The 263637-nt window shown below is 41.1% G+C and overlaps 70 non-coding genes across 70 annotated transcripts; all 70 read left to right on the top strand.

The window, feature by feature from the left end:
- Positions 1-3597: 3597 nt before the first annotated feature.
- On the top strand, positions 3598-3662 carry LOC132647752 (small nucleolar RNA SNORD109A). Its single transcript, XR_009586095.1, has one exon. It is a non-coding gene; the product is annotated as a small nucleolar RNA SNORD109A (small nucleolar RNA).
- A 3529-nt stretch (positions 3663-7191) lies between these two features.
- LOC132647868 (small nucleolar RNA SNORD109A) lies at positions 7192-7256 on the top strand. Its single transcript, XR_009586208.1, has one exon. It is a non-coding gene; the product is annotated as a small nucleolar RNA SNORD109A (small nucleolar RNA).
- A 3488-nt stretch (positions 7257-10744) lies between these two features.
- On the top strand, positions 10745-10809 carry LOC132647751 (small nucleolar RNA SNORD109A). The gene has a single exon (XR_009586094.1). It is a non-coding gene; the product is annotated as a small nucleolar RNA SNORD109A (small nucleolar RNA).
- A 3488-nt stretch (positions 10810-14297) lies between these two features.
- LOC132647866 (small nucleolar RNA SNORD109A) lies at positions 14298-14362 on the top strand. Its single transcript, XR_009586206.1, has one exon. It is a non-coding gene; the product is annotated as a small nucleolar RNA SNORD109A (small nucleolar RNA).
- Positions 14363-17882: 3520 nt separating this feature from the next.
- LOC132647865 (small nucleolar RNA SNORD109A) lies at positions 17883-17947 on the top strand. Its single transcript, XR_009586205.1, has one exon. It is a non-coding gene; the product is annotated as a small nucleolar RNA SNORD109A (small nucleolar RNA).
- Positions 17948-21472: 3525 nt separating this feature from the next.
- LOC132647638 (small nucleolar RNA SNORD109A) lies at positions 21473-21537 on the top strand. Its single transcript, XR_009585984.1, has one exon. It is a non-coding gene; the product is annotated as a small nucleolar RNA SNORD109A (small nucleolar RNA).
- Positions 21538-25072: 3535 nt separating this feature from the next.
- Positions 25073-25137, top strand: LOC132647637 (small nucleolar RNA SNORD109A). The gene has a single exon (XR_009585983.1). It is a non-coding gene; the product is annotated as a small nucleolar RNA SNORD109A (small nucleolar RNA).
- Positions 25138-28717: 3580 nt separating this feature from the next.
- LOC132647708 (small nucleolar RNA SNORD109A) lies at positions 28718-28782 on the top strand. The gene has a single exon (XR_009586053.1). It is a non-coding gene; the product is annotated as a small nucleolar RNA SNORD109A (small nucleolar RNA).
- A 3563-nt stretch (positions 28783-32345) lies between these two features.
- On the top strand, positions 32346-32410 carry LOC132647636 (small nucleolar RNA SNORD109A). Its single transcript, XR_009585982.1, has one exon. It is a non-coding gene; the product is annotated as a small nucleolar RNA SNORD109A (small nucleolar RNA).
- A 3541-nt stretch (positions 32411-35951) lies between these two features.
- LOC132647328 (small nucleolar RNA SNORD109A) lies at positions 35952-36016 on the top strand. Its single transcript, XR_009585696.1, has one exon. It is a non-coding gene; the product is annotated as a small nucleolar RNA SNORD109A (small nucleolar RNA).
- Positions 36017-41315: 5299 nt separating this feature from the next.
- LOC132647406 (small nucleolar RNA SNORD109A) lies at positions 41316-41380 on the top strand. Its single transcript, XR_009585774.1, has one exon. It is a non-coding gene; the product is annotated as a small nucleolar RNA SNORD109A (small nucleolar RNA).
- A 3533-nt stretch (positions 41381-44913) lies between these two features.
- Positions 44914-44978, top strand: LOC132647321 (small nucleolar RNA SNORD109A). The gene has a single exon (XR_009585689.1). It is a non-coding gene; the product is annotated as a small nucleolar RNA SNORD109A (small nucleolar RNA).
- A 3489-nt stretch (positions 44979-48467) lies between these two features.
- LOC132647864 (small nucleolar RNA SNORD109A) lies at positions 48468-48532 on the top strand. The gene has a single exon (XR_009586204.1). It is a non-coding gene; the product is annotated as a small nucleolar RNA SNORD109A (small nucleolar RNA).
- Positions 48533-52051: 3519 nt separating this feature from the next.
- Positions 52052-52116, top strand: LOC132647863 (small nucleolar RNA SNORD109A). The gene has a single exon (XR_009586203.1). It is a non-coding gene; the product is annotated as a small nucleolar RNA SNORD109A (small nucleolar RNA).
- Positions 52117-55611: 3495 nt separating this feature from the next.
- On the top strand, positions 55612-55676 carry LOC132647862 (small nucleolar RNA SNORD109A). The gene has a single exon (XR_009586202.1). It is a non-coding gene; the product is annotated as a small nucleolar RNA SNORD109A (small nucleolar RNA).
- Positions 55677-59168: 3492 nt separating this feature from the next.
- On the top strand, positions 59169-59233 carry LOC132647431 (small nucleolar RNA SNORD109A). Its single transcript, XR_009585799.1, has one exon. It is a non-coding gene; the product is annotated as a small nucleolar RNA SNORD109A (small nucleolar RNA).
- A 3501-nt stretch (positions 59234-62734) lies between these two features.
- On the top strand, positions 62735-62799 carry LOC132647861 (small nucleolar RNA SNORD109A). Its single transcript, XR_009586201.1, has one exon. It is a non-coding gene; the product is annotated as a small nucleolar RNA SNORD109A (small nucleolar RNA).
- A 3501-nt stretch (positions 62800-66300) lies between these two features.
- On the top strand, positions 66301-66365 carry LOC132647860 (small nucleolar RNA SNORD109A). The gene has a single exon (XR_009586200.1). It is a non-coding gene; the product is annotated as a small nucleolar RNA SNORD109A (small nucleolar RNA).
- Positions 66366-69865: 3500 nt separating this feature from the next.
- Positions 69866-69930, top strand: LOC132647430 (small nucleolar RNA SNORD109A). Its single transcript, XR_009585798.1, has one exon. It is a non-coding gene; the product is annotated as a small nucleolar RNA SNORD109A (small nucleolar RNA).
- Positions 69931-73431: 3501 nt separating this feature from the next.
- LOC132647635 (small nucleolar RNA SNORD109A) lies at positions 73432-73496 on the top strand. Its single transcript, XR_009585981.1, has one exon. It is a non-coding gene; the product is annotated as a small nucleolar RNA SNORD109A (small nucleolar RNA).
- A 3567-nt stretch (positions 73497-77063) lies between these two features.
- On the top strand, positions 77064-77128 carry LOC132647634 (small nucleolar RNA SNORD109A). Its single transcript, XR_009585980.1, has one exon. It is a non-coding gene; the product is annotated as a small nucleolar RNA SNORD109A (small nucleolar RNA).
- Positions 77129-80745: 3617 nt separating this feature from the next.
- LOC132647707 (small nucleolar RNA SNORD109A) lies at positions 80746-80810 on the top strand. The gene has a single exon (XR_009586052.1). It is a non-coding gene; the product is annotated as a small nucleolar RNA SNORD109A (small nucleolar RNA).
- Positions 80811-84355: 3545 nt separating this feature from the next.
- LOC132647706 (small nucleolar RNA SNORD109A) lies at positions 84356-84420 on the top strand. The gene has a single exon (XR_009586051.1). It is a non-coding gene; the product is annotated as a small nucleolar RNA SNORD109A (small nucleolar RNA).
- Positions 84421-87988: 3568 nt separating this feature from the next.
- LOC132647590 (small nucleolar RNA SNORD109A) lies at positions 87989-88053 on the top strand. Its single transcript, XR_009585937.1, has one exon. It is a non-coding gene; the product is annotated as a small nucleolar RNA SNORD109A (small nucleolar RNA).
- A 3540-nt stretch (positions 88054-91593) lies between these two features.
- LOC132647633 (small nucleolar RNA SNORD109A) lies at positions 91594-91658 on the top strand. The gene has a single exon (XR_009585979.1). It is a non-coding gene; the product is annotated as a small nucleolar RNA SNORD109A (small nucleolar RNA).
- A 3534-nt stretch (positions 91659-95192) lies between these two features.
- Positions 95193-95257, top strand: LOC132647632 (small nucleolar RNA SNORD109A). The gene has a single exon (XR_009585978.1). It is a non-coding gene; the product is annotated as a small nucleolar RNA SNORD109A (small nucleolar RNA).
- A 3522-nt stretch (positions 95258-98779) lies between these two features.
- On the top strand, positions 98780-98844 carry LOC132647363 (small nucleolar RNA SNORD109A). Its single transcript, XR_009585731.1, has one exon. It is a non-coding gene; the product is annotated as a small nucleolar RNA SNORD109A (small nucleolar RNA).
- Positions 98845-104133: 5289 nt separating this feature from the next.
- On the top strand, positions 104134-104198 carry LOC132647859 (small nucleolar RNA SNORD109A). Its single transcript, XR_009586199.1, has one exon. It is a non-coding gene; the product is annotated as a small nucleolar RNA SNORD109A (small nucleolar RNA).
- A 3531-nt stretch (positions 104199-107729) lies between these two features.
- On the top strand, positions 107730-107794 carry LOC132647750 (small nucleolar RNA SNORD109A). Its single transcript, XR_009586093.1, has one exon. It is a non-coding gene; the product is annotated as a small nucleolar RNA SNORD109A (small nucleolar RNA).
- A 3485-nt stretch (positions 107795-111279) lies between these two features.
- On the top strand, positions 111280-111344 carry LOC132647858 (small nucleolar RNA SNORD109A). Its single transcript, XR_009586198.1, has one exon. It is a non-coding gene; the product is annotated as a small nucleolar RNA SNORD109A (small nucleolar RNA).
- Positions 111345-114870: 3526 nt separating this feature from the next.
- LOC132647857 (small nucleolar RNA SNORD109A) lies at positions 114871-114935 on the top strand. The gene has a single exon (XR_009586197.1). It is a non-coding gene; the product is annotated as a small nucleolar RNA SNORD109A (small nucleolar RNA).
- Positions 114936-118466: 3531 nt separating this feature from the next.
- Positions 118467-118531, top strand: LOC132647855 (small nucleolar RNA SNORD109A). The gene has a single exon (XR_009586195.1). It is a non-coding gene; the product is annotated as a small nucleolar RNA SNORD109A (small nucleolar RNA).
- A 3516-nt stretch (positions 118532-122047) lies between these two features.
- On the top strand, positions 122048-122112 carry LOC132647854 (small nucleolar RNA SNORD109A). The gene has a single exon (XR_009586194.1). It is a non-coding gene; the product is annotated as a small nucleolar RNA SNORD109A (small nucleolar RNA).
- Positions 122113-125118: 3006 nt separating this feature from the next.
- Positions 125119-125183, top strand: LOC132647362 (small nucleolar RNA SNORD109A). The gene has a single exon (XR_009585730.1). It is a non-coding gene; the product is annotated as a small nucleolar RNA SNORD109A (small nucleolar RNA).
- Positions 125184-130498: 5315 nt separating this feature from the next.
- Positions 130499-130563, top strand: LOC132647853 (small nucleolar RNA SNORD109A). Its single transcript, XR_009586193.1, has one exon. It is a non-coding gene; the product is annotated as a small nucleolar RNA SNORD109A (small nucleolar RNA).
- Positions 130564-134084: 3521 nt separating this feature from the next.
- Positions 134085-134149, top strand: LOC132647749 (small nucleolar RNA SNORD109A). The gene has a single exon (XR_009586092.1). It is a non-coding gene; the product is annotated as a small nucleolar RNA SNORD109A (small nucleolar RNA).
- Positions 134150-137674: 3525 nt separating this feature from the next.
- LOC132647852 (small nucleolar RNA SNORD109A) lies at positions 137675-137739 on the top strand. Its single transcript, XR_009586192.1, has one exon. It is a non-coding gene; the product is annotated as a small nucleolar RNA SNORD109A (small nucleolar RNA).
- A 3525-nt stretch (positions 137740-141264) lies between these two features.
- Positions 141265-141329, top strand: LOC132647851 (small nucleolar RNA SNORD109A). Its single transcript, XR_009586191.1, has one exon. It is a non-coding gene; the product is annotated as a small nucleolar RNA SNORD109A (small nucleolar RNA).
- Positions 141330-144846: 3517 nt separating this feature from the next.
- LOC132647850 (small nucleolar RNA SNORD109A) lies at positions 144847-144911 on the top strand. Its single transcript, XR_009586190.1, has one exon. It is a non-coding gene; the product is annotated as a small nucleolar RNA SNORD109A (small nucleolar RNA).
- A 3485-nt stretch (positions 144912-148396) lies between these two features.
- Positions 148397-148461, top strand: LOC132647849 (small nucleolar RNA SNORD109A). Its single transcript, XR_009586189.1, has one exon. It is a non-coding gene; the product is annotated as a small nucleolar RNA SNORD109A (small nucleolar RNA).
- A 3533-nt stretch (positions 148462-151994) lies between these two features.
- On the top strand, positions 151995-152059 carry LOC132647427 (small nucleolar RNA SNORD109A). The gene has a single exon (XR_009585795.1). It is a non-coding gene; the product is annotated as a small nucleolar RNA SNORD109A (small nucleolar RNA).
- A 3495-nt stretch (positions 152060-155554) lies between these two features.
- On the top strand, positions 155555-155619 carry LOC132647361 (small nucleolar RNA SNORD109A). Its single transcript, XR_009585729.1, has one exon. It is a non-coding gene; the product is annotated as a small nucleolar RNA SNORD109A (small nucleolar RNA).
- Positions 155620-160956: 5337 nt separating this feature from the next.
- Positions 160957-161021, top strand: LOC132647748 (small nucleolar RNA SNORD109A). Its single transcript, XR_009586091.1, has one exon. It is a non-coding gene; the product is annotated as a small nucleolar RNA SNORD109A (small nucleolar RNA).
- A 4165-nt stretch (positions 161022-165186) lies between these two features.
- On the top strand, positions 165187-165251 carry LOC132647630 (small nucleolar RNA SNORD109A). The gene has a single exon (XR_009585977.1). It is a non-coding gene; the product is annotated as a small nucleolar RNA SNORD109A (small nucleolar RNA).
- A 3547-nt stretch (positions 165252-168798) lies between these two features.
- Positions 168799-168863, top strand: LOC132647422 (small nucleolar RNA SNORD109A). The gene has a single exon (XR_009585790.1). It is a non-coding gene; the product is annotated as a small nucleolar RNA SNORD109A (small nucleolar RNA).
- A 5318-nt stretch (positions 168864-174181) lies between these two features.
- On the top strand, positions 174182-174246 carry LOC132647392 (small nucleolar RNA SNORD109A). Its single transcript, XR_009585760.1, has one exon. It is a non-coding gene; the product is annotated as a small nucleolar RNA SNORD109A (small nucleolar RNA).
- A 3518-nt stretch (positions 174247-177764) lies between these two features.
- On the top strand, positions 177765-177829 carry LOC132647692 (small nucleolar RNA SNORD109A). The gene has a single exon (XR_009586038.1). It is a non-coding gene; the product is annotated as a small nucleolar RNA SNORD109A (small nucleolar RNA).
- Positions 177830-181346: 3517 nt separating this feature from the next.
- Positions 181347-181411, top strand: LOC132647848 (small nucleolar RNA SNORD109A). Its single transcript, XR_009586188.1, has one exon. It is a non-coding gene; the product is annotated as a small nucleolar RNA SNORD109A (small nucleolar RNA).
- Positions 181412-184900: 3489 nt separating this feature from the next.
- LOC132647770 (small nucleolar RNA SNORD109A) lies at positions 184901-184965 on the top strand. The gene has a single exon (XR_009586113.1). It is a non-coding gene; the product is annotated as a small nucleolar RNA SNORD109A (small nucleolar RNA).
- A 3535-nt stretch (positions 184966-188500) lies between these two features.
- LOC132647629 (small nucleolar RNA SNORD109A) lies at positions 188501-188565 on the top strand. Its single transcript, XR_009585976.1, has one exon. It is a non-coding gene; the product is annotated as a small nucleolar RNA SNORD109A (small nucleolar RNA).
- Positions 188566-192103: 3538 nt separating this feature from the next.
- LOC132647628 (small nucleolar RNA SNORD109A) lies at positions 192104-192168 on the top strand. Its single transcript, XR_009585975.1, has one exon. It is a non-coding gene; the product is annotated as a small nucleolar RNA SNORD109A (small nucleolar RNA).
- Positions 192169-195705: 3537 nt separating this feature from the next.
- On the top strand, positions 195706-195770 carry LOC132647627 (small nucleolar RNA SNORD109A). The gene has a single exon (XR_009585974.1). It is a non-coding gene; the product is annotated as a small nucleolar RNA SNORD109A (small nucleolar RNA).
- Positions 195771-199311: 3541 nt separating this feature from the next.
- LOC132647626 (small nucleolar RNA SNORD109A) lies at positions 199312-199376 on the top strand. Its single transcript, XR_009585973.1, has one exon. It is a non-coding gene; the product is annotated as a small nucleolar RNA SNORD109A (small nucleolar RNA).
- A 3426-nt stretch (positions 199377-202802) lies between these two features.
- On the top strand, positions 202803-202867 carry LOC132647625 (small nucleolar RNA SNORD109A). Its single transcript, XR_009585972.1, has one exon. It is a non-coding gene; the product is annotated as a small nucleolar RNA SNORD109A (small nucleolar RNA).
- Positions 202868-206415: 3548 nt separating this feature from the next.
- LOC132647327 (small nucleolar RNA SNORD109A) lies at positions 206416-206480 on the top strand. The gene has a single exon (XR_009585695.1). It is a non-coding gene; the product is annotated as a small nucleolar RNA SNORD109A (small nucleolar RNA).
- Positions 206481-211780: 5300 nt separating this feature from the next.
- On the top strand, positions 211781-211845 carry LOC132647847 (small nucleolar RNA SNORD109A). Its single transcript, XR_009586187.1, has one exon. It is a non-coding gene; the product is annotated as a small nucleolar RNA SNORD109A (small nucleolar RNA).
- A 3512-nt stretch (positions 211846-215357) lies between these two features.
- LOC132647846 (small nucleolar RNA SNORD109A) lies at positions 215358-215422 on the top strand. Its single transcript, XR_009586186.1, has one exon. It is a non-coding gene; the product is annotated as a small nucleolar RNA SNORD109A (small nucleolar RNA).
- A 3514-nt stretch (positions 215423-218936) lies between these two features.
- Positions 218937-219001, top strand: LOC132647381 (small nucleolar RNA SNORD109A). Its single transcript, XR_009585749.1, has one exon. It is a non-coding gene; the product is annotated as a small nucleolar RNA SNORD109A (small nucleolar RNA).
- A 3513-nt stretch (positions 219002-222514) lies between these two features.
- LOC132647769 (small nucleolar RNA SNORD109A) lies at positions 222515-222579 on the top strand. The gene has a single exon (XR_009586112.1). It is a non-coding gene; the product is annotated as a small nucleolar RNA SNORD109A (small nucleolar RNA).
- Positions 222580-226078: 3499 nt separating this feature from the next.
- Positions 226079-226143, top strand: LOC132647844 (small nucleolar RNA SNORD109A). Its single transcript, XR_009586184.1, has one exon. It is a non-coding gene; the product is annotated as a small nucleolar RNA SNORD109A (small nucleolar RNA).
- A 3498-nt stretch (positions 226144-229641) lies between these two features.
- On the top strand, positions 229642-229706 carry LOC132647843 (small nucleolar RNA SNORD109A). Its single transcript, XR_009586183.1, has one exon. It is a non-coding gene; the product is annotated as a small nucleolar RNA SNORD109A (small nucleolar RNA).
- A 3497-nt stretch (positions 229707-233203) lies between these two features.
- LOC132647438 (small nucleolar RNA SNORD109A) lies at positions 233204-233268 on the top strand. The gene has a single exon (XR_009585806.1). It is a non-coding gene; the product is annotated as a small nucleolar RNA SNORD109A (small nucleolar RNA).
- A 3527-nt stretch (positions 233269-236795) lies between these two features.
- On the top strand, positions 236796-236860 carry LOC132647408 (small nucleolar RNA SNORD109A). The gene has a single exon (XR_009585776.1). It is a non-coding gene; the product is annotated as a small nucleolar RNA SNORD109A (small nucleolar RNA).
- A 3507-nt stretch (positions 236861-240367) lies between these two features.
- LOC132647403 (small nucleolar RNA SNORD109A) lies at positions 240368-240432 on the top strand. The gene has a single exon (XR_009585771.1). It is a non-coding gene; the product is annotated as a small nucleolar RNA SNORD109A (small nucleolar RNA).
- Positions 240433-243950: 3518 nt separating this feature from the next.
- Positions 243951-244015, top strand: LOC132647842 (small nucleolar RNA SNORD109A). Its single transcript, XR_009586182.1, has one exon. It is a non-coding gene; the product is annotated as a small nucleolar RNA SNORD109A (small nucleolar RNA).
- A 3528-nt stretch (positions 244016-247543) lies between these two features.
- On the top strand, positions 247544-247608 carry LOC132647747 (small nucleolar RNA SNORD109A). The gene has a single exon (XR_009586090.1). It is a non-coding gene; the product is annotated as a small nucleolar RNA SNORD109A (small nucleolar RNA).
- Positions 247609-251170: 3562 nt separating this feature from the next.
- On the top strand, positions 251171-251235 carry LOC132647841 (small nucleolar RNA SNORD109A). The gene has a single exon (XR_009586181.1). It is a non-coding gene; the product is annotated as a small nucleolar RNA SNORD109A (small nucleolar RNA).
- Positions 251236-254781: 3546 nt separating this feature from the next.
- On the top strand, positions 254782-254846 carry LOC132647785 (small nucleolar RNA SNORD109A). The gene has a single exon (XR_009586128.1). It is a non-coding gene; the product is annotated as a small nucleolar RNA SNORD109A (small nucleolar RNA).
- Positions 254847-258366: 3520 nt separating this feature from the next.
- Positions 258367-258431, top strand: LOC132647360 (small nucleolar RNA SNORD109A). The gene has a single exon (XR_009585728.1). It is a non-coding gene; the product is annotated as a small nucleolar RNA SNORD109A (small nucleolar RNA).
- Positions 258432-263003: 4572 nt separating this feature from the next.
- LOC132647840 (small nucleolar RNA SNORD109A) lies at positions 263004-263068 on the top strand. The gene has a single exon (XR_009586180.1). It is a non-coding gene; the product is annotated as a small nucleolar RNA SNORD109A (small nucleolar RNA).
- The last annotated feature ends 569 nt before the right edge of the window (positions 263069-263637 follow it).

The following is a 263637-nucleotide window of genomic DNA, read 5'->3' as shown; positions in this document are numbered from 1 at the left end:
GTAGTTCCAAGATCCCTTTTCTGTCTGAAGAGAGTCATAGCGTGAGGGGCATCAATGGGCACAGGTACCCAGCGAGGCATGCGAGTAACCAGGGCATACCTAAATTTACTAGCATTCCAGCATTGGGCAAAAAAGCAAGTATCATTACCACAATTACTTGACTCTATCTGGCTAATAATGAATAAAAATGGGGGATATAGACAAACAGGTGTGGGCTTATAGGAAATATTATGAGAAGCCTTAACCCCTCGTTGGAACATCCTGCGTCAGTTCTAGAACTAGCAGTGGTGGTGTCCGAGGTCTGAGTAAGTTCAGGAGACCATTGCCCCCAGGGGCGAGACGTGCTCCATGCCAATTGAGCACGTTTTCCTCCAATTTTGAAATTCATTTAAGGTTATTAAATTATTTTTTTCCTTTTTTCTTAAATTTATCATCAATTACACTTTATTCATTCTGCATCCCCCCATTAGCCCCTCCCTCCTCTCCTCCCAATCCCACCCTCCCTCCTCCCTCTGCTTGCATGCCACTCCCCAAGTCCACTAATAGGGGAGGATCTCCTCTCCTTTCTTATTGTAGTCTGTCAGTTCAGACCCTGAATAATCATTAAGCCAATGTAGCTCATGCCTTTGTTGTACATAAAGGAATTAATGCTCAACTAAAAGGAAGCTTGATGGTGTTCAATCAGAGGATTGACCTCTTGTAGGAGCAAATAGATACCCTATGGCAAATCGCTCAACCTGGCTGTCAATGAAAGTATGCTGGACTTTGTGTCACTAGCATACAACATGAGAATTTTTCCTGTGCTGCAAATCTGTCTAAACAATTGTCGAGCTATATTTTAGATAATTGGACTGGAGAATTCGATACTACGATGGAGCAGCTGAGAGTGGCCATTGTCACAGTAAATTCTACCAGAGTGGACGCAGGACTAGCCACAGGATTATCAACATGGATTGCTGCAGCAATGAACCATCTGAAGGAATGGGCGGGCATGGGAGTGTTAGCAGGCCTTCTGGTTTTGGTCTCCTTGGTTTGCCTGTGGTATATATGCAAGATTAGAGTCTCACAACAGTGTGATGCAGCCATGATCATTCAGGCCTTTACAGCCATGAAGCAGGACATTCCCCCAAGCATGGTTGGATACCAGAAAAACCTAAAATGATAAGCTCAGGATGCGAGGCTAAGCACTGCACTCAGGGTCAGCCGCTTTGGACCCAGAGAAGACCATGTCTGATTGGATGCAGGTTGATGCCCCAGGTCCCGCCTCTGAGAAAAAGGTATCGGACGGGTCTGATGCTCTTTGGGTGGATGACACCTAAATGAACATCTGTACAAAGTCCCAATTTATTTCTAATATCAGAGATCAGACCTCTACTCTTGCCTGATGCGTCTAAAACAAAAACGGGGAACTGTAGAGAGCTGCGGAATGCTATGCCTTAAAGATGGAGCTGGTTTCCGCCTTTCACCTTCCTGATGGTGAGTGCTCTCTGTCACGAACAACTCCACATTTGGCTAAGGCCGAGGATCTGGCTTGCTTCCATGTATGTGGACCTATCTGCATTGCCCCCGTGGCACGCCTGGGTTGGCTACCCAGAGGCTATTTAAGCTGTGGGCTGACTTTCCCCAGGGCCCGAGGATTCTTCAATGTTCCTGAATAAACAGCATTGAAAAAAAAAAAAAAAAAAAAAAAAGAATGACCATACTGCAATGCTATAGGCAGTGCCTCTTCTTTGCTTTGTCCAACTTCCCTGCTGCCCACTGAGAGGCGTACACACTGTGTCTGCTGGCACTGGCAAAGATGCTCTCACAGACAGCTTCTGAGGAAGTCATCAGAAGAAGAGAAATCCTTGCCACAGTGGCTAAAATCTGAGGGGATTGGAAGGGAGGAAATGAATTCAATAGTTGGTTCAGGGAAAGACTGAACTGCTGGCAGACTTGAAGGTCGGGACACTTTAGAAAGTCAAGGTTGCCTAGACGCATTTCCTTTTCTGATAACCTTCATACTTATTATGTTGCAGGCTAAAACTTGGAGAGGTGCTTCCCTTCTGGCAGGACAGGTAAGTGACGCTGCTTCCCATTGTGTCTTTTGTTTGTAGGCAGGCTGCATTCTCGCCTGACGAAATATTTACCTACTGTGTACCACAAGAGATGAGAATTATTTAACGTCCCTCTCATGGCTAAACAACCTAGGCTTCGTCTTGCCTCTTGATGGTGGAACACTTGCTATGGCCCTGGCATTGTAGGGGACTTAGCTAGGTAGTCCCAACCCAAGCAAGTGACAAGGATATTACCTAATACCATTAGTATTTTGAGGTGCATTTGGAAAACCAACAGTTGGGTAAAGTTATTGGCATATTTGACTTTCTTTTGAAGCTACCATTGAAGCTTCCAATTCTAAAAAATATATCCAGAAGGACTAAGAAAAGCTTTCTCCCAGCTCCTTCCCTTATCGACATTCAAGCTCAAAGAATTAAACTCTTATTTCTGCCCTGACAGGTGTGGAACCCAAAGGAAGATGATAGGGTGTTAGGAGTCTAGACCCCTAGAGCACAGAACAATAACCCTCACAAATTTCATCTATCCTTGATCCTCTGGCGTGGATACTAAGAGAGCCACCCATGCGTTTTCACTTCCTTTTAAGTAGCATGGAAACTTGCAATCTTGCCCTCTAAAATTCAGGTGAATTGCCATAAAGTTTTCGAAAACCCAAACAGAGCTGACAATGAACCATATTTATTCTTTTTATAAATGATTATGGATTATGTTGAGCCAGAAATCTAGTTCTGTCCATTGTCAGAACAAAACAAAACAAAACTAAGAATATTTTTGGTATTAAATGCAATGCCTTCCTTCATCTTGGAAACTGGGTGGGGTTGAGTTCATTTGAAGAAACATGACATGAGAGGTGATACGAAGAGAAGGTTCAGGAATCAGGCACACAGAACCCAACTCCTGTCCCTGTCAATGTCCTGTGGGATACCTGGTGATGTATATGGACCAAAATGTAGCTTGGCCTGTGTGTTGCTTTTTGTTGTCCAAGGAAATATGGAAGGAGCTGGTGGTCATGCGACATACATCACAAAATCCTCCAAGCATTGACAATTGCAGGACAACTGGAAGGCTCAATACTGGGCACTGTAAGATGGAGAGGAACATACATGGAAGACAGGGAACAGGAGTAGGAAGTGTAAAGGTGGGTTAACATGAAGAGCATAGAATCAAAACCGCAAATAAGCATGTTGAAAAAATCTTATCTAGATAGGAAAAAAAGTCATTTTGCTTTCTTGAATGTTTTCTCTATTCTTACCAAATCTTTGTTGTAAAGATTAAATACATAAGTTCAGGGAACATTCACAGGTACCTGATTTGGGGCCAGTGACACCCACCAAAGGCAATGTGTTGACCTCTATTTTTCTCATATGGTGTCAAAGGGGAAAGGCTCTTTAATCCTGTCCTCTGTGTTTCCCCAGAACCTTTGACAGAATGAGCTACAAGCCTCCTGTACAGTTTTGAACTTCCTTGTCAAGGCCCGGGAGTCTAGCTCTCTGGGGTTTCACTTGGTAGGTGAAAACTCATGTGTTGAGCGAAGGCCTTTCTGGATCTATGATGACAACAGGTATCTGAGGACGTTGACTGACTTGAACAGATGCGATCTGAGGTCCAGATATGAGGTCCTCGTGATACCCATGAGGATTTCAGAGCCTGCCTTGCACTCTTCCCTCTTCAGAGAGGATGAGAACTGTGCAGTATGGCATCAGATTCTGAGATTTTTCGAAAAAGGCCTCATAACAGTACCCATACTTGGTTTGATACAATCTTCATTGCTTTCTATTTTCAAAGAGATAGCAATGATTCCAAGTGATAGGGAGACAACCTTTACTATAGGAGTAGGCACATATATCAGGTAGAGATGACTGTAGGTGCAAATGACGTACTCAAAAAATATGTAAGAACTGATGAATTATATGTAAGAACGTGCTGCTCATTCCTAGTCTCCGGCGATGTACCCTTGCACATATGTGGTAAAGTGTCAGGAGGGGAGGTTAGGGCTCATGCCAGTAGTCCCAAGAATATTGGAGGACAATGACTGCCCTCGAACTTTACCCAAAGTTGTGTAAAGGCTGACGTATAACTAATAATTAAAGGATCATTCAATTTATATAGAGGGAAAATTGAAATGGTCTTTCCTGTTGGAGGCTGGGTAAATTCTAGATAATAATGGCTAGGTGAGAAGCCAGGGCACCTGTTGGAGACATTCCCTAGTTTTATTGGTGTTCATCATTTATGTCTTAGCTGCCAAAATCTTCCAGAGCATGTTGTGTTTACCTATCTCTCTCTCGCATGGAAACCATCTCAGTTGATCCATCATGAGAAATGAAAATTGGGCTTTGCTTTCTGTTATTTGTTGTTGTTGTTTCTGTTTTCCTCCTGGGTACATTCATCCTCTTATTGCCACTCTCACACAGATGCAAATCATCTATTCTAACAAAATTTGCGTGTTACCCAAGATCTATGAAAACAACTAATCCTTTATGAAATAAGGAAAGATATTTCTAAAGAACATGTTGCTAGCTGGTAGACCCACAATCCTGATAATGTATCAGACGCGCTAACTCTCCAATGAAACAAGAAAGAACCACACCCTGAATATTCTTAACATCCTCATGATGAACACAATTAATTCAGAACTGACACACACATATATGTATATATATATATATATATATATATATATATATATATATATATATATATCTTGCTACTAAGAGACTTTTACGAAGCTGGAGTATAGGACACTTGGTAACAATTGCTGGATACACAATTTCTAAAGCCATGGTTGAAGCTTGAATATCCAATGAAGGACATCATGTAATCTCAGATGTGTAGTACAACATACTCGATAAAAAGCAACCCATTGTATTTGACCACGGGCTAGTCAGTTAGTGCGTAGAAAACATCTTCTTTTCATCAGATTTAACATGAAGCATGGTAGATGATTCCAACGCTCTTCCAAGTGGAAGACTTGAGTTCCATGAATCGAGACATGGTAACATACAGGTAGACAAAAAGGTACCTTTGGTTTCCCCTCTCTTCCAAGATGAGGTTGCATGGCAGGGAAGAAATCTAAAGTCAATTATGGAACACTCTGTTGAATAAACAAGGAGAGAATTCCATGCACAGAGGACAAATTTCAATCACACCCTGAAATCTCAAAGATACCATTGGGCTTACTGACTTTCACCTCTGTGCAACTTGGTCGTTTTGACTTTGAGAAAGGAGGAGTTAAGAATGACCATACTGCAATGCTATACTCACTGCTTCTTCTTTGCTTTGTCCAACTTCCTCGCTGCCCACTGAGAGGCGTCCACACTGTGCCTGCTGGCACTGGCAAAGATGCTCTCACAGACAGCTTCTGAGGAAGTCATCAGAAGAAGAGAAATCCTTGCCACAGTGGCTAAAATCTGAGGGGATTGGAAGGGAGGAAATGAATTCAATAGTGGGTTCTGGGAAAGACTCAACTGCTGGCAGACTTGAAGGTCGGGACACTTTAGAAAGTCAAGGTTGCCTAGACGCATTTCCTTTTCTGATAACCTTCATACTTATTATGTTGCAGGCTAAAACTTGGAGAGGTGCTTCCCTTCTGGCAGGACAGGTAAGTGACGCTGCTTCCCATTGTGTCTTTTGTTTGTAGACAGGCTGCATTCTCGCCTGACTAAATATTTACCTACTGTGTACCACAAGAGATGAGATTTATTTAACGTCCCTCTCATGGCTAAACAACCTAGGCTTCGTCTTGCCTCTTGATGGTGGAACACTTGCTATGGCCCTGGCATTGTAGGGGACTTAGCTAGGTAGTCCCAACCCAAGCAAGTGACAAGGATACTAACTAATACCATTAGTATTTTGAGGTGCATTTGGAAAACCAACAGTTGGGTGAAGTTATTGGCATATTTGACTATCATTTGAAGCTACCATTGAAGCTTCCAATTCTAAATAATATATCCAGAAGTACTAAGAAAAGCCTTCTCCCAGCTCCTTCCCTTATGGACATTCAAGCTCAAAGAATTAAACTCTTCTTTCTGCCTTGACATGTGTGGAACCCAAAGGAAGATGATTGGGTGTTAGGAGTCTAGACCCGTAGAGCACAGAACAATAACCCTCACAAATTTCATCTATCCTTGATGCTCTGGCGTGGATACTAAGAGAGCCACCCATGCGTTTTCACTTCCTTGTAAGTAGCATGGAAACATGCAATCTTGCCCTCTAAAATTCAGGTGAATTGCCATAAAGTTTTCGAAAACCCAAACAGAGCTGACAATGAACCGTATTTATTCTTTTTATAAATGATTATGGATTATGTTGAGCCAGAAATCTAGTTGTCCATTGTCAGAACAAAACAAAACAAAACTAAGAATATTTCTGGTATTAAATGCAATGCATTCCTTCATCTTGGAAACTGGGTGGTGTTGAGTTCATTTGAAGAAACATGACATGAGAGGAGATACGAAGAGAAGATTCAGGAATCAGGCACACAGAACCCAACTCCTGTCCCTGTCAATGTCCTGTGGGATACCTGGAGATGTATATGGACCAAAATGTAGCTTGGCCTGTGTGTTGCTTTTTGTTGTCCAAGGAAATATGGAAGGAGCTGGTGGTCATGCGACATATATCACAAAATCCTCCAGAGCATTGCCAATTCCAGGACAACTGGAAGGCTCAGTACTGGGCACTGTAAGATGGAGAGGAACATACATGGAAGACAGGGAACAGGAGGAGGAAGTGTAAAGGCGGGTTAACATGAAGAGCATAGAATCAAAACCGCAAATTAGGATGTTGAAAAATCTTATCTAGATAGGAAAAAAAGTCATTTTGCTTTCTTGAATGTTTTCTCTATTCTTACCAAATCTTTGTTGTAAAGATTAAATACATAAGTTCAGGGAACATTCACAGGTACCCGATTTGGGGCCAGTGACACCCACCAAAGGCAATGTGTTGACCTCTATTTTTCTCATATGGTGTCAAAGGGGAAAGGCTCTTTAATCCTGTCCTCTGTGTTTCCACAGAACGTTTGACAGAATGAGCTACATGCCTCCTGCACAGTTTTGAACTTCCTTGTCAAGGCCCAGGAGTCTAGCTCTCTGGGGTTTCACTTGGTAGGTGAAAACTCATGTGTTGAGCGAAGGCCTTTCTGGATCTATGATGACAACAGGTCTCTGAGGACGTTGACTGACTTGAACAGATGCGATCTGAGGTCCAGATATGAGGTCCTCGTGAGACCCATGAGGAGTTCAGAGCCTGCCTTGCACTCTTCCCTCTTCAGAGAGGATGAGAACTGTGCAGTATGGCATCACATTGTGAGATTTTTCGAAAAAGGCCTCATAACAGTACCCATACTTTGTTTGATACAATCTTACTTGCTTTCTATTTTCAAAGAGATAGAAATGATTCCAAGTGATAGGGAGACAACCTTTACTATAGGAGTAGGCACATATATCAGGTAGAGATGACTGTTGGTGCAAATGACGTACTCAAAAAATATGTAAGAACTGATGAATTCGAACGTGCTGCTCATTCCTAGTCTCCGGCGATGTACCCTTGCACATATTTGGTAAAGTGTCAGGAGGGGAGGTTAGGGCTCATGCCAGTAGTCCCAAGAATATTGGAGGACAAGGATTGCCATCGCTCTTTACCCAAAGTTGTGTAAAGGCTGACGTATAACTAATAATTAAAGGATCATTCAATTTATATAGAGTGAAAATTGAAATGGTCTTTCCTATTGGAGGCTGGGTAAATTCTAGATAATAATGGCTAGGTGAGAAGCCAGGGCACCTGTTGGAGACATTCCCTAGTTTTATTGGTGTTCATCATTTATGTCTTAGCTCCCAAAATCTTCCAGAGCATGTTGTGTTTACCTTTCTCTCTCTCGCATGGAAACCATCTCAGTTGATCCATCATGAGAAATGACAATTGGGCTTTGCTTTCTGTTATTTGTTGTTGTTGTTTCTGTTTTCCTCCTGGGTACATTCATCCTCTTATTGCCGTTCTCACACAAATGCAAATCATCTATTCTAACAAAATTTGCGTGTTACCCAAGATCTATGAAAACAACTATTCCTTTATGAAACAAGGAAAGATATTTCTAAAGAACATGTTGCTAGCTGGTAGACCTACAATCCTGATAATGAATCAGATGCGCTAACTCTTCAATGAAACAAGAAAGAACCACACACTGAATCTTCTTAACATCCTCATGATGAACACAATTAATTCAGAACTGACACACACATATATGTATATATATATATATCTTACTACTAACAGACTTTTACGAAGCTGTAGCATAGGACTCTTGGTAACACTTGCTGGATACACAATTTCTAAAGCCATGGTTGAAGCTTGAATATCCAATCAAGGACATCATGTAATCTCAGATGTGTAGTACAACATACTCGATAAAAAGCAACCCAGTGTATTTAACCACGGGCGAGTCAGTTAGTGCGTAGAAAACATCTTCTTTTCATCAGATTTAACCTGAAGCATGGTAGATGATTCCAACGCTCTTCCAAGTGGAAGACTTGAGTTCTATGAATAGAGACATGGTAACATACATGTAGACAAAAAGGTACCTTTGGATTCCCCTCTCTTCCAAGATGAGGTTGCATGGCAGGGAAGAAATCTAAAGTCAATTATGGAACACTCTGTTGAATAAACAAGGAGAGAATTCCATGCACAGAGGACAAATTTCAATGACACCCTGAAATCTCGAAGATACCATTGGGCTTACTGACTTTCACCTCTGTGCAACTTGGTCGTTTTGACTTTGAGAAAGGAGGAGTTAAGAATGACCATACTGCAATGCTATACTCACTGCTTCTTCTTTGCTTTGTCCAACTTCCTCGCTGCCCACTGAGAGGCGTCCACACTGTGCCTGCTGGCACTGGCAAAGATGCTCTCACAGACAGCTTCTGAGGAAGTCATCAGAAGAAGAGAAATCCTTGCCACAGTGGCTAAAATCTGAGGGGATTGGAAGGGAGGAAATGAATTCAATAGTTGGTTCTGGGAAAGACTGAAGTGCTGGCAGACTTGAAGGTCGGGTCACTTTAGAAAGTCAAGGTTGCCTAGACGCATTTCATTTTCTGATAACCTTCATACTTATTATGTTGCAGGCTAAAACTTGGAGAGGTGCTTCCCTTCTGGCAGGACAGGTAAGTGACGCTGCTTCCCATTGTGTCTTTTGTTTGTAGACAGGCTGCATTCTCGCCTGACTAAATATTTACCTACTGTGTACCACAAGAGATGAGATTTATTTAACATCCCTCTCATGGCTAAACAACCTAGGCTTCATCTTGCCTATTGATGGTGGAACACTTGCTATGGCCCTGGCATTGTAGGGGACTTAGCTAGGTAGACCAAACCCAAGCAAGTGACAAGGATACTAACTAATACCATTAGTATTTTGAGGTGCATTTGGAAAACCAACAGTTGGGTGAAGTTATTGGAATATTTGACTTTCTTTTGAAGCTACCATTGAAGCTTCCAATTCTAAATAATATATCCAGAAGTACTAAGAAAAGCCTTCTCCCAGCTCCTTCCCTTATCGACGTTCAAGCTCAAAGAATTAAACTTTTATTTCTGCCCTGACAGGTGTGGAACCCAAAGGAAGATGATAGGGTGTTAGGAGTCTAGACCCCTAGAGCACAGAACAATAACCCTCACAAATTTCATCTATCATTGATCCTCTGGCGTGGATACTAAGAGAGCAACCCATGCGTTTTCACTTCCTTGTAAGTAGCATGGAAACATGCAATCTTGCCCTCTAAAATTCAGGTGAATTGCCATAAAGTTTTCAAAAACCCAAACAGAGCTGACAATGAACCATAATTATTCTTTTTATAAATGATTATGGATTATGTTGAGCCAGAAATCTAGTTGTCCATTGTCAGAACAAAACAAAACAAAACTAAGAATATTTTTGGTATTAAATGCAATGCCTTCCTTCATCTTGGAACCTGGGTGGTGTTGAGTTCATTTGAAGAAACATGACATGAGAGGTGATACGAAGAGAAGATTCAGGAATCAGGCACACAGAACCCAACTCCTGTCCCTGTCAATGTCCTGTGGGATACCTGGAGATGTATATGGACCAAAATGTAGCTTGGCCTGTGTGTTGCTTTTTGTTGTCCAAGGAAATATGGAAGGAGCTGGTGGTCATGCGACATATATCACAAAATCCTCCAGAGCATTGACAATTCCAGGACAACTGGAAGGCTCAGTACTGGGCACTGTAAGATGGAGAGGAACATACATGGAAGACAGGGAACAGGAGGAGGAAGTGTAAAGGCGGGTTAACATGAAGAGCATAGAATCAAAACCGCAAATTAGGATGTTGAAAAATCTTATCTAGATAGGAAAAAAAGTCATTTTGCTTTCTTGAATGTTTTCTCTATTCTTACCAAATCTTTGTTGTAAAGATTAAATACATAAGTTCAGGGAACATTCACAGGTACCCGATTTGGGGCCAGTGACACCCACCAAAGGCAATGTGTTGACCTCTATTTTTCTCATATGGTGTCAAAGGGGAAAGGCTCTTTAATCCTGTCCTCTGTGTTTCCACAGAACGTTTGACAGAATGAGCTACATGCCTCCTGCACAGTTTTGAACTTCCTTGTCAAGGCCCAGGAGTCTAGCTCTCTGGGGTTTCACTTGGTAGGTGAAAACTCATGTGTTGAGCGAAGGCCTTTCTGGATCTATGATGACAACAGGTATCTGAGGACGTTGACTGACTTGAACAGATGCGATCTGAGGTCCAGATATGAGGTCCTCGTGAGACCCATGAGGATTTCAGAGCCTGCCTTGCACTCTTCCCTCTTCAGAGAGGATGAGAACTGTGCAGTATGGCATCACATTGTGAGATTTTTCGAAAAAGGCCTCATAACAGTACCCATACTTTGTTTGATACAATCTTACTTGCTTTCTATTTTCAAAGAGATAGAAATGATTCCAAGTGATAGGGAGACAACCTTTACTATAGGAGTAGGCACATATATCAGGTAGAGATGACTGTTGGTGCAAATGACGTACTCAAAAAATATGTAAGAACTGATGAATTCGAACGTGCTGCTCATTCCTAGTCTCCGGCGATGTACCCTTGCACATATTTGGTAAAGTGTCAGGAGGGGAGGTTAGGGCTCATGCCAGTAGTCCCAAGAATATTGGAGGACAAGGACTGCCATCGCACTTTACCCAAAGTTGTGTAAAGGCTGACGTATAACTAATAATTAAAGGATCATTCAATTTATATAGAGTGAAAATTGAAATGGTCTTTCCTATTGGAGGCTGGGTAAATTCTAGATAATAATGGCTAGGTGAGAAGCCAGGGCACCTGTTGGAGACATTCCCTAGTTTTATTGGTGTTCATCATTTATGTCTTAGCTCCCAAAATCTTCCAGAGCATGTTGTGTTTACCTTTCTCTCTCTCGCATGGAAACCATCTCAGTTGATCCATCATGAGAAATGACAATTGGGCTTTGCTTTCTGTTATTTGTTGTTGTTGTTTCTGTTTTCCTCCTGGGTACATTCATCCTCTTATTGCCGTTCTCACACAAATGCAAATCATCTATTCTAACAAAATTTGCGTGTTACCCAAGATCTATGAAAACAACTATTCCTTTATGAAACAAGAAAAGATATTTCTAAAGAACATGTTGCTAGCTGGTAGACCTACAATCCTGATAATGAATCAGATGCGCTAACTCTTCAATGAAACAAGAAAGAACCACACACTGAATCTTCTTAACATCCTCATGATGAACACAATTAATTCAGAACTGACACACACATATATGTATATATATATATATCTTACTACTAACAGACTTTTACGAAGCTGTAGCATAGGACTCTTGGTAACACTTGCTGGATACACAATTTCTAAAGCCATGGTTGAAGCTTGAATATCCAATCAAGGACATCATGTAATCTCAGATGTGTAGTACAACATACTCGATAAAAAGCAACCCAGTGTATTTAACCACGGGCGAGTCAGTTAGTGCGTAGAAAACATCTTCTTTTCATCAGATTTAACCTGAAGCATGGTAGATGATTCCAACGCTCTTCCAAGTGGAAGACTTGAGTTCTATGAATAGAGACATGGTAACATACATGTAGACAAAAAGGTACCTTTGGATTCCCCTCTCTTCCAAGATGAGGTTGCATGGCAGGGAAGAAATCTAAAGTCAATTATGGAACACTCTGTTGAATAAACAAGGAGAGAATTCCATGCACAGAGGACAAATTTCAATGACACCCTGAAATCTCGAAGATACCATTGGGCTTACTGACTTTCACCTCTGTGCAACTTGGTCGTTTTGACTTTGAGAAAGGAGGAGTTAAGAATGACCATACTGCAATGCTATACTCACTGCTTCTTCTTTGCTTTGTCCAACTTCCTCGCTGCCCACTGAGAGGCGTCCACACTGTGCCTGCTGGCACTGGCAAAGATGCTCTCACAGACAGCTTCTGAGGAAGTCATCAGAAGAAGAGAAATCCTTGCCACAGTGGCTAAAATCTGAGGGGATTGGAAGGGAGGAAATGAATTCAATAGTTGGTTCTGGGAAAGACTGAAGTGCTGGCAGACTTGAAGGTCGGGTCACTTTAGAAAGTCAAGGTTGCCTAGACGCATTTCATTTTCTGATAACCTTCATACTTATTATGTTGCAGGCTAAAACTTGGAGAGGTGCTTCCCTTCTGGCAGGACAGGTAAGTGACGCTGCTTCCCATTGTGTCTTTTGTTTGTAGACAGGCTGCATTCTCGCCTGACTAAATATTTACCTACTGTGTACCACAAGAGATGAGATTTATTTAACATCCCTCTCATGGCTAAACAACCTAGGCTTCATCTTGCCTATTGATGGTGGAACACTTGCTATGGCCCTGGCATTGTAGGGGACTTAGCTAGGTAGACCAAACCCAAGCAAGTGACAAGGATACTAACTAATACCATTAGTATTTTGAGGTGCATTTGGAAAACCAACAGTTGGGTGAAGTTATTGGAATATTTGACTTTCTTTTGAAGCTACCATTGAAGCTTCCAATTCTAAATAATATATCCAGAAGTACTAAGAAAAGCCTTCTCCCAGCTCCTTCCCTTATCGACGTTCAAGCTCAAAGAATTAAACTTTTATTTCTGCCCTGACAGGTGTGGAACCCAAAGGAAGATGATAGGGTGTTAGGAGTCTAGACCCCTAGAGCACAGAACAATAACCCTCACAAATTTCATCTATCATTGATCCTCTGGCGTGGATACTAAGAGAGCAACCCATGCGTTTTCACTTCCTTGTAAGTAGCATGGAAACATGCAATCTTGCCCTCTAAAATTCAGGTGAATTGCCATAAAGTTTTCAAAAACCCAAACAGAGCTGACAATGAACCATAATTATTCTTTTTATAAATGATTATGGATTATGTTGAGCCAGAAATCTAGTTGTCCATTGTCAGAACAAAACAAAACAAAACTAAGAATATTTTTGGTATTAAATGCAATGCCTTCCTTCATCTTGGAACCTGGGTGGTGTTGAGTTCATTTGAAGAAACATGACATCAGAGGTGATAAGAAGAGAAGGTTCAGGAATCAGGCACACAGAACCCAACTCCTGTCCCTGTCAATGTCCTGTGGGATACCTGGTGATGTATATGGACCAAAATATAGCTTGGCCTGTGTGTTGCTTTTTGTTGTCCAAGGAAATATGGAAGGAGCTGGTGGTCATGGGACATACATCACAAAATCCTCCAGAGCATTGACAATTGCAGGACAACTGGAAGGCTCAATACTGTGCACTGTAAGATGGAGAGGAACATACATGGAAGACAGGGAACCTGAGGAGGAATTGTAAAGGCGGGTTAACATGACGAGCATAGAATCAAAACCGCAAATTAGGATGTTGAAAAATCTTATCTAGATAGGAAAAAAAGTCATTTTGCTTTCTTGAATGTTTTCTCTATTCTTACCAAATCTTTGTTGTAAAGATTAAATACATAAATTCAAGGAACATTCACAGGTACCCGATTTGGGGCCAGTGACACCCACCAAAGGCAATGTGTTGACCTCTATTTTTCTCATATGGTGTCAAAGGGGAAAGGCTCTTTAATCCTGTCCTCTGTGTTTCCCCAGAACCTTTGACAGAATGAGCTACATGCCTCCTGCACAGTTTTGAACTTCCTTGTCAAGGCCCAGGAGTCTAGCTCTCTGGGATTTCACTTGGTAGGTGAAAACTCATGTGTTGAGCGAAGGCCTTTCTGGATCTATGATGACAACAGGTCTCTGAGGACGTTGACTGACTTGAACAGATGCGATCTGAGGTCCAGATATGAGGTCCTCGTGAGACCCATGAGGAGTTCAGAGCCTGCCTTGCACTCTTCCCTCTTCAGAGAGGATGAGAACTGTGCAGTATGGCATCAGATTCTGAGATTTTTCGAAAAAGGCCTCATAACAATACCCATACTTGGTTTGATACAATCTTCATTGCTTTCTATTTTCAAAGAGATAGAAATGATTCCAAGTGATAGGGAGACAACCTTTACTATAGGAGTAGGCACATATATCAGGTAGAGATGACTGTAGGTGCAAATGACGTACTCAAAAAATATGTAAGAACTGATGAATTAGAACGTGCTGCTCATTCCTAGTCTCCGGCGATGTACCCTTGCACATATGTGGTAAAGTTTCAGGCTGGGAGGTTAGGGCTCATGCCAGTAGTCCCAAGAATATTGGAGGACAATGACTGCCCTCGCACTTTTCCCAAAGTTGTGTAAAGGCTGACGTATAACTAATAATTAAAGGATCATTCAATTTATATAGAGGGAAAATTGAAATGGTCTTTCCTGTTAGAGGCTGGGTAAATTCTAGATAATAATGGCTAGGTGAGAAACCAGGGCACCTGTTTGAGACATTCCCTAGTTTTATTGGTGTTCATCATTTATGTCTTAGCTGCCAAAATCTTCCAGAGCATGTTGTGTTTACCTATCTCTTTCTCGCATGGAAACCATCTCAGTTGATCCATCATGAGAAATGACAATTGGGCTTTGCTTTCTGTTACTTGTTGTTGTTGTTTTTCTTTTCCTCCTGGGTACATTCATCCTCTTATTGCCGCTCTCACACAGATGCAAATCATCTATTCTAACAAAATTTGGGTGTTACCCAAGATCTATGAAAACAACTATTCCTTTATGAAACAAGGAAAGATATTTCTAAAGAACATGTTGCTAGCTGGTAGACCCACAATCCTGATAATGGATCAGATGCGCTAACTCTTCAATGAAACAAGAAAGAACCACACACTGAATCTTCTTAACTTCCTCTTGATGAACACAATTAATTCAGAACTGACACACACATATATGTATATATATATCTATCTATATATATATATATATATATATATATATATATATATATATCTTACTACTAACAGACTTTTAGGAAGCTGTAGCATAGGACTCTTGGTAACACTTGCTGGATACACAATATCTAAAGCCATGTTTGAAGCTTGAATATCCAATCAAGGACATCATGTAATCTCAGATGTGTAGTACAACATACTCGATAAAAAGCAACCCATGTGTATTTGACCACGGGCTAGTCAGTTAGTGCGTAGAAAACATCTTCTTTTCATCAGATTTAACCTGAAGCATGGTAGATGATTCCAACGCTCTTCCAAGTGGAAGACTTGAGTTTTTATGAATCGAGACATGGTAACATACATGTAGACAAAAAGGTACCTTTGGATTCCCCTCTCTTCCAAGATGAGGTTGCATGGCAGGGAAGAAATCTAAAGTCAATTATGGAACACTCTGTTGGATAAACAAGGAGAGAATTCCATGCACAGAGGACAAATTTCAATGACACCCTGAAATCTCAAAGATACCATTGGGCTTACTGACTTTCACCTCTGTGCAACTTGGTCGTTTTGACTTTGAGAAAGGAGGAGTTAAGAATGACCATACTGCAATGCTATACTCACTGCTTCTTCTTTGCTTTGTCCAACTTCCTCGCTGCCCACTGAGAGGCGTCCATACTGTGCCTGCTGGCACTGGCAAAGATGCTCTCACAGACAGCTTCTGAGGAAGTCATCAGAAGAAGAGAAATCCTTGCCACAGTGGCTAAAATCTGAGGGGATTTGAAGGGAGGAAATTAATTCAATAGTTGGTTCTGGGAAAGACTGAACTGCTGGCAGACTTGAGGGTCGGGACACTTTAGAAAGTCAAGGTTGCCTAGACGCATTTCATTTTCTGATAACCTTCATACTTATTATGTTGCAGGCTAAAACTTAGAGAGGTGCTTCCCTTCTGGCAGGACAGGTAAGTGACGCTGCTTCCCATTGTGTCTTTTGTTTGTAGACAGGCTGCATTCTCGCCTGACGAAATATTTACCTACTGTGTACCACAAGAGATGAGATTTATTTAACGTCCCTCTCATGGCTAAACAACCTAGGCTTCATCTTGCCTATTGATGGTGGAACACTTGCTATGGCCCTGGCATTGTAGGGGACTTAGCTAGGTAGACCAAACCCAAGCAAGTGACAAGGATACTAACTAATACCATTAGTATTTTGAGGTGCATTTGGAAAACCAACAGTTGGGTGAAGTTATTGGCATATTTGACTTTCTTTTGAAGCTACCATTGAAGCTTCCAATTCTAAATAATATATCCAGAAGTATTAAGAAAAGCCTTCTCCCAGCTCCTTCCCTTATCGACATTCAAGCTCAAAGAATTAAACTTTTATTTCTGCCCTGACAGGTGTGGAACCCAAAGGAAGATGATAGGGTGTTAGGAGTCTAGACCCCTAGAGCACAGAACAATAACCCTCACAAATTTCATCTATCATTGATCCTCTGGCGTGGATACTAAGAGAGCAACCCATGCGTTTTCACTTCCTTGTAAGTAGAATGGAAACATGCAATCTTGCCCTCTAAAATTCAGGTGAATTGCCATAAAGTTTTCAAAAACCCAAACAGAGCTGACAATGAACCATATTTATTCTTTTTATAAATGATTATGGATTATGTTGAGCCAGAAATCTAGTTGTCCATTGTCAGAACAAAACTAAGAATATTTTTGGTATTAAATGCAATGCCTTCCTTCATCTTGGAACCTGGGTGGTGTTGAGTTCATTTGAAGAAACATGACATGAGAGGTGATAAGAAGAGAAGGTTCAGGAATCAGGCACACAGAACCCAACTCCTGTCCCTGTCAATGTCCTGTGGGATACCTGGTGATGTATATGGACCAAAATATAGCTTGGCCTGTGTGTTGCTTTTTGTTGTCCAAGGAAATATGGAAGGAGCTGGTGGTCATGGGACATACATCACAAAATCCTCCAGAGCATTGACAATTGCAGGACAACTGGAAGGCTCAATACTGTGCACTGTAAGATGGAGAGGAACATACATGGAAGACAGGGAACCTGAGGAGGAAGTGTAAAGGCAACTAACAAGACGAGCATTGAATCAAAACCGCAAATTAGGATGTTGAAAAATCTTATCTAGATAGGAACAAAGTCATTTTGCTTTCTTGAATGTTTTCTCTATTCTTACCAAATCTTTGTTGTAAAGATTAAATACATAAATTCAAGGAACATTCACAGGTACCCGATTTGGGGCCAGTGACACCCACCAAAGGCAATGTGTTGACCTCTATTTTTCTCATATGGTGTCAAAGGGGAAAGGCTCTTTAATCCTGTCCTCTGTGTTTCCCCAAAACCTTTGACAGAATGAGCTACATGCCTCCTGCACAGTTTTGAACTTCCTTGTCAAGGCCCAGGAGTCTAGCTCTCTGGGATTTCACTTGGTAGGTGAAAACTCATGTGTTGAGCGAAGGCCTTTCTGGATCTATGATGACAACAGGTCTCTGAGGACGTTGACTGACTTGAACAGATGCGATCTGAGGTCCAGATATGAGGTCCTCGTGAGACCCATGAGGAGTTCAGAGCCTGCCTTGCACTCTTCCCTCTTCAGAGAGGATGAGAACTGTGCAGTATGGCATCAGATTCTGAGATTTTTCGAAAAAAGCCTCATAACAATACCCATACTTGGTTTGATACAATCTTCATTGCTTTCTATTTTCAAAGAGATAGAAATGATTCCAAGTGATAGGGAGACAACCTTTACTATAGGAGTAGGCACATATATCAGGTAGAGATGACTGTAGGTGCAAATGACGTACTCAAAAAATATGTAAGAACTGATGAATTAGAACGTGCTGCTCATTCCTAGTCTCCGGCGATGTACCCTTGCACATATGTGGTAAAGTGTCAGGCTGGGAGGTTAGGGCTCATGCCAGTAGTCCCAAGAATATTGGAGGACAAGGACTGCCCTCGCACTTTTCCCAAAGTTGTGTAAAGGCTGACGTATAACTAATAATTAAAAGATCATTCAATTTATATAGAGGGAAAATTGAAATGGTCTTTCCTGTTGGAGGCTGGGTAAATTCTAGATAATAATGGCTAGGTGAGAAACCAGGGCACCTGTTTGAGACATTCCCTAGTTTTATTGGTGTTCATCATTTATGTCTTAGCTGCCAAAATCTTCCAGAGCATGTTGTGTTTACCTATCTCTTTCTCGCATGGAAACCATCTCAGTTGATTCATCATGAGAAATGACAATTGGGCTTTGCTTTCTGTTACTTGTTGTTGTTGTTTTTCTTTTCCTCCTGGGTACATTCATCCTCTTATTGCCGCTCTCACACAGATGCAAATCATCTATTCTAACAAAATTTGCGTGTTACCCAAGATCTATGAAAACAACTATTCCTTTATGAAACAAGGAAAATATTTCTAAAGAACATGTTGCTAGCTGGTAGACCCACAATCCTGATAATGGATCAGATGCGCTAACTCTTCAATGAAACAAGAAAGAACCACACACTGAATCTTCTTAACTTCCTCATGATGAACACAATTAATTCAGAACTGACACACACATATATGTGTGTATATATATATATATATATATATATATATATATATATCTTACTACTAACAGACTTTTACGAAGCTGTAGCATAGGACACTTGGTAACACTTGCTGGATACACAATTCCTAAAGCCATGTTTGAAGCTTGAATATCCAATCAAGGACATCATGTAATCTCAGATGTGTAGTACAACATACTCGATAAAAAGCAACCCATGTGTATTTGACCACGGGCTAGTCAGTTAGTGCGTAGAAAACATCTTCTTTTCATCAGATTTAACCTGAAGCATGGCAGATTATTCCAACGCTCTTCCAAGTGGAAGACTTGAGTTTTTATGAATCGAGACATGGTAACATACATGTAGACAAAAAGGTACCTTTGGATTCCCCTCTCTTCCAGGATGAGGTTGCATGGCAGGGAAGAAATCTAAAGTCAATTATGGAACGCTCTGTTGGATAAACAAGGAGAGAATTCCATGCACAGAGGACAAATTTCAATGACACCCTGAAATCTCGAAGATACCATTGGGCTTACTGACTTTCACCTCTGTGCAACTTGGTCGTTTTGACTTTGAGAAAGGAGGAGTTAAGAATGACCATACTGCAATGCTATACTCACTGCTTCTTCTTTGCTTTGTCCAACTTCCTCGCTGCCCACTGAGAGGCGTCCACACTGTGCCTGCTGGCACTGGCAAAGATGCTCTCACAGACAGCTTCTGAGGAAGTCATCAGAAGAAGAGAAATCCTTGCCACAGTGGCTAAAATCTGAGGGGATTGGAAGGGAGGAAATGAATTCAATAGTTGGTTCTGGGAAAGACTGAACTGCTGGCAGACTTGAAGGTCGGGACACTTTAGAAAGTCAAGGTTGCCTAGACGCATTTCCTTTTCTGATAACCTTCATACTTATTATGTTGCAGGCTAAAACTTGGAGAGGTGCTTCCCTTCTGGCAGGACAGGTAAGCAGTGACGCTGCTTCCCATGGTGTCTTTTGTTTGTAGGCAGGCTGCAGTCTCCGCTGACTAAATATTTACCTACTGTGTACCTCTAGAGATGAGAATCATTTGACGTCCCTCTTATGGCTAAACAACCTAGGCTTCATCTAGCCTCTTGCTGGTGGAACACTTGTTATGGCCCTGGCATTGTAGGGGACTTAGCTAGGTAGTCCCAACCCAAGCAAGTGACAAGGATACTACCTAATACCATTAGTATGTTGATGTGCATTTGGAAAACCATTAGTTGGGTGAAGTTATTGGACTATGTGACTTTCTTTTGTAGCTACCCTTGAAGCTTCCAATTCTAAATAATATATCCAGAAGTACTAAGAAAAGCCTTCTCCCAGCTCCTTCCCTTATGGACATTCAAGCTCAAAGAATTAAACTCTTCTTTCTGCCCTAACAGGTGTGGAACCCAAAGGAATATGATAGGGTGTTAGGAGTCTAGACCCCTAGAGCACAGAACAATAACCCTCACAAATTTCATCTATCCTTGATCCTCTGGCGTGGATACTAAGAGAGCAACCCATGCGTTTTCACGTCCTTGTAAGTAGCATGGAAACTTGCAATCTTGCCCTCTAAAATTCAGGTGAATTGCCATAAATTTTTCGCAGCCCCAAACAGAGCTGACAATGAACCATAATTATTCTTTTTATAAATGATTATGGATTATGTTGAGCCAGAAATCTAGTTGTCCATTGTCAGAAAAATCAAAACAAAACAAAACAAAACGAAGAATATTTTTGGTATTAAATGCAATGCCTTCCTTCATCTTGGAAACTGGGTGGATTTGAGTTCATTTGAAGAAACATGACATGAGAGGTGATAAGAAGAGAAGGTTCAGGAATCAGGAACACAGAACCCGACTCCTGTCCCTGTCAATGTCCTGTGGGATACCTGGAAATGTATATGGACCTAAATGTAGCTTGGCTTGTGTGTTCCAATTTGTTGTCCAAGGAAATATGGAACGAGCTGGTGGTCATGTGACATACATCACAAAATCCTCCAGAGCATTGACAATTGCAGGACAACTGGAAGGCTCAATACTGGGCACTGTAAGATGGAGAGGAACATACATGGAAGAAAGGAACAGGAGGAGGAATCCTAAAGTATGGTTAAGAGGAAGAGCATAGAATCAAAACCGCAAATTAGGATGTTGAAAAAATCTTATCTAGATAGGAATAAAGTCATTTTGCTTACTTGAATGTTTTCTCTATTCTTACCAAAATCTCTGTTGTAAAGATTAAGTACATAATTTCAGGGAACATTCACAGCTACCCGATTTGGGGCCAGTGACACCCACCAAATGCAATGTTTTGACCTCTATTTTTCTCATATGGTGTCAGAGGGGAAAGGCTCTTCAATCCTGTCACTGTGTTTCCCCACCACCTTTGACAGAATGAGCTACATGCCTCCTGCACAGTTGTGAACTTCCTTGTCAAGGCCCAAAGTCTAGCTCTCTGGGGTTTCACTTGGTAGGTGAAAACTCATGTGTTGAGCGAAGGTCTTTCTGGATCTATGATGACAACAGGTATCTGAGGACGTTGACTGACTTGAGCAGATGTAATCTGAGGTCCAGATATGAGGACCTTGTGAGACCCATGAGGATTTCAGAGTCTGCCTGGCACTCTTCCCTCTTCAGAGAGGATGAGAACTGTGCAGTTTGGCATCAGATTCTGAGATTTTTCGAAAAAGGCCTCATAACAGTACCCATACTTGGTTTGATGCATTCTTCAATGCTTTCTATTTTCAAAGACATTGAAATGATTCCAAGTGATAGGGAGACAGCCTTTACTATAGGAGTAGGCACATATATCAGGTAGAAATGACTGTAGGTGCAAATGATATACTCAAAAAATATCTAAGAACTGATGAATTCGAACGTGGTGCTCATTCCTAGTCTCGGTCGATGTACCCTTGCACATATGTGGTAAAGTGTCAGGAGTGGATTTTATGGCTCATGCCAGTAGTCCCAAGAATATTGGAGGACAATGACTGCCCTCGCCCTTTACCCAAAGTTGTGTAAAGGCTGACATATAACAAATAATTCCAGGATCATTCAATTTAGATAGAGGGAAAATTGAAATGGTCTTTCCTGTTGGAGGCTGGGTAAATTCTAGATAATAATAGCTAGGTGATAAGCCAGGGCACCTGTTTGAGACATTCCCTAGTTTTATTGGTGTTCTTCAATTATGTCTTAGCTGCCAAAATCTTCCAGAGCATGTTGTGTTTACCTATCTCTCTCTCTCGCATGGAAACCATCTCAGTTGATCCATCATGGAAATGACAATTGGGCTTTGCTTTCTGTTATTTCTTGTTGTTGTTTCTGTTTTCCACCTGCGTACATTCTTCCTCTTATTGCAGCTCTCACACAGATGCACATCATCTCTTCTAACAAAATTTGCGTGTTACCCAAGATCTATGAAAACAACTATTCCTTTAAAAAACAAGGAAAGATATTTCTAAAGAACATGTTGCTAGCTGGTAGACCCACAGTCCTGATAATGGAGCAGACACGCTAACTCTCCAATGAAACAAGAACGAACCACACACTGAATCTTCTTAATATCCTCATGATGAACATAACTAATTCAGAACTGACACACACACACACACACACACACACACACACACACACACATATATATATATATATATATCTTACTACTAACAGACATTTAGGAAGCAGGAGGATAGGACTCTTGGTAACTCTTGCTGGATACACAATTTCTACAACCATGGTTGAAACTTGAATATCCAATCAAGGACATCATGTAATCTCAGATGTGTAGTACAACATACTCTATTAAAAAGCAACCCATGAGTATTTGACCACAGGCTAGTCAGTTAGTGCGTACAAAACATCTTCTTTTCATCAGATTTAACCTGAAGCATGGTAGATGATTCCAACGCTCTTCCAAGTGGAAGACTTGAGTTCCATGAATCGAGACATGGTAACATACATGTAGACAAAAAGGCACCTTTGGATTCCCCTCTCTTCCAAATTGAGGTTGCATGGCATGGAAGAAATCTAAAGTAAATTATGGAATACTCTGTTGGATAAACAAGGAAAGAATTCCATGCACAGAGCATAAATTTCAATGACTCCCTGAAATCTCAAAGATACCATAGGGCTTACTGACTTTCACCTCTATGCAACTTGTTTGTTTTGACTTTGAGAAACGAGGAGGAGTTAAGAATGACCATACTACAATGCTATAGGCAGTGCCTCTTCTTTGCTTTGTTGAACTTCCTTGCTGCCCACTGAGAGGCGTCCACACTGTGTCTGCTGGCACTGGCAAAGATGCTCTCACAGACAGCTTTTGAGGAAGCCATCAGAAGAAGAGAAATTTTTGCCCCAGTGGCTAAAATCTGAGGGGATTGGAAGGGAGGTAATGAATTCAATAGTTGGTTCTGGGAAATACTGAACGGCTGGCAGACTTGAAGGTCGGGACACTTTAGAAAGTCAAGGTTGCCTAGATGCATTTCCTTTTCTGATAACCTTCATACTTATTATGTTGCAGGCTAAAACTTGGAGAGGTGCTTCCCTTCTGGCAGGACAGGTAAGCAGTGACGCTGCTTCCCATGGTGTCTTTTGTTTGTAGGCAGGCTGCAGTCTCGGCTGACTAAATATTTACTTACTGTGTACCTCTAGAGATGAGAATCATTTGACGTCCCTCTTATGGCTAAACAACCTAGGCTTCATCTTGCCTCTTGCTGGTGGAACACTTGTTATGGCCCTGGCCTTGTAGGGGACTTAGCTAGGTAGTCCCAACCCAAGCAAGTGACAAGGATACTACCTAATACCATTAGTATGTTGATGTGCATTTGGAAAACCATTAGTTTGGTGAAGTTATTGGTCTATGTGACTTTCTTTTGTAGCTACCCTTGAAGCTTCCAATTCTACATAATATATCCAGAAGTACTAAGAAAAGCCTTCTCCCAGCTCCTTCGCTTATGGACATTCAAGCTCAAAGAATTAAACTCTTCTTTCTGCCCTGACAGGTGTGGAACCCAAAGGAAGATGATAGGGTGTTAGGAGTCTAGACCCCTAGAGCACAGAACAATAACCCTCACAAATTTCATCTATCCTTGATCCTCTGGCGTGGATACTAAGAGAGCAACCCATGCGTTTTCACGTCCTTGTAAGTAGCATGGAAACTTGCAATCTTGCCCTCTAAAATTCAGGTGAATTGCCATAAAGTTTTCGCAGCCCCAAACAGAGCTGACAATGAACCATAATTATCCTTTTTATAAATGATTATGGATTATGTTGAGCCAGAAATCTAGTTGTCCATTGTCGGAAAAATCAAAACAAAACAAAACAAAACGAAGAATATTTTTGGTATTAAATGCAATGCCTTCCTTCATCTTGGAAACTGGGTGGATTTGAGTTCATTTGAAGAAACATGACATGAGAGGTGATAAGAAGAGAAGGTTCAGGAATCAGGAACACAGAAACCAACTCCTGTCCCTGTCAATGTCCTGTGGGATACCTGGAAATGTATATGGACCAAAATGTAGCTTGGCTTGTGTGTTCCAATTTGTTGTCCAAGGAAATATGGAACGAGCTGGTGGTCATGTGACATGCATCACAAAATCCTCCAGAGCATTGACAATTGCAGGACAACTGGAAGGCTCAATACTGGGCACTGTAAGATGGAGAGGAACATACATGGAAGAAAGGAACAGGAGGAGGAATCTTAAAGTAGGGTTAAGAGGAAGAGCATAGAATCAAAACCGCGAATTAGGATGTTGAAAAAATCTTATCTAGATAGGAACAAAGTCATTTTGCTTACTTGAATGTTTTCTCTATTCTTACCAAAATCTCTGTTGTAAAGATTAAGTACATAATTTCAGGGAACATTCACAGCTACCCGATTTGGGGCCAGTGACACCCACCAAATGCAATGTTTTGACCTCTATTTTTCTCATATGGTGTCAGAGGGGAAAGGCTCTTCAATCCTGTCACTGTGTTTCCCTACCACCTTTGACAGAATGAGCTACATGCCTCCTGCACAGTTTTGAACTTCCTTGTCAAGGCCCAGGAGTCTAGCTCTCTGGGGTTTCACTTGGTAGGTGAAAACTCATGTGTTGAGCGAAGGCCTTTCTGGATCTATGATGACAACAGGTATCTGAGGACGTTGACTGACTTGAGCAGATGTAATCTGAGGTCCAGATATGAGGACCTTGTGAGACCCATGAGGATTTCAGAGCCTGCCTGGCACTCTGCCCTCTTCAGAGAGGATGAGAAATGTGCAGTTTGGCATCAGATTCTGAGATTTTTCGAAAAAGGCCTCATAACAGTACCCATACTTGGTTTGATACTTTCTTCATTGCTTTCTATTTTCAAAGAGATTGAAATGATTCCAAGTGATAGGGAGACAGCCTTTACTATAGGAGTAGGCACATATATCAGGTAGAGATGACTGTAGGTGCAAATGATATACTCAAAAAATATGTAAGAACTGATGAATTATAACGTGCTGCTCATTCCTAGTCTCCGGCGATGTACCCTTGCACATATGTGGTAAAGTGTCAGGCTGGGAGGTTAGGGCTCATGCCAGTAGTCCCAAGAATATTGGAGGACAATGACTGCCCTCGCACTTTTCCCAAAGTTGTGTAAAGGCTGACGTATAACTAATAATTAAAGGATCATTCAATTTATATAGAGGGAAAATTGAAATGGTCTTTCCTGTTGGAGGCTGGGTAAATTCTAGATAATAATGGCTAGGTGAGAAGCCAGGGCACCTGTTTGAGACATTCCCTAGTTTTATTGGTGTTCTTTAATTATGTGTTAGCTGCCAAAATCTTCCAGAGCATGTTGTGTTTACCTATCTCTCTCTCTCGCATGGAAACCATCTCAGTGGATCCATCATGGAAATGACAATTGGGCTTTGCTTTCTGTTATTTCTTGTTGTTGTTTCTGTTTTCCACCTGCGTACATTCTTCCTCTTATTGCAGCGCTCACACAGATGCACATCATCTCTTCTAACAAAATTTGCGTATTACCCAAGATCTATGAAAACAACTATTCCTTTAAAAAACAAGGAAAGATATTTCTAAAGAACATGTTGCTAGCTGGTAGACCCACAGTCCTGATAATGGAGCAGACACGCTAACTCTCCAATGAAACAAGAACGAACCACACACTGAATCTTCTTAATATCCTCATGATGAACATAATTAATTCAGAACTGACACACACACACACATATATATATATATATATATATATATATATCTTACTACTATATATATATATATATATATATATGATATATATATATATATATATATATATATCTTACTACTAACAGACTTTTAGGAAGCAGGAGGATAGGACTCTTGGTAACTCTTGCTGGATACACAATTTCTACAACCATGGTTGAAACTTGAATATCCAATCAAGGACATCATGTAATCTCAGATGTGTAGTACAACATACTCTATTAAAAAGCAACCCATGAGTATTTGACCACAGGCTGGTCAGTTAGTGCGTACAAAACATCTTCTTTTCATCAGATTTAACCTGAAGCATGGTAGATGATTCCAACGCTCTTCCAAGTGGAAGACTTGAGTTCCATGAATCGAGACATGGTAACATACATGTAGACAAAAAGGCACCTTTGGATTCCCCTCTCTTCCAAGATGAGGTTGCATGGCATGGAAGAAATCTAAAGTCAATTATGGAATACTCTGTTGGATAAACAAGGAAAGAATTCCATGCACAAAGCATAAATTTCAATGACACCCTGAAATCTCAAAGATACCATAGGGCTTACTGACTTTCACCTCTTTGCTACTTGTTCGTTTTTACTTTGAGAAACGAGGAGGAGTTAAGAATGACCATACTGCAATGCTATAGGCAGTGCCTCTTCTTTGCTTTGTTGAACTTCCTTGCTGCCCACTGAGAGGCGTCCACACTGTGTCTGCTGGCACTGGCAAAGATGCTCTCACAGACAGCTTTTGAGGAAGCCATCAGAAGAAGAAAATTTTTGCCACAGTGGCTAAAATCTGAGGGGATTGGAAGGGAGGAAATGAATTCAATAGTTGGTTCTGGGAAATACTGAACAGCTGGCAGACTTGAAGGTCGGGACACTTTAGAAAGTCAAGGTTGCCTAGACGCATTTCCTTTTCTGATAACCTTCATACTTATTATGTTGCAGGCTAAAACTTGGAGAGGTGCTTCCCTTCTGGCAGGACAGGTAAGCAGTGACGCTGCTTCCCATGGTGTCTTTTGTTTGTAGGCAGGCTGCAGTCTCGGCTGACTAAATATTTACCTACTGTGTACCTCTAGAGATGAGAATCATTTGACGTCCCTCTTATGGCTAAACAACCTAGGCTTCATCTTGCCTCTTGCTGGTGGAACACTTGTTATGGCCCTGGCATTGTAGGGGACTTAGCTAAGTAGTCCCAACCCAAGCAAGTGACAAGGATACTACCTAATACCATTAGTATGTTGATGTGCGTTTGGAAAACCATTAGTTGGGTGAAGTTATTGGACTATATGACTTTCTTTTGTAGCTACCCTTGAAGCTTCCAATTCTAAATAATATATCCAGAAGTACTAAGAAAAGCCTTCTCCCAGCTCCTTCCCTTATGGACATTCAAGCTCAAAGAATTAAACTCTTCTTTCTGCCCTGACAGGTGTGGAACCCAAAGGAAGATGATAGGGTGTTAGGAGTCTAGACCCCTAGAGCACAGATCAATAACCCTCACAAATTTCATCTATCCTTGATCCTCTGGCGTGGATACTAAGAGAGCAACCCATGCGTTTTCACGTCCTTGTAAGTAGCATGGAAACTTGCAATCTTGCCCTCTAAAATTCAGGTGAATTGCCATAAATTTTTCGCAGCCCCAAACAGAGCTGACAATGAACCATAATTATTCTTTTTATAAATGATTATGGATTATGTTGAGCCAGAAATCTAGTTGTCCATTGTCGGAAAAATCAAAACAAAACAAAACAAAACGAAGAATATTTTTGGTATTAAATGCAATGCCTTCCTTCATCTTGGAAACTGGGTGGATTTGAGTTCATTTGAAGAAACATGACATGAGAGGTGATAAGAAGAGAAGGTTCAGGAATCAGGAACACAGAACCCAACTCCTGTCCCTGTCAATGTCCTGTGGGATACCTGGAAATGTATATGGACCAAAATGTAGCTTGGCTTGTGTGTTCCAATTTGTTGTCCAAGGAAATATGGAACGAGCTTGTGGTCATGTGACATACATCACAAAATCCTCCAGAGCATTGACAATTGCAGGACAACTGGAAGGCTCGATACTGGGCACTGTAAGATGGAGAGGAACATACATGGAAGAAAGGAACAGGAAGAGGAATCCTAAAGTAGGGTTAAGAGGAAGAGCATAGAATCAAAACCGCAAATTAGGATGTTGACAAAATCTTATCTAGATAGGAACAAAGTCATTTTGCTTACTTGAATGTTTTCTCTATTCTTACCAAAATCTCTGTTGTAAAGATTAAGTACATAATTTCAGGGAACATTCACAGCTACCCGACTTGGGGCCAGTGACACCGACCAAATGCAATGTTTTGACCTCTATTTTTCTCATATGGTGTCAGAGGGGAAAGGCTCTTCAATCCTGTCACTGTGTTTCCCCACCACCTTTGACAGAATGAGCTACATGCCTCCTGCACAGTTTTGAACTTCCTTGTCAAGGCCCAGGAGTCTAGCTCTCTGGGGTTTCACTTGGTAGGTGAAAACTCATGTGTTGAGCGAAGGCCTTTCTGGATCTATGATGACAACAGGTATCTGAGGACGTTGACTGACTTGAGCAGATGTGATCTGAGGTCCAGATATGAGGACCTCGTGAGACCCATGAGGATTTCAGAGCCTGCCTGGCACTCTTCCTCTTCAGAGAGGATGAGAACTGTGCAGTTTGGCATCAGATTCTGAGATTTTTCGAAAAAGGCCTCATAACAGTACCCATACTTGGTTTGATACTTTCTTCATTGCTTTCTATTTTCAAAGAGATAGAAATGATTCCAATTGATAGGGAGACAGCCTTTACTATAGGAGTAGGCACATATATCAGGTAGAGATGACTGTAGGTGCAAATGATATACTCAAAAAATATCTACGAACTGATGAATTCGAACGTGGTGCTCATTCCTAGTCTCGGTCGATGTACCCTTGCACATATGTGGTAAAGTGTCAGGAGCGGCTTTTATGGCTCATGCCAGTAGTCCCAAGAATATTGGAGGACAATGCCTGCCCTCGCCCTTTACCCAAAGTTGTGTAAAGGTTGACGTATAACAAATAATTCCAGGATCATTCAATTTAGATAGAGGGAAAATTGAAATGGTCTTTCCTGTTGGAGGCTGGGTAAATTCTAGATAATAATGGCTAGGTGATAAGCCAGGGCACCTGTTTGAGACATTCCCTAGTTTTATTGGTGTTCTTCAATTATGTCTTAGCTGCCAAAATCTTCCAGAGCATGTTGTGTTTACCTATCTCTCTCTCTCTCGCATGGAAACAATCTCAGTTGATCCATCATGGAAATGACAATTGGGCTTTGCTTTCTGTTATTTCTTGTTGTTGTTTCTGTTTTCCACCTGCGTACATTCTTCCTCTTATTGCAGCTCTCACACAGATGCACATCATCTCTTCTAACAAAATTTGCGTGTTACCCAAGATCTATGAAAACAACTATTCCTTTAAAAAAAGAGGAAAGATATTTCTAAAGAACATGTTGCTAGCTGGTAGACCCACAGTCCTGATAATGGAGCAGACACGCTAACTCTCCAATGAAACAAGAACGAACCACACACTGAATCTTCTTAATATCCTCATGATGAACATAATTAATTCAGAACTGACACACACACACACACACACACACACACACACACACACACACATATATATATATATATATATATATATATATATATATATATATATCTTACTACTAACAGACATTTAGGAAGCAGGAGGATAGGACACTTGGTAACTCTTGCTGGATACACAATTTCTACAACCATGGTTGAAACTTGAATATCCAATCAAGGACATCATGTAATCTAAGATGTGTAGTACAACATACTCTATTAAAAAGCAACCCATGAGTATTTGACAACAGGCTAGTCAGTTAGTGCGTACAAAACATCTTCTTTTCATGAGATTTAACCTGAAGCATGGTAGATGATTCCAATGCTCTTCCAAGTGGAAGACTTGAGTTCCATGAATCGAGACATGGTAACATACATGTAGACAAAAAGGCACCTTTGGATTCCCCTCTCTTCCAAGATGAGGTTGCATGGCATGGAAGAAATCTAAAGTCAATTATGGAATACTCTGTTGGATAAACAAGGAAAGAATTCCATGCACAGAGCATAAATTTCAATGACACCCTGAAATCTCAAAGATACCATAGGGCTTACTGACTTTCACCTCTTTGCTACTTGTTCGTTTTTACTTTGAGAAACGAGGAGGAGTTAAGAATGACCATACTGCAATGCTATAGGCAGTGCCTCTTCTTTGCTTTGTTGAACTTCCTTGCTGCCCACTGAGAGGCGTCCACACTGTGTCTGCTGGCACTGGCAAAGATGCTCTCACAGACAGCTTTTGAGGAAGCCATCAGAAGAAGAAAATTTTTGCCACAGTGGCTAAAATCTGAGGGGATTGGAAGGGAGGAAATGAATTCAATAGTTGGTTCTGGGAAATACTGAACGGCTGGTAGACTTGAAGGTCGGGACACTTTAGAAAGTCAAGGTTGCCTAGACGCATTTCCTTTTCTGATAACCTTCATACTTATTATGTTGCAGGCTAAAACTTGGAGAGGTGCTTCCCTTCTGGCAGGACAGGTAAGCAGTGACGCTGCTTCCCATGGTGTCTTTTTTTTGTAGGCAGGCTGCAGTCTCGGCTGACTAAATATTTACCTACTGTGTACCTCTAGAGAGGAGAATCATTTGACGTCCCTCTTATGGCTAAACAACCTAGGCTTCATCTTGCCTCTTGCTGGTGGAACACTTGTTATGGCCCTGGCATTGTAGGGGACTTAGCTAGGTAGTCCCAACCCAAGCAAGTGACAAGGATACTACCTAATACCATTAGTATGTTGATGTGCGTTTGGAAAACCATTAGTTGGGTGAAGTTATTGGACTATGTGACTTTCTTTTGTAGCTACCCTTGAAGCTTCCAATTCTAAATAATATATCCAGAAGTACTAAGAAAAGCCTTCTCCCAGCTCCTTCCCTTATGGACATTCAAGCTCAAAGAATTAAACTCTTCTTTCTGCCCTGACAGGTGTGGAACCCAAAGGAAGATGATAGGGTGTTAGGAGTCTAGACCCCTAGAGCACAAAACAATAACCCTCACAAATTTCATCTATCCTTGATCCTCTGGCGTGGATACTAAGAGAGCAACCCATGCGTTTTCACGTCCTTGTAAGTAGCATGGAAACTTGCAATCTTGCCCTCTAAAATTCAGGTGAATTGCCATAAAGTTTTCGCAGCCCCAAACAGAGCTGACAATGAACCATAATTATTCTTTTTATAAATGATTATGGATTATGTTGAGCCAGAAATCTAGTTGTCCATTGTCGGAAAAAAATCAAATCAAAACAAAACAAAACGAAGAATATTTTTGGTATTAAATGCAATGCCTTCCTTCATCTTGGAAACTGGGTGGATTTGAGTTCATTTGAAGAAACATGACATGAGAGGTGATAAGAAGAGAAGGTTCAGGAACCAGGAACACAGAACCCAACTCCTGTCCCTGTCAATGTCCTGTGGGATACCTGGAAATGTATATGGACCAAAATGTAGCTTGGCTTGTGTGTTCCAATTTGTTGTCCAAGGAAATATGGAACGAGCTGGTGGTCATGTGACATACATCACAAAATCCTCCAGAGCATTGACAATTGCAGGACAACTGTAAGGCTCAATACTGGGCACTGTAAGATGGAGAGGAACATACATGGAAGAAAGGAACAGGAGGAGGAATCCTAAAGTAGGGTTAAGAGGAAGAGCATAGAATCAAAACCGCAAATTAGGATGTTTACAAAATCTTATCTAGATAGGAACAAAGTCATTTTGCTTACTTGAATGTTTTCTCTATTCTTACCAAAATCTCTGTTGTAAAGATTAAGTACATAATTTCAGGGAACATTCACAGCTACCCGACTTGGGGCCAGTGACACCGACCAAATGCAATGTTTTGACCTCTATTTTTCTCATATGGTGTCAGAGGGGAAAGGCTCTTCAATCCTGTCACTGTGTTTCCCCACCACCTTTGACAGAATGAGCTACATGCCTCCTGCACAGTTTTGAACTTCCTTGTCAAGGCCCAGGAGTCTAGCTCTCTGGGGTTTCACTTGGTAGGTGAAAACTCATGTGTTGAGCGAAGGCCTTTCTGGATCTATGATGACAACAGGTATCTGAGGACGTTGACTGACTTGAGCAGATGTAATCTGAGGTCCAGATATGAGGACCTCGTGAGACCCATGAGGATTTCAGAGCCTGCCTGGCACTCTTCCTCTTCAAAGAGGATGAGAACTGTGCAGTTTGGCATCAGATTCTGAGATTTTTCGAAAAAGGCCTCATAACAGTACCCATACTTGGTTTGATACTTTCTTCATTGCTTTCTATTTTCAAAGAGATTGAAATGATTCCAAGTGATAGGGAGACAGCCTTTACTATAGGAGTAGGCACATATATCAGGTAGAGATGACTGTAGGTGCAAATGATATACTCAAAAAATATCTAAGAACTGATGAATTCGAACGTGGTGCTCATTCCTAGTCTCGGTCGATGTACCCTTGCACATATGTGGTAAAGTGTCAGGAGCGGATTTTATGGCTCATGCCAGTAGTCCCAAGAATATTGGAGGACAATGACTGCCCTCGCCCTTTACCCAAAGTTGTGTAAAGGCTGACGTATAACAAATAATTCCAGGATCATTCAATTTAGATAGAGGGAAAATTGAAATGGTCTTTCCTGTTGGAGGCTGGGTAAATTCTAGATAATAATGGCTAGGTGATAAGCCAGGGCACCTGTTTGAGACATTCCCTAGTTTTATTGGTGTTCTTCAATTATGTCTTAGCTGCCAAAATCTTCCAGAGCATGTTGTGTTTACCTATCTCTCTCTCTCGCACGGAAACCATCTCAGTTGATCCATCATGGAAATGACAATTGGGCTTTGCTTTCTGTTATTTCTTGTTGTTGTTTCTGTTTTCCACCTGCGTACATTCTTCCTCTTAGTGCAGCTCTCACACAGATGCACATCATCTCTTCTAACAAAATTTGCGTGTTACCCAAGATGTATGAAAACAACTATTCCTTTAAAAAACAAGGAAAGATATTTCTAAAGAACATGTTGCTAGCTGGTAGACCCACAGTCCTGATAATGGAGCAGACACGCTAACTCTCCAATGAAACAAGAACGAACCACACACTGAATCTTCTTAATATCCTCATGATGAACATAATTAATTCAGAACTGACACACACATACACACACAGATATATATATATATATATATATATATATATATATATATATATATATATATATATCTTACTACTAACAGACATTTAGGAAGCAGGAGGATAGGACTCTTGGTAACTCTTGCTGGATACACAATTTCTACAACCATGGTTGAAACTTGAATATCCAATCAAGGACATCATGTAATCTCAGATGTGTAGTACAACATACTCTATTAAAAAGCAACCCATGAGTATTTGACAACAGGCTAGTCAGTTAGTGCGTACAAAACATCTTCTTTTCATCAGATTTAACCTGAAGCATGGTAGATGATTCCAACGCTCTTCCAAGTGGAAGACTTGAGTTCCAAGAATCGAGACATGGTAACATACATGTAGACAAAAAGGCACCTTTGGATTCCCCTCTCTTCCAAGATGAGGTTGCATGGCATGGAAGAAATCTAAAGTTAATTATGGAATACTCTGTTGGATAAACAAGGAAAGAATTCCATGCACAGAGCATAAATTTCAATGACTCCCTGAAATCTCAAAGATACCATAGGGCTTACTGACTTTCACCTCTGTGCTACTTGTTCGTTTTTACTTTGAGAAACGAGGAGGAGTTAAGAATGACCATACTGCAATGCTATAGGCAGTGCCTCTTCTTTGCTTTGTTGAACTTCCTTGCTGCCCACTGAGAGGCGTCCACACTGTGTCTGCTGGCACTGGCAAAGATGCTCTCACAGACAGCTTTTGAGGAAGCCATCAGAAGAAGAAAATTTTTGCCCCAGTGGCTAAAATCTGAGGGGATTGGAAGGGAGGAAATGAATTCAATAGTTGGTTCTGGGAAATACTGAACGGCTGGCAGACTTGAAGGTCGGGACACTTTAGAAAGTCAAGGTTGCCTAGACGCATTTCCTTTTCTGATAACCTTCATACTTATTATGTTGCAGGCTAAAACTTGGAGAGGTGCTTCCCTTCTGGCAGGACAGGTAAGCAGTGACGCTGCTTCCCATGGTGTCTTTTGTTTGTAGGCAGGCTGCAGTCTCGGCTGACTAAATATTTACCTACTGTGTACCTCTAGAGATGAGAATCATTTGACGTCCCTCTTATGGCTAAACAACCTAGGCTTCATCTTGCCTCTTGCTGGTGGAACACTTGTTATGGCCCTGGCATTGTAGGGGACTTAGCTAGGTAGTCCCAACCCAAGCAAGTGACAAGGATACTACCTAATACCATTAGTATGTTGATGTGCATTTGGAAAACCATTAGTTGGGTGAAGTTATTGGACTATGTGACTTTCTTTTGTAGCTACCCTTGAAGCTTCCAATTCTAAATAATATATCCAGAAATACTAAGAAAAGTCTTTTCCCAGCTCCTTCCCTTATCGACATTCAAGCTCAAAGAATTAAACTCTTATTTCTGCCCTGGCAGGTTGGAACTCAAAGGAAGATGATAGGGTGTTAGGAGTCTAGACCCCTAGAGCACAGAACAATAACCCTCACAAATTTCATCTATCCTTGTTCCTCTGGCGTGGATACTAAGAGAGCGACCAATGTATTTTCAAGTCCTTGTAAGTAGCATGGAAACTTGCAATCTGCCCTCCAAAATTCAGGTGAATTGCCGTAAAGTTTTCGTAGCCCCAAACAGAGCTGATAATGAACCATAATTATTCTTTTTATAAATGATTATGGATTATGTTGAGCCAGAAATCTAGTTTTCCATTGTCAGAAAAAACAAAACAAAACAAAACTAAGAATATTTTTGGTATTAAATGCAATGCCTTCCTTCATCTTGGAAACTGGGTGGTTTTGAGTTCATTTGAAGAAACATGACATGAGAGGTGATAAGAAGAGCAGGTTCAGGAATCAGGCACACAGAATCCAACTCCTGTCCCTGTCAATGTCCTTTGGGATACCTGGTGATATATATGGATCAAAATGTAGCTTGGTTTCTCTGTTCCAGTTTGTGTCCAAGGAAATATGGAACGAGCTGGTGGTCATGTGACATACATCACAAAATCCTCCAGAGCATTGACAATTGCAGGACAACTGGAAGGCTCAATACTGGGCACTGAAAGATAGAGAGGAACATACATGGAAGACAGGGAACAGGAGGAAGAATCCTAAAGGAGGGTAAAGAGGAAGAGCATAGAATCAAAACCGCAAATTAGGATGTTGAAAAAATCTTATCTAGATAGGAACAAAGTCATTTTGCTTACTTGAATGTTTTCTCTATTCTTGCCAAAATCTCTGTTGTAAAGGTTAAGTACAGAAGTTCAGGGAACATTGAGAGGCACCCGATTTGGGGGCAGTGACACCCACCGAATGCAATGTTTTGACCTCTATTTTTCTCATATGGGGTCAAAGGGGAAAGGCTCTTTAATCCTGTCCTCTGTGTTTCCCCACCACCTTTGATAGAATGAGCTACATGCCTCCTGCTCAGTTTTGAACTTCCTTGTCAAGGCCCAGGAGTCTAGCTCTCTGGGGTTTCATTTGGTAGGTGAAAACTCATGTGTTTATCAAAGGCCTTTCTGGATCTATGATGACAACAGGTATCTGAGGACGTTGACTGACTAGAACAGATGCGATATGAGGTCCAGATATGAGGTCCGTGTGAGACCCATGAGGATTTCAGAGTCTGCCTGGCACTCTTCCCTCTTCAGAGAGGATGAGAACTGTGCAGTTTGGCATCAGATTCTGAGATTTTTCGAAAAAGGCCTCATAACAGTACCCATACATGGTTTGATACATTCTTCATTGTGTTCTATTTTCCAAGAGATTGAAATGATTTCAAGTGATAGGGAGAGAGCCTTTACTATAGGAATAGGCACATATATCAGGTAGAGATGACTGTAGGTGCAAATGACGTACTCAAAAACTATCTAGGAACTGATGAATTCGAACGTGCTGCTCATTCCTAGTCTCGGTCGATGTACCCTTGCACATATGTAGTAAAGTGTCAGGAGGGGATGTTATGGATCATGCCAGTAGTCCCAAGAATATTGGAGGACAATGACTGCCCTCGCCATTTACCCAAAGTTGTGTAAAGGCTGACGTATAACAAATAATTCCAGGACCATTCAATTTATATAGAGGGAAATTTGAAATGATCTTTCCTGTTGGAGCCTGGGTAAATTCTAGATAATAATGGCTAGGTGATAAGCCAGGGCACCTGTTTGAGACATTCCCTAGTTTTATTGGTGTTCATCAAGTATGTCTTAGCTGCCAAAATATTCCAGAGCATGTTGTGTTTACCTATCTCTCTCTCGCATGGAAACCCTCTCAGTTGATCCATCATGAGAAATGACAATTGGGCTTTGCTTTCTGTTATTCGTTGTTTTTGTTTCTATTTTCCTCCTTGGTACATTCATCCTCTTATTGCTGCACTCACACAGATGCAAATCATCTCTTTTAACAAAATTTGCGTGTTACCCAATATCTATGAAAACAACTATTCCTTTAAAAAACAAAGGAAAGATACGTCTATAGAACATGTTGCTAGCTGGTAGACCCACAGTCCTGATAATGGAGCAGACACACTAACTCTCCAATGAAACAAGAAAGAACCACACACTGAATCTTCTTAATATCCTCATGATGAACACAATTAATTCAGAACTGACACACACACACACACACATATATATAAATATATATATATATACATATATATATCTTACTACTAACAGACTTTTAGGAAGCAGGAGCATAGGACTTTTGGTAACACTTGCTGGATACACAATTTCTAAAGCCATGGTTGACGCTTGAATATCCAATCAAGGACATCATGTAATCTCAGATTTGTAGTACAACATACTCGATAAAAAGCAACCCATGAGTATTTGACCACGGGCTAGTCAGTTAGTGAGTAGAAAACATCTTCTTTTCATCAGATTTAACCTGAAGCATGGTAGATGATTCCAACTCTCTTCCAAGTGGAATACTTGAGTTCCATGAATCGATACATGGTAACATACATATAGACAAAAAGGCACCTTTGGAATCCCCTCTCTTCCAAGATGAGGTTGCATGGCAGGGAAGAAATCTAAAGTCAATTATGGAACACTCTGTTGGATAAACATGAGAGAATTCCATGCACAGAGGACAAATTTCAATGACACCCTGAAATCTCAAAGATACCATAGGGCTTACTGACTTTCACCTCTGTGCAACTTGTTCATTTTGACTTTGAGAAACCAGGAGATAAGAATGACCATACTGTACAGTATGACTCATGGCTAATGCCCTGGTGGTAGCTCCAACAGCTGTCAATGAGATGGTAGTAACAATGGTGGCTGTAGTTCCAAGATCCCTTTTCTGTCTGAAGAGAGTCATAGCGTGAGGGGCATCAATGGGCACAGGCACCCAGCGAGGCATGCGAGTAACCAGGGCATACCTAAATTTACTAGCATTCCAGCATTGGGCAAAAAAGCAAGTATCATTACCACAATTACTTGACTCTATCTGGCTAATAATGAATAAAAATGGGGGATATAGACAAACAGGTGTGGGCTTATAGGAAATATTATGAGAAGCCTTAACCCCTCGTTGGAACATCCTGCGTCAGTTCTAGAACTAGCAGTGGTGGTGTCCGAGGTCTGAGTAAGTTCAGGAGACCATTGCCCCCAGGGGCGAGACGTGCTCCATGCCAATTGACTAACTCCATGTTTTCCTCCAATTTTGAAATTCATTTAAGGTTATTAAATTATTTTTTTCCTTTTTTCTTAAATTTTTCATCAATTACACTTTATTCATTCTGCATCCCCCCATTAGCCCCTCCCTCCTCTCCTCCCAATCCCACCCTCCCTCCTCCCTCTGCTTGCATGCCACTCCCCAAGTCCACTAATAGGGGAGGATCTCCTCTCCTTTCTTATTGTAGTCTGTCAGTTCAGACCCTGAATAATCATTAAGCCAATGTAGCTCATGCCTTTGTTGTACATAAAGGAATTAATGCTCAACTAAAAGGAAGCTTGATGGTGTTCAATCAGAGGATTGACCTCTTGTAGGAGCAAATAGATACCCTATGGCAAATCGCTCAACCTGGCTGTCAATGAAAGTATGCTGGACTTTGTGTCACTAGCATACAACATGAGAATTTTTCCTGTGCTGCAAATCTGTCTAAACAATTGTCGAGCTATATTTTAGATAATTGGACTGGAGAATTCGATACTACGATGGAGCAGCTGAGAGTGGCCATTGTCACAGTAAATTCTACCAGAGTGGACGCAGGACTAGCCACAGGATTATCAACATGGATTGCTGCAGCAATGAACCATCTGAAGGAATGGGCGGGCATGGGAGTGTTAGCAGGCCTTCTGGTGTTGGTCTCCTTGGTTTGCCTGTGGTATATATGCAAGATTAGAGAATCACAACAGTGTGATGCAGCCATGATCATTCAGGCCTTTACAGCCATGAAGCAGGACATTCCCCCAAGCATGGTTGGATACCAGAAAAAGCTAAAATGATAAGCTCAGGATGCGAGGCTAAGCACTGCACTCAGGGTCAGCCGCTTTGGACCCAGAGAAGACCATGTCTGATTGGATGCAGGTTGATGCCCCAGGTCCCGCCTCTGAGAAAAAGGTATCGGACGGGTCTGATGCTCTTTGGGTGGATGACACCTAAATGAACATCTGTACAAAGTCCCAATTTATTTCTAATATCAGAGATCAGACCTCTACTCTTGCCTGATGCGTCTAAAACAAAAAGGGGGAACTGTAGAGAGCTGCGGAATGCTATGCCTTAAAGATGGAGCTGGTTTCCGCCTTTCACCTTCCTGATGGTGAGTGCTCTCTGTCACGAACAACTCCACATTTGGCTAAGGCCGAGGATCTGGCTTGCTTCCATGTATGTGGACCTATCTGCATTGCCCCCGTGGCACGCCTGGGTTGGCTACCCAGAGGCTATTTAAGCTGTGGGCTGACTTTCCCCAGGGCCCGAGGATTCTTCAATGTTCCTGAATAAACAGCATTGAAAAAAAAAAAAAAAAAAAAAGAATGACCATACTGCAATGCTATAGGCAGTGCCTCTTCTATGCTTTGTCCAACTTCCCTGCTGCCCACTGAGAGGCGTCCACACTGTGTCTGCTGGCACTGGCAAAGATGCTCTCACAGACAGCTTTTGAGGAAGCCATCAGAAGAAGAAAATTTTTGCCACAGTGGCTAAAATCTGAGGGGATTGGAAGGGAGGAAATGAATTCAATAGTTGGTTCTGGGAAAGACTGAAGTGCTGGCAGACTTGAAGGTCGGGACACTTTAGAAAGTCAAGGTTGCCTAGACGCATTTCCTTTTCTGATAACCTTCATACTTATTATGTTGCAGGCTAAAACTTGGAGAGGTGCTTCCCTTCTGGCAGGACAGGTAAGTGACGCTGCTTCCCATTGTGTCTTTTGTTTGTAGGCAGGCTGCATTCTCGCCTGACGAAATATTTACCTACTGTGTACCACAAGAGATGAGAATTATTTAACGTCCCTCTCATGGCTAAACAACCTAGGCTTCGTCTTGCCTATTGATGGTGGAACACTTGCTATGGCCCTGGCATTGTAGGGGACTTAGCTAGGTAGTCCCACCCCAAGCAAGTGACAAGGATATTACCTAATACCATTAGTATTTTGAGGTGCATTTGGAAAACCAACAGTTGGGTAAAGTTATTGGCATATTTGACTTTCTTTTGAAGCTACCATTGAAGCTTCCAATTCTAAAAAATATATCCAGAAGGACTAAGAAAAGCTTTCTCCCAGCTCCTTCCCTTATCGACATTCAAGCTCAAAGAATTAAACTCTTATTTCTGCCCTGACAGGTGTGGAACCCAAAGGAAGATGATAGGGTGTTAGGAGTCTAGACCCCTAGAGCACAGAACAATAACCCTCACAAATTTCATCTATCCTTGATCCTCTGGCGTGGATACTAAGAGAGCCACCCATGCGTTTTCACTTCCTTTTAAGTAGCATGGAAACATGCAATCTTGCCCTCTAAAATTCAGGTGAATTGCCATAAAGTTTTCGAAAACCCAAACAGAGCTGACAATGAACCATATTTATTCTTTTTATAAATGATTATGGATTATGTTGAGCCAGAAATCTAGTTCTGTCCATTGTCAGAACAAAACAAAACAAAACTAAGAATATTTTTGGTATTAAATGCAATGCCTTCCTTCATCTTGGAAACTGGGTGGGGTTGAGTTCATTTGAAGAAACATGACATGAGAGGTGATACGAAGAGAAGGTTCAGGAATCAGGCACACAGAACCCAACTCCTGTCCCTGTCAATGTCCTGTGGGATACCTGGTGATGTATATGGACCAAAATGTAGCTTGGCCTGTGTGTTGCTTTTTGTTGTCCAAGGAAATATGGAAGGAGCTGGTGGTCATGCGACATACATCACAAAATCCTCCAGAGCATTGACAATTGCAGGACAACTGGAAGGCTCAATACTGGGCACTGTAAGATGGAGAGGAACATACATGGAAGACAGGGAACAGGAGTAGGAAGTGTAAAGGCGGGTTAACATGAAGAGCATAGAATCAAAACCGCAAATAAGGATGTTGAAAAAATCTTATCTAGATAGGAAAAAAAGTCATTTTGCTTTCTTGAATGTTTTCTCTATTCTTACCAAATCTTTGTTGTAAAGATTAAATACATAAGTTCAGGGAACATTCACAGGTACCCGATTTGGGGCCAGTGACACCCACCAAAGGCAATGTGTTGACCTCTATTTTTCTCATATGGTGTCAAAGGGGAAAGGCTCTTTAATCCTGTCCTCTGTGTTTCCCCAGAACCTTTGACAGAATGAGCTACATGCCTCCTGTACAGTTTTGAACTCCCTTGTCAAGGCCCGGGATTCTAGCTCTCTGGGGTTTCACTTGGTAGGTGAAAACTCATGTGTTGAGCGAAGGCCTTTCTGGATCTATGATGACAACAGGTCTCTGAGGACGTTGACTGACTTGAACAGATGCGATGTGAGGTCCAGATATGAGGTCCTCGTGATACCCATGAGGATTTCAGAGCCTGCCTTGCACTCTTCCCTCTTCAGAGAGGATGAGAACTGTGCAGTATGGCATCAGATTCTGAGATTTTTCGAAAAAGGCCTCATAACAGTACCCATACTTGGTTTGATACAATCTTCATTGCTTTCTATTTTCAAAGACATAGCAATGATTCCAAGTGATAGGGAGAAAACCTTTACTATAGGAGTAGGCACATATATCAGGTAGAGATGACTGTAGGTGCAAATGACGTACTCAAAAAATATGTAAGAACTGATGAATTATATGTAAGAACGTGCTGCTCATTCCTAGTCTCCGGCGATGTACCCTTGCACATATGTGGTAAAGTGTCAGGAGGGGAGGTTAGGGCTCATGCCAGTAGTCCCAAGAATATTGGAGGACAATGACTGCCCTCGAACTTTACCCAAAGTTGTGTAAAGGCTGACGTATAACTAATAATTAAAGGATCATTCAATTTATATAGAGGGAAAATTGAAATGGTCTTTCCTGTTGGAGGCTGGGTAAATTCTAGATAATAATGGCTAGGTGAGAAGCCAGGGCACCTGTTGGAGACATTCCCTAGTTTTATTGGTGTTCATCATTTATGTCTTAGCTGCCAAAATCTTCCAGAGCATGTTGTGTTTACCTATCTCTCTCTCGCATGGAAACCATCTCAGTTGATCCATCATGAGAAATGAAAATTGGGCTTTGCTTTCTGTTATTTGTTGTTGTTGTTTCTGTTTTCCTCCTGGGTACATTCATCCTCTTATTGCCACTCTCACACAGATGCAAATCATCTATTCTAACAAAATTTGCGTGTTACCCAAGATCTATGAAAACAACTAATCCTTTATGAAATAAGGAAAGATATTTCTAAAGAACATGTTGCTAGCTGGTAGACCCACAATCCTGATAATGGATCAGACGTGCTAACTCTCCAATGAAACAAGAAAGAACCACACCCTGAATATTCTTAACATCCTCATGATGAACACAATTAATTCAGAACTGACACACACATATATGTATATATATATATATATATATATATATATATATATATATATATATATATATATCTTGCTACTAAGAGACTTTTACGAAGCTGGAGTATAGGACTCTTGGTAACACTTGCTGGATACACAATTTCTAAAGCCATGGTTGAAGCTTGAATATCCAATGAAGGACATCATGTAATCTCAGATGTGTAGTACAACATACTCGATAAAAAGCAACCCATTGTATTTGACCACGGGCTAGTCAGTTAGTGCGTAGAAAACATCTTCTTTTCATCAGATTTAACATGAAGCATGGTAGATGATTCCAACGCTCTTCCAAGTGGAAGACTTGAGTTCCATGAATCGAGACATGGTAACATACAGGTAGACAAAAAGGTACCTTTGGTTTCCCCTCTCTTCCAAGATGAGGTTGCATGGCAGGGAAGAAATCTAAAGTCAATTATGGAACACTCTGTTGAATAAACAAGGAGAGAATTCCATGCACAGAGGACAAATTTCAATCACACCCTGAAATCTCAAAGATACCATTGGGCTTACTGACTTTCACCTCTGTGCAACTTGGTCGTTTTGACTTTGAGAAAGGAGGAGTTAAGAATGACCATACTGCAATGCTATACTCACTGCTTCTTCTTTGCTTTGTCCAACTTCCTCGCTGCCCACTAAGAGGCGTCCACACTGTGCCTGCTGGCACTGGCAAAGATGCTCTCACAGACAGCTTCTGAGGAAGTCATCAGAAGAAGAGAAATCCTTGCCACAGTGGCTAAAATCTGAGGGGATTGGAAGGGAGGAAATGAATTCAATAGTGGGTTCTGGGAAAGACTCAACTGCTGGCAGACTTGAAGGTCGGGACACTTTAGAAAGTCAAGGTTGCCTAGACGCATTTCCTTTTCTGATAACCTTCATACTTATTATGTTGCAGGCTAAAACTTGGAGAGGTGCTTCCCTTCTGGCAGGACAGGTAAGTGATGCTGCTTCCCATTGTGTCTTTTGTTTGTAGACAGGCTGCATTCTCGCCTGACTAAATATTTACCTACTGTGTACCACAAGAGATGAGATTTATTTAACGTCCCTCTCATGGCTAAACAACCTAGGCTTCGTCTTGCCTCTTGATGGTGGAACACTTGCTATGGCCCTGGCATTGTAGGGGACTTAGCTAGGTAGTCCCAACCCAAGCAAGTGACAAGGATACTAACTAATACCATTAGTATTTTGAGGTGCATTTGGAAAACCAACAGTTGGGTGAAGTTATTGGCATATTTGACTATCATTTGAAGCTACCATTGAAGCTTCCAATTCTAAATAATATATCCAGAAGTACTAAGAAAAGCCTTCTCCCAGCTCCTTCCCTTATGGACATTCAAGCTCAAAGAATTAAACTCTTCTTTCTGCCTTGACATGTGTGGAACCCAAAGGAAGATGATTGGGTGTTAGGAGTCTAGACCCGTAGAGCACAGAACAATAACCCTCACAAATTTCATCTATCATTGATCCTCTGGCGTGGATACTAAGAGAGCAACCCATGCGTTTTCACTTCCTTGTAAGTAGCATGGAAACTTGCAATCTTGCCCTCTAAAATTCAGGTGAATTGCCATAAAGTTTTCAAAAACCCAAACAGAGCTGACAATGAACCATATTTATTCTTTTTATAAATGATTATGGATTATGTTGAGCCAGAAATCTAGTTGTCCATTGTCAGAACAAAACAAAACAAAACTAAGAATATTTCTGGTATTAAATGCAATGCATTCCTTCATCTTGGAAACTGGGTGGTGTTGAGTTCATTTGAAGAAACATGACATGAGAGGTGATACGAAGAGAAGATTCAGGAATCAGGCACACAGAACCCAACTCCTGTCCCTGTCAATGTCCTGTGGGATACCTGGAGATGTATATGGACCAAAATGTAGCTTGGCCTGTGTGTTGCTTTTTGTTGTCCAAGGAAATATGGAAGGAGCTAGTGGTCATGCGACATATATCACAAAATCCTCCAGAGCATTGACAATTCCAGGACAACTGGAAGGCTCAGTACTGGGCACTGTAAGATGGAGAGGAACATACATGGAAGACAGGGAACAGGAGGAGGAAGTGTAAAGGCGGGTTAACATGAAGAGCATAGAATCAAAACCGCAAATTAGGATGTTGAAAAATCTTATCTAGATAGGAAAAAAAGTCATTTTGCTTTCTTGAATGTTTTCTCTATTCTTACCAAATCTTTGTTGTAAAGATTAAATACATAAGTTCAGGGAACATTCACAGGTACCCGATTTGGGGCCAGTGACACCCACCAAAGGCAATGTGTTGACCTCTATTTTTCTCATATGGTGTCAAAGGGGAAAGGCTCTTTAATCCTGTCCTCTGTGTTTCCACAGAACGTTTGACAGAATGAGCTACATGCCTCCTGCACAGTTTTGAACTTCCTTGTCAAGGCCCAGGAGTCTAGCTCTCTGGGGTTTCACTTGGTAGGTGAAAACTCATGTGTTGAGCGAAGGCCTTTCTGGATCTATGATGACAACAGGTATATGAGGACGTTGACTGACTCGAACAGATGCGATCTGAGGTCCAGATATGAGGTCCTCGTGAGACCCATGAGGATTTCAGAGCCTGCCTTGCACTCTTCCCTCTTCAGAGAGGATGAGAACTGTGCAGTATGGCATCACATTGTGAGATTTTTCGAAAAAGGCCTCATAACAGTACCCATACTTTGTTTGATACAATCTTACTTGCTTTCTATTTTCAAAGAGATAGAAATGATTCCAAGTGATAGGGAGACAACCTTTACTATAGGAGTAGGCACATATATCAGGTAGAGATGACTGTTGGTGCAAATGACGTACTCAAAAAATATGTAAGAACTGATGAATTCGAACGTGCTGCTCATTCCTAGTCTCCGGCGATGTACCCTTGCACATATTTGGTAAAGTGTCAGGAGGGGAGGTTAGGGCTCATGCCAGTAGTCCCAAGAATATTGGAGGACAAGGACTGCAATCGCACTTTACCCAAAGTTGTGTAAAGGCTGACGTATAACTAATAATTAAAGGATCATTCAATTTATATAGAGTGAAAATTGAAATGGTCTTTCCTGTTGGAGGCTGGGTAAATTCTAGATAATAATGGCTAGGTGAGAAGCCAGGGCACCTGTTGGAGACATTCCCTAGTTTTATTGGTGTTCATCATTTATGTCTTAGCTCCCAAAATCTTCCAGAGCATGTTGTGTTTACCTTTCTCTCTCTCGCATGGAAACCATCTCAGTTGATCCATCATGAGAAATGACAATTGGGCTTTGCATTCTGTTATTTGTTGTTGTTGTTTCTGTTTTCCTCCTGGGTACATTCATCCTCTTATTGCCGTTCTCACACAGATGCAAATCATCTATTCTAACAAAATTTGCGTGTTACCCAAGATCTATGAAAACAACTATTCCTTTATGAAACAAGGAAAGATATTTCTAAAGAACATGTTGCTAGCTGGTAGACCTACAATCCTGATAATGAATCAGATGCGCTAACTCTTCAATGAAACAAGAAAGAACCACACACTGAATCTTCTTTACATCCTCATGATATACACAATTAATTCAGAACTGACACACACATATATGTATATATATATATATCTTACTACTAACAGACTTTTACGAAGCTGTAGCATAGGACTCTTGGTAACACTTGCTGGATACACAATTTCTAAAGCCATGGTTGAAGCTTGAATATCCAATCAAGGACATCATGTAATCTCAGATGTGTAGTACAACATACTCGATAAAAAGCAACCCATGTGTATTTGACCACGGGCTAGTCAGTTAGTGCGTAGAAAACATCTTCTTTTCATCAGATTTAACCTGAAGCATGGTAGATGATTCCAACGCTCTTCCAAGTGGAAGACTTGAGTTTTTATGAATCGAGACATGGTAACATACATGTAGACAAAAAGGTACCTTTGGATTCCCCTCTCTTCCAAGATGAGGTTGCATGGCAGGGAAGAAATCTAAAGTCAATTATGGAACACTCTGATGGATAAACAAGGAGAGAATTCCATGCACAGAGGACAAATTTCAATGACACCCTGAAATCTCAAAGATACCATTGGGCTTACTGACTTTCACCTCTGTGCAACTTGGTCGTTTTGACTTTGAGAAAGGAGGAGTTAAGAATGACCATACTGCAATGCTATACTCACTGCTTCTTCTTTGCTTTGTCCAACTTCCTCGCTGCCCACTGAGAGGCGTCCACACTGTGCCTGCTGGCACTGGCAAAGATGCTCTCACAGACAGCTTCTGAGGAAGTCATCAGAAGAAGAGAAATCCTTGCCACAGTGGCTAAAATCTGAGGGGATTGGAAGGGAGGAAATGAATTCAATAGTTGGTTCTGGGAAAGACTGAAGTGCTGGCAGACTTGAAGGTCGGGACACTTTAGAAAGTCAAGGTTGCCTAGATGCATTTCATTTTCTGATAACCTTCATACTTATTATGTTGCAGGCTAAAACTTGGAGAGGTGCTTCCCTTCTGGCAGGACAGGTAAGTGACGCTGCTTCCCATTGTGTCTTTTGTTTGTAGACAGGCTGCATTCTCGCCTGACGAAATATTTACCTACTGTGTACCACAAGAGATGAGATTTATTTAACATCCCTCTCATGGCTAAACAACCTAGGCTTCATCTTGCCTATTGATGGTGGAACACTTGCTATGGCCCTGGCATTGTAGGGGACTTAGCTAGGTAGACCAAACCCAAGCAAGTGACAAGGATACTAACTAATACCATTAGTATTTTGAGGTGCATTTGGAAAACCAACAGTTGGGTGAAGTTATTGGCATATTTGACTTTCTTTTGAAGCTACCATTGAAGCTTCCAATTCTAAATAATATATCCAAAAGTACTAAGAAAAGCCTTCTCCCAGCTCCTTCCCTTATCGACATTCATGCTCAAAGAATTAAACTTTTATTTCTGCCCTGACAGGTGTGGAACCCAAAGGAAGATGATAGGGTGTTAGGAGTCTAGACCCCTAGAGCACAGAACAATAACCCTCACAAATTTCATCTATCCTTGATCCTCTGGCGTGGATACTAAGAGAGCAACCCATGCGTTTTCACTTCCTTGTAAGTAGCATGGAAACATGCAATCTTGCCCTCTAAAATTCAGGTGAATTACCATAAAGTTTTCAAAAACCCAAACAGAGCTGACAATGAACCATATTTATTCTTTTTATAAATGATTATGGATTATGTTGAGCCAGAAATCTAGTTGTCCATTGTCCGAACAAAACAAAACAAAACTAAGAATATTTTCGGTATTAAATGCAATGCCTTCCTTCATCTTGGAACCTGGGTGGTGTTGAGTTCATTTGAAGAAACATGACATGAGAGGTGATAAGAAGAGAAGGATCAGGAATCAGGCACACAGAACCCAACTCCTGTCCCTGTCAATGTCCTGTGGGATACCTGGTGATGTATATGGACCAAAATATAGCTTGGCCTGTGTGTTGCTTTTTGTTGTCCAAGGAAATATGGAAGGAGCTGGTGGTCATGGGACATACATCACAAAATCCTCCAGAGCATTGACAATTGCAGGACAACTGGAAGGCTCAATACTGGGCACTGTAAGATGGAGAGGAACATACATGGAAGACAGGGAACAGGAGTAGGAAGTGTAAAGGCGGGTTAACATGACGAGCATAGAATCAAAACCGCAAATTAGGATGTTGAAAAATCTTATCTAGATAGGAAAAAAGTCATTTTGCTTTCTTGAATGTTTTCTCTATTCTTACCAAATCTTTGTTGTAAAGATTAAATACATAAATTCAAGGAACATTCACAGGTACCCGATTTGGGGCCAGTGACACCCACCAAAGGCAATGTGTTGACCTCTATTTTTCTCATATGGTTTCAAAGGGGAAAGGCTCTTTAATCCTGTCCTCTGTGTTTCCCCAGAACCTTTCACAGAATGAGCTACATGCCTCCTGCACAGTTTTGAACTTCCTTGTCAAGGCCCAGGAGTCTAGCTCTCTGGGATTTCACTTGGTAGGTGAAAACTCATGTGTTGAGCGAAGGCCTTTCTGGATCTATGATGACAACAGGTCTCTGAGGACGTTGACTGACTTGAACAGATGCGATCTGAGGTCCAGATATGAGGTCCTCGTGAGACCCATGAGGAGTTCATAGCCTGCCTTGCACTCTTCCCTCTTCAGAGAGGATGAAAACTGTGCAGTATGGCATCAGATTCTGAGATTTTTCGAAAACGGCCTCATAACAATACCCATACTTGGTTTGATACAATCTTCATTGCTTTCTATTTTCAAAGAGATAGAAATGATTCCAAGTGATAGGGAGACAACCTTTACTAAAGGAGTAGGCACATATATCAGGTAGAGATGACTGTAGGTGCAAATGACGTACTCAAAAAATATGTAAGAACTGATGAATTCGAACGTGCTGCTCATTCCTAGTCTCCGGCGATGTACCCTTGCACATATGTGGTAAAGTGTCAGGCTGGGAGGTTAGGGCTCATGCCAGTAGTCCCAAGAATATTGGAGGACAATGACTGCCCTCGCACTTTTCCCAAAGTTGTGTAAAGGCTGACGTATAACTAATAATTAAAGGATCATTCAATTTATATAGAGGGAAAATTGAAATGGTCTTTCCTGTTGGAGGCTTGGTAAATTCTAGATAATAATGGCTAGGTGAGAAACCAGGGCACCTGTTGGAGACATTCCCTAGTTTTATTGGTGTTCATCATTTATGTCTTAGCTGCCAAAATCTTCCAGAGCATGTTGTGTTTACCTATCTCTTTCTCGCATGGAAACCATCTCAGTTGATCCATCATGAGAAATGACAATTGGGCTTTGCTTTCTGTTACTTGTTGTTGTTGTTTTTCTTTTCCTCCTGGGTACATTCATCCTCTTATTGCCGCTCTCACACAGATGCAAATCATCTATTCTAACAAAATTTGCGTGTTACCCAAGATCTATGAAAACAACTATTCCTTTATGAAACAAGGAAAGATATTTCTAAAGAACATGTTGCTAGCTGGTAGACCCACAATCCTGATAATGGATCAGATGCGCTAACTCTTCAATGAAACAAGAAAGAACCACACACTGAATCTTCTTAACATCCTCATGATGAACACAATTAATTCAGAACTGACACACACATATATGTATATATATATATATATATATATATATATATATATATATATATATCTTACTACTAACAGACTTTTACGAAGCTGTAGCATAGGACTCTTGGTAACACTTGCTGGATACACAATTTCTAAAGCCATGTTTGAAGCTTGAATATCCAATCAAGGACATCATGTAATCTCAGATGTGTAGTACAACATACTCGATAAAAAGCAACCCATGTGTATTTGACCACGGGCTAGTCAGTTAGTGCGAAGAAAACATCTTCTTTTCATCAGATTTAACCTGAAGCATGGTAGATGATTCCAATGCTCTTCCAAGTGGAAGACTTGAGTTTTTATGAATCGAGACATGGTAACATACATGTAGACAAAAAGGTACCTTTGGATTCCCCTCTCTTCCAAGATGAGGTTGCATGGCATGGAAGAAATCTAAAGTCAATTATGGAACACTCTGTTGGATAAACAAGGAGAGAATTCCATGCACAGAGGACAAATTTCAATGACACCCTGAAATCTCAAAGATACCATTGGGCTTACTGACTTTCACCTCTGTGCAACTTGGTCGTTTTGACTTTGAGAAAGGAGGAGTTAAGAATGACCATACTGCAATGCTATACTCACTGCTTCTTCTTTGCTTTGTCCAACTTCCTCGCTGCCCACTGAGAGGCGTCCACACTGTGCCTGCTGGCACTGGCAAAGATGCTCTCACAGACAGCTTCTGAGGAAGTCATCAGAAGAAGAGAAATCCTTGCCACAGTGGCTAAAATCTGAGGGGATTTGAAGGGAGGAAATTAATTCAATAGTTGGTTCTGGGAAAGACTGAACTGCTGGCAGACTTGAGGGTCGGGACACTTTAGAAAGTCAAGGTTGCCTAGACGCATTTCATTTTCTGATAACCTTCATACTTATTATGTTGCAGGCTAAAACTTGGAGAGGTGCTTCCCTTCTGGCAGGACAGGTAAGTGATGCTGCTTCCCATTGTGTCTTTTGTTTGTAGACAGGCTGCATTCTCGCTGACGAAATATTTACCTACTGTGTACCACAAGAGATGAGATTTATTTAACGTCCCTCTCATGGCTAAACAACCTAGGCTTCATCTTGCCTATTGATGGTGGAACACTTGCTATGGCCCTGGCATTGTAGGGGACTTAGCAAGTTAGACCAAACCCAAGCAAGTGACAAGGATACTAACTAATACCATTAGTATTTTGAGGTGCATTTGGAAAACCAACAGTTAGGTGAAGTTATTGGCATATTTGACTTTCTTTTGAAGCTACCATTGAAGCTTCCAATTCTAAATAATATATCCAGAAGTACTAAGAAAAGCCTTCTCCCAGCTCCTTCCCTTATCGACATTCAAGCTCAAAGAATTAAACTCTTATTTCTGCCCTGACAGGTGTGGAACCCAAAGGAAGATGATAGGGTGTTAGGAGTCTAGACCCCTAGAGCACAGAACAATAACCCTCACAAATTTCATCTATCCTTGATCCTCTGGCGTGGATACTAAGAGAGCAACCCATGCGTTTTCACTTCCTTGTAAGTAGCATGGAAACATGCAATCTTGCCCTCTAAAATTCAGGTGAATTGCCATAAAGTTTTCAAAAACCCAAACAGAGCTGACAAGGAACCATATTTATTCTTTTTATAAATGATTATGGATTATGTTGAGCCAGAAATCTAGTTGTCCATTGTCAGAACAAAACAAAACAAAACTAAGAATATTTTTGGTATTAAATGCAATGGCTTCCTTCATCTTGGAACCTGGGTGGTGTTGAGTTCATTTGAAGAAACATGACATGAGAGGTGATAAGAAGAGAAGGTTCAGGAATCAGGCACACAGAACCCAACTCCTGTCCCTGTCAATGTCCTGTGGGATACCTGGTGATGTATATGGACCAAAATATAGCTTGGCTTGTGTGTTGCTTTTTGTTGTCCAAGGAAATATGGAAGGAGCTGGTGGTCATGCGACATACATCACAAAATCCTCCAGAGCATTGACAATTGCAGGACAACTGGAAGGCTCAATACTGTGCACTGTAAGATGGAGAGGAACATACATGGAAGACAGGGAACCTGAGGAGGAAGTGTAAAGGCGGGTTAACATGATGAACATAGAATCAAAACCGCAAATTAGGATGTTGAAAAAATCTTATCTAGATAGGAAAAAAGTCATTTTGCTTTCTTGAATGTTTTCTCTATTCTTACCAAATCTTTGTTGTAAAGATTAAATACATAAATTCAAGGAACATTCACAGGTACCCGATTTGGGGCCAGTGACACCCACCAAAGGCTATGTGTTGACCTCTATTTTTCTCATATGGTGTCAAAGGGGAAAGGCTCTTTAATCCTGTCCTCTGTGTTTCCCCAGAACCTTTGACAGAATGAGCTACATGCCTCCTGCACAGTTTTGAACTTCCTTGTCAAGGCCCAGGAGTCTAGCTCTCTGGGATTTCACTTGGTAGGTGAAAACTCATGTGTTGAGCGAAGGCCTTTCTGGATCTATGATGACAACAGGTCTCTGAGGACGTTGACTGACTTGAACAGATGCGATCTGAGGTCCAGATATGAGGTCCTCGTGAGACCCATGAGGAGTTCAGAGCCTGCCTTGCACTCTTCCCTCTTCAGAGAGGATGAGAACTGTGCAGTATGGCATCAGATTCTGAGATTTTTCGAAAAAGGCCTCATAACAATACCCATACTTGGTTTGATACAATCTTCATTGCTTCCTATTTTCAAAGAGATAGAAATGATTCCAAGTGATAGGGAGACAACCTTTACTATAGGAGTAGGCACATATATCAGGTAGAGATGACTGTAGGTGCAAATGACGTACTCAAAAAATATGTAAGAACTGATGAATTAGAACGTGCTGCTCATTCCTAGTCTCCGGCGATGTACCCTTGCACATATGTGGTAAAGTGTCAGGCTGGGAGGTTAGGGCTCATTCCAGTAGTCCCAAGAATATTGGAGGACAATGACTGCCCTCGCACTTTTCCCAAAGTTGTGTAAAGGCTGACGTATAACTAATAATTAAAGGATCATTCAATTTATATAGAGGGAAAATTGAAATGGTCTTTCCTGTTGGAGGCTGGGTAAATTCTAGATAATAATGGCTAGGTGAGAAGCCAGGGCACCTGTTGGAGACATTCCCTAGTTTTATTGGTGTTCATCATTTATGTCTTAGCTGCCAAAATCTTCCAGAGCATGTTGTGTTTACCTATCTCTTTCTCGCATGGAAACCATCTCAGTTGATCCATCATGAGAAATGACAATTGGGCTTTGCTTTCTGTTACTTGTTGTTGTTGTTTTTCTTTTCCTTTTGGGTACATTCATCCTCTTATTGCCGCTCTCACACAAATGCAAATCATCTATTCTAACAAAATTTGCGTGTTACCCAAGATCTATGAAAACAACTATTCCTTTATGAAACAAGGAAAGATATTTCTAAAGAACATGTTGCTAGCTGGTAGACCCACAATCCTGATAATGGATCAGATGCACTAACTCTTCAATGAAACAAGAAAGAACCACACACTGAATCTTCTTAACATCCTCATGATGAACACAATTAATTCACAACTGACACACACATATATGTATATATATATATATATATATCTTACTACTAACAGACTTTTACGAAGCTGTAGCATAGGACTCTTGGTAACACTTGCTGGATACACAATTTCTAAAGCCATGTTTGAAGCTTGAATATCCAATCAAGGACATCATGTAATCTCAGATGTGTAGTACAACATACTCGATAAAAAGCAACCCATGTGTATTTGACCACGGGCTAGTCAGTTAGTGCGAAGAAAACATCTTCTTTTCATCAGATTTAACCTGAAGCATGGTAGATGATTCCAATGCTCTTCCAAGTGGAAGACTTGAGTTTTTATGAATCGAGACATGGTAACATACATGTAGACAAAAAGGTACCTTTGGATTCCCCTCTCTTCCAAGATGAGGTTGCATGGCATGGAAGAAATCTAAAGTCAATTATGGAACACTCTGTTGGATAAACAAGGAGAGAATTCCATGCACAGAGGACAAATTTCAATGACACCCTGAAATCTCAAAGATACCATTGGGCTTACTGACTTTCACCTCTGTGCAACTTGGTCGTTTTGACTTTGAGAAAGGAGGAGTTAAGAATGACCATACTGCAATGCTATACTCACTGCTTCTTCTTTGCTTTGTCCAACTTCCTCGCTGCCCACTGAGAGGCGTCCACACTGTGCCTGCTGGCACTGGCAAAGATGCTCTCACAGACAGCTTCTGAGGAAGTCATCAGAAGAAGAGAAATCCTTGCCACAGTGGCTAAAATCTGAGGGGATTTGAAGGGAGGAAATTAATTCAATAGTTGGTTCTGGGAAAGACTGAACTGCTGGCAGACTTGAGGGTCGGGACACTTTAGAAAGTCAAGGTTGCCTAGACGCATTTCATTTTCTGATAACCTTCATACTTATTATGTTGCAGGCTAAAACTTGGAGAGGTGCTTCCCTTCTGGCAGTACAGGTAAGTGACGCTGCTTCCCATTGTGTCTTTTGTTTGTAGACAGGCTGCATTCTCGCTGACGAAATATTTACCTACTGTGTACCACAAGAGATGAGATTTATTTAACGTCCCTCTCATGGCTAAACAACCTAGGCTTCATCTTGCCTATTGATGGTGGAACACTTGCTATGGCCCTGGCATTGTAGGGGACTTAGCAAGTTAGACCAAACCCAAGCAAGTGACAAGGATACTAACTAATACCATTAGTATTTTGAGGTGCATTTGGAAAACCAACAGTTAGGTGAAGTTATTGGCATATTTGACTTTCTTTTGAAGCTACCATTGAAGCTTCCAATTCTAAATAATATATCCAGAAGTACTAAGAAAAGCCTTCTCCCAGCTCCTTCCCTTATCGACATTCAAGCTCAAAGAATTAAACTCTTATTTCTGCCCTGACAGGTGTGGAACCCAAAGGAAGATGATAGGGTGTTAGGAGTCTAGACCCCTAGAGCACAGAACAATAACCCTCACAAATTTCATCTATCATTGATCCTCTGGCGTGGATACTAAGAGAGCAACCCATGCGTTTTCACTTCCTTGTAAGTAGCATGGAAACATGCAATCTTGCCCTCTAAAATTCAGGTGAATTGCCATAAAGTTTTCAAAAACCCAAACAGAGCTGACAAGGAACCATATTTATTCTTTTTATAAATGATTATGGATTATGTTGAGCCAGAAATCTAGTTGTCCATTGTCAGAACAAAACAAAACAAAACTAAGAATATTTTTGGTATTAAATGCAATGGCTTCCTTCATCTTGGAACCTGGGTGGTGTTGAGTTCATTTGAAGAAACATGACATGAGAGGTGATAAGAAGAGAAGGTTCAGGAATCAGGCACACAGAACCCAACTCCTGTCCCTGTCAATGTCCTGTGGGATACCTGGTGATGTATATGGACCAAAATATAGCTTGGCTTGTGTGTTGCTTTTTGTTGTCCAAGGAAATATGGAAGGAGCTGGTGGTCATGCGACATACATCACAAAATCCTCCAGAGCATTGACAATTGCAGGACAACTGGAAGGCTCAATACTGTGCACTGTAAGATGGAGAGGAACATACATGGAAGACAGGGAACCTGAGGAGGAAGTGTAAAGGCGGGTTAACATGATGAACATAGAATCAAAACCGCAAATTAGGATGTTGAAAAAATCTTATCTAGATAGGAAAAAAGTCATTTTGCTTTCTTGAATGTTTTCTCTATTCTTACCAAATCTTTGTTGTAAAGATTAAATACATAAATTCAAGGAACATTCACAGGTACCCGATTTGGGGCCAGTGACACCCACCAAAGGCTATGTGTTGACCTCTATTTTTCTCATATGGTGTCAAAGGGGAAAGGCTCTTTAATCCTGTCCTCTGTGTTTCCCCAGAACCTTTGACAGAATGAGCTACATGCCTCCTGCACAGTTTTGAACTTCCTTGTCAAGGCCCAGGAGTCTAGCTCTCTGGGATTTCACTTGGTAGGTGAAAACTCATGTGTTGAGCGAAGGCCTTTCTGGATCTATGATGACAACAGGTCTCTGAGGACGTTGACTGACTTGAACAGATGCGATCTGAGGTCCAGATATGAGGTCCTCGTGAGACCCATGAGGAGTTCAGAGCCTGCCTTGCACTCTTCCCTCTTCAGAGAGGATGAGAACTGTGCAGTATGGCATCAGATTCTGAGATTTTTCGAAAAAGGCCTCATAACAATACCCATACTTGGTTTGATACAATCTTCATTGCTTCCTATTTTCAAAGAGATAGAAATGATTCCAAGTGATAGGGAGACAACCTTTACTATAGGAGTAGGCACATATATCAGGTAGAGATGACTGTAGGTGCAAATGACGTACTCAAAAAATATGTAAGAACTGATGAATTAGAACGTGCTGCTCATTCCTAGTCTCCGGCGATGTACCCTTGCACATATGTGGTAAAGTGTCAGGCTGGGAGGTTAGGGCTCATTCCAGTAGTCCCAAGAATATTGGAGGACAATGACTGCCCTCGCACTTTTCCCAAAGTTGTGTAAAGGCTGACGTATAACTAATAATTAAAGGATCATTCAATTTATATAGAGGGAAAATTGAAATGGTCTTTCCTGTTGGAGGCTGGGTAAATTCTAGATAATAATGGCTAGGTGAGAAGCCAGGGCACCTGTTGGAGACATTCCCTAGTTTTATTGGTGTTCATCATTTATGTCTTAGCTGCCAAAATCTTCCAGAGCATGTTGTGTTTACCTATCTCTTTCTCGCATGGAAACCATCTCAGTTGATCCATCATGAGAAATGACAATTGGGCTTTGCTTTCTGTTACTTGTTGTTGTTGTTTTTCTTTTCCTTTTGGGTACATTCATCCTCTTATTGCCGCTCTCACACAAATGCAAATCATCTATTCTAACAAAATTTGCGTGTTACCCAAGATCTATGAAAACAACTATTCCTTTATGAAACAAGGAAAGATATTTCTAAAGAACATGTTGCTAGCTGGTAGACCCACAATCCTGATAATGGATCAGATGCACTAACTCTTCAATGAAACAAGAAAGAACCACACACTGAATCTTCTTAACATCCTCATGATGAACACAATTAATTCACAACTGACACACACATATATGTATATATATATATATATATATCTTACTACTAACAGACTTTTACGAAGCTGTAGCATAGGACTCTTGGTAACACTTGCTGGATACACAATTTCTAAAGCCATGGTTGAAGCTTGAATATCCAATCAAGGACATCATGTAATCTCAGATGTGTAGTACAACATCCTCGATAAAATCAACCCAGTGTATTTGACCACAGGCTAGTCAGTTAGTGCGTAGAAAACATCTTCTTTTCATCAGATTTAACCTGAAGCATGGTAGATGATTCCAATGCTCTTCCAAGTGGAAGACTTGAGTTCCATGAATCGAGACATGGTAACATACATGTAGACAAAAAGTTACCTTTGGATTCCCCTCTCTTCCAAGATGAGGTTGCATGGCAGGGAAGAAATCTAAAGTCAATTATGGAACACTCTGTTGGATAAACAAGGAGAGAATTCCATGCACAGAGGACAAATTTCAATGACATCCTGAAATCTCAAAGATACCATTGGGCTTACTGACTTTCACCTCTGTGCAACTTGGTCGTTTTGACTTTGAGAAAGGAGGAGTTAAGAATGACCATACTGCAATGCTATACGCACTGCTTCTTCTTTGCTTTGTCCAACTTCCTCGCTGCCCACTGAGAGGCGTACACAATGTGCCTGTTGGCACTGGCAAAGATGCTCTCACAGATAGCTTCTGAGGAAGTCATCAGAAGAGGAGAAATCCTTGCCACAGTGGCTAAAATCTGAGGGGATTGGAAGGGAGGAAATGAATTCAATAGTTGGTTCTGGGAAAGACTGAACTGCTGGCAGACTTGAAGGTCGGGACACTTTAGAAAGTCAAGGTTGCCTAGACGCATTTCCTTTTCTGATAACCTTCATACTTATTATGTTGCAGGCTAAAACTTGGAGAGGTGCTTCCCTTCTGGCAGGACAGGTAAGTGACGCTGCTTCCCATTGTGTCTTTTGTTTGTAGGCAGGCTGCATTCTCGCCTGACTAAATATTTACCTACTGTGTACCACAAGAGATGAGAATTATTTAACGTCCCTCTCATGGCTAAACAACCTAGGCTTCGTCTTGCCTCTTGATGGTGGAACACTTGCTATGGCCCTGGCATTGTAGGGGACTTAGCTAGGTAGTCCCAACCCAAGCAAGTGACAAGGATACTACCTAATACCATTAGTATTTTGAGGTGGATTTGGAAAACCAACAGTTGGGTGAAGTTATTGGCATATTTGACTTTCTTTTGAAGCTACCATTGAAGCTTCCAATTCTAAATAATATATCCAGAAGTACTAAGAAAAGCCTTCTCCCAGCTCCTTCCCTTATCGACATTCAAGCTCAAAGAATTAAACTCTTATTTCTGCCCTGACAGGTGTGGAACCCAAAGGACGATGATAAGGTGTTAGGAGTCTAGACCCCTAGAGCACAGAACAATAACCCTCACAAATTTCATCTATCCTTGATCCTCTGGCGTGGATACTAAGAGAGCCACCCATGCGTTTTCACTTCCTTGTAAGTAGCATGGAAACATGCAATCTTGCCCTTAAAATTCAGGTGAATTGTCATAAATTTTTCGAAAACTCAAACAGAGCTGACAATGAACCATATTTATTCTTTTTATAAATGATTATGGATTATGTTGAGCCAGAAATCTAGTTGTCCATTGTCGGAACAAAAAAAAACAAAACTAAGAATATTTTTGGTATTAAATGCAATGCCTTCCTTCATCTTGGAAACTGGGTGGTGTTGAGTTCATTTGAAGAAACATGACATGAGAGGTGATACGAAGAGAAGGTTCAGGAATCAGGCACACAGAACCCAACTCCTGTCCCTGTCAATGTCCTGTGGGATACCTGGTGATGTATATGAACCAAAATGTAGCTTGGCCTGTGTTTTGCTTTTTGTTGTCCAAGGAAATATGGAAGGAGCTGGTGGTCATGCGACATACATCACAAATCCTCCAGAGCATTGACAATTGCAGAACAACTGGAAGGCTCAATACTGTGCACTGTAAGATGGAGAGGAACATACATGGAAGACAGGGAACGGGAGGAGGAAGTGTAAAGGCGGGTTAACATGACGAGCATAGGATCAAAACCGCAAATTAGGATGTTGAAAAAATCTTATCTAGATAGGAAAAAAAGTCATTTTGCTTTCTTGAATGTTTTCTCTATTCTTACCAAATCTTTGTTGTAAAGATTAAATACATAAGTTCAGGGAACATTCACAGGTACCCGATTTGGGGCCAGTGACACCCACCAAAGGCAATGTGTTAACCTCTATTTTTCTCATATGGTGTCAAAGGGGAAAGGCTCTTTAATCCTGTCCTCTGTGTTTCCCCAGAACCTTTGACAGAATGAGGTACATGCCTCCTGCACAGTTTTGAACTTCCTTGTCAAGGCCCAGGAGTCTAGCTTTCTGGGGTTTCACTTGGTAGGTGAAAACTCATGTGTTGAGCAAAGGCCTTTCTGGATCTATGATGACAACAGGTCTCTGAGGACGTTGACTGACTTGAACAGATGCGATCTGAAGTCCAGATATGAGGTCCTCGTGAGAACCATGAGGATTTCAGAGCTTGCCTTGCACTCTTCCCTCTTCAGAGAGGATGAGAACTGTGCAGTATGGCATCAGATTCTGAGATTTTTCGAAAAAGGCCTCATAACAGTACCCATACTTGGTTTGATACAATCTTCATTGCTTTCTATTTTCAAAGAGATAGAAATGATTCCAAGTGATAGGGAGACAACCTTTACTATAGGAATAGGCACATATATCAGATAGAGATGACTGTAGGTGCAAATGACGTACTCAAAAAATATGTAAGAAATGATGAATTCGAACGTGCTGCTCATTCCTAGTCTCCGGCGATGTACCCTTGCAATTATGTGGTAAAGTGTCAGGAGGGGAGGTTAGGGCTCATGCCAGTAGTCCCAAGAATATTGAAGGACAAGGACTGCCCTCGTACTTTACCCAAAGTTGTGTAAAGGCTGACGTATAACTAATAATTAAAGGATCATTCAATTTATATAGAGGGAAAATTGAAATGGTCTTTCCTGCTGGAGGCTGGGTAAATTCTAGATAATAATGGCTAAGTGAGAAGCCAGGGCACCTGTTGGAGACATTCCCTAGTTTTATTGGTGTTCATCATTTATGTCTTAGCTGCCAAAATCTTCCAGAGCATGTTGTGTTTACCTATCTCTCTCTCGCATGGAAACCATCTCAGTTGATCCTTCATGAGAAATGACAATTGGGCTTTGCTTTCTGTTACTTGTTGTTGTTGTTTCTGTTTTCCTCCTGGGTACATTCATCCTCTCATTGCCGCTCTCACACAGATGCAAATCATCTATTCTAACAAAATTTGCGTGTTACCCAAGATCTATGAAAACAACTATTCCTTCATGAAACAAGGAAAGATATTTCTAAAGAACATGTTGCTAGCTGGTAGATCTACAATCCTGATAATGGATCAGAGGCGCTAACTCTCCAATGAAACAAGAAAGAACAACACACTGAATCTTCTTAACATCCTCATGATGAACACAATTAATTCAGAACTGACACACACATATATGTATATATATATATCTTACTACTAACAGACTTTTACGAAGTTGGAGAATAGGACTCTTGGTAACACTTGCTGGATACACAATTTCTAAAGCCATGGTTGAAGCTTGAATATCCAATCAAGGACATCATGTAATCTCAGATGTGTAGTACAACATACTTGAAAAAAAGCAACCCATGTGTATTTGACCACGGGCTAGTCAGTTAGTGCGTACAAAACATCTTCTTTTCATCAGATTTAACCTGAAGCATGGTAGATGATTCCAACGCTCTTCCAAGTGGAAGACTTCAGTTCCATGAATCGAGACATGGTAACATACATGTAGACAAAAAGGCACCTTTGGATTCCCCTCTCTTCCAAGATGAGGTTGCATGGCATGGAAGAAATCTAAAGTCAATTATGGAATACTCTGTTGGATAAACAAGGAAAGAATTCCATGCACAGAGCATAAATTTCAATGACACCCTGAAATCTCAAAGATACCATAGGGCTTACTGATTTTAACCTCTGTGCAACTTGTTCGTTTTGACTTTGAGAAACGAGGAGGAGTTAAGAATGACCATACTGCAATGCTATAGGCAGTGCCTCTTCTTTGCTTTTTTGAACTTCCTTGCTGCCCACTGAGAGGCGTCCACACTGTGTCTGCTGGCACTGGCAAAGATGCTCTCACAGACAGCTTTTGAGGAAGCCATCAGAAGAAGAGAAATTTTTGCCACAGTGGCTAAAATCTGAGGGGATTGGAAGGGAGGAAATGAATTCAATAGTTGGTTCTGGGAAATACTGAACGGCTGGCAGACTTGAAGGTCGGGACACTTTAGAAAGTCAAGGTTGCCTAGACGCATTTCCTTTTCTGATAACCTTCATACTTATTATGTTGCAGGCTAAAACTTTGAGAGGTGCTTCCCTTCTGGCAGGACAGGTAAGCAGTGACGATGCTTCCCATGGTGTCTTTTGTTTGTAGGCAGGCTGCAGTCTCGGCTGACTAAATATTTACCTACTGTGTACCTCTAGAGATGAGAATCATTTGACGTCCCTCTTATGGCTAAACAACCTAGGCTTCATCTTGCCTCTTGCTGGTGGAACACTTGTTATGGCCCTGGCATTGTAGGGGACTTAGCTAGGTAGTCCCAACCCAAGCAAGTGACAAGGATACTACCTAATACCATTAGTATGTTGAGGTGCATTTGGAAAACCAACAGTTGGGTGAAGTTATTGGACTATGTGACTTTCTTTTGTAGCTACCCTTGAAGCTTCCAATTCTAAATAATATATCCAGAAGTACTAAGAAAAGCCTTCTCCCAGCTCCTTCCCTTATGGACATTCAAGCTCAAAGAATTAAACTCTTCTTTCTGCCCTGACAGGTGTGGAACCCAAAGGAAGATGATAGGGTGTTAGGAGTCTAGACCCCTAGAGCACAGAACAATAACCCTCACAAATTTCATCTATCCTTGATCCTCTGGCGTGGATACTAAGAGAGCAACCCATGCGTTTTCACGTCCTTGTAAGTAGCATGGAAACTTGCAATCTTGCCCTCTAAAATTCAGGTGAATTGCCATAAAGTTTTCGCAGCCCCAAACAGAGCTGACAATGAACCATAATTATTCTTTTTATAAATGATTATGGATTATGTTGAGCCAGAAATCTAGTTGTCCATTGTTGGAAAAATCAAAACAAAACAAAACAAAACGAAGAATATTTTTGGTATTAAATGCAATGCCTTCCTTCATCTTAGAAACTGGGTGGATTTGAGTTCATTTGAAGAAACATGACATGAGAGGTGATAAGAAGAGAAGGTTCAGGAATCAGGAACACAGAACCCAACTCCTGTCCCTGTCAATGTCCTGTGGGATACCTGGAAATGTATATGGACCAAAATGTAGCTTGGCTTGTGTGTTCCAATTTGTTGTCCAAGGAAATATGGAACGAGCTGGTGGTCATGTGACATACATCACAAAATCCTCCAGAGCATTGACAATTGCAGGACAACTGGAAGGCTCAATACTGGCCACTGTAAGATGGAGAGGAACATACATGGAAGAAAGGAACAGGAGGAGGAATCCTAAAGTAGGGTTAAGAGGAAGAGCATAGAATCAAAACCGCAAATTAGGATGTTGAAAAAATCTTATCTAGATAGGAACAAAGTCATTTTGCTTACTTGAATGTTTTCTCTATTCTTACCAAAATCTCTGTTGTAAAGATTAAGTACATAAGTTCAGGGAACATTCACAGCTACCCGATTTGGGGCCAGTGATACCCACCAAATGCAATGTTTTGACCTCTATTTTTCTCATATGGTGTCAGAGGGGAAAGGCTCTTCAATCCTGTCACTGTGTTTCCCCACCACCTTTGACAGAATGTGCTACATGCCTCCTGCACAGTTTTGAACTTTCTTGTCAAGGCCCAGGAGTCTAGCTCTCTGGGGTTTCACTTGGTAGGTGAAAACTCATGTGTTGAGCGAAGGCCTTTCTGGATCTATGATGACAACAGGTCTCTGAGGACGTTGACTGACTTGAACAGATGCGATCTGAGGTCCAGATATGAGGTCCTCGTGAGACCCATGAGGAGTTCATAGCCTGCCTTGCACTCTTCCCTCTTCAGAGAGGATGAGAACTGTGCAGTATGGCATCAGATTCTGAGATTTTTCGAAAACGGCCTCATAACAATACCCATACTTGGTTTGATACAATCTTCATTGCTTTCTATTTTCAAAGAGATAGAAATGATTCCAAGTGATAGGGAGACAACCTTTACTATAGGAGTAGGCACATATATCAGGTAGAGATGACTGTAGGTGCAAATGACGTACTCAAAAAATATGTAAGAACTGATGAATTCGAACGTGCTGCTCATTCCTAGTCTCCGGCGATGTACCCTTGCACATATGTGGTAAAGTGTCAGGCTGGGAGGTTAGGGCTCATGCCAGTAGTCCCAAGAATATTGGAGGACAATGACTGCCCTCGCACTTTTCCCAAAGTTGTGTAAAGGCTGACGTATAACTAATAATTAAAGGATCATTCAATTTATATAGAGGGAAAATTGAAATGGTCTTTCCTGTTGGAGGATTGGTAAATTCTAGATAATAATGGCTAGGTGAGAAACCAGGGCACCTGTTTGAGACATTCCCTAGTTTTATTGGTGTTCATCATTTATGTCTTAGCTGCCAAAATCTTCCAGAGCATGTTGTGTTTACCTATCTCTTTCTCGCATGGAAACCATCTCAGTTGATCCATCATGAGAAATGACAATTGGGCTTTGCTTTCTGTTACTTGTTGTTGTTGTTTTTCTTTTCCTCCTGGGTACATTCATCCTCTTATTGCCGCTCTCACACAGATGCAAATCATCTATTCTAACAAAATTTGCGTGTTACCCAAGATCTATGAAAACAACTATTCCTTTATGAAACAAGGAAAGATATTTCTAAAGAACATGTTGCTAGCTGGTAGACCCACAATCCTTATAATGGATCAGATGCGCTAACTCTTCAATGAAACAAGAAAGAACCACACACTGAATCTTCTTAACATCCTCATGATGAACACAATTAATTCAGAACTGACACACACATATATGTATATATATATATATATATATATATCTTACTACTAACAGACTTTTACGAAGCTGTAGTGTAGGACTCTTGGTAACACTTGCTGGATACACAATTTCTAAAGCCATGTTTGAAGCTTGAATATCCAATCAAGGACATCATGTAATCTCAGATGTGTAGTACAACATACTCGATAAAAAGCAACCCATGTGTATTTGACCACGGGCTAGTCAGTTAGTGCGAAGAAAACATCTTCTTTTCATCAGATTTAACCTAAAGCATGGTAGATGATTCCAACGCTCTTCCAATTGGAAGACTTGAGTTCCATGAATCGAGACATGGTAACATACATGTAGACAAAAAGGTACCTTTGGATTCCCCTCTCTTCCAAGATGAGGTTGCATGGCATGGAAGAAATCTAAAGTCAATTATGGAACACTCTGTTGGATAAACAAGGAGAGAATTCCATGCACAGAGGACAAATTTCAATGACACCCTGAAATCTCAAAGATACCATTGGGCTTACTGACTTTCACCTCTGTGCAACTTGGTCGTTTTGACTTTGAGAAAGGAGGAGTTAAGAATGACCATACTGCAATGCTATACTCACTGCTTCTTCTTTGCTTTGTTCAACTTCCTCGCTGCCCACTGAGAGGCGTCCACACTGTGCCTGCTGGCACTGGCAAAGATGCTCTCACAGACAGCTTCTGAGGAAGTCATCAGAAGAAGAGAAATCCTTGCCACAGTGGCTAAAATCTGAGGGGATTTGAAGGGAGGAAATTAATTCAATAGTTGGTTCTGGGAAAGACTGAACTGCTGGCAGACTTGAGGGTCGGGACACTTTAGAAAGTCAAGGTTGCCTAGACGCATTTCATTTTCTGATAACCTTCATACTTATTATGTTGCAGGCTAAAACTTGGAGAGGTGCTTCCCTTCTGGCAGGACAGGTAAGCAGTGACGCTGCTTCCCATGGTGTCTTTTGTTTGTAGACAGGCTGCATTCTCGCTGACGAAATATTTACCTACTGTGTACCACAAGAGATGAGATTTATTTAACGTCCCTCTCATGGCTAAACAACCTAGGCTTCATCTTGCCTATTGATGGTGGAACACTTGCTATGGCCCTGGCATTGTAGGGGACTTAGCTAGGTAGACCAAACCCAAGCAAGTGACAAGGATACTAACTAATACCATTAGTATTTTGAGGTGCATTTGGAAAACCAACAGTTAGGTGAAGTTATTGGCATATTTGACTTTCTTTTGAAGCTAGCATTGAAGCTTCCAATTCTAAATAATATATCCAGAAGGACTAAGAAAAGCCTTCTCCCAGCTCCTTCCCTTATCGACATTCAAGCTCAAAGAATTAAACTCTTATTTCTGCCCTGACAGGTGTGGAACCCAAAGGAAGATGATAGGGTTTTAGGAGTCTAGACCCCTAGAGCACAGAACAATAACCCTCACAAATTTCATCTATCATTGATCCTCTGGCGTGGATACTAAGAGAGCAACCCATGCGTTTTCACTTCCTTGTAAGTAGCATGGAAACATGCAATATTGCCCTCTAAAATTCAGGTGAATTGCCATAAAGTTTTCAAAAACCCAAACAGAGCTGACAATGAACCGTATTTATTCTTTTTATAAATGATTATGGATTATGTTGAGCCAGAAATCTAGTTGTCCATTGTCAGAACAAAACAAAACAAAACTAAGAATATTTTTGGTATTAAATGCAATGGCTTCCTTCATCTTGGAACCTGGGTGGTGTTGAGTTCATTTGAAGAAACATGACATGAGAGGTGATAAGAAGAGAAGGTTCAGGAATCAGGCACACAGAACCCAACTCCTGTCCCTGTCAATGTCCTGTGGGATACCTGGTGATGTATATGGACCAAAATATAGCTTGGCCTGTGTGTTGCTTTTTGTTGTCCAAGGAAATATGGAAGGAGCTGTTGGTCATGCGACATACATCACAAAATCCTCCAGAGCATTGACAATTGCAGGACAACTGGAAGGCTCAATACTGTGCACTGTAAGATGGAGAGGAACATACATGGAAGACAGGGAACCTGAGGAGGAAGTGTAAAGGCGGGTTAACATGATGAACATAGAATCAAAACCGCAAATTAGGATGTTGAAAAAATCTTATCTAGATAGGAAAAAAGTCATTTTGCTTTCTTGAATGTTTTCTCTATTCTTACCAAATATTTGTTGTAAAGATTAAATACATAAATTCAAGGAACATTCACAGGTACCCGATTTGGGGCCAGTGACACCCACCAAAGGCAATGTGTTGACCTCTATTTTTCTCATATGGTGTCAAAGGGGAAAGGCTCTTTAATCCTGTCCTCTGTGTTTCCCCAGAACCTTTGACAGAATGAGGTACATGCCTCCTGCACAGTTTTGAACTTCCTTGTCAAGGCCCAGGAGTCTAGCTCTCTGGGATTTCACTTGGTAGGTGAAAACTCATGTGTTGAGCGAAGGCCTTTCTGGATCTATGATGACAACAGGTCTCTGAGGACGTTGACTGACTTGAACAGATGCGATCTGAGGTCCAGATATGAGGTCCTCGTGAGACCCATGAGGAGTTCAGAGCCTGCCTTGCACTCTTCCATCTTCAGAGAGGATGAGAACTGTGCAGTATGGCATCAGATTCTGAGATTTTTCGAAAAAGGCCTCATAACAATACCCATACTTGGTTTGATACAATCTTCATTGCTTCCTATTTTCAAAGAGATAGAAATGATTCCAAGTGATAGGGAGACAACCTTTACTATAGGAGTAGGCACATATATCAGGTAGAGATGACTGTAGGTGCAAATGACGTACTCAAAAAATATGTAAGAACTGATGAATTAGAACGTGCTGCTCATTCCTAGTCTCCGGCGATGTACCCTTGCACATATGTGGTAAAGTGTCAGGCTGGGAGGTTAGGGCTCATTCCAGTAGTCCCAAGAATATTGGAGGACAATGACTGCCCTCGCACTTTTCCCAAAGTTGTGTAAAGGCTGACGTATAACTAATAATTAAAGGATCATTCAATTTATATAGAGGGAAAATTGAAATGGTCTTTCCTGTTGGAGGCTGGGTAAATTCTAGATAATAATGGCTAGGTGAGAAGCCAGGGCACCTGTTGGAGACATTCCCTAGTTTTATTGGTGTTTATCATTTATGTCTTAGCTGCCAAAATCTTCCAGAGCATGTTGTGTTTACCTATCTCTTTCTCGCATGGAAACCATCTCAGTTGATCCATCATGAGAAATGACAATTGGGCTTTGCTTTCTGTTACTTGTTGTTGTTGTTTTTCTTTTCCTTTTGGGTACATTCATCCTCTTATTGCCGCTCTCACACAAATGCAAATCATCTATTCTAACAAAATTTGCGTGTTACCCAAGATCTATGAAAACAACTATTCCTTTATGAAACAAGGAAAGATATTTCTAAAGAACATGTTGCTAGCTGGTAGACCCACAATCCTGATAATGGATCAGATGCACTAACTCTTCAATGAAACAAGAAAGAACCACACACTGAATCTTCTTAACATCCTCATGATGAACACAATTAATTCACAACTGACACACACATATATGTATATATATATATATATATATATATATATCTTACTACTAACAGACTTTTACGAAGCTGTAGCATAGGACTCTTGGTAACACTTGCTGGATACACAATTTCTAAAGCCATGGTTGAAGCTTGAATATCCAATCAAGGACATCATGTAATCTCAGATGTGTAGTACAACATCCTCGATAAAATCAACCCAGTGTATTTGACCACAGGCTAGTCAGTTAGTGCGTAGAAAACATCTTCTTTTCATCAGATTTAACATGAAGCATGGTAGATGATTCCAATGCTCTTCCAAGTGGAAGACTTGAGTTCCATGAATCGAGACATGGTAACATACATGTAGACAAAAAGTTACCTTTGGATTCCCCTCTCTTCCAAGATGAGGTTGCATGGCAGGGAAGAAATCTAAAGTCAATTATGGAACACTCTGTTGGATAAACAAGGAGAGAATTCCATGCACAGAGGACAAATTTCAATGACATCCTGAAATCTCAAAGATACCATTGGGCTTACTGACTTTCACCTCTGTGCAACTTGGTCGTTTTGACTTTGAGAAAGGAGGAGTTAAGAATGACCATACTGCAATGCTATACGCACTGCTTCTTCTTTGCTTTGTCCAACTTCCTCGCTGCCCACTGAGAGGCGTACACAATGTGCCTGTTGGCACTGGCAAAGATGCTCTCACAGATAGCTTCTGAGGAAGTCATCAGAAGAGGAGAAATCCTTGCCACAGTGGCTAAAATCTGAGGGGATTGGAAGGGAGGAAATGAATTCAATAGTTGGTTCTGGGAAAGACTGAACTGCTGGCAGACTTGAAGGTCGGGACACTTTAGAAAGTCAAGGTTGCCTAGACGCATTTCATTTTCTGATAACCTTCATACTTATTATGTTGCAGGCTAAAACTTGGAGAGGTGCTTCCCTTCTGGCAGGACAGGTAAGTGACGCTGCTTCCCATTGTGTCTTTTGTTTGTAGGCAGGCTGCATTCTCGCCTGACTAAATATTTACCTACTGTGTACCACAAGAGATGAGAATTATTTAACGTCCCTCTCATGGCTAAACAACCTAGGCTTTGTCTTGCCTCTTGATGGTGGAACACTTGCTATGGCCCTGGCATTGTAGGGGACTTAGCTAGGTAGTCCCAACCCAAGCAAGTGACAAGGATACTACCTAATACCATTAGTATTTTGAGGTGGATTTGGAAAACCAACAGTTGGGTGAAGTTATTGGCATATTTGACTTTCTTTTGAAGCTACCATTGAAGCTTCCAATTCTAAATAATATATCCAGAAGTACTAAGAAAAGCCTTCTCCCAGCTCCTTCCCTTATCGACATTCAAGCTCAAAGAATTAAACTCTAATTTCTGCCCTGACAGGTGTGGAACCCAAAGGACGATGATAAGGTGTTAGGAGTCTAGACCCCTAGAGCACAGAACAATAACCCTCACAAATTTCATCTATCCTTGATCCTCTGGCGTGGATACTAAGAGAGCCACCCATGCGTTTTCACTTCCTTGTAAGTAGCATGGAAACATGCAATCTTGCCCTTAAAATTCAGGTGAATTGTCATAAATTTTTCAAAAACTCAAACAAAGCTGACAATGAACCATATTTATTCTTTTTATAAATGATTATGGATTATGTTGAGCCAGAAATCTAGTTGTCCATTGTCGGAACAAAAAAAAACAAAACTAAGAATATTTTTGGTATTAAATGCAATGCCTTCCTTCATCTTGGAAACTGGGTGGTGTTGAGTTCATTTGAAGAAACATGACATGAGAGGTGATACGAAGAGAAGGTTCAGGAATCAGGCACACAGAACCCAACTCCTGTCCCTGTCAATGTCCTGTGGGATACCTGGTGATGTATATGAACCAAAATGTAGCTTGGCCTGTGTTTTGCTTTTTGTTGTCCAAGGAAATATGGAAGGAGCTGGTGGTCATGCGACATACATCACAAATCCTCCAGAGCATTGACAATTGCAGAACAACTGGAAGGCTCAATACTGTGCACTGTAAGATGGAGAGGAACATACATGGAAGACAGGGAACAGGAGGAGGAAGTGTAAAGGCGGGTTAACATGACGAGCATAGGATCAAAACCGCAAATTAGGATGTTGAAAAAATCTTATCTAGATAGGAAAAAAAGTCATTTTGCTTTCTTGAATGTTTTCTCTATTCTTACCAAATCTTTGTTGTAAAGATTAAATACATAAGTTCAGGGAACATTCACAGGTACCCGATTTGGGGCCAGTGACACCCACCAAAGGCAATGTGTTGACCTCTATTTTTCTCATATGGTGTCAAAGGGGAAAGGCTCTTTAATCCTGTCCTCTGTGTTTCCCCAGAACCTTTGACAGAATGAGCTACATGCCTCCTGCACAGTTTTGAACTTCCTTGTCAAGGCCCAGGAGTCTAGCTCTCTGGGGTTTCACTTGGTAGGTGAAAACTCATGTGTTGAGCAAAGGCCTTTCTGGATCTATGATGACAACAGGTCTCTGAGGACGTTGACTGACTTGAACAGATGCGATCTGAAGTCCAGATATGAGGTCCTCGTGAGAACCATGAGGATTTCAGAGCTTGCCTTGCACTCTTCCCTCTTCAGAGAGGATGAGAACTGTGCAGTATGGCATCAGATTCTGAGATTTTTCGAAAAAGGCCTCATAACAGTACCCATACTTGGTTTGATACAATCTTCATTGCTTTCTATTTTCAAAGAGATAGAAATGATTCCAAGTGATAGGGAGACAACCTTTACTATAGGAATAGGCACATATATCAGATAGAGATGACTGTAGGTGCAAATGACGTACTCAAAAAATATGTAAGAAATGATGAATTCGAACGTGCTGCTCATTCCTAGTCTCCGGCGATGTACCCTTGCAATTATGTGGTAAAGTGTCAGGAGGGGAGGTTAGGGCTCATGCCAGTAGTCCCAAGAATATTGGAGGACAAGGACTGCCCTCGTACTTTACCCAAAGTTGTGTAAAGGCTGACGTATAACTAATAATTAAAGGATCATTCAATTTATATAGAGGGAAAATTGAAATGGTCTTTCCTGCTGGAGGCTGGGTAAATTCTAGATAATAATGGCTAAGTGAGAAGCCAGGGCACCTGTTGGAGACATTCCCTAGTTTTATTGGTGTTCATCATTTATGTCTTAGCTGCCAAAATCTTCCAGAGCATGTTGTGTTTACCTATCTCTCTCTCGCATGGAAACCATCTCAGTTGATCCTTCATGAGAAATGACAATTGGGCTTTGCTTTCTGTTATTTGTTGTTGTTGTTTCTGTTTTCCTCCTGGGTACATTCATCCTCTCATTGCCGCTCTCACACAGATGCAAATCATCTATTCTAACAAAATTTGCGTGTTACCCAAGATCTATGAAAACAACTATTCCTTCATGAAACAAGGAAAGATATTTCTAAAGAACATGTTGCTAGCTGGTAGATCTACAATCCTGATAATGGATCAGAGGCGCTAACTCTCCAATGAAACAAGAAAGAACAACACACTGAATCTTCTTAACATCCTCATGATGAACACAATTAATTCAGAACTGACACACACATATATGTATATATATATATCTTACTACTAACAGACTTTTACGAAGTTGGAGAATAGGACTCTTGGTAACACTTGCTGGATACACAATTTCTAAAGCCATGGTTGAAGCTTGAATATCCAATCAAGGACATCATGTAATCTCAGATGTGTAGTACAACATACTTGAAAAAAAGCAACCCATGTGTATTTGACCACGGGCTAGTCAGTTAGTGCGTACAAAACATCTTCTTTTCATCAGATTTAACCTGAAGCATGGTAGATGATTCCAACGCTCTTCCAAGTGGAAGACTTCAGTTCCATGAATCGAGACATGGTAACATACATGTAGACAAAAAGGCACCTTTGGATTCCCCTCTCATCCAAGATGAGGTTGCATGGCATGGAAGAAATCTAAAGTCAATTATGGAATACTCTGTTGGATAAACAAGGAAAGAATTCCATGCACAGAGCATAAATTTCAATGACACCCTGAAATCTCAAAGATACCATAGGGCTTACTGATTTTAACCTCTGTGCAACTTGTTCGTTTTGACTTTGAGAAACGAGGAGGAGTTAAGAATGACCATACTGCAATGCTATAGGCAGTGCCTCTTCTTTGCTTTGTTGAACTTCCTTGCTGCCCACTGAGAGGCGTCCACACTGTGTCTGCTGGCACTGGCAAAGATGCTCTCACAGACAGCTTTTGAGGAAGCCATCAGAAGAAGAGAAATTTTTGCCACAGTGGCTAAAATCTGAGGGGATTGGAAGGGAGGAAATGAATTCAATAGTTGGTTCTGGGAAATACTGAACGGCTGGCAGACTTGAAGGTCGGGACACTTTAGAAAGTCAAGGTTGCCCAGACGCATTTCCTTTTCTGATAACCTTCATACTTATTATGTTGCAGGCTAAAACTTGGAGAGGTGCTTCCCTTCTGGCAGGACAGGTAAGCAGTGACGCTGCTTCCCATGGTGTCTTTTGTTTGTAGGCAGGCTGCAGTCTCGGCTGACTAAATATTTACCTACTGTGTACCTCTAGAGATGAGAATCATTTGACGTCCCTCTTATGGCTAAACAACCTAGGCTTCATCTTGCCTCTTGCTGGTGGAACACTTGTTATGGCCCTGGCATTGTAGGGGACTTAGCTAGGTAGTCCCAACCCAAGCAAGTGACAAGGATACTACCTAATACCATTAGTATGTTGATGTGCATTTGGAAAACCATTAGTTGGGTGAAGTTATTGGACTATGTGACTTTCTTTTGTAGCTACCCTTGAAGCTTCCAATTCTAAATAATATATCCAGAAGTACTAAGAAAAGCCTTCTCCCAGGTCCTTCCCTTATGGACATTCAAGCTCAAAGAATTAAACTCTTCTTTCTGCCCTGACAGGTGTGGAACCCAAAGGAAGATGATAGGGTGTTAGGAGTCTAGACCCCTAGAGCACAGAACAAAAACCCTCACAAATTTCATCTATCATTGATCCTCTGGCGTGGATACTAAGAGAGCAACCCATGCGTTTTCACGTCCTTGTAAGTAGCATGGAAACTTGCAATCTTGCCCTCTAAAATTCAGGTGAATTGCCATAAAGTTTTCGCAGCCCCAAACAGAGCTGACAATGAACCATAATTATTCTTTTTATAAATGACTATGGATTATGTTGAGCCAGAAATCTAGTTGTCCATTGTCGGAAAAATCAAAACAAAACAAAACAAAACGAAGAATATTTTTGGTATTAAATGCAATGCCTTCCTTCATCTTGGAAACTGGGTGGATTTGAGTTCATTTGAAGAAACATGACATGAGAGGTGATAAGAAGAGAAGGTTCAGGAATCAGGAACACAGAACCCGACTCCTGTCCCTGTCAATGTCCTGTGGGATACCTGGAAATGTATATGGACCAAAATGTAGCTTGGCTTGTGTGTTCCAATTTGTTGTCCAAGGAAATATGGAACGAGCTGGTGGTCATGTGACATACATCACAAAATCCTCCAGAGAATTGACAATTGCAGGACAACTGGAAGGCTCAATACTGGCCACTGTAAGATGGAGAGGAAGATACATGGAAGAAAGGAACAGGAGGAGGAATCCTAAAGTAGGGTTAAGAGGAAGAGCATAGAATCAAAACCGCAAATTAGGATGTTGAAAAAATCTTATCTAGATAGGAACAAAGTCATTTTGCTTACTTGAATGTTTTCTCTATTCTTACCAAAATCTCTGTTGTAAAGATTAAGTACATAAGTTCAGGGAACATTCACAGCTACCCGATTTGGGGCCAGTGATACCCACCATATGCAATGTTTTGACCTCTATTTTTCTCATATGGTGTCAGAGGGGAAAGGCTCTTCAATCCTGTCACTGTGTTTCCCCACCACCTTTGACAGAATGTGCTACATGCCTCCTGCACAGTTTTGAACTTTATTGTCAAGGCACAGGAGTCTAGCTCTCTGGGGTTTCACTTGGTAGGTGAAAACTCATGTGTTGAGCGAAGGCCTTTCTGGATCTATGATGACAACAGGTATCTGAGGACGTTGACTGACTTGAGCAGATGTAATCTGAGGTCCAGATATGAGGTCCTTGTGAGACCCATGAGTATTTCAGAGCCTGCCTGGCACTCTTCCCTCTTCAAAGAGGATGAGAACTGTGCAGTTTGGCATCAGATTCTGAGATTTTTCGAAAAAGGCCTCATAGCAGTACCCATACTTGGTTTGATACATTCTTCATTGCTTTCTATTTTCAAAGAGATTGAAATGATTCCAAGTGATAGGGAGACAGCCTTTACTATAGGAGTAGGCACATATATCAGGTAGAGATGACTGAAGGTGCAAATGATATACTCAAAAAATATCTAAGAACTGATGAATTCGAACGTGGTGCTCATTCCTAGTCTCGGTCGATGTACCCTTGCACATATGTGGTAAAGTGTCAGGAGCAGAATTTATGGCTCATGCCAGGAGAACCAAGAATATTGGAGGACAATGACTGCCCTCGCCCTTTACCCAATGTTGTGTAAAGGCTGACGTAAAACAAATAATTCCAGGATCATTCAATTTATATAGAGGGAAAATTGAAATGGCCTTTCCTGTTGGAGGCTGGGTAAATTCTAGATAATAATGGCTAGGTGATAAGCCAGGGCACCTGTTTGAGACATTCCCTAGTTTTATTGGTGTTCTTCAATTATGCCATAGCTGCCAAAATCTTCCAGAGCATGTTGTGTTTACCTATCTCTCTCTCTCGCATGGAAACCATCTCAGTTGATCCATCATGGAAATGACAATTGGGGTTTGCTTTCTGTTATTTCTTGCTGTTGTTTCTGTTTTCCACCTGCGTACATTCTTCCTCTTATTGCAGCTCTCACACAGATGCACATCATCTCTTCTAACAAAATTTTCGTGTTACCCAAGATCTATGAAAACAACTATTCCTTTAAAAAACAAGGAAAGATATTTCTAAAGAACATGTTGCTAGCTGGTAGACCCACAGTCCTGATAATGGAGCAGACACGCTAACTCTCCAATGAAACAAGAACGAACCACACACTGAATCTTCTTAATATCCTCATGATGAACATAACTAATTCAGAACTGACACACACACACACACACACACACACACACACACACACACACACACACATATATATATATATATATATATATATATATATATATATATATATCTTACTACTAACAGACATTTAGGAAGCAGGAGGATAGGACTCTTGGTAACTCTTGCTGGATACACAATTTCTACAACCATGGTTGAAACTTGAATATCCAATCAAGGACATCATGTAATCTCAGATGTGTAGTACAACATACTCTATTAAAAAGCAACCCATGAGTATTGGACCACAGGCTAGTCAGTTAGTGCGTACAAAACATCTTCTTTTCATCAGATTTAACCTGAAGCATGGTAGATGATTCCAACGCTCTTCCAAGTGGAAGACTTGAGTTCCATGAATCGAGACATGGTAACATACATGTAGACAAAAAGGCACCTTTGGATTCCCCTCTCTTCCAAGATGAGGTTGCATGGCATGGAAGAAATCTAAAGTCAATTATGGAATACTCTGTTGGATAAACAAGGGAAGAATTCCATGCACAGAGCATAAATTTCAATGACTCCCTGAAATCTCAAAGATACCATAGGGCTTACTGACTTTCACCTCTATGCAACTTGTTTGTTTTGACTCTTTGAGAAACGAGGAGGAGTTAAGAATGACCATACTGCAATGCTATAGGCAGTGCCTCTTCTTTGCTTTGTTGAACTTCCTTGCTGCCCACTGAGAGGCGTCCACACTGTGTCTGCTGGCACTGGCAAAGATGCTATCACAGACAGCTTTTGAGGAAGCCATCAGAAGAAGAGAAATTTTTGCCCCAGTGGCTAAAATCTGAGGGGATTGGAAGGGAGGAAATGAATTCAATAGTTGGTTCTGGGAAATACTGAACGGCTGGCAGACTTGAAGGTCGGGACACTTTAGAAAATCAAGGTTGCCTAGACGCATTTCCTTTTCTGATAACCTTCATACTTATTATGTTGCAGGCTAAAACTTGGAGAGGTTTCCCTTCTGGCAGGACAGGTAAGCAGTGACGCTGCTTCCCATGGTGTCTTTTGTTTGTAGGCAGGCTGCAGTCTCGGCTGACTAAATATTTACTTACTGTGTACCTCTAGAGATGAGAATCATTTGACCTCCCTCTTATGGCTAAACAACCTAGGCTTCATCTTGCCTCTTGCTGGTGGAACACTTGTTATGGCCCTGGCCTTGTAGGGGACTTAGCTAGGTAGTCCCAACCCAAGCAAGTGACAAGGATACTACCTAATACCATTAGTATGTTGATGTGCATTTGGAAAACCATTAGTTGGGTGAAGTTATTGGTCTATGTGACTTTCTTTTGTAGCTACCCTTGAAGCTTCCAATTCTAAATAATATATCCAGAAGTACTAAGAATAGCCTTCTCCCAGCTCCTTCCCTTATGGACATTCAAGCTCAAAGAATTAAACTCTTCTTTCTGCCCTGACAGGTGTGGAACCCAAAGGAAGATGATAGGGTGTTAGGAGTCTAGACACCTAGAGCACAGAACAATAACCCTCACAAATTTCATCTATCCTTGATCCTCTGGCGTGGATACTAAGAGAGCAACCCATGCGTTTTCACGTCCTTGTAAGTAGCATGGAAACTTGCAATCTTGCCCTCTAAAATTCAGGTGAATTGCCATAAAGTTTTCGCAGCCCCAAACAGAGCTGACAATGAACCATAATTATCCTTTTTATAAATGATTATGGATTATGTTGAGCCAGAAATCTAGTTGTCCATTGTCGGAAAAATCAAAACAAAACAAAACAAAACAAAGAATATTTTTGGTATTAAATGCAATGCCTTCCTTCATCTTGGAAACTGGGTGGATTTGAGTTCATTTGAAGAAACATGACATGAGAGGTGATAAGAAGAGAAGGTTCAGGAATCAGGAACACAGAAACCAACTCCTGTCCCTGTCAATGTCCTGTGGGATACCTGGAAATGTATATGGACCAAAATGTAGCTTGGCTTGTGTGTTCCAATTTGTTGTCCAAGGAAATATGGAACGAGCTGGTGGTCATGTGACATGCATCACAAAATCCTCCAGAGCATTGACAATTGCAGGACAACTGGACGGCTCAATACTGGGCACTGTAAGATGGAGAGGAACATACATGGAAGAAAGGAACAGGAGGAGGAATCTTAAAGTAGGGTTAAGAGGAAGAGCATAGAATCAAAACCGCGAATTAGGATGTTGAAAAAATCTTATCTAGATAGGAACAAAGTCATTTTGCTTACTTGAATGTTTTCTCTATTCTTACCAAAATCTCTGTTGTAAAGATTAAGTACATAATTTCAGGGAACATTCACAGCTACCCGATTTGGGGCCAGTGACACCCACCAAATGCAATGTTTTGACCTCTATTTTTCTCATATGGTGTCAGAGGGGAAAGGCTCTTCAATCCTGTCACTGTGTTTCCCCACCACGTTTGACAGAATGAGCTACATGCCTCCTGCACAGTTTTGAACTTCCTTGTCAAGGCCCAGGAGTCTAGCTCTCTGGGGTTTCACTTGGTAGGTGAAAACTCATGTGTTGAGCGAAGGCCTTTCTGGATCTATGATGACAACAGGTATCTGAGGACGTTGACTGACTTGAGCAGATGTAATCTGAGGTCCAGATATGAGGACCTTGTGAGACCCATGAGGATTTCAGAGCCTGCCTGGCACTCTGCCCTCTTCAGAGAGGATGAGAACTGTGCAGTTTGGCATCAGATTCTGAGATTTTTCGAAAAAGGCCTCATAACAGTACCCATACTTGCTTTGATACTTTCTTCATTGCTTTCTATTTTCAAAGAGATTGAAATGATTCCAAGTGATAGGGAGACAGCCTTTACTATAGGAGTAGGCACATATATCAGGTAGAGATGACTGTAGGTGCAAATGATATACTCAAAAAATATCTAAGAACTGATGAATTCGAACGTGGTGCTCATTCCTAGTCTCGGTCGATGTACCCTTGAACATATGTGGTAAAGTGTCAGGAGCGGCTTTTATGGCTCATGCCAGTAGTCCCAAGAATATTGGAGGACAATGACTGCCCTCGCCCTTTACCCAAATTTGTGTAAAGGCTGACGTATAACAAATAATTCCAGGATCATTCAATTTATATAGAGGAAAAATTGAAATGGTCTTTCCTGTTGGAGGCTGGGTAAATTCTAGATAATAATGGCTAGGTGATAAGCCAGGGCACCTGTTTGAGACATTCCCTAGTTTTATTGGTTTTCTTTAATTATGTGTTAGCTGCCAAAATCTTCCAGAGCATGTTGTGTTTACCTATCTCTCTCTCTCGCATGGAAACCATCTCAGTGGATCCATCATGGAAATGACAATTGGGCTTTGCTTTCTGTTATTTCTTGTTGTTGTTTCTGTTTTCCACCTGCGTACATTCTTCCTCTTATTGCAGCGCTCACACAGATGCACATCATCTCTTCTAACAAAATTTGCGTATTACCCAAGATCTATGAAAACAACTATTCCTTTAAAAAACAAGGAAAGATACTTCTAAAGAACATGTTGCTAGCTGGTAGACCCACAGTCCTGATAATGGAGCAGACACGCTAACTCTCCAATGAAACAAGAACGAACCACACACTGAATCTTCTTAATATCCTCATGATGAACATAATTAATTCAGAACTGACACACACACACACAGATATATATATATATATATATATATATATATATATATATCTTACTACTATATATATATATATATATATATATATCTTACTACTATATATGTATATATATATATAAGATATATATATATATATATATATCTTACTACTAACAGACTTTTAGGAAGCAGGAGGATAGGACTCTTGGTAACTCTTGCTGGATACACAATTTCTACAACCATGGTTGAAACTTGAATATCCAATCAAGGACATCATGTAATCTCAGATGTGTAGTACAACATACTCTATTAAAAAGCAACCCATGAGTATTTGACCACAGGCTGGTCAGTTAGTGCGTACAAAACATCTTCTTTTCATCAGATTTAACCTGAAGCATGGTAGATGATTCCAACGCTCTTCCAAGTGGAAGACTTGAGTTCCATGAATCGAGACATGGTAACATACTTGTAGACAAAAAGGCACCTTTGGATTCCCCTCTCTTCCAAGATGAGGTTGCATGGCATGGAAGAAATCTAAAGTCAATTATGGAATACTCTGTTGGATAAACAAGGAAAGAATTCCATGCACAAAGCATAAATTTCAATGACACCCTGAAATCTCAAAGATACCATAGGGCTTACTGACTTTCACCTCTTTGCTACTTGTTCGTTTTTACTTTGAGAAACGAGGAGGAGTTAAGAATGACCATACTGCAATGCTATAGGCAGTGCCTCTTCTTTGCTTTGTTGAACTTCCTTGCTGCCCACTGAGAGGCATCCACACTGTGTCTGCTGGCACTGGCAAAGATGCTCTCACAGACAGCTTTTGAGGAAGCCATCAGAAGAAGAAAATTTTTGCCACAGTGGCTAAAATCTGAGGGGATTGGAAGGGAGGAAATGAATTCAATAGTTGGTTCTGGGAAATACTGAACAGCTGGCAGACTTGAAGGTCGGGACACTTTAGAAAGTCAAGGTTGCCTAGACGCATTTCCTTTTCTGATAACCTTCATACTTATTATGTTGCAGGCTAAAACTTGGAGAGGTGCTTCCCTTCTGGCAGGACAGGTAAGCAGTGACGCTGCTTCCCATGGTGTCTTTTGTTTGTAGGCAGGCTGCAGTCTCGGCTGACTAAATATTTACCTACTGTGTACCTCTACAGATGAGAATCATTTGACGTCCCTCTGATGGCTAAACAACCTAGGCTTCATCTTGCCTCTTGCTGGTGGAACACTTGTTATGGCCCTGGCATTGTAGGGGACTTAGCTAGGTAGTCCCAACCCAAGCAAGTGACAAGGATACACCCTAATACCATTAGTACGTTGATGTGCGTTTGGAAAACCATTAGTTGGGTGAAGTTATTGGACTATGTGACTTTCTTTTGTAGCTACCCTTGAAGCTTCCAATTCTAAATAATATATCCAGAAGTACTAAGAAAAGCCTTCTCCCAGCTCCTTCCCTTATGGACATTCAAGCTCAAAGAATTAAACTCTTCTTTCTGCCCTGACAGGTGTGGAACCCAAAGGAAGATGATAGGGTGTTAGGAGTCTAGACCCCTAGAGCACAGAACAATAACCCTCACAAATTTCATCTATCCTTGATCCTCTGGCGTGGATACTAAGAGAGCAACCCATGCGTTTTCACGTCCTTGTAAGTAGCATGGAAACTTGCAATCTTGCCCTCTAAAATTCAGGTGAATTGCCATAAATTTTTCGCAGCCCCAAACAGAGCTGACAATGAACCATAATTATTCTTTTTATAAATGATTATGGATTATGTTGAGCCAGAAATCTAGTTGTCCATTGTCGGAAAAATCAAAACAAAACAAAACAAAACGAAGAATATTTTTGGTATTAAATGCAATGCCTTCCTTCATCTTGGAAACTGGGTGGATTTGAGTTCATTTGAAGAAACATGACATGAGAGGTGATAAGAAGAGAAGGTTCAGGAATCAGGAACACAGAACCCAACTCCTGTCCCTGTCAATGTCCTGTGGGATACCTGGAAATGTATATGGACCAAAATGTAGCTTGGCTTGTGTGTTCCAATTTGTTGTCCAAGGAAATATGGAACGAGCTGGTGGTCATGTGACATACATCACAAAATCCTCCAGAGCATTGACAATTGCAGGACAACTGGAAGGCTCAATACTGGGCACTGTAAGATGGAGAGGAACATACATGGAAGAAAGGAACAGGAGGAGGAATCCTAAAGTAGGGTTAAGAGGAAGAGCATAGAATCAAACCCGCAAATTAGGATGTTGACAAAATCTTATCTAGATAGGAACAAAGTCATTTTGCTTACTTGAATGTTTTCTCTATTCTTACCAAAATCTCTGTTGTAAAGATTAAGTACATAATTTCAGGGAACATTCACAGTTACCCGACTTGGGGCCAGTGACACCGACCAAATGCAATGTTTTGACCTCTATTTTTCTCATATGGTGTCAGAGGGGAAAGGCTCTTCAATCCTGTCACTGTGTTTCCCCACCACGTTTGACAGAATGAGCTACATGCCTCCTGCACAGTTTTGAACTTCCTTGTCAAGGCCCAGGAGTCTAGCTCTCTGGGGTTTCACTTGGTAGGTGAAAACTCATGTGTTGAGCGAAGGCCTTTCTGGATCTATGATGACAACAGGTATCTGAGGACGTTGACTGACTTGAGCAGATGTGATCTGAGGTCCAGATATGAGGACCTCGTGAGACCCATGAGGATTTCAGAGCCTGCCTGGCACTCTTCCCTCTTCAGAGAGGATGAGAACTGTGCAGTTTGGCATCAGATTCTGAGATTTTTCGAAAAAGGCCTCATAACAGTACCCATACTTGGTTTGATACTTTCTTCATTGCTTTCTATTTTCAAAGAGATAGAAATGATTCCAATTGATAGGGAGACAGCCTTTACTATAGGAGTAGGCACATATATCAGGTAGAGATGACTGTAGGTGCAAATGATATACTCAAAAAATATCTAAGAACTGATGAATTCGAACGTGGTGCTCATTCCTAGTCTCGGTCGATGTACCCTTGCACATATGTGGTAAAGTGTCAGGAGCGGCTTTTATGGCTCATGCCAGTAGTCCCAAGAATATTGGAGGACAATGACTGCCCTCGCCCTTTACCCAAAGTTGTGTAAAGGCTGACGTATAACAAATAATTCCAGGATCATTCAATTTAGATAGAGGGAAAATTGAAATGGTCTTTCCTGTTGGAGGCTGGGTAAATTCTAGATAATAATGGCTAGGTGATAAGCCAGGGCACCTGTTTGAGACATTCCCTAGTTTTATTGGTGTTCTTCAATTATGTCTTAGCTGCCAAAATCTTCCAGGGCATGTTGTGTTTACCTATCTCTCTCTCTCTCGCATGGAAACCATCTCAGTTGATCCATCATGGAAATGACAATTGGGCTTTGCTTTCTGTTATTTCTTGTTGTTGTTTCTGTTTTCCACCTGCGTACATTCTTCCTCTTATTGCAGCTCTCACACAGATGCACATCATCTCTTCTAACAAAATTTGCGTGTTAAACAAGATCTATAAAAACAACTATTCCTTTAAAAAAAGAGGAAAGATATTTCTAAAGAACATGTTGCTAGCTGGTAGACCCACAGTCCTGATAATGGAGCAGACACGCTAACTCTCCAATGAAACAAGAACGAACCACACACTGAATCTTCTTAATATCCTCATGATGAACATAATTAATTCAGAACTTACACACACACACACACAGATATATATATATATATATATATATATATATATATATATATATATATATATCTTACTACTAACAGACTTTTAGGAAGCAGGAGGATAGGACTCTTGGTAACTCTTGCTGGATACACAATTTCTACAACCATGGTTGAAACTTGAATATCCAATCAAGGACATCATGTAATCTCAGATGTGTAGTACAACATACTCTATTAAAAAGCAACCCATGAGTATTTGACCACAGGCTGGTCAGTTAGTGCGTACAAAACATCTTCTTTTCATCAGATTTAACCTGAAGCATGGTAGATGATTCCAATGCTCTTCCAAGTGGAAGACTTGAGTTCCATGAATCGAGACATGGTAACATACATGTAGACAAAAAGGCACCTTTGGATTCCCCTCTCTTCCAAGATGAGGTTGCATGGCATGGAAGAAATCTAAAGTCAATTATGGAATACTCTGTTGGATAAACAAGGAAAGAATTCCATGCACAGAGGATAAATTTCAATGACACCCTGAAATCTCAAAGATACCATAGGGCTTACTGACTTTCACCTCTGTGCTACTTGTTCGTTTTTACTTTGAGAAACGAGGAGGAGTTAAGAATGACCATACTGCAATGCTATAGGCAGTGCCTCTTCTTTGCTTTGTTGAACTTCCTTGCTGCCCACTGAGAGGTGTCCACACTGTGTCTGCTGGCACTGGCAAAGATGCTCTCACAGACAGCTTTTGAGGAAGCCATCAGAAGAAGAGAAATTTTTGCCACAGTGGCTAAAATCTGAGGGGATTGGAAGGGAGGAAATGAATTCAATAGTTGGTTCTGGAAAATACTGAACGGCTGGCAGACTTGAAGGTCGGGACACTTTAGAAAGTCAAGGTTGCCTAGACACCTTTCCTTTTCTGATAACCTTCATACTTATTATGTTGCAGGCTAAAACTTGGAGAGGTGCTTCCCTTCTGGCAGGACAGGTAAGCAATGACGCTGCTTCCCATGGTGTCTTTTGTTTGTAGGCAGGCTGCAGTCTCGGCTGACTAAATATTTACCTACTGTGTACCTCTAGAGATGAGAATCATTTGACGTCCCTCTTATGACTAAACAACCTAGGCTTCATCTTGCCTCTTGCTGGTGGAACACTTGTTATGGCCCTGGCATTGTAGGGGACTTAGCTAGGTAGTCCCAACCCAAGCAAGTGACAAGGATACTACCTAATACCATTAGTATGTTGATGTGCATTTGAAAAACCATTAGTTGGGTGAAGTTATTGGACTATGTGACTTTCTTTTGTAGCTACCCTTGAAGCTTCCAATTCTAAATAATATATCCAGAAGTACTAAGAAAAGCCTTCTCCCAGCTCCTTCCCTTATGGACATTCAAGCTCAAAGAATTAAACTCTTCTTTCTGCCCTGACAGGTGTGGAACCCAAAGGAAGATGATATTGTGTTAGGAGTCTAGACCCCTAGAGCACAGAACAATAACCCTCACAAATTTCATCTATCCTTGATCCTCTGGCGTGGATACTAAGAGAGCAACCCATGCGTTTTCACGTCCATGTAAGTAGCATGGAAACTTGCAATCTTGCCCTCTAAAATTCAGGTGAATTGCCATAAAGTTTTCGCAGCCCCAAACAGAGCTGACAATGAACCATAATTATTCTTTTTATAAATGATTATGGATTATGTTGAGCCAGAAATCTAGTTGTCCATTGTCGGAAAAATCAAAACAAAACAAAACAAAACGAAGAATATTTTTGGTATTAAATGCAATGCCTTCCTTCATCTTGGAAACTGGGTGGATTTGAGTTCATTTGAAGAAACATGACATGAGAGGTGATTAGAAGAGAAGGTTCAGGAATCAGGAACACAGAACCCAACTCCTGTCCCTGTCAATGTCCTGTGGGATACCTGGAAATGTATATGGACCAAAATGTAGCTTGGCTTGTGTGTTCCAATTTGTTGTCCAAGGAAATATGGAACGAGCTGGTGGTCATGTGACATACATCACAAAATCCTCCAGAGCATTGAAAATTGCAGGACAACTGGAAGGCTCAATACTGGGCACTGTAAGATGGAGAGGAACATACATGGAAGAAAGGAACAGGAGGAGGAATCCTAAAGTAGGGTTAAGAGGAAGAGTATAGAATCAAAACCGCAAATTAGGATGTTGACAAAATCTTATCTAGATAGGAACAAAGTCATTTTGCTTACTTGAATGTTTTCTCTATTCTTACCAAAATCTCTGTTGTAAAGATTAAGTACATAATTTCAGGGAACATTCACAGCTACCCGACTTGGGGCCAGTGACACCCACCAAATGCAATGTTTTGACCTCTATTTTTCTCATATGGTGTCAGAAGGGAAAGGCTCTTCAATCCTGTCACTGTGTTTCCCCACCACCTTTGACAGAATGAGCTACATGCCTCCTGCACAGTTTTGAACTTCCTTGTCAAGGCCCAGGAGTCTAGCTCTCTGGGGTTTCACTTGGTAGGTGAAAACTCATGTGTTGAGCGAAGGCCTTTCTGGATCTATGATGACAACAGGTATCTGAGGACGTTGACTGACTTGAGCAGATGTGATCTGAGGTCCAGATATGAGGACCTCGTGAGACCCATGAGGATTTCAGAGCCTGCCTGGCACTCTTCCCTCTTCAGAGAGGATGAGAACTTTGCAGTTTGGCATCAGATTCTGAGATTTTTCGAAAAAGGCCTCATAACAGTACCCATACTTGGTTTGATACTTTCTTCATTGCTTTCTATTTTCAAAGAGATAGAAATGATTCCAATTGATAGGGAGACAGCCTTTACTATAGGAGTAGGCACATATATCAGGTAGAGATGACTGTAGGTGCAAATGATATACTCAAAAAATATCTAAGAACTGATGAATTCGAACGTGGTGCTCATTCCTAGTCTCGGTCGATGTACCCTTGCACATATGTGGTAAAGTGTCAGGAGCGGCTTTTATGGCTCATGCCAGTAGTCCCAAGAATATTGGAGGACAATGACTGCCCTCGCCCTTTACCCAAAGTTGTGTAAAGGCTGACGTATAACAAATAATTCCAGGATCATTCAATTTAGATAGAGGGAAAATTGAAATGGTCTTTCCTGTTGGAGGCTGGGTAAATTCTAGATAATAATGGCTAGGTGATAAGCCAGGGCACCTGTTTGAGACATTCCCTAGTTTTATTGGTGTTCTTCAATTATGTCTTAGCTGCCAAAATCTTCCAGGGCATGTTGTGTTTACCTATCTCTCTCTCTCTCGCATGGAAACCATCTCAGTTGATCCATCATGGAAATGACAATTGGGCTTTGCTTTCTGTTATTTCTTGTTGTTGTTTCTGTTTTCCACCTGCGTACATTCTTCCTCTTATTGCAGCTCTCACACAGATGCACATCATCTCTTCTAACAAAATTTGCGTGTTAAACAAGATCTATAAAAACAACTATTCCTTTAAAAAAAGAGGAAAGATATTTCTAAAGAACATGTTGCTAGCTGGTAGACCCACAGTCCTGATAATGGAGCAGACACGCTAACTCTCCAATGAAACAAGAACGAACCACACACTGAATCTTCTTAATATCCTCATGATGAACATAATTAATTCAGAACTGACACACACACACACACACACACACACACACACACACACACACACATATATATATATATATATATATATATATATATATATATATATATATCTTACTACTAACAGACATTTAGAAAGCAGGAGGATAGGACTCTTGGTAACTCTTGCTGGATACACAATTTCTACAACCATGGTTGAAACTTGAATATCCAATCAAGGACATCATGTAATCTAAGATGTGTAGTACAACATACTCTATTAAAAAGCAACCCATGAGTATTTGACAACAGGCTAGTCAGATAGTGCGTACAAAACATCTTCTTTTCATGAGATTTAACCTGAAGCATGGTAGATGATTCCAACGCTCTTCCAAGTGGAAGAATTGAGTTCCATGAATCGAGACATGGTAACATACATGTAGACAAAAAGGCACCTTTGGATTCCCCTCTCTTCCAAGATGAGGTTGCATGGCATGGAAGAAATCTAAAGTCAATTATGGAATACTCTGTTGGATAAACAAGGAAAGAATTCCATGCACAGAGCATAAATTTCAATGACACCCTGAAATCTCAAAGATACCATAGGGCTTACTGACTTTCACCTCTTTGCTACTTGTTCGTTTTTACTTTGAGAAACGAGGAGGAGTTAAGAATGACCATACTGCAATGCTATAGGCAGTGCCTCTTCTTTGCTTTGTTGAACTTCCTTGCTGCCCACTGAGAGGCGTCCACACTGTGTCTGCTGGCACTGGCAAAGATGCTCTCACAGACAGCTTTTGAGGAAGCCATCAGAAGAAGAAAATTTTTGCCACAGTGGCTAAAATCTGAGGGGATTGGAAGGGAGGAAATGAATTCAATAGTTGGTTCTGGGAAATACTGAACGGCTGGTAGACTTGAAGGTCGGGACACTTTAGAAAGTCAAGGTTGCCTAGACGCATTTCCTTTTCTGATAACCTTCATACTTATTATGTTGCAGGCTAAAACTTGGAGAGGTGCTTCCCTTCTGGCAGGACAGGTAAGCAGTGACGCTGCTTCCCATGGTGTCTTTTGTTTGTAGGCAGGCTGCAGTCTCGGCTGACTAAATATTTACCTACTGTGTACCTCTAGAGATGAGAATCATTTGACGTCCCTCTTATGGCTAAACAACCTAGGCTTCATCTTGCCTCTTGCTGGTGGAACACTTGTTATGGCCCTGGCATTGTAGGGGACTTAGCTAGGTAGTCCCAACCCAAGCAAGTGACAAGGATACTACCTAATACCATTAGTATGTTGATGTGCATTTGGAAAACCATTAGTTGGGTGAAGTTATTGGACTATGTGACTTTCTTTTGTAGCTACCCTTGAAGCTTCCAATTCTAAATAATATATCCAGAAGTACTAAGAAAAGCCTTCTCCCAGCTCCTTCCCTTATGGACATTCAAGCTCAAAGAATTAAACTCTTCTTTCTGCCCTGACAGGTGTGGAACCCAAAGGAAGATGATAGGGTGTTAGGAGTCTAGACCCCTAGAGCACAAAACAATAACCCTCACAAATTTCATCTATCCTTGATCCTCTGGCGTGGATACTAAGAGAGCAACCCATGCGTTTTCACGTCCTTGTAAGTAGCATGGAAACTTGCAATCTTGCCCTCTAAAATTCAGGTGAATTGCCATAAAGTTTTCGCAGCCCCAAACAGAGCTGACAATGAACCATAATTATTCTTTTTATAAATGACTATGGATTATGTTGAGCCAGAAATCTAGTTGTCCATTGTCGGAAAAAATCAAAACAAAACAAAACAAAACGAAGAATATTTTTGGTATTAAATGCAATGCCTTCCTTCATCTTGGAAACTGGGTGGATTTGAGTTCATTTGAAAAAACATGACATGAGAGGTGATAAGAAGAGAAGGTTCAGGAACCAGGAACACAGAACCCAACTCCTGTCCCTGTCAATGTCCTGTGGGATACCTGGAAATGTATATGGACCAAAATGTAGCTTGGCTTGTGTGTTCCAATTTGTTGTCCAAGGAAATATGGAACGAGCTGGTGGTCATGTGACATACATCACAAAATCCTCCAGAGCATTGACAATTGCAGGACAACTGTAAGGCTCAATACTGGGCACTGTAAGATGGAGAGGAACATACATGGAAGAAAGGAACAGGAGGAGGAATCCTAAAGTAGGGTTAAGAGGAAGAGCATAGAATCAAAACCGCAAATTAGGATGTTTACAAAATCTTATCTAGATAGGAACAAAGTCATTTTGCTTACTTGAATGTTTTCTCTATTCTTACCAAAATCTCTGTTGTAAAGATTAAGTACATAATTTCAGGGAACATTCACAGCTACCCGACTTGGGGCCAGTGACACCGACCAAATGCAATGTTTTGACCTCTATTTTTCTCATATGGTGTCAGAGGGGAAAGGCTCTTCAATCCTGTCACTGTGTTTCCCCACCTCCTTTGACAGAATGAGCTACATGCCTCCTGCACAGTTTTGAACTACCTTTCTCAAGGCCCAGGAGTCTAGCTCTCTGGGGTTTCACTTGGTAGGTGAAAACTCATGTGTTGAGCGAAGGCCTTTCTGGATCTATGATGACAACAGTTATCTGAGGACGTTGACTGACTTGAGCAGATGTAATCTGAGGTCCAGATATGAGGACCTCGTGAGACCCATGAGGATTTCAGAGCCTGCCTGGCACTCTTCCTCTTCAAAGAGGATGAGAACTGTGCAGTTTGGCATCAGATTCTGAGATTTTTCGAAAAAGGCCTCATAACAGTACCCATACTTGGTTTGATACTTTCTTCATTGCTTTCTATTTTCAAAGAGATTGAAATGATTCAAAGTGATAGGGAGACAGCCTTTACTATAGGAGTAGGCACATATATCAGGTAGAGATGACTGTAGGTGCAAATGATATACTCAAAAAATATCTAAGAACTGATGAATTCGAACGTGGTGCTCATTCCTAGTCTCGGTCGATGTACCCTTGCACATATGTGGTAAAGTGTCAGGAGCGGCTTTTATGGCTCATGCCAGTAGTCCTAAGAATATTGGAGGAAAATGACGGCCCTCGCCCTTTACCCAAAGTTGTGTAAAGGCTGACGTATAACAAATAATTCCAGGATCATTCAATTTAGATAGAGGGAAAATTGAAATGGTCTTTCCTGTTGGAGGCTGGGTAAATTCTAGATAATAATGGCTAGGTGATAAGCCAGGGCACCTGTTTGAGACATTCCCTAGTTTTATTGGTGTTCTTCAATTATGTCTTAGCTGCCAAAATCTTCCAGAGCATGTTTTGTTTACCTATCTCTCTCTCTCGCATGGAAACCATCTCAGTTGATCCATCATGGAAATGACAATTGGGCTTTGCTTTCTGTTATTTCTTGTTGTTGTTTCTGTTTTCCACCTGCGTACATTCTTCCTCTTAGTGCAGCTCTCACACAGATGCACATCATCTCTTCTAACAAAATTTGCGTGTTACCCAAGATCTATGAAAACAACTATTCCTTTAAAAAACAAGGAAAGATATTTCTAAAGAACATGTTGCTAGCTGGTAGACCCACAGTCCTGATAATGGAGCAGACACGCTAACTCTCCAATGAAACAAGAACGAACCACACACTGAATCTTCTTAATATCCTCATGATGAACATAATTAATTCAGAACTGACACACACATACACACACAGATATATATATATATATATATATATATATATATATATATATATATATATCTTACTACTAACAGACATTTAGGAAGCAGGAGGATAGGACTCTTGGTAACTCTTGCTGGATACACAATTTCTACAACCATGGTTGAAACTTGAATATCCAATCAAGGACATCATGTAATCTCAGATGTGTAGTACAACATACTCTATTAAAAAGCAACCCATGAGTATTTGACAACAGGCTAGTCAGTTAGTGCGTACAAAACATCTTCTTTTCATCAGATTTAACCTGAAGCATGGTAGATGATTCCAACGCTCTTCCAAGTGGAAGACTTGAGTTCCAAGAATAGAGACATGGTAACATACATGTAGACAAAAAGGCACCTTTGGATTCCCCTCTCTTCCAAGATGAGGTTGCATGGCATGGAAGAAATCTAAAGTTAATTATGGAATACTCTGTTGGATAAACAAGGAAAGAATTCCATGCACAGAGTATAAATTTCAATGACACCCTGAAATCTCAAAGATACCATAGGGCTTACTGACTTTCACCTCTTTGCTACTTGTTCGTTTTTACTTTGAGAAACGAGGAGGAGTTAAGAATGAACAAACTGCAATGCTATAGGCAGTGCCTCTTCTTTGCTTTGTTGAACTTCCTTGCTGCCCACTGAGAGGCGTCCACACTGTGTCTGCTGGCACTGGCAAAGATGCTCTCACAGACAGCTTTTGAGGAAGCCATCAGAAGAAGAAAATTTTTGCCCCAGTGGCTAAAATCTGAGGGGATTGGAAGGGAGGAAATGAATTCAATAGTTGGTTCTGGGAAATACTGAAGAGCTGGCAGACTTGAAGGTCGGGACACTTTAGAAAGTCAAGGTTGCCTAGACGCATTTCCTTTTCTGATAACCTTCATACTTATTATGTTGCAGGCTAAAACTTGGAGAGGTTCTTCCCTTCTGGCAGGACAGGTAAGCAGTGACGCTGCTTCCCATGGTGTCTTTTGTTTGTAGGCAGGCTGCAGTCTCGGCTGACTAAATATTTACCTACTGTGTACCTCTAGAGATGAGAATCATTTGACGTCCCTCTTATGGCTAAACAACCTAGGCTTCATCTTGCCTCTTGCTGGTGGAACACTTGTTATGGCCCTGGCATTGTAGGGGACTTAGCTAGGTAGTCCCAACCCAAGCAAGTGACAAGGATACTACCTAATACCATTAGTATGTTGATGTGCATTTGGAAAACCATTAGTTGGGTGAAGTATTGGACTATGTGACTTTCTTTTGTAGCTACCCTTGAAGCTTCCAATTCTAAATAATATATCCAGAAGTACTAAGAAAAGCCTTCTCACAGCTCCTTCCCTTATGGACATTCAAGCTCAAAGAATTAAACTCTTCTTTCTGCCCTGACAGGTGTGGAACCCAAAGGAAGATGATAGGGTGCTAGGAGTCTAGACCCCTAGAGCACAGAACAATAATCCTCACAAATTTCATCTATCCTTGATCCTCTGGCGTGGATACTAAGAGAGCAACCCATGCGTTTTCACGTCCTTGTAAGTAGCATGGAAACTTGCAATCTTGCCCTCTAAAATTCAGGTGAATTGCCATAAAGTTTTCGCAGCCCCAAACAGAGCTGACAATGAACCATAATTATTCTTTTTATAAATGATTATGGATTATGTTGAGCCAGAAATCTAGTTTTCCATTGTCGGAAAAATCAAAACAAAACAAAACAAAACGAAGAATATTTTTGGTATTAAATGCAATGCCTTCCTTCATCTTGGAAACTGGGTGGATTTGAGTTCATTTGAAGAAACATGACATGAGAGGTGATAAGAAGAGAAGGTTCAGGAATCAGGAACACAGAACCCAACTCCTGTCCCTGTCAATGTCCTGTGGGATACCTGGAAATGTATATGGACCAAAATGTAGCTTGGCTTGTGTGTTCCAATTTGTTGTCCAAGGAAATATGGAACGAGCTGGTGGTCATGTGACATACATCACAAAATCCTCCAGAGCATTGACAATTGCAGGACAACTGGAAGGCTCAATACTGGGCACTGTAAGATGGAGAGGAACATACATGGAAGAAAGGAACAGGAGGAGGAATCCTAAAGTAGGGTTAAGAGGAAGAGCATAGAATCAAAACCGCAAATTAGGATGTTGACAAAATCTTATCTAGATAGGAACAAAGTCATTTTGCTTACTTGAATGTTTTCTCTATTCTTACCAAAATCTCTGTTGTAAAGATTAAGTACATAATTTCAGGGAACATTCACAGCTACCCGACTTGGGGCCAGTGACACCGACCAAATGCAATGTTTTGACCTCTATTTTTCTCATAAGGTGTCAGAGGGGAAAGGCTCTTCAATCCTGTCACTGTGTTTCCCCACCACCTTTGACAGAATGAGCTACATGCCTCCTGCACAGTTTTGAACTTTCTTGTCAAGGCCCAGAAGTCTAGCTCTCTGGGGTTTCACTTGGTAGGTGAAAACTCATGTGTTGAGCGAAGGCCTTTCTGGATCTATGATGACAACAGGTATCTGAGGACGTTGACTGACTTGAGCAGATGTAATCTGAGGTCCAGATATGAGGACCTCGTGAGACCCATGAGGATTTCAGAGCCTTCCTGGCACTCTTCCCTCTTCAGAGAGGATGAGAACTGTGCAGTTTGGCATCAGATTCTGAGATTTTTCGAAAAAGGCCTCATAACAGTACCCATACTTGGTTTGATACTTTCTTCATTGCTTTCTATTTTCAAAGAGATTGAAATGATTCCAAGTGATAGGGAGACAGCCTTTACTATAGGAGTAGGCACATATATCAGGTAGAGATGACTGTAGGTGCAAATGATATACTCAAAAAATATCTAAGAACTGATGAATTCGAACGTGGTGCTCATTCCTAGTCTCGGTCGATGTACCCTTGCACATATGTGGTAAAGTGTCAGGAGCGGATTTTATGGCTCATGCCAGTAGTCCCAAGAATATTGGAGGACAATGACTGCCCTCGCCCTTTACCCAAAGTTGTGTAAAGGCTGACGTATAACAAATAATTCCAGGATCATTCAATTTAAATAGAGGGAAAATTGAAATGGTCTTTCCTGTTTGAGGCTTGGTAAATTCTAGATAATAATGGCTAGGTGATAAGCCAGGGCACCTGTTTGAGACATTCAATAGTTTTATTGTTGTTCTTCAATTCTGTCTTAGCTGCCAAAATCTTCCAGAGCATGTTGTGTTTACCTATCTCTCTCTGTCGCATGGAAACCATCTCAGTTGATCCATCATGGAAATGACAATTGGGCTTTGCTTTCTGTTATTTCTTGTTGTTGTTTCTGTTTTCCACCTGTGTACATTCTTCCTCTTATTGCAGCTCTCACACAGATGCACATCATCTCTTCTAACAAAATTTGCGTGTTACCCAAGATCTATGAAAACAACTATTCCTTTAAAAAACAAGGAAAGATATTTCTAAAGAACATGTTGCTAGCTGGTAGACCCACAGTCCTGATAATGGAGCAGACACGCTAACTCTCCAATGAAACAAGAAAGAACTACACACTGAATCTTCTTAATATCCTCATGATGAACATAATTAATTCAGAACTGACACACACACACACACACACACACATATATATATATATATATATATATATATATATATATATTACTACTAACAGACTTTTAGGAAGCAGGAGGATAGGACTCTTGGTAACTCTTGCTGGATACACAATTTCTACAACCATGGTTGAAACTTGAATATCCAATCAAGGAAATCATGTAATCTCAGATGTGTAGTACAACATATTCTATTAAAAAGCAACCCATGAGTATTTGACCACAGGCTAGTCAGTTAGTGCATACAAAACATCTTCTTTTCATCAGATTTAACCTGAAGCATGGTAGATGATTCCAACGCTCTTCCAAGTGGAAGACTTGAGTTCCGTGAATCGAGACATGGTAACATACATGTAGACAAAAAGGCACCTTTGGATTACCCTCTCATCCAAGATGAGGTTGCATGGCATGGAAGAAATCTATAGTAAATTATGGAATACTCTGTTGGATAAACAATGAAAGAATTCCATGCACAGAGGATAAATTTCAATGACACCCTGAAATCTCAAAGATACCATAGGGCTTACTGACTTTCACCTCTGTGCAACTTGTTCGTTTTGACTTTGAGAAACGAGGAGGAGTTAAGAATGACCATACTGCAATGCTATAGGCAGTGCCTCTTCTTTGCTTTGTTGAACTTCCTTGCTGCCCACTGAGAGGCATCCATACTGTGTCTGCTGGCACTCGCAAAGATGCTCTCACAGACAGCTTTTGAGGAAGCCATCAGAAGAAGAGAAATTTTTGCCACAGTGGCTAAAATCTGAGGGGATTGGAAGGGAGGAAATGAATTCAATAGTTGGTTCTGGGAAATACTGAAGAGCTGGCAGACTTGAAGGTCGGGACACTTTAGAAAGTCAAGGTTGCCTAGACGCATTTCCTTTTCTGATAACCTTCATACTTATTATGTTGCAGGCTAAAACTTGGAGAGGTTCTTCCCTTCTGGCAGGACAGGTAAGCAGTGACGCTGCTTCCCATGGTGTCTTTTGTTTGTAGGCAGGCTGCAGTCTCGGCTGACTAAATATTTACCTACTGTGTACCTCTAGAGATGAGAATCATTTGACGTCCCTCTTATGGCTAAACAACCTAGGCTTCATCTTGCCTCTTGCTGGTGGAACACTTGTTATGGCCCTGGCATTGTAGGGGACTTAGCTAGGTAGTCCCAACCCAAGCAAGTGACAAGGATACTACCTAATACCATTAGTATGTTGATGTGCATTTGGAAAACCATTAGTTGGGTGAAGTATTGGACTATGTGACTTTCTTTTGTAGCTACCCTTGAAGCTTCCAATTCTAAATAATATATCCAGAAGTACTAAGAAAAGCCTTCTCACAGCTCCTTCCCTTATGGACATTCAAGCTCAAAGAATTAAACTCTTCTTTCTGCCCTGACAGGTGTGGAACCCAAAGGAAGATGATAGGGTGCTAGGAGTCTAGACCCCTAGAGCACAGAACAATAATCCTCACAAATTTCATCTATCCTTGATCCTCTGGCGTGGATACTAAGAGAGCAACCCATGCGTTTTCACGTCCTTGTAAGTAGCATGGAAACTTGCAATCTTGCCCTCTAAAATTCAGGTGAATTGCCATAAAGTTTTCGCAGCCCCAAACAGAGCTGACAATGAACCATAATTATTCTTTTTATAAATGATTATGGATTATGTTGAGCCAGAAATCTAGTTTTCCATTGTCGGAAAAATCAAAACAAAACAAAACAAAACGAAGAATATTTTTGGTATTAAATGCAATGCCTTCCTTCATCTTGGAAACTGGGTGGATTTGAGTTCATTTGAAGAAACATGACATGAGAGGTGATAAGAAGAGAAGGTTCAGGAATCAGGAACACAGAACCCAACTCCTGTCCCTGTCAATGTCCTGTGGGATACCTGGAAATGTATATGGACCAAAATGTAGCTTGGCTTGTGTGTTCCAATTTGTTGTCCAAGGAAATATGGAACGAGCTGGTGGTCATGTGACATACATCACAAAATCCTCCAGAGCATTGACAATTGCAGGACAACTGGAAGGCTCAATACTGGGCACTGTAAGATGGAGAGGAACATACATGGAAGAAAGGAACAGGAGGAGGAATCCTAAAGTAGGGTTAAGAGGAAGAGCATAGAATCAAAACCGCAAATTAGGATGTTGACAAAATCTTATCTAGATAGGAACAAAGTCATTTTGCTTACTTGAATGTTTTCTCTATTCTTACCAAAATCTCTGTTGTAAAGATTAAGTACATAATTTCAGGGAACATTCACAGCTACCCGACTTGGGGCCAGTGACACCGACCAAATGCAATGTTTTGACCTCTATTTTTCTCATAAGGTGTCAGAGGGGAAAGGCTCTTCAATCCTGTCACTCTGTTTCCCCACCACCTTTGACAGAATGAGCTACATGCCTCCTGCACAGTTTTGAACTTTCTTGTCAAGGCCCAGAAGTCTAGCTCTCTGGGGTTTCACTTGGTAGGTGAAAACTCATGTGTTGAGCGAAGGCCTTTCTGGATCTATGATGACAACAGGTATCTGAGGACGTTGACTGACTTGAGCAGATGTAATCTGAGGTCCAGATATGAGGACCTCGTGAGACCCATGAGGATTTCAGAGCCTTCCTGGCACTCTTCCCTCTTCAGAGAGGATGAGAACTGTGCAGTTTGGCATCAGATTCTGAGATTTTTCGAAAAAGGCCTCATAACAGTACCCATACTTGGTTTGATACTTTCTTCATTGCTTTCTATTTTCAAAGAGATTGAAATGATTCCAAGTGATAGGGAGACAGCCTTTACTATAGGAGTAGGCACATATATCAGGTAGAGATGACTGTAGGTGCAAATGATATACTCAAAAAATATCTAAGAACTGATGAATTCGAACGTGGTGCTCATTCCTAGTCTCGGTCGATGTACCCTTGCACATATGTGGTAAAGTGTCAGGAGCGGATTTTATGGCTCATGCCAGTAGTCCCAAGAATATTGGAGGACAATGACTGCCCTCGCCCTTTACCCAAAGTTGTGTAAAGGCTGACGTATAACAAATAATTCCAGGATCATTCAATTTAAATAGAGGGAAAATTGAAATGGTCTTTCCTGTTTGAGGCTTGGTAAATTCTAGATAATAATGGCTAGGTGATAAGCCAGGGCACCTGTTTGAGACATTCAATAGTTTTATTGTTGTTCTTCAATTCTGTCTTAGCTGCCAAAATCTTCCAGAGCATGTTGTGTTTACCTATCTCTCTCTGTCGCATGGAAACCATCTCAGTTGATCCATCATGGAAATGACAATTGGGCTTTGCTTTCTGTTATTTCTTGTTGTTGTTTCTGTTTTCCACCTGTGTACATTCTTCCTCTTATTGCAGCTCTCACACAGATGCACATCATCTCTTCTAACAAAATTTGCGTGTTACCCAAGATCTATGAAAACAACTATTCCTTTAAAAAACAAGGAAAGATATTTCTAAAGAACATGTTGCTAGCTGGTAGACCCACAGTCCTGATAATGGAGCAGACACGCTAACTCTCCAATGAAACAAGAAAGAACTACACACTGAATCTTCTTAATATCCTCATGATGAACATAATTAATTCAGAACTGACACACACACACACACACACACACACACATATATATATATATATATATATATATATATATTACTACTAACAGACTTTTAGGAAGCAGGAGGATAGGACTCTTGGTAACTCTTGCTGGATACACAATTTCTACAACCATGGTTGAAACTTGAATATCCAATCAAGGAAATCATGTAATCTCAGATGTGTAGTACAACATATTCTATTAAAAAGCAACCCATGAGTATTTGACCACAGGCTAGTCAGTTAGTGCATACAAAACATCTTCTTTTCATCAGATTTAACCTGAAGCATGGTAGATGATTCCAACGCTCTTCCAAGTGGAAGACTTGAGTTCCGTGAATCGAGACATGGTAACATACATGTAGACAAAAAGGCACCTTTGGATTACCCTCTCATCCAAGATGAGGTTGCATGGCATGGAAGAAATCTATAGTAAATTATGGAATACTCTGTTGGATAAACAATGAAAGAATTCCATGCACAGAGGATAAATTTCAATGACACCCTGAAATCTCAAAGATACCATAGGGCTTACTGACTTTCACCTCTGTGCAACTTGTTCGTTTTGACTTTGAGAAACGAGGAGGAGTTAAGAATGACCATACTGCAATGCTATAGGCAGTGCCTCTTCTTTGCTTTGTTGAACTTCCTTGCTGCCCACTGAGAGGCATCCATACTGTGTCTGCTGGCACTCGCAAAGATGCTCTCACAGACAGCTTTTGAGGAAGCCATCAGAAGAAGAGAAATTTTTGCCACAGTGGCTAAAATCTGAGGGGATTGGAAGGGAGGAAATGAATTCAATAGTTGGTTCTGGGAAATACTGAACGGCTGGCAGACTTGAAGGTCGGGAAACTTTAGAAAGTCAAGGTTGCCTAGACGCATTTCCTTTTCTGATAACCTTCATACTTATTATGTTGCAGGTTAAAACTTGGAGAGGTGCTTCCCTTCTGGCAGGACAGGTAAGCAGTGACGCTGCTTCCCATGGTGTCTTTTGTTTGTAGGCAGGCTGCAGTCTCGGCTGACTAAATATTTACCTACTGTGTACCTCTAGAGATGAGAATCATTTGACTTCCTGCTTATGGCTAAACAACCTAGGCTTCATCTTGCCTCTTGCTGGTGGAACACTTGTTATGGCCTTTGCATTGTAGGGGACTTAGCTAGGTAGTCCCAACCCAAGCAAGGATACTACCTATTACCATTAGCATGTTGAGGTGCATTTGGAAAACCAACAGTTGGGTGAAGTTATTGGCATATTTTACTTTCTTTTGAAGCTACCATTGAAGCTTCCAATTCTAAATAATATATCCAGAAATACTAAGAAAAGTCTTTTCCCAGCTCCTTCCCTTATCGACATTCAAGCTCAAAGAATTAAACTCTTATTTCTGCCCTGGCAGGTTGGAACTCAAAGGAAGATGATAGGGTGTTAGGAGTCTAGCCCCCTAGAGCACAGAACAATAACCCTCACAAATTTCATCTATCCTTGTTCCTCTGGCGTGGATACTAAGAGAGCGACCAATGTATTTTCAAGTCCTTGTAAGTAGCATGGAAACTTGCAATCTTGCCCTCTAAAATTCAGGTGAATTGCCGTAAAGTTTTCGTAGCCCCAAACAGAGCTGATAATGAACCATAATTATTCTTTTTATAAATGATTATGGATTATGTTGAGCCAGAAATCTAGTTTTCCATTGTCAGAAAAAAACAAAACAAAACAAAACTAAGAATATTTTTGGTATTAAAGGCAATGCCTTCCTTCATCTTGGAAACTGGGTGGTTTTGAGTTCATTTGAAGAAACATGACATGAGAGGTGATAAGAAGAGCAGGTTCAGGAATCAGGCACACAGAATCCAACTCCTGTCCCTGTCAATGTCCTTTGGGATACCTGGTGATATATATGGATCAAAATGTAGCTTGGTTTCTCTGTTCCAGTTTGTGTCCAAGGAAATATGGAACGAGCTGGTGGTCATGTGACATACATCACAAAATCCTCCAGAGCATTGACAATTGCAGGACAACTGGATGGCTCAATACTGGGCACTGAAAGATAGAGAGGAACATACATGGAAGACAGGGAACAGGAGGAAGAATCCTAAAGGAGGGTAAAGAGGAAGAGAATAGAATCAAAACCGCAAATTAGGATGTTGAAAAAATCTTATCTAGATAGGAACAAAGTCATTTTGCTTACTTGAATGTTTTCTCTATTCTTGCCAAAATCTCTGTTGTAAAGGTTAAGTACAGAAGTTCAGGGAACATTGAGAGGCACCCGATTTGGGGGCAGTGACACCCACCGAATGCAATGTTTTGACCTCTATTTTTCTCATATGGGGTCAAAGGGGAAAGGCTCTTTAATCCTGTCCTCTGTGTTTCCCCACCACCTTTGATAGAATGAGCTACATGCCTCCTGCTCAGTTTTGAACTTCCTTGTCAAGGCCCAGGAGTCTAGCTCTCTGGGGTTTCATTTGGTAGGTGAAAACTCATGTGTTTATCAAAGGCCTTTCTGGATCTATGATGACAACAGGTATCTGAGGACGTTGACTGACTTGAACAGATGCGATATGAGGTCCAGATATGAGGTCCGTGTGAGACCCATGAGGATTTCAGAGTCTGCCTGGCACTCTTCCCTCTTCAGAGAGGATGAGAACTGTGCAGTTTGGCATCAGATTCTGAGATTTTTCGAAAAAGGCCTCATAACAGTACCCATACATGGTTTGAAACATTCTTCATTGCGTTCTATTTTCCAAGAGATTGAAATGATTTCAAGTGATAGGGAGAGAGCCTTTACTATAGGAGTAGGCACATATATCAGGTAGAGATGACTGTAGGTGCAAATGACGTACTCAAAAACTATCTAGGAACTGATGAATTCGAACGTGCTGCTCATTCCTAGTCTCGGTCGATGTACCCTTGCACATATGTAGTAAAGTGTCAGGAGGGGATGTTATGGATCATGCCAGTAGTCCCAAGAATATTGGAGGACAATAACTGCCCTCGCCATTTACCCAAAGTTGTGTAAAGGCTGACGTATAACAAATAATTCCAGGACCATTCAATTTATATAGAGGGAAATTTGAAATGATCTTTCCTGTTGGAGCCTAGGTAAATTCTAGATAATAATGGCTAGGTGATAAGCCAGGGCACCTGTTTGAGACATTCCCTAGTTTTATTGGTGTTCATCAAGTATGTCTTAGCTGCCAAAATATTCCAGAGCATGTTGTGTTTACCTATCTCTCTCTCGCATGGAAACCCTCTCAGTTGATCCATCATGAGAAATGACAATTGGGCTTTGCTTTCTGTTATTCGTTGTTTTTGTTTCTATTTTCCTCCTTGGTACATTCATCCTCTTATTGCTGCACTCACACAGATGCAAATCATCTCTTTTAACAAAATTTGCGTGTTACCCAATATCTATGAAAACAACTATTCCTTTAAAAAACAAAGGAAAGATACGTCTATAGAACATGTTGCTAGCTGGTAGACCCACAGTCCTGATAATGGAGCAGACACACTAACTCTCCAATGAAACAAGAAAGAACCACACACTGAATCTTCTTAATATCCTCATGATGAACACAATTAATTCAGAACTGACACACACACACACACACATATATATAAATATATATATATATACATATATATATCTTACTACTAACAGACTTTTAGGAAGCAGGAGCATAGGACTTTTGGTAACACTTGCTGGATACACAATTTCTAAAGCCATGGTTGACGCTTGAATATCCAATCAAGGACATCATGTAATCTCAGATTTGTAGTACAACATACTCGATAAAAAGCAACCCATGAGTATTTGACCACGGGCTAGTCAGTTAGTGAGTAGAAAACATCTTCTTTTCATCAGATTTAACCTGAAGCATGGTAGATGATTCCAACTCTCTTCCAAGTGGAATACTTGAGTTCCATGAATCGATACATGGTAACATACATATAGACAAAAAGGCACCTTTGGAATCCCCTCTCTTCCAAGATGAGGTTGCATGGCAGGGAAGAAATCTAAAGTCAATTATGGAACACTCTGTTGGATAAACATGAGAGAATTCCATGCACAGAGGACAAATTTCAATGACACCCTGAAATCTCAAAGATACCATAGGGCTTACTGACTTTCACCTCTGTGCAACTTGTTCATTTTGACTTTGAGAAACCAGGAGTTAAGAATGACCATACTGTACAGTATGACTCATGGCTAATGCCCTGGTGGTAGCTCCAACAGCTGTCAATGAGATGGTAGTAACAATGGTGGCTGTAGTTCCAAGATCCCTTTTCTGTCTGAAGAGAGTCATAGCGTGAGGGGCATCAATGGGCACAGGCACCCAGCGAGGCATGCGAGTAACCAGGGCATACCTAAATTTACTAGCATTCCAGCATTGGGCAAAAAAGCAAGTATCATTACCACAATTACTTGACTCTATCTGGCTAATAATGAATAAAAATGGGGGATATAGACAAACAGGTGTGGGCTTATAGGAAATATTATGAGAAGCCTTAACCCCTCGTTGGAACATCCTGCGTCAGTTCTAGAACTAGCAGTGGTGGTGTCCGAGGTCTGAGTAAGTTCAGGAGACCATTGCCCCCAGGGGCGAGACGTGCTCCATGCCAATTGACTAACTCCATGTTTTCCTCCAATTTTGAAATTCATTTAAGGTTATTAAATTATTTTTTTCCTTTTTTCTTAAATTTTTCATCAATTACACTTTATTCATTCTGCATCCCCCCATTAGCCCCTCCCTCCTCTCCTCCCAATCCCACCCTCCCTCCTCCCTCTGCTTGCATGCCACTCCCCAAGTCCACTAATAGGGGAGGATCTCCTCTCCTTTCTTATTGTAGTCTGTCAGTTCAGACCCTGAATAATCATTAAGCCAATGTAGCTGATGCCTTTGTTGTACATAAAGGAATTAATGCTCAACTAAAAGGAAGCTTGATGGTGTTCAATCAGAGGATTGACCTCTTGTAGGAGCAAATAGATACCCTATGGCAAATCGCTCAACCTGGCTGTCAATGAAAGTATGCTGGACTTTGTGTCACTAGCATACAACATGAGAATTTTTCCTGTGCTGCAAATCTGTCTAAACAATTGTCGAGCTATATTTTAGATAATTGGACTGGAGAATTCGATACTACGATGGAGCAGCTGAGAGTGGCCATTGTCACAGTAAATTCTACCAGAGTGGACGCAGGACTAGCCACAGGATTATCAACATGGATTGCTGCAGCAATGAACCATCTGAAGGAATGGGCGGGCATGGGAGTGTTAGCAGGCCTTCTGGTGTTGGTCTCCTTGGTTTGCCTGTGGTATATATGCAAGATTAGAGTCTCACAACAGTGTGTTGCAGCCATGATCATTCAGGCCTTTACAGCCATGAAGCAGGACATTCCCCCAAGCATGGTTGGATACCATAAAAAGCTAAAATGATAAGCTCAGGATGCGAGGCTAAGCACTGCACTCAGGGTCAGCCGCTTTGGACCCAGAGAAGAGCATGTCTGATTGGATGCAGGTTGATGCCCCAGGTCCCGCCTCTGAGAAAAAGGTATCGGACGGGTCTGATGCTCTTTGGGTGGATGACACCTAAATGAACATCTGTACAAAGTCCCAATTTATTTCTAATATCAGAGATCAGACCTCTACTCTTGCCTGATGCGTCTAAAACAAAAAGGGGGAACTGTAGAGAGCTGCGGAATGCTATGCCTTAAAGATGGAGCTGGTTTCCGCCTTTCACCTTCCTGATGGTGAGTGCTCTCTGTCACGAACAACTCCACATTTGGCTAAGGCCGAGGATCTGGCTTGCTTCCATGTATGTGGACCTATCTGCATTGCCCCCGTGGCACGCCTGGGTTGGCTACCCAGAGGCTATTTAAGCTGTGGGCTGACTTTCCCCAGGGCCCGAGGATTCTTCAATGTTCCTGAATAAACAGCATTGAAAAAAAAAAAAAAAAGAATGACCATACTGCAATGCTATAGGCAGTGCCTCTTCTTTGCTTTGTCCAACTTCCCTGCTGCCCACTGAGAGGCGTCCACACTGTGTCTGCTGGCACTGGCAAAGATGCTCTCACAGACAGCTTCTGAGGAAGTCATCAGAAGAAGAGAAATCCTTGCCACAGTGGCTAAAATCTGAGGGGATTGGAAGGGAGGAAATGAATTCAATAGTTGGTTCTGGGAAAGACTGAAGTGCTGGCAGACTTGAAGGTCGGGACACTTTAGAAAGTCAAGGTTGCCTAGACGCATTTCCTTTTCTGATAACCTTCATACTTATTATGTTGCAGGCTAAAACTTGGAGAGGTGCTTCCCTTCTGGCAGGACAGGTAAGTGACGCTGCTTCCCATTGTGTCTTTTGTTTGTAGGCAGGCTGCATTCTCGCCTGACTAAATATTTACCTACTGTGTACCACAAGAGATGAGAATTATTTAACGTCCCTCTCATGGCTAAACAACCTAGGCTTCGTCTTGCCTATTGATGGTGGAACACTTGCTATGGCCCTGGCATTGTAGGGGACTTAGCTAGGTAGTCCCACCCCAAGCAAGTGACAAGGATATTACCTAATACCATTAGTATTTTGAGGTGCATTTGGAAAACCAACAGTTGGGTAAAGTTATTGGCATATTTGACTTTCTTTTGAAGCTACCATTGAAGCTTCCAATTCTAAAAAATATATCCAGAAGGACTAAGAAAAGCTTTCTCCCAGCTCCTTCCCTTATCGACATTCAAGCTCAAAGAATTAAACTCTTATTTCTGCCCTGACAGGTGTGGAACCCAAAGGAAGATGATAGGGTGTTAGGAGTCTAGACCCCTAGAGCACAGAACAATAACCCTCACAAATTTCATCTATCCTTGATCCTCTGGCGTGGATACTAAGAGAGCCACCCATGCGTTTTCACTTCCTTGTAAGTAGCATGGAAACATGCAATCTTGCCCTCTAAAATTCAGGTGAATTGCCATAAAGTTTTCAAAAACCCAAACAGAGCTGACAATGAACCATATTTATTCTTTTTATAAATGATTATGGATTATGTTGAGCCAGAAATCTAGTTCTGTCCATTGTCAGAACAAAACAAAACTAAGAATATTTTTGGTATTAAATGCAATGCCTTCCTTCATCTTGGAAACTGGGTGGGGTTGAGTTCATTTGAAGAAACATGACATGAGAGGTGATACGAAGAGAAGGTTCAGGAATCAGGCACACAGAACCCAACTCCTGTCCCTGTCAATGTCCTGTGGGATACCTGGTGATGTATATGGACCAAAATGTAGCTTGGCCTGTGTGTTGCTTTTTGTTGTCCAAGGAAATATGGAAGGAGCTGGTGGTCATGCGACATACATCACAAAATCCTCCAGAGCATTGACAATTGCAGGACAACTGGAAGGCTCAATACTGGGCACTGTAAGATGGAGAGGAACATACATGGAAGACAGGGAACAGGAGTAGGAAGTGTAAAGGCGGGTTAACATGAAGAGCATAGAATCAAAACAGCAAATAAGGATGTTGAAAAAATCTTATCTAGATAGGAAAAAAAGTCTTTTTCTTTCTTGAATGTTTTCTCTATTCTTACCAAATCTTTGTTGTAAAGATTAAATACATAAGTTCAGGGAACATTCACAGGTACCCGATTTGGGGCCAGTGACACCCACCAAAGGCAATGTGTTGACCTCTATTTTTCTCATATGGTGTCAAAGGGGAAAGGCTCTTTAATCCTGTCCTCTGTGTTTCCCCAGAACCTTTGACAGAATGAGCTACATGCCTCCTGTACAGTTTTGAACTTCCTTGTCAAGGCCCGGGAGTCTAGCTCTCTGGGGTTTCACTTGGTAGGTGAAAACTCATGTGTTGAGCGAAGGCCTTTCTGGATCTATGATGACAACAGGTCTCTGAGGACGTTGACTGACTTGAACAGATGCGATCTGAGGTCCAGATATGAGGTCCTCGTGATACCCATGAGGATTTCAGAGCCTGCCTTGCACTCTTCCCTCTTCAGAGAGGATGAGAACTGTGCAGTATGGCATCAGATTCTGAGATTTTTCGAAAAAGGCCTCATAACAGTACCCATACTTGGTTTGATACAATCTTCATTGCTTTCTATTTTCAAAGAGATAGCAATGATTCCAAGTGATAGGGAGACAACCTTTACTATAGGAGTAGGCACATATATCAGGTAGAGATGACTGTAGGTGCAAATGACGTACTCAAAAAATATGTAAGAACTGATGAATTATATGTAAGAACGTGCTGCTCATTCCTAGTCTCCGGCGATGTACCCTTGCACATATGTGGTAAAGTGTCAGGAGGGGAGGTTAGGGCTCATGCCAGTAGTCCCAAGAATATTGGAGGACAATGACTGCCTTCGAACTTTACCCAAAGTTGTGTAAAGGCTGACGTATAACTAATAATTAAAGGATCATTCAATTTATATAGAGGGAAAATTGAAATGGTCTTTCCTGTTGGAGGCTGGGTAAATTCTAGATAATAATGGCTAGGTGAGAAGCCAGGGCACCTGTTGGAGACATTCCCTAGTTTTATTGGTGTTCATCATTTATGTCTTAGCTGCCAAAATCTTCCAGAGCATGTTGTGTTTACCTATCTCTCTCTCGCATGGAAACCATCTCAGTTGATCCATCATGAGAAATGAAAATTGGGCTTTGCTTTCTGTTATTTGTTGTTGTTGTTTCTGTTTTCCTCCTGGGTACATTCATCCTCTTATTGCCACTCTCACACAGATGCAAATCATCTATTCTAACAAAATTTGCGTGTTACCCAAGATCTATGAAAACAACTAATCCTTTATGAAATAAGGAAAGATATTTCTAAAGAACATGTTGCTAGCTGGTAGACCCACAATCCTGATAATGGATCAGACGCGCTAACTCTCCAATGAAACAAGAAAGAACCACACCCTGAATATTCTTAACATCCTCATGATGAACACAATTAATTCAGAACTGACACACACATATATGTGTATATATATATATATATATATATATATATATATATATATATATATATATCTTGCTACTAAGAGACTTTTACGAAGCTGGAGTATAGGACTCTTGGTAACACTTGCTGGATACACAATTTCTAAAGCCATGGTTGAAGCTTGAATATCCAATGAAGGACATCATGTAATATCAGATGTGTAGTACAACATACTCGATAAAAAGCAACCCATTGTATTTGACCACGGGCTAGTCAGTTAGTGCGTAGAAAACATCTTCTTTTCATAAGATTTAACCTGAAGCATGGTAGATGATTCCAACGCTCTTCCAAGTGGAAGACTTGAGTTCCATGAATCGAGACATGGTAACATACATGTAGACAAAAAGGTACCTTTGGATTCCCCTCTCTTCCAAGATGAGGTTGCATGGCAGGGAAGAAATCTAAAGTCAATTATGGAACACTCTGTTGAATAAACAAGGAGAGAATTCCATGCACAGAGGACAAATTTCAATGACACCCTGAAATCTCAAAGATACCATTGGGCTTACTGACTTTCACCTCTGTGCAACTTGGTCGTTTTGACTTTGAGAAAGGAGGAGTTAAGAATGACCATACTGCAATGCTATACTCACTGCTTCTTCTTTGCTTTGTCCAACTTCCTCGCTGTCCACTGAGAGGCGTCCACACTGTGCCTGCTGGCACTGGCAAAGATGCTCTCACAGACAGCTTCTGAGGAAGTCATCAGAAGAAGAGAAATCCTTGCCACAGTGGCTAAAATCTGAGGGGATTGGAAGGGAGGAAATGAATTCAATAGTGGGTTCTGGGAAAGACTCAACTGCTGGCAGACTTGAAGGTCGGGACACTTTAGAAAGTCAAGGTTGCCTAGACGCATTTCCTTTTCTGATAACCTTCATACTTATTATGTTGCAGGCTAAAACTTGGAGAGGTGCTTCCCTTCTGGCAGGACAGGTAAGTGACGCTGCTTCCCATTGTGTCTTTTGTTTGTAGACAGGCTGCATTCTCGCCTGACTAAATATTTACCTACTGTGTACCACAAGAGATGAGAATTATTTAACGTCCCTCTCATGGCTAAACAACCTAGGCTTCGTCTTGCCTCTTGATGGTGGAACACTTGCTATGGCCCTGGCATTGTAGGGGACTTAGCTAGGTAGTCCCAACCCAAGCAAGTGACAAGGATACTACCTAATACCATTAGTATTTTGATGTGCATTTGGAAAACCAACAGTTGGGTGAAGTTATTGGCATATTTGACTATCATTTGAAGCTACCATTGAAGCTTCCAATTCTAAATAATACATCCAGAAGTACTAAGAAAAGCCTTCTCCCAGCTCCTTCCCTTATGGACATTCAAGCTCAAAGAATTAAACTCTTCTTTCTGCCTTGACAGGTGTGGAACCCAAAGGAAGATGATTGGGTGTTAGGAGTCTAGACCCGTAGAGCACAGAACAATAACCCTCACAAATTTCATCTATCCTTGATCCTCTGGCGTGGATACTAAGAGAGCCACCCATGCGTTTTCACTTCCTTGTAAGTAGCATGGAAACATGCAATCTTGCCCTCTAAAATTCAGGTGAATTGCCATAAAGTTTTCGAAAACCCAAACAGAGCTGACAATGAACCGTATTTATTCTTTTTATAAATGATTATGGATTATGTTGAGCCAGAAATCTAGTTGTCCATTGTCAGAACAAAACAAAACAAAACTAAGAATATTTTTGGTATTAAATGCAATGCATTCCTTCATCTTGGAAACTGGGTGGTGTTGAGTTCATTTGAAGAAACATGACATGAGAGGTGATACGAAGAGAAGATTCAGGAATCAGGCACACAGAACCCAACTCCTGTCCCTATCAATGTCCTGTGGGATACCTGGAGATGTATATGGACCAAAATGTAGCTTGGCCTGTGTGTTGCTTTTTGTTGTCCAAGGAAATATGGAAGGAGCTGGTGGTCATGCGACATACATCACAAAATCCTCCAGAGCATTGACAATTCCAGGACAACTGGAAGGCTCAGTACTGGGCACTGTAAGATGGAGAGGAACATACATGGAAGACAGGGAACAGGAGGAGGAAGTGTAAAGGCGGGTTAACATGAAGAGCATAGAATCAAAACCGCAAATTAGGATGTTGAAAAATCTTATCTAGATAGGAAAAAAAGTCATTTTGCTTTCTTGAATGTTTTCTCTATTCTTACCAAATCTTTGTTGTAAAGATTAAATACATAAGTTCAGGGAACATTCACAGGTACCCGATTTGGGGCCAGTGACACCCACCAAAGGCAATGTGTTGACCTCTATTTTTCTCATATGGTGTCAAAGGGGAAAGGCTCTTTAATCCTGTCCTCTGTGTTTCCACAGAACGTTTGACAGAATGAGCTACATGCCTCCTGCACAGTTTTGAACTTCCTTGTCAAGGCCCAGGAGTCTAGCTCTCTGGGGTTTCACTTGGTAGGTGAAAACTCATGTGTTGAGCGAAGGCCTTTCTGGATCTATGATGACAACAGGTATCTGAGGACGTTGACTGACTTGAACAGATGCGATCTGAGGTCCAGATATGAGGTCCTCGTGAGACCCATGAGGATTTCAGAGCCTGCCTTGCACTCTTCCCTCTTCAGAGAGGATGAGAACTGTGCAGTATGGCATCACATTGTGAGATTTTTCAAAAAAGGCCTCATAACAGTACCCATACTTTGTTTGATACAATCTTACTTGCTTTCTATTTTCAAAGAGATAGAAATGATTCCAAGTGATAGGGAGACAACCTTTACTATAGGAGTAGGCACATATATCAGGTAGAGATGACTGTAGGTGCAAATGACGTACTCAAAAAATATGTAAGAACTGATGAATTCGAACGTGCTGCTCATTCCTAGTCTCCGGCGATGTACCCTTGCACATATTTGGTAAAGTGTCAGGAGGGGAGGTTAGGGCTCATGCCAGTAGTCCCAAGAATATTGGAGGACAAGGACTGCCATCGCACTGTACCCAAAGTTGTGTAAAGGCTGACGAATAACTAATAATTAAAGGATCATTCAATTTATATAAAGTGAAAATTGAAATGGTCTTTCCTGTTGGAGGCTGGGTAAATTCTAGATAATAATGGCTAGGTGAGAAGCCAGGGCACCTGTTGGAGACATTCCCTAGTTTTATTGGTGTTCATCATTTATGTCTTAGCTCCCAAAATCTTCCAGAGCATGTTGTGTTTACCTTTCTCTCTCTCGCATGGAAACCATCTCAGTTGATCCATCATGAGAAATGACAATTGGGCTTTGCTTTCTGTTATTTGTTGTTGTTGTTTCTGTTTTCCTCCTGGGTACATTCATCCTCTTATTGCCGTTCTCACACAGATGCAAATCATCTATTCTAACAAAATTTGCGTGTTACCCAAGATCTATGAAAACAACTATTCCTTTATGAAACAAGGAAAGATATTTCTAAAGAACATGTTGCTAGCTGGTAGACCTACAATCCTGATAATGGATCAGATGCGCTAACTCTTCAATGAAACAAGAAAGAACCACACACTGAATCTTCTTAACATCCTCATGATGAACACAATTAATTCAGAATGGACACACACATATATGTATATATATATATCTTACTACTAACAGACTTTTACGAAGCTGTAGCATAGGACTCTTGGTAACACTTGCTGGATACACAATTTCTAAAGCCATGGTTGAAGCTTGAATATCCAATCAAGGACATCATGTAATCTCAGATGTGTAGTACAACATACTCGATAAAAAGCAAACCAGTGTATTTAACCACGGGCTAGTCAGTTAGTGCGTAGAAAACATCTTCTTTTCATCAGATTTAACCTGAAGCATGGTAGATGATTCCAACGATCTTCCAAGTGGAAGACTTGAGTTCTATGAATAGAGAAATGGTAACATACATGTAGACAAAAAGGTACCTTTGGATTCCCCTCTCTTCCAAGATGAGGTTGCATGGCAGGGAAGAAATCTAAAGTCAATTATGGAACACTCTGTTGAATAAACAAGGAGAGAATTCCATGCACAGAGGACAAATTTCAATGACACCCTGAAATCTCGAAGATACCATTGGGCTTAATGACTTTCACCTCTGTGCAACTTGGTCGTTTTGACTTTGAGAAAGGAGGAGTTAAGAATGACCATACTGCAATGCTATACTCACTGCTTCTTCTTTGCTTTGTCCAACTTCCTCGCTGCCCACTGAGAGGCGTCCACACTGTGCCTGCTGGCACTGGCAAAGATGCTCTCACAGACAGCTTCTGAGGAAGTCATCAGAAGAAGAGAAATCCTTGCCACAGTGGCTAAAATCTGAGGGGATTGGAAGGGAGGAAATGAATTCAATAGTTGGTTCTGGGAAAGACTGAAGTGCTGGCAGACTTGAAGGTCGGGTCACTTTAGAAAGTCAAGGTTGCCTAGACGCATTTCATTTTCTGATAACCTTCATACTTATTATGTTGCAGGCTAAAACTTGGAGAGGTGCTTCCCTTCTGGCAGGACAGGTAAGTGACACTGCTTCCCATTGTGTCTTTTGTTTGTAGACAGGCTGCATTCTCGCCTGACTAAATATTTACCTACTGTGTACCACAAGAGATGAGATTTATTTAACATCCCTCTCATGGCTAAACAACCTAGGCTTCATCTTGCCTATTGATGGTGGAACACTTGCTATGGCCCTGGCATTGTAGGGGACTTAGCTAGGTAGACCAAACCCAAGCAAGTGAAAAGGATACTAACTAATACCATTAGTATTTTGAGGTGCATTTGGAAAACCAACAGTTGGGTGAAGTTATTGGAATATTTGACTTTCTTTTGAAGCTACCATTGAAGCTTCCAATTCTAAATAATATATCCAGAAGTAGTAAGAAAAGCCTTCTCCCAGCTCCTTCCCTTATCGACGTTCAAGCTCAAAGAATTAAACTTTTATTTCTGCCCTGACAGGTGTGGAACCCAAAGGAAGATGATAGGGTGTTAGGAGTCTAGACCCCTAGAGCACAGAACAATAACCCTCACAAATTTCATCTATCATTGATCCTCTGGCGTGGATACTAAGAGAGCAACCCATGCGTTTTCACTTCCTTGTAAGTAGCATGGAAACATGCAATCTTGCCCTCTAAAATTCAGGTGAATTGCCATAAAGTTTTCAAAAACCCAAACAGAGCTGACAATGAACCATATTTATTCTTTTTATAAATGATTATGGATTATGTTGAGCCAGAAATCTAGTTGTCCATTGTCAGAACAAAACAAAACAAAACTAAGAATATTTTTGGTATTAAATGCAATGCCTTCCTTCATCTTGGAACCTGGGTGGTGTTGAGTTCATTTGAAGAAACATGACATGAGAGGTGATAAGAAGAGAAGGTTCAGGAATCAGGCACACAGAACCCAACTCCTGTCCCTGTCAATGTCCTGTGGGATACCTGGTGATGTATATGGACCAAAATATAGCTTGGCCTGTGTGTTGCTTTTTGTTGTCCAAGGAAATATGGAAGGAGCTGGTGGTCATGCGACATACATCACAAAATCCTCCAGAGCATTGACAATTGCAGGACAACTGGAAGGCTCAATACTGTGCACTGTAAGATGGAGAGGAACATACATGGAAGACAGGGAACCTGAGGAGGATGTGTAAAGGCGGGTTAACATGACGAGCATTGAATCAAAACCGCAAATTAGGATGTTGAAAAATCTTATCTAGATAGGAAAAAAGTCATTTTGCTTTCTTGAATGTTTTCTCTATTCTTACCAAATCTTTGTTGTAAAGATTAAATACATAAATTCAAGGAACATTCACAGGTACCCGATTTGGGGCCAGTGACACCCACCAAAGGCAATGTGTTGACCGCTATTTTTCTCATATGGTGTCAAAGGGGAAAGGCTCTTTAATCCTGTCCTCTGTGTTTCCCCAAAACCTTTGACAGAATGAGCTACATGCCTCCTGCACAGTTTTGAACTTCCTTGTCAAGGCCCAGGAGTCTAACTATCTGGGATTTCACTTGGTAGGTGAAAACTCATGTGTTGAGCGAAGGCCTTTCTGGATCTATGATGACAACAGGTCTCTGAGGACGTTGACTGACTTGAACAGATGCGATCTGAGGTCCAGATATGAGGTCCTCGTGAGACCCATGAGGAGTTCAGAGCCTGCCTTGCACTCTTCCCTCTTCAGAGAGGATGAGAACTGTGCAGTATGGCATCAGATTCTGAGATTTTTCGAAAAAGGCCTCATAACAATACCCATACTTGGTTTGATACAATCTTCATTGCTTTCTTTTTTCAAAGAGATAGAAATGATTCCAAGTGATAGGGAGACAACCTTTACTATAGGAGTAGGCACATATATCAGGTAGAGATGACTGTAGGTGCAAATGACGTACTCAAAAAATATGTAAGAACTGATGAATTAGAACGTGCTGCTCATTCCTAGTCTCCGGCGATGTACCCTTGCACATATGTGGTAAAGTGTCAGGCTGGGAGGTTAGGGCTCATGCCAGTAGTCCCAAGAATATTGGAGGACAATGACTGCCCTCGCACTTTTCCCAAAGTTGTGAAAAGGCTGACGTATAACTAATAATTAAAGGATCATTCAATTTATATAGAGGGAAAATTGAAATGATCTTTCCTGTTGGAGGCTGGGTAAATTCTAGATAATAATGGCTAGGTGAGAAACCAGGGCACCTGTTTGAGACATTCCCTAGTTTTATTGGTGTTCATCATTTATGTCTTAGCTGCCAAAATCTTCCAGAGCATGTTGTGTTTACCTATCTCTTTCTCGCATGGAAACCATCTCAGTTGATCCATCATGAGAAATGACAATTGGGCTTTGCTTTCTGTTACTTGTTGTTGTTGTTTTTCTTTTCCTCCTGGGTACATTCATCCTCTTATTGCCGCTCTCACACAGATGCAAATCATCTATTCTAACAAAATTTGCGTGTTACCCAAGATCTATGAAAACAACTATTCCTTTATGAAACAAGGAAAGATATTTCTAAAGAACATGTTGCTTGCTGGTAGACACACAATCCTGATAATGGATCAGATGCGCTAACTCTTCAATGAAACAAGAAAGAACCACACACTGAATCTTCTTAACATCCTCATGATGAACACAATTAATTCAGGACTGACACACACATATATGTATATATATATATATATATATATATATATATATATATATATATATATATATCTTACTACTAACAGACTTTTACGAAGCTGTAGCATAGGACTCTTGGTAACACTTGCTGGATACACAATTTCTAAAGCCATGTTTGAAGCTTGAATATCCAATCAAGGACATCATGTAATCTCAGATGTGTAGTACAGCATACTCGATAAAAAGGAACCCATGTGTATTTGACCACGGGCTAGTCAGTTAGTGCGTAGAAAACATCTTCTTTTCATCAGATTTAACCTGAAGCATGGTAGATGATTCCAACGCTCTTCCAAGTGGAAGACTTGAGTTTTTATGAATCGAGACATGGTAACATACATGTAGACAAAAAGGTACCTTTGGATTCCCCTCTCTTCCAAGATGAGGTTGCATGGCAGGGAAGAAATCTAAAGTCAATTATGGAACACTCTGTTGGATAAACAAGGAGAGAATTCCATGCACAGAGGACAAATTTCAATGAAACCCTGAAATCTCAAAGATACCATTGGGCTTACTGACTTTCACCTCTGTGCAACTTGGTCGTTTTGACTTTGAGAAAGGAGGAGTTAAGAATTACCATACTGCAATGCTATACTCACTGCTTCTTCTTTGCTTTGTCCAACTTCCTCGCTGCCCACTGAGAGGCGTCCACACTGTGCCTGCAGGCACTGGCAAAGATGCTCTCACAGACAGCTTCTGAGGAAGTCATCAGAAGAAGAGAAATCCTTGCCACAGTGGCTAAAATCTGAGGGGATTGGAAGGGAGGAAATGAATTCAATAGTTGGTTCTGGGAAAGACTGAAGTGCTGGCAGACTTGAAGGTCGGGACACTTTAGAAAGTCAAGGTTGCCTAGACGCATTTCATTTTCTGATAACCTTCATACTTTTTATGTTGCAGGCTAAAACTTGGAGAGGTGCTTCCCTTCTGGCAGGACAGGTAAGTGACGCTGCTTCCCATTGTGTCTTTTGTTTGTAGACAGGCTGCATTCTCGCCTGACTAAATATATACCTACTGTGTACCACAAGAGATGAGATTTATTTAACGTCCCTCTCATGGCTAAACAACCTAGGCTTCATCTTGCCTATTGATGGTGGAACACTTGCTATGGCCCTGGCATTGTAGGGGACTTAGCTAGGTAGACCAAACCCAAGCAAGTGACAAGGATACTAACTAATACCATTAGTATTTTGAGGTGCATTTGGAAAACCAACAGTTAGGTGAAGTTATTGGCATATTTGACTTTCTTTTGAAGCTACCATTGAAGCTTCCAATGCTAAATAATATATCCAGAAGTACTAAGAAAAGCCTTCTCCCAGCTCCTTCCCTTATCGACATTCAAGCTCAAAGAATTAAACTTTTATTTCTGCCCTGACAGGTGTGGAACCCAAAGGAAGATGATAGGGTGTTAGGAGTCTAGACCCCTAGAGCACAGAACAATAACCCTCACAAATTTCATCTATCATTGATCCTCTGGCGTGGATACTAAGAGAGCCACCCATGCGTTTTCACTTCCTTGTAAGTAGCATGGAAACATGCAATCTTGCCCTCTAAAATTCAGGTGAATTGCCATAAAGTTTTCAAAAACCCAAACAGAGCTGACAAGGAACCATATTTATTCTTTTTATAAATGATTATGGATTATGTTGAGCCAGAAATCTAGTTGTCCATTGTCAGAACAAAACAAAACAAAACTAAGAATATTTTTGGTATTAAATGCAATGGCTTCCTTCATCTTGGAACCTGGGTGGTGTTGAGTTCATTTGAAGAAACATGACATGAGAGGTGATAAGAAGAGAAGGTTCAGGAATCAGGCACACAGAACCCAACTCCTGTCCCTATCAATGTCCTGTGGGATACCTGGTGATGTATATGGACCAAAATATAGCTTGGCCTGTGTGTTGCTTTTTGTTGTCCAAGGAAATATGGAAGGAGCTGGTGGTCATGCGACATACATCACAAAATCCTCCAGAGCATTGACAATTGCAGGACAACTGGAAGGCTCAATACTGTGCACTGTAAGATGGAGAGGAACATACATGGAAGACAGGGAACCTGAGGAGGAAGTGTAAAGGCGGGTTAACATGATGAGCATAGAATCAAAACCGCAAATTAGGATGTTGAAAAAATCTTATCTAGATAGGAAAAAAGTCATTTTGCTTTCTTGAATGTTTTCTCTATTCTTACCAAATCTTTGTTGTAAAGATTAAATACATAAATTCAAGGAACATTCACAGGTACCCGATTTGGGGCCAGTGACACCCACCAAAGGCAATGTGTTGACCTCTATTTTTCTCATATGGTGTCAAAGGGGAAAGGCTCTTTAATCCTGTCCTCTGTGTTTCCCCAGAACCTTTGACAGAATGAGGTACATGCCTCCTGCACAGTTTTGAACTTCCTTGTCAAGGCCCAGGAGTCTAGCTCTCTGGGATTTCACTTGGTAGGTGAAAACTCATGTGTTGAGCGAAGGCCTTTCTGGATCTATGATGACAACAGGTCTCTGAGGACGTTGACTGACTTGAACAGATGCGATCTGAGGTCCAGATATGAGGTCCTCGTGAGACCCATGAGGAGTTCAGAGCCTGCCTTGCACTCTTCCCTCTTCAGAGAGGATGAGAACTGTGCAGTATGGCATCAGATTCTGAGATTTTTCGAAAAAGGCCTCATAACAGTACCATACTTTTTTGATACAATCTGCATTACTTTCTATTTTCAAAGAGATAGAAATGATTCCAAGTGATAGGGAGACAACCTTTACTATAGGAGTAGGCACATATATCAGGTAGAGATGACTGTAGGTGCAAATGACGTACTCAAAAAATATGTAAGAACTGATGAATTAGAACGTGCTGCTCATTCCTAGTCTCCGGCGATGTACCCTTGCACATATGTGGTAAAGTGTCAGGCTGGGAGGTTAGGGCTCATGCCAGTAGTCCCAAGAATATTGGAGGACAATGACTGCCCTCGCACTTTTCCCAAAGTTGTGAAAAGGCTGACGTATAACTAATAATTAAAGGATCATTCAATTTATATAGAGGGAAAATTGAAATGGTCTTTCCTGTTGGAGGCTGGGTAAATTCTAGATAATAATGGCTAGGTGAGAAACCAGGGCACCTGATTGAGACATTCCCTAGTTTTATTGGTGTTCATCATTTATGTCTTAGCTGCCAAAATCTTCCAGAGCATGTTGTGTTTACCTATCTCTTTCTTGCATGGAAACCATCTCAGTTGATCCATCATGAGAAATGACAATTGGGCTTTGCTTTCTGTTACTTGTTGTTGTTGTTTTTCTTTTCCTCCTGGGTACATTCATCCTCTTATTGCCGCTCTCACACAGATGCAAATCATCTATTCTAACAAAATTTGCGTGTTACCCAAGATCTATGAAAACAACTATTCCTTTATGAAACAAGGAAAGATATTTCTAAAGAACATGTTGCTAGCTGGTAGACCCACAATCCTGATAATGGATCAGATGCGCTAACTCTTCAATGAAACAAGAAAGAACCACACACTGAATCTTCTTAACATCCTCATGATGAACACAATTAATTCAGAACTGACACACACATATATGTATATATATATATATATATATATATATATATATATATATATATATATATATATATATATCATACTACTAACAGACTTTTAGGAAGCTGTAGCATAGGACTCTTGGTAACACTTGCTGGATACACAATTTCTAAAGCCATGTTTGAAGCTTGAATATCCAATCAAGGACATCATGTAATCTCAGATGTGTAGTACAGCATACTCGATAAAAAGGAACCCATGTGTATTTGACCACGGGCTAGTTAGTTAGTGCGTAGAAAACATCTTCTTTTCATCAGATTTAACCTGAAGCATGGTAGATGATTCCAACGCTCTTCCAAGTGGAAGACTTGAGTTTTTATGAATCGAGACATGGTAACATACATGTAGACAAAAAGGTACCTTTGGATTCCCCTCTCTTCCAAGATGAGGTTGCATGGCAGGGAAGAAATCTAAAGTCAATTATGGAACACTCTGTTGGATAAACAAGGAGAGAATTCCATGCACAGAGGACAAATTTCAATGAAACCCTGAAATCTCAAAGATACCATTGGGCTTACTGACTTTCACCTCTGTGCAACTTGGTCGTTTTGACTTTGAGAAAGGAGGAGTTAAGAATGACCATACTGCAATGTTATACTCACTGCTTCTTCTTTGCTTTGTCCAACTTCCTCGCTGCCCACTGAGAGGCGTCCACACTGTGCCTGCAGGCACTGGCAAAGATGCTCTCACAGACAGCTTCTGAGGAAGTCATCAGAAGAAGAGAAATCCTTGCCACAATGGCTAAAATCTGAGGGGATTGGAAGGGAGGAAATGAATTCAATAGTTGGTTCTGGGAAAGACTGAAGTGCTGGCAGACTTGAAGGTCGGGACACTTTAGAAAGTCAAGGTTGCCTAGACGCATTTCATTTTCTGATAACCTTCATACTTATTATGTTGCAGGCTAAAACTTGGAGAGGTGCTTCCCTTCTGGCAGGACAGGTAAGTGACGCTGCTTCCCATTGTGTCTTTTGTTTGTAGACAGGCTGCATTCTCGCCTGACTAAATATATACCTACTGTGTACCACAAGAGATGAGATTTATTTAACGTCCCTCTCATGGCTAAACAACCTAGGCTTCATCTTGCCTATTGATGGTGGAACACTTGCTATGGCCCTGGCATTGTAGGGGACTTAGCTAGGTAGACCAAACCCAAGCAAGTGACAAGGATACTAACTAATACCATTAGTATTTTGAGGTGCATTTGGAAAACCAACAGTTAGGTGAAGTTATTGGCATATTTGACTTTCTTTTGAAGCTACCATTGAAGCTTCCAATGCTAAATAATATATCCAGAAGTACTAAGAAAAGCCTTCTCCCAGCTCCTTCCCTTATCGACATTCAAGCTCAAAGAATTAAACTTTTATTTCTGCCCTGACAGGTGTGGAACCCAAAGGAAGATGATAGGGTGTTAGGAGTCTAGACCCCTAGAGCACAGAACAATAACCCTCACAAATTTCATCTATCATTGATCCTCTGGCGTGGATACTAAGAGAGCCACCCATGCGTTTTCACTTCCTTGTAAGTAGCATGGAAACATGCAATCTTGCCCTCTAAAATTCAGGTGAATTGCCATAAAGTTTTCAAAAACCCAAACAGAGCTGACAAGGAACCATATTTATTCTTTTTATAAATGATTATGGATTATGTTGAGCCAGAAATCTAGTTGTCCATTGTCAGAACAAAACAAAACAAAACTAAGAATATTTTTGGTATTAAATGCAATGGCTTCCTTCATCTTGGAACCTGGGTGGTGTTGAGTTCATTTGAAGAAACATGACATGAGAGGTGATAAGAAGAGAAGGTTCAGGAATCAGGCACACAGAACCCAACTCCTGTCCCTGTCAATGTCCTGTGGGATACCTGGTGATGTATATGGACCAAAATATAGCTTGGCCTGTGTGTTGCTTTTTGTTGTCCAAGGAAATATGGAAGGAGCTGGTGGTCATGCGACATACATCACAAAATCCTCCAGAGCATTGACAATTGCAGGACAACTGGAAGGCTCAATACTGTGCTCTGTAAGATGGAGAGGAACATACATGGAAGACAGGGAACCTGAGGAGGATGTGTAAAGGCGGGTTAACATGACGAGCATTGAATCAAAACCGCAAATTAGGATGTTGAAAAATCTTATCTAGATAGGAAAAAAGTCATTTTGCTTTCTTGAATGTTTTCTCTATTCTTACCAAATCTTTGTTGTAAAGATTAAATACATAAATTCAAGGAACATTCACAGGTACCCGATTTGGGGCCAGTGACACCCACCAAAGGCAATGTGTTGACCGCTATTTTTCTCATATGGTGTCAAAGGGGAAAGGCTCTTTAATCCTGTCCTCTGTGTTTCCCCAAAACCTTTGACAGAATGAGCTACATGCCTCCTGCACAGTTTTGAACTTCCTTGTCAAGGCCCAGGAGTCTAACTATCTGGGATTTCACTTGGTAGGTGAAAACTCATTTGTTGAGCGAAGGCCTTTCTGGATCTATGATGACAACAGGTCTCTGAGGACGTTGACTGACTTGAACAGATGCGATCTGAGGTCCAGATATGAGGTCCTCGTGAGACCCATGAGGAGTTCAGAGCCTGCCTTGCACTCTTCCCTCTTCAGAGAGGATGAGAACTGTGCAGTATGGCATCAGATTCTGAGATTTTTCGAAAAAGGCCTCATAACAATACCCATACTTGGTTTGATACAATCTTCATTGCTTTCTTTTTTCAAAGAGATAGAAATGATTCCAAGTGATAGGGAGACAACCTTTACTATAGGAGTAGGCACATATATCAGGTAGAGATGACTGTAGGTGCAAATGACGTACTCAAAAAATATGTAAGAACTGATGAATTAGAACGTGCTGCTCATTCCTAGTCTCCGGCGATGTACCCTTGCACATATGTGGTAAAGTGTCAGGCTGGGAGGTTAGGGCTCATGCCAGTAGTCCCAAGAATATTGGAGGACAATGACTGCCCTCGCACTTTTCCCAAAGTTGTGAAAAGGCTGACGTATAACTAATAATTAAAGGATCATTCAATTTATATAGAGGGAAAATTGAAATGATCTTTCCTGTTGGAGGCTGGGTAAATTCTAGATAATAATGGCTAGGTGAGAAACCAGGGCACCTGTTTGAGACATTCCCTAGTTTTATTGGTGTTCATCATTTATGTCTTAGCTGCCAAAATCTTCCAGAGCATGTTGTATTTACCTATCTCTTTCTCGCATGGAAACCATCTCAGTTGATCCATCATGAGAAATGACAATTGGGCTTTGCTTTCTGTTACTTGTTGTTGTTGTTTTTCTTTTCCTCCTGGGTACATTCATCCTCTTATTGCCGCTCTCACACAGATGCAAATCATCTATTCTAACAAAATTTGCGTGTTACCCAAGATCTATGAAAACAACTATTCCTTTATGAAACAAGGAAAGATATTTCTAAAGAACATGTTGCTTGCTGGTAGACCCACAATCCTGATAATGGATCAGATGCGCTAACTCTTCAATGAAACAAGAAAGAACCACACACTGAATCTTCTTAACATCCTCATGATGAACACAATTAATTCAGGACTGACACACACATATATGTATATATATATATATATATATATATATATATATATATATATCTTCCTACTAACAGACTTTTACGAAGCTGTAGCATAGGACTCTTGGTAACACTTGCTGGATACACAATTTCTAAAGCCATGTTTGAAGCTTGAATATCCAATCAAGGACATCATGTAATCTCAGATGTGTAGTACAGCATACTCGATAAAAAGGAACCCATGTGTATTTGACCACGGGCTAGTCAGTTAGTGCGTAGAAAACATCTTCTTTTCATCAGATTTAACCTGAAGCATGGTAGATGATTCCAACGCTCTTCCAAGTGGAAGACTTGAGTTTTTATGAATCGAGACATGGTAACATACATGTAGACAAAAAGGTACCTTTGGATTCCCCTCTCTTCCAAGATGAGGTTGCATGGCAGGGAAGAAATCTAAAGTCAATTATGGAACACTCTGTTGGATAAACAAGGAGAGAATTCCATGCACAGAGGACAAATTTCAATGAAACCCTGAAATCTCAAAGATACCATTGGGCTTACTGACTTTCACCTCTGTGCAACTTGGTCGTTTTGACTTTGAGAAAGGAGGAGTTAAGAATTACCATACTGCAATGCTATACTCACTGCTTCTTCTTTGCTTTGTCCAACTTCCTCGCTGCCCACTGAGAGGCGTCCACACTGTGCCTGCAGGCACTGGCAAAGATGCTCTCACAGACAGCTTCTGAGGAAGTCATCAGAAGAAGAGAAATCCTTGCCACAGTGGCTAAAATCTGAGGGGATTGGAAGGGAGGAAATGAATTCAATAGTTGGTTCTGGGAAAGACTGAAGTGCTGGCAGACTTGAAGGTCGGGACACTTTAGAAAGTCAAGGTTGCCTAGACGCATTTCATTTTCTGATAACCTTCATACTTTTTATGTTGCAGGCTAAAACTTGGAGAGGTGCTTCCCTTCTGGCAGGACAGGTAAGTGACGCTGCTTCCCATTGTGTCTTTTGTTTGTAGACAGGCTGCATTCTCGCCTGACTAAATATATACCTACTGTGTACCACAAGAGATGAGATTTATTTAACGTCCCTCTCATGGCTAAACAACCTAGGCTTCATCTTGCCTATTGATGGTGGAACACTTGCTATGGCCCTGGCATTGTAGGGGACTTAGCTAGGTAGACCAAACCCAAGCAAGTGACAAGGATACTAACTAATACCATTAGTATTTTGAGGTGCATTTGGAAAACCAACAGTTAGGTGAAGTTATTGGCATATTTGACTTTCTTTTGAAGCTACCATTGAAGCTTCCAATGCTAAATAATATATCCAGAAGTACTAAGAAAAGCCTTCTCCCGACTCCTTCCTTTATCGACATTCAAGCTCAAAGAATTAAACTTTTATTTCTGCCCTGACAGGTGTGGAACCCAAAGGAAGATGATAGGGTGTTAGGAGTCTAGACCCCTAGAGCACAGAACAATAACCCTCACAAATTTCATCTATCATTGATCCTCTGGCGTGGATACTAAGAGAGCCACCCATGCGTTTTCACTTCCTTGTAAGTAGCATGGAAACATGCAATCTTGCCCTCTAAAATTCAGGTGAATTGCCATAAAGTTTTCAAAAACCCAAACAGAGCTGACAAGGAACCATATTTATTCTTTTTATAAATGATTATGGATTATGTTGAGCCAGAAATCTAGTTGTCCATTGTCAGAACAAAACAAAACAAAACTAAGAATATTTTTGGTATTAAATGCAATGGCTTCCTTCATCTTGGAACCTGGGTGGTGTTGAGTTCATTTGAAGAAACATGACATGAGAGGTGATAAGAAGAGAAGGTTCAGGAATCAGGCACACAGAACCCAACTCCTGTCCCTATCAATGTCCTGTGGGATACCTGGTGATGTATATGGACCAAAATATAGCTTGGCCTGTGTGTTGCTTTTTGTTGTCCAAGGAAATATGGAAGGAGCTGGTGGTCATGCGACATACATCACAAAATCCTCCAGAGCATTGACAATTGCAGGACAACTGGAAGGCTCAATACTGTGCACTGTAAGATGGAGAGGAACATACATGGAAGACAGGGAACCTGAGGAGGAAGTGTAAAGGCGGGTTAACATGATGAGCATAGAATCAAAACCGCAAATTAGGATGTTGAAAAAATCTTATCTAGATAGGAAAAAAGTCATTTTGCTTTCTTGAATGTTTTCTCTATTCTTACCAAATCTTTGTTGTAAAGATTAAATACATAAATTCAAGGAACATTCACAGGTACCCGATTTGGGGCCAGTGACACCCACCAAAGGCAATGTGTTGACCTCTATTTTTCTCATATGGTGTCAAAGGGGAAAGGCTCTTTAATCCTGTCCTCTGTGTTTCCCCAGAACCTTTGACAGAATGAGGTACATGCCTCCTGCACAGTTTTGAACTTCCTTGTCAAGGCCCAGGAGTCTAGCTCTCTGGGATTTCACTTGGTAGGTGAAAACTCATGTGTTGAGCGAAGGCCTTTCTGGATCTATGATGACAACAGGTCTCTGAGGACGTTGACTGACTTGAACAGATGCGATCTGAGGTCCAGATATGAGGTCCTCGTGAGACCCATGAGGAGTTCAGAGCCTGCCTTGCACTCTTCCCTCTTCAGAGAGGATGAGAACTGTGCAGTATGGCATCAGATTCTGAGATTTTTCGAAAAAGGCCTCATAACAGTACCATACTTTTTTGATACAATCTGCATTACTTTCTATTTTCAAAGAGATAGAAATGATTCCAAGTGATAGGGAGACAACCTTTACTATAGGAGTAGGCACATATATCAGGTAGAGATGACTGTAGGTGCAAATGACGTACTCAAAAAATATGTAAGAACTGATGAATTAGAACGTGCTGCTCATTCCTAGTCTCCGGCGATGTACCCTTGCACATATGTGGTAAAGTGTCAGGCTGGGAGGTTAGGGCTCATGCCAGTAGTCCAAAGAATATTGGAGGACAATGACTGCCCTCGCACTTTTCCCAAAGTTGTGTAAAGGCTGACGTATAACTAATAATTAAAGGATCATTCAATTTATATAGAGGGAAAATTGAAATGGTCTTTCCTGTTGGAGGCTGGGTAAATTCTAGATAATAATGGCTAGGTGAGAAGCCAGGGCACCTGTTGGAGACATTCCCTAGTTTTATTGGTGTTCATCATTTATGTCTTAGCTGCCAAAATCTTCCAGAGCATGTTGTGTTTACCAATCTCTTTCTCGCATGGAAACCATCTCAGTTGATCCATCATGAGAAATGACAATTGGGCTTTGCTATCTGTTACTTGTTGTTGTTGTTTTTATTTTCCTTTTGGGTACATTCATCCTCTTATTGCCGCTCTCACACAGATGCAAATCATCTATTCTAACAAAATTTGCGTGTTACCCAAGATCTATGAAAACAACTATTCCTTTATGAAACAAGGAAAGATATTTCTAAAGAACATGTTGCTAGCTGGTAGACCCACAATCCTGATAATGGATCAGATGCACTAACTCTTCAATGAAACAAGAAAGAACCACACACTGAATCTTCTTAACATCCTCATGATGAACACAATTAATTCACAACTGACACACACATATATGTATATGTATATATATATATATATATATATATATATATATATATATATATATCTTACTACTAACAGACTTTTACGAAGCTGTAGCATAGGACTCTTGGTAACACTTGCTGGATACACAATTTCTAAAGCCATGGTTGAAGCTTGAATATCCAATCAAGGACATCATGTAATCTCAGATGTGTAGTACAGCATACTCGATAAAAAGGAACCCATGTGTATTTGACCACGGGCTAGTCAGTTAGTGCGTAGAAAACATCTTCTTTTCATCAGATTTAACCTGAAGCATGGTAGATGATTCCAACGCTCTTCCAAGTGGAAGACTTGAGTTTTTATGAATCGAGACATGGTAACATACATGTAGACAAAAAGGTACCTTTGGATTCCCCTCTCTTCCAAGATGAGGTTGCATGGCAGGGAAGAAATCTAAAGTCAATTATGGAACACTCTGTTGGATAAACAAGGAGAGAATTCCATGCACAGAGGACAAATTTCAATGAAACCCTGAAATCTCAAAGATACCATTGGGCTTACTGACTTTCACCTCTGTGCAACTTGGTCGTTTTGACTTTGAGAAAGGAGGAGTTAAGAATTACCATACTGCAATGCTATACTCACTGCTTCTTCTTTGCTTTGTCCAACTTCCTCGCTGCCCACTGAGAGGCGTCCACACTGTGCCTGCAGGCACTGGCAAAGATGCTCTCACAGACAGCTTCTGAGGAAGTCATCAGAAGAAGAGAAATCCTTGCCACAGTGGCTAAAATCTGAGGGGATTGGAAGGGAGGAAATGAATTCAATAGTTGGTTCTGGGAAAGACTGAAGTGCTGGCAGACTTGAAGGTCGGGACACTTTAGAAAGTCAAGGTTGCCTAGACGCATTTCATTTTCTGATAACCTTCATACTTTTTATGTTGCAGGCTAAAACTTGGAGAGGTGCTTCCCTTCTGGCAGGACAGGTAAGTGACGCTGCTTCCCATTGTGTCTTTTGTTTGTAGACAGGCTGCATTCTCGCCTGACTAAATATATACCTACTGTGTACCACAAGAGATGAGATTTATTTAACGTCCCTCTCATGGCTAAACAACCTAGGCTTCATCTTGCCTATTGATGGTGGAACACTTGCTATGGCCCTGGCATTGTAGGGGACTTAGCTAGGTAGACCAAACCCAAGCAAGTGACAAGGATACTAACTAATACCATTAGTATTTTGAGGTGCATTTGGAAAACCAACAGTTAGGTGAAGTTATTGGCATATTTGACTTTCTTTTGAAGCTACCATTGAAGCTTCCAATGCTAAATAATATATCCAGAAGTACTAAGAAAAGCCTTCTCCCAGCTCCTTCCCTTATCGACATTCAAGCTCAAAGAATTAAACTTTTATTTCTGCCCTGACAGGTGTGGAACCCAAAGGAAGATGATAGGGTGTTAGGAGTCTAGACCCCTAGAGCACAGAACAATAACCCTCACAAATTTCATCTATCATTGATCCTCTGGCGTGGATACTAAGAGAGCCACCCATGCGTTTTCACTTCCTTGTAAGTAGCATGGAAACATGCAATCTTGCCCTCTAAAATTCAGGTGAATTGCCATAAAGTTTTCAAAAACCCAAACAGAGCTGACAAGGAACCATATTTATTCTTTTTATAAATGATTATGGATTATGTTGAGCCAGAAATCTAGTTGTCCATTGTCAGAACAAAACAAAACAAAACTAAGAATATTTTTGGTATTCACAGGTACCCGATTTGGGGCCAGTGACACCCACCAAAGGCAATGTGTTGACCTCTATTTTTCTCATATGGTGTCAAAGGGGAAAGGCTCTTTAATCCTGTCCTCTGTGTTTCCCCACCACCTTTGATAGAATGAGCTACATGCCTCCTGCTCAGTTTTGAACTTCCTTGTCAAGGCCCAGGAGTCTAGCTCTCTGGGGTTTCATTTGGTAGGTGAAAACTCATGTGTTTATCAAAGGCCTTTCTGGATCTATGATGACAACAGGTATCTGAGGACGTTGACTGACTTGAACAGATGCGATATGAGGTCCAGATATGAGGTCCGTGTGAGACCCATGAGGATTTCAGAGTCTGCCTGGCACTCTTCCCTCTTCACAGAGGATGAGAACTGTGCAGTTTGGCATCAGATTCTGAGATTTTTCGAAAAAGGCCTCATAACAGTACCCATACATGGTTTGATACATTCTTCATTGCGTTCTATTTTCCAAGAGATTGAAATGATTTCAAGTGATAGGGAGAGAGCCTTTACTATAGGAGTAGGCACATATATCAGGTAGAGATGACTGTAGGTGCAAATGACGTACTCAAAAACTATCTAGGAACTGATGAATTCGAACGTGCTGCTCATTCCTAGTCTCGGTCGATGTACCCTTGCACATATGTAGTAAAGTGTCAGGAGGGGATGTTATGGATCATGCCAGTAGTCCCAAGAATATTGGAGGACAATAACTGCCCTCGCCATTTACCCAAAGTTGTGTAAAGGCTGACGTATAACAAATAATTCCAGGACCATTCAATTTATATAGAGGGAAATTTGAAATGATCTTTCCTGTTGGAGCCTGGGTAAATTCTAGATAATAATGGCTAGGTGATAAGCCAGGGCACCTGTTTGAGACATTCCCTAGTTTTATTGGTGTTCATCAAGTATGTCTTAGCTGCCAAAATATTCCAGAGCATGTTGTGTTTACCTATCTCTCTCTCGCATGGAAACCCTCTCAGTTGATCCATCATGAGAATTGACAATTGGGCTTTGCTTTCTGTTATTCGTTGTTTTTGTTTCTATTTTCCTCCTTGGTACATTCATCCTCTTATTGCTGCAAATCATCTCTTTTAACAATATTTGCGTGTTACCCAATATCTATGAAAACAACTATTCCTTTAAAAAACAAAGGAAAGCTATGTCTATAGAACATGTTGCTAGCTGGTAGACCCACAGTCCTGATAATGGAGCAGACACACTAACTCTCCAATGAAACAAGAAAGAACCACACACTCAATCTTCTTAATATCCTCATGAATGATGAACACAATTAATTCAGAACTGAAACACACACACACACACACACACACATATATATATATATATATATATATATATATATATATATATATATATATATATATCTTACTACTAACAGACTTTTAGGAAGCAGGAGCATAGGACTTTTGGTAACACTTGCTGGATACACAATTTCTAAAGCCATGGTTGACGCTTGAATATCCAATCAAGGACATCATGTAATCTCAGATTTGTAGTACAACATACTCGATAAAAAGCAACCCATGAGTATTTGACCACGGGCTAGTCAGTTAGTGAGTAGAAAACATCTTCTTTTCATCAGATTTAACCTGAAGCATGGTAGATGATTCCAACTCTCTTCCAAGTGGAATACTTGAGTTCCATGAATCGATACATGGTAACATACATATAGACAAAAAGGCACCTTTGGAATCCCCTCTCTTCCAAGATGAGGTTGCATGGCAGGGAAGAAATATAAAGTCAATTATGGAACACTCTGTTGGATAAACATGAGAGAATTCCATGCACAGAGGACAAATTTCAATGACACCCTGAAATCTCAAAGATATCATAGGGCTTATTGACTTTCACCTCTGTGCAACTTGTTCATTTTGACTTTGAGAAACCAGGAGTTAAGAATGACCATACTGTACAGTATGACTCATGGCTATTGCCCTGGTGGTAGCTCCAACAGCTGTCAATGAGATGGTAGTAACAATGGTGGCTGTAGTTCCAAGATACCTTTTCTGTCTGAAGAGAGTCATAGCGTGAGGGGCATCAATGGGCACAGGCACCCAGCGAGGCATGCGAGTAACCAGGGCATACCTAAATTTACTAGCATTCCAGCATTGGGCAAAAAAGCAAGTATCATTACCACAATTACTTGACTCTATCTGGCTAATAATGAATAAAAATGGGGGATATAGACAAACAGGTGTGGGCTTATAGGAAATATTATGAGAAGCCTTAACCCCTCGTTGGAACATCCTGCGTCAGTTCTAGAACTAGCAGTGGTGGTGTCCGAGGTCTGAGTAAGTTCAGGAGACCATTGCCCCCAGGGGCGAGACGTGCTCCATGCCAATTGACTAACTCCATGTTTTCCTCCAATTTTGAAATTCATTTAAGGTTATTAAATTATTTTTTTCCTTTTTTTCTTAAATTTTTCATCAATTACACTTTATTCATTCTGCATCCCCCCATTAGCCCCTCCCTCCTCTCCTCCCAATCCCACCCTCCCTCCTCCCTCTGCTTGCATGCCACTCCCCAAGTCCACTAATAGGGGAGGATCTCCTCTCCTTTCTTATTGTAGTCTGTCAGTTCAGACCCTGAATAATCATTAAGCCAATGTAGCTCATGCCTTTGTTGTACATAAAGGAATTAATGCTCAACTAAAAGGAAGCTTGATGGTGTTCAATCAGAGGATTGACCTCTTGTAGGAGCAAATAGATACCCTATGGCAAATCGCTCAACCTGGCTGTCAATGAAAGTATGCTGGACTTTGTGTCACTAGCATACAACATGAGAATTTTTCCTGTGCTGCAAATCTGTCTAAACAATTGTCGAGCTATATTTTAGATAATTGGACTGGAGAATTCGATACTACGATGGAGCAGCTGAGAGTGGCCATTGTCACAGTAAATTCTACCAGAGTGGACGCAGGACTAGCCACAGGATTATCAACATGGATTGCTGCAGCAATGAACCTTCTGAAGGAATGGGCGGGCATGGGAGTGTTAGAAGGCCTTCTGGTGTTGGTCTCCTTGGTTTGCCTGTGGTATATATGCAAGATTAGAGTCTCACAACAGTGTGATGCAGCCATGATCATTCAGGCCTTTACAGCCATGAAGCAGGACATTCCCCCAAGCATGGTTGGATACCATAAAAAGCTAAAATGATAAGCTCAGGATGCGAGGCTAAGCACTGCACTCAGGGTCAGCCGCTTTGGACCCAGAGAAGAGCATGTCTGATTGGATGCAGGTTGATGCCCCAGGTCCCGCCTCTGAGAAAAAGGTATCGGACGGGTCTGATGCTCTTTGGGTGGATGACACCTAAATGAACATCTGTACAAAGTCCCAATTCATTTCTAATATCAGAGATCAGACCTCTACTCTTGCCTGATGCGTCTAAAACAAAAAGGGAGAACTGTAGAGAGCTGCGGAATGCTATGCCTTAAAGATGGAGCTGGTTTCCGCCTTCCACCTTCCTGATGGTGAGTGCTCTCTGTCACGAACAACTCCACATTTGGCTAAGGCCGAGGATCTGGCTTGCTTCCATGTATGTGGACCTATCTGCATTGCCCCCGTGGCACGCCTGGGTTGGCTACCCAGAGGTTATTTAAGCTGTGGGCTGACTTTCCCCAGGGCCCGAGGATTCTTCAATGTTCCTGAATAAACAGCATTGAAAAAAAAAAAAAAAAAAAGAATGACCATAGTGCAATGCTATAGGCAGTGCCTCTTCTATGCTTTGTCCAACTTCCCTGCTGCCCACTGAGAGGCGTCCACACTGTGTCTGCTGGCACTGGCAAAGATGCTCTCACAGACAGCTTCTGAGGAAGTCATCAGAAGAAGAGAAATCCTTGCCACAGTGGCTAAAATCTGAGGGGATTGGAAGGGAGGAAATGAATTCAATAGTTGGTTCTGGGAAAGACTGAAGTGCTGGCAGACTTGAAGGTCGGGACACTTTAGAAAGTCAAGGTTGCCTAGACGCATTTCCTTTTCTGATAACCTTCATACTTATTATGTTGCAGGCTAAAACTTGGAGAGGTGCTTCCTTTCTGGCAGGACAGGTAAGTGACGCTGCTTCCCATTGTGTCTTTTGTTTGTAGGCAGGCTGCATTCTCGCCTGACGAAATATTTACCTACTGTGTACCACAAGAGATGAGAATTATTTAACGTCCCTCTCATGGCTAAACAACCTAGGCTTCGTCTTGCCTCTTGATGGTGGAACACTTGCTATGGCCCTGGCATTGTAGGGGACTTAGCTAGGTAGTCCCAACCCAAGCAAGTGACAAGGATATTACCTAATACCATTAGTATTTTGAGGTGCATTTGGAAAACCAACAGTTGGGTAAAGTTATTGGCATATTTGACTTTCTTTTGAAGCTACCATTGAAGCTTCCAATTCTAAATAATATATCCAGAAGTACTAAGAAAAGCTTTCTCCCAGCTCCTTCCCTTATCGACATTCAAGCTCAAAGAATTAAACTCTTATTTCTGCCCTGACAGGTGTGGAACCCAAAGGAAGATGATAGGGTGTTAGGAGTCTAGACCCCTAGAGCACAGAACAATAACCCTCACAAATTTCATCTATCCTTGATCCTCTGGCGTGGATACTAAGAGAGCCACCCATGCGTTTTCACTTCCTTTTAAGTAGCATGGAAACATGCAATCTTGCCCTCTAAAATTCAGGTGAATTGCCATAAAGTTTTCGAAAACCCAAACAGAGCTGACAATGAACCATATTTATTCTTTTTATGAATGATTATGGATTATGTTGAGCCAGAAATCTAGTTCTGTCCATTGTCAGAACAAAACAAAACAAAACTAAGAATATTTTTGGTATTAAATGCATTGCCTTCCTTCATCTTGGAAACTGGGTGGTGTTGAGTTCATTTGAAGAAACATGACATGAGAGGTGATACGAAGAGAAGGTTCAGGAATCAGGCACACAGAACCCAACTCCTGTCCCTGTCAATGTCCTGTGGGATACCTGGTAATGTATATGGACCAAAATGTAGCTTGGCCTGTGTGTTTCTTTTTGTTGTCCAAGGAAATATGAAAGGAGCTGGTGGTCATGCGACATACATCACAAAATCCTCCAGAGCATTGGCAATTGCAGGACAACTGGAAGGCTCAATACTGGGCACTGTAAAATGGAGAGGAACATACATGGAAGACATTGAACAGGAGTAGGAAGTGTAAAGGCGGGTTAACATGAAGAGCATAGAATCAAAACCGCAAATAAGGATGTTGAAAAAATCTTATCTAGATAGGAAAAAAAGTCATTTTGCTTTCTTGAATGTTTTCTCTATTCTTACCAAATCTTTGTTGTAAAGATTAAATACATAAGTTCAGGGAACATTCACAGGTACCCGATTTGGGGCCATTGACACCCACCAGAGGCAATGTGTTGACCTCTATTTTGCTCATATGGTGTCAAACGGGAAAGGCTCTTTAATCCTGTCCTCTGTGTTTCCCCAGAACCATTGACAGAATGAGCTACATGCCTCCTGTACAGTTTTGAACTTCCTTGTCAAGGCCCGGGAGTCTAGCTCTCCGGGGTTTCACTTGGTAGGTGAAAACTCATGTGTTGAGCGAAGGCCTTTCTGGATCTATGATGACAACAGGTCTCTGAGGACGTTGACTGACTTGAACAGATGCGATCTGAGGTCCAGATATGAGGTCCTCGTGAGACCCATGAGGAGTTCAGAGCCTGCCTTGCACTCTTCCCTCTTCAGAGAGGATGAGAACTGTGCAGAGTGGCATCAGATTCTGAGATTTTTCGAAAAAGGCCTCATAACAGTACCCATACTTGGTTTGATACAATCTTCATTGCTTTCTATTTTCAAAGAGATAGCAATGATTCCAAGTGATAGGGAGACAACCTTTACTATAGGAGTAGGCACATATATCAGGTAGAGATGACTGTAGGTGCAAATGACGTACTCAAAAAATATGTAAGAACTGATGAATTCGAACGTGCTGCTCATTCCTAGTCTCCGGGGATGTACCCTTGCACATATGTGGTAAAGTGTCAGGAGGGGAGGTTAGGGCTCATGCCAGTAGTCCCAAGAATATTGGAGGACAAGGACTGCCCTCGCACTTTACCCAAAGTTGTGTAAAGGCTGACGTATAACTAATAATTAAAGGATCATTCAATTTATATAGAGGGAAAATTGAAATGGTCTTTCCTGTTGGAGGCTGGGTAAATTCTAGATAATAATGGCTAGGTGAGAAGCCAGGGCACCTGTTGGAGACATTCCCTAGTTTTATTGGTGTTCATCATATATGTCTTAGCTGCCAAAATCTTCCAGAGCATGTTGTGTTTACCTATCTCTCTCTCGCATGGAAACCATCTCAGTTGATCCATCATGAGAAATGACAATTGGGCTTTGCTTTCTGTTATTTGTTGTTGTTGTTTCTGTTTTCCTCCTGGGTACATTCATCCTCTGATTGCCGCTCTCACACAGATGCAAATCATCTATTCTAACAAAATTTGCGTGTTACCCAAGATCTATGAAAACAACTATTCCTTTATGAAAAAAGGAAAGATATTTCTAAAGAACATGTTGCTAGCTGGTAGACCCACAATCCTGATAATGGATCAGACGCGCTAACTCTCCAATGAAACAAGAAAGTACCACACACTGAATCTTCTTAACATCCTCATGTTGAACACAATTAATTCAGAATTGACACACACATATATGTATATATATATATATATATATATATATATATATATATATATATATATCTTGGTACTAACAGACTTTTACGAAGCTGGAGCATAGGACTCTTGGTAACACTTGCTGGATACACAATTTCTAAAGCCATGGTTGAAGCTTGAATATCCAATCAAGGACATCATGTAAATTCAGATGTGTAGTACAACATACTCGATAAAAAGCAACCCATGTGTATTTGACCACGGGCTAGTCAGTTAGTGCGTAGAAAACATCTTCTTTTCATCAGATTTAACCTGAAGCATGGTAGATGATTCCAACGCTCTTCCAAGTGGAAGACTTGAGTTCCATGAATCGAGACATGGTAACATACATGTAGACGAAAAGGTACCTTTGGATTCCCCTGTCTTCCAAGATGAGGTTGCATGGCAGGGAAGAAATCTAAAGTCAATTATGGAACACTCTGTTGGATAAACAAGGAGAGAATTCCATGCACAGAGGACAAATTTCAATGACACCCTGAAATCTCAAATATACCATTGGGCTTACTGACTTTCACCTCTGTGCAACTTGGTCGTTTTGACTTTGAGAAAGGAGGAGTTAAGAATGACCATACTGCAATGCTATACGCACTGATTCTACTTTGCTTTGTCCAACTTGCTCGCTGCCCACTGAGAGGCGTCCACACTGTGCCTGCTGGCACTGGCAAAGATGCTCTCACAGACAGCTTCTGAGGAAGTCATCAGAAGAAGAGAAATCCTTGCCACAGTGGCTAAAATCTGAGGGGATTGGAAGGGAGGAAATGACTTCAATATTTGGTTCTGGGAAAGACTGAACTGCTGGCAGACTTGAAGGTCTGGACACTTTAGAAAGTCAAGGTTTCCTAGACGCATTTCCTTTTCTGATAACCTTCATACTTATTATGTTGCAGGCTAAAACTTGGAGAGGTGCTTCCCTTCTGGCAGGACAGGTAAGTGACGCTGCTTCCCATTGTGTCTTTTGTTTGTAGGCAGGCTGCATTCTCGCCTGACGAAATATTTACCTACTGTGTCCCACAAGAGATGAGAATTATTTAACGTCCCTCTCATGGCTAAACAACCTAGGCTTTGTCTTGCCTCTTGATGGTGGAACACTTGCTATGGCCCTGGCATTGTAGGGGACTTAGCTAGGTAGTCACATCCCAAGCAAGTGACAAGGATACTACCTAATACCATTAGTATTTTGAGGTGCATTTGGAAAACCAACAGTTGGGTGAAGTTATTGGCATATTTGACTTTCTTTTGAAGCTACAATTGAAGCTTCCAATTCTAAATAATATATCCAGAAGTACTAAGAAAAGCCTTTTCCCAGCTCCTTCCCTTATCGACACTCAAGCTCAAAGAATTAAACTCTTATTTCTGCCCTGACAGATGTGGAACCCAAAGGAAGGTGATAGGGTGTTAGGAGTCTTGACCCCTAGAGCACAGAACAATAACCCTCACAAATTTCATCTATCCTTGATCCTCTGGCGTGGATACTAAGAGAGCAACCCATGCGTTTTCACTTCCTTGTTAGTAGCATGGAAACATGCAATCTTGCCCTCTAAAATTCAGGTGAATTGCCATAAAGTTTTCGAAATCCCAAACAGAGCTGACAATGAACCATATTTATTCTTTTTATAAATGATTATGGATTATGTTGAGCCAGAAATCTAGTTGTCCATTGTCAGAACAAAACAAAACAAAACTAAGAATATTTTTGGTATTAAATGCAATGCCTTCCTTCATCTTGGAAACTGGGTGGTGTTGAGTTCATTTGAAGAAACATGACATGAGAGGTGATAAGAAGAGAAGGTTCAGGAATCAGGCACACAGAACCCAACTCCTGTCCCTGTCAATGTCCTGTGGGATACCTGGTGATGTATATGGACCAAAATGTAGCTTGGCCTGTGTGTTGCTTTTTGTTGTCCAAGGAAATATGGAAGGAGCTGGTGGTCATGCGACATACATCACAAAATCCTCCAGAGCATTGACAAATGCAGGACAACTGGAAGTCTCAATACTGTGCACTGTAAGATGGAGAGGAACATACATGGAAGACAGGGAACAGGAGGAGGAAGTGTAAAGGCGGGAAAAGAGGAAGAGCATAGAATCAAAACCGCAAATTAGGATGTTGAAAAAATCTTATCTAGATAGGAAAAAAAGTCATTTTGTTTTCTTAAATGTTTTCTCTCTTCTTACCAAATCTTTGTTGTACAGATTAAATACATAAGTTCAGGGAACATTCACAGGTCCCCGATTTGGGGTCAGTGACACCCACCAAATGCAATGTGTTGACCTCTATTTTTCTCATATGGTGTCAAAGGGGAAAGGCTCTTTAATCCTGTCCTCTGTGTTTCCCCAGAACCTTTGACAGAATGAGCTACATGCCTCCTGCACTGTTTTGAACTTCCTTGTCAAGGCCCAGGAGTCTAGCTCTCTGGGTTTCACTTGGTAGGTGAAAACTCATGTGTTGAGCGAAGGCCTTTCTGGATCTATGATGACAACAGGTATCTGAGGACGTTGACTGACTTGAACAGATGCGATCTGAGGTCCAGATATGAGGTCCTCGTGAGACCCATGAGGATTTCAGAGCCTGCCTTGCACACTTCCCTCTTCAGAGAGGATGAGAACTGGGCAGTATGGCATCAGATTCTGAGATTTTTCGAAAAAGGCCTCATAACAGTACCATACTTTTTTGATACAATCTGCATTACTTTCTATTTTCAAAGAGATAGAAATGATTCCAAGTGATAGGGAGACAACCTTTACTATAGGAGTAGGCACATATATCAGGTAGAGATGATTGTAGGTGCAAATGACGTACTCAAAAAGTATGTAAGAACTGATGAATTCGAACGTGCTGCTCATTCCTAGTCTCCGGCGATGTATCCTTGCACATATGTGGTAAAGTGTCAGGAGGGGAGGTTAGGGCTCATGCCAGTAGTCTCAAGAATATTGGAGGACAATGACTGCCCTCGCACTTTACCCAAAGTTGTGTAAAGGCTGACGTATAACAAATAATTAAAGGATCATTCAATTTATATAGAGGGAAAATTGAAATGGTCTTTCCTGTTGGAGGCTGGGTAAATTCTAGATAATAATGGCTAGGTGAGAAGCCAGGGCATCTGTTTGAGACATTCCCTAGTTTTATTGGTGTTCATCATTTATGTCTTAGCTGCCAAAATCTTCCAGAGCATGTTGTGTTTACCTATCTCTCTCTCGCATGGAAACCATCTCAGTTGATCCATCATGAGAAATGACATTTGGGCTTTGCTTTCTGTTATTTGTTGTTGTTGTTTCTGTTTTCCTCCTGGGTACATTCATCCTCTTATTGCCGCTCTCACACAGATGCAAATCATCTATTCTAACAAAATTTGCGTGTTACCCATGATCTATGAAAACAACTATTCCTTCATGAAACAAGGAAAGATATTTCTAAAGAACATGTTGCTAGCTGGTAGATCTACAATCCTGATAATGGATCAGAGGCGCTAACTCTCCAATGAAACAAGAAAGAACCACACACTGAATCTTCTTAACATCCTCATGATGAACACAATTAATTCAGAACTGACACACACATACATGTATATATATATATATATATATATATATATATATATATATATATACATATATCTTACTACTAACAGACTTTTATGAATCTGGAGCATAGGACTCTTGGTAACACTTGCTGGATACACAATTTCTAAAGTCATGGTTGAAGTTTGAATATCCAAACAAGGACATCATGTAATCTCAGATGTGTAGTACAAAATACTCGATAAAAAGCAACCCATGTGTATTTGAGCACGGGCTAGTCAGTTAGTGCGTAGAAAACATCTTCTTTTCATCAGATTTAACCTGAAGCATGGTAGATGATTCCAACGCTCTTCCAAGTGGAAGACTTGAGTTCCATGAATCGAGACATGGTAACATACATGTAGACAAAAAGGTACCTTTGGATTCCCCTCTCTTCCAAGATGAGGTTGCATGGCAGGGAAGAAATCTATAGTCAATTATGGAACACTCTGTTGGATAAACAAGGAGAGAATTCCATGCACAGAGGACAAATTTCAATGACACCCTGAAATCTCAAAGATACCATTGGGCTTACTGACTTTCACCTCTGTGCAACTTGGTCGTTTTGACTTTTTGAAAGGAGGAGTTAAAAATGACCATACTGCAATGCCATACTCACTGCTTCTTCTTTGCTTTGTCCAACTTCCTCGCTGCCCACTGAGAGGCGTCCACACTGTGCCTGCTGGCACTGGCAAAGATGCTCTCACAGACAGCTTCTGAGGAAGTCATCAGAAGAAGAGAAATCCTTGCCACAGTGGCTAAAATCTGAGGGGATTGGAAGGGAGGAAATGAATTCAATAGTTGGTTCTGGGAAAGACTGAACTGCTGGCAGACTTGAAGGTCGGGACACTTTAGAAAGTCAAGGTTGCCTAGACGCATTTCCTTTTCTGAAAACCTTCATACTTATTATGTTGCAGGCTAAAATTTGGAGAGGTGCTTCCCTTCTGGCAGGACAGGTAAGTGACGCTGCTTCCCATTGTGTCTTTTGTTTGTAGGCAGGCTGCATTCTCGCCTGACTAAATATTTACCTACTGTGTAACACTAGAGATGAGATTTATTTAACGTCCCTCTCATGGCTAAACAACCTAGGCTTCATCTTGCCTCTTGATGGTGGAACACTTGCTATGGCCCTGGCATTGTAGGGGACTTAGCTAAGTAGTCCCAACCGAAGCAAGTGACAAGGACACTACCCAATACCATTAGTATTTTGAGGTGCATTTAAAAAAACCAACAGTTGGGTGAAGTTATTGGCATAATTGACTTTCTTTTGACTCTACCATTGAAGCTTCCAATTCTAAATAATTTATCCAGAAGTACTAAGAAAATCCTTCTCCCAGCTCCTTCCCTTATCGACATTCAAGCTCAAAGAATTAAACACTTATTTCTGCCCTGACAGGTGTGGAACCCAAAGGAAGATGATAGGGTGTTAGGAGTCTAGACCCCTAGAGCACAGAACAATAACCCTCACAAATTTCATCTATCCTTGATCCTCTGGTGTGGATACTAAGAGAGTAACCCATGCCTTTTCATTTCATTGTAAGTAGCATGGAAACATGCAATCTTGCCCTCTAAAATTCAGGTGAATTGCCATAAAGTTTTTGAAAACTCAAACAGAGCTAACAATGAACCATATTTATTCTTTTTATAAATGATTATGGATTATGTTGAGCCAGAAATCTAGTTGTCCATTGTCAGAACAAAACAAAACAAAACTAAGAATATTTTTGGTATTAAATGCAATGCCTTCCTTCATCTTCGAAACTGGGTGGTGTTGAGTTCATTTGAAGAAACATGACATGAGAGGTGATAAGAAGAGAAGGTTCAGGAATCAGGCACACAGAACCCAACTCCTGTCCCTGTCAATGTCCTGTGTGATACCTGGTGATGTATATGGACCAAAATGTAGCTTGGCCTGTGTGTTGCTTTTTGTTGTCCAAGGAAATATGGAAGGAGCTGGTGGTCATGCGACATACATCACAAAATCCTCCAAAGCATTGACAATTCCAGGACAACTGGAAGGCTCAATACTGGGCACTGTAAGATGGAGAGGAACATACATGGAAGACAGGGAACAGGAGGAGGAAGTGTAAAGGCGGGTTAACATGAAGAGCATAGAATCAAAACAGCAAATTAGCATGTTGAAAAAATCTTATCTAGATAGGAAAAAAAGTCAATTTGCTTTCTTGAATGTTTTCTCTATTCTTACCAAATCTTTGTTGTAAAGATTAAATACATAAGTTCAGGGAACATTCATAGGTATCCGATTTGGGGCCAGTGACACCCACCAAAGGCAATGTGTTGAACTCTATTTTTCTCATATGGTGTCAAAGGGGAAAGGCACTTTAATCCTGTCCTCTGTGTTTCCCCAGAACCTTTGACAGAATGAGCTACATGCCTCCTGCACAGTTTTGAACTTCCTTGTCAAGGCCCAGGAGTCTAGCTCTCTGGGGTTTCACTTGGTAGGTGAAAACTCATGTGTTGAGCGAAGGCCTTTCTGGATCTATGATGACAACAGGTCTCTGAGGACGTTGACTGACTTGAACAGATGCGATCTGAGGTCCAGATATGAGGTCCTCGTGAGACCCATGAGGAGTTCAGAGCCTGCCTTGCACTCTTCCCTCTTCAGAGAGGATGAGAACTGTGCAGTATGGCACCAGATTCTGAGATTTTTCGAAAAAGTCCTCATAACAGTACCCATACTTGGTTTGATACAATCTTCATTGCTTTCTATTTTCAAAGAGATAGAAATGATTCCAAGTGATAGGGAGACAACCTTTACTATAGGAGTAGGCACATATATCAGGTAGAGATGACTGTAGGTGCAAATGACGTACTCAAAAAATATGTAAGAACTGATGAATTAGAACGTGCTGCTCATTCCTAGTCTCCGGCGATGTACCCTTGCACATATGTGGTAAAGTGTCAGGCTGGGAGGTTAGGGCTCATGCCAGTAGTCCCAAGAATATTGGAGGACAATGACTGCCCTCGCACTTTTCCCAAAGTTGTGTAAAGGCTGACGTATAACTAATAATTAAAGGATCATTCAATTTATATAGAGGGAAAATTGAAATGGTCTTTCCTGTTGGAGGCTGGGTAAATTCTAGATAATAATGGCTAGGTGAGAAGCCAGGGCACCTGTTGGAGACATTCCCTAGTTTTATTGGTGTTCATCATTTATGTCTTAGCTGCCAAAATCTTCCAGAGCATGTTGTGTTTACCTATCTCTCTCTCGCATGGAAACCATCTCAGTTGATCCATCATGAGAAATGACATTTGGGCTTTGCTTTCTGTTATTTGTTGTTGTTGTTTCTGTTTTCCTCCTGGGTACATTCATCCTCTTATTGCCGCTCTCACACAGATGCAAATCATCTATTCTAACAAAATTTGCGTGTTACCCATGATCTATGAAAACAACTATTCCTTCATGAAACAAGGAAAGATATTTCTAAAGAACATGTTGCTAGCTGGTAGATCTACAATCCTGATAATGGATCAGAGGCGCTAACTCTCCAATGAAACAAGAAAGAACCACACACTGAATCTTCTTAACATCCTCATGATGAACACAATTAATTCAGAACTGACACACACATACATGTATATATATATATATATATATATATATATATATATATATATACATATATCTTACTACTAACAGACTTTTATGAATCTGGAGCATAGGACTCTTGGTAACACTTGCTGGATACACAATTTCTAAAGTCATGGTTGAAGTTTGAATATCCAAACAAGGACATCATGTAATCTCAGATGTGTAGTACAAAATACTCGATAAAAAGCAACCCATGTGTATTTGAGCACGGGCTAGTCAGTTAGTGCGTAGAAAACATCTTCTTTTCATCAGATTTAACCTGAAGCATGGTAGATGATTCCAACGCTCTTCCAAGTGGAAGACTTGAGTTCCATGAATCGAGACATGGTAACATACATGTAGACAAAAAGGTACCTTTGGATTCCCCTCTCTTCCAAGATGAGGTTGCATGGCAGGGAAGAAATCTATAGTCAATTATGGAACACTCTGTTGGATAAACAAGGAGAGAATTCCATGCACAGAGGACAAATTTCAATGACACCCTGAAATCTCAAAGATACCATTGGGCTTACTGACTTTCACCTCTGTGCAACTTGGTCGTTTTGACTTTTTGAAAGGAGGAGTTAAAAATGACCATACTGCAATGCCATACTCACTGCTTCTTCTTTGCTTTGTCCAACTTCCTCGCTGCCCACTGAGAGGCGTCCACACTGTGCCTGCTGGCACTGGCAAAGATGCTCTCACAGACAGCTTCTGAGGAAGTCATCAGAAGAAGAGAAATCCTTGCCACAGTGGCTAAAATCTGAGGGGATTGGAAGGGAGGAAATGAATTCAATAGTTGGTTCTGGGAAAGACTGAACTGCTGGCAGACTTGAAGGTCGGGACACTTTAGAAAGTCAAGGTTGCCTAGACGCATTTCCTTTTCTGAAAACCTTCATACTTATTATGTTGCAGGCTAAAATTTGGAGAGGTGCTTCCCTTCTGGCAGGACAGGTAAGTGACGCTGCTTCCCATTGTGTCTTTTGTTTGTAGGCAGGCTGCATTCTCGCCTGACTAAATATTTACCTACTGTGTAACACTAGAGATGAGATTTATTTAACGTCCCTCTCATGGCTAAACAACCTAGGCTTCATCTTGCCTCTTGATGGTGGAACACTTGCTATGGCCCTGGCATTGTAGGGGACTTAGCTAAGTAGTCCCAACCGAAGCAAGTGACAAGGACACTACCCAATACCATTAGTATTTTGAGGTGCATTTAAAAAAACCAACAGTTGGGTGAAGTTATTGGCATAATTGACTTTCTTTTGACTCTACCATTGAAGCTTCCAATTCTAAATAATTTATCCAGAAGTACTAAGAAAATCCTTCTCCCAGCTCCTTCCCTTATCGACATTCAAGCTCAAAGAATTAAACACTTATTTCTGCCCTGACAGGTGTGGAACCCAAAGGAAGATGATAGGGTGTTAGGAGTCTAGACCCCTAGAGCACAGAACAATAACCCTCACAAATTTCATCTATCCTTGATCCTCTGGTGTGGATACTAAGAGAGTAACCCATGCCTTTTCATTTCATTGTAAGTAGCATGGAAACATGCAATCTTGCCCTCTAAAATTCAGGTGAATTGCCATAAAGTTTTTGAAAACTCAAACAGAGCTAACAATGAACCATATTTATTCTTTTTATAAATGATTATGGATTATGTTGAGCCAGAAATCTAGTTGTCCACTGTCAGAACAAAACAAAACAAAACTAAGAATATTTTTGGTATTAAATGCAATGCCTTCCTTCATCTTCGAAACTGGGTGGTGTTGAGTTCATTTGAAGAAACATGACATGAGAGGTGATAAGAAGAGAAGGTTCAGGAATCAGGCACACAGAACCCAACTCCTGTCCCTGTCAATGTCCTGTGTGATACCTGGTGATGTATATGGACCAAAATGTAGCTTGGCCTGTGTGTTGCTTTTTGTTGTCCAAGGAAATATGGAAGGAGCTGGTGGTCATGCGACATACATCACAAAATCCTCCAAAGCATTGACAATTCCAGGACAACTGGAAGGCTCAATACTGGGCACTGTAAGATGGAGAGGAACATACATGGAAGACAGGGAACAGGAGGAGGAAGTGTAAAGGCGGGTTAACATGAAGAGCATAGAATCAAAACAGCAAATTAGCATGTTGAAAAAATCTTATCTAGATAGGAAAAAAAGTCAATTTGCTTTCTTGAATGTTTTCTCTATTCTTACCAAATCTTTGTTGTAAAGATTAAATACATAAGTTCAGGGAACATTCATAGGTATCCGATTTGGGGCCAGTGACACCCACCAAAGGCAATGTGTTGAACTCTATTTTTCTCATATGGTGTCAAAGGGGAAAGGCACTTTAATCCTGTCCTCTGTGTTTCCCCAGAACCTTTGACAGAATGAGCTACATGCCTCCTGCACAGTTTTGAACTTCCTTGTCAAGGCCCAGGAGTCTAGCTCTCTGGGGTTTCACTTGGTAGGTGAAAACTCATGTGTTGAGCGAAGGCCTTTCTGGATCTATGATGACAACAGGTCTCTGAGGACGTTGACTGACTTGAACAGATGCGATCTGAGGTCCAGATATGAGGTCCTCGTGAGACCCATGAGGAGTTCAGAGCCTGCCTTGCACTCTTCCCTCTTCAGAGAGGATGAGAACTGTGCAGTATGGCACCAGATTCTGAGATTTTTCGAAAAAGTCCTCATAACAGTACCCATACTTGGTTTGATACAATCTTCATTGCTTTCTATTTTCAAAGAGATAGAAATGATTCCAAGTGATAGGGAGACAACCTTTACTATAGGAGTAGGCACATATATCAGGTAGAGATGACTGTAGGTGCAAATGACGTACTCAAAAAATATGTAAGAACTGATGAATTAGAACGTGCTGCTCATTCCTAGTCTCCGGCGATGTACCCTTGCACATATGTGGTAAAGTGTCAGGCTGGGAGGTTAGGGCTCATGCCAGTAGTCCCAAGAATATTGGAGGACAATGACTGCCCTCGCACTTTTCCCAAAGTTGTGTAAAGGCTGACGTATAACTAATAATTAAAGGATCATTCAATTTATATAGAGGGAAAATTGAAATGGTCTTTCCTGTTGGAGGCTGGGTAAATTCTAGATAATAATGGCTAGGTGAGAAGCCAGGGCACCTGTTGGAGACATTCCCTAGTTTTATTGGTGTTCATCATTTATGTCTTAGCTGCCAAAATCTTCCAGAGCATGTTGTGTTTACCTATCTCTCTCTCGCATGGAAACCATCTCAGTTGATCCATCATGAGAAATGACATTTGGGCTTTGCTTTCTGTTATTTGTTGTTGTTGTTTCTGTTTTCCTCCTGGGTACATTCATCCTCTTATTGCCGCTCTCACACAGATGCAAATCATCTATTCTAACAAAATTTGCGTGTTACCCATGATCTATGAAAACAACTATTCCTTCATGAAACAAGGAAAGATATTTCTAAAGAACATGTTGCTAGCTGGTAGATCTACAATCCTGATAATGGATCAGAGGCGCTAACTCTCCAATGAAACAAGAAAGAACCACACACTGAATCTTCTTAACATCCTCATGATGAACACAATTAATTCAGAACTGATACACACATACATGTATATATATATATATATATATATATATATATATACATATATCTTACTACTAACAGACTTTTATGAATCTGGAGCATAGGACTCTTGGTAACACTTGCTGGATACACAATTTCTAAAGTCATGGTTGAAGTTTGAATATCCAAACAAGGACATCATGTAATCTCAGATGTGTAGTACAAAATACTCGATAAAAAGCAACCCATGTGTATTTGAGCACGGGCTAGTCAGTTAGTGCGTAGAAAACATCTTCTTTTCATCAGATTTAACCTGAAGCATGGTAGATGATTCCAACGCTCTTCCAAGTGGAAGACTTGAGTTCCATGAATCGAGACATGGTAACATACATGTAGACAAAAAGGTACCTTTGGATTCCCCTCTCTTCCAAGATGAGGTTGCATGGCAGGGAAGAAATCTAAAGTCAATTATGGAACACTCTGTTGGATAAACAAGGAGAGAATTCCATGCACAGAGGACAAATTTCAATGACACCCTGAAATCTCAAAGATACCATTGGGCTTACTGACTTTCACCTCTGTGCAACTTGGTCGTTTTGACTTTTTGAAAGGAGGAGTTAAAAATGACCATACTGCAGTGCCATACTCACTGCTTCTTCTTTGCTTTGTCCAACTTCCTCGCTGCCCACTGAGAGGCGTCCACACTGTGCCTGCTGGCACTGGCAAAGATGCTCTCACAGACAGCTTCTGAGGAAGTCATCAGAAGAAGAGAAATCCTTGCCACAGTGGCTAAAATCTGAGGGGATTGGAAGGGAGGAAATGAATTCAATAGTTGGTTCTGGGAAAGACTGAACTGCTGGCAGACTTGAAGGTCGGGACACTTTAGAAAGTCAAGGTTGCCTAGACGCATTTCCTTTTCTGATAACCTTCATACTTATTATGTTGCAGGCTAAAATTTGGAGAGGTGCTTCCCTTCTGGCAGGACAGGTAAGTGACGCTGCTTCCCATTGTGTCTTTTGTTTGTAGGCAGGCTGCATTCTCGCCTGACTAAATATTTACCTACTGTGTAACACTAGAGATGAGATTTATTTAACGTCCCTCTCATGGCTAAACAACCTAGGCTTCATCTTGCCTCTTGATGGTGGAACACTTGCTATGGCCCTGGCATTGTAGGGGACTTAGCTAGGTAGTCCCAACCGAAGCAAGTGACAAGGACACTACCCAATACCATTAGTATTTTGAGGTGCATTTAAAAAAACCAACAGTTGGGTGAAGTTATTGGCATAATTGACTTTCTTTTGACTCTACCATTGAAGCTTCCAATTCTAAATAATTTATCCAGAAGTACTAAGAAAATCCTTCTCCCAGCTCCTTCCCTTATCGACATTCAAGCTCAAAGAATTAAACACTTATTTCTGCCCTGACAGGTGTGGAACCCAAAGGAAGATGATAGGGTGTTAGGAGTCTAGACCCCTAGAGCACAGAACAATAACCCTCACAAATTTCATCTATCCTTGATCCTCTGGTGTGGATACTAAGAGAGTAACCCATGCCTTTTCATTTCATTGTAAGTAGCATGGAAACATGCAATCTTGCCCTCTAAAATTCAGGTGAATTGCCATAAAGTTTTTGAAAACTCAAACAGAGCTAACAATGAACCATATTTATTCTTTTTATAAATGATTATGGATTATGTTGAGCCAGAAATCTAGTTGTCCATTGTCAGAACAAAACAAAACAAAACTAAGAATATTTTTGGTATTAAATGCAATGCCTTCCTTCATCTTCGAAACTGGGTGGTGTTGAGTTCATTTGAAGAAACATGACATGAGAGGTGATAAGAAGAGAAGGTTCAGGAATCAGGCACACAGAACCCAACTCCTGTCCCTGTCAATGTCCTGTGTGATACCTGGTGATGTATATGGACCAAAATGTAGCTTGGCCTGTGTGTTGCTTTTTGTTGTCCAAGGAAATATGGAAGGAGCTGGTGGTCATGCGACATACATCACAAAATCCTCCAAAGCATTGACAATTCCAGGACAACTGGAAGGCTCAATACTGGGCACTGTAAGATGGAGAGGAACATACATGGAAGACAGGGAACAGGAGGAGGAAGTGTAAAGGCGGTTTAACATGAAGAGCATAGAATCAAAACAGCAAATTAGCATGTTGAAAAAATCTTATCTAGATAGGAAAAAAAGTCAATTTGCTTTCTTGAATGTTTTCTCTATTCTTACCAAATCTTTGTTGTAAAGATTAAATACATAAGTTCAGGGAACATTCATAGGTATCCGATTTGGGGCCAGTGACACCCACCAAAGGCAATGTGTTGAACTCTATTTTTCTCATATGGTGTCAAAGGGGAAAGGCGCTTTAATCCTGTCCTCTGTGTTTCCCCAGAACCTTTGACAGAATGAGCTACATGCCTCCTGCACAGTTTTGAACTTCCTTGTCAAGGCCCAGGAGTCTAGCTCTCTGGGGTTTCACTTGGTAGGTGAAAACTCATGTGTTGAGCGAAGGCCTTTCTGGATCTATGATGACAACAGGTCTCTGAGGACGTTGACTGACTTGAACAGATGCGATCTGAGGTCCAGATATGAGGTCCTCGTGAGACCCATGAGGAGTTCAGAGCCTGCCTTGCACTCTTCCCTCTTCAGAGAGGATGAGAACTGTGCAGTATGGCACCAGATTCTGAGATTTTTCGAAAAAGTCCTCATAACAGTACCCATACTTGGTTTGATACAATCTTCATTGCTTTCTATTTTCAAAGAGATAGAAATGATTCCAAGTGATAGGGAGACAACCTTTACTATAGGAGTAGGCACATATATCAGGTAGAGATGACTGTAGGTGCAAATGACGTACTCAAAAAATATGTAAGAACTGATGAATTCGAACGTGCTGCTAATTCCTCTTCTCCGGCGATGTACCCTTGCACATATGTAGTAAAGTGTCAGGAGGGGAGGTTAGGGCTCATGCCAGTAGTCCCAAGAATATTGGAGGACAAGGACTGCCCTCGCACTGTACCCAAAGTTGTGTAAAGGCTGACGTATAACTAATAATTAAAGGATCATTCAATTTATATAGAGGGAAAATTGAAATGGTCTTTCCTGCTGGAGGCTGGGTAAATTCTAGATAATAATGGCCAGGTGAGAAGCCAGGGCACCTGTTGGAGACATTCCCTAGTTTTATTGGTATTCATCATTTATGTCTTAGCTGCCAAAATCTTCCAGAGCATGTTGTGTTTACCTATCTCTCTCTCCCATGGAAACCATCTCAGTTGATCCATCATGAGAAATGACAATTGGGCTTTGCTTTCTGTTATTTGTTGTTGTTGTTTCTGTTTTCCTCCTGGGTACATTCATCCTCTGATTGCCGCTCTCACACAGATGCAAATCATCTATTCTAACAAAATTTGCATGTTACCCAAGATCTATGAAAACAACTATTCCTTTATGTAACAAGGAAGGATATTTCTAAAGAACATGTTGCTAGCTGGTAGACCCACAGTCCTGATAATGGATCAGATGCGCTAACTCTTCAATGAAACAAGAAAGAACCACACACTGAATCTTCTTAACATCCTCATGATGAACATAATTAATTCAGAACTGACACACACATATATGTATATATATATATCTTACTACTAACAGTCTTTTACGAAGCTGGAGCATAGGACTCTTGGTAACACTTGCTGGATACACAATTTCTACAGCCATGGTTGAAGCTTGAATATCCAATCAAGGACATCATGTAATCTCAGATGTGTAGTACAACATACTCGATAAAAAGCAACCCAGTGTATTTGACCACTGGCTAGTCAGTTAGTGCGTAGAAAACATCTTCTTTTCATCAGATTTAACCGGAAGCAGGGTAGATGATTCCAACGCTCTTCCAAGTGGAAGACTTGAGTTGCATGAATCGAGACATGGTAACATACATGTAGACAAAAAGGTACCTTTGGATTCCCCTATCTTCCAAGATGAGGTTGCATGGCAGGGAAGAAATCTAAAGTCAATTATGGAACACTCTGTTGGATAAACAAGGAGAGAATTCCATGCACAGAGGACAAATTTCAATGACATCCTGAAATCTCAAAGATACCATTGGGCTTACTGACTTTCACCTCTGTGCAACTTGGTCGTTTTGACTTTGAGAAAGGAGGAGTTAAGAATGACCATACTGCAATGCTATACGCACTGCTTCTTCTTTGCTTTGTCCAACTTCCTCGCTGCCCACTGAGAGGCGTACACAATGTGCCTGTTGGCACTGGCAAAGATGCTCTCACAGATAGCTTCTGAGGAAGTCATCAGAAGAAGAGAAATCCTTGCCACAGTGGCTAAAATCTGAGGGGATTGGAAGGGAGGAAATGAATTCAATAGTTGGTTCTGGGAAAGACTGAACTGCTGGCAGACTTGAAGGTCGGGACACTTTAGAAAGTCAAGGTTGCCTAGACGCATTTCCTTTTCTGATAACCTTCATACTTATTATGTTGCAGGCTAAAACTTGGAGAGGTGATTCCCTTCTGGCAGGACAGGTAAGTGACGCTGCTTCCCATTGTGTCTTTTGTTTGTAGGCAGGCTGCATTCTCGCCTGACTAAATATTTACCTACTGTGTACCTCAAGAGATGAGAATTATTTAACGTCGCTCTCATGGCTAAACAACCTAGGCTTCGACTTGCCTCTTGATGTGGAACACTTGCTATGGCCCTGGCATTGTAGGGGACTTAGCTAGGTAGTCCCATCCCAAGCAAGTGACAAGGATACTACCTAATACCATTAGTATTTTGAGGTGCATTTGGAAAACCAACAGTTGGGTGAAGTTATTGGCATATTTGACTTTCTTTTGAAGCTACCATTGAAGCTTCCAATTCTAAATAATATATCCAGAAGTACTAAGAAAAGCCTTCTCCCAGCTCCTTCCCTTATCGACATTCAAGCTCAAAGAATTAAACTCTTATTTCTGCCCTGACAGGTGTGGAACCCAAAGGAAGATGATAAGGTGTTAGGAGTCTAGACCCCTAGAGCACAGAACAATAACCCTCACAAATTTCATCTATCCTTGATCCTCTGGCGTGGATACTAAGAGAGCCACCCATGCGTTTTCACTTCCTTGTAAGTAGCATGGAAACAAGCAATCTTGCCCTTAAAATTCAGGTGAATTGCCATAAATTTTTCGAAAACTCAAACAGAGCTGACAATGAACCATATTTATTCTTTTTATAAATGATTATGGATTATGTTGAGCCAGAAATCTAGTTGTCCTTTGTCGGAACAAAAAAAAAACAAAACTAAGAATATTTTTGGTATTAAATGCAATGCCTTCCTTCATCTTGGAAACTGGGTGGTGTTGAGTTCATTTGAAGAAACATGACATGAGAGGTGATACGAAGAGAAGGTTCAGGAATCAGGCACACAGAACCCAACTCCTGTCCCTGTCAATGTCCTGTGGGATACCTGGTGATGTATATGGACCAAAATGTAGCTTGGCCTGTGTTTTGCTTTTTGTTGTCCAAGGAAATATGGAAGGAGCTGGTGGTCATGCGACATACATCACAAATCCTCCAGAGCATTGACAATTGCAGGACAACTGGAAGGCTCAATACTGGGCACTGTAAGATGGAGAGGAACATACATGGAAGACAGGGAACAGGAGGAGGAAGTGTAAAGGCGGGTTAACATGAGGAGCATAGGATCAAAACCGCAAATTAGGATGTTGAAAAAATCTTATCTAGATAGGAAAAAAAGTCATTTTGCTTTCTTGAATGTTTTCTCTATTCTTACCAAATCTTTGTTGTAAAGATTAAATACATAAGTTCAGGGAACATTCACAGGTACCCGATTTGGGGCCAGTGACACCCACCAAAGGCAATGTGTTGACCTCTATTTTTCTCATATGGTGTCAAAGGGGAAAGGCTCTTTAATCCTGTCCTCTGTGTTTCCCCAGAACCTTTGACAGAATGAGCTACATGCCTCCTGCACAGTTTTGAACTTCCTTGTCAAGGCCCAGGAGTCTAGCTCTCTGGGATTTCACTTGGTAGGTGAAAACTCAAGTGTTGAGCGAAGGCCTTTCTGGATCTATGATGACAACAGGTCTCTGAGGACGTTGACTGACTTGAACAGATGCGATCTGAGGTCCAGATATGAGGTCCTCGTGAGACCCATGAGGATTTCAGAGCTTGCCTTGCACTCTTCCCTCTTCAGAGAGGATGAGAACTGTGCAGTATGGCATCAGATTCTGAGATTTTTCGAAAAAGGCCTCATAACAGTACCATACTTGGTTTGATACAATCTTCATTGCTTTCTATTTTCAAAGAGATAGAAATGATTCCAAGTGATAGGGAGACAACCTTTACTATAGGAATAGGCACATATATCAGATAGAGATGACTGTAGGTGCAAATGACGTACTCAAAAAATATGTAAGAACTGATGATTTATATGTAAGAACGTGCTGCTCATTCCTAGTCTCCGGCGATGTACCCTTGCACATATGTGGTAAAGTGTCAGGAGGGGAGGTTAGGGCTCATGCCAGTAGTCCCAAGAATATTGGAGGACAAGGACTGCCCTCCCACTTTACCCAAAGTTGTGTAAAGGCTGACGTATAACTAATAATTAAAGGATCATTCAATTTATATAGAGGGAAAATTGAAATGGTCTTTCCTGCTGGAGGCTGGGTAAATTCTAGATAATAATGGCTAGGTGAGAAGCCAGGGCACCTGTTGGAGACATTCCCTAGTTTTATTGGTGTTCATCATTTATGTCTTAGTTGCCAAAATCTTCCAGAGCAAAATGTGTTTGCCTATCTCTCTCTCGCATGGAAACCATCTCAGTTGATCCATCATGAGAAATGACAATTGGGCTTTGCTTTCTGTTATTTGTTGTTGTTGTTTCTGTTTTCCTCCTCGGTACATTCATCCTCTGATTGCCGCTCTCACACAGATGCAAATCATCTATTCTAAAAAAATTTGCGTGTTACTCAAGATCTATGAAAACAACTATTCCTTTATGAAACAAGGAAAGATATTTCTAAAGAACATGTTGCTAGCTGGTAGACCCACAATCCTGATAATGGATCAGACGCGCTAACTCTCCAATGAAACAAGAAAGAACCACACACTGAATCTTCTTAACATCCTCATGATGAACACAATTAATTCAGAACTGACACACACATATATGTATATATATATATATATATATATATATATATATATATATATATATATATATATCTTGATACTAACAGACTTTTACGAAGCAGGAGTATAGGACTCTTCCTAACACTCGCTGGATACACAATTTCTAAAGCCATGGTTGAAGCTTGAATATCCAATCAAGGACATCATGTAATCTCAGATGTGTAGTACAACATACTCGATAAAAAGCAACCCATGTGTATTTGACCACGGGCTAGTCAGTTAGTGCGTAGAAAACATCTTCTTTTCATCAGATTTAACCTGAATGATGGTAAATGATTGCAACGCTCTTCCAAGTGGAAGACTTGAGTTGCATGAATCGAGACATGGTAACATACATGTAGACAAAAAGGTACCTTTGGATTCCCCTCTCTTCCAAGATGAGGTTGCATGGCAGGGAAGAAATCTAAAGTCAATTATGGAACACTCTGTTGAATAAACAAGGAGAGAATTCCATGCACAGAGGACAAATTTCAATGACACCCTGAAATCTCAAAGATACCATTGGGCTTACTGACTTTCACCTCTGTGCAAGTTGGTCGTTTTGACTTTGAGAAAGGAGGAGTTAAGAATGACGATACTGCAATGCTATACGCACTGCTTCTACTTTGCTTTGTCCACCTTCCTCGCTGCCCACTGAGAAGCGTCCACACTGTGCCTGCTGGCACTGGCAAAGATGCTCTCACAGACAGCTTCTGAGGAAGTCATCAGAAGAAGAGAAATCCTTGCCACAGTGGCTAAAATCTGAGGGGATTGGAAGGGAGGAAATGAATTCAATAGTTGGTTCTGGGAAAGACTGAACTGCTGGCAGACTTGAAGGTCGGGACACTTTAGAAAGTCAAGGTTGCCTAGACGCATTTCCTTTTCTGATAACCTTCATACTTACTATGTTGCAGGCTAAAACTTGGAGTGGTGCTTCCCTTCTGGCAGTACAGGTAAGTGACGCTGCTTCCCATTGTGTCTTTTGTTTGTAGGCAGGCTGCATTCTCGCCTGACTAAATATTTACCTACTGTGTACCACTAGAGATGAGATTTATTTAACGTCCCTCTCATGACTAAACAACCTAGGCTTCGTCTTGCCTCTTGATGGTGGAACACTTGCTATGGCCCTGGCATTGTAGGGGACTTAGCTAGGTAGTCCCAACCCAAGCAAGTGACAAGGATACTACCTAATACCATTAGTATTCTGAGGTGCATTTGGAAAACCAACAGTTGGGTGAAGTTATTGGCATATTTGACTTTCTTTTGAAGCTACCATTGAAGCTTCCAATTCTAAATAATATATCCAGAAGTACTAAGAAAAGCCTTCTCCCAGCTCCTTCCCTTATGGACATTCAAGCTCAAAGAATTAAACTCTTCTTTCTGCCCTGACAGGTGTGGAACCGAAAGGAAGATGATAGGGTGTTAGGAGTCTAGAAACCTAGAGCACAGAACAATAACCCTCACAAATTTCATCTATCCTTGATCCTCTGGCGTGGATACTAAGAGAGCAACCCATGCATTTTCACTTCCTTGTAAGTAGCATGGAAACATGCAATCTTGCCCTCTAAAATTCAGGTGAATTGCCATAAAGTTTTCGAAAACCCAAACAGAGCTGACAATGAACCATATTTATTCTTTTTATAAATGATTATGCATTATGTTGAGCCAGAAATCTAGTTGTCCATTGTCAGAACAAAACAAAACAACACTAAGAATATTTTTGGTATTATATGCAATGCCATCCTTCATCTTGGAACCTGGGTGGTGTTGAGTTCATTTGAAGAAACATGACATGAGAGCTGATACGAAGAGAAGGTTTAGGAATCAGGCACACAGAACCCAACTCCTGTCCTTGTCAATGTCCTGTGGGATAACTGGTGATGTATATGGACCAAAATGTAGCTTGGCCTGTGTGTTGCTTTTTGTTGTCCAAGGAAATATGGAAGGAGCTGGTGGTCATGCGACATACATCACAAAATCCTCCAGAGCATTGACAATTGCAGGACAACTGGAAGGCTCAATACTGTGCACTGTAAGATGGAGAAGAACATACATGGAAGACAGGGAACAGGAGGAGGAAGTGTAAAAGCGGGTTAACATGAAGAGCATAGAATGGAAACCGCAAATTAGGATGTTGAAAAAATCTTATCTAGATAGGAAAAAAAGTCATTTTGCTTTCTTGAATGTTTTCTCTATTCTTACCAAATCTTGTTGTAAAGATTAAATACATAAGTTCAGGGAACATTCACAGGTACCCGATTTGGGGCCAGTGACACCCACCAAAAGCAATGTGTTGACCTCTATTTTTCTCATATGGTGTCAAAGGGGAAAGGCTCTTTAATCCTGTCCTCTGTGTTTCCCCAGAACCTTTGACAGAATGAGCTACATGCCTCCTGCACAGTTTTGAACTTCCTTGTCAAGGCCCAGGAGTCTATCTCTCTGGGGTTTCACTTGGTAGGTGAAAACTCATGTGTTGAGCGAAGGCCTTTCTGGATATATGATGACAACAGGTATCTGAGGACGTTGACTGACTTGAACAGATGCGATCTGAGGTCCAGATATGAGGTCCTCGTGAGACCCATGAGGAGTTCAGAGCCTGCCTTGCACTCTTCCCTCTTCAGAGAGGATGAGAACTGTGCAGTATGGCATCAGATTCTGAGATTTTTCGAAAAAGGCCTCATAACAGTACCATACTTGGTTTGATACAATCTTCATTGCTTTCTATTTTCAAAGAGATAGAAATGATTCAAAGTGATAGGGAGACAACCTTTACTATAGGTTTAGGCACATATATCAGGTAGAGATGACTGTAGGTGCAAATGACGTACTCAAAAAATATGTAAGAACTGATGAATTATATGTAAGAACGTGCTGCTCATTCCTAGTCTCCGGCGATGTACCCTTGCACATAGGTGATAAAGTGTCAGGAGGGGAGGTTAGGGCTCATGCCAGTAGTCCCAAGAATATTGGAGGACAAGGACTGCCCTCGCACTTTACCCAAAGTTGTGTAAAGGCTGACGTATAACTAATAATTAAAGGATCATTCAATTTATATAGAGGGAAAATTGAAATGGTCTTTCCTGTTGGAGGCTGGGTAAATTCTAGATAATAATGGCTAGGTGAGAAGCCAGGGCACCTGTTGGATACATTCCATAGTTTTATTGGTGTTCATCATTTATGTCTTAGCTGCCAAAATCTTCCAGAACATGTTGTGTTTACCTATCTCTCTCTCGCATGGAAACCATCTCAGTTGATCCATCATGAGAAATGACAATTGGGCTTTGCTTTCTGTTATTTGTTGTTGTTGTTTCTGTTTTCCTCCTGGGTACATTCATCCTCTGATATCCGCTCTCACACAGATGCAAATCATCTATTCTAACAAAATTTGCGTGTTAACCAAGATCTATGGAAACAACTATTCCTTTATGAAACAAGGAAAGATATTTCTAAAGAACATGTTGCTAGCTGGTAGACCCACAGTCCTGATAATGGATCAGATGCACTAACTCTTCAATGAAACAAGAAAGAACCACACACTGAATCTTCTAAACATCCTCATGATGAACACAATTAATTCATAACTGACACACACATATATGTATATATATATATATCTTACTACTAACAGACTTTGACAAAGCTGTAGCATAGGACTCTTGGTAACACTTGCTGGATACACAATTTCTAAAGCCATGGTTGAAGCTTGAATATCCAATCAAGGACATCATGTAATCTCAGATGTGTAGTACAACATACTCGATAAAAAGCAACCCAGTGTATTTGACCACGGGCTAGTCAGGTAGTGCGTAGAAAACATCTTCTTTTCATCATATTTAACCTGAAGCATTGTAGATGATTCCAACGCTCTTCCAAGTGGAAGACTTGAGTTCCATGAATCGAGACATGGTAACATACATGTAGACAAAAAGGTACCTTTGGATTCCCCTCTCTTCCAAGATGAGTTTGCATGGCAGGGAAGAAATCTAAAGTCAATTATGGAACACTCTGTTGAATAAACAAGGAGAGAATTCCATGCACAGAGGACAAATTTCAATGACACCCTGAAATCTCGAAGATACCATTGGGCTTACTGACTTTCACCTCTGTGCAACTTGGTCGTTTTGACTTTGAGAAAGGAGGAGTTAAGAATGACCATACTGCAATGCTATACGCACTGCTTCTACTTTGCTTTGTCCAACTTCCTCGCTGCCCACTGAGAGGCGTCCACACTGTGCCTGCTGGCACTGGCAAAGATGCTCTCACAGACAGCTTCTGAGGAAGTCATCAGAAGAAGAGAAATCCTTGCCACAGTGGCTAAAATCTGAGGGGATTGGAAGGGAGGAAATGAATTCAATAGTTGGTTCTGGGAAAGACTGAACTGCTGGCATACTTGAAGGTCGGGACACTTTAGAAAGTCAAGGTTGCCTAGACGCATTTCCTTTTCTGATAACCTTCATACTTATTATGTTGCAGGCTAAAACTTGGAGGGGAGCTTCCCTTCTGGCAGGACAGGTAAGTGACGCTGCTTCCCATTGTGTCTTTTGTTTGTAGGCAGGCTGCATTCTCGCCTGACTAAATATTTACCTTCTGTGTACCATTAGAGATGAGATTTATTTAACGTCCCTCTTATGGCTAAACAACCTAGGCTTCATCTTGCCTCTTGAGGGTTGAACAATTGCTAATGCCCTGGCATTGTAGGGGACTTAGCTAGGTAGTCCCAACCCAAGCAAGTGACAAGGATACTACCTAATACCATTAGTATTTTGAGGTGCATTTGAAAAACCAACAGTTGGGTGAAGTTATTGGCATATTTGACTTTCTTTTGAAGCTACCATTGAAGCTTCCAATTCTAAATAATATATCCAGAAGTACTAAGAAAAGCCTTCTCCCAGCTCCTTCCCTTATCGACACTCAAGCTCAAAGAATTAAACTCTTATTTCTGCCCTGACAGATGTGGAACCCAAAGGAAGATGATAGGGTGTTAGGAGTCTAGACCCCTAGAGCACAGAACAATAACCCTCAAAAATTTCATCTATCCTTGATCCTCTGGCGTGGATACTAAGACAGCAACCCATGCGTTTTCACTTCCTTGTTAGTAGCATGGAAACATGCAATCTTGCCCTCTAAAATTCAGGTGAATTGCCATAAAGTTTTCGAAAACCCAAACAGAGCTGACAATGAACCATATTTATTCTTTTTATAAACGATTATGGATTATGTTGAGCCAGAAATCTAGTTGTCCATTGTCAGAACAAAACAAAACAAAACTAAGAATATTTTTGGTATTAAATGCAATGCCTTCCTTCATCTTGGAAACTGGTTGGTGTTGAGTTCATTTGAAGAAACATGACATGAGAGGTGATAAGAAGAGAAGGTTCAGGAATCAGGCACACAGAACCCAACTCCTGTCCCTGTCAATGTCCTGTGGGATACCTGGTGATGTATATGGACCAAAATGTAGCTTGGCCTGTGTGTTGCTTTTTGTTGTCCAAGGATATATGGAACGAGCTGGTGGTCATGTGACATACATCGCAAAATCCTCGAGAGCATTGACAATTGCAGGACAACTAGAAGGCTCAATACTGGGCACTGAAAGATAGAGAGGAACATACATGGAAGACAGGGAACAGGAGGAAGAATCCTAAAGGAGGGTAAAGAGGAAGAGCATAGAATCAAAACCGCAAATTAGGATGTTGAAAAAATCTTATCTAGATAGGAACAAAGTCATTTTGCTTACTTGAATGTTTTCTCTATTCTTGCCAAAATCTCTGTTGTAAAGATTAAGTACAGAAGTTCAGGGAACATTGAGAGGCACCCGATTTGGGGGCAGTGACACCCACCGAATGCAATGTTTTGACGTCTATTTTTCTCATATGGGGTCAAAGTGGAAAGGCTCTTTAATCCTGTCCTCTGTGTTTCCCCACCACCTTTGATAGAATGAGCTACATGCCTCCTGCTCAGTTTTGAACTTCCTTGTCAAGGCCCAGGAGTCTAGCTCTCTGGGGTTTCATTTGGTAGGTGAAAACTCATGTGTTTATCAAAGGCCTTTCTGGATCTATGATGACAACAGGTATCTGAGGACGTTGACTGACTTGAACAGATGCGATATGAGGTCCAGATATGAGGTCCGTGTGAGACCCATGAGGATTTCAGAGTCTGCCTGGCACTCTTCCCTCTTCAGAGAGGATGAGAACTGTGCAGTTTGGCATCAGATTCTGAGATTTTTCGAAAAAGGCCTCATAACAGTACCCATACATGGTTTGATACATTCTTCATTGCGTTCTATTTTCCAAGAGATTGAAATGATTTCAAGTGATAGGGAGAGAGCCTTTACTATAGGAGTAGGCACATATATCAGGTAGAGATGACTGTAGGTGCAAATGACGTACTCAAAAACTATCTAGGAACTGATGAATTCGAACTTGCTGCTCATTCCTAGTCTCGGTCGATGTACCCTTGCACATATGTAGTAAAGTGTCAGGAGGGGATGTTATGGATCATGCCAGTAGTCCCAAGAATATTGGAGGACAATAACTGCCCTCGCCATTTACCCAAAGTTGTGTAAAGGCTGACGTATAACAAATAATTCCAGGACCATTCAATTTATATAGAGGGAAATTTGAAATGATCTTTCCTGTTGGAGCCTGGGTAAATTCTAGATAATAATGGCTAGGTGATAAGCCAGGGCACCTGTTTGAGACATTCCCTAGTTTTATTGGTGTTCATCAAGTATGTCTTAGCTGCCAAAATATTCCAGAGCATGTTGTGTTTACCTATCTCTCTCTCGCATGGAAACCCTCTCAGTTGATCCATCATGAGAAATGACAATTGGGCTTTGCTTTCTGTTATTCGTTGTTTTTGTTTCTATTTTCCTCCTTGGTACATTCATCCTCTTATTGCTGCACTAACACAGATGCAAATCATCTCTTTTAACAAAATTTGCGTGTTACCCAATATCTATGAAAACAACTATTCCTTTAAAAAACAAAGGAAAGCTATGTCTATAGAACATGTTGCTAGCTGGTAGACCCACAGTCCTGATAATGGAGCAGACACACTAACTCTCCAATGAAACAAGAAAGAACCACACACTCAATCTTCTTAATATCCTCATGAATGATGAACACAATTAATTCAGAACTGACACACACACACACACACACACACACACACACACACACACACACATATATATATATATATATATATATATATATATATATATATATATATATCTTACTACTAACAGACTTTTAGGAAGCAGGAGCATAGGACTTTTGGTAACACTTGCTGGATACACAATTTCTAAAGCCATGGTTGGCGCTTGAATATCCAATCAAGGACATCATGTAATCTCAGATTTGTAGTACAACATACTCGATAAAAAGCAACCCATGAGTATTTGACCACGGGCTAGTCAGTTAGTGAGTAGAAAACATCTTCTTTTCATCAGATTTAACCTGAAGCATGGTAGATGATTCCAACTCTCTTCCAAGTGGAATACTTGAGTTCCATGAATCGATACATGGTAACATACATATAGACAAAAAGGCACCTTTGGAATCCCCTCTCTTCCAAGATGAGGTTGCATGGCAGGGAAGAAATATAAAGTCAATTATGGAACACTCTGTTGGATAAACATGAGAGAATTCCATGCACAGAGGACAAATTTCAATGACACCCTGAAATCTCAAAGATACCATAGGGCTTATTGACTTTCACCTCTGTGCAACTTGTTCATTTTGACTTTGAGAAACCAGGAGTTAAGAATGACCATACTGTACAGTATGACTCATGGCTAATGCCCTGGTGGTAGCTCCAACAGCTGTCAATGAGATGGTAGTAACAATGGTGGCTGTAGTTCCAAGATCCCTTTTCTGTCTGAAGAGAGTCATAGCGTGAGGGGCATCAATGGGCACAGGCACCCAGCGAGGCATGCGAGTAACCAGGGCATACCTAAATTTACTAGCATTCCAGCATTGGGCAAAAAAGCAAGTATCATTACCACAATTACTTGACTCTATCTGGCTAATAATGAATAAAAATGGGGGATATAGACAAACAGGTGTGGGCTTATAGGAAATATTATGAGAAGCCTTAACCCCTCGTTGGAACATCCTGCGTCAGTTCTAGAACTAGCAGTGGTGGTGTCCGAGGTCTGAGTAAGTTCAGGAGACCATTGCCCCCAGGGGCGAGACGTGCTCCATGCCAATTGACTAACTCCATGTTTTCCTCCAATTTTGAAATTCATTTAAGGTTATTAAATTATTTTTTTCCTTTTTTCTTAAATTTTTCATCAATTACACTTTATTCATTCTGCATCACCCCATTAGCCCCTCCCTCCTCTCCTCCCAATCCCACCCTCCCTCCTCCCTCTGCTTGCATGCCACTCCCCAAGTCCACTAATAGGGGAGGATCTCCTCTCCTTTCTTATTGTAGTCTGTCAGTTCAGACCCTGAATAATCATTAAGCCAATGTAGCTCATGCCTTTGTTGTACATAAAGGAATTAATGCTCAACTAAAAGGAAGCTTGATGGTGTTCAATCAGAGGATTGACCTCTTGTAGGAGCAAATAGATACCCTATGGCAAATCGCTCAACCTGGCTGTCAATGAAAGTATGCTGGACTTTGTGTCACTAGCATACAACATGAGAATTTTTCCTGTGCTGCAAATCTGTCTAAACAATTGTCGAGCTATATTTTAGATAATTGGACTGGAGAATTCGATACTACGATGGAGCAGCTGAGAGTGGCCATTGTCACAGTAAATTCTACCAGAGTGGACGCAGGACTAGCCACAGGATTATCAACATGGATTGCTGCAGCAATGAACCATCTGAAGGAATGGGCGGGCATGGGAGTGTTAGCAGGCCTTCTGGTGTTGGTCTCCTTGGTTTGCCTGTGGTATATATGCAAGATTAGAGTCTCACAACAGTGTGATGCAGCCATGATCATTCAGGCCTTTACAGCCATGAAGCAGGACATTCCCCCAAGCATGGTTGGATACCATAAAAAGCTAAAATGATAAGCTCAGGATGCGAGGCTAAGCACTGCACTCAGGGTCAGCCGCTTTGGACCCAGAGAAGAGCATGTCTGATTGGATGCAGGTTGATGCCCCAGGTCCCGCCTCTGAGAAAAAGGTATCGGACGGGTCTGATGCTCTTTGGGTGGATGACACCTAAATGAACATCTGTACAAAGTCCCAATTCATTTCTAATATCAGAGATCAGACCTCTACTCTTGCCTGATTCGTCTAAAACAAAAAGGGGGAACTGTAGAGAGCTGCGGAATGCTATGCCTTAAAGATGGAGCTGGTTTCCGCCTTCCACCTTCCTGATGGTGAGTGCTCTCTGTCACGAACAACTCCACATTTGGCTAAGGCCGAGGATCTGGCTTGCTTCCATGTATGTGGACCTATCTGCATTGCCCCCGTGGCACGCCTGGGTTGGCTACCCAGAGGCTATTTAAGCTGTGGGCTGACTTTCCCCAGGGCCCGAGGATTCTTCAATGTTCCTGAATAAACAGCATTGAAAAAAAAAAAAAAAAAAAGAATGACCATACTGCAATGCTATAGGCAGTGCCTCTTCTATGCTTTGTCCAACTTCCCTGCTGCCCACTGAGAGGCGTCCACACTGTGTCTGCTGGCACTGGCAAAGATGCTCTCACAGACAGCTTCTGAGGAAGTCATCAGAAGAAGAGAAATCCTTGCCACAGTGGCTAAAATCTGAGGGGATTGGAAGGGAGGAAATGAATTCAATAGTTGGTTCTGGGAAAGACTGAACTGCTGGCAGACTTGAAGGTCGGGACACTTTAGAAAGTCAAGGTTGCCTAGACGCATTTCCTTTTCTGATAACCTTCATACTTATTATGTTGCAGGCTAAAACTTGGAGAGGTGCTTCCCTTCTGTCAGGACAGGTAATTGACGCTGCTTCCCATTGTGTCTTTTGTTTGTAGGCAGGCTGCATTCTCGCCTGACTAAATATTTACCTACTGTGTACCACTAGAGAAGAGATTTATTTAACGTCCCTCTCATGAATAAACAACCTAGGCTTAGTCTTGCCACTTCATGGTGGAACACTTGCTATGGCCCTGGCATTTTAGGAGACTTAGCTAGGTAGTCCCAACCCAAGCAAGTGACAAGGATACTACCTAATACCATTAGTATTTTGAGGTGCATTTGGAAAACCAACAGTTGGGTGAAGTTATTGGCATATTTGACTTTCTTTTGAAGCTACCATTGAAGCTTCCAATTCTAAATAATATATCCAGAAGTACTAAGAAAAGCCTTCTCCCAGCTCCTTCCCTTATCGACATTCAAGCTCAAAGAATTAAACTGTTATTTCTGCCCTGACAGGTGTGGAACCCAAAGGAAGATGATAGGGTGTTAGGAGTCTAGACCCCTAGAGCACAGAACAATAACCCTCACAAATTACATCTGTCCTTGATCCTCTGGCGTGGATACTAAGAGAGCAACCCATGCGTTTTCACTTCCTTGTCAGTAGCATGGAAACATGCAATCTTGCCCTCTAAAATTCAAGTGAATTGCCATAAAGTTTTCGAAAACACAAACAGAGCTGACAATGAACCATATTTATTTTTTTTATAAATGATTATGGATTATGTTGAAACAGAAATCTAGTTGTGCATTGTCAGAACAAAACAAAACAAAACTAAGAATATTTTTGGTATTAAATGCAATGCCTTCCTTCACCTTGGAAACTGGGTGGTGTTGAGTTCATTTGAAGAAACATGATATGAGAGGTGATAAGAAGAGAAGGTTCAGGAATCAGGCACACAGAACCCAACTCCTGTCCCTGTCAATGTCCTGTGGGATACCTGGTGATGTATATGGACCAAAATGTAGCTTGGCCTGTGTGTTGCTTTTTGTTGTCCAAGGAAATATGGAAGGAGCTGGTGGTCATGCGACATACATCACAAAATCCTCCAGAGCATTTACAATTGCAGGACAACTGGAAGGCTCAATACTTTGCACTGTAAGATGGAGAGGAACATACATGGAAGACAGGGAACAGGAGGAGGAAGTGTAAAAGCGGGTTAACATGAAGAGCATAGAATCAAAACCACAAATTAGGATGTTGAAAAAATCTTATCTAGATAGGAAAAAAGTCAATTAGCTTTCTTGAATGTTTTCTCTCTTCTTACCAAATCTTTGTTGTAAAGATTAAATACATAAGTTCAGGGAACATTCACAGGTACCCGATTTGGGGCCAGTGACACCCACCAAAGGCAATGTGTTGACCTCTATTTTTCTCATATGGTGTCAAAGGGGAAAGGCTCTTTAATCCTGTCCTCTGTGTTTCCCCAGAACCTTTGACAGAATGAGCTACATGCCTCCTGCACAGTTTTGAACTTCCTTGTCAAGGCCCAGGAGTCTATCTCTCTGGGGTTTCACTTGGTAGGTCAAAACTCATTTATTGAGCGAAGGCCTTTCTGGATCTATGATGACAACAGGTATCTGAGGACGTTGACTGACTTGAACAGATGCGATCTGAGGTCCAGATATGAGGTCCTCGTGAGACCCATGAGGAGTTCAGAGCCTGCCTTGCACTCTTCCCTCTTCAGAGAGGATGAGAACTGTGCATTATGGCATCAGATTCTGAGATTTTTCGAAAAAGGCCTCATAACAGTACCATACTTGGTTTGATACAATCTTCATTGCTTTCTATTTTCAAAGAGATAGAAATGATTCCAAGTGATAGGGAGACAACCTTTACTATGGGAGTAGGCACACATATCAGGTAGAGGTGACTGTAGGTGCAAATGACGTACTCAAAAAATATGTAAGAACTGATGAATTATATGTAAGAACGTGCTGCTCATTCCTAGTCTCCGGCGATGTACCCTTGCACATATGTGGTAAAGTGTCAGGAGGGGAGGTTAGGGCTCATGCCAGTAGTCCCAAGAATATTGGAGGACAATGACTGCCCTCGCACTTTACCCAAAGTTGTGTAAAGGCTGACGTATAACTAATAATTAAAGGATCATTCAATTTATAAAGAGGGAAAATTGAAATGGTCTTTCCTGTTGGAGGCTGGGTAAATTCTAGATAATAATGGCTAGGTGAGAAGCCAGCGCACCTGTTGGAGACATTCCCTAGTTTTATTGGTGTTCATCATTTATGTCTTAGCTGCCAAAATCTTCCAGAGCATGTTGTGTTTACCTATCTCTCTCTCGCATGGAAACCATCTCAGTTGATCCATCATGAGAAATGACAATTGGGCTTTGCTTTCTGTTATTTGTTGTTGTTGTTTCTGTTTTCCTCCTGGGTACATTCATCCTCTTATTGACGCTCTCACACAGATGCAAATCATCTATTCTCGTAAAATTTGCGTGTTACCCAAGATCTATGAAAACAACTATTCCTTTATGAAACAAGGAAAGATATTTCTAAAGAACATGTTGCTAGCTGGTAGACCTACAATCCTGATAATGGATCAGACGCACTAACTCTCCAAAGAAACAAGAAAGAACCACACTCTGAATCTTCTTATCATCCTCATGATGAACACAATTAATTCAGAACTGACACACACATATATGTATATATATATATATATATATATATCGTACTACTAACAGACTTTTACGAAGCTGTAGCATAGGACTCTTGGTAACACTTGCTGGATACACAATTTCTAAAGCCATGGTTGAAGCTTGAATATCCAATCAAGGACATCATGTAATCTCAGAAGTGTAGTACAACATACTCGATAAAAAGCAACCCAGTGTATTTGACCACGGGCTAGTCAGTTAGTGCGTAGAAAACATCTTCTTTTCATCACATTTAACCTGAAGCAGGGTAGATGATTCCAACGCTATTCCAAGTGGAAGAGTTGCTTCTATTTTCCACCTGCGTACATTATTCCTCTTATTGCAGCTCTCACACAGATGCACATCATCTCTTCTAACAAAATTTGCGTGTTACCCAAGATCTATGAAAACAACTATTCCTTTAAAAAACAAGGAAAGATATTTCTAAAGAACATGTTGCTAGCTGGAAGACCCACAGTCCTGATAATGGAGCAGACACGCTAACTATCCAATGAAACAAGAACGAACCACACACTGAATCTTCTTAATATCCTCATGATGAATATAATTAATTCAGAACTGACACACACACACACACACACACACACACACACACACATATATATATATATATATATATATATATATATATATATATATATATATATATATATATATATCTTACTACTAACCGACATTTAGGAAGCAGGAGGATAGGACTCTTGGTAACTCTTGCTGGATACACAATTTCTACAACCATGGTTGAAACTTGAATATCCAATCAAGGACATCATGTAATCTCAGATGTGTAGTACAACATACTCTATTAAAAAGCAACCCATGAGTATTTGACCACAGGCTAGTCAGTTAGTGCGTACAAAACATCTTCTTTTCATCAGATTTAACCTGAAGCATGGTAGATGATTCCAACGCTCTTCCAAGTGGAAGACTTCAGTTCCATGAATCGAGACATGGTAACATACATGTAGACAAAAAGGCACCTTTGGATTCCCCTCTCTTCCAAGATGAGGTTGCATGGCATGGAGAAATCTAAAGTCAATTATGGAATACTCTGTTGGATAAACAAGGAAAGAATTCCATGCACAGAGCATAAATTTCAATGACACCCTGAAATCTCAAAGATACCATAGGGCTTACTGACTTTCACCTCTGTGCAACTTGTTCGTTTTGACTTTGAGAAACGAGGAGGAGTTAAGAATGACCATACTGCAATGCTATAGGCAGTGTATCTTCTTTGCTTTGTTGAACTTCCTTGCTGCCCACTGAGAGGCGTCCACACTGTGACTGCTGGCACTGGCAAAGATGCTCTCACAGACAGCTTTTGAGGAAGCCATCAGAAGAAGAGAAATTTTTGCCACAGTGGCTAAAATCTGAGGGGATTGGAAGGGAGGAAATGAATTCAATAGTTGGTTCTGGGAAATACTGAACGGCTGGCAGACTTGATGGTCGGGACACTTTAGAAAGTCAAGGTTGCCTAGACGCATTTCCTTTTCTGATAACCTTCATACTTATTATGTTGCAGGCTAAAACTTGGAGAGGTGCTTCCCTTCTGGCAGGACAGGTAAGCAGTGACGCTGCTTCCCATGGTGTCTTTTGTTTGTAAGCAGGCTGCAGTCTCGGCTGACTAAATATTTACCTACTGTGTACCTCTAGAGATGAGAATCATTTGACGTCCCTCTTATGGCTAAACAACCTAGGCTTCATCTTGCCTCTTGCTGGTGGAACACTTGTTATGGCCCTGGCATTGTAGGGGACTTAGCTAGGTAGTCCCAACCCAAGCAAGTGACAAGGATACTACCTAATACCATTAGTATGTTGATGTGCATTTGGAAAACCATTAGTTGGGTGAAGTTATTGGACTATGTGACTTTCTTTTGTAGCTACCCTTGAAGCTTCCATTTCTAAATAATATATCCAGAAGTACTAAGAAAAGCCTTCTCCCAGCTCCTTCCCTTATCGACATTCAAGCTCAAAGAATTAAACTCTTCTTTCTGCCCTGACAGGTGTGGAACCCAAAGGAAGATGATAGGGTGTTAGGAGTCTAGACCCCTAGAGCACAGAACAATAACCCTCACAAATTTCATGTATCCTTGATCCTCTGGCGTGGATACTAAGAGAGCAACCCATGTGTATTCACTTCCTTGTAAGTAGCATGGAAACTTGCAATCTTGCCCTCTAAAATTCAGGTGAATTGCCATAAAGTTTTCGCAGCCCCAAACAGAGCTGACAATGAACCATAATTATTCTTTTTATAAATGATTATGGATTATGTTGAGCCAGAAATCTAGTTGTCCATTGTCCGGAAAATCAAAACAAAACAAAACAAAATGAAGAATATTTTTGTTATTAAATGCAATGCCTTCCTTCATCTTGGAAACTGGGTGGATTTGAGTTCATTTGAAGAAACATGACATGAGAGGTGATAAGAAGAGAAGGTTCAGGAATCAGGAACACAGAACCCAACTCCTGTCCCTGTCAATGTCCTGTGGGATACCTGGAAATGTATATGGACCAAAATGTAGCTTGGCTTGTGTGTTCCAATTTGTTGTCCAAGGAAATATGGAACGAGCTGGTGGTCATGTGACATACATCACAAAATCCTCCAGAGCATTGACAATTGCAGGACAACTGGAAGGCTCAATACTGGGCACTGTAAGATGGAGAGGAACATACATGGAAGAAAGGAACAGGAGGAGGAATCCTAAAGTAGGGTTAAGAGGAAGAGCATAGAATCAAAACCGCAAATTAGGATGTTGACAAAATCTTATCTAGATAGGAACAAAGTCATTTTGCTTACTTGAATGTTTTCTCTATTCTTACCAAAATCTCTGTTGTAAAGATTAAGTACATAATTTCAGGGAACATTCACAGCTACCCGACTTGGGGCCAGTGACACCGACCAAATGCAATGTTTTGACCTCTATTTTTCTCATATGGAGTCAGAGGGGAAAGGCTCTTCAATCCTGTCACTGTGTTTCCCCACCACCTTTGACAGAATGAGCTACATGCCTCCTGCACAGTTTTGAACTTCCTTGTCAAGGCCCAGGAGTCTAGCTCTCTGGGGTTTCACTTGGTAGGTGAAAACTCATGTGTTGAGCGAAGGCCTTTCTGGATCTATGATGACAACAGGTATCTGAGGACGTTGACTGACTTGAGCAGATGTAATCTGAGGTCCAGATATGAGGACCTCGTGAGACCCATGAGGATTTCAGAGCCTGCCTGGCACTCTTCCCTCTTCAGAGAGGATGAGAACTGTGCAGTTTGGCATCAGATTCTGAGATTTTTCGAAAAAGGCCTCATAACAGTACCCATACTTGGTTTGATACTTTCTTCATTGTTTTCTATTTTCAAAGAGATAGAAATGATTCCAATTGATAGGGAGACAGCCTTTACTATAGGAGTAGGCACATATATCAGGTAGAGATGACTGTAGGTGCAAATGATATACTCAAAAAATATCTAAGAATTGATGAATTCGAACGTGGTGCTCATTCCTAGTCTCGGTCGATGTACCCTTGCACATATGTGGTAAAGTGTCAGGAGCGGCTTTTATGGCTCATGCCAGTAGTCCCAAGAATATTGGAGGACAATGACTGCCCTCGCCCTTTACCCAAAGTTGTGTAAAGGCTGACGTATAACAAATAATTCCAGGATCATTCAATTTATATAGAGGGAAAATTGAATAGGTCTTTCCTGTTGGAGGCTGGGTAAATTCTAGATAATAATGGCTAGGTGATAAGCCAGGGCACCTGTTTGAGACATTCCCTACTTTTATTGGTGTTCTTCAATTATGTCTTAGCTGCCAAAATCTTCCAGAGCATGTTGTGTTTACCTATCTCTCTCTCTCGCATGGAAACCATCTCAGTTGATCCATCATGGAAATGACAATTGGGCTTTGCTTTCTGTTATTTCTTGTTGTTGTTTCTGTTTTCCACCTGCGTACATTCTTCCTCTTATTGCAGCTCTCACACAGATGCACATCATCTCTTCTAACAAAATTTGCGTGTTACCCAAGATCTATGAAAACAACTATTCCTTTAAAAAACAGGGAAAGATATTTCTAAAGAACATGTTGCTAGCTGGTAGACCCACAGTCCTGATAATGGAGCAGACACGCTAACTCTCCAATGAAACAAGAACGAACTACACACTGAATCTTCTTAATATCCTCATGATGAACATAATTAATTCAGAACTGACACACACACACACACCCAGATATATATATATATATATATATATATATATATATATATATATATATATATATATATATATATATATCTTACTACCTACAGACTTTTAGGAAGCAGGAAGATAGGACTCTTGGTAACTCTTGCTGGATACACAATTTCTACAACCATGGTTGAAACTTGAATATCCAATCAAGGCCATCATGTAATCTCAGATTTGTAGTACAACATATTCTATTAAAAAGCAACCCATGAGTATTTGACCACAGGCTAGTCAGTTAGTGCATACAAAACATCTTCTTTTCATCAGATTTAACCTGAAGCATGGTAGATGATTCCAACGCTCTTCGAAGTGGAAGACTTGAGTTCCGTGAATCGAGACATGGTAACATACATGTAGACAAAAAGGTACTTTTGGATTCCCCTCTCTTCCAAGATGAGGTTGCATGGAATGGAAGAAATCTATAGTAAATTATGGAATACTCTGTTGGATAAACAATGAAAAATTCCATGCACAGAGGATAAATTTCAATGACACCCTGAAATCTCAAAGATACCATAGGGCTTACTGACTTTCACCTCTGTGCTACTTGTTCGTTTTGACTTTGAGAAACGAGGAGGAGTTAAGAATAACCATACTGCAATGCTATAGGCAGTGCCTCTTCTTTGCTTTGTTGAACTTCCTTGCTGCTCACTGAGAGGCGTCCATACTGTGTCTGCTGGCACTGGCAAAGATGCTCTCACAGACAGCTTTTGAGGAAGCCATCAGAAGAAGAGAAATTTTTGCCACAGTGGCCAAAATCTGAGGGTATTAGAAGGGAGGAAATGAATTCAATAGTTGGTTCTGGGAAAGACTGAACGGCTGGCAGACTTGAAGGTCGGGACACTTTAGAAAGTCAAGGTTGCCTAGACGCATTTCCTTTTCTGATAACCTTCATACTTATTATGTTGCAGGTTAAAACTTGGAGAGGTGCTTCCCTTCTGGCAGGACAGGTAAGCAGTGACGCTGCTTCCCATGGTGTCTTTTGTTTGTAGGCAGGCTGCAGTCTCGGCTGACTAAATATTTACCTACTGTGTACCTCTAGAGATGAGAATCATTTGACTTCCCTCTTATGGCTAAACAACCTAGTCTTCATCTTGCCTCTTGCTGGTGGAACACTTATTATGGCCTTTGCATTGTAGGGGACTTAGCTAGGTAGTCCCAACCCAAGCAAGGTTACTACCTATTACCATTAGCATGTTGAGGTGCATTTGGAAAACCAACAGTTGGGTGAAGTTATTGGCATATTTGACTTTCTTTTGAAGCTACCATTGAAGCTTCCAATTCTAAATAATATATCCAGAAATACTAAGAAAAGTCTTTTCCCAGCTCCTTCCGTTATCGACATTCAAGCTCAAAGAATTAAACTCTTATTTCTGCCCTGGCAGGTTGGAACCCAAAGGAAGATGATAGGGTGTTAGGAGTCTAGACCCCTAGAGCACAGAACAATAACCCTCACAAATTTCATCTATCCTTGTTCCTCTGGCGTGGATACAAAGAGAGGGACCAATGTATTTTCAAGTCCTTGTAAGTAGCATGGAAACTTGCAATCTGCCCTCAAAAATTCAGGTGAATTGCCGTAAAGTTTTCGTAGCCCCAAACAGAGCTGATAATGAACCATAATTATTCTTTTTATAAATGATTATGGATTATGTTGAGCCAGAAATCTAGTTTTCCATTGTCAGAAAAAACAAAACAAAACAAAACTAAGAATATTTTTGGTATTAAATGCAATGCCTTCCTTCATCTTGGAAACTGGGTGGTTTTGAGTTCATTTGAAGAAACATGACATGAGAGGTGATAAGAAGAGCAGGTTCAGGAATCAGGCACACAGAATCCAACTCCTGTCCCTGTCAATGTCCTTTGGGATACCTGGTGATATATATGGATCAAAATGTAGCTTGGTTTCTCTGTTCCAATTTGTGTCCAAGGAAATATGGAACGAGCTGGTGGTCATGTGACATACATCACAAAATCCTCCAGAGCATTGACAATTGCAGGACAACTGGAAGGCTCAATACTGGGCACTGAAAGATGGAGAGGAACATACATGGAAGACAGGGAACAGGAGGAAGAATCCTAAAGGAGGGTAAAGAGGAAGAGCATAGAATCAAAACCGCAAATTAGGATGTTGAAAAAATCTTATCTAGATAGGAACAAAGTCATTTGGCTTACTTGAATGTTTTCTCTATTCTTGCCAAAATCTCTGTTGTAAAGATTAAATACATAAGTTCAGGGAACATTGAGAGGCACCCGATATGGGGGCAGTGATACCCACCGAATGCAATGTTTTGACCTCTATTTTTCTCATATGGGATCAAAGGGGAAAGGCTCTTTAATCCTGTCCTCTGTGTTTCCCCACCACCTTTGACAGAATGAGCTACATGCCTCCTGCTCAGTTTTGAACTTCCTTGTCAAGGCCCAGGAGTCTAGTTCTCTGGGGTTTCATTTGGTAGGTGAAAACTCATGTGTTGATCAAAGGCCTTTCTGGATCTATGATGACAACCGGTATCTGAGGACGTTGACTGACTTGAACAGATGCGATATGAGGTCCAGATATGAGGTCCGTGTGAGAACCATGAGGATTTCAGAGTCTGCCTGGCACTCTTCCCTCTTCAGAGAGGATGAGAACTGTGCAGTTTGGCATCAGATTCTGAGATTTTTCGAAAAAGGCCTCATAACAGTACCCATACATGGTTTGATATATTCTTCATTGCGTTCTATTTTCCAAGAGATTGAAATGATTTCAAGTGATAGGGAGAGAGCCTTTACTATAGGAGTAGGCACATATATCAGGTAGAGATGACTGTAGGTGCAAATGACGTACTCAAAAACTATCTAGGAACTGATGAATTCGAACGTGCTGCTCATTCCTAGTCTCCGGCGATGTACCCTTGCACATATGTGGTAAAGTTTCAGGAAGGGATGTTATGGATCATGCCAGTAGACCCAAGAATATTGGAGGACAATAACTACCCTCGCCATTTACCCAAAGTTGTGTAAAGGCTGACGTATAACAAATAATTCCAGGACCATTCAATTTATATAGAGGGAAATTTGAAATGATCTTTCCTGTTGGAGGCTGGGTAAATTCTAGATAATAATGGCTAGGTGATAAGCCAGGGCACCTGTTTGAGACATTCCCTAGTTTTATTGGTGTTCATCAAGTATGTCTTAGCTGCCAAAATATTCCAGAGCATGTTGTGTTTACCTATCTCTCTCTCGCATGGAAACCCTCTCAGTTGATCCATCATGAGAAATGACAATTGGGCTTTGCTTTCTGTTATTCGTTGTTTTTGTTTCTATTTTCCTCCTTGGTACATTCATCCTCTTATTGCTGCACTCACACAGAAGCAAATCATCTCTTTTAACAAAATTTGCGTGTTACCCAATATCTATGAAAACAACTATTCCTTTAAAAAACAAAGGAAAGATATGTCTATAGAACATGTTGCTAGCTGGTAGACCCACAGTCCTGATAATGGAGCAGACACGCTAACTCTCCAATGAAACAAGAAAGAACCACACACAGAATCTTCTTAATATCCTCATGATGAACACAATTAATTCAGGACTGACACACACACACACACACACATATATATATATATAAGTATATATATATATATATGTATATATATATATATATATGTATATCTTACTACTAACAGACTTTTAGGAAGCAGGAGCATAGGACTTTTGGTAACACTTGCTGGATACACAATTTCTAAAGCCATGGTTGAAGCTTGAATATCCAATCAAGGACATCATGTAATCTCAGATTTGTAGTACAACATACTCGATAAAATCAACCCATGAGTATTTGACCACGGGCTAGTCAGTTAGTGAGTAGAAAACATCTTCTTTTCATCAGATTTAACCTGAAGCATGGCAGATGATTCCAACGCTCTTCCAAGTGGAATACTTGAGTTCCATGAATCGATACATGGTAACATACATATAGACAAAAAGGCACCTTTGGATTCCCCTCTCTTCCAAGATGAGGTTGCATGGCAGGGAAGAAATCTAAAGTCAATTATCGAACACTCTGTTGGATAAACATGAGAGAATTCCATGCACAGAGGAGAAATTTCAATGACACCCTGAAATCTCAAAGATACCATAGGGCTTACTGACTTTCACCTCTGTGCAACTTGTTCATTTTGACTTTGAGAAACCAGGAGTTAAGAATGACCATACTGTACAGTATGACTCATGGCTAATGCCCTGGTGGTAGCTCCAACAGCTGTCAATGAGATGGTAGTAACAATGGTGGCTGTAGTTCCAAGATCTCTTTTCTGTCTGAAGAGAGTCATAGCATGAGGAGCATCAATGGGCACAGGCACCCAGCGAGGCATGCGAGTAACCAGGGCATACCTAAATTTACTAGCATTCCAGCATTGGGCAAAAAAGCAAGTATCATTACCACAATTACTTGACTCTATCTGGCTAATAATGAATAAAAATGGGGGATATAGACAAACAGGTGTGGGCTTATAGGAAATATTATGAGAAGCCTTAACCCCTCGTTGGAACATCCTGCGTCAGTTCTAGAACTAGCAGTGGTGGTGTCCGAGGTCTGAGTAAGTTCAGGAGACCATTGCCCCTAGGGGCGAGACGTGCTCCATGCCAATTGACTAACTCCATGTTTTCCTCCAATTTTGAAATTCATTTAAGGATATTAAATTATTTTTTTCCTTTTTTCTTAAATTTTTCATCAATTACACTTTATTCATTCTGCATCACCCCATTAGCCCCTCCCTCCTCTCCTCCCAATCCCACCCTCCCTCCTCCCTCTGCTTGCATGCCACTCCCCAAGTCCACTAATAGGGGAGGATCTCCTCTCCTTTCTTATTGTAGTCTGTCAGTTCAGACCCTGAATAATCATTAAGCCAATGTAGCTCATGCCTTTGTTGTACATAAAGGAATTAATGCTCAACTAAAAGGAAGCTTGATGGTGTTCAATCAGAGGATTGACCTCTTGTAGGAGCAAATAGATACCCTATGGCAAATCGCTCAACCTGGCTGTCAATGAAAGTATGCTGGACTTTGTGTCACTAGCATACAACATGAGAATTTTTCCTGTGCTGCAAATCTGTCTAAACAATTGTCGAGCTATATTTTAGATAATTGGACTGGAGAATTCGATACTACGATGGAGCAGCTGAGAGTGGCCATTGTCACAGTAAATTCTACCAGAGTGGACGCAGGACTAGCCACAGGATTATCAACATGGATTGCTGCAGCAATGAACCATCTGAAGGAATGGGCGGGCATGGGAGTGTTAGCAGGCCTTCTGGTGTTGGTCTCCTTGGTTTGCCTGTGGTATATATGCAAGATTAGAGTCTCACAACAGTGTGATGCAGCCATGATCATTCAGGCCTTTACAGCCATGAAGCAGGACATTCTCCCCAAGCATGGTTGGATACCATAAAAAGCTAAAATGATACGCTCAGGATGCGAGGCTAAGCACTGCACTCAGGGTCAGCCGCTTTGGACCCAGAGAAGAGCATGTCTGATTGGATGCAGGTTGATGACCAGGTCCCGCCTCTGAGAAAAAGGTATCGGACGGGTCTGATGCTCTTTGGGTGGATGACACCTAAATGAACATCTGTACAAAGTCCCAATTTATTTCTAATATCAGAGATCAGACCTCTACTCTTGCCTGATGCGTCTAAAACAAAAAGGGGGAACTGTAGAGAGCTGCAGAATGCTATGCCTTAAAGATGGAGCTGGTTTCCGCCTTCCACCTTCCTGATGGTGAGTGCTCTCTGTCACGAATAACTCCACATTTGGCTAAGGCCGAGGATCTGGCTTGCTTCCATGTATGTGGACCTATCTGCATTGCCCCCGTGGCACGCCTGGGTTGGCTACCCAGAGGCTATTTAAGCTGTGGGCTGACTTTCCCCGGGGTCCGAGGATTCTTCAATGTTCCTGAATAAACAGCATTGAAAAAAAAAAAAAGAATGACCATACTGCAATGCTATAGGCAGTGCCTCTTCTTTGCTTTGTCCAACTTCCCTGCTGCCCACTGAGAGGCATCCACACTGTGTCTGCTGGCACTGGCAAAGATGCTCTCACAGACAGCTTTTGAGGAAGCCATCAGAAGAAGTGAAATTCTTGCCACAGTGGCTAAAATCTGAGGGGATTGGAAGGGAGGAAATGAATTCAATAGTTGGTTCTGGGAAAGACTGAACGGCTGGAAGACTTGAAGGTCGGGACACTTTAGAAAGTCAAGGTTGCCTAGACGCATTTCCTTTTCTGATAACCTTCATACTTATTATGTTGCAGGCTAAAACTTGGAGAGGTGCTTCCCTTCTGGCAGGACAGGTAAGCAGTGACGCTGCTTCCCATGGTGTCTTTTGTTTGTAGGCAGGCTGAAATCTCGGCTGATTAAATATTTACCTACTGTGTACTTTTAGAGATGAGATTTATTTGACGTCCCTCTCATGGCTAAACAACCTAGGCTTCATCTTGCCTCTTGCTGGAGGAACTCTTGCTATGGCCCTGGCTTTGTAGGGGGCTTAGCTAGGTAGTCCCAACCCAAGCAAGTGACAAGGATACTACCTAATACCATTAGTATGTTGAGGTGCATTTGGAAAACCAACAGTTGGGTGAAGTTATTGGCATATTTGACTTTCTTTTGAAGCTACCATTGAAGCTTCCAATTCTAAATAATATATCCAGAAGTACTAAGAAAAGCCTTCTCCCAGCTCCTTCACTTATCGACAATCAATCTCAATGAATTAAACTCTTCTTTCTGCCCTGACAGGTGTGGAACCCAAAGGAAGATGATACGGTGTTAGGAGTCTCGAACCCTAGAGCACAGAACAATAACCCTCACAAATTTCATCTATCCTTGATTCTCTTGAGTGGATACTAAGAAAGCAACCCATGCATTTTCACGTCCTTGTAAGTAGCATGGAAACTTGCAATCTTGCCCTCTAAAATTCAGGTGAATTGCCATAAAGTTTTCAAAAACCCAAACAGAGCTGACAATGAACCATAATTTTTCGTTTTATAAATGATTATGGATTATCTTGAGCCAGAAATCTAGTTATCCATTGTCAGAAAAAAACAAAACAAAACAAAGAATATTTTTGGTATTAAATGCAATGCCTTCCTTCATCTTGGAAACTGGGTGGTTTTGAGTTCATTTGAAGAAACATGACATGAGAGGTGATAAGAAGAGCAGGTTCAGGAATCAGGCACGCAGAATCCAACTCCTGCCCCTGTCAATGTCCTGTGGGATACCTGGTGATGTATATGGACCAAAATGTAGGTTGGTTTGTGTGTTCCAATTTGTTGTCCAAGGAAATATGGAACGAGCTGGTGGTCATGTGACATACATCACAAAATCCTCCAGAGCATTGACAATTGCAGGAAAACTGGAAGGCTCAATACTGGGCACTGTAAGATGGAGAGGAACATACATGGAAGACAGGGAACAGGAGGAGGAATCCTAAAGGAGGGTAAAGAGGAAGAGATTAGAATCAAAACCGCAAATTAGGATGTTGAAAAAATCTTATCTAGATAGGAACAAAGTCATTTTGCTTACTTGAATGTTTTCTCTATTCTTACCAAAATCTCTGTTGTAAAGATTAAGTACATAAGTTCAGGGAATATTCACAGGTACCTGATTTGTGGCCAGTGACACCCAAAAAATGCAATGTTTTGACCTCTATTTTTCTCATATGGTGTCAAAGGGGAAAGGCTCTTTAATCCTGTCCTCTGTGTTTCCCCACCACCTTTGACAGAATGAGCTACATGCCTCCTGCACAGTTTTGAACTTCCTTGTCTAGGCCCAGGAGTCTAGCTCTCTGGGGTTTCACTTGGTAGGTGAAAACTCATGTGTTGAGCGAAGGCCTTTCTGGATCTATGATGACAACAGGTCTCTGAGGACGTTGACTGACTTGAACAGATGCGATCTAAGGTCCAGATATGAGGTCCTCGTGAGACACATGAGGATTTCAGAGCCTGCCTGGCACTCCTCCCTCTACAGACAGGATGAGAACTGTGCAGTTTGGCATCAGATTCGGAGACTTTTCGAAAAAGGCCTCATAACAGTACATATACTTGGTTTGATACATTCTTCATTGCTTTCTATTTTCAAAGAGAATGAAATGATTCCAAGTGATAGGGAAACAGCCTTTACTATAGGAGTAGGCACATATATCAGGTAGAGATGACTGTAGGTGCTAATGACGTAACCAAAAAATATCTAGGAACTGATGAATTCGAACGTGCTGCTCATTCCTAGTCTCGGTCGATGTACCCTTGCACATATGTGGTAAAGTGTCAGGAGGGGATGTTATGGCTCATGCCAGTAGTCCCAAGAATATTGGAGGACAATGACTGCCCTCGCCCTTTACTTAAAGTTGTGTAAAGGCAGACATATAACAAATAATTCCAGCATCATTCAATTTATATAGAGGGAAAATTGAAATGGTCTTTCCTGTTGGAGGCTGGGTAAATTCTAGATAATAATGGTTAGGTGAGAAGCCAGGGTACTTGTTTGAGACATTCCCTAGTTTTATTGGTGTTCATCATTTATGTCTTAGCTGCCAAAATCTTCCAGAGCATGTTGTGTTTACTTATCTCTCTCTCGCATGGAAACCATCTCAGTTGATCCAAAATGAGAAATGACAATTGGGCTTTGCTTTCTGTTATTCGTTGTTGTTTCTGTTTTCCTCCTGGGTACATTCATCCTCTTATTGCCGCTCTCACACAGATGCAAATCATCTCTTCTAACAAAATTTGCGTTTAACCCAAGTTCTATGAAAACAACTATTCCTTTAAAAAACAACGGAAAGATATTTCTAAAGAACATGTTGCTATCTGGTAGACCCACAGTCCTGATAATGGATCAGACATGCTAACTCTCCAATGAAACAAGAAAGAACCACACACTGAATCTTTTTAACATCCTCATGATGAACACAATTAATTCAGAACTGACACACACACACACACACACACACACACACACACACATATATATGTATATATATATATCTTGCTACTAACAGTCTTTTAGGAAGCAGGAGCATAGGACTCGTGGTAACATTTGTTGGATACACAATTTTTAAAGCCATGGTTGAAGCTTGAATATCCAATCAAGGACATCATGTAATCTCAGATGTGTAGTACAACATACTCGATAAAAAGCAACCCATGAATATTTGACCACGGGCTAGTCAGTTATTGCGTAGAAAACATCTTCTTTTCATCCGATTTAACCTGAAGCATGGTAGATGATTCCAACGCTCTTCCAAGTGGAAGACTTGAGTTCCATGTATCGAGAAATGGTAACATTCATGTAGACAAAATGGAACCTTTGGATTCCCCTCTCTTCCAAGATGAGGTTGTATGGCAGGGAAGAAATCTAAAGTCAATTTTGGAACTCTCTGTTGGATAAACAAGGAGATAATTCCATGCACAGCAGACAAATTTCAATGACACCCTGAAATCTCAAAGATACCGTAGGGCTTACTGACTTTCACCTCTGTGCAACTTGTTCATTTTGACTTTGAGAAACAAGGAGTTAAGAAGGACCATACTGCAATGCTATAGGCAGTGCCTCTTCTATGCTTTGTCCAACTTCCCCGCTGCCAACTGAGAGGCATCCACACTGTGTCTGCTGGCACTGGCAAAGATGCCCTCGCAGACAGCTTTTGAGGAAGCCATTAGAAGAAGTGAAATTCTTGCCAGAGTGGCGAAAATCTGAGGGGATTGGAAGGAAGGAAATGAATTCATTAGTTGATTCTGGGAAAGACTGAATGGCTGGCAGACTTGAAGGTCGGGACACTTAGAAAGTCAAGGTTGCCTAGACGCATTTCCTTTTCTGATAACCTTCATACTTATTATGTTGCAGGCTAAAACTTGGAGAGGTGCTTCCCTTCTGGCACGACAGGTAAGCAGTGACGCTGCTTCCCATGGTGTCTTTTGTTTGTAGGCTGGCTGAAATCTCGGTTGACTAAATATTTACCTACTGTGTACTTCTAGAGATGAGATTTATTTGACGTCCCTCTCATGGCTAAACAACCTAAGCTTCATCTTGCCTCTTGGTGGAGGAACACTTGCTATGGCCCTGGCTTTGTAGGGGACTTAGCTAGGTAGTCCCAACCCAAGCAAGTGACAAGGATACTACCTAATACCATTAGTATGTTGAGGTGCATTTGGAAAACCAACAGTTGGGTGAAGTTATTCGCATATTTGACTTTCTTTTGAAGCTACCATTGAAGCTTCCAATTCTAAATAATATATCCAGAAGTACTAAGAAAAGCCTTCTCCCAGCTCCTTCCCTTATCGACATTCAAGCTCAAAGAATTAAACTCTTATTTCTGCCCTGACAGGTGTGGAACCCAAAGGAAGATGATAGGGTGGTAGGAGTCTCGACCCCTAGAGCACAGAACAATAACCCTCACAAATTTCATCTATACTTGATCCTCTGGCGTGGATACTAAGAGAGCCACCCATGCGTTTTCACTTCCTTGTAAGTAGCATGGAAACATGCAATCTTGCCCTCTAAAATTCAGGTGAATTGCCATAAAGTTTTCGAAAACCCAAACAGAGCTGACAATGAACCATATTTATTCTTTTTATAAATGATTATGGATTATGTTGAGCCAGAAATCTAGTTGTCCATTGTCAGAACAAAACAAAACAAAACTAAGAATATTTTTGGTATTAAATGCAATGCCTTCCTTCATCTTGGAAACTGCGTGGTGTTGAGTTCATTTGAAGAAACATGACATGAGAGGTGATACGAAGAGAAGGTTCAGGAATCAGGCACACAGAACCCAACTCCTGTCCCTGTCAATGTCCTGAAGGATACCTGGAGATGTATATGGACCAAAATGTAGCTTGGCTTGTGTGTTCCAATTTGTTGTCCAAGGAAATATGGAACGAGCTGGTGGTCATGTGACATACATCACAAAATCCTCCAGAGCATTGACAATTCCAGGACAACTGGAAGGCTCAATACTGGGCACTGTAAGATGGAGAGGAACATACATGGAAGACAGGGAACAGGAGGAGGAAGTGTAAAGGCGAGTTAACATGAAGAGCATAGAATCAAAACCACAAATTAGGATGTTGAAAAAATCTTATCTAGATAGGAAAAAAAGTCATTTTGCTTTCTTGAATGTTTTCTCTATTCTTACCAAATCTTTGTTGTAAAGATTAAATACATAAGTTCAGGGAACATTCACAGGTACCCGATTTGGGGCCAGTGACACCCACCAAAGGCAATGTGTTGACCTCTATTTTTCTCATATGGTGTCAAAGGGGAAAGGCTCTTTAATCCTGTCCTCTGTGTTTCCCCAGAACCTTTGACAGAATGAGCTACATGCCTCCTGCACAGTTTTGAACTTCCTTGTCAAGGCCCAGGAGTCTATCTCTCGGCGGTTTCACTTGGTAGGTCAAAACTCATGTGTTGAGCGAAGGCCTTTCTGGATCTATGATGACAACAGGTATCTGAGGATGTTGACTGACTTGAACAGATGCGATCTGAGGTCCAGATATGAGGTCCTCGTGAGACCCATGAGGATTTCAGAGCATGCCTTGCACTCTTCCCTCTTCAGAGAGGATGAGAACTGTGCAGTATGGCATCAGATTCTGAGATTTTTCGAAAAAGGCCTCATAACAGTACCCATACTTGGTTTGATACAATCTTCATTGCTTTCTATTTTCAAAGAGATAGAAATGATTCCAAGTGATAGGGAGACAACGTTTACTATAGGAGTAGGCACATATATCAGGTAGAGATGACTGTAGGTGCAAATGACGTACTCAAAAAATATGTAAGACCTGATGAAATTGAACGTGCTGCTCATTCCTAGTCTCCAGCAATGTACCCTTGCACATATGTGGTAAAGTGTCAGGAAGGGAGGTTAGGGCTCATGCCAGTAGTCCCAAGCATATTGGAGGACAATGACTGCCCTCGCACTTTACCCAAAGTTGTGTAAAGGCTGACCGATAACAAATAATTAAAGGATCATTCAATTTATATACAGGGAAAATTGAAATGGTCTTTCCTGTTGGAGGCTGGGTAAATTCTAGATAATAATGGCTAGGTGATAAGCCAGGGCACCTGTTTGAGACATTCCCTAGTTTTATTGGTGTTCATCATTTATGTCTTAGCTGCCAAAATCTTCCAGAGCATGTTGTGTTTACCTATCTCTCTCTCGCATGGAAACCATCTCAGTTGATCCATCATGAGATATGACAATTGGGCTTTGCTTTCTGTTATTTGTTGTTGTTGTTTCTGTTTTCCTCCTGGGTACATTCATCCTCTTATTGCCGCTCTCACACAGATGCAAATCATCTATTCTAACAAAATTTGCGTGTTACCCAAGATCTATGAAAACAACTATTCCTTTAAAAAACAAAGGAAAGATATTTCTAAAGAACATGTTGCTAGCTGGTAGACCCACAATCCTGATAATGGATCAGACGAGCTAACTCTCCAATGAAACAAGAAAGAACCACACACTGAATCTTCTTAACATCCTCATGATGAACACAATTAATTCAGAACTGACACACACATATATGTATATATATATATATATATATATATATATATATATATATATCTTACTACTAACAGACTTTTACGAAGCTGTAGCATAGGACTCTTGGTAACACTTGCTGGATACACAATTTCTAAAGCCATGGTTGAAGCTTGAATATCCAATCAAGGACATCATGTAATCTCAGATGTGTAGTACAACATACTCGATAAAAAGCAACCCATGTGTATTTGAAAACGGGCTAGTCAGTTAGTGCGAAGAAAACATCTTCTTTTCATCAGATTTAACCTGAAGCATGGTAGATGATTCCAACGCTCTTCCAAGTGAAAGACTTGAGTTTTTATGAATCGAGACATCGTAACATACATGTAGACAAAAAGGTACCTTTGGATACCCATCTCTTCAAAGATGAGGTTGCATGGCAGGGAAGAAATCTAAAGTCAATTATGGAACACTCTGTTGGATAAACAAGGAGAGAATTCCATGCACAGAGGACAAATTTCAATGACACCCTGAAATCTCAAATATACCATTGGGCTTACTGACTTTCACCTCTGTGCAACTTGGTCGTTTTGACTTTGAGAAAGGAGGAGTTAAGAATGACCATACTGCAATGCTATACTCACTGCTTCTTCTTTGCTTTGTCCAACTTCCTCGCTGCCCAATGAGAGGCGTCCACACTGTGCCTGCTGGCACTGGCAAAGATGCTCTCACAGACAGCTTCTGAGGAAGTCATCAGAAGAAGAGAAATCCTTGCCACAGTGGCTAAAATCTGAGGGGATTGGAAGGGAGGAAATGAATTCAATAGTTGGTTCTGGGAAAGACTGAAGTGCTGGCAGACTTGAAGGTCGGGACACTTTAGAAAGTCAAGGTTGCCTAGACGCATTTCCTTTTCTGATAACCTTCATACTTATTATGTTGCAGGCTAAAACTTGGAGAGGTGCTTCCCTTCTGGCAGGACAGGTAAGTGACGCTGCTTCCCATTGTGTCTTTTGTTTGTAGACAGGCTTCATTCTCGCCTGACTAAATATTTACCTACTGTGTACCACAAGAGATGAGATTTATTTAACGTCCCTCTCATGGCTAAACAACCTAGGCTTCATCTTGCCTATTGATGGTGGAACACTTGCTATGGCCCTGGCATTGTAGGGGACTTAGCTAGGTAGACCAAACCCAAGCAAGTGACAAGGATACTAACTAATACCATTAGTATTTTGAGGTGCATTTGGAAAACCAACAGTTGGGTGAAGTTATTGGCATATTTGACTTTCTTTTGAAGCTACCATTGAAGCTTCCAATTCTAAATAATATATCCAGAAGTACTATGAAAAGCCTTCTCCCAGCTCCTTCCCTTATCGACATTCAAGCTCAAAGAATTAAACTTTTATTTCTGCCCTGTCAGGTGTGGAACCCAAAGGAAGATGATAGGGTGTTAGGAGTCTAGACCCCTAGAGCACAGAACAATAACCCTCACAAATTTCATCTATCATTGATCATCTGGCGTGGATACTAAGAGAGCAACCCATGCGTTTTCACTTCCTTGTAAGTAGCATGGAAACATGCAATCTTGCCCTCTAAAATTCAGGTGAATTGCCATAAAGTTTTCAAAAACCCAAACAGAGCTGACAATGAACCATATTTATTCTTTTTATAAATGATTATGGATTATGTTGAGCCAGAAATCTAGTTGTCCATTGTCAGAACAAAACAAAACAAAACTAAGAATATTTTTGGTATTAAATGCAATGCCTTCCTTCATCTTGGAAACTGGGTGGTGTTGAGTTCATTTGAAGAAACATGACATGAGAGGTGATACGAAGAGAAGGTTCAGGAATCAGGCACACAGAACCCAACTCCTGTCCCTGTCAATGTCCTGTGGGATACCTGGTGATGTATATGGACCAAAATATAGCTTGGCCTGTGTGTTGCTTTTTGTTGTCCAAGGAAATATGGAAGGAGCTGGTGGTCATGCGACATACATCACAAAATCCTCCAGAGCATTGACAATTCCAGGACAACTGGAAGGCTCAATACTGGGCACTGTAAGATGGAGAGGAACATACATGGAAGACAGGGAACAGGAGGAGGAAGTGTAAAGGCGGGTTAACATGACGAGCATAGAATCAAAACCGCAAATTAGTATGTTGAAAAAATCTTATCTAGATAGGAAAAAAGTCATTTTGCTTTCTTGAATGTTTTCTCTATTCTGACCAAATCTTTGTTGTAAAGATTAAATACATAAATTCAAGGAACATTCACAGGTACCCGATTTGGGGCCAGTGACACCCACCAAAGGCAATGTGTTGACCTCTATTTTTCTCATATGGTGTCAAAGGGGAAAGGCTCTTTAATCCTGTCCTCTGTGTTTCCCCAGAACCTTTGACAGAATGAACTACATGCCTCCTGCACAGTTTTGAACTTCCTTGTCAAGGCCCAGGAGTCTAGCTCTCTGGGATTTCACTTGGTAGGTGAAAACTCATGTGTTGAGCGAAGGCCTTTCTGGATCTATGATGACAACAGGTCTCTGAGGACGTTGACTGACTTGAACAGATGCGATCTGAGGTCCAGATATGAGGTCCTCGTGAGACCCATGAGGAGTTCAGAGCCTGCCTTGCACTATTCCCTCTTCAGAGAGGATGAGAACTGTGCAGTATGGCATCAGATTCTGAGATTTTTCGAAAAAGGCCTCATAACAATACCCATACTTGTTTTGATACAATCTTCATTGCTTTCTATTTTCAAAGAGAAAGAAATGATTCCAAGTGATAGGGAGACAACCTTTACTATAGGAGTAGGCACATATATCAGGTAGAGATGACTGTAGGTGCAAATGACGTACTCAAAAAATATGTAAGAACTGATGAATTAGAACGTGCTGCTCATTCCTAGTCTCCGGCGATGTACCCTTGCACATATGTGGTAAAGTGTCAGGATGGGAGGTTAGGGCTCATGCCAGTAGTCCCAAGAATATTGGAGGACAATGACTGCTCTCGCACTTTTCCCAAAGTTGTGTAAAGGCTGACGTATAACTAATAATTAAAGGATCATTCAATTCATATAGAGGGAAAATTGAAATGGTCTTTCCTGTTGGAGGCTGGGTAAATTCTAGATAATAATGGCTAGGTGAGAAACCAGGGCACCTGTTTGAGACATTCCCTAGTTTTATTGGTGTTCATCATTTATGTCTTAGCTGCCAAAATCTTCCAGAGCATGTTGTGTTTACCTATCTTTTTCTCGCATGGAAACCATCTCAGTTGATCCATCATGAGAAATGACAATTGGGCTTTGCTTTCTGTTACTTGTTGTTGTTGTTTTTCTTTTCCTCCTGGGTACATTCATCCTCTTATTGCCGCTCTCACACAGATGCAAATCATCTATTCTAACAAAATTTGGGTGTTACCCAAGATCTATGAAAACAACTATTCCTTTATGAAACAAGGAAAGATATTTCTAAAGAGCATGTTGCTAGCTGGTAGACCCACAATCCTGATAATGGATCAGATGCGCTAACTCTTCAATGAAACAAGAAAGAACCACACACTGAATCTTCTTAACATCCTCATGATGAACACAATTAATTCAGAACTGACACACACATATATGTATATATATATATATATATTACTACTAACAGACTTTTACGAAACTGTAGCATAGGACTCTTGGTAACACTTGCTGGATACACAATTTCTAAAGCCATGGTTGAAGCTTGAATATCCAATCAAGGACATCATGTAATCTCAGATGTGTAGTACAACATACTCGATAAAAAGCAACCCATTGTATTTGACCACGGGCTAGTCAGTTAGTGCGTACAAAACATCTTCTTTTCATCAGATTTAACCTGAAGCATGGTAGATGATTCCAACGCTCTTCCAAGTGGAAGACTTGAGTTCCATGAATCGAGACATGGTAACATACATGTAGACAAAAAGGTACCTTTGGATTCCCCTCTCTTCCAAGATGAGGTTGCATGGCAGGGAAGAAATCTAAAGTCAATTATGGAACACTCTGTTGGACAAACAAGGAGAGAATTCCATGCACAGAGGACAAATTTCAATGACAACCTGAAATCTCAAAGATACCATTGGGCTTACTGACTTTCACCTCTGTGCAACTTGGTCGTTTTGACTTTGAGAAAGGAGGAGTTAAGAATGACCATACTGCAATGCTATACTCACTGCTTATTCTTTGCTTTGTCCAACTTCCTCTCTGCCCACTGAGAGGTGTACACAATGTGCCTGTTGGCACTGGCAAAGATGCTCTCACAGACAGCTTCTGAGGAAGTCATCAGAAGAAGAGAAATCCTTGCCACAGTGGCTAACATCTGAGGGGATTGGAAGGGAGGAAATGAATTCAATAGTTGGTTCTGGGAAAGAATGAACTGCTGGCAGACTTGAAGGTCGGGACACTTTAGAAAGTCAAGGTTGCCTAGACGCATTTCCTTTTCTGATAACCTTCATATATATTATGTTGCAGGCTAAAACTTGGAGAGGTGCTTCTCTTCTGGCAGGACAGGTAAGTGACGCTGCTTCCCATTGTGTCTTTTGTTTGTAGGCAGGCTGCATTCTCGCCTGACTAAATATTTACCTATTGTGTACCAAAAGAGATGAGAATTATTTATCGTCCCTCTCATGGCTAAACAACCTAGGCTTCGTCTTGCCTCTTGATGGTGGAACACTTGCTATGGCCCTGGCATTGTAGGGGACTTAGCTAGGTAGTCCCAACCCAAGCAAGTGACAAGGATACTACCTAATACCATTAGTATTTTGAGGTGCATTTGGAAAACCAACAGTTGGGTGAAGTTATTGGCATATTTGACTTTCTTTTGAAGCTACCATTGAAGCTTCCAATTCTAAATAATATATCCAGAAGTACTAAGAAAAGCCTTCTCCCAGCTCCTTCCCTTATCGACATTCAAGCTCAAAGAATTAAACTCTTATTTCTGCCCTGACAGGTGTGGAACCCAAAGGAAGATGATAAGGTGTTAGGAGTCTAGACCCCTAGAGCACAGAACAATAACCCTCACAAATTTCATCTATCCTTGATCCTCTGGCGTGGATACTAAGAGAGCCACCCATGCGTTTTCACTTCCTTGTAAGTAGCATGGAAACATGCAATCTTGCCCTCTAAAATTCAGGTGAATTGTCATAAAGTTTTCAAAACCCAAACAGAGCTGACAATGAACCATATTTATTCTTTTTATAAATGATTATGGATTATGTTGAGCCAGAAATCTTGTTGTCCATTGTCAGAACAAAACAAAACAAAACTAAGAATATTTTTGGTATTAAATGCAATGCCTTCCTTCATCTTGGAAACTGGGTGGTGTTGAGTTCATTTGAAGAAACATGACATGAGAGGTGATACGAAGAGAAGGTTCAGGAATCAGGCACACAGAACCCAACTCCTGTCCCTATCAATGTCCTGTGGGATGCCTGGTGATGTTTATGGACCAAAATGTAGCTTGGCCTGTGTGTTGCTTTTTGTTGTCCAAGGAAATATGGAAGGAGCTGGTGGTCATGCGGCATACATCACAAAATCCTCCAGAGCATTGACAATTGCAGGACAACTGGAAGGCTCAATACTGGGCATTGAAAGATGGAGAGGAACATACATGGAAGACAGGGAACAGGAGGAGGAAGTGTAAAGGCGGGTTAACATGAGGAGCATAGAATCGAAACCGCAAATTAGGATGTTGAAAAAATCTTATCTAGATAGGAAAAAAAGTCATTTTGCTTTCTTGAATGTTTTCTCTATTCTTACCAAATCTTTGTTGTAAAGATTAAATACATAAGTTCAGGGAACATTCACAGGTACCCGATTTGTGGCCAGTGACACCCACCAAAGGCAATGTGTTGACCTCTATTTTTCTCCTATGGTGTCAAAGGGGAAAGGCTCTTTAATCCTGTCCTCTGTGTTTCCCCAGAACCTTTGACAGAATGAGCTACATGCCTCCTGCACAGTTTTGAACTTCCTTGTCAAGGCCCAGGAGTCTAGCTCTCTGGGTTTCACTTGGTAGGTGAAAACTCATGTGTTGAGCGAAGGCCTTTCTGGATCTATGATGACAACAGGTCTCTGAGGATGTTGACTGACTTGAACAGATGCGATCTGAGGTCCAGATATGAGGTCCTCGTGAGAACCATGAGGATTTCAGAGCCTGCCTTGCACTCTTCCCTCTTCAGAGAGGATGAGAACTGTGCAGTATGGCATCAGATTCTGAGATTTTTCGAAAAAGGCCTCATAACAGTACCCATACTTGGTTTGATACAATCTTCATTGCTTTCTATTTTCAAAGAGATAGAAATGATTCCAAGTGATAGGGAGACAACCTTTACTATAGGAGTAGGCACATATATCAGGTAGAGATGACTGTAGGTGCAAATGACGTACTCAAAAAATATGTAAGAACTGATGAATTCGAACGTGCTGCTCATTCCTAGTCTCCGGCGATGTACCCTTGCACATATGTGGTAAAGTGTCAGGAGGGGAGGTTAGGGCCCATGCCATTAGTCCCAAGAATATTGGAGGACAAGGACTGCCCTCGCACTTTACCCAAAGTTGTGTAAAGGCTGACGTATAACTAATAATTAAAGGATCATTCAATTTATATAGAGGGAAAATTGAAATGGTCTTTCCTGTTGGAGGCTGGGTAAATTCTAGATAATAATGGCTAGGTGAGAAGCCAGGGCACCTGTTGGAGACATTCCCTAGTTTTATTGGTGTTCATCATTTATGTCTTAGCTGCCAAAATCTTCCAGAGCATGTTGTGTTTACCTATCTCTCTCTCGCATGGAAACCATCTCAGTTGATCCATCATGAGAAATGACAATTGGGCTTTGCTTTCTGTTATTTGTTGTTGTTGTTTCTGTTTTCCTCCTGGGTACATTCATCCTCTGATTGCCGCTCTCACACAGATGCAAATCATCTATTCTAACAAAATTTGCGTGTTACCCAAGATCTATGAAAACAACTATTCCTTTATGAAACAAGGAAAGATATTTCTAAAGAACATGTTGCTAGCTGGTAGACCCACAGTCCTGATAATGGATCAGATGCGCTAACTCTTCAAAGAAACAAGAAAGAACCACACACTGAATCTTCTTAACATCCTCATGATGAACACAATTAATTCAGAACTGACACACACATACATGTATATATATATATATATATATATACATATATATATATATATATATATCTTACTACTAACAGACTTTTACGAAGCTGGAGCATAGGACTCTTGGTAACACTTGCTGGATACACAATTTCTAAAGCCATGGTTGAAGTTTGAATATCCAATCAAGGACATCATGTAATCTCAGATGTGTAGTACAACATACTTGAAAAAAAGCAACCCATGTGTATTTGACCACGGGCTAGTCAGTTAGTGCGTACAAAACATCTTCTTTTCATCAGATTTAACCTGAAGCATGGTAGATGATTCCAACGCTCTTCCAAGTGGAAGACTTCAGTTCCATGAATCGAGACATGGTAACATACATGTAGACAAAAAGGCACCTTTGGATTCCCCTCTCTTCCAAGATGAGGTTGCATGGCATGGAAGAAATCTAAAGTCAATTATGGAATACTCTGTTGGATAAACAAGGAAAGAATTCCATGCACAGAGCATAAATTTCAATGACACCCTGAAATCTCAAAGATACCATAGGGCTTACTGATTTTAACCTCTGTGCAACTTGTTCGTTTTGACTTTGAGAAACTAGGAGGAGTTAAGAATGACCATACTGCAATGCTATAGGCAGTGCCTCTTCTTTGCTTTGTTGAACTTCCTTGCTGCCCACTGAGAGGCGTCCACACTGTGTCTGCTGGCACTGGCAAAGATGCTCTCACAGACAGCTTTTGAGGAAGCCATCAGAAGAAGAGAAATTTTTGCCACAGTGGCTAAAATCTGAGGGGATTGGAAGGGAGGAAATGAATTCAATAGTTGGTTCTGGGAAATACTGAACGGCTGGCAGACTTGAAGGTCGGGACACTTTAGAAAGTCAAGGTTGCCTAGACGCATTTCCTTTTCTGATAACCTTCATACTTATTATGTTGCAGGCTAAAACTTGGAGAGGTGCTTCCCTTCTGGCCGGACAGGTAAGCAGTGACGCTGCTTCCCATGGTGTCTTTTGTTTGTAGGCAGGCTGCAGTCTCCGCTGACTAAATATTTACCTACTGTGTACCTCTAGAGATGAGAATCATTTGACGTCCCTCTTATGGCTAAACAACCTAGGCTTCATCTTGCCTCTTGCTCGTGGAACACTTGTTATGGCCCTGGCATTGTAGGGGACTTAGCTAGGTAGTCCCAACCCAAGCAAGTGACAAGGATACTACCTAATACCATTAGTATGTTGATGTGCATTTGGAAAACCATTAGTTGGGTGAAGTTATTGGACTATGTGACTTTCTTTTGTAGCTACCCTTGAAGCTTCCAATTCTAAATAATATATCCAGAAGTACTAAGAAAAGCCTTCTCCCAGCTCCTTCTCTTATGGACATTCAAGCTCAAAGAATTAAACTCTTCTTTCTGCCCTAACAGGTGTGGAACCCAAAGGAATATGATAGGGTGTTAGGAGTCTAGACCCCTAGAGCACAGAACAATAACCCTCACAAATTTCATCTATCCTTGATCCTCTGGCGTGGATACTAAGAGAGCCACCCATGCGTTTTCACGTCCTTGTAAGTAGCATGGAAACTTGCAATCTTGCCCTCTAAAATTCAGGTGAATGGCCATAAAGTTTTCGCAGCCCCAAACAGAGCTGACAATGAACCATAATTATTCTTTTTATAAATGATTATGGATTATGTTGAGCCAGAAATCTAGTTGTCCATTGTTGGAAAAATCAAAACAAAACAAAACAAAACGAAGAATATTTTTGGTATTAAATGCAATGCCTTCTTTCATCTTGGAAACTGGGTGGATTTGAGTTCATTTGAAGAAACATGACATGAGAGGTGATAAGAAGAGCAGGTTCAGGAATCAGGAACACAGAACCCAGCTCCTGTCCCTGTCAATGTCCTGTGGGATTCCTGGAAATGTATATGGACCAAAATGTAGCTTGGCTTGTGTGTTCCAATTTGTTGTCCAAGGAAATATGGAACGAGCTGGTGGTCATGTGACATACATCACAAAATCCTCCAGAGCATTGACAATTGCAGGACAACTGGAAGGCTCAATACTGGGCACTGTAAGATGGAGAGGAACATACATGGAAGAAAGGAACAGGAGGAGGAATCCTAAAGTAGGGTTAAGAGGAAGAGCATAGAATCAAAACCGCAAATTAGGATGTTGAAAAAATCTTATCTAGATAGGAACAAAGTCATTTTGCTTACTTGAATGTTTTCTCTATTCTTACCAAAATCTCTGTTGTAAAGATTAAGTACATAATTTCAGGGAACATTCACAGCTACCCGATTTGGGGCCAGTGACACCCACCAAATGCAATGTTTTGACCTCTATTTTTCTCATATGGTGTCAGAGGGGAAAGGCTCTTCAATCCTGTCACTGTGTTTCCCCACCGCCTTTGACAGAATGAGCTACATGCCTCCTGCACAGTTGTGAACTTCCTTGTCAAGGCCCAGGAGTCTAGCTCTCTGGGGTTTCACTTGGTAGGTGAAAACTCATGTGTTGAGCGAAGGTCTTTCTGGATCTATGATGACAACAGGTATCTGAGGACGTTGACTGACTTGAGCAGATGTAATCTGAGGTCCAGATATGAGGACCTTGTGAGACCCATGAGGATTTCAGAGCCTGGCTTGCATTCTTCCCTCTTCAGAGAGGATGAGAACTGTGCAGTTTGGCATCAGATTCTGAGATTTTTCGAAAAAGGCCTCATAAAAGTACCCATACTTGGTTTGATGCATTCTTCATTGCTTTCTATTTTCAAAGAGATTGAAATGATTCCAAGTGATAGGGAGACAGCCTTTACTATAGGAGTAGGCACATATATCAGGTAGAGATGACTGAAGGTGCAAATGATATACTCAAACAATATCTAAGAACTGATGAATTCGAACGTGGTGCTCATTCCTAGTCTCGGTCGATGTACCCTTGCACATATGTGGTAAAGTGTCAGGAGCGGATTTTATGGCTCATGCCAGTAGTCCCAAGAATATTGGAGGACAATGACTGCCCTCGCCCTTTACCCAAAGTTGTGTAAAGGCTGACGTATAACAAATAAATCCAGGATCATTCAATTTAGATAGAGGGAAAATTGAAAAGGTCTTTCCTGTTGGAGGCTGGGTAAATTCTAGATAATAATGGCTAGGTGATAAGCCAGGGCACCTGTTTGAGACATTCCCTAGTTTTATTGGTGTTCTTCAATTATGTCTTAGCTGCCAAAATCTTCCAGAGCATGTTGTGTTTACCTATCTCTCTCTCTCGCATGGAAACCATCTCAGTTGATCCATCATGGAAATGACATGTGGCTTTGCTTTCTGTTATTTCTTGTTGTTGTTTCTGTTTTCCACCTGCGTACATTCTTCCTCTTATTGCAGCTCTCACACAGATGCACATCATCTCTTCTAACAAAATTTGCGTGTTACCCAAGATCTATGAAAACAACTATTCCTTTAAAAAACAAAGAAAGATATTTCTAAAGAACATGTTGCTAGCTGGTAGACCCACAGTCCTGATAATGGAGCAGACACGCTAACTCTCCAATGAAACAAGAACGAACCACACACTGAATCTTCTTAATATCCTCATGATGAAAATAATTAATTCAGAACTTACACACACACACACACAGATATATATATATATATATATATATATATATATATATATATATATATATCTTACTACTAACAGACTTTTAGGAAGCAGGAGGATAGGACTCTTGGTAACTCTTGCTGGATACACAATTTCTACAACCATGGTTGAAACTTGAATATCCAATCAAGGACATCATGTAATCTCAGATGTGTAGTACAACATACTCTATTAAAAAGCAACCCATGAGTATTTGACCACAGGCTAGTCAGTTAGTGCGTACAAAACATCTTCTTTTCATCAGATTTAACCTGAAGCATGGTAGATGATTCCAACGCACTTCCAAGTGGAAGACTTGAGTTCCATGAATCGAGACATGGTAACATACATGTAGACAAAAAGGCACCTTTGGATTCCCCTCTCTTCCAAGATGAGGTTGCATGGCAGGGAAGAAATCTAAAGTCAATTATGGAATACTCTTGGATAAACAAGGAAAGAATTCCATGCACAGAGCATAAATTTCATTGACACCCTGAAATCTCAAAGATACCATAGGGCTTACTGACTTTCACCTCTGTGCAACTTGTTCGTTTTGACTTTGAGAAACGAGGAGGAGTTAAGAATGACCATACTGCAATGCTATAGGCAGTGCCTCTACTTTGCTTTGTTGAACTTCCTTGCTGCCCACTGAGAGGCGTCCACACTGTGTCTGCTGGCACTGGCAAAGATGCTCTCACAAACAGCTTTTGAGGAAGCCATCAGAAGAAGAGAAATTTTTGCCCCAGTGGCTAAAATCTGAGGGGATTGGAAGGGAGGAAATGAATTCAATAGTTGGTTCTGGGAAATACTGAACGGCTGGCAGACTTGAAGGTCGGGACACTTTAGAAAGTCAAGGTTGCCGAGACGCATTTCCTTTTCTGATAACCTTCGTACTTATTATGTTGCAGGCTAAAACTTGGAGAGGTGCTTCCCTTCTGGCAGGACAGGTAAGCAGTGACGCTGCTTCCCATGGTGTCTTTTGTTTGTAGGCAGGCTGCAGTCTCGGCTGACTAAATATTTACCTACTGTGTACCTCTAGAGATGAGAATCATTTGACGTCCCTCTTATGGCTAAACAACCTAGGCTTCATCTTGCCTCTTGCTGGTGGAACACTTGTTATGGCCCTGGCATTGTAGGGGACTTAGCTAGGTAGTCCCAACCCAAGCAAGTGACAAGGATACTACCTAATACCATTAGTATGTTGATGTGCATTTGGAAAACCATTAGTTGGGTGAAGCTATTGGACTATGTGACTTTCTTTTGTAGCTACCCTTGAAGCTTCCAATTCTAAATAATATATCCAGAAGTACTAAGAAAAGCCGTCTCCCAGGTCCTTCCCTTATGGACATTCAAGCTCAAAGAATTAAACTCTTCTTTCTGCCCTGACAGGTGTGGAACCCAAAGGAAGATGATAGGGTGTTAGGAGTCTAGACCCCTAGAGCACAGAACAATAACCCTCACAAATTTCATCTATCCTTGATCCTCTGGCGTGGATACTAAGAGAGCAACCCATGCGTTTTCACGTCCTTGTAAGTAGCATGGAAACTTGCAATCTTGCCCTCTAAAATTCAGGTGAATTGCCATAAAGTTTTCGCAGCCCCAAACAGAGCTGACAATGAACCATAATTATCCTTTTTATAAATGATTATGGATTATGTTGAGCCAGAAATCTAGTTGTCCATTGTCAGAAAAATCAAAACAAAACAAAACAAAACAAAGAATATTTTTGGTATTAAATGCAATGCCTTCCTTCATCTTGGAAACTGGGTGGATTTGAGTTCATTTGAAGAAACATGACATGAGAGGTGATAAGAAGAGAAGGTTCAGGAATCAGGAACACAGAACCCGACTCCTGTCCCTGTCAATGTCCTGTGGGATACCTGGAAATGTATATGGACCTAAATGTAGCTTGGCTTGTGTGTTCCAATTTGTTGTCCAAGGAAATACGGAACGAGCTGGTGGTCATGTGACATACATCACAAAATCCTCCAGAGCATTGACAATTGCAGGACAACTGGAAGGCTCAATACTGGGCACTGTAAGATGGAGAGGAACATACATGGAAGAAAGGAACAGGAGGAGGAATCCTAAAGTAGGGTTAAGAGGAAGAGCATAGAATCAAAACCGCAAATTAGGATGTTGAAAAAATCTTATCTAGATAGGAACAAAGTCATTTTGCTTACTTGAATGTTTTCTCTATTCTTACCAAAATCTCTGTTGTAAAGATTAAGTACATAATTTCTGGGAACATTCACAGCTACCCGATTTGGGGCCAGTGACACCCACCAAATGCAATGTTTTGACCTCTATTTTTCTCATATGGTGTCAGAGGGGAAAGGCTCTTCAATCCTGTCACTGTGTTTCCCCACCGCCTTTGACAGAATGAGCTACATGCCTCCTGCACAGTTGTGAACTTCCTTGTCAAGGCCCAGGAGTCTAGCTCTCTGGGGTTTCACTTGGTAGGTGAAAACTCATGTGTTGAGCGAAGGTCTTTCTGGATCTATGATGACAACAGGTATCTGAGGACGTTGACTGACTTGAGCAGATGTAATCTGAGGTCCAGATATGAGGACCTTGTGAGACCCATGAGGATTTCAGAGCCTGGCTTGCATTCTTCCCTCTTCAGAGAGGATGAGAACTGTGCAGTTTGGCATCAGATTATGAGATTTTTCGAAAAAGGCCTCATAAAAGTACCCATACTTGGTTTGATGCATTCTTCATTGCTTTCTATTTTCAAAGAGATTGAAATGATTCCAAGTGATAGGGAGACAGCCTTTACTATAGGAGTAGGCACATATATCAGGTAGAGATGACTGAAGGTGCAAATGATATACTCAAACAATATCTAAGAACTGATGAATTCGAACGTGGTGCTCATTCCTAGTCTCGGTCGATGTACCCTTGCACATATGTGGTAAAGTGTCAGGAGCGGATTTTATGGCAAATGCCAGTAGTCCCAAGAATATTGGAGGACAATGACTGCCCTCGCCCTTTACCCAAAGTTGTGTAAAGGCTGACGTATAACAAATAAATCCAGGATCATTCAATTTAGATAGAGGGAAAATTGAAAAGGTCTTTCCTGTTGGAGGCTGGGTAAATTCTAGATAATAATGGCTAGGTGATAAGCCAGGGCACCTGTTTGAGACATTCCCTTGTTTTATTGGTGTTCTTCAATTATGTCTTAGCTGCCAAAATCTTCCAGAGCATGTTGTGTTTACCTATCTCTCTCTCTCGCATGGAAACCATCTCAGTTGATCCATCATGGAAATGACATGTGGCTTTGCTTTCTGTTATTTCTTGCTGTTGTTTCTGTTTTCCACCTGCGTACATTCTTCCTCTTAGTGCAGCTCTCACACAGATGCACATCATCTCTTCTAACAAAATTTGCGTGTTACCCAAGATCTATGAAAACAACTATTCCTTTAAAAAACAAAGAAAGATATTTCTAAAGAACATGTTGCTAGCTGGTAGACCCACAGTCCTGATAATGGAGCAGACACGCTAACTCTCCAATGAAACAAGAACGAACCACACACTGAATCTTCTTAATATCCTCATGATGAAAATAATTAATTCAGAACTTACACACACACACACACAGATATATATATATATATATATATATATATATATATATATATATATATATCTTACTACTAACAGACTTTTAGGAAGCAGGAGGATAGGACTCTTGGTAACTCTTGCTGGATACACAATTTCTACAACCATGGTTGAAACTTGAATATCCAATCAAGGACATCATGTAATCTCAGATGTGTAGTACAACATACTCTATTAAAAAGCAACCCATGAGTATTTGACCACAGGCTAGTCAGTTAGTGCGTACAAAACATCTTCTTTTCATCAGATTTAACCTGAAGCATGGTAGATGATTCCAACGCACTTCCAAGTGGAAGACTTGAGTTCCATGAATCGAGACATGGTAACATACATGTAGACAAAAAGGCACCTTTGGATTCCCCTCTCTTCCAAGATGAGGTTGCATGGCAGGGAAGAAATCTAAAGTCAATTATGGAATACTCTTGGATAAACAAGGAAAGAATTCCATGCACAGAGCATAAATTTCATTGACACCCTGAAATCTCAAAGATACCATAGGGCTTACTGACTTTCACCTCTGTGCAACTTGTTCGTTTTGACTTTGAGAAACGAGGAGGAGTTAAGAATGACCATACTGCAATGCTATAGGCAGTGCCTCTACTTTGCTTTGTTGAACTTCCTTGCTGCCCACTGAGAGGCGTCCACACTGTGTCTGCTGGCACTGGCAAAGATGCTCTCACAAACAGCTTTTGAGGAAGCCATCAGAAGAAGAGAAATTTTTGCCCCAGTGGCTAAAATCTGAGGGGATTGGAATGGAGGAAATGAATTCAATAGTTGGTTCTGGGAAATACTGAACGGCTGGCAGACTTGAAGGTCGGGACACTTTAGAAAGTCAAGGTTGCCTAGACGCCTTTCCTTTTCTGATAACCTTCGTACTTATTATGTTGCAGGCTAAAACTTGGAGAGGTGCTTCCCTTCTGGCAGGACAGGTAAGCAGTGACGCTGCTTCCCATGGTGTCTTTTGTTTGTAGGCAGGCTGCAGTCTCGGCTGACTAAATATTTACCTACTGTGTACCTCTAGAGATGAGAATCATTTGACGTCCCTCTTATGGCTAAACAACCTAGGCTTCATCTTGCCTCTTGCTGGTGGAACACTTGTTATGGCCCTGGCATTGTAGGGGACTTAGCTAGGTAGTCCCAACCCAAGCAAGTGACAAGGATACTACCTAATACCATTAGTATGTTGATGTGCATTTGGAAAACCATTAGTTGGGTGAAGCTATTGGACTATGTGACTTTCTTTGTAGCTACCCTTGAAGCTTCCAATTCTAAATAATATATCCAGAAGTACTAAGAAAAGCCGTCTCCCAGGTCCTTCCCTTATGGACATTCAAGCTCAAAGAATTAAACTCTTCTTTCTGCCCTGACAGGTGTGGAACCCAAAGGAAGATGATAGGGTGTTAGGAGTCTAGACCCCTAGAGCACAGAACAATAACCCTCACAAATTTCATCTATCCTTGATCCTCTGGCGTGGATACTAAGAGAGCAACCCATGCGTTTTCACGTCCTTGTAAGTAGCATGGAAACTTGCAATCTTGCCCTCTAAAATTCAGGTGAATTGCCATAAAGTTTTCGCAGCCCCAAACAGAGCTGACAATGAACCATAATTATCCTTTTTATAAATGATTATGGATTATGTTGAGCCAGAAATCTAGTTGTCCATTGTCAGAAAAATCAAAACAAAACAAAACAAAACAAAGAATATTTTTGGTATTAAATGCAATGCCTTCCTTCATCTTGGAAACTGGGTGGATTTGAGTTCATTTGAAGAAACATGACATGAGAGGTGATAAGAAGAGAAGGTTCAGGAATCAGGAACACAGAACCCGACTCCTGTCCCTGTCAATGTCCTGTGGGATACCTGGAAATGTATATGGACCTAAATGTAGCTTGGCTTGTGTGTTCCAATTTGTTGTCCAAGGAAATATGGAACGAGCTGGTGGTCATGTGACATACATCACAAAATCCTCCAGAGCATTGACAATTGCAGGACAACTGGAAGGCTCAATACTGGGCACTGTAAGATGGAGAGGAACATACATGGAAGAAAGGAACAGGAGGAGGAATCCTAAAGTAGGGTTAAGAGGAAGAGCATAGAATCAAAACCGCAAATTAGGATGTTGAAAAAATCTTATCTAGATAGGAATAAAGTCATTTTGCTTACTTGAATGTTTTCTCTATTCTTACCAAAATCTCTGCTGTAAAGATTAAGTACATAATTTCAGGGAACATTCACAGCTACCCGATTTGGGGCCAGTGACACCCACCAAATGCAATGTTTTGACCTCTATTTTTCTCATATGGTGTAAGAGGGGAAAGGCTCTTCAATCCTGTCACTGTGTTTCCCCACCACCTTTGACAGAATGAGCTACATGCCTCCTGCACAGTTGTGAACTTCCTTGTCAAGGCCCAGGAGTCTAGCTCTCTGGGGTTTCACTTGGTAGGTGAAAACTCATGTGTTGAGCGAAGGTCTTTCTGGATCTATGATGACAACAGGTATCTGAGGACGTTGACTGACTTGAGCAGATGTAATCTGAGGTCCAGATATGAGGACCTTGTGAGACCCATGAGGATTTCAGAGCCTGCCTGGCACTCTTCCCTCTTCAGAGAGGATGAGAACTGTGCAGTTTGGCATCAGATTCTGAGATTTTTCGAAAAAGGCCTCATAAAAGTACCCATACTTGGTTTGATGCATTCTTCATTGCTTTCTATTTTCAAAGAGATTGAAATGATTCCAAGTGATAGGGAGACAGCCTTTACTATAGGAGTAGGCACATATATCAGGTAGAGATGACTGTAGGTGCAAATGATATACTCAAAAAATATCTAAGAACTGATGAATTCGAACGTGGTGCTCATTCCTAGTCTCGGTCGATGTACCCTTGCACATATGTGGTAAAGTGTCAGGAGCGGATTTTATGGCTCATGCCAGTAGTCCCAAGAATATTGGAGGACAATGACTGCCCTCGCCCTTTACCCAAAGTTGTGTAAAGTCTGACGTATAACAAATAATTCCAGGATCATTCAATTTAGATAGAGGGAAAATTGAAATGGTCTTTCCTGTTGGAGGCTGGGTAAATTCTAGATAATAATGGCTAGGTGATAAGCCAGGGCACCTGTTTGAGACATTCCCTAGTTTTATTGGTGTTCTTCAATTATGTCTTAGCTGCCAAAATCTTCCAGAGCATGTTGTGTTTACCTATCTCTCTCTCTCGCATGGAAACCATCTCAGTTGATCCATCATGGAAATGACAATTGGGCTTTGCTTTCTGTTATTTCTTGTTGTTGTTTCTGTTTTCCACCTGCGTACATTCTTCCTCTTATTGCAGCTCTCACACAGATGCACATCATCTCTTCTAACAAAATTTGCGTGTTACCCAAGATCTATGAAAACAACTATTCCTTTAAAAAACAAGGAAAGTTATTTCTAAAGAACATGTTGCTAGCTGGTAGACCCACAGTCCTGAAAATGGAGCAGACACGCTAACTCTCCAATGAAACAAGAACGAACCACACACTGAATCTTCTTAATATCCTCATGATGAACATAATTAATTCAGAACTGACACACACACACACAGATATATATATATATATATATATATATATATATATATATATATATATATATCTTACTACTAACAGACTTTTAGGAAGCAGGAGGATAGGACTCTTGGTAACTCTTGCTGGATACACAATTTCTACAACCATGGTTGAAACTTGAATATCCAATCAAGGACATCTTGTAATCTCAGATATGTAGTACAACATACTCTATTAAAAAGCAACCCATGAGTATTTGCCCACAGGCTAGTCAGTTAGTGCGTATAAAACATCTTCTTTTCATCAGATTTAACCTAAAGCATGGTAGATGATTCCAACGCTCTTCCAAGTGGAAGACTTGAGTTCCATGAATCGAGACATGGTAACATACATGTAGACAAAAAGGCACCTTTGGATTCCCCTTTCTTCCAAGATGAGGTTGCATGGCATGGAAGAAATCTAAAGTCAATTATGGAATACTCTGTTGGATAAACAAGGAAAGAATTCCATGCATAGAAGATAAATTTCAATGACACCCTGAAATCTCAAAGATACCATAGGGCTTACTGACTTTCACCTCTGTGCAACTTGTTCGTTTTGACTTTGAGAAACGAGGAGGAGTTAAGAATGACCATACTGCAATGCTATAGGCAGTGCCTCTACTTTGCTTTGTTGAACTTCCTTGCTGCCCACTGAGAGGCGTCCACACTGTGTCTGCTGGCACTGGCAAAGATGCTCTCACAGACAGCTTTTGAGGAAGCCATCAGAAGAAGAGAAATTTTTGCCACAGTGGCTAAAATCTGAGGGGATTGGAAGGGAGGAAATGAATTCAATAGTTGGTTCTGGGAAATACTGAACGGCTGGCAGAATTGAAGGTCGGGACACTTTAGAAAGTCAAGGTTGCCTAGACGCATTTCCTTTTCTGATAACCTTCATACTTATTATGTTGCAGGCTAAAACTTGGAGAGGTGCTTCCCTTCTGGCAGGACAGGTAAGCAGTGACGCTGCTTCCCATGGTGTCTTTTGTTTGTAGGCAGGCTGCAGTCTCGGCTGACTAAATATTTACCTACTGTGTACCTCTCCAGATGATAATCATTTGACGTCCCTCTGATGGCTAAACAACCTAGGCTTCATCTTGCCTCTTGCTGGTGGAACACTTGTTATGACCCTGGCATTGTAGGGGACTTAGCTAGGTAGTCCCAACCCAAGCAAGTGACAAGGATACTACCTAATACCATTAGTATGTTGAGGTGCATTTGGAAAACCAACAGTTGGGTGAAGTTATTGGACTATGTGACTTTCTTTTGTAGCTACCCTTGAAGCTTCCAATTCTAAATAATATATCCAGAAGTACTAAGAAAAGCCTTCTCCCAGCTCCTTCCCTTATGGACATTCAAGCTCAAAGAATTAAACTCTTCTTTCTGCCCTGACAGGTGTGGAACCCAAAGGAAGATGATAGGGTGTTAGGAGTCTAGACCCCTAGAGCACAGAACAATAACCCTCACAAATTTCATCTATCCTTGATCCTCTGGCGTGGATACTAAGAGAGCAACCCATGCGTTTTCACGTCCTTGTAAGTAGCATGGAAACTTGCAATCTTGCCCTCTAAAATTCAGGTGAATTGCCATAAAGTTTTCGCAGCCCCAAACAGAGCTGACAATGAACCATAATTATTCTTTTTATAAATGATTATGGATTATGTTGAGCCAGAAATCTAGTTGTCCATTGTTGGAAAAATCAAAACAAAACAAAACAAAACGAAGAATATTTTTGGTATTAAATGCAATGCCTTCCTTCATCTTAGAAACTGGGAGGATTTGAGTTCATTTGAAGAAACATGACATGAGAGGTGATAAGAAGAGAAGGTTCAGGAATCAGGAACACAGAACCCAACTCCTGTCCCTGTCAATGTCCTGTGGGATACCTGGAAATGTATATGGACCAAAATGTAGCTTGGCTTGTGTGTTCCAATTTGTTGTCCAAGGAAATATGGAACGAGCTGGTGGTCATGTGACATACATCACAAAATCCTCCAGAGCATTGACAATTGCAGGACAACTGGAAGGCTCAATACTGGGCACTGTAAGATGGAGAGGAACATACATGGAAGAAAGGAACAGGAGGAGGAATCCTAAAGTAGGGTTAAGAGGAAGAGCATAGAATCAAAACCGCAAATTAGGATGTTGAAAAAATCTTATCTAGATAGGAACAAAGTCATTTTGCTTACTTGAATGTTTTCTCTATTCTTACCAAAATCTCTGTTGTAAAGATTAAGTACATAAGTTCAGGGAACATTCACAGCTACCCGATTTGGGGCCAGTGATACCCACCAAATGCAATGTTTTGACCTCTATTTTTCTCATATGGTGTCAGAGGGGAAAGGCTCTTCAATCCTGTCACTGTGTTTCCCCACCACCTTTGACAGAATGTGCTACATGCCTCCTGCACAGTTTTGAACTTTCTTGTCAAGGCCCAGGAGTCTAGCTCTCTGGGGTTTCACTTGGTAGGTGAAAACTCATGTGTTGAGCGAAGGCCTTTCTGGATCTATGATGACAACAGGTATCTGAGGACGTTGACTGACTTGAGCAGATGTAATCTGAGGTCCAGATATGAGGTCCTTGTGAGACCCATGAGGATTTCAGAGCCTGCCTGGCACTCTTCCCTCTTCAGAGAGGATGAGAACTGTGCAGTTTGGCATCAGATTCTGAGATTTTTCGAAAAAGGCCTCATAGCAGTACCCATACTTGGTTTGATACATTCTTCATTGCTTTCTATTTTCAAAGAGATTGAAATGATTCCAAGTGATAGGGAGACAGCCTTTACTATAGGAGTAGGCACATATATCAGGTAGAGATGACTGAAGGTGCAAATGATATACTCAAAAAATATCTAAGGACTGATGAATTCGAATGTGGTGCTCATTCCTAGTCTCGGTCGATGTACCCTTGCACATATGTGGTAAAGTGTCAGGAGCGGATTTTATGGCTCATGCCAGGAGAACCAAGAATATTGGAGGACAATGACTGCCCTCGCCCTTTACCCAATGTTGTGTAAAGGCTGACGTAAAACAAATAATTCCAGGATCATTCAATTTAGATAGAGGGAAAATTGAAATGGTCTTTCCTGTTGGAGGCTGGGTAAATTCTAGATAATAATGGCTAGGTGATAAGCCAGGGCACCTGTTTGAGACATTCCCTAGTTTTATTGGTGTTCTTCAATTATGCCATAGCTGCCAAAATCTTCCAGAGCATGTTGTGTTTACCTATCTCTCTCTCTCGCATGGAAACCATCTCAGTTGATCCATCATGGAAATGACAATTGGGCTTTGCTTTCTGTTATTTCTTGCTGTTGTTTCTGTTTTCCACCTGCGTACATTCTTCCTCTTATTGCAGCTCTCACACAGATGCACATCATCTCTTCTAACAAAATTTTCGTGTTACCCAAGATCTATGAAAACAACTATTCCTTTAAAAAACAAGGAAAGATATTTCTAAAGAACATGTTGCTAGCTGGTAGACCCACAGTCCTGATAATGGAGCAGACACGCTAACTCTCCAATGAAACAAGAACGAACCACACACTGAATCTTCTTAATATCCTCATGATGAACATAACTAATTCAGAATTGACACACACACACAGATATATATATATACATTTCAAGCTCAAAGAATATCCAATCAAGGACATCATGTAATCTCAGATGTGTAGTACAACATACTCTATTAAAAAGCAACCCATGAGTTTTTGACCACAGGCTAGTCAGTTAGTGCGTACAAAACATCTTCTTTTCATCAGTTTTAACCTAAAGCATGGTAGATGATTCCAACGCTCTTCCAAGTGGAAGACTTGAGTTCCATGAATCGAGACATGGTAACATACATGTAGACAAAAAGGCACCTTTGGATTCCCCTCTCTTCCAAGATGAGGTTGCATGGCATGGAAGAAATCTAAAGTCAATTATGGAATACTCTGTTGGATAAACAAGGAAAGAATTCCATGCACAGAGCATAAATTTCAATGACTCCCTGAAATCTCAAAGATACCATAGGGCTTACTGACTTTCACCTCTATGCAACTTGTTTGTTTTGACTTTGAGAAACGAGGAGGAGTTAAGAATGACCATACTGCAATGCTATAGGCAGTGCCTCTTCTTTGCTTTGTTGAACTTCCTTGCTGCCCACTGAGAGGCGTCCACACTGTGTCTGCTGGCACTGGCAAAGATGCTCTCACAGACAGCTTTTGAGGAAGCCATCAGAAGAAGAGAAATTTTTGCCCCAGTGGCTAAAATCTGAGGGGATTGGAAGGGAGGAAATGAATTCAATAGTTGGTTCTGGGAAATACTGAACGGCTGGCAGACTTGAAGGTCGGGACACTTTAGAAAGTCAAGGTTGCCTAGACGCATTTCCTTTTCTGATAACCTTCATACTTATTATGTTGCAGGCTAAAACTTGGAGAGGTGCTTCCCTTCTGGCAGGACAGGTAAGCAGTGACGCTGCTTCCCATGGTGTCTTTTGTTTGTAGGCAGGCTGCAGTCTCGGCTGACTAAATATTTACTTACTGTGTACCTCTTGAGATGAGAATCATTTGACGTCCCTCTTATGGCTAAACAACCTAGGCTTCATCTTGCCTCTTGCTCGTGGAACACTTGTTATGGCCCTGGCCTTGTAGGGGACTTAGCTAGGTAGTCCCAACCCAAGCAAGTGACAAGGATACTACCTAATACCATTAGTATGTTGATGTGCATTTGGAAAACCATTAGTTTGGTGAAGTTATTGGTCTATGTGACTTTCTTTTGTAGCTACCCTTGAAGCTTCCAATTCTAAATAATATATCCAGAAGTACTAAGAAAAGCCTTCTCCCAGCTCCTTCCCTTATGGACATTCAAGCTCAAAGAATTAAACTCTTCTTTCTGCCCTGACAGGTGTGGAACCCAAAGGAAGATGATAGGGTGTTAGGAGTCTAGACCCCTAGAGCACAGAACAATAACCCTCACAAATTTCATCTATCCTTGATCCTCTGGCGTGGATACTAAGAGAGCAACCCATGCGTTTTCACGTCCTTGTAAGTAGCATGGAAACTTGCAATCTTGCCCTCTAAAATTCAGGTGAATTGCCATAAAGTTTTCGCAGCCCCAAACAGAGCTGACAATGAACCATAATTATCCTTTTTATAAATGATTATGGATTATGTTGAGCCAGAAATCTAGTTGTTCATTGTCGGAAAAATCAAAACAAAACAAAACAAAACGAAGAATATTTTTGGTATTAAATACAATGCCTTCCTTCATCTTGGAAACTGGGTGGATTTGAGTTCATTTGAAGAAACATGACATGAGAGGTGATAAGAAGAGAAGGTTCAGGAATCAGGAACACAGAAACCAACTCCTGTCCCTGTCAATGTCCTGTGGGATACCTGGAAATGTATATGGACCAAAATGTAGCTTGGCTTGTGTGTTCCAATTTGTTGTCCAAGGAAATATGGAACGAGCTGGTGGTCATGTGACATGCATCACAAAATCCTACAGAGCATTGACAATTGCAGGACAACTGGAAGGCTCAATACTGGGCACTGTAAGATGGAGAGGAACATACATGGAAGAAAGGAACAGGAGGAGGAATTTTAAAGTAGGGTTAAGAGGAAGAGCATAGAATCAAAACCGCGAATTAGGATGTTGAAAAAATCTTATCTAGATAGGAACAAAGTCATTTTGCTTACTTGAATGTTTTCTCTATTCTTACCAAAATCTCTGTTGTAAAGATTAAGTACATAATTTCAGGGAACATTCACAGCTACCCGATTTGGGGCCAGTGACACCCACCAAATGCAATGTTTTGACCTCTATTTTTCTCATATGGTGTCAGAGGGGAAAGGCTCTTCAATCCTGTCACTGTGTTTCCCCACCACCTTTGACAGAATGAGCTACATGCCTCCTGCACAGTTTTGAACTTCCTTGTCAAGGCCCAGGAGTCTAGCTCTCTGGGGTTTCACTTGGTAGGTGAAAACTCATGTGTTGAGCGAAGGCCTTTCTGGATCTATGATGACAACAGGTATCTGAGGACGTTGACTGACTTGAGCAGATGTAATCTGAGGTCCAGTTATGAGGACCTTGTGAGACCCATGAGGATTTCAGAGCCTGCCTGGCACTCTTCCCTCTTCAGAGAGGATGAGAACTGTGCAGTTTGGCATCAGATTCTGAGATTTTTCGAAAAAGGCCTCATAACAGTACCCATACTTGGTTTGATACTTTCTTCATTGCTTTCTATTTTCAAAGAGATAGAAATGATTCCAATTGATAGGGAGACAGCCTTTACTATAGGAGTAGGCACATATATCAGGTAGAGATGACTGTAGGTGCAAATGATATACTCAAAAAATATCTAAGAACTGATGATTTCGAACGTGCTGCTCATTCCTAGTCTCGGTCGATGTACCCTTGCACATATGTGGTAAAGTGTCAGGAGCGGATTTTATGGCTCATGCCAGTAGTCCCAAGAATATTGGAGGACAATGACTGCCCTCGCCCTTTACCCAAAGTTGTGTAAAGGCTGACGTATAACAAATAATTCCAGGATCATTCAATTTAGATAGAGGGAAAATTGAAATGGTCTTTCCTGTTGGAGGCTGGGTAAATTCTAGATAATAATGGCTTGGTGATAAGCCAGGGCACCTGTTTGAGACATTCAATAGTTTTATTGTTGTTCTTCAATTCTGTCTTAGCTGCCAAAATCTTCCAGAGCATGTTGTGTTTACCTATCTCTCTCTCTCGCATGGAAACCATCTCAGTTGATCCATCATGGAAATGACAATTGGGCTTTGCTTTCTGTTATTTCTTGTTGTTGTTTCTGTTTTCCACCTGTTTACATTCTTCCTCTTATTGCAGCTCTCACACAGATGCACATCATCTCTTCTAACAAAATTTGCGTGTTACCCAAGATCTATGAAAACAACTATTCCTTTAAAAAACGAGGAAAGATATTTCTAAAGAACATGTTGCTAGCTGGTAGACCCACAGTCCTGATAATGGAGCAGACACGCTAACTCTCCAATGAAACAAGAACGAACTACACACTGAATCTTCTTAATATCCTCATGATGAACATAATTAATTCAGAACTGACACACACACACAGATATATATATATATATATATATATATATATATATATATATACATATATATATATATATATATATATATATATCTTACTACTAACAGACTTTTAGGAAGCAGGAGGATTGGACTCTTGGTAACTCTTGCTGGATACACAATTTCTACAACCATGGTTGAAACTTGAATATCCAATCAAGGAAATCATGTAATCTCAGATGTGTAGTACAACATATTCTATTAAAAAGCAACCCATGAGTATTTGACCACAGGCTAGTCAGTTAGTGCATACAAAACATCTTCTTTTCATCAGATTTAACCTGAAGCATGGTAGATGATTCCAACGCTCTTCCAAGTGGAAGACTTGAGTTCCGTGAATCGAGACATGGTAACATACATGTAGACAAAAAGGCACCTTTGGATTCCCCTCTCATCCAAGATGAGGTTGCATGGCATGGAAGAAATCTATAGTAAATTATGGAATACTCTGTTGGATAAACAATGAAAGAATTCCATGCACAGAGGATAAATTTCAATGACACCCTGAAATCTCAAAGATACCATAGGGCTTACTGACTTTCACCTCTGTGCAACTTGTTCGTTTTGACTTTGAGAAACGAGGAGGAGTTAAGAATGACCATACTGCAATGCTATAGGCAGTGCCTCTTCTTTGCTTTGTTGAACTTCCTTGCTGCCCACTGAGAGGCATCCATACTGTGTCTGCTGGCACTCGCAAAGATGCTCTCACAGACAGCTTTTGAGGAAGCCATCAGAAGAAGAGAAATTTTTGCCACAGTGGCTAAAATCTGAGGGGATTGGAAGGGAGGAAATGAATTCAATAGTTGGTTCTGGGAAATACTGAACGGCTGGCAGAATTGAAGGTCGGGAAACTTTAGAAAGTCAAGGTTGCCTAGACGCATTTCCTTTTCTGATAACCTTCATACTTATTATGTTGCAGGTTAAAACTTGGAGAGGTGCTTCCCTTCTGGCAGGATAGGTAAGCAGTGACGCTGCTTCCCATGGTGTCTTTTGTTTGTAGGCAGGCTGCAGTCTCGGCTGACTAAATATTTACCTACTGTGTACCTCTAGAGATGAGAATCATTTGACTTCCCTCTTATGGCTAAACAACCTAGGCTTCATCTTGCCTCTTGCTGGTGGAACACTTGTTATGGCCTTTGCATTGTAGGGGACTTAGCTAGGTAGTCCCAACCCAAGAAAGGATACTACCTATTACCATTAGCATGTTGAGGTGCATTTGGAAAACCAACAGTTGGGTGAAGTTATTGGCATATTTGACTTTCTTTTGAAGCTACAATTGAAGCTTCCAATTCTAAATAATATATCCAGAAATACTAAGAAAAGTCTTTTCCCAGCTCCTTCCCTTATCGACATTCAAGCTCAAAGAATTAAACTCTTATTTCTGCCCTGGCAGGTTGGAACTCAAAGGAAGATGATAGGGTGTTAGGAGTCTAGACCCCTAGAGCACAGAACAATAACCCTCACAAATTTCATCTATCCTTGTTCCTCTGGCGTGGATACTAAGAGAGCGACCAATGTATTTTCAAGTCCTTGTAAGTAGCATGGAAACTTGCAATCTGCCCTCCAAAATTCAGGTGAATTGCCGTAAAGTTTTCGTAGCCCCAAACAGAGCTGATAATGAACCATAATTATTCTTTTTATAAATGATTATGGATTATGTTGAGCCAGAAATCTAGTTTTCCATTGTCAGAAAAAACAAAACAAAACAAAACTAAGAATATTTTTGGTATTAAATGCAATGCCTTCCTTCATCTTGGAAACTGGGTGGTTTTGAGTTCATTTGAAGAAACATGACATGAGAGGTGATAAGAAGAGCAGGTTCAGGAATCAGGCACACAGAATCCAACTCCTGTCCCTGTCAATGTCCTTTGGGATACCTGGTGATATATATGGATCAAAATGTAGCTTGGTTTCTCTATTCCAGTTTGTGTCCAAGGAAATATGGAACGAGCTGGTGGTCATGTGACATACATCACAAAATCCTCCAGAGCATTGACAATTGCAGGACAACTGGAAGGCTCAATACTGGGCACTGAAAGATGGAGAGGAACATACATGGAAGACAGGGAACAGGAGGAAGAATCCTAAAGGAGGGTAAAGAGGAAGAGCATAGAATCAAAACCGCAAATTAGGATGTTGAAAAAATCTTATCTAGATAGGAACAAAGTCATTTTGCTTACTTGAATGTTTTCTCTATTCTTGCCAAAATCTCTGTTGTAAAGGTTAAGTACAGAAGTTCAGGGAACATTGAGAGGCACCCCATTTGGGGGCAGTGACACCCACCGAATGCAATGTTTTGACCTCTATTTTTCTCATATGGGGTCAAAGGGGAAAGGCTCTTTAATCCTGTCCTCTGTGTTTCCCCACCACCTTTGATAGAATGAGCTACATGCCTCCTGCTCAGTTTTGAACTTCCTTGTCAAGGCCCAGGAGTCTAGCTCTCTGGGGTTTCATTTGGTAGGTGAAAACTCATGTGTTTATCAAAGGCCTTTCTGGATCTATGATGACAACAGGTATCTGAGGACGTTGACTGACTAGAACAGATGCGATATGAGGTCCAGATATGAGGTCCGTGTGAGACCCATGAGGATTTCAGAGTCTGCCTGGCACTCTTCCCTCTTCAGAGAGGATGAGAACTGTGCAGTTTGGCATCAGATTCTGAGATTTTTCGAAAAAGGCCTCATAACAGTACCCATACATGGTTTGATACATTCTTCATTGCGTTCTATTTTCCAAGAGATTGAAATGATTTCAAGTGATAGGGAGAGAGCCTTTACTATAGGAGTAGGCACATATATCAGGTAGAGATGACTGTAGGTGCAAATGACGTACTCAAAAACTATCTAGGAACTGATGAATTCGAACGTGCTGCTCATTCCTAGTCTCGGTCGATGTACCCTTGCACATATGTAGTAAAGTGTCAGGAGGGGATGTTATGGATCATGCCAGTAGTCCCAAGAATATTGGAGGACAATAACTGCCCTCGCCATTTACCCAAAGTTGTGTAAAGGCTGACGTATAACAAATAATTCCAGGACCATTCAATTTATATAGAGGGAAATTTGAAATGATCTTTCCTGTTGGAGCCTGGGTAAATTCTAGATAATAATGGCTAGGTGATAAGCCAGGGCACCTGTTTGAGACATTCCCTAGTTTTATTGGTGTTCATCAAGTATGTCTTAGCTGCCAAAATATTCCAGAGCATGTTGTGTTTACCTATCTCTCTCTCGCATGGAAACCCTCTCAGTTGATCCATCATGAGAAATGACAATTGGGCTTTGCTTTCTGTTATTCGTTGTTTTTGTTTCTATTTTCCTCCTTGGTACATTCATCCTCTTATTGCTGCACTCACACAGATGCAAATCATCTCTTTTAACAAAATTTGCGTGTTACCCAATATCTATGAAAACAACTATTCCTTTAAAAAACAAAGGAAAGATACGTCTATAGAACATGTTGCTAGCTGGTAGACCCACAGTCCTGATAATGGAGCAGACACACTAACTCTCCAATGAAACAAGAAAGAACCACACACTGAATCTTCTTAATATCCTCATGATGAACACAATTAATTCAGAACTGACACACACACACACACACACATATATATAAATATATATATATATACATATATATATCTTACTACTAACAGACTTTTAGGAAGCAGGAGCATAGGACTTTTGGTAACACTTGCTGGATACACAATTTCTAAAGCCATGGTTGACGCTTGAATATCCAATCAAGGACATCATGTAATCTCAGATTTGTAGTACAACATACTCGATAAAAAGCAACCCATGAGTATTTGACCACGGGCTAGTCAGTTAGTGAGTAGAAAACATCTTCTTTTCATCAGATTTAACCTGAAGCATGGTAGATGATTCCAACTCTCTTCCAAGTGGAATACTTGAGTTCCATGAATCGAGACATGGTAACATACATATAGACAAAAAGGCACCTTTGGAATCCCCTTTCTTCCAAGATGAGGTTGCATGGCAGGGAAGAAATCTAAAGTCAATTATGGAACACTCTGTTGGATAAACATGAGAGAATTCCATGCACAGAGGACAAATTTCAATGACACCCTGAAATCTCAAAGATACCATAGGGCTTACTGACTTTCACCTCTGTGCAACTTGTTCATTTTGACTTTGAGAAACCAGGAGTTAAGAATGACCATACTGTACAGTATGACTCATGGCTAATGCCCTGGTGGTAGCTCCAACAGCTGTCAATGAGATGGTAGTAACAATGGTGGCTGTAGTTCCAAGATCCCTTTTCTGTCTGAAGAGAGTCATAGCGTGAGGGGCATCAATGGGCACAGGCACCCAGCGAGGCATGCGAGTAACCAGGGCATACCTAAATTTACTAGCATTCCAGCATTGGGCAAAAAAGCAAGTATCATTACCACAATTACTTGACTCTATCTGGCTAATAATGAATAAAAATGGGGGATATAGACAAACAGGTGTGGGCTTATAGGAAATATTATGAGAAGCCTTAACCCCTCGTTGGAACATCCTGCGTCAGTTCTAGAACTAGCAGTGGTGGTGTCCGAGGTCTGAGTAAGTTCAGGAGACCATTGCCCCCAGGGGCGAGACGTGCTCCATGCCAATTGACTAACTCCATGTTTTCCTCCAATTTTGAAATTCATTTAAGGTTATTAAATTATTTTTTTCCTTTTTTCTTAAATTTTTCATCAATTACACTTTATTCATTCTGCATCCCCCCATTAGCCTCTCCCTCCTCTCCTCCCAATCCCACCCTCCCTCCTCCCTCTGCTTGCATGCCACTCCCCAAGTCCACTAATAGGGGAGGATCTCCTCTCCTTTCTTATTGTAGTCTGTCAGTTCAGACCCTGAATAATCATTAAGCCAATGTAGCTCATGCCTTTGTTGTACATAAAGGAATTAATGCTCAACTAAAAGGAAGCTTGATGGTGTTCAATCAGAGGATTGACCTCTTGTAGGAGCAAATAGATACCCTATGGCAAATCGCTCAACCTGGCTGTCAATGAAAGTATGCTGGACTTTGTGTCACTAGCATACAACATGAGAATTTTTCCTGTGCTGCAAATCTGTCTAAACAATTGTCGAGCTATATTTTAGATAATTGGACTGGAGAATTCGATACTACGATGGAGCAGCTGAGAGTGGCCATTGTCACAGTAAATTCTACCAGAGTGGACACAGGACTAGCCACAGGATTATCAACATGGATTGCTGCAGCAATGAACCAACTGAAGGAATGGGCGGGCATGGGAGTGTTAGCAGGCCTTCTGGTGTTGGTCTCCTTGGTTTGCCTGTGGTATATATGCAAGATTAGAGAATCACAACAGTGTGATGCAGCCATGATCATTCAGGCCTTTACAGCCATGAAGCAGGACATTCCCCCAAGCATGGTTGGATACCAGAAAAAGCTAAAATGATAAGCTCAGGATGCGAGGCTAAGCACTGCACTCAGGGTCAGCCGCTTTGGACCCAGAGAAGACCATGTCTGATTGGATGCAGGTTGATGCCCCAGGTCCCGCCTCTGAGAAAAAGGTATCGGACGGGTCTGATGCTCTTTGGGTGGATGACACCTAAATGAACATCTGTACAAAGTCCCAATTTATTTCTAATATCAGAGATCAGACCTCTACTCTTGCCTGATGCGTCTAAAACAAAAAGGGGGAACTGTAGAGAGCTGCGGAATGCTATGCCTTAAAGATGGAGCTGGATTCCGCCTTTCACCTTCCTGATGGTGAGTGCTCTCTGTCACGAACAACTCCACATTTGGCTAAGGCCGAGGATCTGGCATGCTTCCATGTATGTGGAACTATCTGCATTGCCCCCGTGGCACGCCTGGGTTGGCTACGCAGAGGCTATTTAAGCTGTGGGCTGACTTTCCCCAGGGCCCGAGGATTCTTCAATGTTCCTGAATAAACAGCATTGAAAAAAAAAAAAAAAAAAAAAAAGAATGACCATACTGCAATGCTATAGGCAGTGCCTCTTCTTTGCTTTGTCCAACTTCACTGCTGCCCACTGAGAGGCATCCATACTGTGTCTGCTGGCACTGGCAAAGATGCTCTCACAGACAACTTCTGAGGAAGTCATCAGAAGAAGAGAAATCCTTGCCACAGTGGCTAAAATCTGAGGGGATTGGAAGGGAGGAAATGAATTCAATAGTTGGTTCTGGGAAAGACTGAAGTGCTGGCAGACTTGAAGGTCGGGACACTTTAGAAAGTCAAGGTTGCCTAGACGCATTTCCTTTTCTGATAACCTTCATACTTATTATGTTGCAGGCTAAAACTTGGAGAGGTGCTTCCCTTCTGGCAGGACAGGTAAGTGACGCTGCTTCCCATTGTGTCTTTTGTTCGTAGGCAGGCTGCATTCTCGCCTGACGAAATATTTACCTACTGTGTACCACAAGAGATGAGAATTATTTAACGTCCCTCTCATGGCTAAACAACCTAGGCTTCGTCTTGCCTCTTGATGGTGGAACACTTGCTATGGCCCTGGCATTGTAGGGGACTTAGCTAGGTAGTCCCACCCCAAGCAAGTGACAAGGATATTACCTAATACCATTAGTATTTTGAGGTGCATTTGGAAAACCAACAGTTGGGTAAAGTTATTGGCATATTTGACTTTCTTTTGAAGCTACCATTGAAGCTTCCAATTGTAAAAAATATATCCAGAAGGACTAAGAAAAGCTTTCTCCCAGCTCCTTCCCTTATCGACATTCAAGCTCAAAGAATTAAACTCTTATTTCTGCCCTGACAGGTGTGGAACCCAAAGGAAGATGATAGGGTGTTAGGAGTCTAGACCCCTAGAGCACAGAACAATAACCCTCACAAATTTCATCTATCCTTGATCCTCTGGCGTGGATACTAAGAGAGCCACCCATGCGTTTTCACTTCCTTTTAAGTAGCATGGAAACATGCAATCTTGCCCTCTAAAATTCAGGTGAATTGCCATAAAGTTTTCGAAAACCCAAACAGAGCTGACAATGAACCATATTTATTCTTTTTATAAATGATTATGGATTATGTTGAGCCAGAAATCTAGTTGTCCATTGTCAGAACAAAACAAAACAAAACTAAGAATATTTTTGGTATTAAATGCAATGCCTTCGTTCATCTTGGAACTTGGGTGGTGTTGAGTTCATTTGAAGAAACATGACATCAGAGGTGATAAGAAGAGAAGGTTCAGGAATCAGGCACACAGAACCCAACTCCTGTCCCTGTCAATGTCCTGTGGGATACCTGGTGATGTATATGGACCAAAATATAGCTTGGCCTGTGTGTTGCTTTTTGTTGTCCAAGGAAATATGGAAGGAGCTGGTGGTCATGGGACATACATCACAAAATCCTCCAGAGCATTGACAATTGCAGGACAACTGGAAGGCTCAATACTGTGCACTGTAAAATGGAGAGGAACATACATGGAAGACAGGGAACCTGAGGAGGAAGTGTAAAGGCGGGTTAACATGACGAGCATAGAATCAAAACCGCAAATTAGGATGTTGAAAAATCTTATCTAGATAGGAAAAAAGGCATTTTGCTTTCTTGAATGTTTTCTCTATTCTTACCAAATCTTTGTTGTAAAGATTAAATACATAAATTCAAGGAACATTCACAGGTACCCGATTTGGGGCCAGTGACACCCACCAAAGGAAATGTGTTGACCTCTATTTTTCTCATATGGTGTCAAAGGGGAAAGGCTCTTTAATCCTGTCCTCTGTGTTTCCCCAGAACCTTTGACAGAATGAGCTACATGCCTCCTGCACAGTTTTGAACTTCCTTGTCAAGGCCCAGGAGTCTAGCTCTCTGGGATTTCACTTGGTAGGTGAAAACTCATGTGTTGAGCGAAGTCCTTTCTGGATCTATGATGACAACAGGTCTCTGAGGACGTTGACTGACTTGAACAGATGCGATCTGAGGTCCAGATATGAGGTCCTCGTGAGACCCATGAGGAGTTCAGAGCCTGCCTTGCACTCTTCCCTCTTCAGAGAGGATGAGACTGTGCAGTATGGCATCAGATTCTGAGATTTTTCGAAAAAGGCCTCATAACAATACCCATACTTGGTTTGATACAATCTTCATTGCTTTCTATTTTCAAAGAGATAGAAATGATTCCAAGTGATAGGGAGACAACCTTTACTATAGGAGTAGGCACATATATCAGGTAGAGATGACTGTAGGTGCAAATGACGTACTCAAAAAATATGTAAGAATTGATGAATTCGAACGTGCTGCTCATTCCTAGTCTCCGGCGATGTACCCTTGCACATATGTGGTAAAGTGTCAGGCTGGGAGGTTAGGGCTCATGCCAGTAGTCCCAAGAATATTGGAGGACAATGACTGCCCTCGCACTTTTCCCAAAGTTGTGTAAAGGCTGACGTATAACTAATAATTAAAGGATCATTCAATTTATATAGAGGGAAAATTGAAATGGTCTTTCCTGTTGGAGGCTGGGTAAATTCTAGATAATAATGGCTAGGTGAGAAACCAGGGCACCTGTTTGAGACATTCCCTAGTTTTATTGGTGTTCATCATTTATGTCTTAGCTGCCAAAATCTTCCAGAGCATGTTGTGTTTACCTATCTCTTTCTCGCATGGAAACCATCTCAGTTGATCCATCATGAGAAATGACAATTGGGCTTTGCTTTCTGTTACTTGTTGTTGTTGTTTTTCTTTTCCTCCTGGGTACATTCATCCTCTTATTGCCGCTCTCACACAGATGCAAATCATCTATTCTAACAAAATTTGCGTGTTACCCAAGATCTATGAAAACAACTATTCCTTTATGAAACAAGGAAAGATATTTCTAAAGAACATGTTGCTAGCTGGTAGACCCACAATCCTGATAATGGATCAGATGCGCTAACTCTTCAATGAAACAAGAAAGAACCACACACTGAATCTTCTTAACATCCTCATGATGAACACAATTAATTCAGAACTGACACACACATATATGTATATATATATATATATATATATATATATATATATATATCTTACTACTAACAGACTTTTACGAAGCTGTAGCATAGGACTCTTGGTAACACTTGCTGGATACACAATTTCTAAAGCCATGTTTGAAGCTTGAATATCCAATCAAGGACATCATGTAATCTCAGATGTGTAGTACAACATACTCGATAAAAAGCAACCCATGTGTATTTGACCACGGGCTAGTCAGTTAGTGCGTAGAAAACATCTTCTTTTCATCAGATTTAACCTGAAGCATGGTAGATGATTCCAACGCTCTTCCAAGTGGAAGACTTGAGTTTTTATGAATCGAGACATGGTAACATACATGTAGACAAAAAGGTACCTTTGGATTCCCCTCTCTTCCAAGATGAGGTTGCATGGCAGGGAAGAAATCTAAAGTCAATTATGGAACACTCTGATGGATAAACAAGGAGAGAATTCCATGCACAGAGGACAAATTTCAATCACACCCTGAAATCTCAAAGATACCATTGGGCTTACTGACTTTCACCTCTGTGCAACTTGGTCGTTTTGACTTTGAGAAAGGAGGAGTTAAGAATGACCATACTGCAATGCTATACTCACTGCTTCTTCTTTGCTTTGTCCAACTTCCTCGCTGCCCACTGAGAGGCGTCCACACTGTGCCTGCTGGCACTGGCAAAGATGCTCTCACAGACAGCTTCTGAGGAAGTCATCAGAAGAAGAGAAATCCTTGCCACAGTGGCTAAAATCTGAGGGGATTGGAAGGGAGGAAATGAATTCAATAGTTGGTTCTGGGAAAGACTGAAGTGCTGGCAGACTTGAAGGTCGGGACTCTTTAGAACGTCAAGGTTGCCTAGACGCATTTCATTTTCTGATAACCTTCATACTTATTATGTTGCAGGCTAAAACTTGGAGAGGTGCTTCCCTTCTGGCAGGACAGGTAAGTGACGCTGCTTCCCATTGTGTCTTTTGTTTGTAGACAGGCTGCATTCTCGCCTGACGAAATATTTACCTACTGTGTACCACAAGAGATGAGATTTATTTAACATCCCTCTCATGGCTAAACAACCTAGGCTTCATCTTGCCTATTGATGGTGGAACACTTGCTATGGCCCTGGCATTGTAGGGGACTTAGCTAGGTAGACCAAACCCAAGCAAGTGACAAGGATACTAACTAATACCATTAGTATTTTGAGGTGCATTTGGAAAACCAACAGTTGGGTGAAGTTATTGGCATATTTGACTTTCTTTTGAAGCTACCATTGAAGCTTCCAATTCTAAATAATATATCCAGAAGTACTAAGAAAAGCCTTCTCCCAGCTCCTTCCCTTATCAACATTCATGCTCAAAGAATTAAACTTTTATTTCTGCCCTGACAGGTGTGGAACCCAAAGGAAGATGATAGGGTGTTAGGAGTCTAGACCCCTAGAGCACAGAACAATAACCCTCACAAATTTCATCTATCCTTGATCCTCTGGCGTGGATACTAAGAGAGCAACCCATGCGTTTTCACTTCCTTGTAAGTAGCATGGAAACATGCAATCTTGCCCTCTAAAATTCAGGTGAATTGCCATAAAGTTTTCAAAAACCCAAACAGAGCTGACAATGAACCATATTTATTCTTTTTATAAATGATTATGGATTATGTTGAGCCAGAAATCTAGTTGTCCATTGTCAGAACAAAACAAAACAAAACTAAGAATATTTTTGGTATTAAATGCAATGCCTTCCTTCATCTTGGAACCTGGGTGGTGTTGAGTTCATTTGAAGAAACATGACATGAGAGGTGATAAGAAGAGAAGGTTCAGGAATCAGGCACACAGAACCCAACTCCTGTCCCTGTCAATGTCCTGTGGGATACCTGGTGATGTATATGGACCAAAATATAGCTTGGCCTGTGTGTTGCTTTTTGTTGTCCAAGGAAATATGGAAGGAGCTCGTGGTCATGGGACATACATCACAAAATCCTCCAGAGCATTGACAATTGCAGGACAACTGGAAGGCTCAATACTGTGCACTGTAAGATGGAGAGGAACATACATGGAAGACAGGGAACCTGAGGAGGAAGTGTAAAGGCGGGTTAACATGACGAGCATAGAATCAAAACCGCAAATTAGGATGTTGAAAAATCTTATCTAGATAGGAAAAAAGTCATTTTGCTTTCTTGAATGTTTTCTCTATTCTTACCAAATCTTTGTTGTAAAGATTAAATACATAAATTCAAGGAACATTCACAGGTACCCGATTTGGGGCCAGTGACACCCACCAAAGGCAATGTGTTGACCTCTATTTTTCTCATATGGTGTCAAAGGGGAAAGGCTCTTTAATCCTGTCCTCTGTGTTTCCCCAGAACCTTTGACAGAATGAGCTACATGCCTCCTGCACAGTTTTGAACTTCCTTGTCAAGGCCCAGGAGTCTAGCTCTCTGGGATTTCACTTGGTAGGTGAAAACTCATGTGTTGAGCGAAGTCCTTTCTGGATCTATGATGACAACAGGTCTCTGAGGACGTTGACTGACTTGAACAGATGCGATCTGAGGTCCAGATATGAGGTCCTCGTGAGACCCATGAGGAGTTCAGAGCCTGCCTTGCACTCTTCCCTCTTCAGAGAGGATGAGACTGTGCAGTATGGCATCAGATTCTGAGATTTTTCGAAAAAGGCCTCATAACAATACCCATACTTGGTTTGATACAATCTTCATTGCTTTCTATTTTCAAAGAGATAGAAATGATTCCAAGTGATAGGGAGACAACCTTTACTATAGGAGTAGGCACATATATCAGGTAGAGATGACTGTAGGTGCAAATGACGTACTCAAAAAATATGTAAGAACTGATGAATTCGAACGTGCTGCTCATTCCTAGTCTCCGGCGATGTACCCTTGCACATATGTGGTAAAGTGTCAGGCTGGGAGGTTAGGGCTCATGCCAGTAGTCCCAAGAATATTGGAGGACAATGACTGCCCTCGCACTTTTCCCATAGTTGTGTAAAGGCTGACGTATAACTAATAATTAAAGGATCATTCAATTTATATAGAGGGAAAATTGAAATGGTCTTTCCTGTTGGAGGCTGGGTAAATTCTAGATAATAATGGCTAGGTGAGAAACCAGGGCACCTGTTTGAGACATTCCCTAGTTTTATTGGTGTTCATCATTTATGTCTTAGCTGCCAAAATCTTCCAGAGCATGTTGTGTTTACCTATCTCTTTCTCGCATGGAAACCATCTCAGTTGATCCATCATGAGAAATGACAATTGGGCTTTGCTTTCTGTTACTTGTTGTTGTTGTTTTTCTTTTCCTCCTGGGTACATTCATCCTCTTATTGCCGCTCTCACACAGATGCAAATCATCTATTCTAACAAAATTTGCGTGTTACCCAAGATCTATGAAAACAACTATTCCTTTATGAAACAAGGAAAGATATTTCTAAAGAACATGTTGCTAGCTGGTAGACCCACAATCCTGATAATGGATCAGATGCGCTAACTCTTCAATGAAACAAGAAAGAACCACACACTGAATCTTCTTAACATCCTCATGATGAACACAATTAATTCAGAACTGACACACACATATATGTATATATATATATATATATATATATATATATATATATATATCTTACTACTAACAGACTTTTACGAAGCTGTAGCATAGGACTCTTGGTAACACTTGCTGGATACACAATTTCTAAAGCCATGTTTGAAGCTTGAATATCCAATCAAGGACATCATGTAATCTCAGATGTGTAGTACAACATACTCGATAAAAAGCAACCCATGTGTATTTGACCACGGGCTAGTCAGTTAGTGCGTAGAAAACATCTTCTTTTCATCAGATTTAACCTGAAGCATGGTAGATGATTCCAACGCTCTTCCAAGTGGAAGACTTGAGTTTTTATGAATCGAGACATGGTAACATACATGTAGACAAAAAGGTACCTTTGGATTCCCCTCTCTTCCAAGATGAGGTTGCATGGCAGGGAAGAAATCTAAAGTCAATTATGGAACACTCTGTTGGATAAACAAGGAGAGAATTCCATGCACAGAGGACAAATTTCAATCACACCCTGAAATCTCAAAGATACCATTGGGCTTACTGACTTTCACCTCTGTGCAACTTGGTCGTTTTGACTTTGAGAAAGGAGGAGTTAAGAATGACCATACTGCAATGCTATACTCACTGCTTCTTCTTTGCTTTGTCCAACTTCCTCGCTGCCCACGGAGAGGCGTCCACACTGTGCCTGCTGGCACTGGCAAAGATGCTCTCACAGACAGCTTCTGAGGAAGTCATCAGAAGAAGAGAAATCCTTGCCACAGTGGCTAAAATCTGAGGGGATTGGAAGGGAGGAAATGAATTCAATAGTTGGTTCTGGGAAAGACTGAAGTGCTGGCAGACTTGAAGGTCGGGACACTTTAGAACGTCAAGGTTGCCTAGATGCATTTCATTTTCTGATAACCTTCATACTTATTATGTTGCAGGCTAAAACTTGGAGAGGTGCTTCCCTTCTGGCAGGACAGGTAAGTGACGCTGCTTCCCATTGTGTCTTTTGTTTGTAGACAGGCTGCATTCTCGCCTGACGAAATATTTACCTAGTGTGTACCACAAGAGATGAGATTTATTTAACATCCCTCTCATGGCTAAACAACCTAGGCTTCATCTTGCCTATTGATGGTGGAACACTTGCTATGGCCCTGGCATTGTAGGGGACTTAGCTAGGTAGACCAAACCCAAGCAAGTAACAAGGATACTAACTAATACCATTAGTATTTTGAGGTGCATTTGGAAAACCAACAGTTGGGTGAAGTTATTGGCATATTTGACTTTCTTTTGAAGCTACCATTGAAGCTTCCAATTCTAAATAATATATCCAGAAGTACTAAGAAAAGCCTTCTCCCAGCTCCTTCCCTTATCGACATTCATGCTCAAAGAATTAAACTTTTATTTCTGCCCTGACAGGTGTGGAACCCAAAGGAAGATGATAGGGTGTTAGGAGTCTAGACCCCTAGAGCACAGAACAATAACCCTCACAAATTTCATCTATCCTTGATCCTCTGGCGTGGATACTAAGAGAGCAACCCATGCGTTTTCACTTCCTTGTAAGTAGCATGGAAACATGCAATCTTGCCCTCTAAAATTCAGGTGAATTGCCATAAAGTTTTCAAAAACCCAAACAGAGCTGACAATGAACCATATTTATTCTTTTTATAAATGATTATGGATTATGTTGAGCCAGAAATCTAGTTGTCCATTGTCAGAACAAAACAAAACAAAACTAAGAATATTTTTGGTATTAAATGCAATGCCTTCCTTCATCTTGGAACCTGGGTGGTGTTGAGTTCATTTGAAGAAACATGACATGAGAGGTGATAAGAAGAGAAGGTTCAGGAATCAGGCACACAGAACCCAACTCCTGTCCCTGTCAATGTCCTGTGGGATACCTGGTGATGTATATGGACCAAAATATAGCTTGGCCTGTGTGTTGCTTTTTGTTGTCCAAGGAAATATGGAAGGAGCTGGTGGTCATGGGACATACATCACAAAATTCTCCAGAGCATTGACAATTGCAGGACAACTGGAAGGCTCAATACTGTTCACTGTAAGATGGAGAGGAACATACATGGAAGACAGGGAACCTGAGGAGGAAGTGTAAAGGCGGGTTAACATGACGAGCATAGAATCAAAACCACAAATTAGGATGTTGAAAAATCTTATCTAGATAGGAAAAAAGTCATTTTGCTTTCTTGAATGTTTTCTCTATTCTTACCAAATCTTTGTTGTAAAGATTAAATACATAAATTCAAGGAACATTCACAGGTACCCTATTTGGGGCCAGTGACACCCACCAAAGGCAATGTGTTGACCTCTATTTTTCTCATATGGTGTCAAAGGGGAAAGGCTCTTTAATCCTGTCCTCTGTGTTTCCCCAGAATCTTTGACAGAATGAGCTACATGCCTCCTGCACAGTTTTGAACTTCCTTGTCAAGGCCCAGGAGTCTAGCTCTCTGGGATTTCACTTGGTAGGTGAAAACTCATGTGTTGAGCAAAGGCCTTTCTGGATCTATGATGACAACAGGTCTCGGAGGACGTTGACTGACTTGAACAGATGCGATCTGAGGTCCAGATATGAGGTCCTCGTGAGACTCATGAGGATTTCAGAGCCTGCCTTGCACTCTTCCCTCTTCAGAGAGGATGAGAACTGTGCAGTATGGCATCAGATTCTGAGATTTTTCGAAAAAGGCCTCATAACAATACCCATACTTGGTTTGATACAATCTTCATTGCTTTCTATTTTCAAAGAGATAGAAATGATTCCAAGTGATAGGGAGACAACCTTTACTATAGGAGTAGGCACATATATCAGGTAGAGATGACTGTAGGTGCAAATGACGTACTCAAAAAATATGTAAGAACTGATGAATTCGAACGTGCTGCTCATTCCTAGTCTCCGGCGATGTACCCTTGCACATATGTGGTAAAGTGTCAGGCTGGGAGGTTAGGGCTCATGCCAGTAGTCCCAAGAATATTGGAGGACAATGACTGCCCTCGCACTTATCCCAAAGTTGTGTAAAGGCTGACGTATAACTAATAATTAAAGGATCATTCAATTTATATAGAGGGAAAATTGAAATGGTCTTTCCTGTTGGAGGCTGGGTAAATTCTAGATAATAATGGCTAGGTGAGAAACCAGGGCACCTGTTTGAGACATTCCCTAGTTTTATTGGTGTTCATCATTTATGTCTTAGCTGCCAAAATCTTCCAGAGCATGTTGTGTTTACCTATCTCTTTCTCGCATGGAAACCATCTCAGTTGATCCATCATGAGAAATGACAATTGGGCTTTGCTTTCTGTTACTTGTTGTTGTTGTTTTTCTTTTCCTCCTGGGTACATTCATCCTCTTATTGCCGCTCTCACACAGATGCAAATCATCTATTCTAACAAAATTTGCGTGTTACCCAAGATCTATGAAAACAACTATTCCTTTATGAAACAAGGAAAGATATTTCTAAAGAACATGTTGCTAGCTGGTAGACCCACAATCCTGATAATGGATCAGATGCGCTATCTCTTCAATGAAACAAGAAAGAACCACACACTGAATCTTCTTAACATCCTCATGATGAACACAATTAATTCAGAACTGACACACACACATATATATATATATATATATATATATATATATATATATATATATCTTACTACTAACAGACTTTTACGAAGCTGTAGCGTAGGACTCTTGGTAACACTTGCTGGATACACAATTTCTAAAGCCATGTTTGAAGCTTGAATATCCAATCAAGGACATCATGTAATCTCAGATGTGTAGTACAACATACTCGATAAAAAGCAACCCATGTGTATTTGACCACGGGCTAGTCAGTTAGTGCGTAGAAAACATCTTCTTTTCATCAGATTTAACCTGAAGCATGGTAGATGATTCCAATGCTCTTCCAAGTGGAAGACTTGAGTTTTTATGAATCGAGACATGGTAACATACATGTAGACAAAAAGGTACCTTTGGATTCCCCTCTCTTCCAAGATGAGGTTGCATGGCAGGGAAGAAATCTAAAGTCAATTATGGAACACTCTGTTGGATAAACAAGGAGAGAATTCCATGCACAGAGGACAAATTTCAATGACACCCTGAAATCTCAAAGATACCATTGGGCTTACTGACTTTCACCTCTGTGCAACTTGGTCGTTTTGACTTTGAGAAAGGAGGAGTTAAGAATGACCATACTGCAATGCTATACTCACTGCTTCTTCTTTGCTTTGTCCAACTTCCTCGCTGCCCACTGAGAGGCGTCCACACTGTGCCTGCTGGCACTGGCAAAGATGCTCTCACAGACAGCTTCTGAGGAAGTCATCAGAAGAAGAGAAATCCTCGCCACAGTGGCTAAAATCTGAGGGGATTTGAAGGGAGGAAATTAATTCAATAGTTGGTTCTAGGAAAGACTGAACTGCTGGCAGACTTGAGGGTCGGGACACTTTAGAAAGTCAAGGTTGCCTAGACGCATTTCTTTTTCTGATAACCTTCATACTTATTATGTTGCAGGCTAAAACTTGGAGAGGTGCTTCCCTTCTGGCAGGACAGGTAAGTGACGCTGCTTCCCATTGTGTCTTTTGTTTGTAGACAGGCTGCATTCTCGCTGACGAAATATTTACCTACTGTGTACCACAAGAGATGAGATTTATTTAACGTCCCTCTCATGGCTAAACAACCTAGGCTTCATCTTGCCTATTGATGGTGGAACACTTGCTATGGCCCTGGCATTGTAGGGGACTTAGCTAGGTAGACCAAACCCAAGCAAGTGACAAGGATACTAACTAATACCATTAGTATTTTGAGGTGCATTTGGAAAACCAACAGTTAGGTGAAGTTATTGGCATATTTGACTTTCTTTTGAAGCTACCATTGAAGCTTCTAATTCTAAATAATATATCCAGAAGTACTAAGAAAAGCCTTCTCCCAGCTCCTTCCCTTATCGACATTCAAGCTCAAAGAATTAAACTCTTATTTCTGCCCTGACAGGTGTGGAACCCAAAGGAAGATGATAGGGTGTTAGGAGTCTAGACCCCTAGAGCACAGAACAATAACCCTCACAAATTTCATCTATCCTTGATCCTCTGGCGTGGATACTAAGAGAGCAACCCATGCGTTTTCACTTCCTTGTAAGTAGCATGGAAACATGCAATCTTGCCCTCTAAAATTCAGGTGAATTGCCATAAAGTTTTCAAAAACCCAAACAGAGCTGACAAGGAACCATATTTTTTCTTTTTATAAATGATTATGGATTATGTTGAGCCAGAAATCTAGTTGTCCATTGTCAGAACAAAACAAAACAAAACTAAGAATATTTTTGGTATTAAATGCAATGGCTTCCTTCATCTTGGAACCTGGGTGGTGTTGAGTTCATTTGAAGAAACATGACATGAGAGGTGATAAGAAGAGAAGGTTCAGGAATCAGGCACACAGAACCCAACTCCTGTCCCTGTCAATGTCCTGTGGGATACCTGGTGATGTATATGGACCAAAATATAGCTTGGCCTGTGTGTTGCTTTTTGTTGTCCAAGGAAATATGGAAGGAGCTGGTGGTCATGCGACATACATCACAAAATCCTCCAGAGCATTGACAATTGCAGGACAACTGGAAGGCTCAATACTGTGCACTGTAAGATGGAGAGGAACATACATGTAAGACAGGGAACCTGAGGAGGAAGTGTAAAGGCGGGTTAACATGATGAGCATAGAATCAAAACCGCAAATTAGGATGTTGAAAAAATCTTATCTAGATAGGAAAAAAGTCATTTTGCTTTCTTGAATGTTTTTTCTATTCTTACCAAATCTTTGTTGTAAAGATTAAATACATAAATTCAAGGAACATTCACAGGTACCCGATTTGGGGCCAGTGACACCCACCAAAGGCAATGTGTTGACCTCTATTTTTCTCATATGGTGTCAAAGGGGAAAGGCTCTTTAATCCTGTCCTCTGTGTTTCCCCAGAACCTTTGACAGAATGAGCTACATGCCTCCTGCACAGTTTTGAACTTCCTTGTCAAGGCCCAGGAGTCTAGCTCTCTGGGATTTCACTTGGTAGGTGAAAACTCATGTGTTGAGCGAAGGCCTTTCTGGATCTATGATGACAACAGGTCTCTGAGGATGTTGACTGACTTGAACAGATGCGATCTGAGGTCCAGATATGAGGTCCTCGTGAGACCCATGAGGAGTTCAGAGCCTGCCTTGCACTCTTCCCTCTTCAGAGAGGATGAGAACTGTGCAGTATGGCATCAGATTCTGAGATTTTTCGAAAAAGGCCTCATAACAATACCCATACTTGGTTTGATACAATCTTCATTGCTTTCTATTTTCAAAGAGATAGAAATGATTCCAAGTGATAGGGAGACAACCTTTACTATAGGAGTAGGCACATATATCAGGTAGAGATGACTGTAGGTGCAAATGACGTACTCAAAAAATATGTAAGAACTGATGAATTCGAACGTGCTGCTCATTCCTAGTCTCCGGCGATGTACCCTTGCACATATGTGGTAAAGTGTCAGGCTGGGAGGTTAGGGCTCATGCCAGTAGTCCCAAGAATATTGGAGGACAATGACTGCCCTCGCACTTTTCCCAAAGTTGTGTAAAGGCTGACGTATAACTAATAATTAAAGGATCATTCAATTTATATAGAGGGAAAATTGAAATGGTCTTTCCTGTTGGAGGCTGGGTAAATTCTAGATAATAATGGCTAGGTGAGAAGCCAGGGCACCTGTTGGAGACATTCCCTAGTTTTATTGGTGTTCATCATTTATGTCTTAGCTGCCAAAATCTTCCAGAGCATGTTGTGTTTACCTATCTCTTTCTCGCATGGAAACCATCTCAGTTGATCCATCATGAGAAATGACAATTGGGCTTTGCTTTCTGTTACTTGTTGTTGTTGTTTTTCTTTTCCTTTTGGGTACATTCATCCTCTTATTGCCGCTCTCACACAGATGCAAATCATCTATTCTAACAAAATTTGCGTGTTACCCAAGATCTATTGGATAACAACTATGAAAACAACTATTCCTTTATGAAACAAGGAAAGATATTTCTAAAGAACATGTTGCTAGCTGGTAGACCCACAATCCTGATAATGGATCAGATGCACTAACTCTTCAATGAAACAAGAAAGAACCACACACTGAATCTTCTTAACATCCTCATGATGAACACAATTAATTCACAACTGACACACACATATATGTATATATATATATCTTACTACTAACAGACTTTTACGAAGCTGGAGCATAGGACTCTTGGTAACACTTGCTGGATACACAATTTCTACAGCCATGGTTGAAGCTTGAATATCCAATCAAGGACATCATGTAATCTCAGATGTGTAGTACAACATACTCGATAAAAAGCAACCCAGTGTATTTGACCACGGGCTAGTCAGTTAGTGTGTAGAAAACATCTTCTTTTCATCAGATTTAACCGGAAGCAGGGTAGATGATTCCAACGCTCTTCCAAGTGGAAGACTTGAGTTGCATGAATCGAGACATGGTAACATACATGTAGACAAAAAGGTACCTTTGGATTCCCCTATCTTCCAAGATGAGGTTGCATGGCAGGGAAGAAATCTAAAATCAATTATGGAACACTCTGTTGGATAAACAAGGAGAGAATTCCATGCACAGAGGACAAATTTCAATGACATCCTGAAATCTCAAAGATACCATTGGGCTTACTGACTTTCACCTCTGTGCAACTTGGTCGTTTTGACTTTGAGAAAGGAGGAGTTAAGAATGACCATACTGCAATGCTATAGGCACTGCTTCTTCTTTGCTTTGTCCAACTTCCTCGCTGCCCACTGAGAGGCGTACACAATGTGCCTGTTGGCACTGGCAAAGATGCTCTCACAGACAGCTTCTGAGGAAGTCATCAGAAGAAGAGAAATCCTTGCCACAGTGGCTAAAATCTGAGGGGATTTGAAGGGAGGAAATTAATTCAATAGTTGGTTCTAGGAAAGACTGAACTGCTGGCAGACTTGAGGGTCGGGACACTTTAGAAAGTCAAGGTTGCCTAGACGCATTTCTTTTTCTGATAACCTTCATACTTATTATGTTGCAGGCTAAAACTTGGAGAGGTGCTTCCCTTCTGGCAGGACAGGTAAGTGACGCTGCTTCCCATTGTGTCTTTTGTTTGTAGACAGGCTGCATTCTCGCTGACGAAATATTTACCTACTGTGTACCACAAGAGATGAGATTTATTTAACGTCCCTCTCATGGCTAAACAACCTAGGCTTCATCTTGCCTATTGATGGTGGAACACTTGCTATGGCCCTGGCATTGTAGGGGACTTAGCTAGGTAGACCAAACCCAAGCAAGTGACAAGGATACTAACTAATACCATTAGTATTTTGAGGTGCATTTGGAAAACCAACAGTTAGGTGAAGTTATTGGCATATTTGACTTTCTTTTGAAGCTACCATTGAAGCTTCTAATTCTAAATAATATATCCAGAAGTACTAAGAAAAGCCTTCTCCCAGCTCCTTCCCTTATCGACATTCAAGCTCAAAGAATTAAACTCTTATTTCTGCCCTGACAGGTGTGGAACCCAAAGGAAGATGATAGGGTGTTAGGAGTCTAGACCCCTAGAGCACAGAACAATAACCCTCACAAATTTCATCTATCCTTGATCCTCTGGCGTGGATACTAAGAGAGCAACCCATGCGTTTTCACTTCCTTGTAAGTAGCATGGAAACATGCAATCTTGCCCTCTAAAATTCAGGTGAATTGCCATAAAGTTTTCAAAAACCCAAACAGAGCTGACAAGGAACCATATTTTTTCTTTTTATAAATGATTATGGATTATGTTGAGCCAGAAATCTAGTTGTCCATTGTCAGAACAAAACAAAACAAAACTAAGAATATTTTTGGTATTAAATGCAATGGCTTCCTTCATCTTGGAACCTGGGTGGTGTTGAGTTCATTTGAAGAAACATGACATGAGAGGTGATAAGAAGAGAAGGTTCAGGAATCAGGCACACAGAACCCAACTCCTGTCCCTGTCAATGTCCTGTGGGATACCTGGTGATGTATATGGACCAAAATATAGCTTGGCCTGTGTGTTGCTTTTTGTTGTCCAAGGAAATATGGAAGGAGCTGGTGGTCATGCGACATACATCACAAAATCCTCCAGAGCATTGACAATTGCAGGACAACTGGAAGGCTCAATACTGTGCACTGTAAGATGGAGAGGAACATACATGGAAGACAGGGAACCTGAGGAGGAAGTGTAAAGGCGGGTTAACATGATGAGCATAGAATCAAAACCGCAAATTAGGATGTTGAAAAAATCTTATCTAGATAGGAAAAAAGTCATTTTGCTTTCTTGAATGTTTTTTCTATTCTTACCAAATCTTTGTTGTAAAGATTAAATACATAAATTCAAGGAACATTCACAGGTACCCGATTTGGGGCCAGTGACACCCACCAAAGGCAATGTGTTGACCTCTATTTTTCTCATATGGTGTCAAAGGGGAAAGGCTCTTTAATCCTGTCCTCTGTGTTTCCCCAGAACCTTTGACAGAATGAGCTACATGCCTCCTGCACAGTTTTGAACTTCCTTGTCAAGGCCCAGGAGTCTAGCTCTCTGGGATTTCACTTGGTAGGTGAAAACTCATGTGTTGAGCGAAGGCCTTTCTGGATCTATGATGACAACAGGTCTCTGAGGACGTTGACTGACTTGAACAGATGCGATCTGAGGTCCAGATATGAGGTCCTCGTGAGACCCATGAGGAGTTCAGAGCCTGCCTTGCACTCTTCCCTCTTCAGAGAGGATGAGAACTGTGCAGTATGGCATCAGATTCTGAGATTTTTCGAAAAAGGCCTCATAACAATACCCATACTTGGTTTGATACAATCTTCATTGCTTTCTATTTTCAAAGAGATAGAAATGATTCCAAGTGATAGGGAGACAACCTTTACTATAGGAGTAGGCACATATATCAGGTAGAGATGACTGTAGGTGCAAATGACGTACTCAAAAAATATGTAAGAACTGATGAATTCGAACGTGCTGCTCATTCCTAGTCTCCGGCGATGTACCCTTGCACATATGTGGTAAAGTGTCAGGCTGGGAGGTTAGGGCTCATGCCAGTAGTCCCAAGAATATTGGAGGACAATGACTGCCCTCGCACTTTTCCCAAAGTTGTGTAAAGGCTGACGTATAACTAATAATTAAAGGATCATTCAATTTATATAGAGGGAAAATTGAAATGGTCTTTCCTGTTGGAGGCTGGGTAAATTCTAGATAATAATGGCTAGGTGAGAAGCCAGGGCACCTGTTGGAGACATTCCCTAGTTTTATTGGTGTTCATCATTTATGTCTTAGCTGCCAAAATCTTCCAGAGCATGTTGTGTTTACCTATCTCTTTCTCGCATGGAAACCATCTCAGTTGATCCATCATGAGAAATGACAATTGGGCTTTGCTTTCTGTTACTTGTTGTTGTTGTTTTTCTTTTCCTTTTGGGTACATTCATCCTCTTATTGCCGCTCTCACACAGATGCAAATCATCTATTCTAACAAAATTTGCGTGTTACCCAAGATCTATTGGATAACAACTATGAAAACAACTATTCCTTTATGAAACAAGGAAAGATATTTCTAAAGAACATGTTGCTAGCTGGTAGACCCACAATCCTGATAATGGATCAGATGCACTAACTCTTCAATGAAACAAGAAAGAACCACACACTGAATCTTCTTAACATCCTCATGATGAACACAATTAATTCACAACTGACACACACATATATGTATATATATATATCTTACTACTAACAGACTTTTACGAAGCTGGAGCATAGGACTCTTGGTAACACTTGCTGGATACACAATTTCTACAGCCATGGTTGAAGCTTGAATATCCAATCAAGGACATCATGTAATCTCAGATGTGTAGTACAACATACTCGATAAAAAGCAACCCAGTGTATTTGACCACGGGCTAGTCAGTTAGTGTGTAGAAAACATCTTCTTTTCATCAGATTTAACCGGAAGCAGGGTAGATGATTCCAACGCTCTTCCAAGTGGAAGACTTGAGTTGCATGAATCGAGACATGGTAACATACATGTAGACAAAAAGGTACCTTTGGATTCCCCTATCTTCCAAGATGAGGTTGCATGGCAGGGAAGAAATCTAAAGTCAATTATGGAACACTCTGTTGGATAAACAAGGAGAGAATTCCATGCACAGAGGACAAATTTCAATGACATCCTGAAATCTCAAAGATACCATTGGGCTTACTGACTTTCACCTCTGTGCAACTTGGTCGTTTTGACTTTGAGAAAGGAGGAGTTAAGAATGACCATACTGCAATGCTATAGGCACTGCTTCTTCTTTGCTTTGTCCAACTTCCTCGCTGCCCACTGAGAGGCGTACACAATGTGCCTGTTGGCACTGGCAAAGATGCTCTCACAGATAGCTTCTGAGGAAGTCATCAGAAGAAGAGAAATCCTTGCCACAGTGGCTAAAATCTGAGGGGATTGGAAGGGAGGAAATGAATTCAATAGTTGGTTCTGGGAAAGACTCAACTGCTGGCAGACTTGAAGGTCGGGACACTTTAGAAAGTCAAGGTTGCCTAGACGCATTTCCTTTTCTGATAACCTTCACACTTATTATGTTGCAGGCTAAAACTTGGAGAGGTGATTCCCTTCTGGCAGGACAGGTAAGTGACGCTGCTTCCCATTGTGTCTTTTGTTTGTAGGCAGGCTGCATTCTCGCCTGACTAAATATTTACCTACTGTGTACCACAAGAGATGAGAATTATTTAACGTCGCTCTCATGGCTAAACAACCTAGGCTTCGACTTGCCTCTTGATGTGGAACACTTGCTATGGCCCTGGCATTGTAGGGGACTTAGCTATGTAGTCCCAACCCAAGCAAGTGACAAGGATACTACCTAATACCATTAGTATTTTGAGGTGCATTTGGAAAACCAACAGTTGGGTGAAGTTATTGGCATATTTGACTTTCTTTTGAAGCTACCATTGAAGCTTCCAATTCTAAATAATATATCCAGAAGTACTAAGAAAAGCCTTCTCCCAGCTCCTTCCCTTAATGACATTCAAGCTCAAAGAATTAAACTCTTATTTCTGCCCTGACAGGTGTGGAACCCATAGGAAGATGATAAGGTGTTAGGAGTCTAGACCCCTAGAGCACAGAACAATAACCCTCACAAATTTCATCTATCCTTGATCCTCTGGCGTGGATACTAAGAGAGCCACCCATGCGTTTTCACTTCCTTGTAAGTAGCATGGAAACATGCAATCTTGCCCTTAAAATTCAGGTGAATTGCCATAAATTTTTCGAAAACTCAAACAGAGCTGACAATGAACCATATTTATTCTTTTTATAAATGATTATGGATTATGTTGAGCCAGAAATCTAGTTGTCCATTGTCGGAACAAAAAAAAACAAAACTAAGAATATTTTTGGTATTAAATGCAATGCCTTCCTTCATCTTGGAAACTGGGTGGTGTTGAGTTCATTTGAAGAAACATGACATGAGAGGTGATACGAAGAGAAGGTTCAGGAATCAGGCACACAGAACCCAACTCCTGTCCCTGTCAATGTCCTGTGGGATACCTGGTGATGTATATGGACCAAAATGTAGCTTGGCCTGTGTTTTGCTTTTTGTTGTCCAAGGAAATATGGAAGGAGCTGGTGGTCATGCGACATACATCACAAATCCTCCAGAGCATTGACAATTGCAGGACAACTGGAAGGCTCAATACTGGGCACTGTAAGATGGAGAGGAACATACATGGAAGACAGGGAACAGGAGGAGGAAGTGTAAAGGCGGGTTAACATGAGGAGCATAGGATCAAAACCGCAAATTAGGATGTTGAAAAAATCTTATCTAGATAGGAAAAAAAGTCATTTTGCTTTCTTGAATGTTTTCTCTATTCTTACCAAATCTTTGTTGTAAAGATTAAATACATAAGTTCAGGGAACATTCACAGGTACCCGATTTGGGGCCAGTGACACCCACCAAAGGCAATGTGTTGACCTCTATTTTTCTCATATGGCGTCAAAGGGGAAAGGCTCTTTAATCCTGTCCTCTGTGTTTCCCCAGAACCTTTGACAGAATGAGCTACATGCCTCCTGCACAGTTTTGAACTTCCTTGTCAAGGGCCAGGAGTCTAGCTCTCTGGGGTTTCACTTGGTAGGTGAAAACTCATGTGTTGAGCGAAGGCCTTTCTGGATCTATGATGACAACAGGTCTCTGAGGACGTTGACTGACTTGAACAGATGCGATCTGAGGTCCAGATATGAGGTCCTCGTGAGAACCATGAGGATTTCAGAGCTTGCCTTGCACTCTTCCCTCTTCAGAGAGGATGAGAACTGTGCAGTATGGCATCAGATTCTGAGATTTTTCGAAAAAGGCCTCATAACAGTACCCATACTTGGTTTGATACAATCTTCATTGCTTTCTATTTACAAAGAGATAGAAATGATTCCAAGTGATAGGGAGACAACCTTTACTATAGGAGTAGGCACATATATCAAGTAGAGATGACTGTCGGTGCAAATGACGTACTCAAAAAATATGTAAGAACTGATGAATTATATGTAAGAACGTGCTGCTCATTCCTAGTCTCCGGCGATGTACCCTTGCACATATGTGGTAAAGTGTCAGGAGGGGAGGTTAGGGCTCATGCCAGTAGTCCCAAGAATATTGGAGGACAAGGACTGCCCTCGCACTTTACCCAAAGTTGTGTAAAGGCTGACGTATAACTAATAATTAAAGGATCATTCAATTTATATAGAGGGAAAATTGAAATGGTCTTTCCTGTTGGAGGCTGGGTAAATTCTAGATAATAATGGCTAGGTGAGAAGCCAGTGCACCTGTTGGAGACATTCCCTAGTTTTATTGGTGTTCATCATTTATGTCTTAGCTCCCAAAATCTTCCAGAGCATGTTGTGTTTACCTATCTCTCTCTCGCATGGAAACCATCTCAGTTGATCCATCATGAGAAATGACAATTGGGCTTTGCTTTCTGTTATTTGTTGTTGTTGTTTCTGTTTTCCTCCTGGGTACATTCATCCTCTGATTGCCGCTCTCACACAGATGCAAATCATCTATTCTAACAAAATTTGCATGTTACCCAAGATCTATGAAAACAACTATTCCTTTATGTAACAAGGAAGGATATTTCTAAAGAACATGTTGCTAGCTGGTAGACCCACAGTCCTGATAATGGATCAGATGCGCTAACTCTTCAATGAAACAAGAAAGAACCACACACTGAATCTTCTTAACATCCTCATGATGAACATAATTAATTCAGAACTGACACACACATATATGTATATATATATATATATATCTTACTACTAACAGACTTTTACGAAGCTGGAGCATAGGACACTTGGTAACACTTGCTGGATACACAATTTCTACAGCCATGGTTGAAGCTTGAATATCCAATCAAGGACATCATGTAATCTCAGATGTGTAGTACAACATACTCGATAAAAAGCAACCCAGTGTATTTGACCACGGGCTAGTCAGCTAGTGCGAAGAAAACATCTTCTTTTCATCAGATTTAACCGGAAGCAGGGTAGATGATTCCAACGCTCTTCCAAGTGGAAGACTTGAGTTGCATGAATCGAGACATGGTAACATACATGTAGACAAAAAGGTACCTTTGGATTCCCCTATCTTCCAAGATGAGGTTGCATGCCAGGGAAGAAATCTAAAGTCAATTATGGAACACTCTGTTGGATAAACAAGGAGAGAATTCCATGCACAGAGGACAAATTTCAATGACATCCTGAAATCTCAAAGATACCATTGGGCTTACTGACTTTCACCTCTGTGCAACTTGGTCGTTTTGACTTTGAGAAAGGAGGAGTTAAGAATGACCATACTGCAATGCTATAGGCACTGCTTCTTCTTTGCTTTGTCCAACTTCCTCGCTGCCCACTGAGAGGCGTACACAATGTGCCTGTTGGCACTGGCAAAGATGCTCTCACAGATAGCTTCTGAGGAAGTCATCAGAAGAAGAGAAATCCTTGCAACAGTGGCTAAAATCTGAGGGGATTGGAAGGGAGGAAATGAATTCAATATTTGGTTCTGGGAAAGACTGAACTGCTGGCAGACTTGAAGGTCGGGACACTTTAGAAAGTCAAGGTTGCCTAGACGCATTTCCTTTTCTGATAACCTTCATACTTATTATGTTGCAGGCTAAAACTTGGAGAGGTGCTTCCCTTCTGGCAGGACAGGTAAGTGACGCTGCTTCCCATTGTGTCTTTTGTTTGTAGGCAGGCTGCATTCTCGCCTGACTAAATATTTACCTACTGTGTACCACAAGAGATGAGAATTATTTAACGTCGCTCTCATGGCTAAACAACCTAGGCTTCGACTTGCCTCTTGATGTGGAACACTTGCTATGGCCCTGGCATTGTAGGGGACTTAGCTAGGTAGTCCCAACCCAAGCAAGTGACAAGGATACTACCTAATACCATTAGTATTTTGAGGTGCATTTGGAAAACCAACAGTTGGGTGAAGTTATTGGCATATTTGACTTTCTTTTGAAGCTACCATTGAAGCTTCCAATTCTAAATAATATATCCAGAAGTACTAAGAAAAGCCTTCTCCCAGCTCCTTCCCTTATCGACATTCAAGCTCAAAGAATTAAACTCTTATTTCTGCCCTGACAGGTGTGGAACCCAAAGGAAGATGATAAGGTGTTAGGAGTCTAGACCCCTAGAGCACAGAACAATAACCCTCACAAATTTCATCTATCCATGATCCTCTGGCGTGGATACTAAGAGAACCACCCATGCGTTTTCACTTCCTTGTAAGTAGCATGGAAACATGCAATCTTGCCCTTAAAATTCAGGTGAATTGCCATAAATTTTTCGAAAACTCAAACAGAGCTGACAATGAACCATATTTATTCTTTTTATAAATGATTATGGATTATGTTGAGCCAGAAATCTAGTTGTCCATTGTCGGAACAAAAAAAAACAAAACTAAGAATATTTTTGGTATTAAATGCAATGCCTTCCTTCATCTTGGAAACTGGGTGGTGTTGAGTTCATTTGAAGAAACATGACATGAGAGGTGATACGAAGAGAAGGTTCAGGAATCAGGCACACAGAACCCAACTCCTGTCCCTGTCAATGTCCTGTGGGATACCTGGTGATGTATATGGACCAAAATGTAGCTTGGCCTGTGTTTTGCTTTTTGTTGTCCAAGGAAATATGGAAGGAGCTGGTGGTCATGCGACATACATCACAAAATCCTCCAGAGCATTGACAATTGCAGGACAACTGGAAGGCTCAATACTGGGCACTGTAAGATGGAGAGGAACATACATGGAAGACAGGGAACAGGAGGAGGAAGTGTAAAGGCGGGTTAACATGAGGAGCATAGGAACAAAACCGCAAATTAGGATGTTGAAAAAATCTTATCTAGATAGGAAAAAAAGTCATTTTGCTTTCTTGAATGTTTTCTCTATTCTTACCAAATCTTGTTGTAAAGATTAAATACATAAGTTCAGGGAACATTCACAGGTACCCGATTTGGGGCCAGTGACACCCACCAAAAGCAATGTGTTGACCTCTATTTTTCTCATATGGTGTCAAAGGGGAAAGGCTCTTTAATCCTGTCCTCTGTGTTTCCCCAGAACCTTTGACAGAATGAGCTACATGCCTCCTGCACAGTTTTGAACTTCCTTGTCAAGGCCCAGGAGTCTATCTCTCTGGGGTTTCACTTGGTAGGTGAAAACTCATGTGTTGAGCGAAGGCCTTTCTGGATATATGATGACAACAGGTATCTGAGGACATTGACTGACTTGAACAGATGCGATCTGAGGTCCAGATATGAGGTCCTCGTGAGACCCATGAGGAGTTCAGAGCCTGCCTTGCACTCTTCCCTCTTCAGAGAGGATGAGAACTGTGCAGTATGGCATCAGATTCTGAGATTTTTCGAAAAAGGCCTCATAACAGTACCATACTTGGTTTGATACAATCTTCATTGCTTTCTATTTTCAAAGAGATAGAAATGATTCAAAGTGATAGGGAGACAACCTTTACTATAGGTTTAGGCACATATATCAGGTAGAGATGACTGTAGGTGCAAATGACGTACTCAAAAAATATGTAAGAACTGATGAATTATATGTAAGAACGTGCTGCTCATTCCTAGTCTCCGGCGATGTACCCTTGCACATATGTGATAAAGTGTCAGGAGGGGAGGTTAGGGCTCATGCCAGTAGTCCCAAGAATATTGGAGGACAAGGACTGCCCTCGCACTTTACCCGAAGTTGTGTAAAGGCTGACGTATAACTAATAATTAAAGGATCATTCAATTTATATAGAGGGAAAATTGAAATGGTCTTTCCTGTTGGAGGCTGGGTAAATTCTAGATAATAATGGCTAGGTGAGAAGCCAGGGCACCTGTTTGAGACATTCCCTAGTTTTATTGGTGTTCATCATTTATGTCTTAGCTGCCAAAAACTTCCAGAGCATGTTGTGTTTACCTATCTCTCTCTCGCATGGAAACCATCTCAGTTGATCCATCATGAGAAATGACAATTGGGCTTTGCTTTCTGTTATTTGTTGTTGTTGTTTCTGTTTTCCTCCTGGGTACATTCATCCTCTTATTGCCGCTCTCACACAGATGCAAATCATCTATTCTAACAAAATTTGCGTGTTACCCAAGATCTATGAAAACAACTATTCCTTTAAAAAACAAAGGAAAGATATTTCTAAAGAACATGTTGCTAGCTGGTCGACCCACAATCCTGATAATGGATCAGAGGCGCTAACTCTCCAATGAAACAAGAAAGAACCACACACTGAATCTTCTTAACATCCTCATGATGAACACAATTAATTCAGAACTGACACACACATATATGTATATATATATATATATATATATATATATATATATATATATATATATATCTTGCTACTAACAGACTTTTACGAAGCTCGAGCATAGGACTCTTGGTAACACTTGCTGGATACACAATTTCTAAAGCCATGGTTGAAGCTTGAATATCCAATCAAGGACATCATGTAATCTCAGATGTGTAGTACAACATACTCGATAAAAAGCAACCCATGTGTATTTGACCACGGGCTAGTCAGTTAGTGCGTAGAAAACATCTTCTTTTCATCAGATTTAACCTGAAGCATGGTAGATGATTCCAACGCTCTTCCAAGTGGAAGACTTGAGTTCCATGAATCGAGACATGGTAACATACATGTAGACAAAAAGGTACCTTTGGATTCCCCTCTCTTCCAAGATGAGGTTGCATGGCAGGGAAGAAATCTAAAGTCAATTATGGAACACTCTGTTGGATAAACAAGGAGAGAATTCCATGCACAGAGGACAAATTTCAATGACACCCTGAAATCTCAAAGATACCATTGGGCTTACTGACTTTCACCTCTGTGCAACTTGGTCGTTTTGACTTTTTGAAAGGAGGAGTTAAAATGACCATACTGCAATGCCATACTCACTGCTTCTTCTTTGCTTTGTCCAACTTCCTCGATGCCCACTGAGAGGCGTCCACACTGTGCCTGCTGGCACTGGCAAAGATGCTCTCACAGACAGCTTCTGAGGAAGTCATCAGAAGAAGAGAAATCCTTGCCACAGTGGCTAAAATCTGAGGGGATTGGAAGGGAGGAAATGAATTCAATAGTTGGTTCTGGGAAAGACTGAACTGCTGGCAGACTTGAAGGTCGGGACACTTTAGAAAGTCAAGGTTTCCTAGACGCATTTCCTTTTCTGATAACCTTCATACTTATTATGTTGCAGGCTAAAACTTGGAGAGGTGCTTCCCTTCTGGCAGGACAGGTAAGTGACGCTGCTTCCCATTGTGTCTTTTGTTTGTAGGCAGGCTGCATTCTCTCCTGACTAAATATTTACCTACTGTGTACCACTAGAGATGAGATTTATTTAAAGTTCCTCTCATGACTAAACATCCTAGGCTTCGTCTTGCCTCTTGATGGTGGAACACTTGCTATGGCCCTGGCATTGTAGGGGACTTAGCTAGGTAGTCCCAACCCAAGCAAGTGACAAGGATACTACCTAATACCATTAGTATTTTGAGGTGCATTTGGAAAACCAACAGTTGGGTGAAGTTATTGGCATATTTGACTTTCTTTTGAAGCTACCATTGAAGCTTCCAATTCTAAATAATATATCCAGAAGTACTAAGAAAAGCCTTCTCCCAGCTCCTTCCCTTATCGACATTCAAGCTCAAAGAATTAAACTCTTATTTCTGCACTGACAAGTGTGGAACCCAAAGGAAGATGATAGGGTGTTAGGAGTCTAGACCCCTAGAGCACAGAACAATATCCCTCACAAATTTCATCTATCCTTGATCCTCTGGCGTGGATACTAAGAGAGCAACCCATGCGTTTTCACTTCCTTGTTAGTAGCATGGAAACATGCAATCTTGCCCTCTAAAATTCAGGTGAATTGCCATAAGGTTTTCAAAAATCCAAATAGAGCTGACAATGAACCATATTTATTCTTTTTATAAATGATTATGGATTATGTTGAGCCAGAAATCTAGTTGTCCATTGTCAGAACAAAACAAAACAAAACTAAGAATATTTTTGGTATTAAATGCAATGCCTTCCTTCATCTTGGAAACTGGGTGGTGTTGAGTTCATTTGAAGAAACATGACATGAGAGGTGATAAGAAGAGAAGGTTCAGGAATCAGGCACACAGAACCCAACTCCTGTCCCTCTCAATGTCCTGTGGGATACCTGGTGATGTATATGGACCAAAATGTAGCTTGGCGTGTGTTGCTTTTTGTTGTCCAAGGAAATATGGAAGGAGCTGGTGGTCATGCGACATACATCACAAAATCCTCCAGAGCATTGACAATTGCAGGACAACTGGAAGGCTCAATACTGTGCACTGTAAGATGGAGAGGAACATACATGGAAGACAGGGAACAGGAGGAGGAAGTGTAAAGGCGGGTTAACATGAAGAGCATAGAATCAAAACCGCAAATTAGGATGTTGAAAAAATCTTATCTAGATAGGAAAAAAAGTCATTTTGTTTTCTTAAATGTTTTCTCTCTTCTTACCAAATCTTTGTTGTACAGATTAAATACATAAGTTCAGGGAACATTCACAGGTACCCGATTTGGGGCCAGTGACACCCACCAAAGGCAATGTGTTGACCTCTATTTTTCTCATATGGTGTCAAAGGGGAAAGGCTCTTTAATCCTGTCCTCTGTGTTTCCCCAGAACCTTTGACAGAATGAGCTACATGCCTCCTGCACAGTTTTGAACTTCCTTGTCAAGGCCCAGGAGTCTAGCTCTCTGGGTTTCACTTGGTAGGTGAAAACTCATGTGTTGAGCGAAGGCCTTTCAAGATCTATGATGACAACAGGTATCTGAGGACGTTGACTGACTTGAACAGATGCGATCTGAGGTCCAGATATGAGGTCCTCGTGAGACCCATGAGGAGTTCAGAGCCTGCCTTGCACACTTCCCTCTTCAGAGAGGATGAGAACTGTGCTGTATGGCATCAGATTCTGAGATTTTTCGAAAAAGGCCTCATAACAGTACCATACTTTTTTGATACAATCTGCATTACTTTCTATTTTCAAAGAGATAGAAATGATTCCAAGTGATAGGGAGACAACCTTTACTATAGGAGTAGGCCCATATATCAGGTAGAGATGACTGTACTCCAAAAATATGTAAGAACTGATGAATTCGAACGTGCTGCTCATTCCTAGTCTCCGGCGATGTACCCTTGCACATATGTGGTAAAGTGTCAGGAGGGGAGGTTAGGGCTCATGCCAGTAGTCCCAAGAATATTGGAGGACAATGACTGCCCTCGCACTTTACCAAAAGTTGTGTAAATGCTGACGTATAACAAATAATTAAAGGATCATTCAATTTATATAGAGGGAAAATTGAAATGGTCTTTCCTGTTGGAGGCTGGGTAAATTCTAGATAATAATGGCTAGGTGAGAAGCCAGGGCATCTGTTTGAGACATTCCCTAGTTTTATTGGTGTTCATCATTTATGTCTTAGCTGCCAAAATCTTCCAGAGCATGTTGTGTTTACCTATCTCTCTCTCGCATGGAAACCATCTCAGTTGATCCATCATGAGAAATGACAATTGGGCTTTGCTTTCTGTTATTTGTTGTTGTTGTTTCTCTTTTCCTCCTGGATACATTCATCCTCTTATTGCCGCTCTCACACAGATGCAAATCATCTATTCTAACAATATTTGCGTGTTACCCAAGATCTATGAAAACAACTATTCCTTCATGAAACAAGGAAAGATATTTCTAAAGAACATGTTGCTAGCTGGTAGATCTACAATCCTGATAATGGATCAGAGGCGCTAACTCTCCAATGAAACAAGAAAGAACCACACACTGAATCTTCTTAACATCCTCATGATGAACACAATTAATTCAGAACTGACACACACATACATGTATATATATATATATATATATATATATATATATATATATATATATATATCTTACTACTAACAGACTTTTACGAAGTTGGAGCATAGGACTCTTGGTAACTCTTGCTGGATACACAATTTCTAAAGCCATGGTTGAAGTTTGAATATCCAAACAAGGACATCATGTAATCTCAGATGTGTAGTACAAAATACTCGATAAAAAGCAACCCATGTGTATTTGACCACGGGCTAGTCAGTTAGTGCGTAGAAAACATCTTCTTTTCATCAGATTTAACCTGAAGCATGGTAGATGATTCCAACGCTCTTCCAAGTGGAAGACTTGAGTTCCATGAATCGAGACATGGTAACATACATGTAGACATATAGGTACCTTTGGATTCCCCTCTCTTCCAAGATGAGGTTGCATGGCAGGGAAGAAATCTAAAGTCAATTATGGAACACTCTGTTGGATAAACAAGGAGAGAATTCCATGCACAGAGGACAAATTTCAATGACACCCTGAAATCTCAAAGATACCATTGGGCTTACTGACTTTCACCTCTGTGCAACTTGGTCGGTTTGACTTTTTGAAAGGAGGAGTTAAAAATGACCATACTGCAATGCTATACTCACTGCTTCTTCTTTGCTTTGTCCAACTTCCTCGTTGCCCACTGAGAGGAGTCCACACTGTGCCTGCTGGCACTGGCAAAGATGCTCTCACAGACAGCTTCTGAGGAAGTCATCAGAAGAAGAGAAATCCTTGCCACAGTGGCTAAAATCTGAGGGGATTGGAAGGGAGGAAATGAATTCAATAGTTGGTTCTGGGAAAGACTGAACTGCTGGCAGACTTGAAGGTCGGGACACTTTAGAAAGTCAAGGTTGCCTAGACGCATTTCCTTTTCTGAAAACCTTCATACTTATTATGTTGCAGGTTAAAACTTGGAGAGGTGCTTCCCTTCTGGCAGGACAGGTAAGTGACGCTGCTTCCCATTGTGTCTTTTGTTTGTAGGCAGGCTGCATTCTCGCCTGACGAAATATTTACCTACTGTGTACCACAAGAGATGAGAATTATTTAACGTCCCTCTCATAGCTAAACAACCTAGGCTTTGTCTTGCCTCTTGATGGTGGAACACTTGCTATGGCCCTGGCATTGTAGGGGACTTAGCTAGGTAGTCACATCCCAAGCAAGTGACAAGGATACTACCTAATACCATTAGTATTTTGAGGTGCATTTGGAAAACCAACAGTTGGGTGAAGTTATTGGCATATTTGACTTTCTTTTGAAGCTACAATTGAACCTTCCAATTCTAAATAATATATCCAGAAGTACTAAGAAAAGCCTTCTCCCAGCTCCTTCCCTTATCGACACTCAAGCTCAAAGAATTAAACTCTTATTTCTGCCCTGACAGATGTGGAACCCTAAGGAAGGTGATAGGGTGTTAGGCGTCTTGACCCCTAGAGCACAGAACAATAACCCTCACAAATTTCATCTATCCTTGATCCTCTGGCGTGGATACTAAGAGAGCAACCCATGCGTTTTCACTTCCTTGTTAGTAGCATGGAAACATGCAATCTTGCCCTCTAAAATTCAGGTGAATTGCCATAAAGTTTTCGAAAACCCAAACAGAGCTGACAATGAACCATATTTATTCTTTTTATAAACGATTATGGATTATGTTGAGCCAGAAATCTAGTTGTCCATTGTCAGAACAAAACAAAACAAAACTAAGAATATTTTTGGTATTAAATGCAATGCCTTCCTTCATCTTGGAACCTGGGTGGTGTTGAGTTCATTTGAAGAAACATGACATGAGAGGTGATAAGAAGAGAAGGTTCAGGAATCAGGCACACAGAACCCAACTCCTGTCCCTGTCAATGTCCTGTGGGATACCTGGTGATGTATATGGACCAAAATGTAGCTTGGCCTGTGTGTTGCTTTTTGTTGTCCAAGGAAATATGGAAGGAGCTGGTGGTCATGCGACATACATCACAAAATTCTCCAGAGCATTGACAATTGCAGGACAACTGGAAGGCTCAATACTGTGCACTGTAAGATGGAGAGGAACATACATGGAAGACAGGGAACAGGAGGAGGAAGTGTAAAGGCGGGTTAACATGAAGAGCATAGAATCAAAACCGCAAATTAGGATGTTGAAAAAATCTTATCTAGATAGGAAAAAAAGTCATTTTGCTTTCTTGAATGTTTTCTCTCTTCTTACCAAATCTTTGTTGTAAAGATTAAATACATAAGTTCAAGGAACATTCACATGTACCCGATTTGGGGCCAGTGACACCCACCAAAGGCAATGTGTTGACCTCTATTTTTCTCATATGGTGTCAAAGGGGAAAGGCTCTTTAATCCTGTCCTCTGTGTTTCCCCAGAACCTTTGACAGAATGAGCTACATGCCTCCTGCACAGTTTTGAACTTCCTTGTCAAGGCCCAGGAGTCTAGCTCTCTGGGGTTTCACTTGGTAGGTGAAAACTCATGTGTTGAGCAAAGGCCTTTCTGGATCTATTATGACAACAGGTCTCTGAGGACGTTGACTGACTTGAACAGATGCGATCTGAGGTCCAGATATGAGGTCCTCGTGAGACCCATGAGGATTTCAGAGCCTGCCTTGCACTCTTCCCTCTTCAGAGAGGATGAGAACTGTGCAGTATGGCACCAGATTCTGAGATTTTTCGAAAAAATCCTCATAACAGTACCCATACTTGGTTTGATACAATCTTCATTGCTTTCTATTTTCAAAGAGATAGAAATGATTCCAAGTGATAGGGAGACAACCTTTACTATAGGAGTAGGCACATATATCAGGTAGAGATGACTGTAGGTGCAAATGACGTACTCAAAAAATATGTAAGAACTGATGAATTCGAACGTGCTGCTCATTCCTAGTCTCCGGCGATGTACCCTTGCACATATGTGGTAAAGTGTCAGGAGGGGAGGTTAGGGCTCATGCCAGTAGTCCCAAGAATATTGGAGGACAAGGACTGCCCTCGCACTTTACCCAAAGTTGTGTAAAGGCTGACGTATAACTAATAATTAAAGGATCATTCAATTTATATAGAGGGAAAATTGAAATGGTCTTTCCTGTTGGAGGCTGGGTAAATTCTAGATAATAATGGCTAGGTGAGAAGCCAGGGCACCTGTTGGAGACATTGCCTAGTTTTATTGGTGTTCATCATTTATGTCTTAGCTGCCAAAATCTTCCAGAGCTGGTTGTGTTTACCTATCTCTCTCTCACATGGAAACCATCTCAGTTGATCCATCATGAGAAATGACAATTGGGCTTTGCTTTCTGTTATTTGTTGTTGTTGTTTCTCTTTTCCTCCTGGGTACATTCATCCTCTGATTGCCGCTCTCACACAGATGCAAATCATCTATTCTAACAAAATTTGCGTGTTACCCAAGATCTATGAAAACAACTATTCCTTCATGAAACAAGGAAAGATATTTCTAAAGAACATGTTGCTATCTGGTAGACCCACAGTCCTGATAATGGATCAGATGCGCTAACTCTTCAAAGAAACAAGAAAGAACCACACACTGAATCTTCTTAACATCCTCATGATGAACACAATTAATTCAGAAATGACACACACATATATGTATATATATATATATATATATATATATATATATATATATATATCTTATTACTAACAGACTTTTACGAAGCTGGAGCATAGGACTCTTGGTAACACTTGCTGGATACACAATTTCTAAAGCCATGGTTGAAGCTTGAATATCCAATCAAGGACATCATGTAATCTCAGATGTGTAGTACAACATACTCGATAAAAAGCAACCCATGTGTATTTGACCACGGGCTAGTCAGGTAGTGCGTAGAAAACATCTTCTTTTCATCATATTTAACCTGAAGCATTGTAGATGATTCCAACGCTCTTCCAAGTGGAAGACTTGAGTTCCATGAATCGAGACATGGTAACATACATGTAGACAAAAAGGTACCTTTGGATTCCCCTCTCTTCCAAGATGAGTTTGCATGGCAGGGAAGAAATCTAAAGTCAATTATGGAACACTCTGTTGAATAAACAAGGAGAGAATTCCATGCACAGAGGACAAATTTCAATGACACCCTGAAATCTCAAAGATACCATTGGGCTTACTGACTTTCACCTCTGTGCAACTTGGTCGTTTTGACTTTGAGAAAGGAGGAGTTAAGAATGACCATACTGCAATGCTATACGCACTGCTTCTACTTTGCTTTGTCCAACTTCCTCGCTGCCCACTGAGAGGCGTCCACACTGTGCCTGCTGGCACTGGCAAAGATGCTCTCACAGACAGCTTCTGAGGAAGTCATCAGAAGAAGAGAAATCCTTGCCACAGTGGCTAAAATCTGAGGGGATTGGAAGGGAGGAAATGAATTCAATAGTTGGTTCTGGGAAAGACTGAACTGCTGGCAGACTTGAAGGTCGGGACACTTTAGAAAGTCAAGGTTGCCTAGACGCATTTCCTTTTCTGATAACCTTCATACTTATTATGTTGCAGGCTAAAACTTGGAGAGGAGCTTCCCTTCTGGCAGGACAGGTAAGTGACGCTGCTTCCCATTGTGTCTTTTGTTTGTAGGCAGGCTGCATTCTCGCCTGACGAAATATTTACCTACTGTGTACCATTAGAGATGAGATTTATTTAACGTCCCTCTCATGGCTAAACAACCTAGGCTTCATCTTGCCTCTTGAGGGTTGAACAATTGCTAATGCCCTGGCATTGTAGGGGACTTAGCTAGGTAGTCCCAACCCAAGCAAGTGACAAGGATACTACCTAATACCATTAGTATTTTGAGGTGCATTTGGAAAACCAACAGTTGGGTGAAGTTATTGGCATATTTGACTTTCTTTTGAAGCTACCATTGAAGCTTCCAATTCTAAATAATATATCCAGAAGTACTAAGAAAAGCCTTCTCCCAGCTCCTTCCCTTATCGACACTCAAGCTCAAAGAATTAAACTCTTATTTCTGCCCTGACAGATGTGGAACCCAAAGGAAGATGATAGGGTGTTAGGAGTCTAGACCCCTAGAGCACAGAACAATAACCCTCAAAAATTTCATCTATCCTTGATCCTCTGGCGTGGATACTAAGACAGCAACCCATGCGTTTTCACTTCCTTGTTAGTAGCATGGAAACATGCAATCTTGCCCTCTAAAATTCAGGTGAATTGCCATAAAGTTTTCGAAAACCCAAACAGAGCTGACAATGAACCATATTTATTCTTTTTATAAACGATTATGGATTATGTTGAGCCAGAAATCTAGTTGTCCATTGTCAGAACAAAACAAAACAAAACTAAGAATATTTTTGGTATTAAATGCAATGCCTTCCTTCATCTTGGAAACTGGGTGGTGTTGAGTTCATTTGAAGAAACATGACATGAGAGGTGATAAGAAGAGAAGGTTCAGGAATCAGGCACACAGAACCCAACTCCTGTCCCTGTCAATGTCCTGTGTGATACCTGGTGATGTATATGGACCAAAATGTAGCTTGGCCTGTGTGTTGCTTTTTGTTGTCCAAGGAAAAATGGAAGGAGCTGGTGGTCATGCGACATACATCACAAAATCTTCCAGAGCATTGACAATTCCAGGACAACTGGAAGGCTCAATACTGGGCACTGTAAGATGGAGAGGAACATACATGGAAGACAGGGAACAGGAGGAGAAAGTGTAAAGGCGGCTTAACATGACGAGCATAGAATCAAAACCACAAATTAGGATGTTGAAAAAATATTATCTAGATAGGAAAAAAAGTCATTTTGCTTTCTTGAATGTTTTCTCTATTCTTACCAAATCTTTGTTGTAAAGATTAAATACATAAGTTCAGGGAACATTTACAGGTACCCGATTTGGGGCCAGTGACACCCACCAAATGCAATGTGTTGACCTCTATTTTTCTCATATGGTGTCAAAGGGGAAAGGCTCTTTAATCCTGTCCTCTGTGTTTCCCCAGAACCTTTGACAGAATGAGCTACATGCCTCCTGCACAGTTTTGAACTTCCTTGTCAAGGCCCAGGAGTCTAGCTCTCTGGGGTTTCACTTGGTAGGTGAAAACTCATGTGTTGAGCGAAGGCCTTTCTGGATCTATGATGACAACAGGTCTCTGAGGACGTTGACTGACTTGAACAGATGCGATCTGAGGTCCAGATATGAGGTCCTCGTGAGACCCATGAGGATTTCAGAGCCTGCCTTGCACTCTTCCCTCTTCAGAGAGGATGAGAACTGTGCAGTATGGCATCAGATTCTGAGATTTTTCGAAAAAGGCCTCATAACAGTACCCATACTTGGTTTGATACAATCTTCATTGCTTTCTATTTTCAAAGAGATAGAAATGATTACAATTGATAGGGAGACAACCTTTACTATAGGAGTAGGCACATATATCAGGTAGAGATGACTGTAGGAGCAAATGACGTACTCAAAAAATATTTAAGAACTGATGAATTAGAACGTGCTGCTCATTCCTAGTCTCCGGCGATGTACCCTTGCACATATGTGGTAAAGTGTCAGGAGGGGAGGTTAGGGCTCATGCCAGTAGTCCCAAAAATATTGGAGAACAATGACTGCCCTCGCACTTTTCCCAAAGTTGTGTAAAGGCTGACGTATAACAAAAAATTAAAGGATCATTCAATTTTTATAGAGGGAAAATTGAAATGGTCTTTCCTGTTGGAGGCTGGGTAAATTCTAGATAATAATGGCTAGGTGAGAAACCAGGGCACCTGTTTGAGAGATTCCCTAGTTTTATTGGTGTTCATCATTTATGCCTTAGCTGCCAAAATCTTCCAGAGCATGTTGTGTTTACCTATCTCTTTCTCGCATGGAAACCATCTCAGTTGATCCATCTTGAGAAATGACAATTGGGCTTTGCTTTCTGTTATTTGTTGTTGTTGTTTCTGTTTTCCTCTTGGGTACATTCATCCTCTTATTGCCGCTCTCAATCAGATGCAAATCATCTATTCTAACAAAATTTGCGTGTTACCCAAGATCTATGAAAACAACTATTCCTTTATGAAACAAGGAAAGATATTTCTAAAGAACATGTTGCTAGCTGGTAGACCCACAATCCTGATAATGGATCAGACGTGCTAACTCTCCAATGAAACAAGAAAGAACCACACACTGAATCTTCTTAACATCCTCATGATGAACACAATTAATTTAGAAATGACACACACATATATGTATATATATATATATATATATATATATATATATATATATATATATATCTTATTACTAACAGACTTTTACGAAGCTGGAGCATAGGACTCTTGGTAACACTTGCTGGATACACAATTTCTAAAGCCATGGTTGAAGCTTGAATATCCAATCAAGGACATCATGTAATCTCAGATGTGTAGTACAACATACTCGATAAAAAGCAACCCATGTGTATTTGACCACGGGCTAGTCAGTTAGTGCGTAGAAAACATCTTCTTTTCATCAGATTTAACCTGAAGCATGGTAGATGATTCCGACACTCTTCCAAGTGGAAGACTTGAGTTCCATGAATCGAGACATGGTAACATACATGTAGACAAAAAGGTACATTTGGATTCCCCTCTATTCCAAGATGAGGTTGCATGGCAGGGAAGAAATCTAAAGTCAATTATGGAACACTCTTTTGGATAAACAAGGAGGGATTCCCATGCACAGAGGACAAATTTCAATGACACCCTGAAATCTCAAAGATACCATTGGGCTTACTGACTTTCACCTCTGTGCAACTTGGTCGTTTTAACTTTGAGAAAGGAGGAGTTACGAATGACCATACTGCAATGCTATACTCACTGCTTCTTCTTTGCTTTGTCCAACTTCCTCGCTGCCCACTGAGAGGCGTCCACACTGTGCCTGCTGGCACTGGCAAAGATGCTCTCACAGACAGCTTCTGAGCAAGTCATCAGAAGAAGAGAAATCCTTGCCACCGTGGCTAAAATCTGAGGGGATTGGAAGGGAGGAAATGAATTCAATAGTTGGTTCTGGGAAAGACTGAACTGCTGGCAGACTTGAAGGTCGGGACACTGTAGAAAGTCAAGGTTGCCCAGATGCATTTCCTTTTCTGATAACCTTCATACTTATTATGTGGCAGGCTAAAACTTGGAGAGGTGCTTCCTTTCTGGCAGGACAGGTAAGTGACGCTGCTTCCCATTGTGTCTTTTGTTTGTAGGCAGCCTGCATTCTCGCCTGACTAAATATTTACCTACTGTGTACCACTAGAGATGAGATTTATTTAACGTCTCTCTCATGGCTAAACAACCTAGGCTTCATCTTGCCTCTTGATGGTGGAACACTTGCTAATGCCCTGGCATTGTAGGGGACTTAGCTAGGTAGTCCCAACCCAAGCAAGTGACAAGGATACTACCTAATACCATTAGTATTTTGAGGTGCATTTGGAAAACCAACAGTTGGGTGAATTTATTGGCATATTTGACTTTCTTTTGAAGCTACCATTGAAGCTTCCAATTCTAAATAATATATCCAGAAGTACTAAGAAAAGCCTTCTCCCAGCTCCTTCCATTATCAACACTCAAGCTCAAAGAATTAAACTCTTATTTCTGCCCTGACAGATGTGGATGTGGAACCCAAAGGAAGATGATAGGGTGTTAGGAGTCTAGACCCCTAGAGCACAGAACAATAACCTTCACAAATTTCATCTATCCTTGATCCTCTGGCGTGGATACTAAGAGAGCAACCCATGCGTTTTCACTTCCTTGTTAGTAGCATGGAAACATGCAATCTTGCCCTCTAAAATTCAGGTGAATTGCCATAAAGTTTTCGAAAACCCAAACAGAGCTGACAATGAACCATATTTATTCTTTTTATAAATGATTATGGATTATGTTGAGCCAGAAATCTAGTTGTCCATTGTCAGAACAAAACAAAACAAAACTAAGAATATTTTTGGTATTAAATACAATGCCTTCCTTCATCTTGGAAACTGGGTGGTGTTGAGTTCATTTGAAGAAACATGACATGAGAGGTGATACGAAGAGAAGGTTCAGGAATCAGGCACACAGAACCCAACTCCTGTCCCTGTCAATGTCCTGTGGGATACCTGGTGATGTATATGGACCAAAATGTAGCTTGGCCTGTGTTTTGCTTTTTGTTGTCCAAGGAAATATGGAAGGAGCTGGTGGTCATGCGACATACATCACAAAATCCTCCAGAGCATTGACAATTGCAGGAAAACTGGAAGGCTCAGTACTGTGCACTGTAAGATGGAGAGGAACATACACGGAAGACAGGGAACAGGAGGAGGAAGTGTAAAGGCGGGTAAAGAGGAAGAGCATAGAATCAAAACCGCAAATTAGGATGTTGAAAAAATCTTCTCTAGATAGGAAAAAAAGTCATTTTGCTTTCTTGAATGTTTTCTCTATTCTTACCAAATCTTTGTTGTAAAGATTAAATACATAAGTTCAGGGAACATTCACAGGTACCCGATTAGGGGTTAGTGACACCCACCAAATGCAATGTGTTGACCTCTATTTTTCTCCTATGGTGTCAAAGGGGAAAGGCTCTTTAATCCTGTCCTCTGTGTTTCCCCAGAACCTTTGACAGAATGAGCTACATGCCTCATGCACAGTTGTGAACTTCCTTGTCAAGGCCCAGGAGTCTAGCTCTCTGGGGTTTCACTTGGTAGGTGAAAACTCATGTGTTGAGCGAAGGCCTTTCTGGATCTATGATGACAACAGGTATCTGAGGACGTTGACTGACTTGAACAGATGCGATCTGAGGTCCTGATATGAGGTCCTCGTGAATCCCATGAGGATTTCAGAGCCTGCCTTGCACTCTTCCCTCTTCAGAGAGGATGAGAACTGTGCAGTATGGCATCAGATTCTGAGATTTTTCGAAAAAGGCCTCATAACAGTACCATACTTGTTTTGATACAATCTTCATTGCTTTCTATTTTCAAAGAGATAGAAATGATTCCAAGTGATAGGGAGACAACCTTTACTATAGGAGTAGGCACATATATCAGGTAGAGATGACTGTTGGTGCAAATGACGTACTCAAAAAATATGTAAGAACTGATGAATTCGAACGTGCTGCTCATTCCTAGTCTCCGGCGATGTACCCTTGCACATATGTGGTAAAGTGTCAGGAGGGGAGGTTAGGGCTCATGCCAGTAGTCCCAAGAATATTGGAGGACAATAGCTGCCCTCGCACTTTACCCAAAGTTGTGTAAAGGATGACGTATAACTAATAATTAAAGGATCATTCAATTTATATAGAGGGAAAATTGAAATGGTCTTTCCTGCTGGAGGCTGGGTAAATTCTAGATAATAATGGCTAGGTGAGAAGCCAGGGCACCTGTTTGAGACATTCCCTAGTTTTATTGGTGTTCATCATTTATGTCTTAGCTGCCAAAATCTTCCAGAGCATGTTGTGTTTACCTACCTCTCTCTCGCATGGAAACCATCTCAGTTGATCCATCATGAGGAATGACAATTGGGCTTTGCTTTCTGTTATTTGTTGTTGTTGTTTCGGTTTTCCTCCTGGGTACATTCATCCTCTTATTGCCGCTCTCACACAGATGCAAATCATCAATTCTAACAAAATTTGCGTGTTACCCAAGATCTATGAAAACAACTATTCCTTTATGAAACAAGGAAAGATATTTCTAAAGAACATGTTGCTAGCTGGTAGACGCACAGTCCTGATAATGGAGCAGACACGCTAACTCTCCAATGAAACAAGAACGAACCACACACTGAATCTTCTTAATATCCTCATGATGAACATAATTAATTCAGAACTGACACACACACACACACACACACACACACACACACACACACACACATATATATATATATATATATATATATATATATATATATATATATCTTACTACTAACAGACATTTAGGAAGCAGGAGGATAGGACACTTGGTAACTCTTGCTGGATACACAATTTCTACAACCATGGTTGAAACTTGAATATCCAATCAAGGACATCATGTAATCTCAGATGTGTAGTACAACATACTCTATTAAAAAGCAACCCATGAGTATTTGACCACAGGCTAGTCAGTTAGTGCGTACAAAACATCTTCTTTTCATCAGATTTAACCTGAAGCATGGTAGATGATTCCAACGCTCTTCCAAGTGGAAGACTTCAGTTCCATGAATCGAGACATGGTAACATACATGTAGACAAAAAGGCACCTTTGGATTCCCCTCTCTTCCAAGATGAGGTTGCATAGCATGGAAGAAATCTAAAGTCAATTATGGAATACTCTGTTGGATAAACAAGGAAAGAATCCCATGCACAGAGCATAAATTTCAATGACACCCTGAAATCTCAAAGATACCATAGGGCTTACTGACTTTCACCTCTGTGCAACTTGTTCGTTTTGACTTTGAGAAACGAGGAGGAGTTAAGAATGACCATACTGCAATGCTATAGGCAGTGCCTCTTCTTTGCTTTGTTGAACTTCCTTGCTGCCCACTGAGAGGCGTCCACACTGTGTCTGCTGGCACTGGCAAAGATGCTCTCACAGACAGCTTTTGAGGAAGCCATCTGAAGAAGAAAATTTTTGCAACAGTGGCTAAAATCTGAGGGGATTGGAAGGGAGGAAATGAATTCAATAGTTGGTTCTGGGAAAGACTGAAGTGCTGGCAGACTTGAAGGTCGGGACACTTTAGAAAGTCAAGGTTGCCTAGACGCATTTCCTTTTCTGATAACCTTCATACTTATTATGTTGCAGGCTAAAACTTGGAGAGGTGCTTCCCTTCTGGCAGGACAGGTAAGCAGTGACGCTGCTTCCCATGGTGTCTTTTGTTTGTAGGCAGGCTGCAGTCTCGGCTGACTAAATATTTACCTACTGTGTACCTCTAGAGATGAGAATCATTTGACGTCCCTCTTATGGCTAAACAACCTAGGCTTCATCTTGCCTCTTGCTGGTGGAACACTTGTTATGGCCCTGGCATTGTAGGGGACTTAGCTAGGAAGTCGCAACCCAAGCAAGTGACAAAGATACTACCTAATACCATTAGTATGTTGATGTGCATTTGGAAAACCATTAGTTGGGTGAAGTTATTGGACTATGTGACTTTCTTTTGTAGCTACCCTTGAAGCTTCCAATTCTAAATAATATATCCAGAAGTACTAAGAAAAGCCTTCTCCCAGCTCCTTCCCTTATGGACATTCAAGCTCAAAGAATTAAACTCTTCTTTCTGCCCTAACAGGTGTGGAACCCAAAGGAATATGATAGGGTGTTACGAGTCTAGACCCCTAGAGCACAGAACAATAACCCTCACAAATTTCATCTATCCTTGATCCTCTGGCGTGGATACTAAGAGAGCCACCCATGCGTTTTCACGTCCTTGTAAGTAGCATGGAAACTTGCAATCTTGCCCTCTAAAATCAAGGTGAATTGCCATAAAGTTTTCGCAGCCCCAAACAGAGCTGACAATGAACCATAATTATTCTTTTTATAAATGATTATGGATTATGTTGAGCCAGAAATCTAGTTGTCCGTTGTTGGAAAAATCAAAACAAAACAAAACAAAACGAAGAATATTTTTGGTATTAAATGCAATGCCTTCTTTCATCTTGGAAACTGGGTGGATTTGAGTTCATTTGAAGAAACATGACATGAGAGGTGATAAGAAGAGAAGGTTCAGGAATCAGGCACGCAGAATCCAACTCCTGCTCCTGTCAATGTCCTGTGGGATACCTGGTGATGTATATGGACCAAAATGTAGGTTGGTTTGTGTGTTCCAATTTGTTGTCCAAGGAAATATGGAACGAGCTGGTGGTCATGTGACATACATCACAAAATCCTCCAGAGCATTGACAATTGCAGGAAAACTGGAAGGCTCAATACTGGGCACTGTAAGATGGAGAGGAACATACATGGAAGACAGGGAACAGGAGGAGGAATCCTAAAGGAGGGTAAAGAGGAAGAGATTAGAATCAAAACCGCAAATTAGGATGTTGAAAAAATCTTATCTAGATAGGAACAAAGTCATTTTGCTTACTTGAATGTTTTCTCTATTCTTACCAAAATCTCTGTTGTAAAGATTAAGTACATAAGTTCAGGGAATATTCACAGGTACCTGATTTGTGGCCAGTGACACCCAAAAAATGCAATGTTTTGACCTCTATTTTTCTCATATGGTGTCAAAGGGGAAAGGCTCTTTAATCCTGTCCTCTGTGTTTCCCCACCACCTTTGACAGAATGAGCTACATGCCTCCTGCACAGTTTTGAACTTCCTTGTCTAGGCCCAGGAGTCTAGCTCTCTGGGGTTTCACTTGGTAGGTGAAAACTCATGTGTTGAGCGAAGGCCTTTCTGGATCTATGATGACAACAGGTCTCTGAGGACGTTGACTGACTTGAACAGATGCGATCTGAGGTCCAGATATGAGGTCCTCGTGAGACCCATGAGGATTTCAGAGCCTGCCTGGCACTCCTCCCTCTACAGACAGGATGAGAACTGTGCAGTTTGGCATCAGATTCGGAGACTTTTCGAAAAAGGCCTCATAACAGTACATATACTTGGTTTGATACATTCTTCATTGCTTTCTATTTTCAAAGAGAATGAAATGATTCCAAGTGATAGGGAAACAGCCTTTACTATAGGAGTAGGCACATATATCAGGTAGAGATGACTGTAGGTGCCAATGACGTAACCAAAAAATATCTAGGAACTGATGAATTCGAACGTGGTGCTCATTCCTAGTCTCGGTCGATGTACCCTTGCACATATGTGGTAAAGTGTCAGGAGGGGATGTTATGGCTCATGCCAGTAGTCCCAAGAATATTGGAGGACAATGACTGCCCTCGCCCTTTACTTAAAGTTGTGTAAAGGCTGACGTATAACAAATAATTCCAGGATCATTCAATTTAGATAGAGGGAAAATTGAAAAGGTCTTTCCTGTTGGAGGCTGGGTAAATTCTAGATAATAATGGCTAGGTGATAAGCCAGGGCACCTGTTTGAGACATTCCCTAGTTTTATTGGTGTTCTTCAATTATGTCTTAGCTGCCAAAATCTTCCAGAGCATGTTGTGTTTACCTATCTCTCTCTCTCGCATGGAAACCATCTCAGTTGATCCATCATGGAAATGACAATTGGGCTTTGCTTTCTGTTATTTCTTGTTGTTGTTTCTGTTTTCCACCTGCGTACATTCTTCCTCTTATTGCAGCTCTCACACAGATGCACATCATCTCTTCTAACAAAATTTGCGTGTTACCCAAGATCTATGAAAACAACTATTCCTTTAAAAAACAAGGAAAGATATTTCTAAAGAACATGTTGCTAGCTGGTAGACCCACAGTCCTGATAATGGAGCAGACACGCTAACTCTCCAATGAAATAAGAACGAACCACACACTGAATCTTCTTAATATCCTCATGATGAACATATTAATTCAGAACTGACACACACACACACACACACACACACACACATATATATATATATATATATATATATATATATATATATATATATTACTACTAACAGACTTTTAGGAAGCAGGAGGATAGGACTCTTGGTAACTCTTGCTGGATACACAATTTCTACAACCATGGTTGAAACTTGAATATCCAATCAAGGACATCATGTAATCTCAGATGTGTAGTATAACATACTCTATTAAAAAGCAACCCATGAGTATTTGCCCACAGGGTGGTCAGTTAGTGCGTACAAAACATCTTCTTTTCATCAGATTTAACCTGAAGCATGGTAGATGATTCCAACGCTCTTCCAAGTGTAAGACTTGAGTTCCATGAATCGAGACATGGTAACATACATGTAGACAAAGAGGCACCTTTGGATTCCCCTCTCTTCCAAGATGAGGTTGCATGGCATGGAAGAAATCTAAAGTCAATTATGGAATACTCTGTTGGATAAACAAGGAAAGAATTCCATGCACAGAGCATAAATTTCAATGACACCCTGAAATCTCAAAGATACCATAGGGCTTACTGACTTTCACCTCTGTGAAACTTGTTCGTTTTGACTTTGAGAAACGAGGAGGAGTTAAGAATGACCATACTGCAATGCTATAGGCAGTGCCTCTTCTTTGCTTTGTTGAACTTCCTTGCTGCCCACTGAGAGGCGTCCACACTGTGTCTGCTGGCACTGGCAAAGATGCTCTCACAGACAGCTTTTGAGGAAGCCATCAGAAGAAGAGAAATTTTTGCCACAGTGGCTAAAATCTGAGGGGATTGGAAGGGAGGAAATGAATTCAATAGTTGGTTCTGGGAAATACTGAACGGCTGGCAGACTTGAAGGTCGGGACACTTTAGAAAGTCAAGGTTGCCTAGACGCCTTTCCTTTTCTGATAACCTTCATACTTATTATGTTGCAGGCTAAAACTTGGAGAGTTGCTTCCCTTCTGGCAGGACAGGTAAGCAGTGACGCTGCTTCCCATGGTGTCTTTTGTTTATAGGCAGGCTGCAGTCTCGGCTGACTAAATATTTACCTACTGTGTACCTCTAGAGATGAGAATCATTTGACGTCCCTCTTATGGCTAAACAACCTAGGCTTCATCTTGCCTCTTGCTGGTGGAACACTTGTTATGGCCCTGGCATTGTAGGGGACTTAGCTAGGTAGTCCCAACCCAAGCAAGTGACAAGGATACTACCTAATACCATTAGTATGTTGATGTGCATTTGGAAAACCATTAGTTGGGTGAAGTTATTGGACTATGTGACTTTCTTTTGTAGCTACCCTTGAAGCTTCCAATTCTAAATAATATATCCAGAAGTACTAAGAAAAGCCTTCTCCCAGCTCCTTCCCTTATGGACATTCAAGCTCAAAGAATTAAATTCTTCTTTCTGCCCTGACAGGTGTGGAAACCAAAGGAAGATGATAGGGTGTTAGGAGTCTAGACCCCTAGAGCACAGAACAATAACCCTCACAAATTTCATCTATCCTTGATCCTCTGGCGTGGATACTAAGAGAGCAACCCATGCGTTTTCACGTCCTTGTAAGTAGCATGGAAACTTGCAATCTTGCCCTCTAAAATTCAGGTGAATTGCCATAAATTTTTCGCAGCCCCAAACAGAGCTGACAATGAACCATAATTATTCTTTTTATAAATGATTATGGATTATGTTGAGCCAGAAATCTAGTTGTCCATTGTCGGAAAAATCAAAACAAAACAAAACAAAACGAAGAATATTTTTGGTATTAAATGCAATGCCTTCCTTCATCTTGGAAACTGGGTGGATTTGAGTTCATTTGAAGAAACATGACATGAGAGGTGATAAGAAGAGAAGGTTCAGGAATCAGGAACACAGAACCCAACTCCTGTCCCTGTCAATGTCCTGTGGGATACCTGGAAATGTATATGGACCAAAATGTAGCTTGGCTTGTGTGTTCCAATTTGTTGTCCAAGGAAATATGGAACGAGCTGGTGGTCATGTGACATACATCACAAAATCCTCCAGAGCATTGACAATTGCAGGACAACTGGAAGGCTCAATACTGGGCACTGTAAGATGGAGAGGAACATACATGGAAGAAAGGAACAGGAGGAGGAATCCTAAAGTAGGGTTAAGAGGAAGAGCATAGAATCAAAACCGCAAATTAGGATGTTGACAAAATCTTATCTAGATAGGAACAAAGTCATTTTGCTTACTTGAATGTTTTCTCTATTCTTACCAAAATCTCTGTTGTAAAGATTAAGTACATAATTTCAGGGAACATTCACAGCTACCCGACTTGGGGCCAGTGACACCGACCAAATGCAATGTTTTGACCTCTATTTTTCTCATATGGTGTCAGAGGGGAAAGGCTCTTCAATCCTGTCACTGTGTTTCCCCACCACCTTTGACAGAATGAGCTACATGCCTCCTGCACAGTTTTGAACTTCCTTGTCAAGGGCCAGGAGTCTAGCTCTCTGGGGTTTCACTTGGTAGGTGAAAACTCATGTGTTGAGCGAAGGCCTTTCTGGATCTATGATGACAACAGGTATGTGAGGACGTTGACTGACTTGAGCAGATGTAATCTGAGGTCCAGATATGAGGACCTCGTGAGACCCATGAGGATTTCAGAGCCTGCCTGGCACTCTTCCTCTTCAAAGAGGATGAGAACTGTGCAGTTTGGCATCAGATTCTGAGATTTTTCGAAAAAGGCCTCATAACAGTACCCATACTTGGTTTGATACTTTCTTCATTGCTTTCTATTTTCAAAGAGATTGAAATGATTCCAAGTGATAGGGAGACAGCCTTTACTATAGGAGTAGGCACATATATCAGGTAGAGATGACTGTAGGTGCAAATGATATACTCAAAAAATATCTAAGAACATGAATTCGAACGTGGTGCTCATTCCTAGTCTCGGTCGATGTACCCTTGCACATATGTGGTAAAGTGTCAGGAGCGGATTTTATGGCTCATGCCAGTAGTCCCAAGAATATTGGAGGACAATGACTGCCCTCGCCCTTTACCCAAAGTTGTGTAAAGGCTGACGTATAACAAATAATTCCAGGATCATTCAATTTAGATAGAGGGAAAATTGAAATGGTCTTTCCTGTTGGAGGCTGGGTAAATTCTAGATAATAATGGCTAGGTGATAAGCCAGGGCACCTGTTTGAGACATTCCCTAGTTTTATTGGTGTTCTTCAATTATGTCTTAGCTGCCAAAATCTTCCAGAGCATGTTGTGTTTACCTATCTCTCTCTCTCGCATGGAAACCATCTCAGTTGATCCATCATGGAAATGACAATTGGGCTTTGCTTTCTGTTATTTCTTGTTGTTGTTTCTGTTTTCCACCTGCGTACATTCTTCCTCTTAGTGCAGCTCTCACACAGATGCACATCATCTCTTCTAACAAAATTTGCGTGTTACCCAAGATCTATGAAAACAACTATTCCTTTAAAAAACAAGGAAAGATATTTCTAAAGAACATGTTGCTAGCTGGTAGACCCACAGTCCTGATAATGGAGCAGACACGCTAACTCTCCAATGAAACAAGAACGAACCACACACTGAATCTTCTTAATATCCTCATGATGAACATAATTAATTCAGAACTGACACACACACACACACAGATATATATATATATATATATATATATATATATATATATATATATCTTACTACTAACAGACTTTTAGGAAGCAGGAGGATAGGACTCTTGGTAACTCTTGCTGGATACACAATTTCTACAACCATGGTTGAAACTTGAATATCCAATCAAGGACATCATGTAATCTCAGATGTGTAGTACAACATACTCTATTCAAAAGCAACCCATGAGTATTTGACAACAGGCTAGTCAGTTAGTGCGTAGAAAACATCTTCTTTTCATCAGATTTAACCTGAAGCATGGTAGATGACTCCAACGCTCTTCCAAGTGGAAGACTTGAGTTCCATGAATCGAGACATGGTAACATACATGTAGACAAAAAGGCACCTTTGGATTCCCCTCTCTTCCAAGATGAGGTTGCATGGCATGGAAGAAATCTAAAGTCAATTATGGAATACTCTGTTGGATAAACAAGTAAAGAATTCCATGCACAGAGTATAAATTTCAATGACACCCTGAAATCTCAAAGATACCATAGGGCTTACTGACTTTCACCTCTGTGCAACTTGTTCGTTTTGACTTTGAGAAACGAGGAGGAGTTAAGAATGACCATACTGCAATGCTATAGGCAGTGCCTCTTCTTTGCTTTGTTGAACTTCCTTGCTGCCCACTGAGAGGCGTCCACACTGTGTCTGCTGGCACTGGCAAAGATGCTCTCACAGACAGCTTTTGAGGAAGCCATCAGAAGAAGAAAATTTTTGCCACAGTGGCTAAAATCTGAGGGGATTGGAAGGGAGGAAATGAATTCAATAGTTGGTTCTGGGAAATACTGAACGGCTGGCAGACTTGAAGGTCGGGACACTTTAGAAAGTCAAGGTTGCCTAGACGCATTTCCTTTTTTGATAACCTTCATACTTATTATGTTGCAGGTTAAAACTTGGAGAGGTGCTTCCCTTCTGGCAGGACAGGTAAGCAGTGACGCTGCTTCCCATGGTGTCTTTTGTTTGTAGGCAGGCTGCAGTCTCGGCTGACTAAATATTTACCTACTGTGTACCTCTAGAGATGAGAATCATTTGACTTCCCTCTTATGGCTAAACAACCTAGGCTTCATCTTGCCTCTTGCTGGTGGAACACTTGTTATGGCCTTTGCATTGTAGGGGACTTAGCTAGGTAGTCCCAACCCAAGCAAGGATACTACCTATTACCATTAGCATGTTGAGGTGCATTTGGAAAACCAACAGTTGGGTGAAGTTATTGGCATATTTGACTTTCTTTTGAAGCTACCATTGAAGCTTCCAATTCTAAATAATATATCCAGAAATACTAAGAAAAGTCTTTTCCCAGCTCCTTCCCTTATCGACATTCAAGCTCAAAGAATTAAACTCTTATTTCTGCCCTGGCAGGTTGGAACCCAAAGGAAGATGATAGGGTGTTAGGAGTCTAGACCCCTAGAGCACAGAACAATAACCCTCACAAATTTCATCTATCCTTGTTCCTCTGGCGTGGATACTAAGAGAGCGACCAATGTATTTTCAAGTCCTTGTAAGTAGCATGGAAACTTGCAATCTGCCCTCCAAAATTAAGGTGAATTGCCATAAAGTTTTCGTAGCCCCAAACAGAGCTGATAATGAACCATAATTATTCTTTTTATAAATGATTATGGATTATGTTGAGCCAGAAATCTAGTTTTCCATTGTCAGAAAAAACAAAACAAAACAAAACTAAGAATATTTTTGGTATTAAATGCAATGCCTTCCTTAATCTTGGAAACTGGGTGGTTTTGAGTTCATTTGAAGAAACATGACATGAGAGGTGATAAGAAGAGCAGGTTCAGGAATCAGGCACACAGAATCCAACTCCTGTCCCTGTCAATGTCCTTTGGGATACCTGGTGATATATATGGATCAAAATGTAGCTTGCTTTCTCTGTTCCAGTTTGTGTCCAAGGATATATGGAACGAGCTGGTGGTCATGTGACATACATCACAAAATCCTCGAGAGCATTGACAATTGCAGGACAACTGGAAGGCTCAATACTGGGCACTGAAAGATAGAGAGGAACATACATGGAAGACAGGGAACAGGAGGAAGAATCCTAAAGGAGGGTAAAGAGGAAGAGCATAGAATCAAAACCGCAAATTAGGATGTTGAAAAAATCTTATCTAGATAGGAACAAAGTCATTTTGCTTACTTGAATGTTTTCTCTATTCTTGCCAAAATCTCTGTTGTAAAGATTAAGTACAGAAGTTCAGGGAACATTGAGAGGCACCCGATTTGGGGGCAGTGACACCCACCGAATGCAATGTTTTGACGTCTATTTTTCTCATATGGGGTCAAACGGGAAAGGCTCTTTAATCCTGTCCTCTGTGTTTCCCCACCACCTTTGATAGAATGAGCTACATTCCTCCTTCTCAGTTTTGAACTTCCTTGTCAAGGCCCAGGAGTCTAGCTCTCTGGGGTTTCATTTGGTAGGTGAAAACTCATGTGTTTATCAAAGGCCTTTCTGGATCTATGATGACAACAGGTATCTGAGGACGTTGACTGACTTGAACAGATGCGATATGAGGTCCAGATATGAGGTCCGTGTGAGACCCATGAGGATTTCAGAGTCTGCCTGGCACTCTTCCCTCTTCACAGAGGATGAGAACTGTGCAGTTTGGCATCAGATTCTGAGATTTTTCGAAAAAGGCCTCATAACAGTACCCATACATGGTTTGATACATTCTTCATTGCGTTCTATTTTCCAAGAGATTGAAATGATTTCAAGTGATAGGGAGAGAGCCTTTACTATAGGAGTAGGCACATATATCAGGTAGAGATGACTGTAGGTGCAAATGACGTACTCAAAAACTATCTAGGAACTGATGAATTCGAACGTGCTGCTCATTCCTAGTCTCGGTCGATGTACCCTTGCACATATGTAGTAAAGTGTCAGGAGGGGATGTTATGGATCATGCCAGTAGTCCCAAGAATATTGGAGGACAATAACTGCCCTCGCCATTTACCCAAAGTTGTGTAAAGGCTGACGTATAACAAATAATTCCAGGACCATTCAATTTATATAGAGGGAAATTTCAAATGATCTTTCCTGTTGGAGCCTGGGTAAATTCTAGATAATAATGGCTAGGTGATAAGCCAGGGCACCTGTTTGAGACATTCCCTAGTTTTATTGGTGTTCATCAAGTATGTCTTAGCTGCCAAAATATTCCAGAGCATGTTGTGTTTACCTATCTCTCTCTCGCATGGAAACCCTCTCAGTTGATCCATCATGAGAAATGACAATTGGGCTTTGCTTTCTGTTATTCGTTGTTTTTGTTTCTATTTTCCTCCTTGGTACATTCATCCTCTTATTGCTGCACTCACACAGATGCAAATCATCTCTTTTAACAAAATTTGCGTGTTACCCAATATCTATGAAAACAACTATTCCTTTAAAAAACAAAGGAAAGCTATGTCTATAGAACATGTTGCTAGCTGGTAGACCCACAGTCCTGATAATGGAGCAGACACACTAACTCTCCAATGAAACAAGAAAGAACCACATACTCAATCTTCTTAATATCCTCATGAATGATGAACACAATTAATTCAGAACTGACACACACACACACACACACACACACACACACACATATATATATATATATATATATATATATATATATATATATATATATCTTACTACTAACAGACTTTTAGGAAGCAGGAGCATAGGACTTTTGGTAACACTTGCTGGATACACAATTTCTAAAGCCATGGTTGACGCTTGAATATCCAATCAAGGACATCATGTAATCTCAGATTTGTAGTACAACATACTCGATAAAAAGCAACCCATGAGTATTTGACCACGGGCTAGTCAGTTAGTGAGTAGAAAACATCTTCTTTTCATCAGATTTAACCTGAAGCATGGTAGATGATTCCAACTCTCTTCCAAGTGGAATACTTGAGTTCCATGAATCGATACATGGTAACATACATATAGACAAAAAGGCACCTTTGGAATCCCCTCTCTTCCAAGATGAGGTTGCATGGCAGGGAAGAAATATAAAGTCAATTATGGAACACTCTGTTGGATAAACATGAGAGAATTCCATGCACAGAGGACAAATTTCAATGACACCCTGAAATCTCAAAGATACCATAGGGCTTATTGACTTTCACCTCTGTGCAATTTGTTCATTTTGACTTTGAGAAACCAGGAGTTAAGAATGACCATACTGTACAGTATGACTCATGGCTAATGCCCTGGTGGTAGCTCCAACAGCTGTCAATGAGATGGTAGTAACAATGGTGGCTGTAGTTCCAAGATCCCTTTTCTGTCTGAAGAGAGTCATAGCGTGAGGGGCATCAATGGGCACAGGCACCCAGCGAGGCATGCGAGTAACCAGGGCATACCTAAATTTACTAGCATTCCAGCATTGGGCAAAAAAGCAAGTATCATTACCACAATTACTTGACTCTATCTGGCTAATAATGAATAAAAATGGGGGATATAGACAAACAGGTGTGGGCTTATAGGAAATATTATGAGAAGCCTTAACCCCTCGTTGGAACATCCTGCGTCATTTCTAGAACTAGCAGTGGTGGTGTCCGAGGTCTGAGTAAGTTCAGGAGACCATTGCCCCCAGGGGCGAGACGTGCTCCATGCCAATTGACTAACTCCATGTTTTCCTCCAATTTTGAAATTCATTTAAGGTTATTAAATTATTTTTTTCCTTTTTTCTTAAATTTTTCATCAATTACACTTTATTCATTCTGCATCCCCCATTAGCCCCTCCCTCCTCTCCTCCCAATCCCACCCTCCCTCCTCCCTCTGCTTGCATGCCACTCCCCAAGTCCACTAATAGGGGAGGATCTCCTCTCCTTTCTTATTGTAGTCTGTCAGTTCAGACCCTGAATAATCATTAAGCCAATGTAGCTGATGCCTTTGTTGTACATAAAGGAATTAATGCTCAACTAAAAGGAAGCTTGATGGTGTTCAATCAGAGGATTGACCTCTTGTAGGAGCAAATAGATACCCTATGGCAAATCGCTCAACCTGGCTGTCAATGAAAGTATGCTGGACTTTGTGTCACTAGCATACAACATGAGAATTTTTCCTGTGCTGCAAATCTGTCTAAACAATTGTCGAGCTATATTTTAGATAATTGGACTGGAGAATTCGATACTACGATGGAGCAGCTGAGAGTGGCCATTGTCACAGTAAATTCTACCAGAGTGGACGCAGGACTAGCCACAGGATTATCAACATGGATTGCTGCAGCAATGAACCATCTGAAGGAATGGGCGGGCATGGGAGTGTTAGCAGGCCTTCTGGTGTTGGTCTCCTTGGTTTGCCTGTGGTATATATGCAAGATTAGAGTCTCACAACAGTGTGATGCAGCCATGATCATTCAGGCCTTTACAGCCATGAAGCAGGACATTCCCCCAAGCATGGTTGGATACCATAAAAAGCTAAAATGATAAGCTCAGGATGCGAGGCTAAGCACTGCACTCAGGGTCAGCCGCTTTGGACCCAGAGAAGACCATGTCTGATTGGATGCAGGTTGATGCCCCAGGTCCCGCCTCTGAGAAAAAGGTATCGGACGGGTCTGATGCTCTTTGGGTGGATGACACCTAAATGAACATCTGTACAAAGTCCCAATTTATTTCTAATATCAGAGATCAGACCTCTACTCTTGCCTGATGCGTCTAAAACAAAAAGGGGGAACTGTAGAGAGCTGCGGAATGCTATGCCTTAAAGATGGAGCTGGTTTCCGCCTTCCACCTTCCCGATGGTGAGTGCTCTCTGTCAGGAACAACTCCACATTTGGCTAAGGCCGAGGATCTGGCTTGCTTCCATGTATGTGGACCTATCTGCATTGCCCCCGTGGCACGCCTGGGTTGGCTACCCAGAGGCTATTTAAGCTGTGGGCTGACTTTCCCCAGGGCCCGAGGATTCTTCAATGTTCCTGAATAAACAGCATTGAAAAAAAAAAAAAAAAGAATGACCATACTGCAATGCTATAGGCAGTGCCTCTTCTATGCTTTGTCCAACTTCCCTGCTGCCCACTGAGAGGCGTCCACACTGTGTCTGCTGGCACTGGCAAAGATGCTCTCACAGACAGCTTCTGAGGAAGTCATCAGAAGAAGAGAAATCCTTGCCACAGTGGCTAAAATCTGAGGGGATTGGAAGGGAGGAAATGAATTCAATAGTTGGTTCTGGGAAAGACTGAACTGCTGGCAGACTTGAAGGTCGGGACACTTTAGAAAGTCAAGGTTGCCTAGACGCATTTCCTTTTCTGATAACCTTCATACTTATTATGTTGCAGGCTAAAACTTGGAGAGGTGCTTCCCTTCTGGCAGGACAGGTAAGTGACGCTGCTTCCCATTGTGTCTTTTGTTTGTAGGCAGGCTGCATTCTCGCCTGACGAAATATTTACCTACTGTGTACCACAAGAGATGAGAATTATTTAACGTCCCTCTCATGGCTAAACAACCTAGGCTTCGTCTTGCCTCTTGATGGTGGAACACTTGCTATGGCCCTGGCATTGTAGGGGACTTAGCTAGGTAGTCCCAACCCAAGCAAGTGACAAGGATATTACCTAATACCATTAGTATTTTGAGGTGCATTTGGAAAACCAACAGTTGGGCATTTGGAAAACAGAGGTGCATTTGGAAAGGCTCAATACTGGGCACTGTAAGATGGAGAGGAACATACATGGAAGACATTGAACAGGAGTAGGAAGTGTAAAGGCGGGTTAACATGAAGAGCATAGAATCAAAACCGCAAATAAGGATGTTGAAAAAATCTTATCTAGATAGGAAAAAAAGTCATTTTGCTTTCTTGAATGTTTTCTCTATTCTTACCAAATCTTTGTTGTAAAGATTAAATACATAAGTTCAGGGAACATTCACAGGTACCCGATTTGGGGCCATTGACACCCACCAGAGGCAATTTGTTGACCTCTATTTTTCTCATATGGTGTCAAAGGGTAAAGGCTCTTTAATCCTGTCCTCTGTGTTTCCCCAGAACCATTGACAGAATGAGCTACATGCCTCCTGTACAGTTTTGAACTTCCTTGTCAAGGCCCGGGAGTCTAGCTCTCCGGGGTTTCACTTGGTAGGTGAAAACTCATGTGTAGAGCGAAGGCCTTTCTGGATCTATGATGACAACAGGTCTCTGAGGACGTTGACTGACTTGAACAGATGCGATCTGAGGTCCAGATATGAGGTCCTCGTGAGACCCATGAGGATTTCAGAGCCTGCCTTGCACTCTTCCCTCTTCAGAGAGGATGAGAACTGTGCAGAGTGGCATCAGATTCTGAGATTTTTCGAAAAAGGCCTCATAACAGTACCCATACTTGGTTTGATACAATCTTCATTGCTTTCTATTTTCAAAGAGATAGCAATGATTCCAAGTGATAGGGAGACAACCTTTACTATAGGAGTAGGCACATATATCAGGTAGAGATGACTGTAGGTGCAAATGACGTACTCAAAAAATATGTAAGAACTGATGAATTCGAACGTGCTGCTCATTCCTAGTCTCCGGCGATGTACCCTTGCACATATGTGGTAAAGTGTCAGGAGGGGAGGTTAGGGCTCATGCCAGTAGTCCCAAGAATATTGGAGGACAAGGACTGCCCTCGCACTTTACCCAAAGTTGTGTAAAGGCTGACGTATAACTAATAATTAAAGGATCATTCAATTTATATAGAGGGAAAATTGAAATGGTCTTTCCTGTTGGAGGCTGGGTAAATTCTAGATAATAATGGCTAGGTGAGAAGCCAG

This window comes from Meriones unguiculatus, chromosome 14 (genome assembly GCF_030254825.1).
Source record: "Meriones unguiculatus strain TT.TT164.6M chromosome 14, Bangor_MerUng_6.1, whole genome shotgun sequence".
In the NCBI taxonomy this organism is placed as follows: Eukaryota; Metazoa; Chordata; class Mammalia; order Rodentia; family Muridae; genus Meriones; species Meriones unguiculatus.
Note: the sequence above shows the minus strand (reverse complement) of the source record. Positions and strands in the feature narration are given on the sequence as shown.